At 38.2% G+C, this 212,546-nt stretch overlaps 3 protein-coding genes and 1 long non-coding RNA gene across 4 annotated transcripts; 2 read left to right on the top strand and 2 right to left on the bottom strand.

Annotated features, from left to right (window-relative positions):
- Positions 1-86,529: 86,529 nt before the first annotated feature.
- On the bottom strand, positions 86,530-153,121 carry LOC102805268 (RAD52 motif-containing protein 1-like). Its single transcript, XM_085508174.1, has 6 exons — positions 152,947-153,121; positions 143,880-144,089; positions 142,913-143,035; positions 138,615-138,756; positions 120,250-120,440; positions 86,530-87,025 (listed from the first exon to the last, which is right to left on the bottom strand). The coding sequence occupies exons 1-6, from the start codon at positions 153,049-153,051 to the stop codon at positions 86,903-86,905; spliced, it is 894 nt and encodes a 297-aa protein (XP_085364300.1). The 5' UTR covers positions 153,052-153,121; the 3' UTR covers positions 86,530-86,902.
- LOC146734694 (uncharacterized) lies at positions 117,147-118,056 on the bottom strand. Its single transcript, XR_014931640.1, has 2 exons — positions 117,815-118,056; positions 117,147-117,320 (listed from the first exon to the last, which is right to left on the bottom strand). It is a non-coding gene; the product is annotated as an uncharacterized LOC146734694 (long non-coding RNA).
- Positions 153,122-155,114: 1,993 nt separating the features above from the next.
- LOC102805411 (uncharacterized) lies at positions 155,115-189,095 on the top strand. The gene is made up of 6 exons (XM_085508173.1): positions 155,115-155,461; positions 180,106-180,183; positions 180,361-181,421; positions 181,904-182,099; positions 186,846-186,987; positions 187,879-189,095. The coding sequence occupies exons 1-6, from the start codon at positions 155,162-155,164 to the stop codon at positions 188,028-188,030; spliced, it is 1,929 nt and encodes a 642-aa protein (XP_085364299.1). The 5' UTR covers positions 155,115-155,161; the 3' UTR covers positions 188,031-189,095.
- Positions 189,096-205,413: 16,318 nt separating this feature from the next.
- On the top strand, positions 205,414-206,559 carry LOC102805007 (target of Nesh-SH3-like). The gene is made up of 2 exons (XM_006815384.2): positions 205,414-205,714; positions 206,273-206,559. The coding sequence occupies exons 1-2, from the start codon at positions 205,414-205,416 to the stop codon at positions 206,377-206,379; spliced, it is 408 nt and encodes a 135-aa protein (XP_006815447.1). The 3' UTR covers positions 206,380-206,559.
- The last annotated feature ends 5,987 nt before the right edge of the window (positions 206,560-212,546 follow it).

Raw genomic sequence — 212,546 nt, 5'->3', positions numbered from 1 at the left:
CATAACTGACATGTATAAATGACATGATGTGGTATATTGTCATGACTGACATGTATAAATGACAATGTGGTATATGGTCATAACTGACATGCATAAATGACATAATGTGGTATATTGTCATGACTGACATGCACAAATGACAATGTGGTATATGGTCATAACTGACATGTAAAAGTGACATATTGTGTTATATGGTCATAACTGACATGTATAAATGACATGATGTGGTATATTGTCATGACTGACATGCACAAATGACAATGTGGTATATGGTCATAACTGACATGTAAAAGTGACATAATGTGGTATATTGTCATAACTGACATGTATAAATGACAATGTGGTATATGGTCATAACTGACATGCATAAATGACATAATGTGGTATATTGTCATGACTGACATGCATAAATGACATAATGTGGTATATGGTCATAACTGACATGCATAAATGACATAATGTGGTATATTGTCATGACTGACATGCATAAATGACATAATGTGGTATATTGTCATAACTGACATGTATAAATGACAATGTGGTATATGGTCATAACTGACATGCATAAATGACATAATGTGGTATATTGTCATGACTGACATGCATAAATGACATAATGTGGTATATTGTCATGACTGACATGCATAAATGACAATGTGGTATATGGTCATAACTGACATGTATAAATGACATGATGTGGTATATTGTCATAACTGACATGTAAAAGTGACATAATGTGGTATATTGTCATAACTGACATGTATAAATGACATAATGTGGTATATGGTCATGACTGACATGCATAAATTACATAATGTGGTATATGGTCAAAACTGACATGTATAAATGACAATGTGGTATATGGTCATAATTGACATGTATAAATGACATAATATGGTATATTGTCATGACTGACATGTACAAGTGACATAGTGTGGTATATTGCCATAACTGATATGTACAAGTGACATAATGTGGTATATTGTCATAACTGACAAGTACAAGTGACATAATGTGGTATGTTGTCATAACTGACATGTACAAGTGACATAATGTGGTATATTGTCATGACTGCCATGTATAAATTACATAATGTGGTATATTGTCATAACTGACATGCACAAATGACATAATGTGGTATATGGTCATAACTGACATGTAAAAGTGACATAATGTGGTATATGGTCATAACTGACATACAAATGACATAATGTGGTATATGGTCATGACTGACATGTATAAATGACATAATGTGGTATATGGTCATAACTGACATACAAATGACATAATGTGGTATATGGTCATAACTGACATGTAAAAGTGACATAATGTGGTATATGGTCATAACTGACATACAAATGACATAATGTGGTATATGGTCATGACTGACATGTATAAATGACATAATGTGGTATATGGTCATAACTGACATACATATGACATAATGTGGTATATGGTCATAACTGACATGTAAAAGTGACATAATGTGGTATATGGTCATAACTGACATGTATAAATGACATAATGTGGTATATTGTCATAACTGACATGTAAAAGTGACATAATGTGGTATATGGTCATAACTGACATGTATAAATGACATAATGTGGTATATGGTCATAACTGACATACAAATGACATAATGTGGTATATGGTCATGACTGACATGTATAAATGACATAATGTGGTATATGGTCATAACTGACATACAAATGACATAATGTGGTATATGGTCATAACTGACATGTAAAAGTGACATAATGTGGTATATGGTCATAACTGACATGTATAAATGACAATGTGGTATATGGTCATGACTGACACCATGTGGTATATGGTCGTGACTGAAATGTACAAGTGACATAATGTGGTATATTGTCATAACTGACATGTAAATGTGACATAATGTGGTATATGGTCATAACTGACATGTAAAAGTGACATAATGTGATATATTGTCATTGTAGTAGATATGTTTGTGAGTTGTGATCAAGCATTGAACAATATTTCTTCTTTCACTTGGTCAAATTTTGGGGTGTTGATATAAAAAATAAAAAAAATATTCATTTATATAAATAAAAGCTAAATATGGATCTTATTTAATCAAAACAATTACAACATAACTAAGAGCACAGTATGCGTAAAATGTGTGGTGACTGGAAAGAGGAGGCCATCCACACACCAACCCAAATCTCAAATTTTAGAACTACTAGTAACATGCACAATACTAGAATCATTTATGCAATACTAGAATATATAATGTGTTGTGCGTCTACTGTAATCTTGAACTGCCAAGTTATTTTGTAATTCCTAACAATTCTAATTAACTTTTTCTATTCTCATTGTAAAAAGAAACCTTTATATTGCTATTTTTACCTTTTTACAAAATTTACTCCATGCAATTCAAATATTTTCCTTATATATGATTAATAGACTAGACCAGACCAGTCATTTAGCGCTGTTTTCAATTTGTTGGCACATTGAATAAAAGTACATCGACTCAGTCTTGTAAAATTTTTGGTGGTTTAACAACGAATGCAGCTGAAATAGAGAAGATTGTTGTATCTACAGTCATTTAATTTGACACTTGGAAAAAGATTTAGAGTGACTGTACATGTGACTTTGTCAATATGTGTAATTTACATCACATCTGTATGTCACTTATCTCTCGGTATTCACTCTGAGAATCACAAACCATTCTTTGGAAATGTATGGCATATATAAGTAATGTAGTTGTGACTGGAAATGAAATTCTCTACACTCCCCTACACATGAAATGGGAACATGATACACCTTGTCTTGTTCTATCATGAAAAAAATGAAAAGGAAGCAGTGCATTATGGGTATAGCATATTATTTGAGTATCATTATGCAAGTTTAAACAAATATGTAATTGTTTTTGTTTTTTGCCTCATGCAAAACACTTTCAGTAGAATTGAGAAATATATTATGCATTTTGAATCGTATTAAAAGTACATTTCATCTATTTATTGTCTGTCTTATAATTCTTGTGTGCAAAGACAGCAGAACTATTTTAAGTTTTAGGTTGCTTGTTATATTTCATGACATACAGCAGCCATTGTACCCCAACATACAAAAGCCATTTTACCTTCACATACATCAGATATTTACCATCACATACAGCAGCCATTTTACCTTCACATACAGTAGCCATGTTAATTTCACATACAGCAGTCATGTTAGCTTCACATACAGAAGCCATTTTACCTTCACATACAGAAGCCATGTTATCTTCACATACAGCAGCCACATCATCTTCACATATAGCAGCCATTTTACCTTCACATACAGAAGCCATGTTATCTTCACATACAGCAGCCATTTTACCTTCACATACAACAGCCATGTTATCTTTACATACAGCAACCATGTTATTTCCACATACAGAAGCCATTTATCTTTACATACAGTAGCCATTTTACCTTCACATACTGCAGCCATGTTATCTTCTCACACAGCAACCATTTTACCTTCACATACATCAGCCATGTTATCTTCACATACAGAAGCCATTTTACCTTCACATACAGCAGCCATTTTATCTTCACACACAACAGCCATTTTACCTTCACATACAGAAGCCACGTTATCTTCACATACAGCAGCCATTTTACCTTCACATACAACAGCCATGTTATCTTTACATACAGCAACCATGTTATTTCCACATACAGAAGCCATTTATCTTTACATACAGTAGCCATTTTACCTTCACATACTGCAGCCATGTTATCTTCACATACAGAAGCCATTTTACCTTCACATACAGCAGTCGTGTTATCTTCACATACAGCAGCCATTTTACCTTCACATACAGCAGTCATGTTATCTTCACATACAACAGCCATGTTATCTTCACACACACAAGCCATTTTATCTTCACATACAGAAGCCACTTTACTGTCGCATACAGCAGCCATGTTATCTTCACATACAGAAGCCATTTTACCTTCACATACAGTAGCCATGTTATCTTCACATACAAAAGCCATTTTACCTTCACATACAGCAGTCATGTTATCTTCACATACAGCAGCCATTTTACCTTCACATACAGCAGTCATGTTATCTTCACATACAGAAGCCACTTTACTGTTGCATACAGCAGCCATGTTATCTTCACATACAGAAGCCATTTTACCTTCACATACAGCAGCCATTTTACCTTCACATACCTCAGCCATTGACCTTCACATATAGCAACCATGTTATCTTCACATACAGAAGCCATTTATCTTCACATACAGCAGCCATTTTATCTTCACACACAACAGCCATGTTATCTTCACATACAGAAGCCATTTTACCTTCACATACAGCAGTCATTTACCTTCACATACAGTAGACATTTTACCCAAACATACCGAAGCCATTTTACTTTCACATACATCAGCCATGTTATCTTCACATACAGACGCCATTTTACCATCACATGCAGAATCGATTTACCTTCACATACAGCAGCCATTTTACCTTCACATATAGCAACCATGTTATCTTCACATACAGACCAAATTTATCTTCACATACAGCAGCCATGTTATCTTCACATACAGAAGCCATTTTATCTTCACATACAGAAGTCATTTACCGTCACATACACGAGCCATTTTATTTTCCCATACAGAAGACATTTACCTTTTCACATTTCACATTTATCTTCACATACAGCAGTCATTTTACCTGCACACACAGCAGCCATCCACCTTTATATAGCAGCCATGTTATCGTCACATACAGAAGCCATTTACAGTCACATACAGCAGCCATGCTATCTTCACATACAGAAGACATTTACCATCACATACAGCAGCCATGTTATCTTCACACGAAGTAGATATTTTACCTTCACATACAGCAGCCATGTGATCTTCACATACATCAGCCATGTTATCTTCATACACAGTAGATATTTTACCTTCACATACAGCAGCCATGTGACCTTCACATACAGCAGCCATTTACCTTTACATACAGTAGATATTTTACCCCACATACAGCAGTCACGTCATCTTCACACACACGAGCCATTTTACTTTCACATACAGAAACCATTTACCTTCACATACAGCATCCATGCACCTTCAAACATCAGCCATTTACCTTCACATACAGCAGCAATTTATCTTCACATACAGTAGCCATTTACCTTCATATACGGCAGCCATTTATCTTCACATACAGCATCCATCCACCTTTATACAGCAGCCATGTTATTTTCACATACAGCAGCCATTTACCTTCACACACAGCAGCCAAGTTATCTTCACATACAGAAGCCATTTACAGTCACATACAGCAGTCATGTTAACTTCACACACAGAAGACATTGACCATCACATACAGCAGCCATGTTATCTTCACACGAAGTAGATATTTTACATTCACATAAGCAGCCATGTGATCTTCACATACAGCAGCCATTTTATCTTCACATACATCAGCCATGTTATTTTCATACACTATAGATCTTTTACCTTCACATACAGCAGCCATGTACCGTTACATACAGTAGATATTTCACCCCACATACAGCAGTCATGTTATCTTCACATGCAACAGCCATGTCATCTTCACACACACGAGCCATTTTACCTTCACATACAGCATCCATGCACCTTCACATACAACATCCATGGACCTTCATACATCAGCCATTTATCTTCACATACAGCAGCCATTTATCTCCACATACAGTAGCCATTTACCTTCACATACAGCAGCCATTTATCTTTACATACAGCATCCATCCACCTTCACACAGCCATGTTATCTTCACATACAGCAGCCATGTTATCTTCACATACAGCAGCCATTTTACCTTCACATACAGCAGCCATTTATCTTCACATACAGCAGTAATTTTACCTTCACATACAGCAGCCATGTTATCTTCACACACACAAGTCATTTTATCTTCACATACAGAAGCCACTTTACCATCGCATACAACAGCCATGTTATATTCACATACAGAAGCCATTTTACACACAGCAGCCATGTTATCTTCACATACAGAAGCCATTTAGCTTCACACACATCTGCCATTTACCTTCACATACAGCAGCCATCTACATTCACACAGCAGTCATTTTACCTTCACATACAGAAGCCATTTAGATTCACATACAGCAGCCATTTTACCTTCACATACAACAGCCATGTTATCTTCACATGCAGAAGCCATTTTATCTCACATACAGCAGCCATATTATCTTCACATGCAGAAGCCATTTTATCTCACATACAGCAGCCATGTTATCTTCACATACAGCAATCATTTTACCTTCACATACAGCAGCCATGTTATCTTCACATACAGCAGCCATGTTATCTTTACATACAAAAGCCATTTTTCCTTCACATAAGCAGTCATTTACCATCACATACAGCAGTCACTTACCTCCACATACAGCAGTCATTACCGTCACATATAGCAGCCATTTACCTTCACATACAGCAGCCATTTACCTTCACACACTGCAACCATTTACCTACACTTACAGCAGCCATTTTTCTTCACATAAAACAGTTATTTCACCTTCACATACAGCAGCCATTTTTTCTTCACACACAGCAGCCATTTAGCTTCACATACAGCAGCCATTTTACCGTCACTAGGAGCAACCACATACCTTCACTAGGAGCAACCACATACCTTCACTAGGAGCAACCACATACTTATTTAGCTATTTTTTTACATATTACAAATATTTTAAGTTCAATAAAGGTAGTCATTCCCCTTAACTTAGGGAAGTCAATTTACATTCATATAAGTCACGTATTTTGCCATTTTACCTTTTTAGGGTTGCTATTTACATTCACTCAGGGTTGCCATTTTACATTCACTTAGGGTTGCCATTTACATTCACTTAGGGTTGCCATTTGTCACACGCAACGTAATATTACCGTAATTGGTATAGTACAGGTGTGATGGTTCAAATACCAAAATGGCAACAGTAACAGAAAGACGTCCCTGGCGGCGATGATAAAATACGAACACGGAGCCAACAGATGAGGTTTCAACTGGTACTGGTATTATTATACTCTGCAAACATCAAGTACAATAACGTGGTAAAACTCCACTACTCCAATAACTAGATACTTAAACTCCAATACAATTCAACGAGATCTCCGATCTGATCTCAGTGCTGAACAGCTCCCCTACATATACCCACACTGTCTATAAATAGACCATTACATCAGCATACATAATGAGTCTGGAACTTACTACAAATTTCTAGAATGTTCCATTACCTTCTATTGCCTCCTACAGTGTTCTATTACCTATTCAACCAGTTTCTAAAAAAAAATCTAGAATATTCCACCCAGACACAGTACGGTTCTAGAACATTCTCAGTGACACGGAAGTGGTAAATAAGTCGTATGCGAATAGAATATTATAACATATAATATTACATGACTAGCAACGATGTCAATAATACGAATACAATATATGCAATGCAATATATCAAATCGAACTGAATAAAGCTCTGAGTACATAAATTCGAAAATCACATACAGTAGAATATAATAAAATATGAAATATAATCATAAACGAATAACATTCTACTATACTGTTCAAAAGTTCCTCAGTCCATCAATCTACTCAGGTAGTCCGCTACCACATTGTCCCGTCCAGGAATATCCTCAACACGATAATTATATCCTTGCAGAGTCATCGCCCATCTCATCACTCGGTCATTTACAAACTTGGCTTTATCCAGGTAAGACAATGGTTTATGGTATGTAAAATGAACTCCACACCGGCTAAATATAGGCGAAATTTATTCACGCCCCATACAATGGCTAAATATTCTCTTTCTACAGTTGAATATTTCTTTTCTCATCGGATAACTTCTTACTTGCATACGCAACTGGATGAAGCTTCTCACCATGATTCTGCATAAGTACTGCTCCAATTCCTACCTGAGACGCGTCCGTCCACAACACAAATGGTTTCTGTGGGTCTGGCAACTTCAAAATTGGTTTGCCCAATAAGTATTCCTGCAAAGTGTTATATGCTTTCTCCTGGGCCTCTCCCCATACAACTTTGTTGGGTTGTCCTTTCCTTAGTAGATCACTCAGGGGTGCTGCAATAGTTGCGAATAAGGGGATGTGGTCTCTGTAGTAATTGACCAGCCCAAAGAATGATCGGACACCTTTCTTGGTCGCTGGTCTTTGCGCTTCTCGAATTTGTTCCATGTTGTCGTGACTCGGACTCACCCAATTGTGTTCAATTTCATGACCCAGGAATTCTACTGATATTGCACCCAGAACACACTTGGATGGTCTAGCTGTTATGTCCGCTGCCCTTAGTCTTCGTAACAACTCAGATAATACTTGAACATGCTCATCCCAGCAGCTTGAATAAACTATCAGGTCATCTATATAGCTTCCAACCCCCTCCATATCTGACAATAATTTCCTGATTCCCCGCACCAGAGTAGCTCCCGAATTCTTCATTCCAAATGGCATCCTTAAAAATTCATAAGTTCCATCGGGAGTAACAAATGCTGTCTTTGGTATATCTTCTTCAGCTACTGGTATCTGCCAATAACCCTTACTTAAATCAATTTTTGACAGGAACTTACTATTATGTAGCCTCTGAAATACATTTATGTCCCTGTTGTTACCATTGGCTCAGGGTCGGTTACAGTGACCTTATTTAATTTCCTATAGTCTACACATATGCGATTCAATCCATCTTTCTTCTTTACAATCACCACCGGTGACGCATAGGGTGATGTAGACTTCCTGATTACTCCCATTTTTAATATATCTTCAATATCTTGCCTAAGGTTCTCCCTTATTGCATATGGTAGTGAGTATGGCTTAGATCGTATTGGTGTATCATTTGTCAGGTCAATCTTATGACTAATTATCTTGGTCTTTCCTGGCAAGTCAGTAAACACCTTATCATAAGTATTGACTAAACCCACCAGTTCTTTTCTCTGGTGTTCTGTCAGGTCTGTACCAATTTGAACATCTTTACCTGACTCCTTTGGTTTACAAGTTCCTAACTCTAGAAGATCATCTTCATCTACAGCAATCTCTTCATCTGACTCGTTGCACCCCGCTGTAGCTGCGCGCACAGCATTCATCAAGTCTATGGCCGTATTTGGTGAGTAACTTGTCTCACTTCCATCTGGTTGAGGTGACGTCTCCCGCTCAACATACAACTTTAACATATTTACATGATACGTCTTCACTTTGTCACCTACCCTCACTCGATAATCGTTTTCGCCTATTACCTGCTCCACCACATAAGGACCCTTCCACTGCATCAATAGCTTGTTGTTGTCAGTTGGCAGCAAAATTAACACCTTATCTCCTTCCTTAAGCTTTCACTTCTTCGTTTTACGATCATAGTAACACTTGTATCGGTTCTGTGCCTTTTGTAATTCTTCTTGAGCAATCTCTAAAGTCTGATCTAACCGATCTCTCAACTCAAAAACATACTGGTAACTATTAACTATCTCAGGAGTATCGCTTTCTTTGGTCCATAACTCTTTAAGGATCTTCATTGGGCCTCTAACCGTTCGACCATATAATAGCTCAAATGGGGAAAAACCAGTTGACTCCTGTGGTACCTCTCTATATGCGAAGAGTAAAGCACTAATATACCGATGCGATTGCCTTGGTTGTTCATGGCACAACCGCTTTAACATCTTCTTCAAAGTACCATTAAACTATTCCACCAGTCCATTACAAATGGGGTGATAGGAAGTAGACGTCAGTCTCTTAATGCTGAGCAATCTTGATACTTCTTGCATGCATTCTGACACAAACTGAGTCCCTTAGTACTTCTTCTGGAACCCCCAATCGGCTATAAAAGTCAATCAATGCCTCGGCTACAGTCTCCGTATCTATATTTTTAAGTGGAATGGCCTCTGGATACCGTGTAGCATAGTCCACCATAGTTAAGATGTATCGATGACCCCCATCACTGGCTGGTGTAATTGGTTCAACCAAATCTATAGCCACACGCTTGAATGGCATATCAATTAAAGGCATCTTACCTAATGGGGCCTTCACAACTGATCCCTTTGAAACAGTCTTCTGGCACACATCACACGACCTACAAAAACTGGTAACATCTTGACGTAACCCAGGCCAATAAAAGCTAGTCACAATCCGGTCTTCTGTCTTCTTTATCCCCATGTGTCCACCAAATATCGAATCATGGGCAATCTCCATAACACAAGTCCAAAACAGTTTCGGCACAACCACTTGACATACCGTCTTGCCTCCTGGAACTGAACGATCCCGATACACACGATATAGCAAGCCTCCATATACCTGGAACTCGGTTGTATGGTGCCCTCTCACTTCTGGTTCTCTCCTATTATAATACTTCTTCAACGATGTGTCTGCTTGCTGCATCTCGATTAATTTGTCTTTTGTTACATGTGCTCCAGTCTTTACATCACACACTTTGAGCGGCTTCACCTTACCAGATTTCTTCGCTTGCGCTCTGGTTGTTACTGCTCCACTCACATTCCACACTGGATCCGGGTCATCTGGTGGTCTTGCTCCGGGCACATTCCCAACAATTAACTCATAGATTGGGTCCTGCACACATAATGCTTCAACCGTGGCTCTCAAATATGGCGTATCAATTTCCACCATGGCGACTGGAACCCTTCTTACAGTACGATCAACCATCAATATATGACCCATCTTTTTTGTATACTGGTTATCTGGTACCAAGCTCTTCTTGACTATAATGCCATTACACCCAGTGTCTTTCAACATGGTCACCAACCTTCCCTTGACTCTAAGGCAAAGTCCTGTCCTCCACAACGCCACTCCGTTCCATACATGCACCATTCACAACCTTTAACTGCTCCTCCGATGCTAACAACAAATGGTCCTTCTCAATCACTGTCAATTTGAGCAGCACAGCTAGCACTGATATTAGACTCCTCTTTAACCACTGCAGCTGCACCAGTAGTAGTGCTGGGTTTGACACTCTTTCTTTCTTGACCCTTGTGTTGGCCACTATGGCAGAACTTAGCCACATGATCTATGTCACCACACTGAGGGCACTGTTTACCTTTGTCATGGTTGACATCAGTAACGCGGGATGGACATTGTGCTGCTCGATGACCAACACCCTGACATACAAAACACTGGATACTACTACCCTGTCCCACATCGGTATTTCTAATGGCAGTCTTATCATTACGCCTCACCTGGTCCTTCGTGGATAACTGTCGATCATGTGCCACTAGGTACTGCTTTGCTATTACTGCCAACTCATCTAAATCTTTGGGTGCTCTTTCTTTAAGATAAACTGCAAGATCTCTTGTACAGGCACCAATAAACTGCTCCTTCACCATCAAGTCGGTAACACCATCATATATTGCTGCAGTGCCTGACAACTCAACCCATTTAGCAAAATAATTCTTAAGCCGCACAATTAACTGGTCAGGACTCTAAGAACTTTCAGGTTTAATTTCACGGAATCGCTTCCTGTACCCATCCTCTGTGAAATCGTATCTTGTCAACAGCAACACCTTCACCCGATCATAGTCAACTGCATCAGTGTCGGACATCCTAAAATATACAGTCAACAGCGCACTCAATTTTGTGGCCCATCCATCTTTATGCTAACTCGCATTCGTTGCAAACCTCTCAAACCGCAATAAATAACTATCAAGTTCGTCCTTACCATCAACAAATGCAGGCAACTTTGGTGACTGTGCGTCACTGACCATATTTCGTTGACCACCAAAATCAGCCTGTTGAAACCCCGGCATTGCTGCTTGCAGCTCTAATTTCCTCAACTCAAATTCTCTTTTCTTTTCTTCCGCTTCCAATCGTAACTTTTCCCTTCTTTTCTCAATCTCCCTTTCCTTTTCTCGCTGTTCTGCTTCCGCTTCCAGCCGTAACTTTTCCTTTCTTTCCTCAATCTCCATTTTCCTCACCTCTGCTTCCCTTTCCTTTTCTCGCTGTTCTGCTTCCATTTTTGCCTTTCTCTCTTCCCTCCCCGCTTGTCTGTCAGCCCGCTGAGAACTCAGTTGCTCCAAAATAAATTTCCTTTTGTCTTCTATAGTCATTCCCAGTTCATCCGCCCATTCCATCAACTCTTGTTTCGACATATCTTTTATCTCGCTGGCCATGTTGTCTTCTATATGTCTTCACTGTTCCCGGACGAGCCCCCAGATGTCACACGCAACATAATATTACCGTAATTGGTATAGTACAGGTGTGATGGTTCAAATACCAAAATGGCAACAGTAACAGAAAGACTTCCCTGGCGGCGATGATAAAACACGGAGCCAACAGATGAGGTTTCAAATGGTACTGGTATTATTATACTCTGCAAACATCAAGTACAATAACGCGGTAAAACACCACTACTCCAATAACTAGATACTTAAACTCCAATACAATTCAACGAGATCTCCGATCTGATCTCAGTGCTGAACAACTCCCCTATGTATACCCACACTGTATCATAATGAGTCTGGAACTTACCACAAATTTCTAGAATGTCCCATTACCTTCTATTGCCTCCTACAGTGTTCTATTACCTATTCAACCAGTTTCTAAAAAAAAATCTAGAATATTCCACCCAGACACAGTACGGTTCTAGAACATTCTCAGTGACACGGAAGTGGTAAACAAGTCGTATGCGACACCATTTTACCTTCACTGAGGGTTGCCATTTTACATTCACTTAGGATTGCCATTTTATGTTCAATTAGGGTTGCCATATGCATTCACTTAGGGTTGCCATTTTACCTTCACTCAGGGTTGCCATTTACATTCATTCAATATTGCCATTTTACATTCACTTAGGGTTGCCATTTTATCTTCAATCAGGGTTGCCATTTTACCTTCACTCATGCTTGCCATTTTATCTTCACTTAGGGTTGCCATTTTACCTTCACTCAGGGTTGCCATTTACATTCACTCAGGGCTGCCATTTTATCTTCACTCATGGTTGCCATTTATATTCACTCATGGTTGCCATTTACATTCACTCAGGGTTGCCATATACATTCACTTAAGGTTGCCATGTTACCTTCACTCAGAGTTGCCATTTACCTTAACTCATGGTTGCCATTTTACCTTCACTCAGGGTTGCCATTTTATCTTCACTCAGGGTTGCCATTTACCTTCACTCAGGGTTGCCATTTTATCTTCAATTAGGGTTGCCATTTTGCCTTCACTCAGAGTTGCCATTTACCTTCACTTGGAGATGCCATTTTACCTTCACTCAGGGTTGCCATTTACATTCACTCAAGATTGCCATTTTGCCTTCACTGAGGGTTGCAATTTACCTTCACTCAGGGTTGCTATTTTATCTTCAATTAGGGTTGCCATTTTGCATTCACTCAGGGTTGCCATTTACCTTCACTTAGGGTTGCTATTTTACCTTCACTCAGGGTTGCCATTTACCTTCACTCAGGGTTGCAATTTTACCTTCACTCAGGGTTGCCATTTTATCTTCACTCAGGGTTGCCATTTACCTTCACTCAGGGTTGCCATTTACCTTCACTCAGGGTTGCCATTTTATCTTCACTCAGGGTTGCCATTTACCTTCACTCAGGGTTGCCATTTTATCTTCAATCAGGGTTGCCATTTTACCTTCACTCATGCTTGCCATTTTATCTTCACTTAGGGTTGCCATTTTACCTTCACTCAGGGTTGCCATTTACATTCACTCAGGGTTGCTATTTACCTTCACTCAGGGTTGCCATTTTATCTTCACTCAGGGTTGCCATTTTATCTTCACTTAGGGTTGCCATTTTATCTTCACTTAGGGTTGCTATTTTATCTTCACTCAGGGTTGACATTTACATTCACTTAGGGTTGCCATTTTATCTTCACTCAGGGTTGCTATTTTATCTTCACTCAGGGTTGCTATTATAATTTCACTCAGAGTTGCCATTTTACCTTCACTTAGGGTTGCCATTTCATCTTCACTCAGGGTTGCCATTTTATCTTCACTCAGGGTTGACATTTACATTCACTTAGGGTTGCCATTTTATCTTCACTTAGGGTTGCCATTTTATCTTCACTTAGGGTTGCCATTTTATCTTCACTCAGGGTTGCCATTTTATCTTCACTCAGGGTTGACATTGTATCTTCACTCAGGGTTGACATTTTATCTTCACTCAGGGTTGCCATTTTACCTCCACTCATGGTTACCATTTACATTCACTCAGGGTTGCCATTTTACCTCCACTCATGGTTGCCATTTACATTCACTCAGGGTTGCCATTTTATCTTCACTCAGGGTTGCTATTTTATTTTCACTCAGGGTTGCTATTATATCTTCACTCAGGGTTGCTATTTTATCTTCACTCAGGGTTGCCATTTTATCTTCACTCAGGGTTGCTATTTTATTTTCACTCAGGGTTGCTATTATATCTTCACTCAGGGTTGCTATTTTATCTTCACTCAGGGTTGCCATTTTATCTTCACTCAGGGTTGCCATTTTATCTTCAATTAGGGTTGCCATTTTGCATTCACTCAGGGTTGCCATTTACCTTCACTCAGGGTTGCCATTTACCTCCACTCATGGTTGCCATTTACATTCACTCAGGATTGCCATTTTATCTTCAATTAGGGTTGCCATTTTTCATTCACTCAGGGTTGCCATTTACCTTCACTCAGGGTTGCCATTTACATTCACTCAGGGTTGCCATTTACCTTCACTCAGGGTTGCCATTTTATCATCAATTAGGGTTGCCATTTACCTTCACTCAGGGTTGCCATTTTATCTTCAATTAGGGTTGCCATTTTGCATTCACTCAGGGTTGATATTTACCTTCACTTAGGGTTGCCATTTTACCTTCACTCAGGGTTGCCATTTACATTCACTCAGGGTTGCCATTTTACCTTCACTCAGGGTTGCCATTTTACCTTAACTCATGGTTGCCATTTTACCTTCACTCAGGGTTGCCATTTTACCTTAACTCATGGTTGCCATTTTACCTTCACTCAGGGTTGCTATTTTATCTTCACTCAGGGTTGCTATTTTATCTTCACTCAGGGTTGCCATTTTACCTTCACTTAGGGTTGCCATTTCATCTTCACTCAGGGTTGCCATTTTATCTTCACTCTGGGTTGACATTTACATTCACTTAGGGTTGCCATTTTATCTTCACTTAGGGTTGCTATTTTATCTTCACTCAGGGTTGCCATTTTATCTTCACTCAGGGTTGACATTGTATCTTCACTCAGGGTTGACATTTTATCTTCACTCAGGGTTGCCATTTTATCTTCACTCAGGGTTGCCATTTTACCTCCACTCATGGTTGCCATTTTATCTTCAATCAGGGTTGCCATTTTACCTCCACTCATGGTTGCCATATACATTCACTCATGGTTGCCATTTTATCTTCAATTAGGGTTGCCATTTTACCTTCACTCAGGGTTGCCATTTACATTCACTCAGGGTTGCCATTTTACCTTCACTCAGGGTTGCCATTTTATCTTCACTCAGGGCTGCCATTTTACCTTAACTCATGGTTGCCATTATACTTTCACTCAGGGTTGCCATTTTATCTTCACTCAGGGTTGCCATTTTATCTTCAATTAGGGTTGCCATTTTGCATTCACTCAGGGTTGCCATTTATCTTCACTTAGAGTTGCCATTTTACCTTCACTCAGGGTTGCCATTTTATCTTCACTGAGGGTGGCCATTTACCTTCACTCAGGGTTGCCATTGTATCTTCAATTAGGGTTGCCATTTTGCATTCACTCAAGGTTGCCATTTACATTCACTCAGGGTTGCCATTTTATCTTCAATTCGGGTTGCCATTTTGCATTCACTCAGGGTTGCCATTTACCTTCACTTACGGTTGCCATTTTACCTTCACTCAGGGCTGCCATTTTACCTTTACTCATGGTTGCCATTTTACTTTCACTCAGGGTTGCCATTATATCTTCACTCAGGGTTGCCATTTTATCTTCAATTACGGTTGCCATTTTGCATTCACTCAGGGTTGCCATTTATCTTCACTTAGAGTTGCCATTTTACCTTCACTCAGGGTTGCCATTTTATCTTCAATTAGGGTTGCCATTTTACCTTCACTGTTGGTGGCCATTTACCTTCACTCAGGGTTGCCATTGTATCTTCAATTAGGGATGCCATTTTGCATTCACTCAAGGTTGCCATTTACCTTCACTTAGGGTTGCCATTTTACCTTCACTTAGGGTTGCCATTTACATTCACTCTGGGTTGCCATTTACATTCACTCAGGGTTGCCATTTTATCTTCAATTAGGGTTGCCATTTTGCATTCACTCAGGGTTGCCATTTACCTTCACTCAGGGTTGCCATTTTACCTTCACTCTGGGTTGCCATTTTATCTTCACTCAGGGTTGTCATTTTACCTTCACTCAGGGTTGCCATTTACATTCACTTAGGGTTGCCCTTTTACCTTCACCCAGGGTTGCCATTTACATTCACTCAGGGTTGCCATTTTACATTCACTCAGGGTTGTCATTTACATTCACTCAGGGTTGCCATTTTACATTCACTCAGGGTTGCCATTTTATCTTCACTCACGGTTGCCATTTTATCTTCACTCAGGGTTGACATTTACATTCACTCAGGGTTGCTATTTACCTTCACTCAGGGTTGCCATTTTATCTTCACTCAGGTTTGCCTTTTACCTTCACTCAGGGTTGCCATTTTATCTTCAATTAGGGTTGCCATTTTGCATTCACTCAGGGTTGCCATTATATCTTCACTCAGGGTTGCCATTTTATCTTCAATTACGGTTGCCATTTTGCATTCACTCAGGGTTGCCATTTATCTTCACTTAGAGTTGCCATTTTACCTTCACTCAGGGTTGCCATTTTATCTTCAATTAGGGTTGCCATTTTACCTTCACTGTTGGTGGCCATTTACCTTCACTCAGGGTTGCCATTGTATCTTCAATTAGGGATGCCATTTTGCATTCACTCAAGGTTGCCATTTACCTTCACTTAGGGTTGCCATTTTACCTTCACTTAGGGTTGCCATTTACATTCACTCTGGGTTGCCATTTACATTCACTCAGGGTTGCCATTTTATCTTCAATTAGGGTTGCCATTTTGCATTCACTCAGGGTTGCCATTTACCTTCACTCAGGGTTGCCATTTTACCTTCACTCTGGGTTGCCATTTTATCTTCACTCAGGGTTGTCATTTTACCTTCACTCAGGGTTGCCATTTACATTCACTTAGGGTTGCCCTTTTACCTTCACCCAGGGTTGCCATTTACATTCACTCAGGGTTGCCATTTTACATTCACTCAGGGTTGTCATTTACATTCACTCAGGGTTGCCATTTTACATTCACTCAGGGTTGCCATTTTATCTTCACTCACGGTTGCCATTTTATCTTCACTCAGGGTTGACATTTACATTCACTCAGGGTTGCTATTTACCTTCACTCAGGGTTGCCATTTTATCTTCACTCAGGTTTGCCTTTTACCTTCACTCAGGGTTGCCATTTTATCTTCAATTAGGGTTGCCATTTTGCATTCACTCAGGGTTGCCATTTACCTTCACTCAGGGTTGCCATTTTATCTTCAATTAGGGTTGCCATTTTGCATTCACTCAGGGTTGCCATTTACCTTCACTTAGGGTTGCTATTTTACCTTCACTCAGGGTTGCCATTTACCTTCACTCAGGGTTGCAATTTTACCTTCACTCAGGGTTGCCATTTTATCTTCACTCAGGGTTGCCATTTACCTTCACTCAGGGTTGCCATTTACCTTCACTCAGGGTTGCCATTTTATCTTCACTCAGGGTTGCCATTTACCTTCACTCAGGGTTGCCATTTTATCTTCAATCAGGGTTGCCATTTTACCTTCACTCATGCTTGCCATTTTATCTTCACTTAGGGTTGCCATTTTATCTTCAATTAGGGTTGCCATTTTGCATTCACTCAGGGTTGCCATTTACCTTCACTTAGGGTTGCTATTTTACCTTCACTCAGGGTTGCCATTTACCTTCACTCAGGGTTGCAATTTTACCTTCACTCAGGGTTGCCATTTTATCTTCACTCAGGGTTGCCATTTTGCATTCACTCAGGGTTGCCATTTACCTTCACTCAGGGTTGCCATTTTATCTTCAATTAGGGTTGCCATTTTGCATTCACTCAGGGTTGCCATTTACCTTCACTTAGGGTTGCTATTTTACCTTCACTCAGGGTTGCCATTTACCTTCACTCAGGGTTGCAATTTTACCTTCACTCAGGGTTGCCATTTTATCTTCACTCAGGGTTGCCATTTACCTTCACTCAGGGTTGCCATTTACCTTCACTCAGGGTTGCCATTTTATCTTCACTCAGGGTTGCCATTTACCTTCACTCAGGGTTGCCATTTTATCTTCAATCAGGGTTGCCATTTTACCTTCACTCATGCTTGCCATTTTATCTTCACTTAGGGTTGCCATTTTATCTTCACTCAGGGTTGCCATTTTATCTTCACTTAGGGTTGCCATTTTATCTTCACTTAGGGTTGCTATTTTATCTTCACTCAGGGTTGACATTTACATTCACTTAGGGTTGCCATTTTATCTTCACTCAGGGTTGCTATTTTATCTTCACTCAGGGTTGCTATTTTATCTTCACTCAGGGTTGCCATTTTACCTTCACTTAGGGTTGCCATTTCATCTTCACTCAGGGTTGCCATTTTATCTTCACTCAGGGTTGACATTTACATTCACTTAGGGTTGCCATTTTATCTTCACTTAGGGTTGCCATTTTATCTTCACTTAGGGTTGCCATTTTATCTTCACTCAGGGTTGCCATTTTATCTTCACTCAGGGTTGACATTGTATCTTCACTCAGGGTTGACATTTTATCTTCACTCAGGGTTGCCATTTTACCTCCACTCATGGTTACCATTTACATTCACTCAGGGTTGCCATTTTACCTCCACTCATGGTTGCCATTTACATTCACTCAGGGTTGCCATTTTATCTTCACTCAGGGTTGCTATTTTATTTTCACTCAGGGTTGCTATTATATCTTCACTCAGGGTTGCTATTTTATCTTCACTCAGGGTTGCCATTTTATCTTCACTCAGGGTTGCTATTTTATTTTCACTCAGGGTTGCTATTATATCTTCACTCAGGGTTGCTATTTTATCTTCACTCAGGGTTGCCATTTTATCTTCACTCAGGGTTGCCATTTTATCTTCAATTAGGGTTGCCATTTTGCATTCACTCAGGATTGCCATTTACCTTCACTCAGGGTTGCCATTTACCTCCACTCATGGTTGCCATTTACATTCACTCAGGATTGCCATTTTATCTTCAATTAGGGTTGCCATTTTGCATTCACTCAGGGTTGCCATTTACCTTCACTCAGGGTTGCCATTTACATTCACTCAGGGTTGCCATTTACCTTCACTCAGGGTTGCCATTTTATCATCAATTAGGGTTGCCATTTACCTTCACTCAGGGTTGCCATTTTATCTTCAATTAGGGTTGCCATTTTGCATTCACTCAGGGTTGATATTTACCTTCACTTAGGGTTGCCATTTTACCTTCACTCAGGGTTGCCATTTACATTCACTCAGGGTTGCCATTTTACCTTCACTCAGGGTTGCCATTTTACCTTAACTCATGGTTGCCATTTTACCTTCACTCAGGGTTGCCATTTTACCTTAACTCATGGTTGCCATTTTACCTTCACTCAGGGTTGCTATTTTATCTCCACTCAGGGTTGCTATTTTATCTTCACTCAGGGTTGCCATTTTACCTTCACTTAGGGTTGCCATTTCATCTTCACTCAGGGTTGCCATTTTATCTTCACTCTGGGTTGACATTTACATTCACTTAGGGTTGCCATTTTATCTTCACTTAGGGTTGCTATTTTATCTTCACTCAGGGTTGCCATTTTATATTCACTCAGGGTTGACATTGTATCTTCACTCAGGGTTGACATTTTATCTTCACTCAGGGTTGCCATTTTATCTTCACTCAGGGTTGCCATTTTACCTCCACTCATGGTTGCCATTTTATCTTCAATCAGGGTTGCCATTTTACCTCCACTCATGGTTGCCATATACATTCACTCATGGTTGCCATTTTATCTTCAATTAGGGTTGCCATTTTACCTTCACTCAGGGTTGCCATTTACATTCACTCAGGGTTGCCATTTTACCTTCACTCAGGGTTGCCATTTTATCTTCACTCAGGGCTGCCATTTTACCTTAACTCATGGTTGCCATTATACTTTCACTCAGGGTTGCCATTTTATCTTCACTCAGGGTTGCCATTTTATCTTCAATTAGGGTTGCCATTTTGCATTCACTCAGGGTTGCCATTTATCTTCACTTAGAGTTGCCATTTTACCTTCACTCAGGGTTGCCATTTTATCTTCACTGAGGGTGGCCATTTACCTTCACTCAGGGTTGCCATTGTATCTTCAATTAGGGTTGCCATTTTGCATTCACTCAAGGTTGCCATTTACATTCACTCAGGGTTGCCATTTTATCTTCAATTCGGGTTGCCATTTTGCATTCACTCAGGGTTGCCATTTACCTTCACTTACGGTTGCCATTTTACCTTAACTCATGGTTGCCATTTTACCTTCACTCAGGGTTGCCATTTTACCTTAACTCATGGTTGCCATTTTACCTTCACTCAGGGTTGCTATTTTATCTCCACTCAGGGTTGCTATTTTATCTTCACTCAGGGTTGCCATTTTACCTTCACTTAGGGTTGCCATTTCATCTTCACTCAGGGTTGCCATTTTATCTTCACTCTGGGTTGACATTTACATTCACTTAGGGTTACCATTTTATCTTCACTTAGGGTTGCTATTTTATCTTCACTCAGGGTTGCCATTTTATATTCACTCAGGGTTGACATTGTATCTTCACTCAGGGTTGACATTTTATCTTCACTCAGGGTTGCCATTTTATCTTCACTCAGGGTTGCCATTTTACCTCCACTCATGGTTGCCATTTTATCTTCAATCAGGGTTGCCATTTTACCTCCACTCATGGTTGCCATATATATTCACTCATGGTTGCCATTTTATCTTCAATTAGGGTTGCCATTTTACCTTCACTCAGGGTTGCCATTTACATTCACTCAGGGTTGCCATTTTACCTTCACTCAGGGTTGCCATTTTATCTTCACTCAGGGCTGCCATTTTACCTTAACTCATGGTTGCCATTATACTTTCACTCAGGGTTGCCATTTTATCTTCACTCAGGGTTGCCATTTTATCTTCAATTAGGGTTGCCATTTTGCATTCACTCAGGGTTGCCATTTATCTTCACTTAGAGTTGCCATTTTACCTTCACTCAGGGTTGCCATTTTATCTTCACTGAGGGTGGCCATTTACCTTCACTCAGGGTTGCCATTGTATCTTCAATTAGGGTTGCCATTTTGCATTCACTCAAGGTTGCCATTTACATTCACTCAGGGTTGCCATTTTATCTTCAATTCGGGTTGCCATTTTGCATTCACTCAGGGTTGCCATTTACCTTCACTTACGGTTGCCATTTTACCTTCACTCAGGGCTGCCATTTTACCTTAACTCATGGTTGCCATTTTACTTTCACTCAGGGTTGCCATTTTATCTTCACTCAGGGTTGCCATTTTATCTTCAATTACGGTTGCCATTTTGCATTCACTCAGGGTTGCCATTTATCTTCACTTAGAGTTGCCATTTTACCTTCACTCAGGGTTGCCATTTTATCTTCAATTAGGGTTGCCATTTTACCTTCACTGTTGGTGGCCATTTACCTTCATTCAGGATTGCCATTGTATCTTCAATTAGGGTTGCCATTTTGCATTCACTCAAGGTTGCCATTTACCTTCACTTAGGGTTGCCATTTTACCTTCACTTAGGGTTGCCATTTACATTCACTCTGGGTTGCCATTTACATTCACTCAGGGTTGCCATTTTATCTTCAATTAGGGTTGCCATTTTGCATTCACTCAGGGTTGCCATTTACCTTCACTCAGGGTTGCCATTTTACCTTCACTCTGGGTTGCCATTTTATCTTCACTCAGGGTTGTCATTTTACCTTCACTCAGGGTTGCCATTTACCTTCACTTAGGGTTGCTATTTTACCTTCACTCAGGGTTGCCATTTACCTTCACTCAGGGTTGCAATTTTACCTTCACTCAGGGTTGCCATTTTATCTTCACTCAGGGTTGCCATTTACCTTCACTCAGGGTTGCCATTTACCTTCACTCAGGGTTGCCATTTTATCTTCACTCAGGGTTGCCATTTACCTTCACTCAGGGTTGCCATTTTATCTTCAATCAGGGTTGCCATTTTACCTTCACTCATGCTTGCCATTTTATCTTCACTTAGGGTTGCCATTTTACCTTCACTCAGGGTTGCCATTTACATTCACTCAGGGTTGCTATTTACCTTCACTCAGGGTTGCCATTTTATCTTCACTCAGGGTTGCCATTTTATCTTCACTTAGGGTTGCCATTTTATCTTCACTTAGGGTTGCTATTTTATCTTCACTCAGGGTTGACATTTACATTCACTTAGGGTTGCCATTTTATCTTCACTCAGGGTTGCTATTTTATCTTCACTCAGGGTTGCTATTATAATTTCACTCAGAGTTGCCATTTTACCTTCACTTAGGGTTGCCATTTCATCTTCACTCAGGGTTGCCATTTTATCTTCACTCAGGGTTGACATTTACATTCACTTAGGGTTGCCATTTTATCTTCACTTAGGGTTGCCATTTTATCTTCACTTAGGGTTGCCATTTTATCTTCACTCAGGGTTGCCATTTTATCTTCACTCAGGGTTGACATTGTATCTTCACTCAGGGTTGACATTTTATCTTCACTCAGGGTTGCCATTTTACCTCCACTCATGGTTACCATTTACATTCACTCAGGGTTGCCATTTTACCTCCACTCATGGTTGCCATTTACATTCACTCAGGGTTGCCATTTTATCTTCACTCAGGGTTGCTATTTTATTTTCACTCAGGGTTGCTATTATATCTTCACTCAGGGTTGCTATTTTATCTTCACTCAGGGTTGCCATTTTATCTTCACTCAGGGTTGCTATTTTATTTTCACTCAGGGTTGCTATTATATCTTCACTCAGGGTTGCTATTTTATCTTCACTCAGGGTTGCCATTTTATCTTCACTCAGGGTTGCCATTTTATCTTCAATTAGGGTTGCCATTTTGCATTCACTCAGGGTTGCCATTTACCTTCACTCAGGGTTGCCATTTACCTCCACTCATGGTTGCCATTTACATTCACTCAGGATTGCCATTTTATCTTCAATTAGGGTTGCCATTTTTCATTCACTCAGGGTTGCCATTTACCTTCACTCAGGGTTGCCATTTACATTCACTCAGGGTTGCCATTTACCTTCACTCAGGGTTGCCATTTTATCATCAATTAGGGTTGCCATTTACCTTCACTCAGGGTTGCCATTTTATCTTCAATTAGGGTTGCCATTTTGCATTCACTCAGGGTTGATATTTACCTTCACTTAGGGTTGCCATTTTACCTTCACTCAGGGTTGCCATTTACATTCACTCAGGGTTGCCATTTTACCTTCACTCAGGGTTGCCATTTTACCTTAACTCATGGTTGCCATTTTACCTTCACTCAGGGTTGCCATTTTACCTTAACTCATGGTTGCCATTTTACCTTCACTCAGGGTTGCTATTTTATCTTCACTCAGGGTTGCTATTTTATCTTCACTCAGGGTTGCCATTTTACCTTCACTTAGGGTTGCCATTTCATCTTCACTCAGGGTTGCCATTTTATCTTCACTCTGGGTTGACATTTACATTCACTTAGGGTTGCCATTTTATCTTCACTTAGGGTTGCTATTTTATCTTCACTCAGGGTTGCCATTTTATCTTCACTCAGGGTTGACATTGTATCTTCACTCAGGGTTGACATTTTATCTTCACTCAGGGTTGCCATTTTATCTTCACTCAGGGTTGCCATTTTACCTCCACTCATGGTTGCCATTTTATCTTCAATCAGGGTTGCCATTTTACCTCCACTCATGGTTGCCATATACATTCACTCATGGTTGCCATTTTATCTTCAATTAGGGTTGCCATTTTACCTTCACTCAGGGTTGCCATTTACATTCACTCAGGGTTGCCATTTTACCTTCACTCAGGGTTGCCATTTTATCTTCACTCAGTGCTGCCATTTTACCTTAACTCATGGTTGCCATTATACTTTCACTCAGGGTTGCCATTTTATCTTCACTCAGGGTTGCCATTTTATCTTCAATTAGGGTTGCCATTTTGCATTCACTCAGGGTTGCCATTTATCTTCACTTAGAGTTGCCATTTTACCTTCACTCAGGGTTGCCATTTTATCTTCACTGAGGGTGGCCATTTACCTTCACTCAGGGTTGCCATTGTATCTTCAATTAGGGTTGCCATTTTGCATTCACTCAAGGTTGCCATTTACATTCACTCAGGGTTGCCATTTTATCTTCAATTCGGGTTGCCATTTTGCATTCACTCAGGGTTGCCATTTACCTTCACTTACGGTTGCCATTTTACCTTCACTCAGGGCTGCCATTTTACCTTTACTCATGGTTGCCATTTTACTTTCACTCAGGATTGCCATTATATCTTCACTCAGGGTTGCCATATTATCTTCAATTACGGTTGCCATTTTGCATTCACTCAGGGTTGCCATTTATCTTCACTTAGAGTTGCCATTTTACCTTCACTCAGGGTTGCCATTTTATCTTCAATTAGGGTTGCCATTTTACCTTCACTGTTGGTGGCCATTTACCTTCACTCAGGGTTGCCATTGTATCTTCAATTAGGGATGCCATTTTGCATTCACTCAAGGTTGCCATTTACCTTCACTTAGGGTTGCCATTTTACCTTCACTTAGGGTTGCCATTTACATTCACTCTGGGTTGCCATTTACATTCACTCAGGGTTGCCATTTTATCTTCAATTAGGGTTGCCATTTTGCATTCACTCAGGGTTGCCATTTACCTTCACTCAGGGTTGCCATTTTACCTTCACTCTGGGTTGCCATTTTATCTTCACTCAGGGTTGTCATTTTACCTTCACTCAGGGTTGCCATTTACATTCACTTAGGGTTGCCCTTTTACCTTCACCCAGGGTTGCCATTTACATTCACTCAGGGTTGCCATTTTACATTCACTCAGGGTTGTCATTTACATTCACTCAGGGTTGCCATTTTACATTCACTCAGGGTTGCCATTTTATCTTCACTCACGGTTGCCATTTTATCTTCACTCAGGGTTGACATTTACATTCACTCAGGGTTGCTATTTACCTTCACTCAGGGTTGCCATTTTATCTTCACTCAGGTTTGCCTTTTACCTTCACTCAGGGTTGCCATTTTATCTTCAATTAGGGTTGCCATTTTGCATTCACTCAGGGTTGCCATTTACCTTCACTCAGGGTTGCCATTTTATCTTCAATTAGGGTTGCCATTTTGCATTCACTCAGGGTTGCCATTTACCTTCACTTAGGGTTGCTATTTTACCTTCACTCAGGGTTGCCATTTACCTTCACTCAAGGTTGCAATTTTACCTTCACTCAGGGTTGCCATTTTATCTTCACTCAGGGTTGACATTGTATCTTCACTCATGGTTGCCATATACATTCACTCATGGTTGCCATTTTATCTTCAATTAGGGTTGCCATTTTACCTTCACTCAGGGTTGCCATTTACATTCACTCAGGGTTGCCATTTTACCTTCACTCAGGGTTGCCATTTTATCTTCACTCAGGGCTGCCATTTTACCTTAACTCATGGTTGCCATTATACTTTCACTCAGGGTTGCCATTTTATCTTCACTCAGGGTTGCCATTTTATCTTCAATTAGGGTTGCCATTTTGCATTCACTCAGGGTTGCCATTTATCTTCACTGAGGGTGGCCATTTACCTTCACTCAGGGTTGCCATTGTATCTTCAATTAGGGTTGCCATTTTGCATTCACTCAGGGTTGCCATTTACCTTCACTTACGGTTGCCATTTTACCTTCACTCAGGGCTGCCATTTTACCTTAACTCATGGTTGCCATTTTACTTTCACTCAGGGTTGCCATTTTATCTTCACTCAGGGTTGCCATTTTATCTTCAATTACGGTTGCCATTTTGCATTCACTCAGGGTTGCCATTTATCTTCACTTAGAGTTGCCATTTTACCTTCACTCAGGGTTGCCATTTTATCTTCAATTAGGGTTGCCATTTTACCTTCACTGTTGGTGGCCATTTACCTTCACTCAGGGTTGCCATTGTATCTTCAATTAGGGTTGCCATTTTGCATTCACTCAAGGTTGCCATTTACCTTCACTTAGGGTTGCCATTTTACCTTCACTTAGGGTTGCCATTTACATTCACTCTGGGTTGCCATCTACATTCACTCAGGGTTGCTATTTTATCTTCAATTAGGGTTGCCATTTTGCATTCACTCAGGGTTGCCATTTACCTTCACTCAGGGTTGCCATTTTACCTTCACTCTGGGTTGCCATTTTATCTTCACTCAGGGTTGTCATTTTACCTTCACTCAGGGTTGCCATTTACATTCACTTAGGGTTGCCCTTTTACCTTCACTCAGGGTTGCCATTTACATTCACTCAGGGTTGCCATTTTACATTCACTCAGGGTTGTCATTTACATTCACTCAGGGTTGCCATTTTACATTCACTCAGGGTTGCCATTTTATCTTCACTCACAGTTGCCATTTTATCTTCACTCAGGGTTGACATTTACATTCACTCAGGGTTGCTATTTACCTTCACTCAGGGTTGCCATTTTATCTTCACTCAGGTTTGCCATTTACCTTCACTCAGGGTTGCCATTTTATCTTTAATTAGGGTTGCCATTTTGCAGTCACTCAGGGTTGCCATTTACCTTCACTCAGGGTTGCCATTTTACTTCCACTCATGGTAGCCATTTACATTCACTCAGGGTTGCCATTTTATCTTCAATTAGGATTGCCATTTTGCATTCACTCATGGTTGCCATTTACCTTCCCTTAGGGTTGCCATTTTACCTTCAGTCAGGGTTGCCATTTTATGTTCACTTAGGGTTGCCATTTACCTTCACTCAGGGTTGCCATTTACATTCACTCAGGGTTGTCATTTTACCTTCACTCAGGGTTGCCATTTTACATTCACTCAGGGTTGTCATTTACATTCACTCAGGGTTGCCATTTTACATTCACTCAGGGTTGACATTTACATTCACTTAGGGTTGCCATTTTACCTTCACTCAGGGTTGTCATTTTACCTTCACTCAGGGTTGCCATTTACATTCACTTAGGGTTGCCATTTACATTCACTCAGGGTTGCCATTTTACCTTCACTCAGGGTTGCCATTTTACCTTCCTCACGGTTGTCATTTACATTCACTCAGGGTTGACATTTACATTCACTCAGGGTTGCCATTTTACCTTCACTCAGGGTTGACATTTACATTCACTTAGGGTTGCCATTTTACCTTCACTCAGGGTTGTCATTTACATTCACTCAGGGTTGCCATTTACATTCACTTAGTGTTGCCATTTACATTCACTTAGGGTTGCCATTTTACCTTCACTCAGGGTTGCCATTTTACCTTCCTCAGGGTTGTCATTTACATTCACTCAGGGTTGACATTTACATTCACTTAGGGTTGCCATTTACATTCACTCAGGGTTGCCATTTACATTCACCCAGGGTTGTCATTTTACCTTCACTCAGGGTTGTCATTTACATTCACTCAGGGTTATCATTTACATTCACTCAGGGTTGCCATTTTACCTTCACTCAGGGTTGCCATTTACATTCACTCAGGGTTGCCATTTACATTCACTCAGGGTTGTCATTTTACCTTCACTCAGGGTTGTCATTTACAGTCACTCAGGCTTGCCATTTACATTCACTCAGGGTTGTCATTTACATTCACTCAGGGTTGCCATTTACATTCACTCAGGGTTGTCATTTTACCTTCACTCAGGGTTGTCATTTACATTCACTCAGGGTTGTCATTTTACCTTCACTCAGGGTTGCCATTTACATTCACTCAGGGTTGTCATTTACATTCACTCAGGGTTGCCATTTACCTTCACTTAGGGTTGCCATTTTACATTCACTCAGGGTTGTCATTTACATTCACTCAGAGTTGTCATTTACATTCACTCAGGGTTGCCATTTTACATTCACTCAGGGTTGCCATTTTACCTTCACTCAGGGTTGCCATTTACATTCACTCAGGGTTGCCATTTTACATTCACTCAGGGTTGCCATTTTACATTCACTCAGGGTTGCCATTTTACCTTCACTCAGGGTTGCCATTTTATCTTCAATTAGGGTTGCCATTTTGCATTCACTCAGGGTTGCCATTTATCTTCACTTAGAGTTGCCATTTTACCTTCACTCAGGGTTGCCATTTTATCTTCACTGAGGGTGGCCATTTACCTTCACTCAGGGTTGCCATTGTATCTTCAATTAGGGTTGCCATTTTGCATTCACTCAAGGTTGCCAATTACATTCACTCAGGGTTGCCATTGTATCTTCAATTAGGGTTGCCATTTTGCGTTCACTCAAGGTTGCCATTTACCTTCACTTAGGGTTGCCATTTTACCTTCACTTAGGGTTGCCATTTACATTCACTCTGGGTTGCCATTTACATTCACTCAGGGTTGCCATTTTATCTTCAATTAGGGTTGCCATTTTGCATTCACTCAGGGTTGCCATTTACCTTCACTCAGGGTTGCCATTTTACCTTCACTCTGGGTTGCCATTTTATCTTCACTCAGGGTTGTCATTTTACCTTCACTCAGGGTTGCCATTTACATTCACTTAGGGTTGCCCTTTTACCTTCACTCAGGGTTGCCATTTACATTCACTCAGGGTTGCCATTTTACATTCACTCAGGGTTGTCATTTACATTCACTCAGGGTTGCCATTTTACATTCACTCAGGGTTGCCATTTTATCTTCAGTCACGGTTGCCATTTTATCTTCACTCAGGGTTGACATTTACATTCACTCAGGGTTGCTATTTACCTTCACTCAGGGTTGCCATTTTATCTTCACTCAGGTTTGCCATTTACCTTCACTCAGGGTTGCCATTTTATCTTCAATTAGGGTTGCCATTTTGCATTCACTCAGGGTTGCCATTTACCTTCACTCAGGGTTGCCATTTTACTTCCACTCATGGTAGCCATTTACATTCACTCAGGGTTGCCATTTTATCTTCAATTAGGATTGCCATTTTGCATTCACTCATGGTTGCCATTTACCTTCACTTAGGGTTGCCATTTTATGTTCACTTAGGGTTGCCATTTACATTCACTCAGGGTTGCCATTTACATTCACTCAGGGTTGTCATTTTACATTCTCTCAGGGTTGCCATTTTACATTCACTCAGGGTTGTCATTTACATTCACTCAGGGTTGCCATTTTACATTCACTCAGGGTTGACATTTACATTCACTCAGGGTTGCCATTTACATTCACCCAGGGTTGTCATTTTACCTTCACTCAGGGTTGTCATTTACATTCACTCAGGGTTATCATTTACATTCACTCAGGGTTGCCATTTTACCTTCACTCAGGGTTGCCATTTACATTCACTCAGGGTTGCCATTTACATTCACTCAGGGTTGTCATTTTACCTTCACTCAGGGTTGTCATTTACAGTCACTCAGGCTTGCCATTTACATTCACTCAGGGTTGTCATTTACATTCACTCAGGGTTGCCATTTACATTCACTCAGGGTTGTCATTTTACCTTCACTCAGGGTTGTCATTTACATTCACTCAGGGTTGTCATTTTACCTTCACTCAGGGTTGCCATTTACATTCACTCAGGGTTGTCATTTACATTCACTCAGGGTTGCCATTTACCTTCACTTAGGGTTGCCATTTTACATTCACTCAGGGTTGTCATTTACATTCACTCAGAGTTGTCATTTACATTCACTCAGGGTTGCCATTTTACATTCACTCAGGGTTGCCATTTTACCTTCACTCAGGGTTGCCATTTACATTCACTCAGGGTTGCCATTTTACATTCACTCAGGGTTGCCATTTTACATTCACTCAGGGTTGCCATTTTACCTTCACTCAGGGTTGCCATTTTATCTTCAATTAGGGTTGCCATTTTGCATTCACTCAGGGTTGCCATTTATCTTCACTTAGAGTTGCCATTTTACCTTCACTCAGGGTTGCCATTTTATCTTCACTGAGGGTGGCCATTTACCTTCACTCAGGGTTGCCATTGTATCTTCAATTAGGGTTGCCATTTTGCATTCACTCAAGGTTGCCAATTACATTCACTCAGGGTTGCCATTGTATCTTCAATTAGGGTTGCCATTTTGCGTTCACTCAAGGTTGCCATTTACCTTCACTTAGGGTTGCCATTTTACCTTCACTTAGGGTTGCCATTTACATTCACTCTGGGTTGCCATTTACATTCACTCAGGGTTGCCATTTTATCTTCAATTAGGGTTGCCATTTTGCATTCACTCAGGGTTGCCATTTACCTTCACTCAGGGTTGCCATTTTACCTTCACTCTGGGTTGCCATTTTATCTTCACTCAGGGTTGTCATTTTACCTTCACTCAGGGTTGCCATTTACATTCACTTAGGGTTGCCCTTTTACCTTCACTCAGGGTTGCCATTTACATTCACTCAGGGTTGCCATTTTACATTCACTCAGGGTTGTCATTTACATTCACTCAGGGTTGCCATTTTACATTCACTCAGGGTTGCCATTTTATCTTCAGTCACGGTTGCCATTTTATCTTCACTCAGGGTTGACATTTACATTCACTCAGGGTTGCTATTTACCTTCACTCAGGGTTGCCATTTTATCTTCACTCAGGTTTGCCATTTACCTTCACTCAGGGTTGCCTTTTTATCTTCAATTAGGGTTGCCATTTTGCATTCACTCAGGGTTGCCATTTACCTTCACTCAGGGTTGCCATTTTACTTCCACTCATGGTAGCCATTTACATTCACTCAGGGTTGCCATTTTATCTTCAATTAGGATTGCCATTTTGCATTCACTCATGGTTGCCATTTACCTTCACTTAGGGTTGCCATTTTATGTTCACTTAGGGTTGCCATTTACATTCACTCAGGGTTGCCATTTACATTCACTCAGGGTTGTCATTTTACATTCTCTCAGGGTTGCCATTTTACATTCACTCAGGGTTGTCATTTACATTCACTCAGGGTTGCCATTTTACATTCACTCAGGGTTGACATTTACATTCACTTAGGGTTGCCATTTTACCTTCACTCAGGGTTGTCATTTTACCTTCACTCAGGGTTGCCATTTACATTCACTTAGGGTTGCCATTTACATTCACTCAGGGTTGCCATTTTACCTTCACTCAGGGTTGCCATTTTACCTTCCTCACGGTTGTCATTTACATTCACTCAGGGTTGACATTTACATTCACTCAGGGTTGCCATTTTACCTTCACTCAGGGTTGACATTTACATCCACTTAGGGTTGCCATTTTACCTTCACTCAGGGTTGTCATTTACATTCACTCAGGGTTGCCATTTACATTCACTTAGTGTTGCCATTTACATTCACTTAGGGTTGCCATTTTACCTTCACTCAGGGTTGCCATTTTACCTTCCTCAGGGTTGTCATTTACATTCACTCAGGGTTGACATTTACATTCACTTAGGGTTGCCATTTACATTCACTCAGGGTTGCCATTTACATTCACTCAGGGTTGTCATTTTACCTTCACTCAGGGTTGTCATTTACATTCACTCAGGGTTATCATTTACATTCACTCAGGGTTGCCATTTTACCTTCACTCAGGGTTGCCATTTACATTCACTCAGGGTTGCCATTTACATTCACTCAGGGTTGTCATTTTACCTTCACTCAGGGTTGTCATTTACAGTCACTCAGGGTTGCCATTTACATTCACTCAGGGTTGTCATTTACATTCACTCAGGGTTGCCATTTACATTCACTCAGGGTTGTCATTTTACCTTCACTCAGGGTTGTCATTTACATTCACTCAGGGTTGTCATTTTACCTTCACTCAGGGTTGCCATTTACATTCACTCAGGGTTGCCATTTACATTCAGTCAGGGTTGCCATTTACCTTCACTTAGGGTTGCCATTTTACATTCACTCAGGGTTGTCATTTACATTCACTCAGGGTTGTCATTTACATTCACTCAGGGTTGTCATTTTACATTCACTCATGGTTGTCATTTACATTCACTCAAGGTTGCCATTTACATTCACTCATGGTTGCCATTTACATTCACTCATGGTTGCCATTTACATTCACTCAGGGTTGCCATTTTACATTCACTCAGGGTTGCCATTTTACCTTCACTCAGGGTTGCCATTTACATTCACTCAGGGTTGCCATTTTACATTCACTCAGGGTTGCCATTTTACATTCACTCAGGGTTGCCATTTTACCTTCACTCAGGGTTGCCATTTACATTCACTCAGGGTTGTCATTTTACCTTCACTCAGGGTTGTCATTTACATTCACTCAGGGTTGCCATTTACATTCACTCAGGGTTGCCATTTACATTCACTCAGGGTTGTCATTTTACCTTCACTCAGGGTTGTCATTTACATTCACTCAGGGTTGTCATTTTACCTTCACTCAGGGTTGCCATTTACATTCACTCAGGGTTGCCATTTACATTCACTCACGGTTGCCATTTACCTTCACTTAGGGTTGCCATTTTACATACACTCAGGGTTGTAATTTACATTCACTGAGGGTTGTCATTTACATTCACTCAGGGTTGTCATTTTACATTCACTCATGGTTGTCATTTACATTCACTCAGGGTTGCCATTTACATTCACTCAGGGTTGCCATTTACATTCACTCATGGTTGCCATTTACATTCACTCAGGGTTGCCATTTTACATTCACTCAGGGTAGCCATTTTACCTTCACTCAGGGTTGCCATTTTACCTTCACTCAGGGTTGCCATTTACATTCACTCATGGTTGCCATTTACATTCACTCAGGGTTGCCATTTTACATTCACTCAGGGTTGCCATTTACATTCACTTAGGGTTGCCATTTACATTCACTCAGGGTTGCCATTTTACCTTCACTCAGGGTTGCCATTTTACCTTCCTCACGGTTGTCATTTACATTCACTCAGGGTTGACATTTACATTCACTCAGGGTTGCCATTTTACCTTCACTCAGGGTTGACATTTACATTCACTTAGGGTTGCCATTTTACCTTCACTCAGGGTTGTCATTTACATTCACTCAGGGTTGCCATTTACATTCACTTAGTGTTGCCATTTACATTCACTTAGGGTTGCCATTTTACCTTCACTCAGGGTTGCCATTTTACCTTCCTCAGGGTTGTCATTTACATTCACTCAGGGTTGACATTTACATTCACTTAGGGTTGCCATTTACATTCACTCAGGGTTGCCATTTACATTCACCCAGGGTTGTCATTTTACCTTCACTCAGGGTTGTCATTTACATTCACTCAGGGTTATCATTTACATTCACTCAGGGTTGCCATTTTACCTTCACTCAGGGTTGCCATTTACATTCACTCAGGGTTGCCATTTACATTCACTCAGGGTTGTCATTTTACCTTCACTCAGGGTTGTCATTTACAGTCACTCAGGCTTGCCATTTACATTCACTCAGGGTTGTCATTTACATTCACTCAGGGTTGCCATTTACATTCACTCAGGGTTGTCATTTTACCTTCACTCAGGGTTGTCATTTACATTCACTCAGGGTTGTCATTTTACCTTCACTCAGGGTTGCCATTTACATTCACTCACGGTTGCCATTTACATTCACTCAGGGTTGCCATTTACCTTCACTTAGGGTTGCCATTTTACATTCACTCAGGGTTGTCATTTACATTCACTCAGGGTTGTCATTTACATTCACTCAGGGTTGCCATTTTACATTCACTCAGGGTTGCCATTTTACCTTCACTCAGGGTTGCCATTTACATTCACTCAGGGTTGCCATTTTACATTCACTCAGGGTTGCCATTTTACATTCACTCAGGGTTGCCATTTTACCTTCACTCAGGGTTGCCATTTTATCTTCAATTAGGGTTGCCATTTTGCATTCACTCAGGGTTGCCATTTATCTTCACTTAGAGTTGCCATTTTACCTTCACTCAAGGTTGCCATTTTATCTTCACTGAGGGTGGCCATTTACCTTCACTCAGGGTTGCCATTGTATCTTCAATTAGGGTTGCCATTTTGCATTCACTCAAGGTTGCCAATTACATTCACTCAGGGTTGCCATTGTATCTTCAATTAGGGTTGCCATTTTGCGTTCACTCAAGGTTGCCATTTACCTTCACTTAGGGTTGCCATTTTACCTTCACTTAGGGTTGCCATTTACATTCACTCTGGGTTGCCATTTACATTCACTCAGGGTTGCCATTTTATCTTCAATTAGGGTTGCCATTTTGCATTCACTCAGGGTTGCCATTTACCTTCACTCAGGGTTGCCATTTTACCTTCACTCTGGGTTGCCATTTTATCTTCACTCAGGGTTGTCATTTTACCTTCACTCAGGGTTGCCATTTACATTCACTTAGGGTTGCCCTTTTACCTTCACTCAGGGTTGCCATTTACATTCACTCAGGGTTGCCATTTTACATTCACTCAGGGTTGTCATTTACATTCACTCAGGGTTGCCATTTTACATTCACTCAGGGTTGCCATTTTATCTTCAGTCACGGTTGCCATTTTATCTTCACTCAGGGTTGACATTTACATTCACTCAGGGTTGCTATTTACCTTCACTCAGGGTTGCCATTTTATCTTCACTCAGGTTTGCCATTTACCTTCACTCAGGGTTGCCATTTTATCTTCAATTAGGGTTGCCATTTTGCATTCACTCAGGGTTGCCATTTACCTTCACTCAGGGTTGCCATTTTACTTCCACTCATGGTAGCCATTTACATTCACTCAGGGTTGCCATTTTATCTTCAATTAGGATTGCCATTTTGCATTCACTCATGGTTGCCATTTACCTTCACTTAGGGTTGCCATTTTATGTTCACTTAGGGTTGCCATTTACATTCACTCAGGGTTGCCATTTACATTCACTCAGGGTTGTCATTTTACATTCTCTCAGGGTTGCCATTTTACATTCACTCAGGGTTGTCATTTACATTCACTCAGGGTTGCCATTTTACATTCACTCAGGGTTGACATTTACATTCACTTAGGGTTGCCATTTTACCTTCACTCAGGGTTGTCATTTTACCTTCACTCAGGGTTGCCATTTACATTCACTTAGGGTTGCCATTTACATTCACTCAGGGTTGCCATTTTACCTTCACTCAGGGTTGCCATTTTACCTTCCTCACGGTTGTCATTTACATTCACTCAGGGTTGACATTTACATTCACTCAGGGTTGCCATTTTACCTTCACTCAGGGTTGACATTTACATCCACTTAGGGTTGCCATTTTACCTTCACTCAGGGTTGTCATTTACATTCACTCAGGGTTGCCATTTACATTCACTTAGTGTTGCCATTTACATTCACTTAGGGTTGCCATTTTACCTTCACTCAGGGTTGCCATTTTACCTTCCTCAGGGTTGTCATTTACATTCACTCAGGGTTGACATTTACATTCACTTAGGGTTGCCATTTACATTCACTCAGGGTTGCCATTTACATTCACTCAGGGTTGTCATTTTACCTTCACTCAGGGTTGTCATTTACATTCACTCAGGGTTATCATTTACATTCACTCAGGGTTGCCATTTTACCTTCACTCAGGGTTGCCATTTACATTCACTCAGGGTTGCCATTTACATTCACTCAGGGTTGTCATTTTACCTTCACTCAGGGTTGTCATTTACAGTCACTCAGGGTTGCCATTTACATTCACTCAGGGTTGTCATTTACATTCACTCAGGGTTGCCATTTACATTCACTCAGGGTTGTCATTTTACCTTCACTCAGGGTTGTCATTTACATTCACTCAGGGTTGTCATTTTACCTTCACTCAGGGTTGCCATTTACATTCACTCAGGGTTGCCATTTACATTCACTCAGGGTTGCCATTTACCTTCACTTAGGGTTGCCATTTTACATTCACTCAGGGTTGTCATTTACATTCACTCAGGGTTGTCATTTACATTCACTCAGGGTTGTCATTTTACATTCACTCATGGTTGTCATTTACATTCACTCAAGGTTGCCATTTACATTCACTCAGGGTTGCCATTTACATTCACTCATGGTTGCCATTTACATTCACTCAGGGTTGCCATTTTACATTCACTCAGGGTTGCCATTTTACCTTCACTCAGGGTTGCCATTTACATTCACTCAGGGTTGCCATTTTACATTCACTCAGGGTTGCCATTTTACATTCACTCAGGGTTGCCATTTTACCTTCACTCAGGGTTGCCATTTACATTCACTCAGGGTTGTCATTTTACCTTCACTCAGGGTTGTCATTTACATTCACTCAGGGTTGCCATTTACATTCACTCAGGGTTGCCATTTACATTCACTCAGGGTTGTCATTTTACCTTCACTCAGGGTTGTCATTTACATTCACTCAGGGTTGTCATTTTACCTTCACTCAGGGTTGCCATTTACATTCACTCAGGGTTGCCATTTACATTCACTCACGGTTGCCATTTACCTTCACTTAGGGTTGCCATTTTACATACACTCAGGGTTGTAATTTACATTCACTGAGGGTTGTCATTTACATTCACTCAGGGTTGTCATTTTACATTCACTCATGGTTGTCATTTACATTCACTCAGGGTTGCCATTTACATTCACTCAGGGTTGCCATTTACATTCACTCATGGTTGCCATTTACATTCACTCAGGGTTGCCATTTTACATTCACTCAGGGTAGCCATTTTACCTTCACTCAGGGTTGCCATTTTACCTTCACTCAGGGTTGCCATTTACATTCACTCATGGTTGCCATTTACATTCACTCAGGGTTGCCATTTTACATTCACTCAGGGTTGCCATTTTACCTTCACTCAGGGTTGCCATTTACATTCACTCAGGGTTACCATTTTACATTCACTCAGGGTTGCCATTTACATTCACTCATGGTTGCCATTTTAACTTCACTCATGGTTGCCATTTTACATTCACTCAGGGTTGCCATTTTACATTCACTCAGGGTTGCCATTTACCTTCACTCAGGGTTGCCATTTACATTCACTTAGGGATGCCATTTACATTCTCTCAGGGTTGCCATTTCCATTCACTCAGGGTTGCCATTTTACATTCACTCAGGGTTGCCATTTTACATTCACTTAGGGTTGCCATTTTACATTCACTTAGGGTTGTCATTTACATTCACTCATGGTTGCCATTTTAACTTCACTCATGGTTGCCATTTTACATTCACTCAGGGTTGCCATTTTACATTCACTCAGGGTTGCCATTTACATTCACTTAGGGATGCCATTTACATTCACTCAGGGTTGCTATTTTATCTTCACTCAGGGTTGACATTTACATTCACTTAGGGTTGCCATTTTATCTTCACTTAGGGTTGCTATTTTATCTTCACTCAGGGTTGCCATTTTATCTTCACTCAGGGTTGACATTGTATCTTCACTCAGGGTTGACATTTTATCTTCACTCAGGGTTGCCTTTTTATCTTCACTCAGGGTTGCCATTTTACCTCCACTCATGGTTGCCATTTTATCTTCACTCAGGGTTGCCATTTTACCTCCACTCATGGTTGCCATATACATTCACTCATGGTTGCCATTTTATCTTCAATTAGGGTTGCCATTTTACCTTCACTCAGGGTTGCCATTTACATTCACTCAGGGATGCCATTTTACCTTCACTCAGGGTTGCCATTTTATCTTCACTCAGGGCTGCCATTTTACCTTAACTCATGGTTGCCATTTTACTTTCACTCAGGGTTGCCATTTTATCTTCACTCAGGGTTGCCATTTTATCTTCAATTAGAGTTGCCATTTTACCTTCACTCAGGGTTGCCTTTTTATCTTCAATTAGGGTTGCCATTTTACCTTCACTGTGGGTGGCCATTTACCTTCACTCAGGGTTGCCATTGTATCTTCAATTAGGGTTGCCATTTTGCATTCACTCAAGGTTGCCATTTACCTTCACTTAGGGTTGCCATTTTACCTTCACTCAGGGTTGCCATTTACATTCACTCAGGGATGCCATTTACCTTCACTCAGGGTTGCCATTTTATCTTCACTCAGGGTTGCTATTTACATTCACTCAGGGTTGCCATTTTATCTTCAATTAGGGTTGCCATTTTGCATTCACACAGGGTTGCCATTTACCTTCACTTACGGTTGCCATTTTACCTTCACTCAGGGCTGCCATTTTACCTTAACTCATGGTTGCCATTTTACTTTCACTCAGGGTTGCCATTTTATCTTCACTCAGGGTTGCCATTTTATCTTCAATTAGGGTTGCCATTTTGCATTCACTCAGGGTTGCCATTTATCTTCACTTAGAGTTGCCATTTTACCTTCACTCAGGGTTGCCATTTTATCTTCAATTAGGGTTGCCATTTTGCATTCACTCAAGGTTGCCATTTACCTTCACTTAGGGTTGCCATTTTACCTTCACTCAGGGTTGCCATTTACATTCACTCAGGGTTGCCATTTTATCTTCAATTAGGATTGTCATTTTGCATTTACTCAGGGTTGCCATTTACCTTCACTCAGGGTTGCCATTTTACCTTCACTCAGGGTTGCCATTGTATCTTCAATTAGGGTTGCCATTTTGCGTTCACTCAAGGTTGCCATTTACCTTCACTTAGGGTTGCCATTTTACCTTCACTCAGGGTTGCCATTTACATTCACTCAGGGTTGCCATTTTATCTTCAATTAGGATTGCCATTTTGCATTCACTCAGGGTTGCCATTTACCTTCACTCAGGGTTGCCATTTTACCTTCACTCAGGGTTGCCATTTTATCTTCACTCAGGGTTGTCATTTTACCTTCACTCAGGGTTGCCATTTACATTCACTTAGGGTTGCCCTTTTACCTTCACTCAGGGTTGCCATTTACATTCACTCAGGGTTGCCATTTTACATTCACTCAGGGTTGTCATTTACATTCACTCAGGGTTGACATTTACATTCACTCAGGGTTGCTATTTACCTTCACTCAGGGTTGCCATTTTATCTTCACTCAGGTTTGCCATTTACCTTCACTCAGGGTTGCCATTTTATCTTCAATTAGGGTTGCCATTTTGCATTCACTCATGGTTGCCATTTACCTTCACTCAGGGTTGCCATTTTACTTCCACTCATGGTAGCCATTTACATTCACTCAGGGTTGCCATTTTATCTTCAATTAGGGTTGCCATTTTGCATTCACTCATGGTTGCCATTTACCTTCACTTAGGGTTGCCATTTTACCTTCAGTCAGGGTTGCCATTTTATCTTCACTTAGGGTTGCCATTTACATTCACTCAGGGTTGCCATTTACATTCACTCAGGGTTGTCATTTTACCTTCACTCAGGGTTGCCATTTTACATTCACTCAGGGTTGTCATTTACATTCACTCAGGGTTGCCATTTTACATTCACTCAGGGTTGCCATTTACATTCACTTAGGGATGCCATTTACAGTCACTCAGGGTTGCTATTTTATCTTCACTCAGGGTTGACATTTACATTCACTTAGGGTTGCCATTTTATCTTCACTCATGGTTGCCATTTTATCTTCACTCAGGGTTGCCATTTTACCTCCACTCATGGTTGCCATATACATTCACTCATGGTTGCCATTTTATCTTCAATTAGGGTTGCCATTTTACCTTCACTCAGGGTTGCCATTTACATTCACTCAGGGTTGCCATTTTACCTTCACTCAGGGTTGCCATTTTATCTTCACTCAGGGCTGCCATTTTACCTTAACTCATGGTTGCCATTTTACTTTCACTCAGGGTTGCCATTTTATCTTCACTCAGGGTTGCCATTTTATCTTCAATTAGAGTTGCCATTTTACCTTCACTCAGGGTTGCCATTTTATCTTCAATTAGGGTTGCCATTTTACCTTCACTGTGGGTGGCCATTTACCTTCACTCAGGGTTGCCATTGTATCTTCAATTAGGGTTGCCATTTTGCATTCACTCAAGGTTGCCATTTACCTTCACTTAGGGTTGCCATTTTACCTTCACTCTGGGTTGCCATTTACATTCACTCAGGGATGCCATTTACCTTCACTCAGGGTTGCCTTTATATCTTCACTCAGGGTTGCCATTTACATTCACTCAGGGTTGCCATTTTATCTTCAATTAGGGTTGCCATTTTGCATTCACTCAGGGTTGCCATTTACCTTCACTTACGGTTGTCATTTTACCTTCACTCAGGGCTGCCATTTTACCTTAACTCATGGTTGCCATTTTACTTTCACTCAGGGTTGACATTTTAGCTTCACTCAGGGTTGCCATTTTATCTTCAATTAGGGTTGCCATTTTGCATTCACTCAGGGTTGCCATTTATCTTCACTTAGAGTTGCCATTTTACCTTCACTCAGGGTTGCCATTTTATCTTCAATTAGGGTTGCCATTTTACCTTCACTGTTGGTGGCCATTTACCTTCACTCAGGGTTGCCATTGTATCTTCAATTAGGGTTGCCATTTTGTATTCACTCAAGGTTGCCATTTACCTTCACTTAGGGTTGCCATTTTATCTTCACTCAGGGTTGCCATTTACATTCACTCAGGGTTGCCATTTTATCTTCAATTAGGGTTGCCATTTTGCATTCACTCACGGTTGCCATTTACCTTCACTCAGGGTTGCCATTTTACCTTCACTCAGGGTTGCCATTTTATCTTCACTCAGGGTTGTCATTTTACCTTCACTCAGGGTTGCCATTTACATTCACTTAGGGTTGCCCTTTTACCTTCACTCAGGGTTGCCATTTACATTCACTCAGGGTTGCCATTTTACATTCACTCAGGGTTGTCATTTACATTCACTCAGGGTTGACATTTACATTCACTCAGGGTTGCTATTTACCTTCACTCAGGATTGCCATTTTATCTTCACTCAGGTTTGCCATTTACCTTCACTCAGGGTTGCCATTTTATCTTCAATTAGGGTTGCCATTTTGCATTCACTCAGGGTTGCCATTTACCTTCACTCAGGGTTGCCATTTTACTTCCACTCATGGTAGCCATTTACATTCACTCAGGGTTGCCATTTTATCTTCAATTAGGGTTGCCATTTTGCATTCACTCATGGTTGCCATTTACCTTCACTTAGGGTTGCTATTTTACCTTCAGTCAGGGTTGCCATTTTATCTTCACTTAGGGTTGCCATTTACATTCACTCAGGGTTGCCATTTACATTCACTCAGGGTTGTCATTTTACCTTCACTCAGGGTTGCCATTTTACATTCACTCAGGGTTGTCATTTACATTCACTCAGGGTTGCCATTTTACATTCACTCAGGGTTGACATTTACATTCACTTAGGGTTGCCATTTTACCTTCACTCAGGGTTGTCATTTTACCTTCACTCAGGGTTGCCATTTACATTCACTTAGGGTTGCCATTTACATTCACTCAGGGTTGCCATTTTACCTTCACTCAGGGTTGCCATTTTACCTTCCTCAGGGTTGTCATTTACATTCACTCAGGGTTGACATTTACATTCACTCAGGGTTGCCATTTTACCTTCACTCAGGGTTGACATTTACATTCACTTAGGGTTGCCATTTTACCTTCACTCAGGGTTGTCATTTACATTCACTCAGGGTTGCCATTTACATTCACTTAGGGTTGCCATTTACATTCACTTAGGGTTGCCATTTTACCTTCCTCAGGGTTGTCATTTACATTCACTCAGGGTTGACATTTACATTCACTTAGGGTTGCCATTTACATTCACTCAGGGTTGCCATTTACATTCACTCAGGGTTGTCATTTTACCTTCACTCAGGGTTGTCATTTTATCTTCACTCAGGGTTGACATTGTATCTTCACTCAGGGTTGACATTTTATCTTCACTCAGGGTTGCCTTTTTATCTTCACTCTGGGTTGCCATTTTACCTCCACTCATGGTTGCCATTTTATCTTCACTCAGGGTTGCCATTTTACCTCCACTCATGGTTGCCATATACATTCACTCATGGTTGCCATTTTATCTTCAATTAGGGTTGCCATTTTACCTTCACTCAGGGTTGCCATTTACATTCACTCAGGGTTGCCATTTTACCTTCACTCAGGGTTGCCATTTTATCTTCACTCAGGGCTGCCATTTTACCTTAACTCATGGTTGCCATTTTACTTTCACTCAGGGTTGCCATTTTATCTTCACTCAGGGTTGCCATTTTATCTTCAATTAGAGTTGCCATTTTACCTTCACTCAGGGTTGCCATTTTATCTTCAATTAGGGTTGCCATTTTACCTTCACTGTGGGTGGCCATTTACCTTCACTCAGGGTTGCCATTGTATCTTCAATTAGGGTTGCCATTTACATTCACTCAGGGATGCCATTTACCTTCACTCAGGGTTGCCATTATATCTTCACTCAGGGTTGCCATTTACATTCACTCAGGGTTGCCATTTTATCTTCAATTAGGGTTGCCATTTTGCATTCACTCAGGGTTGCCATTTACCTTCACTTACGGTTGTCATTTTACCTTCACTCAGGGCTGCCATTTTACCTTAACTCATGGTTGCCATTTTATCTTCACTCAGGGTTGTCATTTTACCTTCACTCAGGGTTGCCATTTACATTCACTTAGGGTTGCCCTTTTACCTTCACTCAGGGTTGCCATTTACATTCACTCAGGGTTGCCATTTTACATTCACTCAGGGTTGTCATTTACATTCACTCAGGGTTGACATTTACATTCACTCAGGGTTGCTATTTACCTTCACTCAGGATTGCCATTTTATCTTCACTCAGGTTTGCCATTTACCTTCACTCAGGGTTGCCATTTTATCTTCAATTAGGGTTGCCATTTTGCATTCACTCAGGGTTGCCATTTACCTTCACTCAGGGTTGCCATTTTACTTCCACTCATGGTAGCCATTTACATTCACTCAGGTTTGCCATTTTATCTTCAATTAGGATTGCCATTTTGCATTCACTCATGGTTGCCATTTACCTTCACTTAGGGTTGCTATTTTACCTTCAGTCAGGGTTGCCATTTTATCTTCACTTAGGGTTGCCATTTACATTCACTCAGGGTTGCCATTTACATTCACTCAGGGTTGTCATTTTACCTTCACTCAGGGTTGCCATTTTACATTCACTCAGGGATGTCATTTACATTCACTCAGGGTTGCCATTTTACATTCACTCAGGGTTGACATTTACATTCACTTAGGGTTGCCATTTTACCTTCACTCAGGGTTGTCATTTTACCTTCACTCAGGGTTGCCATTTACATTCACTCAGGGTTGCCATTTACATTCACTCAGGGTTGCCATTTTACCTTCACTCAGGGTTGCCATTTTACCTTCCTCAGGGTTGTCATTTACATTCACTCAGGGTTGACATTTACATTCGCTCAGGGTTGCCATTTTACCTTCACTCAGGGTTGACATTTACATTCACTTAGGGTTGCCATTTTACCTTCACTCAGGGTTGTCATTTACATTCACTCAGGGTTGCCATTTACATTCACTTAGGGTTGCCATTTACATTCACTTAGGGTTGCCATTTTACCTTCCTCAGGGTTGTCATTTACATTCACTCAGGGTTGACATTTACATTCACTTAGGGTTGCCATTTACATTCACTCAGGTTTGCCATTTACATTCACTCAGGGTTGTCATTTTACCTTCACTCAGGGTTGTCATTTACATTCACTCAGGGTTGTCATTTACATTCACTCAGGGTTGCCATTTTACCTTCACTCAGGGTTGCCATTTACATTCACTCAGGGTTGTCATTTACATTCACTCAGGGTTGTCATTTTACCTTCACTCAGGGTTGTCATTTACAGTCACTCAGGGTTGCCATTTACATTCACTCAGGGTTGTCATTTACATTCACTCAGGGTTGCCATTTACATTCACTAAGGGTTGTCATTTTACCTTCACTCAGGGTTGTCATTTACATTCACTCAGGGTTGTCATTTTACCTTCACTCAGGGTTGTCATTTACAGTCACTCAGGGTTGCCATTTACATTCACTCAGGGTTGTCATTTACATTCACTCAGGGTTGCCATTTACATTCACTCAGGGTTGTCATTTTACCTTCACTCAGGGTTGTCATTTACATTCACTCAGGGTTGTCATTTTACCTTCACTCAGGGTTGCCATTTACATTCACTCAGGGTTGCCATTTACATTCACTCAGGGTTGCCATTTACCTTCACTTAGGGTTGCCATTTTACATTCACTCAGGGTTGTCATTTACATTCACTCAGGGTTGTCATTTACATTCGCTCAGGGTTGTCATTTTACATTCACTCATGGTTGTCATTTACATTCACTCAGGGTTGCCATTTTACATTCACTCAGGGTTGCCATTTACCTTCACTTAGGGTTGCCATTTTATCTTCACTCAGGGTTGCCATTTACATTCACTCAGGGTTGCCATTTTATCTTCAATTAGGGTTGCCATTTTGCATTCACTCAGGGTTGCCATTTACCTTCACTTACGGTTGTCATTTTACCTTCACTCAGGGCTGCCATTTTACCTTAACTCATGGTTGCCATTTTATCTTCAATTAGGGTTGCCATTTTGCATTCACTCAGGGTTGCCATTTATCTTCACTTAGAGTTGCCATTTTACCTTTACTCAGGGTTGCCATTTTATCTTCAATTAGGGTTGCCATTTTACCTTCACTGTTGGTGGCCATTTACCTTCACTCAGGGTTGCCATTGTATCTTCAATTAGGGTTGCCATTTTGTATTCACTCAAGGTTGCCATTTACCTTCACTTAGGGTTGCCATTTTACCTTCACTCAGGGTTGCCATTTACATTCACTCAGGGTTGCCATTTTATCTTCAATTAGGGTTGCCATTTTGCATTCACTCACGGTTGCCATTTACCTTCACTCAGGGTTGCCATTTTACATTCACTCAGGGTTGCCATTTTATCTTCACTCAGGGTTGTCATTTTACCTTCACTCAGGGTTGCCATTTACATTCACTTAGGGTTGCCCTTTTACCTTCACTCAGGGTTGCCATTTACATTCACTCAGGGTTGCCATTTTACATTCACACAGGGTTGTCATTTACATTCACTCAGGGTTGACATTTACATTCACTCAGGGTTGCTATTTACCTTCACTCAGGATTGCCATTTTATCTTCACTCAGGTTTGCCATTTACCTTCACTCAGGGTTGCCATTTTATCTAGAATTAGGGTTGCCATTTTGCATTCACTCAGGGTTGCCATTTACCTTCACTCAGGGTTGCCATTTTACTTCCACTCATGGTAGCCATTTACATTCACTCAGGGTTGCCATTTTATCTTCAATTAGGGTTGCCATTTTGCATTCACTCATGGTAGCCATTTACATTCACTCAGGTTTGCCATTTTATCTTCAATTAGGATTGCCATTTTGCATTCACTCATGGTTGCCATTTACCTTCACTTAGGGTTGCTATTTTACCTTCAGTCAGGGTTGCCATTTTATCTTCACTTAGGGTTGCCATTTACATTCACTCAGGGTTGCCATTTACATTCACTCAGGGTTGTCATTTTACCTTCACTCAGGGTTGCCATTTTACATTCACTCAGGGTTGTCATTTACATTCACTCAGGGTTGCCATTTTACATTCACTCAGGGTTGACATTTACATTCACTTAGGGTTGCCATTTTACCTTCACTCAGGGTTGTCATTTTACCTTCACTCAGGGTTGCCATTTACATTCACTCAGGGTTGCCATTTACATTCACTCAGGGTTGCCATTTTACCTTCACTCAGGGTTGCCATTTTACCTTCCTCAGGGTTGTCATTTACATTCACTCAGGGTTGACATTTACATTCGCTCAGGGTTGCCATTTTACCTTCACTCAGGGTTGACATTTACATTCACTTAGGGTTGCCATTTTACCTTCACTCAGGGTTGTCATTTACATTCACTCAGGGTTGCCATTTACATTCACTTAGGGTTGCCATTTACATTCACTTAGGGTTGCCATTTTACCTTCCTCAGGGTTGTCATTTACATTCACTCAGGGTTGACATTTACATTCACTTAGGGTTGCCATTTACATTCACTCAGGTTTGCCATTTACATTCACTCAGGGTTGTCATTTTACCTTCACTCAGGGTTGTCATTTACATTCACTCAGGGTTGTCATTTACATTCACTCAGGGTTGCCATTTTACCTTCACTCAGGGTTGCCATTTACATTCACTCAGGGTTGTCATTTACATTCACTCAGGGTTGTCATTTTACCTTCACTCAGGGTTGTCATTTACAGTCACTCAGGGTTGCCATTTACATTCACTCAGGGTTGTCATTTACATTCACTCAGGGTTGCCATTTACATTCACTAAGGGTTGTCATTTTACCTTCACTCAGGGTTGTCATTTACATTCACTCAGGGTTGTCATTTTACCTTCACTCAGGGTTGTCATTTACAGTCACTCAGGGTTGCCATTTACATTCACTCAGGGTTGTCATTTACATTCACTCAGGGTTGCCATTTACATTCACTCAGGGTTGTCATTTTACCTTCACTCAGGGTTGTCATTTACATTCACTCAGGGTTGTCATTTTACCTTCACTCAGGGTTGCCATTTACATTCACTCAGGGTTGCCATTTACATTCACTCAGGGTTGCCATTTACCTTCACTTAGGGTTGCCATTTTACATTCACTCAGGGTTGTCATTTACATTCACTCAGGGTTGTCATTTACATTCACTCAGGGTTGTCATTTTACATTCACTCATGGTTGTCATTTACATTCACTCAGGGTTGCCATTTTACATTCACTCAGGGTTGCCATTTACCTTCACTTAGGGTTGCCATTTTATCTTCACTCAGGGTTGCCATTTACATTCACTCAGGGTTGCCATTTTATCTTCAATTAGGGTTGCCATTTTGCATTCACTCAGGGTTGCCATTTACCTTCACTTACGGTTGTCATTTTACCTTCACTCAGGGCTGCCATTTTACCTTAACTCATGGTTGCCATTTTACTTTCACTCAGGGTTGCCATTTTATCTTCACTCAGGGTTGCCATTTTATCTTCAATTAGGGTTGCCATTTTGCATTCACTCAGGGTTGCCATTTATCTTCACTTAGAGTTGCCATTTTACCTTCACTCAGGGTTGCCATTTTATCTTCAATTAGGGTTGCCATTTTACCTTCACTGTTGGTGGCCATTTACCTTCACTCAGGGTTGCCATTGTATCTTCAATTAGGGTTGCCATTTTGTATTCACTCAAGGTTGCCATTTACCTTCACTTAGGGTTGCCATTTTACCTTCACTCAGGGTTGCCATTTACATTCACTCAGGGTTGCCATTTTATCTTCAATTAGGGTTGCCATTTTGCATTCACTCACGGTTGCCATTTACCTTCACTCAGGGTTGCCATTTTACATTCACTCAGGGTTGCCATTTTATCTTCACTCAGGGTTGTCATTTTACCTTCACTCAGGGTTGCCATTTACATTCACTTAGGGTTGCCCTTTTACCTTCACTCAGGGTTGCCATTTACATTCACTCAGGGTTGCCATTTTACATTCACACAGGGTTGTCATTTACATTCACTCAGGGTTGACATTTACATTCACTCAGGGTTGCTATTTACCTTCACTCAGGATTGCCATTTTATCTTCACTCAGGTTTGCCATTTACCTTCACTCAGGGTTGCCATTTTATCTTCAATTAGGGTTGCCATTTTGCATTCACTCAGGGTTGCCATTTACCTTCACTCAGGGTTGCCATTTTACTTCCACTCATGGTAGCCATTTACATTCACTCAGGGTTGCCATTTTATCTTCAATTAGGGTTGCCATTTTGCATTCACTCATGGTTGCCATTTACCTTCACTTAGGGTTGCTATTTTACCTTCAGTCAGGGTTGCCATTTTATCTTCACATAGGGTTGCCATTTACATTCACTCAGGGTTGCCATTTACATTCACTCAGGGTTGTCATTTTACCTTCACTCAGGGTTGCCATTTTACATTCACTCAGGGTTGTCATTTACATTCACTCAGGGTTGCCATTTTACATTCACTCAGGGTTGACATTTACATTCACTTAGGGTTGCCATTTTACCTTCACTTAGGGTTGTCATTTTACCTTCACTCAGGGTTGTCATTTACATTCACTTAGGGTTGCCATTTACATTCACTCAGGGTTGCCATTTTACCTTCACTCAGGGTTGCCATTTTACCTTCCTCAGGGTTGTCATTTACATTCACTCAGGGTTGACATTTACATTCACTCAGGGTTGCCATTTTACCTTCACTCAGGGTTGACATTTACATTCACTTAGGGTTGCCATTTTACCTTCACTCAGGGTTGTCATTTACATTCACTCAGGGTTGCCATTTTACATTCACTCAGGGTTGTCATTTTACCTTCACTCAGGGTTGTCATTTACAGTCACTCAGGGTTGCCATTTACATTCACTCAGGGTTGTCATTTACATTCACTCAGGGTTGCCATTTACATTCACTCAGGGTTGTCATTTTACCTTCACTCAGGGTTGTCATTTACATTCACTCAGGGTTGTCATTTTACCTTCACTCAGGGTTGCCATTTACATTCACTCAGGGTTGCCATTTACATTCACTCAGGGTTGCCATTTACCTTCACTTAGGGTTGCCATTTTACATTCACTCCGGGTTGTCATTTACATTCACTCAGGGTTGTCATTTACATTCACTCAGGGTTGTCATTTTACATTCACTCATGGTTGTCATTTACATTCACTCAAGGTTGCCATTTACATTCACTCAGGGTTGCCATTTACATTCACTCATGGTTGCCATTTACATTCACTCACGGTTGCCATTTTACATTCACTCAGGGTTGCCATTTTACCTTCACTCAGGGTTGCCATTTACATTCAATCAGGGTTGCCATTTTACATTCACTCAGAGTTGCCATTTTACATTCACTTAGGGTTGCCATTTTACCTTCACTCAGGGTTGCCATTTACATTCACTCAGGGTTGTCATTTTACCTTCACTCAGGGTTGTCATTTACATTCACTCAGGGTTGCCATTTACATTAACTCAGGGTTGCCATTTACATTCACTCAGGGTTGTCATTTTACCTTCACTCAGGGTTGTCATTTACATTCACTCAGGGTTGTCATTTTACCTTCACTCAGGGTTGCCATTTACATTCACTCAGGGTTGCCATTTACATTCACTCAGGGTTGCCATTTACCTTCACTTAGGGTTGCCATTTTACATTCACTCAGGGTTGTCATTTACATTCACTCAGGATTGTCATTTACATTCACTCAGGGTTGTCATTTTACATTCACTCATGGTTGTCATTTACATTCACTCAGGGTTGCCATTTACATTCACTCAGGGTTGCCATTTACATTCACTCAGGGTTGCCATTTACATTCACTCAGGGTTGCCATTTTACATTCACTCAGGGTTGCCATTTTACCTTCACTCAGGGTTGCCATTTTACCTTCACTCAGGGTTGCTATTTACATTCACTCATGGTTGCCATTTACATTCACTCAGGGTTGCCATTCTACATTCACTCAGGGTTGCCATTTTACCTTCACTCAGGGTTGCCATTTACATTCACTCAGGGTTGCCATTTTACATTCACTCAGGGTTGCCATTTTACATTCACTCAGGGTTGCCATTTTACCTTCACTCAGGGTTGCCATTTACATTCACTCAGGGTTGCCATTTTACATTCACTCAGGGTTGTCATTTACATTCACTCATGGTTGCCATTTTAACTTCACTCATGGTTGCCATTTTACATTCACTCAGGGTTGCCATTTTACATTCACTCAGGGTTGCCATTTACCTTCACTCAGGGTTGCCATTTACATTCACTTAGGGATGCCATTTACATTCACTCAGGGTTGCCATTTACATTCACTCAGGGTTGCCATTTTACATTCACTCAGGGTTGCCATTTTACATTCACTTAGGGTTGCCATTTTACATTCACTCAGGGTTGTCATTTACATTCACTCATAGTTGCCATTTTAACTTCACTCATGGTTGCCATTTTACATTCACTCAGGGTTGCCATTTTACATTCACTCAGGGTTGCCATTTACATTCACTTAGGGATGCCATTTACATTCACTCAGGGTTGCCATTTACATTCACTCAGGGTTGCCATTTTACATTCACTCAGGGTTGCCATTTACATTCACTCAGGGTTGCCATTTTACATTCACTCAGGGTTGTTATTTACATTCACTCATGGTTGCCATTTTACATTCACTCAGGGTTGCCATTTTACCTTCACTCAGGGTTGCCATTTATATTCACTTAGGGTTGCCCTTTTACCTTCACTCAGGGTTGCCATTTACATTCACTCAGGGTTGCCATTTTACCTTCACTCAGGGTTGCCATTTATATTCACTTAGGGTTGCCCTTTTACCTTCACTCAGGGTTGCCATTTACATTCACTCAGGGTTGCCATTTTACATTCACTCAGGGTTGTCATTTACATTCACTCAGGGTTGCCATTTTACATTCACTCAGGGTTGCCATTTTATCTTCACTCACAGTTGCCATTTTATCTTCACTCAGGGTTGACATTTACATTCACTCAGGGTTGCTATTTACCTTCACTTAGGGTTGCCATTTTATCTTCACTCAGGTTTGCCATTTACCTTCACTCAGGGTTGCCATTTTATCTTCAATTAGGGTTGCCATTTTGCATTCACTCAGGGTTGCCATTTACCTTCACTCAGGGTTGCCATTTTACTTCCACTCATGGTAGCCATTTACATTCACTCAGGGTTGCCATTTTATCTTCAATTAGGGTTGCCATTTTGCATTCACTCATGGTTGCCATTTACCTTCACTTAGGGTTGCCATTTTACCTTCACTCAGGGTTGCCATTTTATCTTCACTTAGGGTTGCCATTTACATTCACTCAGGGTTGCCATTTACATTCACTCAGGGTTGTCATTTTACCTTCACTCAGGGTTGCCATTTTACATTCACTCAGGGTTGTCATTTACATTCACTCAGGGTTGCCATTTTACATTCACTCAGGGTTGACATTTACATTCACTTAGGGTTGCCATTTTACCTTCACTCAGGGTTGTCATTTTACCTTCACTCAGGGTTGCCATTTACATTCACTTAGGGTTGCCATTTACATTCACTCAGGGTTGCCATTTTACCTTCACTCAGGGATGCCATTTTACCTTCCTCAGGGTTGTCATTTACATTCGCTCAGGGTTGACATTTACATTCACTCAGGGTTGCCATTTTACCTTCACTCAGGGTTGACATTTACATTCACTTAGGGTTGCCATTTTACCTTCACTCAGGGTTGTCATTTACATTCACTCAGGGTTGCCATTTACCTTCACTTAGGGTTGCCATTTTACATTCACTCAGGGTTGTCATTTACATTCACTCAGGGTTGTCATTTACATTCACTCAGGGTTGTCATTTTACATTCACTCATGGTTGTCATTTACATTCACTCAGGGTTGCCATTTACATTCACTCAGGGTTGCCATTTACATTCACTCAGGGTTGCCATTTACATTCACTCAGGGTTGCCATTTTACATTCACTCAGGGTTGCCATTTTACCTTCACTCAGGGTTGCCATTTTACCTTCACTCAGGGTTGCTATTTACATTCACTCATGGTTGCCATTTACATTCACTCAGGGTTGCCATTTTACATTCACTCAGGGTTGCCATTTACATTCACTTAGGGATGCCATTTACATTCACTCAGGGTTGCCATTTACATTCACTCAGGGTTGCCATTTTACATTCACTCAGGGTTGCCATTTACATTCACTCAGGGTTGCCATTTTCCATTCACTTAGGGTTGTTATTTACATTCACTCATGGTTGCCATTTTGCATTCACTCAGGGTTGCCATTTTATCTTCACTCAGGGTTGTCATTTTACCTTCACTCAGGGTTGCCATTTATATTCACTTAGGGTTGCCCTTTTACCTTCACTCAGGGTTGCCATTTACATTCACTCAGGGTTGCCATTTACATTCACTCAGGGTTGCCATTTACATTCACTCAGGGTTGCCATTTACATTCACTCAGGGTTGCCATTTTACATTCACTCAGGGTTGCCATTTTACCTTCACTCAGGGTTGCCATTTTACCTTCACTCAGGGTTGCTGTTTACATTCACTCATGGTTGCCATTTACATTCACTCAGGGTTGCCATTCTACATTCACTCAGGGTTGCCATTTTACCTTCACTCAGGGTTGCCATTTACATTCACTCAGGGTTGCCATTTTACATTCACTCAGGGTTGCCATTTTACATTCACTCAGGGTTGCCATTTTACCTTCACTCAGGGTTGCCATTTACATTCACTCAGGGTTGCCATTTTACATTCACTCAGGGTTGTCATTTACATTCACTCATGGTTGCCATTTTAACTTCACTCATGGTTGCCATTTTACATTCACTCAGGGTTGCCATTTTACATTCACTCAGGGTTGCCATTTACCTTCACTCAGGGTTGCCATTTACATTCACTTAGGGATGCCATTTACATTCACTCAGGGTTGCCATTTACATTCACTCAGGGTTGCCATTTTACATTCACTCAGGGTTGCCATTTTACATTCACTTAGGGTTGCCATTTTACATTCACTCAGGGTTGTCATTTACATTCACTCATGGTTGCCATTTTAACTTCACTCATGGTTGCCATTTTACATTCACTCAGGGTTGCCATTTTACATTCACTCAGGGTTGCCATTTACATTCACTTAGGGATGCCATTTACATTCACTCAGGGTTGCCACTTACATTCACTCAGGGTTGCCATTTTACATTCACTCAGGGTTGCCATTTACATTCACTCAGGGTTGCCATTTTACATTCACTCAGGGTTGTTATTTACATTCACTCATGGTTGCCATTTTACATTCACTCAGGGTTGCCATTTTACCTTCACTCAGGGTTGCCATTTATATTCACTTAGGGTTGCCCTTTTACCTTCACTCAGGGTTGCCATTTACATTCACTCAGGGTTGCCATTTTACCTTCACTCAGGGTTGCCATTTATATTCACTTAGGGTTGCCCTTTTACCTTCACTCAGGGTTGCCATTTACATTCACTCAGGGTTGCCATTTTACATTCACTCAGGGTTGTCATTTACATTCACTCAGGGTTGCCATTTTACATTCACTCAGGGTTGCCATTTTATCTTCACTCAGGGTTGCCATTTTATCTTCATTCAGGGTTGACATTTACATTCACTCAGGGTTGCTATTTACCTTCACTTAGGGTTGCCATTTTATCTTCACTCAGGTTTGCCATTTACCTTCACTCAGGGTTGCATTTTATCTTCAATTAGGGTTGCCATTTTGCATTCACTCAGGGTTGCCATTTACCTTCACTCAGGGTTGCCATTTTACTTCCACTCATGGTAGCCATTTACATTCACTCAGGGTTGCCATTTTATCTTCAATTAGGGTTGCCATTTTGCATTCACTCATGGTTGCCATTTACCTTCACTTAGGGTTGCCATTTTACCTTCACTCAGGGTTGCCATTTTATCTTCACTTAGGGTTGCCATTTACATTCACTCAGGGTTGCCATTTACATTCACTCAGGGTTGTCATTTTACCTTCACTCAGGGTTGCCATTTTACATTCACTCAGGGTTGTCATTTACATTCACTCAGGGTTGCCATTTTACATTCACTCAGGGTTGACATTTACATTCACTTAGGGTTGCCATTTTACCTTCACTCAGGGTTGTCATTTTACCTTCACTCAGGGTTGCCATTTACATTCACTTAGGGTTGCCATTTACATTCACTCAGGGTTGCCATTTTACCTTCACTCAGGGATGCCATTTTACCTTCCTCAGGGTTGTCATTTACATTCGCTCAGGGTTGACATTTACATTCACTCAGGGTTGCCATTTTACCTTCACTCAGGGTTGACATTTACATTCACTTAGGGTTGCCATTTTACCTTCACTCAGGGTTGTCATTTACATTCACTCAGGGTTGCCATTTACCTTCACTTAGGGTTGCCATTTTACATTCACTCAGGGTTGTCATTTACATTCACTCAGGGTTGTCATCATTTACATTCACTCAGGGTTGTCATTTTACAATCACTCATGGTTGTCATTTACATTCACTCAGGGTTGCCATTTACATTCACTCAGGGTTGCCATTTACATTCACTCAGGGTTGCCATTTACATTCACTCAGGGTTGCCATTTTACATTCACTCAGGGTTGCCATTTTACCTTCACTCAGGGTTGCCATTTTACCTTCACTCAGGGTTGCTATTTACATTCACTCATGGTTGCCATTTACATTCACTCAGGGTTGCCATTTTACATTCACTCAGGGTTGCCATTTACATTCACTTAGGGATGCCATTTACATTCACTCAGGGTTGCCATTTACATTCACTCAGGGTTGCCATTTTACATTCACTCAGGGTTGCCATTTACATTCACTCAGGGTTGCCATTTACATTCACTCAGGGTTGCCATTTACATTCACTCAGGGTTGCCATTTTACATTCACTCAGGGTTGCCATTTTACCTTCACTCAGGGTTGCCATTTTACCTTCACTCAGGGTTGCTATTTACATTCACTCATGGTTGCCATTTACATTCACTCAGGGTTGCCATTTTACATTCACTCAGGGTTGCCATTTACATTCACTTAGGGATGCCATTTACATTCACTCAGGGTTGCCATTTACATTCACTCAGGGTTGCCATTTTACATTCACTCAGGGTTGCCATTTACATTCACTCAGGGTTGCCATTTTACATTCACTTAGGGTTGTTATTTACATTCACTCATGGTTGCCATTTTGCATTCACTCAGGGTTGCCATTTTATCTTCACTCAGGGTTGTCATTTTACCTTCACTCAGGGTTGCCATTTATATTCACTTAGGGTTGCCCTTTTACCTTCACTCAGGGTTGCCATTTACATTCACTCAGGGTTGCCATTTTACATTCACTCAGGGTTGTCATTTACATTCACTCAGGGTTGCCATTTTACATTCACTCAGGGTTGCATTTTATCTTCACTCACGGTTGCCATTTTATCTTCACTCAGGGTTGACATTTACATTCACTCAGGGTTGCTATTTACCTTCACTTAGGGTTGCCATTTTATCTTCACTCAGGTTTGCCATTTACCTTCACTCAGGGTTGCCATTTTATCTTCAATTAGGGTTGCCATTTTGCATTCACTCAGGGTTGCCATTTACCTTCACTCAGGGTTGCCATTTTACTTCCACTCATGGTAGCTATTTACATTCACTCAGGGTTGCCATTTTATCTTCAATTAGGGTTGCCATTTTGCATTCACTCATGGTTGCCATTTACCTTCACTTAGGGTTGCCATTTTACCTTCACTCAGGGTTGCCATTTTATCTTCACTTAGGGTTGCCATTTACATTCACTCAGGGTTGCCATTTACATTCACTCAGGGTTGTCATTTTACCTTCACTCAGGGTTGCCATTTTACATTCACTCAGGGTTGTCATTTACATTCACTCAGGGTTGCCATTTTACATTCACTCAGGGTTGACATTTACATTCACTTAGGGTTGCCATTTTACCTTCACTCAGGGTTGTCATTTTACCTTCACTCAGGGTTGCCATTTACATTCACTTAGGGTTGCCATTTACATTCACTCAGGGTTGCCATTTTACCTTCACTCAGGGATGCCATTTTACCTTCCTCAGGGTTGTCATTTACATTCGCTCAGGGTTGACATTTACATTCACTCAGGGTTGCCATTTTACCTTCACTCAGGGTTGACATTTACATTCACTTAGGGTTGCCATTTTACCTTCACTCATGGTTGTCATTTACATTCACTCAGGGTTGCCATTTACATTCACTTAGGGTTGCCATTTACATTCACTTAGGGTTGCCATTTTACCTTCACTCAGGGTTGCCATTTTACCTTCCTCGGGGTTGTCATTTACATTCACTCAGGGTTGACATTTACATTCACTTAGGGTTGCCATTTACATTCACTCAGGGTTGTCATTTTACCTTCACTCAGGGTTGTCATTTACATTCACTCAGGGTTGTCATTTACATTCACTCAGGGTTGCCATTTTACCTTCACTCAGGGTTGCCATTTACATTCACTCAGGGTTGTCATTTTACCTTCACTCAGGGTTGTCATTTACAGTCACTCAGGGTTGCCATTTACATTCACTCAGGGTTGTCATTTACATTCACTCAGGGTTGCCATTTACCTTCACTTAGGGTTGCCATTTTACATTCACTCAGGGTTGTCATTTACATTCACTCAGGGTTGTCATTTACATTCACTCAGGGTTGTCATTTTACATTCACTCATGGTTGTCATTTACATTCACTCAGGGTTGCCATTTACATTCACTCAGGGTTGCCATTTACATTCACTCAGGGTTGCCATTTACATTCACTCAGGGTTGCCATTTTACATTCACTCAGGGTTGCCATTTTACCTTCACTCAGGGTTGCCATTTTACCTTCACTCAGGGTTGCTATTTACATTCACTCATGGTTGCCATTTACATTCACTCAGGGTTGCCATTCTACATTCACTCAGGGTTGCCATTTTACCTTCCCTCAGGGTTGCCATTTACATTCACTCAGGGTTGCCATTTTACATTCACTCAGGGTTGCCATTTTACATTCACTCAGGGTTGCCATTTTACCTTCACTCAGGGTTGCCATTTACATTCACTCAGGGTTGCCATTTTACATTCACTCAGGGTTGTCATTTACATTCACTCATGGTTGCCATTTTAACTTCACTCATGGTTGCCATTTTACATTCACTCAGGGTTGCCATTTTACATTCACTCAGGGTTGCCATTTACCTTCACTCAGGGTTGCCATTTACATTCACTTAGGGATGCCATTTACATTCACTCAGGGTTGCCATTTACATTCACTCAGGGTTGCCATTTTACATTCACTCAGGGTTGCCATTTTACATTCACTTAGGGTTGCCATTTTACATTCACTCAGGGTTGTCATTTACATTCACTCATGGTTGCCATTTTAACTTCACTCATGGTTGCCATTTTACATTCACTCAGGGTTGCCATTTTACATTCACTCAGGGTTGCCATTTACATTCACTTAGGGATGCCATTTACATTCACTCAGGGTTGCCATTTACATTCACTCAGGGTTGCCATTTTACATTCACTCAGGGTTGCCATTTACATTCACTCAGGGTTGCCATTTTACATTCACTCAGGGTTGTTATTTACATTCACTCATGGTTGCCATTTTACATTCACTCAGGGTTGCCATTTTATCTTCACTCAGGGTTGTCATTTTACCTTCACTCAGGGTTGCCATTTATATTCACTTAGGGTTGCCCTTTTACCTTCACTCAGGGTTGCCATTTACATTCACTCAGGGTTGCCATTTTACATTCACTCAGGGTTGTCATTTACATTCACTCAGGGTTGCCATTTTACATTCACTCAGGGTTGCCATTTTATCTTCACTCACGGTTGCCATTTTATCTTCACTCAGGGTTGACATTTACATTCACTCAGGGTTGCTATTTACCTTCACTTAGGGTTGCCATTTTATCTTCACTCAGGTTTGCCATTTACCTTCACTCAGGGTTGCCATTTTATCTTCAATTAGGGTTGCCATTTTGCATTCACTCAGGGTTGCCATTTACCTTCACTCAGGGTTGCCATTTTACTTCCACTCATGGTAGCCATTTACATTCACTCAGGGTTGCCATTTTATCTTCAATTAGGGTTGCCATTTTGCATTCACTCATGGTTGCCATTTACCTTCACTTAGGGTTGCCATTTTACCTTCACTCAGGGTTGCCATTTTATCTTCACTTAGGGTTGCCATTTACATTCACTCAGGGTTGCCATTTACATTCACTCAGGGTTGTCATTTTACCTTCACTCAGGGTTGCCATTTTACATTCACTCAGGGTTGTCATTTACATTCACTCAGGGTTGCCATTTTACATCCACTCAGGGTTGACATTTACATTCACTTAGGGTTGCCATTTTACCTTCACTCAGGGTTGTCATTTTACCTTCACTCAGGGTTGCCATTTACATTCACTTAGGGTTGCCATTTACATTCACTCAGGGTTGCCATTTTACCTTCACTCAGGGATGCCATTTTACCTTCCTCAGGGTTGTCATTTACATTCGCTCAGGGTTGACATTTACATTCACTCAGGGTTGCCATTTTACCTTCACTCAGGGTTGACATTTACATTCACTTAGGGTTGCCATTTTACCTTCACTCAGGGTTGTCATTTACATTCACTCAGGGTTGCCATTTACCTTCACTTAGGGTTGCCATTTTACATTCACTCAGGGTTGTCATTTACATTCACTCAGGGTTGTCATTTACATTCACTCAGGGTTGTCATTTTACATTCACTCATGGTTGTCATTTACATTCACTCAGGGTTGCCATTTACATTCACTCAGGGTTGCCATTTACATTCACTCAGGGTTGCCATTTACATTCACTCAGGGTTGCCATTTTACATTCACTCAGGGTTGCCATTTTACCTTCACTCAGGGTTGCCATTTTACCTTCACTCAGGGTTGCTATTTACATTCACTCATGGTTGCCATTTACATTCACTCAGGGTTGCCATTTTACATTCACTCAGGGTTGCCATTTACATTCACTTAGGGATGCCATTTACATTCACTCAGGGTTGCCATTTACATTCACTCAGGGTTGCCATTTTACATTCACTCAGGGTTGCCATTTACATTCACTCAGAGTTGCCATTTTACATTCACTTAGGGTTGTTATTTACATTCACTCATGGTTGCCATTTTACATTCACTCAGGGTTGCCATTTTATCTTCACTCAGGGTTGTCATTTTACCTTCACTCAGGGTTGCCATTTATATTCACTTAGGGTTGCCCTTTTACCTTCACTCAGGGTTGCCATTTACATTCACTCAGGGTTGCCATTTTACATTCACTCAGGGTTGTCATTTACATTCACTCAGGGTTGCCATTTTACATTCACTCAGGGTTGCCATTTTATCTTCACTCACGGTTGCCATTTTATCTTCACTCAGGGTTGACATTTACATTCACTCAGGGTTGCTATTTACCTTCACTTAGGGTTGCCATTTTATCTTCACTCAGGTTTGCCATTTACCTTCACTCAGGGTTGCCATTTTATCTTCAATTAGGGTTGCCATTTTGCATTCACTCAGGGTTGCCATTTATCTTCACTCAGGGTTGCCATTTTACTTCCACTCATGGTAGCCATTTACATTCACTCAGGGTTGCCATTTTATCTTCAATTAGGGTTGCCATTTTGCATTCACTCATTGTTGCCATTTACCTTCACTTAGGGTTGCCATTTTACCTTCACTCAGGGTTGCCATTTTATCTTCACTTAGGGTTGCCATTTACATTCACTCAGGGTTGCCATTTACATTCACTCAGTGTTGTCATTTTACCTTCACTCAGGGTTGCCATTTTACATTCACTCAGGGTTGTCATTTACATTCACTCAGGGTTGCCATTTTACATTCACTCAGGGTTGACATTTTATCTTCACTCACGGTTGCCATTTTATCTTCACTCAGGGTTGACATTTACATTCACTCAGGGTTGCTATTTACCTTCACTTAGGGTTGCCATTTTATCTTCACTCAGGTTTGCCATTTACCTTCACTCAGGGTTGCCATTTTATCTTCAATTAGGGTTGCCATTTTGCATTCACTCAGGGTTGCCATTTACCTTCACTCAGGGTTGCCATTTTACTTCCACTCATGGTAGCCATTTACATTCACTCAGGGTTGCCATTTTATCTTCAATTAGGGTTGCCATTTTGCATTCACTCATGGTTGCCATTTACCTTCACTTAGGGTTGCCATTTTACCTTCACTCAGGGTTGCCATTTTATCTTCACTTAGGGTTGCCATTTACATTCACTCAGGGTTGCCATTTACATTCACTCAGGGTTGTCATTTTACCTTCACTCAGGGTTGCCATTTTACATTCACTCAGGGTTGTCATTTACATTCACTCAGGGTTGCCATTTTACATTCACTCAGGGTTGACATTTACATTCACTTAGGGTTGCCATTTTACCTTCACTCAGGGTTGTCATTTTACCTTCACTCAGGGTTGCCATTTACATTCACTTAGGGTTGCCATTTACATTCACTCAGGGTTGCCATTTTACCTTCACTCAGGGATGCCATTTTACCTTCCTCAGGGTTGTCATTTACATTCGCTCAGGGTTGACATTTACATTCACTCAGGGTTGCCATTTTACCTTCACTCAGGGTTGACATTTACATTCACTTCGGGTTGCCATTTTACCTTCACTCAGGGTTGTCATTTACATTCACTCAGGGTTGCCATTTACATTCACTTAGGGTTGCCATTTACATTCACTTAGGGTTGCCATTTTACCTTCACTCAGGGTTGCCATTTTACCTTCCTCGGTGTTGTCATTTACATTCACTCAGGGTTGACATTTACATTCACTTAGGGTTGCCATTTACATTCACTCAGGGTTGCCATTTTACCTTCACTCAGGGTTGCCATTTACATTCACTCAGGGTTGTCATTTTACCTTCACTCAGGGTTGTCATTTACAGTCACTCAGGGTTGCCATTTACATTCACTCAGGGTTGTCATTTACATTCACTCAGGGTTGCCATTTACATTCACTCAGGGTTGTCATTTTACCTTCACTCAGGGTTGCCATTTACATTCACTCAGGGTTGCCATTTACATTCACTCAGGGTTGCCATTTACCTTCACTTAGGGTTGCCATTTTACATTCACTCAGGGTTGTCATTTACATTCACTCAGGGTTGTCATTTACATTCACTCAGGGTTGTCATTTTACATTCACTCATGGTTGTCATTTACATTCACTCAAGGTTGCCATTTACATTCACTCAGGGTTGCCATTTTACATTCACTCATGGTTGTCATTTACATTCACTCAAGGTTGCCATTTACATTCGCTCAGGGTTGACATTTACATTCACTCAGGGTTGCCATTTTACCTTCACTCAGGGTTGACATTTACATTCACTTAGGGTTGCCATTTTACCTTCACTCAGGGTTGTCATTTACATTCACTCAGGGTTGCCATTCACATTCACTTAGGGTTGCCATTTACATTCACTTAGGGTTGCCATTTTACCTTCACTCAGGGTTGCCATTTTACCTTCCTCGGGGTTGTCATTTACATTCACTCAGGGTTGACATTTACATTCACTTAGGGTTGCCATTTACATTCACTCAGGGTTGTCATTTTACCTTCACTCAGGGTTGTCATTTACATTCACTCAGGGTTGTCATTTACATTCACTCAGGGTTGCCATTTTACCTTCACTCAGGGTTGCCATTTACATTCACTCAGGGTTGTCATTTTACCTTCACTCAGGGTTATCATTTACAGTCACTCAGGGTTGCCATTTACATTCACTCAGGGTTGTCATTTACATTCACTCAGGGTTGCCATTTACATTCACTCAGGGTTGTCATTTTACCTTCACGCAGGGTTGTCATTTACATTCACTCAGGGTTGTCATTTTACCTTCACTCAGGGTTGCCATTTACATTCACTCAGGGTTGCCATTTACATTCACTCAGGGTTGCCATTTACCTTCACTTAGGGTTGCCATTTTACATTCACTCAGGGTTGTCATTTACATTCACTCAGGGTTGTCATTTACATTCACTCAGGGTTGTCATTTTACATTCACTCATGGTTGTCATTTACATTCACTCAAGGTTGCCATTTACATTCACTCAGGGTTGCCATTTACATTCACTCATGGTTGCCATTTACATTCACTCAGGGTTGCCATTTTACATTCACTCAGGGTTGCCATTTTACCTTCACTCAGGGTTGCCATTTACATTCACTCAGGGTTGCCATTTTACATTCACTCAGGGTTGCCATTTTACATTCACTCAGGGTTGCCATTTTACCTTCACTCAGGGTTGCCATTTACATTCACTCAGGGTTGTCATTTTACCTTCACTCAGGGTTGTCATTTACATTCACTCAGGGTTGCCATTTACATTCACTCAGGGTTGCCATTTACATTCACTCAGGGTTGTCATTTTACCTTCACTCAGGGTTGTCATTTACATTCACTCAGGGTTGTCATTTTACCTTCACTCAGGGTTGCCATTTACATTCACTCATGGTTGCCATTTACATTCACTCAGGGTTGCCATTTACCTTCACTTAGGGTTGCCATTTTACATTCACTCAGGGTTGTCATTTACATTCACTTAGGGTTGTCATTTACATTCACTCAGGGTTGTCATTTACATTCACTCAGGGTTGTCATTTTACATTCACTCATGGTTGTCATTTACATTCACTCAAGGTTGCCATTTACATTCACTCAGGGTTGCCATTTACATTCACTCATGGTTGCCATTTACATTCACTCAGGGTTGCCATTTTACATTCACTCAGGGTTGCCATTTTACCTTCACTCAGGGTTGCCATTTACATTCACTCAGGGTTGCCATTTTACATTCACTCAGGGTTGCCATTTTACATTCACTCAGGGTTGCCATTTTACCTTCACTCAGGGTTGCCATTTACATTCACTCAGGGTTGTCATTTTACCTTCACTCAGGGTTGTCATTTACATTCACTCAGGGTTGCCATTTACATTCACTCAGGGTTGCCATTTACATTCACTCAGGGTTGTCATTTTACCTTCACTCAGGGTTGTCATTTACATTCACTCAGGGTTGTCATTTTACTTTCACTCAGGGTTGCCATTTACATTCACTCAGGGTTGCCATTTACATTCACTCAGGGTTGCCATTTACCTTCACTTAGGGTTGCCATTTTACATTCACTCAGGGTTGTCATTTACATTCACTCAGGGTTGTCATTTACATTCACTCAGGGTTGTCATTTTACATTCACTCATGGTTGTCATTTACATTCACTCAGGGTTGCCACTTACATTCACTCAGGGTTGCCATTTACATTCACTCAGGGTTGCCATTTACATTCACTCAGGGTTGCCATTTTACATTCACTCAGGGTTGCCATTTTACCTTCACTCAGGGTTGCCATTTTACCTTCACTCAGGGTTGCTATTTACATTCACTCATGGTTGCCGTTTACATTCACTCAGGGTTGCCATTTTACATTCACTCAGGGTTGCCATTTTACCTTCACTCAGGGTTGCCATTTACATTCACTCAGGGTTGCCATTTTACATTCACTCAGGGTTGCCATTTTACATTCACTCAGGGTTGCCATTTTACATTCACTCAGGGTTGCCATTTTACATTCACTCAGGGTTGCCATTTTACCTTCACTCAGGGTTGCCATTTACATTCACTCAGGGATGTCATTTTACCTTCACTCAGGGTTGTCATTTACATTCACTCAGGGTTGCCATTTACATTCACTCAGGGTTGCCATTTACATTCACTCAGGGTTGTCATTTTACCTTCACTCAGGGTTGTCATTTACATTCACTCAGGGTTGTCATTTTACTTTCACTCAGGGTTGCCATTTACATTCACTCAGGGTTGCCATTTACATTCACTCAGGGTTGCCATTTACCTTCACTTAGGGTTGCCATTTTACATTCACTCAGGGTTGTCATTTACATTCACTCAGGGTTGCCACTTACATTCACTCAGGGTTGCCATTTACATTCACTCAGGGTTGCCATTTACATTCACTCAGGGTTGCCATTTTACATTCACTCAGGGTTGCCATTTTACCTTCACTCAGGGTTGCCATTTTACCTTCACTCAGGGTTGCTATTTACATTCACTCATGGTTGCCGTTTACATTCACTCAGGGTTGCCATTTTACATTCACTCAGGGTTGCCATTTTACCTTCACTCAGGGTTGCCATTTACATTCACTCAGGGTTGCCATTTTACATTCACTCAGGGTTGCCATTTTACATTCACTCAGGGTTGCCATTTTACCTTCACTCAGGGTTGCCATTTACATTCACTCAGGGTTGCCATTTTACATTCACTCAGGGTTGTCATTTACATTCACTCATGGTTGCCATTTTAACTTCACTCATGGTTGCCATTTTACATTCACTCAGGGTTGCCATTTTACATTCACTCAGGGTTGCCATTTACCTTCACTCAGGGTTGCCATTTACATTCACTTAGGGATGCCATTTACATTCACTCAGGGTTGCCATTTACATTCACTCAGGGTTGCCATTTTACATTCACTCAGGGTTGCCATTTTACATTCACTTAGGGTTGGCATTTTACATTCACTCAGGGTTGTCATTTACATTCACTCATGGTTGCCATTTTAACTTCACTCATGGTTGCCATTTTACATTCACTCAGGGTTGCCATTTTACATTCACTCAGGGTTGCCATTTACATTCACTTAGGGATGCCATTTACATTCACTCAGGGTTGCCATTTACATTCACTCAGGGTTGCCATTTTACATTCACTCAGGGTTGCCATTTACATTCACTCAGGGTTGCCATTTTACATTCACTCAGGGTTGTCATTTACATTCACTCATGGTTGCCATTTTACATTCACTCAGGGTTGCCATTTTATCTTCACTCAGGGTTGTCATTTTACCTTCACTCAGGGTTGCCATTTATATTCACTTAGGGTTGCCCTTTTACCTTCACTCAGGGTTGCCATTTACATTCACTCCGGGTTGCCATTTTACATTCACTCAGGGTTGTCATTTACATTCACTCAGGGTTGCCATTTTACATTCACTCAGGGTTGCCATTTTATCTTCACTCACGGTTGCCATTTTATCTTCACTCAGGGTTGACATTTACATTCACTCAGGGTTGCTATTTACCTTCACTTAGGGTTGCCATTTTATCTTCACTCAGGTTTGCCATTTACCTTCACTCAGGGTTGCCATTTTATCTTCAATTAGGGTTGCCATTTTGCATTCACTCAGGGTTGCCATTTACCTTCACTCAGGGTTGCCATTTTACTTCCACTCATGGTAGCCATTTACATTCACTCAGGGTTTCCATTTTATCTTCAATTAGGGTTGCCATTTTGCATTCACTCATGGTTGCCATTTACCTTCACTTAGGGTTGCCATTTTACCTTCACTCAGGGTTGCCATTTTATCTTCACTTAGGGTTGCCATTTACATTCACTCAGGGTTGCCATTTACATTCACTCAGGGTTGTCATTTTACCTTCACTCAGGGTTGCCATTTTACATTCACTCAGGGTTGTCATTTACATTCACTCAGGGTTGCCATTTTACATTCACTCAGAGTTGACATTTACATTCACTTAGGGTTGCCATTTTACCTTCACTCAGGGTTGTCATTTTACCTTCACTCAGGGTTGCCATTTACATTCACTTAGGGTTGCCATTTACATTCACTCAGGGTTGCCATTTTACCTTCACTCAGGGTTGTCATTTACATTCACTTAGGGTTGCCATTTTACCTTCACTCAGGGTTGCCATTTTACCTTCCTCAGGGTTGTCATTTACATTCACTCAGGGTTGACATTTACATTCACTCAGGGTTGCCATTTACATTCACTCAGGATTATCATTTACATTCACTCAGGGTTGCCATTTACATTCACTCAGGGTTGCCATTTTACCTTCACTCAGGGTTGCCATTTACATTCACTCAGGGTTGTCATTTTACCTTCACTCAGGGTTGCCATTTACATTCACTCAGGGTTGCCATTTACATTCACTCAGGGTTGCCATTTACCTTCACTTAGGGTTGCCATTTTACATTCACTCAGGGTTGTCATTTACATTCACTCAGGGTTGTCATTTACATTCACTCAGGGTTGTCATTTTACATTCACTCATGGTTGTCATTTACATTCACTCAAGGTTGCCATTTACATTCACTCAGGGTTGCCATTTACATTCACTCATGGTTGCCATTTACATTCACTCAGGGTTGCCATTTTACATTCACTCAGGGTTGCCATTTTACCTTCACTCAGGGTTGCCATTTACATTCACTCAGGGTTGCCATTTTACATTCACTCAGGGTTGCCATTTTACATTCACTCAGGGTTGCCATTTTACCTTCATTCAGGGTTGCCATTTACATTCACTCAGGGTTGTCATTTTACCTTCACTCAGGGTTGTCATTTACATTCACTCAGGGTTGCCATTTACATTCACTCAGGGTTGCCATTTACATTCACTCAGGGTTGTCATTTTACCTTCACTCAGGGTTGTCATTTACATTCACTCAGGGTTGTCATTTTACCTTCACTCAGGGTTGCCATTTACATTCACTCATGGTTGCCATTTACATTCACTCAGGGTTGCCATTTTACATTCACTCAGGGTTGTCATTTACATTCACTTAGGGTTGTCATTTACATTCACTCAGGGTTGTCATTTTACATTCACTCATGGTTGTCATTTACATTCACTCAGGGTTGCCATTTACATTCACTCAGGGTTGCCATTTACTTTCACTCATGGTTGCCATTTACATTCACTCAGGGTTGCCATTTTACATTCACTCAGGGTTGCCATTTTACCTTCACTCAGGGTTGCCATTTTACCTTCACTCAGGGTTGCCATTTACATTCACTCATGGTTGCCATTTACATTCACTCAGGGTTGCCATTTTACATTCACTCAGGGTTGCCATTTTACCTTCACTCAGGGTTGCCATTTACATTCACTCAGGGTTGCCATTGTACCTTCACTCAGGGTTGCCATTTACATTCACTCAGGGTTGCCATTTTACATTCACTCAGGGTTGTCACTTACATTCACTCATGGTTGCCATTTTAACTTCACTCATGGTTGCCATTTTACATTCACTCAGGGTTGCCATTTTACATTCACTCAGGGTTGCCATTTACCTTCACTCAGGGTTGCCATTTACATTCACTTAGGGATGCCATTTACATTCACTCAGCGTTGCCATTTACATTCACTCAGGGTTGCCATTTTACATTCACTCAGGGTTGCCATTTTACATTCACTTAGGGTTGCCATTTTACATTCACTCAGGGTTGTCATTTACATTCACTCATGGTTGCCATTTTAACTTCACTCATGGTTGCCATTTTACATTCACTCAGGGTTGCCATTTTGCATTCACTCAGGGTTGCCATTTACATTCACTCAGGGTTGTCATTTACATTCACTCATGGTTGCCATTTTACATTCACTCAGGGTTGCCATTTTACATTCACTCAGGGTTGCCATTTACCTTCACTCAGGGTTGCCATTTACATTCACTTAGGGATGCCATTTACATTCACTCAGGGTTGCCATTTACATTCACTTAGGGTTGTCATTTTACCTTCACTCAGGGTTGTCATTTACAGTCACTCAGGGTTGCCATTTACATTCACTCAGGGTTGTCATTTACATTCACTCAGGGTTGCCATTTACATTCACTCAGGGTTGTCATTTTACCTTCACTCAGGGTTGTCATTTACATTCACTCAGGGTTGTCATTTTACCTTCACTCAGGGTTGTCATTTACATTCACTCAGGGTTGTCATTTTACCTTCACTCAGGGTTGCCATTTACATTCACTCAGGGTTGCCATTTACCTTCACTTAGGGTTGCCATTTTACATTCACTCAGGGTTGTCATTTACATTCACTCAGGGTTGTCATTTACATTCACTCATGGTTGTCATTTTACATTCACTCATGGTTGTCATTTACATTCACTCAAGGTTGCCATTTACATTCACTCAGGGTTGCCATTTACATTCACTCATGGTTGCCATTTACATTCACTCAGGGTTGCCATTTTACATTCACTCAGGGTTGCCATTTTACCTTCACTCAGGGTTGCCATTTACATTCACTCAGGGTTGCCATTTTACATTCACTCAGGGTTGCCATTTTACATTCACTCAGGGTTGCCATTTTACCTTCACTCATGGTTGCCATTTACATTCACTCAGGGTTGTCATTTTACCTTCACTCAGGGTTGTCATTTACATTCACTCAGGGTTGCCATTTACATTCACTCAGGGTTGCCATTTACATTCACTCAGGGTTGTCATTTTACCTTCACTCAGGGTTGTCATTTTACCTTCACTCAGGGTTGCCATTTTACATTTACTCAGGGTTGTCATTTACATTCACTCAGGGTTGCCATTTTACATTCACTCAGGGTTGACAGTTTACATTCACTCAGGGTTGCCATTGCACCTTCACTCAGGGTTGCCATTTACATTCACTCAGGGTTGCCATTTTACATTTACTCAGGGTTGTCATTTACATTCACTCATGGTTGCCATTTTAACTTCACTCATGGTTGCCATTTTACATTCACTCAGGGTTGCCATTTTACATTCACTCAGGGTTGCCATTTACCTTCACTCAGGGTTGCCATTTACATTCACTTAGGGATGCCATTTACATTCACTCAGGGTTGCCATTTACATTCACTCAGGGTTGCCATTTTACATTCACTCAGGGTTGCCATTTTACATTCACTTAGGGTTGCCATTTTACATTCACTCAGGGTTGTCATTTACATTCACTCATGGTTGCCATTTTAACTTCACTCATGGTTGCCATTTTACATTCACTCAGGGTTGCCATTTTACATTCACTCAGGGTTGCCATTTACATTCACTCAGGGTTGCCATTTACATTCACTCAGGGTTGCCATTTACATTCACTCAGGGTTGCCATTTACCTTCACTTAGGGTTACCATTTTACATTCACTCAGGGTTGTCATTTACATTCACTCAGGGTTGTCATTTACATTCACTCAGGGTTGTCATTTTACATTCACTCATGGTTGTCATTTACATTCACTCAAGGTTGCCATTTACATTCACTCAGGGTTGCCATTTACATTCACTCATGGTTGCCATTTACATTCACTCAGGGTTGCCATTTTACATTCACTCAGGGTTGCCATTTTACCTTCACTCAGGGTTGCCATTTACATTCACACAGGGTTGCCATTTTACATTCACTCAGGGTTGCCATTTTACATTCACTCAGGGTTGCCATTTTACCTTCACTCAGGGTTGCCATTTACATTCACTCAGGGTTGTCATTTTACCTTCACTCAGGGTTGTCATTTACATTCACTCAGGGTTGCCATTTACATTCACTCAGGGTTGCCATTTACATTCACTCAGGGTTGTCATTTTACCTTCACTCAGGGTTGCCATTTTACATTCACTCAGGGTTGTCATTTACATTCACTCAGGGTTGCCATTTTACATTCACTCAGGGTTGACATTTACATTCACTTAGGGTTGCCATTTTACCTTCACTCAGGGTTGTCATTTTACCTTCACTCAGGGTTGCCATTTACATTCACTTAGGGTTGCCATTTACATTCACTCAGGGTTGCCATTTTACCTTCACTCAGGGTTGCCATTTTACCTTCCTCAGGGTTGTCATTTACATTCACTCAGGGTTGACATTTACATTCACTCAGGGTTGCCATTTTACCTTCACTCAGGGTTGACATTTACATTCACTTAGGGTTGCCATTTTACCTTCACTCAGGGTTGTCATTTACATTCACTCAGGGTTGCCATTTACATTCACTTAGGGTTGCCATTTACATTCACTTAGGGTTGCCATTTTACCTTCACTCAGGGTTGCCATTTTACCTTCCTCAGGGTTGCCATTTACATTCACTCAGGGTTGCCATTTTACATTCACTCAGGGTTGTCATTTACATTCACTCATGGTTGCCATTTTAACTTCACTCATGGTTGCCATTTTACATTCACTCAGGGTTGTCATTTACATTCACTCAGGGTTGCCATTTTAACTTCACTCATGGTTGCCATTTTACATTCACTCAGGGTTGCCATTTTACATTCACTCAGGGTTGCCATTTACCTTCACTCAGGGTTGCCATTTACATTCACTTAGGGATGCCATTTACATTCACTCAGGGTTGCCATTTACATTCACTCAGGGTTGCCATTTTACATTCACTCAGGGTTGCCATTTTAACTTCACTCATGGTTGCCATTTTACATTCACTCAGGTTTGCCATTTTACATTCACTCAGGGTTGCCATTTTAACTTCACTCAGGGTTGTCATTTTATATTCACTCAGGGTTGTCATTTACATTCACTCAGGGTTGCCATTTACATTCACTTAGGGATGCCATTTACATTCACTCAGGGTTGCCATTTACATTCACTTAGGGTTGTCATTTTACCTTCACTCAGGGTTGTCATTTACAGTCACTCAGGGTTGCCATTTACATTCACTCAGGGTTGTCATTTACATTCACTCAGGGTTGTCATTTTACCTTCACTCAGGGTTGTCATTTACATTCACTCAGGGTTGTCATTTTACCTTCACTCAGGGTTGCCATTTACATTTACTCAGGGTTCAGGGTTGCCATTTACATTCACTCAGGGTTGCCATTTACCTTCACTTAGGGTTGCCATTTTACATTCACTCAGGGTTGTCATTTACATTCACTCAGGGTTGTCATTTACATTCACTCAGGGTTGTCATTTTACATTCACTCATGGTTGTCATTTACATTCACTCAAGGTTGCCATTTACATTCACTCAGGGTTGCCATTTACATTCACTCATGGTTGTCATTTACATTCACTCAAGGTTGCCATTTACATTCACTCAGGGTTGCCATTTACATTCACTCATGGTTGCCATTTACATTCACTCAGGGTTGCCATTTTACATTCACTCAGGGTTGCCATTTTACCTTCACTCAGGGTTGCCATTTACATTCACTCAGGGTTGTCATTTTACATTCACTCATGGTTGTCATTTACATTCACTCAAGGTTGCCATTTACATTCACTCAGGGTTGCCATTTACATTCACTCATGGTTGCCATTTACATTCACTCAGGGTTGCCATTTTACATTCACTCAGGGTTGCAATTTTACCTTCACTCAGGGTTGCCATTTACATTCACTCAGGGTTGCCATTTTACATTCACTCAGGGTTGCCATTTTACATTCACTCAGGGTTGCCATTTTACCTTCACTCAGGGTTGCCATTTACATTCATTCAGGGTTGTCATTTTACCTTCACTCAGGGTTGTCATTTACATTCACTCAGGGTTGCCATTTACATTCACTCAGGGTTGCCATTTACATTCACTCAGGGTTGTCATTTTACCTTCACTCAGGGTTGCCATTTTACATTCACTCAGGGTTGTCAATTACATTCACTCAGGGTTGCCATTTTACATTCACTCAGGGTTGACATTTACATTCACTTAGGGTTGCCATTTTACCTTCACTCAGGGTTGTCATTTTACCTTCACTCAGGGTTGCCATTTACATTCACTTAGGGTTGCCATTTACATTCACTCAGGGTTGCCATTTTACCTTCACTCAGGGTTGCCATTTTACCTTCCTCAGGGTTGTCATTTACATTCACTCAGGGTTGACATTTACATTCACTCAGGGTTGCCATTTTACCTTCACTCAGGGTTGACATTTACATTCACTTAGGGTTGCCATTTTACCTTCACTCAGGGTTGTCATTTACATTCACTCAGGGTTGCCATTTACATTCACTTAGGGTTGCCATTTACATTCACTTAGGGTTGCCATTTTACCTTCACTCAGGGTTGCCATTTTACCTTCCTCAGGGTTGCCATTTACATTCACTCAGGGTTGCCATTTTACATTCACTCAGGGTTGTCATTTACATTCACTCATGGTTGCCATTTTAACTTCACTCATGGTTGCCATTTTACATTCACTCAGGGTTGTCATTTACATTCACTCATGGTTGCCATTTTAACTTCACTCATGGTTGCCATTTTACATTCACTCAGGGTTGCCATTTTACATTCACTCAGGGTTGCCATTTACCTTCGCTCAGGGTTGCCATTTACATTCACTTAGGGATGCCATTTACATTCACTCAGGGTTGCCATTTACATTCACTCAGGGTTGCCATTTTACATTCACTCAGGGTTGCCATTTTAACTTCACTCATGGTTGCCATTTTACATTCACTCAGGTTTGCCATTTTACATTCACTCAGGGTTGCCATTTTAACTTCACTCAGGGTTGTCATTTTATATTCACTCAGGGTTGTCATTTACATTCACTCAGGGTTGCCATTTACATTCACTTAGGGATGCCATTTACATTCACTCAGGGTTGCCATTTACATTCACTTAGGGTTGTCATTTTACCTTCACTCAGGGTTGTCATTTACAGTCACTCAGGGTTGCCATTTACATTCACTCAGGGTTGTCATTTACATTCACTCAGGGTTGCCATTTACATTCACTCAGGGTTGTCATTTTACCTTCACTCAGGGTTGTCATTTACATTCACTCAGGGTTGTCATTTTACCTTCACTCAGGGTTGCCATTTACATTTACTCAGGGTTCAGGGTTGCCATTTACATTCACTCAGGGTTGCCATTTACCTTCACTTAGGGTTGCCATTTTACATTCACTCAGGGTTGTCATTTACATTCACTCAGGGTTGTCATTTACATTCACTCAGGGTTGTCATTTTACATTCACTCATGGTTGTCATTTACATTCACTCAAGGTTGCCATTTACATTCACTCAGGGTTGCCATTTACATTCACTCATGGTTGCCATTTACATTCACTCAGGGTTGCCATTTTACATTCACTCAGGGTTGCCATTTTACCTTCACTCAGGGTTGCCATTTACATTCACTCAGGGTTGCCATTTTACATTCACTCAGGGTTGCCATTTTACATTCACTCAGGGTTGCCATTTTACCTTCACTCAGGGTTGCCATTTACATTCACTCAGGGTTGTCATTTTACCTTCACTCAGGGTTGTCATTTACATTCACTCAGGGTTGTCATTTACATTCACTCAGGGTTGCCATTTACATTCACTCAGGGTTGTCATTTTACCTTCACTCAGGTTTGTCATTTACATTCACTCAGGGTTGTCATTTTACCTTCACTCAGGGTTGCCATTTACATTCACTCATGGTTGCCATTTACATTCACTCAGGGTTGCCATTTACCTTCACTTAGGGTTGCCATTTTACATTCACTCAGGGTTGTCATTTACATTCACTTAGGGTTGCCATTTACCTTCACTTAGGGTTGCCATTTTACATTCACTCAGGGTTGTCATTTACATTCACTTAGGGTTGTCATTTACATTCACTCAGGGTTGTCATTTTACATTCACTCATGGTTGTCATTTACATTCACTCAGGGTTGCCATTTACATTCACTCAGGGTTGCCATTTTACATTCACTCAGGGTTGCCATTTACATTCACTTAGGGATGCCATTTACATTCACTCAGGGTTGCCATTTACATTCACTTAGGGATGCCATTTACATTCACTCAGGGTTGCCATTTTACATTCACTCAGGGTTGCCATTTTACATTCACTCAGGGTTGTCATTTACATTCACTCATGGTTGCCATTTTAACTTCACTCATGGTTGCCATTTTAACTTCACTCATGGTTGCCATTTACATTCACTCATGGTTGCCATTTTACCTTCCTCTAGGGCTTAGTAAATGTTCTTCGGAGATGCTGAATGGTTTGAGTTACAGACATCGAGTTATGAAAACATCAAGTTTCAAAATGACCATGCCTATATTTAAGAAACCACGCCCACTTTTGCGAAACCACGTCCAAATTGTAACTAAATGTCCAATTAACAGAACTTCTAATTTATCGGCAGCATAGATTTTGATTTATAGAATTTTAATTATCGGTTAACCTAATTTCGAATTGGGCACGTGGTGAGGAGAGAATCAAACAGCATTCCAAAAGTAGCCCTACACTGTACACCAGATGGTAAAAGAAAAAGAGGATGCCCGAAAACTACCTGATGTCAGACGGAATGAAAGCGGTGTCCAGAAAACAAAACAGGGCTCCAAAACAGTCAGGAGTGTGGAGAACCTTTGTTGCTGCCCTACATGCCACTAGGGTTGATTGGCAGTATAGAATTTCGAAATACGGGAAATACACAACGTTAATATAATCTTTGAATGGATCAATTTAAATGTATACAATGCATATTACTGCCTACATCAGCACATATGTACAAATTGCATAGTTAGTGATTTTTAAAGCTATAATACAGTATATGAAGGCAATGGAATGTCAGAAAGAATTGTCTCCAGTACGTTGTGATATGCGAGATGAACATTTTCTTTCAGTCAATGAAACTGCTCATCGAAAGCTGTCGAAAAAACTCATTTTTAAAAGGAAATATTTTAAAATATCGTGAGGGCAAGTTTTTTTCAGCAGGGGAATTTTTTACAGTGTTTTGATAAAAAGTTGGTCTTTGCAAGGAGAATATTTAAAATATAACGTTTCAGGCAGGATGAGCATGCAGTGTATCGATATTAGTTATAATACTAAGATGTAGAATGGAGTAATGCTTTTGACTTACACTCGTCGATTTTATTTCGGTGTTCAAGCTGGGGTAAAAGCTAACAAAAAATTTATGAAGGTAAATGTTTTAAACAATATATAGACAAATATTTCTATTAATGAACTCAAAATGTTTGTCGACACTTCTAAGAATTACATGAGCTCCCAACATTAGATTCTGCACAGTGATGCCTCGACATTCTCATGTACTCAATATGCTACACATTAGTTATTATGATAATGAAAGAAATATTAGATTCCTGAATTGTTTTTATTTTGCACATTGTCAGGGAAGGTTACAATTTTGAACCCGGTTTTACCTAAACGTATCAGTGCATAAAATCTTTAATTATCTTTGTGCCAGTACTTGTAACAACCACTGACATTAAAAGTGTGAGAAAGAATTTACAGGAAATAGCATTTTAGAGGGTCTAGATTTCACAATTTTAAGAGGGATCATGCCCCCAGACCCGTGGTAAGGTTTCTCCTTCTGCGCAAGGTTGGTGAGCTGATCTTGCCCCTCCATGTAAAATTTCGTGCCGCCCCCTGTGCATATCATTATTAACCGGAGTAGATATGTACAAGAGTGGAACAGTTTGGAATTCAAAATTAATATCTTGTTAACGCAGTGTCAATAAAATGATTTGTTGCGAAACGCTTGTATGATGTCATTTTCGCAAAAATATTATATTTACATGAAAACCTTGCTACTGAGTGCGTATTCTGTAATCATTTTTATTCAAGACATACAATGAACGCTGGACGAAATTTTGGTGACGGCTTCACTTTGTCGCTGAGAACGACATGTGCAAACACTGTAATGTGTGAGATATGTCACATGTGCTAAACATTAGAGAAACGGAATGCTTGTTTTGAATATAGCATAAAAATAACTCATCTGGCATCCTATTGCGGAATAGAAACAATACGTCTTGGTGTTTTGACCTTGCAGGAAATTGTTGTTAGATGCCTGGCAATGTTATGATGGTGTACCTAGTGTGTAGAGATAGACCACATTCTTGTAATACACTATCTAGAAAAAGGACAATGATGATAATTTCGATTCAAGCATGAAACTGAGATAGTTCAGGCTAGTAAATTGTAGACATGGAACCATAAAATTGTCATCTATTTCATGGATTTCTCTTACATTACAAACAATAGCTTACATACATTGTCATTACAGGATGGGATGAAATGCACAAATCACCTTATAGATATTCAGTGATAGTGGGAACGTATATATTAAATGATTCAATAATTTTGTCGGTTCAGTGACTATTTCCCTTTGATGCACCTCAATGTTGTAATCCTAATGTCCCGGCTTAATGTATTGGGTGTGCGAGAATTCCGAAACACCCTTTCAGTTATATCATTGATAGTTCTCAATAGTTTTGATGGGTTACTTTTAAACTTGACTGGAATAGTAGGCAAGTCAGAATACTAGTAGTCTGATTGATTTCAATATGGCTATGGTAATCCAGGGTTTTATGGGATTATTTCTTTTCATTTTAACACTAATCATAGGACAACTTTTCACAAAGCTGATTAAAAGTATCATTAAAATTGCTGTACGTGAGGTTGAGGAAATTCTAAAATATTGTGTCACTTGCTGGTGCCAAGACTGTGATGGAACTTATCAATGATGTAACTGGAAAAATCTCTGGTATGACATGATATCTTCCATTGAAATAAATTAATTGGTCAAAATTTGTATTCAATGACCTGACTCTTTGTACTTCATATGTTGAACATACTGATTAATGAAAGACAAATTCGCCATTTATGTTGAAGTTCTAGGAAGAGTTGAAAGGATACACTGCCCCGTAGTTTAGCAGATCTTCCTAATATCGTTGGTAATGTTATTATTCTGAGATTTCTTCATGTAAATATGGTCATTATAAGTCCATAGAATGTGTAGCATTGTTTCTTGCATTCATAGTTTTCTTTAGTCAGAAACACTCTGCGTTATGGTGCTTTATTTTTATTTAGTGTTTTTCAACTTACAACGGTTGTCATATATAGTGTGGAGTTTTCTTCTGGTAGTGAAGCGTACTGTAATAGGTTCATTTGGTGTTTGGTTTATCTTACAATATACACAGGCATGGGATCGTTCATAGCAGCAGGACATGGACAGAGCAGTTCAAGTTGACAGATAACATGAAGTCTGTATCAGATTTCACATGATCCCGTAGGAGAAGTTTATATTTTATCCCCCAAATTCTGAATTGTTTATGTTATTTACATGAGCTAACGCCATCTGATCAAAATGTATCAGTATTAACAGTTTGATTTTATAATCATGAATCAAAGATATCCCCAGTGCTTTATAGTGTATTTGTCTGAAATTAAGGTATCGAAGCTGTTCAGAATGTGATACACTCAAAAATGTTATGACCTGTAGATGAAACATAAAATCGAAGCATTGCCTGTGCAATGTAGGTAGTCCAAATTGTTCGGTCTGATCCAGCCACAGTAGGGCACTCTCTAGGTTCCTCTCAAGAATGACCTAGCCAATCATGAAGTCTGACGTCATACTTCAGTAGAACACCCTCTATGTTCCTCTCAAGAATGACCTAACCAATCGGACCAATCATGTCTGACGTCTTACTTCAGTAGAGCACGTTTTCAATAGATGATATTACAATTTATCCAAAATACGCAAATTTTTGAAAAGCTTCAAAAAACAGCAGGTCACTCGTGTGATTATATATAAACTTAAGCTTAACATCAATAAGTTCAGGTGCGGTAAAGTACGCCACCAGGCGTTGAACATGATCCTGTGCTCAATCAAGAAGCTTGGATTTTCAGCCTTTGTAACAGCAGGAACCACGTAGTTTGTTGCACAGAACATATATTTATTGATCATATTTGGCGTTAAAATGTTGAACAAAAACATTAGTAGATGCAGACTGTGGCCTTTAATGCGACAATTTAATAAAAAATAACCACGTAAAAATAAACAAATAGAAATATTGTTTTAGACATGCAACTGCATGGGCAAAGTGACACCACACAAAACCAGTGTGACATCAATGTGAAAACTAAAGGTTGAGTAATCATCATTTCCTTGAATTTGATCTTGTGGAGATTTTAGACAAGTAGTCTCGTCTGAGATTAGAGGAGTATAATTAGAGAGAATTGAAGATATCATCACAAAATGTATAAATTTGATTAGACTTAGGTGAGGGTTCTCCGAACCCGCCTATTCACATAGCTCATACCCACCATAGACTCTGGTCAGTCAAAATTACTATTTTGAACTGTAGGCATTAATCAGCGATTCTGATGGTGACGGAGAGATAGAATCTAGGTCAGGGGAAGCCCCATGACCTCAAGATTCCTTTACCCCTTACGTCACGAACCCATGTGACCGAGGCCACATGGCAGCACCATAGGTAGCCATCAATCACTCTGGTTCCTTTCTCTTCGCTTCGAGGACTTAGACCAACACGACGGAAAGAGTGGGGAGGTTGGGGGGGGAGTCTATGGTGGGTATGAACTATGTGAATAGGCTGGTTCGGAGAATCCTCGTCTAAATTCACTACGTTCAATTACCCACCATAGACTCCGGTCAGTCAAAATGACTATTTTGAACTGTAGGCAGAGTCAGACATCGATAGGTGGCGGTTTTTTCCGAGCAATCAGAAAAAAAAATGATGAAAGTCTTTTCCCAGTCCAGGATGAAACAAACTCAAAACCTTAGCTAAGACCCAAGAAGGGGGTGCCTTACCTTGCCTGTGCTGTCCTCGAAGCAAAAAGCCAATGCTGCTGTGGTGACAGGGTTTGGTGCGCCTGAGAGAGCTAGACCCAAGCCGAATTCGGGGGTGATAAGCTTGAAGTAGGACTGAAACAGTTCGCATGAGGGCGTAGGTCGAAAGAAGCGAAACCTGGGAGTTTCCAGGAAGTGCTAGTGGTACAGACAATCTGCCCACAAGAATGCCGAGACTGACTTATCGCCTATGCGCAAGGGGCCCCCGCGGTTGTTCAGACTGGGTCAGTAAACACAGCCTGACCCACTATGACGGGGCATAACCTGAAGAGACCCTGCTCAATAGATTGGGCGTCTCTCAGGTAGTAGTTGATGAAGATGTTCTGCTTTCTCCAGAAGCCTGCTCTAAGAATGTGTTCGAGGGGGCGCCTGACACTAGCGCTAGTGAGTTAGCAATCGCACGGACCTCATGTGCTCATACTTGGTGTCTCTGCAAGGTCTGTGTTGAGGAGGATAGTGTATTATAGACCTCCAGTTATAGTCGCAGTAATCCACCTGGAGATGGAAGTCGGGGAAGCTGGCTTATCCTGTTTGCCAGGGCCGTAACACAAAAACATGTGTTTGGTTCCCCGTCTGGAAAACCTGGTACGGTTCTTGCAGCAACTCAGCACTCGGACCGGGCAGAGAAGCAATTCCTCCTGATCCTCCGGACTGACAATATTTGATAGCCGGGGGATGACGATCGGTTGAGGATCATGTCCTTGGATTTGGTTCTTGGCGAGAAACCCGATTCATGTCTTTAGTGCAACTTGATCATTCATAAAGGCGGCCCAACCGTCCGTGAAGGACAGTGCGCCTAGCTTGAGTGGTGCTGAAACGAGGGGCTCAAAGGGAGGTTTGCTTAGGGCTGATAAAACAACCAACAGGTCCCAATTGGGCGGTTCCCTTGAACGGGCCATGGGCCTCTGATTATGGAAAGCAGTCAACAGTCTCCTAATAATGGGACAATTGGCTAGACTTGACCCCAAAGAGTTTTCTATGGCGGGGAACAGAGCTGACCTGTAGCCAACAATCGCTGCGTATGACAGACCCACTTCGTCAAACAAGTGGACAAAGAAGTCTGGATGGCATGGATCAATCTCCCTTCCACTACACCAACTGGTGTATGCTCGCCATTTCGAGTCGTAGGCAGCGTTGGTGGACCCTGTTCACCATGGCCAGGATGTTGGCAGCCCGCTTAGATAGACCTTTCGTCTGCGAGAGTCTACTGAGAGCCTCCATGCGTGTAAGTGGTACACTGCTGGGCTTGTTGGTAGTGTGCCGTCCGGTTGGGACAGCAAGTCCGGTATGTCCGGCAGCACTACTGGTGTTTCGACTATCATTTCCAGCAGGAGCGAAAACCAGGCCTTGGTTGGCCAAATGGGCGCCACCGGAGTTAATATGCAGGTGGGCTCTTGTCGAAGTTTCTCCAGTACCTGGTGAATTAGCGGAAAGGGAGGAAAGGCGTACGCATCCATGTGGGACCAGGGGATCGATAAGGCGTCCACGGCCCAGGCTCCTGGTGTCGGCAGGAGTGTTACGTACGTCGGGAGCTTGGCATTCAGAGGTGTGGCAAACAGGCCAACTTTGGACCGTCCAACAGTCGAAAACAGCTTGGAGGCTACCCACTGGGGGATCTGCCACTCCGTGTTCTGGAGACAAAGGTACCTCGAAAGGAGGTATGTACGACCTAGAAATAGTGCCGTATGCGAGTACCAAGTTGCGAGTCGCAAGTAGCAAAATATGCCATATGCTAGTGGTAAAAACGGCATATGCGAGTGGTAAAATGTATCGTTTGCTAGTAGCAAAAAAGCCCTATGCGAGGGGTAATACAAAGGCTTGTAACGTTTGCTTATAATATAACAACGTACGTTCAATTGTGTTTTATCACAGTAAAATCAAATAATTAGCATGGTTATGAAATGATGTGTACATGGTTGGTTAAGATTGGCATGGTGCTGTTAAGGTTTTTACTTTAGGGGTGATTCATATATAAAAATAATGGTAGCAAATAGGTGTCAACGCGATCTAGCCTAGGTGTCAACCGGCGCACGCCGCCCTGTACTCAACATTACAGTCGACTAGTGTACGCGGATTACATTGCGAAGGTCGCAAATAAAAGCAGCTTTAACTACTATTTCCAGTGCTTTTTGTTTATTATTCATTTAAGTGTTTGTATCAAAAAGTTCGTTCAGTCGTTTGCATAGAATCGATGTTTGCTCTTCACGAAATTGCACAGGAAACGTGAAAGTACAATAATTTAATAAACGGCCACGACCAGCATAACATGTGAAAATTGTATTTTCTTTCGGTAAAATTAGTATGAACTCGTGGTCAGCGATTAAAGAATCATAGAATTATAATTGTAGTTAGTAAAAACGGGTGCATGTTCACCGAAGGGTCACAGAATTCTTGTGTCACGCGCCGCCGTTTAAATGAAGACAATGGCAGGTTTCAAAAGTAGTCACACCTCGGAGAGGTGTTAAATTTGCCACAACCCAAGTGTTAACTAGCACACAGTTCCATAATACATAGTATATAATAAAGAAATAAAGTGCATGTTGAGTGATAAGTCCGCATGTTTACGAGACATCCCTCACACGTGGAATGTATTTACACGCAACCCGGATCAAATTTGAATTGAAACAAATTGAAACAAAGAAGCGTCTGCCGTTGCTTGGTCAGGATAGAGAGACAATTTTCATGGGTAAATGCTAGTAGAAGACTTAGCCTCAATGCACCAAATACTTCGACCGTACAAGTAGAAAAAATATTATGTTTCGTTAAAACATAGACCTTAGAAAAGGTAATAACAATACAAATATACAGTTCACATATACTCTCAGGCAAAGATCCTGGCATAATTATAGAACTTGCCAATTATATTTACACAACACAAAGATTTATTTAACATTTAAATACTAGTACTAGTTAAGTCCTTTTGTATTGTTTTTTGTACAATTCTTACATATATCTTGTTATTATTTTAAAACTCTTTTTGCTGTACTTATCCTATGTAAATCTTTTTACACGGAGGCAATAAAGTTATTATTATTATTATTACTACATGCCTGGGGACTTCACGTTCTAGTATCCAACTTTCCAATACAAAACATGATTAGTATCAGCAATAATTTCTAGTACTGCCTGGATAATTGTGTATTATTAGTTGACATTTTTCTTGTGGTGTTTTTCGTCAATGTATTAAATATAAGTGGGAAATAGCATAATTATATTGCGTGAGTGAAAGAGGCTGGTGATACTGTGTCACAACGCAGTTGAACGCGTTCTATTTATTTCCAACGCGTGTATCACTGGCTACGTTTTTTGTTGCTACGTCTCGCCACAGTCCCTCTGGTCTCGCAAATGTCCAAGGTCCAGGTAGTCTGGTTGAAACGTGCGTTCCCATTGGTCGACAGAATCAACAGTTTATAGGAGGATTTAGCGGAGGGCCTGTAATTCATTACAAAGCTGTAAAACAGTTGTAATACCACGAAATTAACATCACGTTATTCCTAATCAGCAAAACAGCGAGTTTGTTGTCCATGTCTTGTCTGAGACAAAATTGCTTTGAAACCAGCCATTGTTTCCATTGGCTCGCGTGTGAGTTCCTGTTCAGCGAGTCTACTGATGATAACTGTACTTCTTTGATTATTTCAATGCTAACATGTCCATGCTTATTTTAACGAAACATAACATTTTTTCTACTTGTACAAATAAAGTGGTTAGGTCGAAGTATTTGGGGCATTGAGGCTAAGTCTTCTACTAGCATTTACCCATGAAAATTGTCTCTCTATCCTGACCAAGCAACGGCAGACGCTTCTTTGTTTCAATTTGTTTCAATTCAAATTTGATCCGGGTTGCGTGTAAATACATTCCACGTGTGAGGGACGTCTCGTAAACATGCGAACTTATCACTCAACATGCACTTTATTTCTTTATTATATACTATTATTTCTTTATTTAACATCTCTCCGAGGTGTGACTACTTTTGAAACCTGCGATTGTCTTCATTTAAACGGTGGCGCGTGACACAAGAATTCAGTGACCCTTCGGTGAACACGCACCCGTTTTTACTAACTACAATTATAATTCTATGATTGTTTAATCGCTGACCACGTGTTCATACTAATTTTACCGAAAGAAAAAACAATTTTCACATGTTATGCGGAGTGTGCTGGCTGGTCATGGCCGTTTATTATATTCTTGTGCTTTCACGTTTCCTGTGCAATTTCGTGAAGAGCAAACATCGATTCTATGCAAACGACTGAACGAACTTTTTGATATAAACACTTAAATGAATAATAAACAAAAAGCACTGGAAATAGTAGTTAAAGCTGCTTTTATTTGCGACTTTCGCAATGTAATCCGCGTACACTAGTCGACTGTAATGTGGAGTACAGGGCGGCGTGCGCCGGTTGAAACCTAAGCTAGATCGCGTTGACACCTATTTGCTACCATTATTTTTATATATGAATCACCCCTAAAGTAAAAACCTTAACAGCATCATGCCAATCTTAACCAACCATGTACACATCATTTCATAACCATGGTAAATATTTGATTTTACTGTGATAAAACACAATTGAACGTACGTTGTTATATTATAAGCAAACGTTACAAGCCTTTGTATTACCCCTCGCATAGGGCTTTTTTGCTACTAGCAAACGATACATTTTACCACTCGCATATGCCGTTTTTACACTAGCATATGCCATATTTTGCTACTTGCGACTCGCAACTTGGTACTCGCATACGGCACTATTTCTAGGTCGTACATACCTGTCGAAAGGGCATCTGCCAGACCGTTTCTCACCCCTGGAAGGTGGTGTGCAGTTATCTCCACAATGTATTCCAAGCACCAAAAAAGAATTTGCTCTGCTAGGACCGACAACGATGGGGAACGCGTCCCCCCTCCTTGTTGATGTAGGAGACCACCGCTGTGTTGTCTGTGTGGAGCAGGACTCTGTGGTCTCGAACTTCGTGTCGAAAGCGTGAAAGTGCTAGGTGCACTGCTTTCAGCTCGAGCCAGTTGATATGGTGGTCCCGAACCCACTGCAGGGGCCATATTCCTTGGGCTTGTTTGTCCAATAGATACGCTCCCACCCTTGGGGGAGGCATCTGTTACCAGAGTCATAGCTGTGACGAGTGGGTCCAAGGGGACCCCCTGTTTGAGGTTGGTCAGTGACGACCACCAGGACAGGGTTTCCTTTACTTGGTCCGGGATCAATACTCGCCTGTTTAGTTCCTGTAGGTAAGCTTGGTGTTCCAATAACAAGCGTTGGACCGGGTGGCTGTGTAGTGCGGCCTGGGGAACTACCCTTTGAACGGAGGTCATCATTCCGATGAGCCGCATTAGTTCTTGGAGGGACACTGAAGGAACGCTGACTAGGCGTTCTGCTAGGTTGCTTAGTGCCAGGCAATGCGCTTGAGATGGGGGAACCAGGCCTACTTCGGTGTCGAACTCCATGCCCAGAAACACCAACTGTTGAGTCGGGTTGGGATGGGACTTTTCGTGATTTACTAGAAAGCCCAACTGGTGAAGTAAATCTTGTGTAAGCCTTACATGTCTGGCTAATAACCCCTCGTCTGGGTTGTGTATCAACCAGTCGTCTAGGTACGGATTGATGTGTACTGACATTTGGTGAAGCAGCAGTACTACCTGATTCATCACTCTGGTGAACATGTAGGGCGCTGTGGATAACCCAAAGGGGATCACCTGAAATTCGAATACTTGGCCCAGATGGGCGATCGATGGGCGAGTGCCGGCTGAACTATTCTATGTATGGCATCCTTTCTCAGCAAATTGTCTACTTCCTGTCTGATTGCTTCCGCCTTGCGGGGATCCCCTGGCAGTGCCCCCGACGAGGGGGGGGGTGTCACTGACAGGGGCAGTGGAGATGACAGTGGTATTCTGTAACTGCGTGTGACCACCTGGAGCGTCCATGGATCGGTTACCCGCTGCCTCCAAGCCAGAATGCAACGACGCAATCTGCGTGCGACAGGGATCTGTGGCCATGGGTTCGGCGGTTGCAAGCGGGGGGGTTCCCCGCTACAGTGAGGTGAGGTGAGCCTCCCCGGAGATCACTGGGGTTACTAAGCTGTAGCCTGATCTCATGTCGAACGCAGGCCCACCCCCTCGCAGAGGTAAGCGTCAAACATGCTTACCCCGCTGCTGGGGTTGACGACCACCCGAGGAGGAGGAGGACAAGGAGCCACCACCTGGTCCTCTCTTTCCCGGGGGCACGCCGCTACCCTTCCCTCCCGCGGATGGGTACGAGTGCTTACCTCCTGGCTGACTCTGTCTGGCGGAGCTAGTCCTAGGGTGTTGTGCTTGGGGCGCCCTCCGTTTACTCTTGGCAGCGGCCAACTGGCTAGCAGATTCGACTTGGACCATTTGGTTTGTTACACCCCGAATCTCTGCAACTGCACCCGCTATCTCCCTATCAAAGAGGGTGGAGGATGTCCAGTCTGCGTAACTGAGGCGGTAGCGTACCCCCTGACTCAGTTCGCCGGCGAAAACACACGCGTCTAAAACCGTGTCCCGCTGCACAGTAGTAGCCCCGGCCAAGAGAGCCATATGACACTGGAGGATATCGCTCATAGCTGAGCGGTGGCCTACCATTAACTGTGTCGCCTCGTCTAGGAGGCGAGTGCATTCTGCGTCTGAGGTCTCAGGGTCCTGGGCGCTCACAAGAATGCGCTCCAGTGTGGCGCCCACGAATTCAAGGAAATTGATGGGTCACAACTCTGCCCTCAGGGCATGTTGGATAGTCACAGAATGGGTCGATGAGAATAACCATGGAAGGCGGCCGTCTCCCTTCACCTGGTTAGCAAAACAGAAGTTTGTGGTACCGGGGTCTGGGGAAGGACCTTGGGGTCCGGTTGGGGTTTTCTGGTTTTGTCCCACGAATTGGGGTCCGAATCAGAGATTGCCCCGATGGGGTAGCGTTTAGTCCAGCGAAAGGAGTTATGCAAAGATTACCCCAGCCCGGGGCTTTAAGCACCCCGTTGGCATTCAGTGCCCGAGGCTCCGACTGTGTCTGATCTACCCGGCCTGCCAGGGATGCAATTGCCCTGACAGTCCTTCGACCAAAGCCCTCAATTCTGAGGCAAACCCGGTTTGAGGAAGGGTCCACAAAGGGACCCGCAACGGACCCCTTAGGAGGAAAGCCTCCAGGAGCACAGCCTCGCTGCAGCCGGTAAAATCGGGTAAACCACCGCCTGAAAAAACAGACTGTGAGGATGCCCTCCGATCAGCGGGGGAGGCCGAGAAAAATATTGGTACCTCCACCGTCGGGCCTCTTACTCGACGTCCCAGTACACGAAGTACCGGTAGCCGAGCGTGAGGACTTTCCACTCACGCAAAACACACAACTCACTTTAACCGATTTGACTACTTGCTGTGACGCGGTCAGTCTCAGCGATTTTGATGGCTCTGAAAGAAAATCTCAGGCCTCAGAACTCTAGTGAAAAAACACACACCTTCACGCAAAAAAAACCCCAAACCCTGCACGCAGCTACAACAAAGTATCTCGGATGCGGGTTCTATGCTGGTAAATTCTGAATATAACCACTGCACGGTCGACTTGAAACACGAGGAGACCGTAAAGTAAACGGCAGCGAGCCCTGGTGCTGTCATTACATCTATATATTGCTAAATACATTGTAAATAAAAGACGACAGGCATGAGAGAAACGAATTACAGTTGTAAAAGGTGCCGCCATAAAACCAACATGTGGTAACGTAGTGGCGCCGGGTTTTAATTTCTTTGTTGTGGAAAAGCATAACACACAGAGGGGAAAACGACACGAGAATAAAAAGACAAGAAAAACTTATCCTACCAGCTAGAATGTCGGATGCCGCGGCTGCGGCGATGACCCACGATAGAAACCTGGACAGGAAAAAGCAACAGAGCCAGGCAGAGCCACTCAGAATCATTCCCCGACGACGCGGAGAAAAATGAAGAGTGATTGACGGCTACCTATGGCGCTGCCATGTGGCCTCGGTCACGTGGGTTCGTGACGTAAGGGGTAAAAGAATCTTGAGGTCATGGGGCTTCCCCTAACCTAGATTCTATCTCTCCGTCACCGGCAGAATCGCTGATTAATCCCTACAGTTCAAAATAGTCATTTTGACTGACCGGAGTCTATGGTGGGCAATTGAATGTAGTGAATTTGCAGTTTTCAAGAAAAAGTATATGTGAACACCGGACAATCATTCATATGCAAAGCTCCACATGACAAAGCTGAAAATTATGATGAATGACGCACACTGTGAAGTGACACATAACATTTATCAGTGATAGGCCGTAGGACAGAGGCTTAGCCGTATTTGACATTTTGCTCATGGCCTTCGGTAAGTTGTCATCTTGTACCATAATTCCGTAAGTTTGCTTGACAAAACTGGATTTTAATAGATGGACGCAATCCTCTGATTTAATGTACAACATCAATATATGGCTCACATGCTATGCTTTCAATTGTGTTTCAATGTTCACATTTCGGCAATGGTCGTTACAAATTGGTGCTCATGATACAGGTAATGTTTTATTAAAAGCACAAATTGGAGAAAAATGATCAATAGTTACAGATATTCCCAACTATGGGAACAGTACACATATATAAAGTTTTGACCCAACTTGCCAAATCAGACTTTTCAACCACAGGGGTTTATTATTTATAACTTGTGTCTCAATAGACTGTAGTATTTTTAAAAGCAAAATATACTTCAAAAAAGAAAACATCTGATGTCTAAGGGTCAATAGTCTTGTTCTAGTTCCAGTAATAACTGTGCATTTATATCATCAAGATCTTCTTCAAGTGGATCAGAGTTTTCTTTATCCATGGTATCCTCTGCAGGTACTGCTTCAATTTCATTGACCTACATCAAAACATATATCAGATGAAAATATGTTTTATGCATTACTGCTCATATTCATAATAGATGTGTTCATTACAGCTAACCACTCACTGTATGCTATGACATGGTACAATATAATGATGCTAGGCTCACCACTCACTGTATGCTATGACATGGTGCAATGTAATGATGCTAGGCTCACCACTCACTGTATGCTATGACATGGTACAATATAATGATGCTAGGCTCACCACTCACTGTATGCTATGACATGGTACAATGTAATGATGCTAGGCTAACCATTCACTGTATGCTATGACATGGTACAATGTAATGATGCTAGGCTCACCACTCACTGTATGCTACATGTATGACATGGTACAATATAATGATGCTAGGCTCACCACTCACTGTATGCTATGACATGGTATAATATAATGATGCTAGGCTCACCACTCACTGTATGCTATGACATGGTACAATATAATGATGCTAGGCTCACCACTCACTGTATGCTATGACATGGTACAATATAATGGTGTTAGGCTTACCATTCACTGTATGCTATGACATGGTACAATGTAATGGTGCTAGGCTAACCACTCACTGTATGCTATGACATGGTGCAATGTAATGATGCTAGGCTCACCACTCACTGTATGCTATGACATGGTGCAATGTAATGATGCTAGGCTCACCACTCACTGTATGCTATGACATGGTGCAATGTAATGGTGCTAGGCTAACCACTCACTGTATGCTATGACATGGTACAATGTAATGATGCCAGGCTAACCACTCACTGTATGCTATGACATGGTACAATGTAATGGTGTTAGGCTAACCACTCACTGTATGCTATGACATGGTACAATGTAATGATGCTAGGCTAACCACTCACTGTATGCTATGACATGGTACAATGTAATGATGCTAGGCTAACCATTCACTGTATGCTATGACATGGTACAATATAATGATGCTAGGCAAACCATTCACTGTATGCTATGACATGGTACAATGTAATGATGCCAGGCTAACCACTCACTGTATGCTATAACATGGTACAATGTAATGGTGCTAGGCCAACCATTCACTGTATGCTATGACATGGTGCAATGTAATGGTGCTAGGCTAACCACTCACTGTATGCTATAACATGGTACAATGTAATGATGCCAGGCTAACCATTCACTGTATGCTATGACATGGTACAATGTAATGATGCTAGGCTAACCATTCACTGTATGCTATGACATGGTGCAATGTAATGGTGCTAGGCTAACCACTCACTGTATGCTATGACATGGTGCAATGTAATGATGCTAGGCTAACCACTCACTGTATGCTATGACAAGATGCAATGTAATGGTGCTAAGCTAACCACTCACTGTATGCTATGACAAGATGCAATGTAATGGTGCTAGGCTAACCATTCACTGTATGCTATGACATGGTACAATGTAATGATGCCAGGCTAACCACTCACTGTATGCTATAACATGGTACAATGTAATGGTGCTAGGCTAACCACTCACTGTATGCTATGACATGGTGCAATGTAATGGTGCTAGGCTAACCACTCACTGTATGCTATAACATGGTACAATGTAATGATGCTAGGCTAACCATTCACTGTATGCTATGACATGGTACAATGTAATGATGCCAGGCTAACCACTCACTGTATGCTATAACATGGTACAATGTAATGGTGCTAGGCCAACCATTCACTGTATGCTATGACATGGTGCAATGGAATGGTGCTAGGCTAACCACTCACTGTATGCTATAACATGGTACAATGTAATGGTGCTATGCTAACTATTCACTGTATGCTATGACATGGTACAATGTAATGATGCTAGGCTAACTATTCACTGTATGCTATAACATGGTACAATGTAATGGTGCTAGGCTAACTATTCACTGTATGCTATGACATGGTGCAATGTAATGGTGCTAGGCTAACCACTCACTGTATGCTATGACATGGTACAATATAATGATGCTAGGCTCACCACTCACTGTATGCTATGACATGGTACAATGTAATGATGCTAGGCTAACGATTCACTGTATGCTATGACATGGTGCAATGTAATGGTGCTAGGCTAACCACTCACTGTATGCTATGACATGGTGCAATATAATGGTGCTAGGCTAACCACTCACTGTATGCTATGACATGGTACAATATAATGATGCTAGGCTCACCACTCACTGTATGCTATGACATGGTACAATATAATGGTGCTAGGCTTACCATTCACTGTATGCTATGACATGGTACAATGTAATGATGCCAGGCTCACCACTCACTGTATGCTATGACATGGTACAATGTAATGATGCTAGGCTAACGATTCACTGTATGCTATGACATGGTGCAATGTAATGGTGCTAGGCTAACCACTCACTGTATGCTATGACATGGTGCAATATAATGGTGCTAGGCTAACCACTCACTGTATGCTATGACATGGTACAATATAATGATGCTAGGCTCACCACTCACTGTATGCTATGACATGGTACAATGTAATGATGCTAGGCTAACCATTCACTGTATGCTATGACATGGTACAATGTAATGATGCTAGGCTCACCACTCACTGTATGCTACATGTATGACATGGTACAATATAATGATGCTAGGCTCACCACTCACTGTATGCTATGACATGGTATAATATAATGATGCTAGGCTCACCACTCACTGTATGCTATGACATGGTACAATATAATGATGCTAGGCTCACCACTCACTGTATGCTATGACATGGTACAATATAATGGTGTTAGGCTTACCATTCACTGTATGCTATGACATGGTACAATGTAATGGTGCTAGGCTAACCACTCACTGTATGCTATGACATGGTGCAATGTAATGATGCTAGGCTCACCACTCACTGTATGCTATGACATGGTGCAATGTAATGATGCTAGGCTCACCACTCACTGTATGCTATGACATGGTGCAATGTAATGGTGCTAGGCTAACCACTCACTGTATGCTATGACATGGTACAATGTAATGATGCCAGGCTAACCACTCACTGTATGCTATGACATGGTACAATGTAATGGTGTTAGGCTAACCACTCACTGTATGCTATGACATGGTACAATGTAATGATGCTAGGCTAACCACTCACTGTATGCTATGACATGGTACAATGTAATGATGCTAGGCTAACCATTCACTGTATGCTATGACATGGTACAATATAATGATGCTAGGCAAACCATTCACTGTATGCTATGACATGGTACAATGTAATGATGCCAGGCTAACCACTCACTGTATGCTATAACATGGTACAATGTAATGGTGCTAGGCCAACCATTCACTGTATGCTATGACATGGTGCAATGTAATGGTGCTAGGCTAACCACTCACTGTATGCTATAACATGGTACAATGTAATGATGCCAGGCTAACCATTCACTGTATGCTATGACATGGTACAATGTAATGATGCTAGGCTAACCATTCACTGTATGCTATGACATGGTGCAATGTAATGGTGCTAGGCTAACCACTCACTGTATGCTATGACATGGTGCAATGTAATGATGCTAGGCTAACCACTCACTGTATGCTATGACAAGATGCAATGTAATGGTGCTAAGCTAACCACTCACTGTATGCTATGACAAGATGCAATGTAATGGTGCTAGGCTAACCATTCACTGTATGCTATGACATGGTACAATGTAATGATGCCAGGCTAACCACTCACTGTATGCTATAACATGGTACAATGTAATGGTGCTAGGCTAACCACTCACTGTATGCTATGACATGGTGCAATGTAATGGTGCTAGGCTAACCACTCACTGTATGCTATAACATGGTACAATGTAATGATGCTAGGCTAACCATTCACTGTATGCTATGACATGGTACAATGTAATGATGCCAGGCTAACCACTCACTGTATGCTATAACATGGTACAATGTAATGGTGCTAGGCCAACCATTCACTGTATGCTATGACATGGTGCAATGGAATGGTGCTAGGCTAACCACTCACTGTATGCTATAACATGGTACAATGTAATGGTGCTATGCTAACTATTCACTGTATGCTATGACATGGTACAATGTAATGATGCTAGGCTAACTATTCACTGTATGCTATAACATGGTACAATGTAATGGTGCTAGGCTAACTATTCACTGTATGCTATGACATGGTGCAATGTAATGGTGCTAGGCTAACCACTCACTGTATGCTATGACATGGTACAATATAATGATGCTAGGCTCACCACTCACTGTATGCTATGACATGGTACAATGTAATGATGCTAGGCTAACGATTCACTGTATGCTATGACATGGTGCAATGTAATGGTGCTAGGCTAACCACTCACTGTATGCTATGACATGGTGCAATATAATGGTGCTAGGCTAACCACTCACTGTATGCTATGACATGGTACAATATAATGATGCTAGGCTCACCACTCACTGTATGCTATGACATGGTACAATATAATGGTGCTAGGCTTACCATTCACTGTATGCTATGACATGGTACAATGTAATGATGCCAGGCTAACCACTCACAGTATGCTATAACATGGTACAATGTAATGGTGCTAGGCTAACCACTCACTGTATGCTATGACATGGTGCAATGTAATGATGCTAGGCTCACCACTCACTGTATGCTATAACATGGTGCAATGTAATGATGCTAGGCTCACCACTCACTGTATGCTATGACATGGTACAATGTAATGATGCCAGGCTAACTGTAGAATCAAGGATGGTTAGACCAGGTAGAGGATTACACAGGATTGGTTTATTACACACAACTATAGGTGCAGCCATCACACCATGGCTCAAGTAGTGAATACAATACAACATAAAGGTCAAATACAGAGGTCAATGAGATGTGAACTCATTTGCATAATGCATACTCTACATCCTCCCTTTCAAGATATGTCGAAGTTCATACAATTGTGAATTTAAAATCTTTTCAAGTTCAGTTCATATTTGTTAAAGAGTTCATTGCTCAAGTTCATTGACTTCATAATAATAAGCACATAAATATGAGAATCCTGTGATAATCGATTTTGTTATTTATATATTGTTTTGTTTGTTTTTTTTGTTTAACAAATAGATTATCATAAATACACATTTTTATTTTATTTTATTTTTATTTTTTTTTTTTTTTTTTTTTTTTTTTTTTTAATGGAGAAGAGGTGGACTGCTCTTCCTCCAAGCCAAAAAGCTGAGGTTTATTCTGCCTCCTAAGCTTTTTAAGCTTGATCTAAACGAGTGAAAAATTGTAATATCCTATACAACATAATCTCTGTACTTGGGATTTGGTCTGACAGTACGACCGTAACGTGTCTTGACTGGAGATCTAATTGGTGTAATTGCTCGGCCAGGTGATGTAGGTATATCATTTTGAACATGTTCATTGTCTTCTGTATGGATTGTGTTCTCAGCTGATGTAGTAATGGGTTTTTTATTTGGTATGCGGATTTCATCAGGTAATTCACTCTCATGAAATTCTTGTTTAGGTGAAGGTTCAGCGACTGGTAGTATGTGACGACGATTTCTTCTCAGTTCTGAGTTTCCTACTTCAACAATGTAGGATCGTGGATTGTTGGAAATATGTTTGACTAATCCTAAGCGATTATAGCCATTTGGGGTTTGTAACCGTACTGTTTGGTTTGGCTTAAGTGGTGTTAGTGCTTTAGCTGATTTGTCAAAATGCTTCTTCTTTTGTCCACGCTTCTTGCTAAGTTGTGATGAAATCTTTCTTGAATTCTTAATGTGTGGATTTAGTAGTGGTTTGCTGATCGGTACTGAAGTGCGCGTTCTTCTTGACATTAATCGTTGAGCTGGAGATCCTAATGTATTATCACTAGGCACATTGCGAAGATTCAATAAATTGAGATACAAATCGGATCCTTCTCGCTCTGTTTTCTCTAGAAGTTTCTTAGCGCTCTGTACTGCTCTTTCTGCAAGACCATTTGACTGCGGATATTCAGGGCTACTTGTTATATGGTTAAAATTCCATTCCTTTGAAAACTGTTTAAATTCTATACTTGCAAATTGTCCTGCGTTATCTGAAATAATAGTGTGAGGTATACCATGTACTGTGAAATGTCTCTTGATTTTACTTATCACAGTCCTGGATGTCATATTACGTAGCGTGTCCATTTCAAACCATCCCGAGTATGAGTCCACAAGCACAAGATAATGTAGACCATTCCATTGAAATATATCTGTTGCTACTGTTGACCATGGTAGATCTGGTATAGGATAGGATTTTAGTGGCTCTTTCTGTTGGTGTGCTCTCAAGCTATTACACACAGCACAGGAAGACAATGCCTTGTCAATGTCGTCAGACATGCATGGCCAAAAGACAATATCTCGGGCTCTGCGCTTAGTTGCTTCAACTCCCGGATGTCCTCCATGTAGTAGAGCTATGTATTTGGCTCGTAATGATGTCGGTATAACTAATCTAAGTCCTTTCATTACAAGACCGTCATCAATTGTGAGTTCATCACGGAACGCATGGTAAGATCGAATTTCAGGCGAAAGCTTCTTGTACATTGGCCATCCGTGCTGAATTACATTAGTTAGCTTTCTTGGAGTGCTATCAGTACTTGTCTCAATTTTTAATTCAGCTAATCTTTCATCTGATATTGGCATGATGGTCATTACATCAAATTTCATGTCTTCTGAATCACATTGCACAGTGTTACTGCATGGAGCTCTGGACAATGTATCGGCTAAGTATAATTCTTTACCTTGTTTATACACCAGTGTTATGTTGAACTTTTGTAGCAGTAACATCATTCGCTGTAGGCGAGCTGGTGCTGAATGAAGTGGTTTGCTCATTATGGAAATTAGTGGCTTATGATCAGTCTCAACTGTTATTTCTTTCCCGTAGACATAATCATAGAACTTGCAACATGAAAATACAACAGCCAACAATTCTTTTTCAATTTGAGCATAGTTTCGTTCCGTTGGAGTCATCATTCGGGAGGCAAAAGCTATTGGCTCTCCATTTTGTAAGCATGCTGCTCCCAATCCAAATTGTGAAGCGTCACATGTTAACGTCACTGGCTTACAAACATCATAGTACTTAAGAGTTGCTGGGCTAGTTATAGATTGTTTCAGTTGTTCATATGCTTTCTGATGCTGATCAAGCCAACACCATGTTACATCATTGTGTATCAACTCGTACAATGGTGCTGCAATTTCACTAAGGTTATTGATGAACCTTGATAGATAATTGATCATACCTAAGAAACGATGCAGGGCAGCTGGACCATCTGGAACAGGCATTTCCTTGATCGCCCTTACCTTCTCGGGATCTGGTTTCAAGCCTTGATCTGTGAAAAGATTTCCTACATAGCTGACTTGTTTCAATCGGAACTTGCATTTATCAGGATTCAGCTTTAAGGAGACTTGTCTAGCCCGATCCAATACTTGCTTTAAGTTATCATCATGCTCATCATTACCATTGCCTGCTACAAATATATCATCTACAATTATTTCGCATGGATATCCAGCAAATATCTGTTCCATTGAACATTGATAGACCTCAGATGCTGAACTTATACCATACGGCATTCGAAGAAATCTGTACCTTCCGTATGGTGTACTAAAAGTAGTACGCAATGAGGATTCTGTATCTAGTGGTATTTGCCAAAATGCACATTTTGCATCCAATTTCGAAAACACGGTAGCATTTGCCATATTTGCTGCTACCTCTTCCACAGTGCGCATAGGATAGTGTGGACGCTGAATTGCCTTATTAAGATCTCGAGGGTCTAAGCATATTCTTATTTCATTGCTACTCTTTTTTTTGGCGGCAACCATTGACGACACCCATTCAGTAGGTTCTGTTACAGGAGTGATTACACCTATGTTAGTCATTCTACTCAACTCTGCTTTGACCTGGTCATTCATTGCTTTAGGAATTCTTCGAGCAGGTTTAACCACTGGAGGTACACTAGGGTCGACTTTCATTTTGTAAACACAAGGCAATTTACCAAGATCATCATTGAAAAGGTCAGAATAATCTTTGAGAATAGATTCGGAGAATGATTGTACAGTTTCTATTTGATGAACTTCTTGGCCAAGTGAGATTAAATGCATTCGTAGGCAGTCCCGCAAGCCAAGTAGTGGTTTGACATTCTTGTCAACAATGTGGAATTCCAAATTGTAAGTATGGTTACCACTGCAACATGTCAAATTTGTGGTTCCTACAGTGTTCATACTATCACCTCCATATGCAATTAATTGTACTCTTTTACGTGTATCAATTTGTTCTTTATGTCCTGCACACAATTGCTGATATACTCTCATGGGCAAGACATTACATTTAGCACCTGTGTCAACTTTAAAGTCAACACGTCTGTCATTAATATATACACAACTATGGATTTCATCTTTGTTTGCAGCAGAATTCATACCAATAGTTTCTATGTCAAAATCTTCAACCACAAACTGATACATGTCATCATCATATTCTTCAACTTCATGAATTGCTCTGTTGAACCCACGATTGTTTCCACTAGATCGACAGCATTTCTGAAAATGGTTCATTTTATGGCAACCATGACATGATTTACCAAATGCTGGACATTTCCTAACAGGATGAGCGTTTCCACAGTTTCGACAATTCTTAATTTGTTTACTAGTATATTTCTGGTTTTGATCTGATGAAGAGTTAGCCTTATAATTTGGAATTGGTCGCTGCTTAGGACGTGTACCCCTTTGTACTGCATCTATGTTTGATCTGCACTGCAATGTTTTTGAATGCTGTTCACTTATTTCATGTATTTGACAGATGCTGATGGCTTTAATTAATGTTAAATCACTTTCTCGAAGAAGGAGTCGTCTAACACTCTCATTGGCAATGCCACAAACTAGTCTATCACAAATTAGCTCGTCTTGTAATGCATCAAACTTGCAGCTTTTCGCTTTATTTCGAAGATCGCTCACGTATGCCTGGACAGTTTCACCCTGTTTCTGATTACGAGTATTGAATTTATGCCTTTCCATAGTGACATTAGACTGAGGGTTGCATACTTCCCTAAACTTGCGTTTCAGACACTCTGGGTCCTCCCTGGTTTCTGCAGCAGTTATGACAGAACCATCATCTGCACGTATAGCAGCAGCATACACAAATGACCTCTCCCTTTCTATAGCTTCACTACCCGCAAGATTCAACAAGATGAATGCTTTTGTCTTGGGAGTTTTATCACCATGAGCTGCACTTATGAAAATGTCATATTCCTGTTCAAAAATCCTCCAATTTTCAGCTACATCCCCTTCAAATATTAAGATGTTTGGTTTTCGAAATGAATCGGCCATAATACTCACTGGAAGACTTCTTGAAATTATACAAAGAAATTTAGCAGTATCTTACCAGAATGTCTTTGTTTGTTACCTGTCAGTCAAAACAGATTTTCTTTACACCATACATAATAAATATACGTGTAGTAATGTTGTGGATAGCAGGATCCCACTTCTGACACCATGTAGAATCAAGGATGGTTAGACCAGGTAGAGGATTACACAGGATTGGTTTATTACACACAACTATAGGTGCAGCCATCACACCATGGCTCAGGTAGTGAATACAATACAACATAAAGGTCAAATACAGAGGTCAATGAGATGTGAACTCATTTGCATAATGCATACTCTACACTAACCACTCACTGTATGCTATAACATGGTACAATGTAATGATGCTAGGCTAACCATTCACTGTATGCTATGACATGGTACAATGTAATGATGCCAGGCTAACCACTCACTGTATGCTATAACATGGTACAATGTAATGGTGCTAGGCCAACCATTCACTGTATGCTATGACATGGTGCAATGTAATGGTGCTAGGCTAACCACTCACTGTATGCTATAACATGGTACAATGTAATGATGCCAGGCTAACCATTCACTGTATGCTATGACATGATGCAATGTAATGGTGCTAGGCTAACCATTCACTGTATGCTATGACATGGTGCAATGTAATGGTGCTAGGCTAACCACTCACTGTATGCTATGACATGGTACAATGTAATGATGCTAGGCTAACCACTCACTGTATGCTATGACATGGTACAATGTAATGATGCTAGGCTAACCATTCACTGTATGCTATGACATGGTGCAATGTAATGATGCTAGGCTAACCACTCACTGTATGCTATGACATGGTGCAATGTAATGGTGCTAGGCTAACCACTCACTGTATGCTATGACATGGTACAATGTAATGATGCTAGGCTAACCATTCACTGTATGCTATGACATGGTACAATGTAATGATGCCAGGCTAACCACTCACTGTATGCCATAACATGGTACAATGTAATGGTGCTAGGCCAACCATTCACTGTATGCTATGACATGGTGCAATGTAATGGTGCTAGGCTAACCACTCACTGTATGCTATAACATGGTACAATGTAATGGTGCTAGGCTAACCACTCACTGTATGCTATGACATGGTACAATGTAATGATGCTATGCTAACTATTCACTGTATGCTATGACAAGATGCAATGTAATGGTGCTAGGCTAACCACTCACTGTATGCTATGACATGGTACAATGTAATGGTGCTAGGCTAACCATTCACTGTATGCTATGACATGGTACAATGTAATGATGCTAGGCTAACCACTCACTGTATGCTATAACATGGTACAATGTAATGGTGCTAGGCTAACCACTCACTGTATGCTATGACATGGCGCAATATAATGGTGCTAGGCTAACCACTCACTGTATGCTATGACATGGTACAATATAATGGTGCTATGCTAACTATTCACTGTATGCTATGACAAGATGCAATGTAATGGTGCTAGGCTAACCACTCACTGTATGCTATAACATGGTACAATGTAATGGTGCTAGGCTAACCACTCACTGTATGCTATGACATGGCGCAATATAATGGTGCTAGGCTAACCACTCACTGTATGCTATGACATGGTACAATATAATGATGCTAGGCTCACCACTCACTGTATGCTATGACATGGTACAATATAATGGTGCTAGGCTTACCATTCACTGTATGCTATGACATGGTACAATGTAATGATGCCAGGCTAACCACTCAATGTATGCTATAACATGGTACAATGTAATGGTGCTAGGCTAACCACTCACTGTATGCTATGACATGGTGCAATGTAATGATGCTAGGCTCACCACTTACTGTATGCTATGACATGGTGCAATGTAATGATGCTAGGCTCACCACTCACTGTATGCTATGACATGGTACAATGTAATGATGCCAGGCTAACCACTCACTGTATGCTATAACATGGTGCAATGTAATGATGCTAGGCTCACCACTCACTGTATGCTATGACATGGTACAATGTAATGGTGCTAGGCTAACCACTCACTGTATGCTATGACATGGTGCAATGTAATGATGCCAGGCTAACCACTCACTGTATGCTATGACATGGTACAATGTAATGATGCCAGGCTAACCACTCACTGTATGCTATAACATGGTACAATGTAATGATGCTAGGCTAACCATTCACTGTATGCTATGACATGGTACAATGTAATGATGCCAGGCTAACCACTCACTGTATGCTATAACATGGTACAATGTAATGGTGCTAGGCCAATCATTCACTGTATGCTATGACATGGTGCAATGTAATGGTGCTAGGCTAACCACTCACTGTATGCTATAACATGGTACAATGTAATGATGCCAGGCTAACCACTCACTGTATGCTATAACATGGTACAATGTAATGATGCCAGGCTAACCATTCACTGTATGCTATGACATGATGCAATGTAATGGTGCTAGGCTAACCATTCACTGTATGCTATGACATGGTGCAATGTAATGATGCTAGGCTAACCACTCACTGTATGCTATGACATGGTACAATGTAATGATGCTAGGCTAACCACTCACTGTATGCTATGACATGGTACAATGTAATGATGCTAGGCTAACCATTCACTGTATGCTATGACATGGTGCAATGTAATGATGCTAGGCTAACCACTCACTGTATGCTATGACATGGTGCAATGTAATGGTGCTAGGCTAACCACTCACTGTATGCTATGACATGGTACAATGTAATGGTGCTAGGCTAACCACTCACTGTATGCAATGACATGGTACAATGTAATGATGCTAGGCTAACCATTCACTGCATGCTATGACATGGTACAATGTAATGATGCCAGGCTAACCATTCACTGTATGCTATGACATGGTGCAATGTAATGATGCTAGGCTAACCACTCACTGTATGCTATGACATGGTGCAATGTAATGGTGCTAGGCTAACCACTCACTGTATGCTATGACATGGTGCAATGTAATGATGCTAGGCTAACCACTCACTGTATGCTATGACATGGTGCAATGTAATGGTGCTAGGCTAACCACTCACTATATGCTATGACATGGTGCAATGTAATGGTGCTAGGCTAACCACTCACTGTATACTATGACATGGTACAATGTAATGATGCTAGGCTAACCATTCACTATATGCTATAACATGGTGCAATGTAATGGTGCTAGGCTAACCACTCACTGTATGCTATGACATGGTACAATGTAATGATGCTAGGCTAACCATTCACTGTATGCTATGACATGGTACAATGTAATGATGCCAGGCTAACCACTCACTGTATGCTATAACATGGTACGATGTAATGGTGCTATGCTAACTATTCTCTGTATGCTATGACATGGTGCAATGCAATGGTGCTAGGCTAACCACTCACTGTATGCTATAACATGGTACAATGTAATGGTGCCAGGCTAACCACTCACTGTACGCTATGACATGGTACAATGTAATGGTGCCAGGCTAACCATTCACTGTATGCTATAACATGGTACAATGTAATGATGCCAGGCTAACCAGTCACTGTATGCTATAACATGGTACAATGTAATGATGCTAGGCTAACCATTCACTGTATGCTATAACATGGTACAATGTAATGGTGCTAGGCCAACCATTCACTGTAAGCTATGACATGGTGCAATGTAATGGTGCTAGGCTAACCACTCACTGTATGCTATAACATGGTACAATATAATGATGCTAGGCTCACCACTCACTGTATGCTATAACATGGTACAATATAATGATGCTAGGCTCACCACTCACTGTATGCTATAACATGGTACAATGTAATGATGCTAGGCTAACCATTCACTGTATGCTATGACATGGTACAATGTAATGATGCCAGGCTAACCACTCACTGTATGCTATAACATGGTGCAATGTAATGATGCTAGGCTAACCACTCACTGTATGCTATAACATGGTACAATGTAATGATGCCAGGCTAACCATTCACTGTATGCTATGACATGGTGCAATGTAATGATGCTAGGCTAACCACTCACTGTATGCTATGACATGGTACAATGTAATGATGCTAGGCTAACCACTCACTGTATGCTATGACATGGTACAATGTAATGATGCTAGGCTAACCATTCACTGTATGCTATGACATGGTGCAATGTAATGATGCTAGGCTAACCACTCACTGTATGCTATGACATGGTGCAATGTAATGGTGCTAGGCTAACCACTCACTGTATGCTATGATATGGTACAATGTAATGATGCTAGGCTAACCATTCACTGTATGCTATGACATGGTACAATGTAATGATGCCAGGCTAACCACTCACTGTATGCTATAACATGGTACAATGTAATGGTGCTAGGCCAACCATTCACTGTATGCTATGACATGGTGCAATGTAATGGTGCTAGGCTAACCACTCACTGTATGCTATAACATGGTACAATGTAATGGTGCTAGGCTAACCACTCACTGTATGCTATAACATGGTACAATGTAATGGTGCCAGGCTAACCACTCACTGTATGCTATGACATGGTACAATATAATGGTGCCAGGCTAACCATTCACTGTATGCTATGACATGGTACAATGTAATGGTGCTAGGCTAACCACTCACTGTATGCTATGACATGGTGCAATGTAATGATGCTAGGCTCACCACTCACTGTATGCTATGACATGGTGCAATGTAATGATGCTAGGCTCACCACTAACTGTATGCTATGACATGGTACAATGTAATGATGCTAGGCTAACCACTCACTGTACACTATGACATGGTACAATGTAATGATGCCAGGCTAACCACTCACTGTATGCTATAACATGGTACAATGTAATGGTGCCAGGCTAACCACTCACTGTATGCTATGACATGGTGCAATATAATGGTGCTAGGCTAACCATTCACTGAATGCTATGACATGGTACAATGTAATGATGCTAGGCCAACCATTCACTGTATGCTATGACATGGTGCAATGTAATGGTGCTAGGCTAACCACTCACTGTATGCTATGACATGGTACAATGTAATGGTGTTAGGCTAACCACTCACTGTATGCTATAACATGGTACAATGTAATGGTGTTAGGCTAACCATTCACTGTATGCTATGACATGGTGCAATGTAATGGTGCTAGGCTAACCATTCACTGTATGCTATAACATGGTACAATGTAATGGTGCTAGGCTAACCATTCACTGTATGCTATGACATGGTACAATGTAATGATGCCAGGCTAACCATTCACTGTATGCTATGACATGGTGCAATGTAATGGTGCTAGGCTAACCACTCACTGTATGCTATAACATGGTACAATGTAATGGTGCTATGCTAACTATTCACTGTATGCTATGACATGGTACAATGTAATGGTGCTAGGCTAACCACTCACTGTATGCTATGACATGGTACAATGTAATGGTGCTAGGCTAACCATTCACTGTATGCTATGACATGGTGCAATGTAATGGTGCTAGGCTAACCACTCACTGTATGCTATAACATGGTACAATGTAATGGTGCTATGCTAACTATTCACTGTATGCTATGACATGGTACAATGTAATGGTGCTAGGCTAACCACTCACTGTATGCTATGACATGGTACAATGTAATGATGCTAGGCTAACCACTCACTGTATGCTATAACATGGTACAATGTAATGGTGCTAGGCTCACCACTCACTGTATGCTATAACATGGTACAATGTAATGGTGGTAGGCTAACTATTGACTGTATGCTATGACATGGTACAATGTAATGATGCCAGGCTAACCACTCACTGTATGCTATGACATGGTACAATGTAATGGTGCTAGGCTAACCATTCACTGTATGCTATGACATGGTGCAATGTAATGATGCTAGGCTAACCACTCACTGTATGCTATGACATTGTGCAATGCAATGGTGCTAGGCTCACCACTCACTGTATGCTATAACATGGTACAATGTAATGGTGCTAGGCTAACCATTCACTGTATGCTATAACATGGTACAATGTAATGGTGCTAGGCTAACCACTCACTGTATGCTATAACATGGTACAATGTAATGGTGCTAGGCTAACCATTCACTGTATACTATGACATGGTACAATGTAATGGTGCTAGGCTAACCATTCACTGTATGCTATGACATGGTACAATGGAATGGTGCTAAGCTAACCACTCACTGTATGCTATAACATGGTGCAATGTAATGGTGCCAGGCTAACCATTCACTGTATGCTATAACATGGTACAATGTAATGGTGCTAGGCTAACCACTCACTGTATGCTATAACATGGTACAATGTAATGGTGCTAGGCTAACCATTCACTGTATGCTATGACATGGTACAATGTAATGGTGCTAGGCTAACCATTCACTGTATGCTATGACATGGTACAATGGAATGGTGCTAGGCTCACCACTCACTGTATGCTATGACATGGTACAATGTAATGGTGCTATGCTAACCACTCACTGTATGCTATGACATGGTACAATGTAATGGTGCTAGGCTAACCACTCACTGTATGCTATAACATGGTACAATGTAATGATGCCAGGCTAACCATTCACTGTATGCTATGATATGGTACAATGTAATGGTGCTAGGCTAACCACTCACTGTATGCTATGACATGGTACAATGTAATGGTGCTAGGCTAACCACTCACTGTATGCTATGACATGGTACAATGTAATGGTGCTAGGCTAACCATTCACTGTATGCTATAACATGGTACAATGTAATGGTGCTAGGCTAACTATTCACTGTATGCTATGACATGGTACAATGTAATGATGCCAGGCTAACCACTCACTGTATGCTATAACATGGTACAATGTAATGGTGCTAGGCTAACCACTCACTGTATGCTATAACATGGTACAATGTAATGGTGCTAGGCTAACCACTCACTGTATGCTATAACATGGTACAATGTAATGGTGCTAGGCTAACCATTCACTGTATGCTATGACATGGTACAATGTAATGGTGCTAGGCTAACCATTCACTGTATGCTATGACATGGTACAATGGAATGGTGCTAGGCTCACCACTCACTGTATGCTATGACATGGTACAATGTAATGGTGCTATGCTAACCACTCACTGTATGCTATGACATGGTACAATGTAATGGTGCTAGGCTAACCACTCACTGTATGCTATAACATGGTACAATGTAATGATGCCAGGCTAACCATTCACTGTATGCTATGATATGGTACAATGTAATGGTGCTAGGCTAACCACTCACTGTATGCTATGACATGGTACAATGTAATGGTGCTAGGCTAACCACTCACTGTATGCTATGACATGGTACAATGTAATGGTGCTAGGCTAACCATTCACTGTATGCTATAACATGGTACAATGTAATGGTGCTAGGCTAACTATTCACTGTATGCTATGACATGGTACAATGTAATGATGCCAGGCTAACCACTCACTGTATGCTATAACATGGTACAATGTAATGGTGCTAGGCTAACCATGCACTGTATGCTATGACATGGTGCAATGTAATGGTGCTAGGCTAACCACTCACTGTATGCTATAACATGGTACAATGTAATGGTGCTAAGCTAACTATTCACTGTATGCTATGACATGGAACAATGTAATGATGCCAGGCTAACCATTCACTGTATGCTATGACATGGTGCAATGTAATGGTGCTAGGCTAACCATTCACTGTATGCTATGACATGGTACAATGGAATGGTGCTAGGCTAACCATTCACTGTATGCTATAACATGGTACAATGTAATGGTGCTAGGCTAACCATTCACTGTATGCTATGACATGGTACAATGTAATGGTGCTAGGCTAACCATTCACTGTATGCTATGACATGGTACAATGGAATGGTGCTAGGCTAACCATTCACTGTATGCTATAACATGGTACAATGTAATGGTGCTAGGCTAACTATTCACTGTATGCTATGACATGGTACAATGTAATGGTGCTAGGCTAACCATTCACTGTATGCTATGACATGGTGCAATGTAATGGTGCTAGGCTAACCACTCACTGTATGCTATAACATGGTACAATGTAATGGTGCTATGCTAACTATTCACTGTATGCTATGACATGGTACAATGTAATGGTGCTAGGCTAACCATTCACTGTATGCTATGACATGGTACAATGTAATGGTGCTAGGCTAACTATTCACTGTATGCTATGACATGGTACAATGTAATGGTGCTAGGCTCACCACTCACTGTATGCTATAACATGGTACAATGTAATGGTGGTAGGCTAACTATTGACTGTATGCTATGACATGGTACAATGTAATGATGCCAGGCTAACCACTCACTGTATGCTATGACATGGTACAATGTAATGGTGCTAGGCTAACCATTCACTGTATGCTATGACATGGTGCAATGTAATGATGCTAGGCTAACCACTCACTGTATGCTATGACATTGTGCAATGCAATGGTGCTAGGCTCACCACTCACTGTATGCTATAACATGGTACAATGTAATGGTGCTAGGCTAACCATTCACTGTATGCTATAACATGGTACAATGTAATGGTGCTAGGCTAACCACTCACTGTATGCTATAACATGGTACAATGTAATGGTGCTAGGCTAACCATTCACTGTATACTATGACATGGTACAATGTAATGGTGCTAGGCTAACCATTCACTGTATGCTATGACATGGTACAATGGAATGGTGCTAGGCTAACCATTCACTGTATGCTATAACATGGTACAATGTAATGGTGCTAGGCTAACCACTCACTGTATGCTATAACATGGTACAATGTAATGGTGCTAGGCTAACCATTCACTGTATGCTATGACATGGTACAATGTAATGGTGCTAGGCTAACCATTCACTGTATGCTATGACATGGTACAATGGAATGGTGCTAGGCTCACCACTCACTGTATGCTATGACATGGTACAATGTAATGGTGCTATGCTAACCACTCACTGTATGCTATGACATGGTACAATGTAATGGTGCTAGGCTAACCACTCACTGTATGCTATAACATGGTACAATGTAATGATGCCAGGCTAACCATTCACTGTATGCTATGATATGGTACAATGTAATGGTGCTAGGCTAACCACTCACTGTATGCTATGACATGGTACAATGTAATGGTGCTAGGCTAACCACTCACTGTATGCTATGACATGGTACAATGTAATGGTGCTAGGCTAACCATTCACTGTATGCTATAACATGGTACAATGTAATGGTGCTAGGCTAACTATTCACTGTATGCTATGACATGGTACAATGTAATGATGCCAGGCTAACCACTCACTGTATGCTATAACATGGTACAATGTAATGGTGCTAGGCTAACCACTCACTGTATGCTATAACATGGTACAATGTAATGGTGCTAGGCTAACCATGCACTGTATGCTATGACATGGTGCAATGTAATGGTGCTAGGCTAACCACTCACTGTATGCTATAACATGGTACAATGTAATGGTGCTAAGCTAACTATTCACTGTATGCTATGACATGGAACAATGTAATGATGCCAGGCTAACCATTCACTGTATGCTATGACATGGTGCAATGTAATGGTGCTAGGCTAACCATTCACTGTATGCTATGACATGGTACAATGGAATGGTGCTAGGCTAACCATTCACTGTATGCTATAACATGGTACAATGTAATGGTGCTAGGCTAACCATTCACTGTATGCTATGACATGGTACAATGTAATGGTGCTAGGCTAACCATTCACTGTATGCTATGACATGGTACAATGGAATGGTGCTAGGCTAACCATTCACTGTATGCTATAACATGGTACAATGTAATGGTGCTAGGCTAACTATTCACTGTATGCTATGACATGGTACAATATAATGGTGCTAGGCTAACCATTCACTGTATGCTATGACATGGTGCAATGTAATGGTGCTAGGCTAACCACTCACTGTATGCTATAACATGGTACAATGTAATGGTGCTATGCTAACTATTCACTGTATGCTATGACATGGTACAATGTAATGGTGCTAGGCTAACCATTCACTGTATGCTATGACATGGTACAATGTAATGGTGCTAGGCTAACTATTCACTGTATGCTATGACATGGTACAATGTAATGGTGCTAGGCTAACCATTCACTGTATGCTATGACATGGTGCAATGTAATGGTGCTAGGCTAACTATTCACTGTATGCTATGACATGGTACAATGTAATGGTGCTAGGCTAACCATTCACTGTATGCTATGACATGGTGCAATGTAATGGTGCTAGGCTAACCACTCACTGTATGCTATAACATGGTACAATGTAATGGTGCTATGCTAACTATTCACTGTATGCTATGACATGGTACAATGTAATGGTGCTAGGCTAACCACTCACTGTATGCTATAACATGGTACAATGTAATGGTGCTAGGCTAACCATGCACTGTATGCTATGACATGGTGCAATGTAATGGTGCCAGGCTAACCACTCACTGTATGCTATAACATGGTACAATGTAATGGTGCTAGGCTAACCACTCACTGTATGCTATGACATGGTACAATGTAATGATGCCAGGCTAACCATTCACTGTATGCTATGACATGGTGCAATGTAATGGTGCTAGGCTAACCATTCACTGTATGCTATGACATTGTGCAATGTAATGGTGCTAGGCTAACCACTCACTGTATGCTATGACATGGTGCAATGTAATGGTGCTAGGCTCACCACTCACTGTATGCTATGACATGTTATAATGTAATGGTGCTAGGCTAACCATTCACTGTATGCTATAACATGGTACAATGTAATGGTGCTAGGCTAACCATTCACTGTATGCTATGACATGGTACAATGTAATGGTGCTAGGCTAACCATTCACTGTATGCTATGACATGGTACAATGTAATGGTGCTAGGCTAACCACTCACTGTATGCTATAACATGGTACAATGTAATGGTGCTAGGCTAACCATTCACTGTATGCTATGACATGGTACAATGTAATGGTGCTAAGCTAACCACTCACTGTATGCTATGACATGGTACAATGTAATGGAGCTAGGCTAACCATTCACTGTATGCTATAACATGGTACAATGTAATGGTGCTAGGCTAACCACTCAATGTATGCTATGACATGGTACAATGTAATGGAGCTAGGCTAACCATTCACTGTATGCTATAACATGGTACAATGTAATGGTGCTAAGCTAACCACTCACTGTATGCTATGACATGGTACAATGTAATGGAGCTAGGCTAACCATTCACTGTATGCTATAACATGGTACAATGTAATGGTGCTAGGCTAACCACTCACTGTATGCTATAACATGGTACAATGTAATGGTGCTAGGCTAACCACTCACTGTATGCTATGACATGGTACAATGTAATGGTGCTAAGCTAACCACTCACTGTATGCTATGACATGGTACAATGTAATGATGCCAGGCTAACCACTCACTGTATGCTATAACATGGTACAATGTAATGGTGCTAGGCCAACCATTCACTGTATGCTATGACATGGTGCAATGTAATGGTGCTAGGCTAACCACTCACTGTATGCTATAACATGGTACAATGTAATGGTGGTAGGCTAACCATTCACTGTATGCTATGACATGGTGCAATGTAATGGTGCTAGGCTCACCATTCACTGTATGCTATAACATGGTACAATGTAATGGTGCTATGCTAACTATTCACTGTATGCTATGACATGGTGCAATGTAATGATGCTAGGCTAACCATTCACTGTATGCTATAACATGGTACAATGTAATGGTGCCAGGCTAACCATTCACTGTATGCTATGACATGGTGCAATGTAATGGTGCTAGGCTAACCATTCACTGTATGCTATAACATGGTACAATGTAATGATGCTAGGCTAACCATTCACTGTATGCTATGACATGGTACAATGTAATGGTGGTAGGCTAACCATTCACTGTATGCTATGACATGGTGCAATGTAATGGTGCTAGGCTCACCATTCACTGTATGCTATGACATGGTACAATGTAATGGTGCTAGGCTAACCACTCACTGTATGCTATAACATGGTACAATGTAATGGTGCTATGCTAACTATTCACTGTATGCTATGACATGGTGCAATGTAATGATGCTAGGCTAACCATTCACTGTATGCTATAACATGGTACAATGTAATGGTGCTAGGCTAACCACTCACTGTATGCTATGACATGGTACAATGTAATGATGCTAGGCTCACCACTCACTGTATACTATGACATGGTACAATGTAATGATGCTAGGCTAACCATTCACTATATGCTATAACATGGTGCAATGTAATGGTGCTAGGCTAACCACTCACTGTATGCTATAACATGGTACAATGTAATGGTGCTATGCTAACTATTCACTGTATGCTATGACATGGTGCAATGTAATGATGCTAGGCTAACCATTCACTGTATGCTATAACATGGTACAATGTAATGGTGGTAGGCTAACCATTCACTGTATGCTATGACATGGTGCAATGTAATGGTGCTAGGCTCACCATTCACTGTATGCTATAACATGGTACAATGTAATGGTGCTATGCTAACTATTCACTGTATGCTATGACATGGTGCAATGTAATGATGCTAGGCTAACCATTCACTGTATGCTATAACATGGTACAATGTAATGGTGCCAGGCTAACCATTCACTGTATGCTATGACATGGTGCAATGTAATGGTGCTAGGCTAACCATTCACTGTATGCTATGACATGGTACAATGTAATGATGCTAGGCTAACCATTCACTGTATGCTATGACATGGTGCAATGTAATGGTGCTAGGCTAACCATTCACTGTATGCTATAACATGGTACAATGTAATGGTGCTATGCTAACTATTCACTGTATGCTATGACATGGTGCAATGTAATGATGCTAGGCTAACCATTCACTGTATCCTATAACATGGTACAATGTAATGGTGCCAGGCTAACCACTCACTGTATGCTATGACATGGTACAATATAATGGTGCCAGGCTAACCATTCACTGTATGCTATGACATGGTACAATGTAATGGTGCTAGGCTAACCACTCACTGTATGCTATGACATGGTACAATGTAATGGTGCTAGGCTAACCACTCACTGTATGCTATAACATGGTACAATGTAATGGTGCCAGGCTAACCACTCACTGTATGCTATGACATGGTACAATATAATGGTGCCAGGCTAACCATTCACTGTATGCTATGACATGGTACAATGTAATGGTGCTAGGCTAACCACTCACTGTATGCTATGACATGGTGCAATGTAATGATGCTAGGCTCACCACTCACTGTATGCTATGACATGGTGCAATGTAATGATGCTAGGCTCACCACTAACTGTATGCTATTGCATGGTACAATGTAATGATGCTAGGCTAACCACTCACTGTACACTATGACATGGTACAATGTAATGATGCCAGGCTAACCACTCACTGTATGCTATGACATGGTGCAATATAATGGTGCTAGGCTAACCACTCACTGTATGCTATAACATGGTACAATGTAATGATGCCAGGCTAACCACTCACTGTATGCTATAACATGGTACAATGTAATGATGCCAGGCTAACCACTCACTGTATGCTATGACATGGTGCAATATAATGGTGCTAGGCTAACCATTCACTGAATGCTATGACATGGTACAATGTAATGATGCTAGGCCAACCATTCACTGTATGCTATGACATGGTGCAATGTAATGGTGCTACACTAACCACTCACTGTATGCTATAACATAGTACAATGTAATGGTGCTAAAAAAAACTGCTATGCTAACTATTCACTGTATGCTATGACATGGTACAATGTAATGATGCCAGGCTAACCACACACTGTATGCTATAACATGGTACAATGTAATGGTGCTAGGCTAACCACTCACTGTATGCTATAACATGGTACAATGTAATGGTGTTAGGCTAACCATTCACTGTATGCTATGACATGGTGCAATGTAATGGTGCTAGGCTAACCATTCACTGTATGCTATAACATGGTACAATGTAATGGTGCTAGGCTAACCATTCACTGTATGCTATGACATGGTACAATGTAATGATGCCAGGCTAACCATTCACTGTATGCTATGACATGGTGCAATGTAATGGTGCTAGGCTAACCACTCACTGTATGCTATAACATGGTACAATGTAATGGTGCTATGCTAACTATTCACTGTATGCTATGACATGGTACAATGTAATGGTGCTAGGCTAACCATTCACTGTATGCTATGACATGGTACAATGTAATGGAGCTAGGCTAACCACTCACTGTATGCTATAACATGGTACAATGTAATGGTGCTAGGCTAACTATTCACTGTATGCTATGACATGGTACAATGTAATGGTGCTAGGCTAACCATTCACTGTATGCTATGACATGGTGCAATGTAATGGTGCTAGGCTAACTATTCACTGTATGCTATGACATGGTACAATGTAATGGTGCTAGGCTAACCACTCACTGTATGCTATGACATGGTACAATGTAATGGTGCTAGGCTAACTATTCACTGTATGCTATGACATGGTACAATGTAATGGTGCTAGGCTAACCATTCACTGTATGCTATGACATGGTGCAATGTAATGGTGCTAGGCTAACTATTCACTGTATGCTATGACATGGTACAATGTAATGGTGCTAGGCTAACCATTCACTGTATGCTATGACATGGTGCAATGTAATGGTGCTAGGCTAACCACTCACTGTATGCTATAACATGGTACAATGTAATGGTGCTATGCTAACTATTCACTGTATGCTATGACATGGTACAATGTAATGGTGCTAGGCTAACCACTCACTGTATGCTATAACATGGTACAATGTAATGGTGCTAGGCTAACCATGCACTGTATGCTATGACATGGTGCAATGTAATGGTGCCAGGCTAACCACTCACTGTATGCTATAACATGGTACAATGTAATGGTGCTAGGCTAACCACTCACTGTATGCTATGACATGGTACAATGTAATGATGCCAGGCTAACCATTCACTGTATGCTATGACATGGTGCAATGTAATGGTGCTAGGCTAACCATTCACTGTATGCTATGACATTGTGCAATGTAATGGTGCTAGGCTAACCACTCACTGTATGCTATGACATGGTGCAATGTAATGGTGCTAGGCTCACCACTCACTGTATGCTATGACATGTTATAATGTAATGGTGCTAGGCTAACCATTCACTGTATGCTATAACATGGTACAATGTAATGGTGCTAGGCTAACCATTCACTGTATGCTATGACATGGTACAATGTAATGGTGCTAGGCTAACCATTCACTGTATGCTATGACATGGTACAATGTAATGGTGTTAGGCTAACCACTCACTGTATGCTATAACATGGTACAATGTAATGGTGCTAGGCTAACCATTCACTGTATGCTATGACATGGTACAATGTAATGGTGCTAAGCTAACCACTCACTGTATGCTATGACATGGTACAATGTAATGGAGCTAGGCTAACCATTCACTGTATGCTATAACATGGTACAATGTAATGGTGCTAGGCTAACCACTCAATGTATGCTATGACATGGTACAATGTAATGGAGCTAGGCTAACCATTCACTGTATGCTATAACATGGTACAATGTAATGGTGCTAAGCTAACCACTCACTGTATGCTATGACATGGTACAATGTAATGGAGCTAGGCTAACCATTCACTGTATGCTATAACATGGTACAATGTAATGGTGCTAGGCTAACCACTCACTGTATGCTATAACATGGTACAATGTAATGGTGCTAGGCTAACCACTCACTGTATGCTATGACATGGTACAATGTAATGGTGCTAAGCTAACCACTCACTGTATGCTATGACATGGTACAATGTAATGATGCCAGGCTAACCACTCACTGTATGCTATAACATGGTACAATGTAATGGTGCTAGGCCAACCATTCACTGTATGCTATGACATGGTGCAATGTAATGGTGCTAGGCTAACCACTCACTGTATGCTATAACATGGTACAATGTAATGGTGGTAGGCTAACCATTCACTGTATGCTATGACATGGTGCAATGTAATGGTGCTAGGCTCACCATTCACTGTATGCTATAACATGGTACAATGTAATGGTGCTATGCTAACTATTCACTGTATGCTATGACATGGTGCAATGTAATGATGCTAGGCTAACCATTCACTGTATGCTATAACATGGTACAATGTAATGGTGCCAGGCTAACCATTCACTGTATGCTATGACATGGTGCAATGTAATGGTACTAGGCTAACCATTCACTGTATGCTATAACATGGTACAATGTAATGATGCTAGGCTAACCATTCACTGTATGCTATGACATGGTACAATGTAATGGTGGTAGGCTAACCATTCACTGTATGCTATGACATGGTGCAATGTAATGGTGCTAGGCTCACCATTCACTGTATGCTATGACATGGTACAATGTAATGGTGCTAGGCTAACCACTCACTGTATGCTATAACATGGTACAATGTAATGGTGCTATGCTAACTATTCACTGTATGCTATGACATGGTGCAATGTAATGATGCTAGGCTAACCATTCACTGTATGCTATAACATGGTACAATGTAATGGTGCTAGGCTAACCACTCACTGTATGCTATGACATGGTACAATGTAATGATGCTAGGCTCACCACTCACTGTATACTATGACATGGTACAATGTAATGATGCTAGGCTAACCATTCACTATATGCTATAACATGGTGCAATGTAATGGTGCTAGGCTAACCACTCACTGTATGCTATAACATGGTACAATGTAATGGTGCTATGCTAACTATTCACTGTATGCTACATGTATGACATGGTGCAATGTAATGATGCTAGGCTAACCATTCACTGTATGCTATAACATGGTACAATGTAATGGTGGTAGGCTAACCATTCACTGTATGCTATGACATGGTGCAATGTAATGGTGCTAGGCTCACCATTCACTGTATGCTATAACATGGTACAATGTAATGGTGCTATGCTAACTATTCACTGTATGCTATGACATGGTGCAATGTAATGATGCTAGGCTAACCATTCACTGTATGCTATAACATGGTACAATGTAATGGTGCCAGGCTAACCATTCACTGTATGCTATGACATGGTGCAATGTAATGGTGCTAGGCTAACCATTCACTGTATGCTATGACATGGTACAATGTAATGATGCTAGGCTAACCATTCACTGTATGCTATGACATGGTGCAATGTAATGGTGCTAGGCTAACCATTCACTGTATGCTATAACATGGTACAATGTAATGGTGCTATGCTAACTATTCACTGTATGCTATGACATGGTGCAATGTAATGATGCTAGGCTAACCATTCACTGTATCCTATAACATGGTACAATGTAATGGTGCCAGGCTAACCACTCACTGTATGCTATGACATGGTACAATATAATGGTGCCAGGCTAACCATTCACTGTATGCTATGACATGGTACAATGTAATGGTGCTAGGCTAACCACTCACTGTATGCTATGACATGGTACAATGTAATGGTGCTAGGCTAACCACTCACTGTATGCTATAACATGGTACAATGTAATGGTGCCAGGCTAACCACTCACTGTATGCTATGACATGGTACAATATAATGGTGCCAGGCTAACCATTCACTGTATGCTATGACATGGTACAATGTAATGGTGCTAGGCTAACCACTCACTGTATGCTATGACATGGTGCAATGTAATGATGCTAGGCTCACCACTCACTGTATGCTATGACATGGTGCAATGTAATGATGCTAGGCTCACCACTAACTGTATGCTATGACATGGTACAATGTAATGATGCTAGGCTAACCACTCACTGTACACTATGACATGGTACAATGTAATGATGCCAGGCTAACCACTCACTGTATGCTATGACATGGTGCAATATAATGGTGCTAGGCTAACCACTCACTGTATGCTATAACATGGTACAATGTAATGATGCCAGGCTAACCACTCACTGTATGCTATAACATGGTACAATGTAATGATGCCAGGCTAACCACTCACTGTATGCTATGACATGGTGCAATATAATGGTGCTAGGCTAACCATTCACTGAATGCTATGACATGGTACAATGTAATGATGCTAGGCCAACCATTCACTGTATGCTATGACATGGTGCAATGTAATGGTGCTACACTAACCACTCACTGTATGCTATAACATAGTACAATGTAATGGTGCTAAAAAAAACTGCTATGCTAACTATTCACTGTATGCTATGACATGGTACAATGTAATGATGCCAGGCTAACCACACACTGTATGCTATAACATGGTACAATGTAATGGTGCTAGGCTAACCACTCACTGTATGCTATAACATGGTACAATGTAATGGTGTTAGGCTAACCATTCACTGTATGCTATGACATGGTGCAATGTAATGGTGCTAGGCTAACCATTCACTGTATGCTATAACATGGTACAATGTAATGGTGCTAGGCTAACCATTCACTGTATGCTATGACATGGTACAATGTAATGATGCCAGGCTAACCATTCACTGTATGCTATGACATGGTGCAATGTAATGGTGCTAGGCTAACCACTCACTGTATGCTATAACATGGTACAATGTAATGGTGCTATGCTAACTATTCACTGTATGCTATGACATGGTACAATGTAATGGTGCTAGGCTAACCACTCACTGTATGCTATGACATGGTACAATGTAATGATGCCAGGCTAACCACTCACTGTACGCTATGACATGGTACAATGTAATGGTGCTAGGCTAACCATTCACTGTATGCTATGACATGGTGCAATGTAATGATGCCAGGCTAACTATTCACTGTATGCTATGACATGGTACAATGTAATGGTGCTAGGCTAACCACTCACTGTATGCTATAACATGGTACAATGTAATGGTGCTATGCTAACTATTCACTGTATGCTATGACATGGTACAATGTAATGGTGCTAGGCTAACCACTCACTGTATGCTATGACATGGTACAATGTAATGATGCCAGGCTAACCACTCACTGTACGCTATGACATGGTACAATGTAATGGTGCTAGGCTAACCATTCACTGTATGCTATGACATGGTGCAATGTAATGATGCCAGGCTAACCACTCACTGTACGCTATGACATGGTACAATGTAATGGTGCTAGGCTAACCATTCACTGTATGCTATGACATGGTGCAATGTAATGATGCTAGGCTAACCATTCACTGTATGCTATAACATGGTACAATGTAATGGTGCTAGGCTAACCATTCACTGTATGCTATGACATGGTACAATGTAATGATGCCAGGCTAACCATTCACTGTATGCTATGACATGGTGCAATGTAATGGTGCTAGGCTAACCACTCACTGTATGCTATAACATGGTACAATGTAATGGTGCTATGCTAACTATTCACTGTATGCTATGACATGGTACAATGTAATGGTGCTAGGCTAACCATTCACTGTATGCTATAACATGGTACAATGTAATGGTGCTAGGCTAACCACTCACTGTATGCTATAACATGGAACAATGTAATGGTGCTAGGCTAACCATTCACTGTATGCTATGACATGGTACAATGTAATGATGCCAGGCTAACCACTCACTGAATGCTATGACATGGTACAATGTAATGGTGCTAGGCTAACCATTCACTGTATGCTATGACATGGTGCAATGTAATGATGCTAGGCTAACCACTCACTGTATGCTATGACATGGTACAATGTAATGGTGCTAGGCTAACCACTCACTGTATGCTATGACATGGTGCAATGTAATGATGCTAGGCTAACCACTCACTGTATGCTATGACATGGTGCAATGTAATGGTGCTAGGCTAACCACTCACTGTATGCTATAACATGGTACAATGTAATGGTGCTAGGCTAACCACTCACTGTATGCTATGACATGGTACAATGTAATGATGCTAGGCTAACCACTCACTGTATGCTATGACATGGTGCAATGTAATGGTGCTAGGCTAACCACTCACTGTATGCTATAACATGGTACAATGTAATGGTGCTAGGCTAACCACTCACTGTATGCTATGACATGGTGCAATGTAATGGTGCTAGGCTAACCACTCACTGTATGCTATGACATGGTGCAATGTAATGGTGCTAGGCTAACCACTCACTGTATGCTATAACATGGTACAATGTAATGGTGCTAGGCTAACCACTCACTGTATGCTATAACATGGTACAATGTAATGGTGCTAGGCCAACCATTCACTGTATGCTATAACATGGTACAATGTAATGGTGCTAGGCTAACTATTCACTGTATGCTATGACATGGTACAATGTAATGGTGCTAGGCCAATCTGATTAAAATCTGATGTAGTGTACAGGCTTTAATTATTTTGGCTATAAACTTGTTTTAATTTTATTTTGTATTACTTTTGTTATTAATGCCCTTTTATTTTATTATTTTACTTTGATTTTGATTTTTTTTAATTCCGCCCTACCTACATCTGATCCGACGCCTATGTAAGTCCCGTTCAAATCTCGCGTAAGTAACAGCCAATCACAGTCCCCCTTTTATACAGGCTGTCGGTTGCTTACTTTTCAGTGTATACGGGCAATTCTTCTGTACATTTATATTTTGCCCACTTGAATAAACCATTAATAGAAAATTGCTAGTATATTTTTATTTGCAAAAGAAATTCCACAGCATTTTACAATTTTTGTCATTTCATTGAATATTTTTTTCACTTCCAACAAATGTGTACACTTCCAGATACATCTTCGCCAGCCAAGGTTCGTTCATTCAGTCATCGCTTCAATTTTACATCACTGAGCATAATTATCTAGAATGGAAGCAAAAAAAAAGTAAATCGTAATGATTAGAACACTGTAAACAGCTATAGTAAACAATGCAAACTGATTTTAAATTGTATAGCGGTCACCGGCCCACGGCATCGACGCAGAAAATTGGAGCAAAACAATATTTCCTGATCAATTGCGATGTGTTCCAAATAAAAAATATTTTATTCCAGTCCAAATCAGCTCATTTACTTTAATAAAGTGTTATTGTATAATGTACAAAATGTTGATACAATTTGATGAATATTTACAGCTACGGCTTCAATACCGTAGACGATTTTGGCCCGATCTTCAACAAAACATCACCCGTCTCCAGGGCCGGCAACTGGAAAAAGACACTGGTGTTCGGTCGAACCGGTGGAAACAAAATCGTCACTCCTAGAATAACTATGCAAAATAACGATCTAAAGTCGAACCATTCGAGCCACAATATTAACATAAAAATGACTTTCGTTGCATTTGACAATGATAAACTTACCGAAAAGCCGTGTTTTTTTCGGTCGGTATAATCCGCCATTTTATTTGAGTGTGTTTGCCATCAGACTCTGCCCGGTGACGTCATCATGTGCGCTATAAAAGGAGGTCTGTGATTCGTTGACTAAAATCGTCGATAGTGGGTCTCGTTGAAATCTCGTTACATAGGCATCGGTTCAGATGTAGGTAGGGCGGAATTAAAAAAAATCACAAAATCAAAATCAAAGTAAAATAATAAAATAAAAGGGCATTAATAGCCAAAATAATTAAAGCCCGTACACTACATCAGATTTTAATCAGATTGGTGCTAGGCTAACCACTCACTGTATGCTATGACATGGTACAATGTAATGGTGCTAGGCTAACCACTCACTGTATGCTATAACATGGTACAATGTAATGGTGCTAGGCTAACCATTCACTGTATGCTATAACATGGTACAATGTAATGGTGCTAGGCTAACCACTCACTGTATGCTATGACATGGTACAATATAATGGTGCTAGGCTAACCATTCACTGTATGCTATAACATGGTACAATGTAATGGTGCTAGGCTAACCACTCACTGTATGCTATAACATGGTACAATGTAATGGTGCTAGGCTAACCATTCACTGTATGCTATAACATGGTACAATGTAATGGTGCTAGGCTAACCACTCACTGTATGCTATAACATGGTACAATGTAATGGTGCTAGGCTAACCATTCACTGTATGCTATGACATGGTACAATGTAATGGTGCTAGGCTAACCATTCACTGTATGCTATGACATGGTACAATGGAATGGTGCTAGGCTAACCATTCACTGTATGCTATAACATGGTACAATGTAATGGTGCTAGGCTAACTATTCACTGTATGCTATGACATGGTACAATGTAATGGTGCTAGGCTAACCACTCACTGTATGCTATAACATGGTACGATGTAATGGTGCTAGGCTAACCATGCACTGTATGCTATGACATGGTGCAATGTAATGGTGCTAGGCTAACCACTCACTGTATGCTATAACATGGTACAATGTAATGGTGCTAGGCTAACCACTCACTGTATGCTATGACATGGTGCAATGTAATGGTGCTAGGCTAACCACTCACTGTATGCTATGACATGGTGCAATGTAATGGTGCTAGGCTAACCACTCACTGTATGCTATAACATGGTACAATGTAATGGTGCTAAGCTAACCACTCACTGTATGCTATGACATGGTACAATGTAATGGTGCTAGGCTAACCACTCACTGTATGCTATAACATGGTACAATGTAATGGTGCTAGGCTAACCACTCACTGTATGCTATGACATGGTACAATGTAATGATGCCAGGCTAACCATTCACTGTATGCTATGACATGGTGCAATGTAATGGTGCTAGGCTAACCATTCACTGTATGCTATGACATTGTGCAATGTAATGGTGCTAGGCTAACCACTCACTGTATGCTATGACATGGTGCAATGTAATGGTGCTAAGCTCACCACTCACTGTATGCTATGACATGTTATAATGTAATGGTGCTAGGCTAACCATTCACTGTATGCTATAACATGGTACAATGTAATGGTGCTAGGCTAACCATTCACTGTATGCTATGACATGGTACAATGTAATGGTGCTAGGCTAACCATTCACTGTATGCTATGACATGGTACAATGTAATGGTGCTAGGCTAACCACTCACTGTATGCTATAACATGGTACAATGTAATGGTGCTAGGCTAACCATTCACTGTATGCTATGACATGGTACAATGTAATGGTGCTAAGCTAACCACTCACTGTATGCTATGACATGGTACAATGTAATGGAGCTAGGCTAACCATTCACTGTATGCTATAACATGGTACAATGTAATGGTGCTAGGCTAACCACTCAATGTATGCTATGACATGGTACAATGTAATGGAGCTAGGCTAACCATTCACTGTATGCTATAACATGGTACAATGTAATGGTGCTAAGCTAACCACTCACTGTATGCTATGACATGGTACAATGTAATGGAGCTAGGCTAACCATTCACTGTATGCTATAACATGGTACAATGTAATGGTGCTAGGCTAACCACTCACTGTATGCTATAACATGGTACAATGTAATGGTGCTAGGCTAACCACTCACTGTATGCTATGACATGGTACAATGTAATGGTGCTAAGCTAACCACTCACTGTATGCTATGACATGGTACAATGTAATGGAGCTAGGCTAACCATTCACTGTATGCTATAACATGGTACAATGTAATGGTGCTAGGCTAACCACTCACTGTATGCTATAACATGGTACAATGTAATGGTGCTAGGCTAACCACTCACTGAATGCTAGACTCATCAGTGGATTAAATTATATAATAAATAAATGATAGAATAAACTGTAAACATGTCATTTTTGTATGTAATTGATATAATATTAGCTAATGACCTGAATAAGACCTTCCATGCATTCGGCATCTTTTATAGATGTTAGCAAATCACATTTCATATTGTTAACTTCTATGGCAACCTTTCCATTGTCCAGTATAATAATTATTAGTTTACCAAATGCATTCTCACTGGCACGTCGATAAGCAATCTTTTTAGCTTTACCAATGGCTTGAACTTTAGATGAAAAATCTAAAAAAACACAATTTGAAAATGACACAGTATGTGTTCAAGAAATTAACAATTGATTGTCAATTACATAGTGACAGGCCACATTTGTAATTGGCAGAATTGAAATTCAAGGTTACAAAGGAAAATCAAAACAAAAATCAGATCAAAAAATCACAAGTCTTCGACATGCCATAGTCCCTGTTTGTGCAATAGTAAATAAAACTGAAACCATGTTAACCATTTTGAATCAGAATATTACAGATTACAGAACATTATCAACCTTGAGGTGTGTCATTTTGATTTTCAGATCACATTCAAAATGACAAACTGACATTTTGTTTTAATGAATGCAATTCCGAAGCCATATCTCTGGTATGCTTTGACCAGTCATTTTCAAACTTTATATATTTCTAAAACTTGATAACGCATGAAAATTATGTAATGCAATTAAATGTTTTAATTACGAAAATATCCACTGAAATAGAAATCTAAAGTTGTCATTATAAAATGACAGATATGGCATGTTCAGATAAAAGAAGAAGACAATTAAGCAGGCTGTCAAAAAGTAAACAAATTTTAACCAGAGATTATTGTCATGAAATGAACAAGTTTGATAGAGTTCCAACCACAGTATCTGCATAAAAAATATCAAAACAATCAAGTAGATAGTTTTTATGTCAATAACATAGTTTTTTATGAAAACATGTCATGTCACAGTAAACAAAACTAAAATCAGAAGTTTAAACAAATGCGTGTTGAATATAACATGATGTACAATGTAGTTGTAAAGATTGATTGCAATCAGTCAAGGCAATAGAAAATCTATCATTCAGCCATTTCTAATCCAATCTGAAAAAACATTATATTTCAATGAAGAGAAAAGCTGATTCAATGCTGTATGCTATCACTGTACTGCACTGTTATAATATACTACAGAAATTAATTATCAAAATTATTATGAAAAAAACACTTGGGATATTTAGATTCAGAAAGAAATTGAAGAGCTCTTCAAACATATTCTTCATCAACATGCAAACTTTCATTCATATTTGGTGCAGAATGAATGAGAGAAGGCTGTAAACGCACATACATGCATTTCTGATTTTTATTACTCAAGTGTTAAAGAATTTTGTACATTTCAGAGTTTATATTTCTTACTGCTTAAAAATATATATTATATACATCAATGTGGTGTTTGCAGACCGACTCGGATGTTGATGAACACTGCAGTGATTTGTCTAAACTAGTATGGTATTCAATTTGATAAATTAATATAATTTAAGATCTTGTCGTTGAAAGTGTTAATATCAACTCCATTAACTGGTGTACTTTTAAACTTGATCTGTGCTGTTCTATCGCCGTAAGTGTCAAGATTAGAATATACTGCTCTGAATGTCACAATAGTTTGACGAAGTCGAACATAATTGCATGCAGCTGGCGATAGGATGCCACGGTGTGTGGACTGTGGGGTAACTCAGGTCAAATTGTGTAAAGGCAACCTGGAATTATGTGAGAACTGTAATGAGGTTCGTTTTCCTGGGTCAATTGCCAGGAAAAAAGAATATGAGAAAAATCGAGAAATTTCTACACGTTTGAGAAATTCGCAGGTGACAGGCAGTAATATTATCAATGAGCTCCTTTGTTTCCTGTGGAATAAAATTGACGTGTTGCCAATTGACGTGATTGTTAAATTATAAGACGAGACATGTGAATCCGATTCCAGCAATCGACGGATACAAAGAAAAGGTCAAAACAAGCGAGCAAATAACATCCATGATATGATAATATTGATGCACGATCTTGATGATGTCAATGTACCTTGTTTTGTCGCTCAAGATCTTGCTAAATTACCTCCTGTTGATATAACTAATATTGACGTGACTGTAATTTTTAAAGAAATAAAATCCCTGAGATACGAGTTTGCACAACTTAAAAGTGATGATAAAGATAAACGGGAAAATCAAGGTGTGCTTTCTGAGCTATTGGCATTACGTAAAAAGATGAATGAATTGAAAGCGTCACTGAAGCAACAGGTGCACAATAATATCACTGAAGATTTTACTGCTTGCAAAAAAGCATGTGATGACAAAACTAGTGAAGATCCAATCACAAAATCTGACGAATTGGATAATACTAATGACATAGTTGTGAATAATCAAATCGGGGATCATATATTGCAAGTGCCGAAACGATATAGTGAAGCATTAAAACGAACAACCATAACCGTTGTAAGTGATATATCAAGGGTCAATCAAAGAGCTAAACCACCTGCCTTTCGCATATCATCGGTCTCCAGTGACAATGGATTTACTGTTGTTAAACATAAACGTCGCTATGGCAATCGCGGAATAATTACTGGGACTAAGAATGAAGTTACACATAGCCTTAGAGCAGTTAGAACTACTCCTCCTATTGAACTATTCGTTAGTCGTCTTCACCCAAGTACAACTAAAGTAGATATGTTGTCTTTTATGCGATCCCTGGGGAATAATGACGTGAAAGTCGCCATGCTTAAAACAAAATTTGATACGTACGCCTCGTGCAAGCTGACAATGTGTTTTGCCACTAGCAAAACTTTGTTAGACGCAGATAACTGGCCTAATGGCATATTGATTCAAAGATTTTATCCATCAAGAAATCAAAAATCAACATGAAGCTGAGAATAACTTATTATTACTGCCGAGGAGTTAAATCTTCAATTCAATCGGTAAAGGATATCTGTGATCGAAGTGATATTTGTTTATTGCAGGAGCATTGGCTCACAAAATCAGAACTTTGTATGTTATCAAATGTTAGTAATGATTTTAATGCAATGGGTGAAACTGCTATGAATGAAGAGTGTGGCATAAGGCTTGGTCGGCCCTATGATGGAGTTGCGATATTATGGTGAAAAACTTTGGGAAATGTCAAAATTAAATGTTATAGTGATAGACAGGTCTGAAAATTGTCAATTCAAATAGAAAATTAACAATATACGTATATATGCCAACCGAATGCGACAATAATTTTCACGAGTATGTTGAATATTTATGTAAACTTAGAGCTATTGTGGATAAGGCAAGTACAAATTGTGTTATGATTGTAGGTAATTGGAATGCTAATATCCACTCAACTTTTGGTAATGAAGTATTGTGATGATAATGAGTTCATTTGGTCAGATTTGCAAATATTAGTTACTGTTGACTGTAATTTTACATATTACAGTGAAGCCAATCATACAATGTTTTGGATTGACCACTGCGTTGCTACACCTGCCGCTCACAAAACTATTACAGATATTACCGGTAATATTTTACATGATATTCTGGGTTCGGATCATTTTCCACTTAATGTGATCTGTGATTTGGAATGTTGCCAACGTTTTGATTTTGCATCTACTCATTATAGTAATTCCACCTGTGTTGACTGGTATGGTGTAAGTGACGAATCTCTTACTGAATATGCCATTATAACGCACAGGTGTTTGTAGGGACACTGATTGTAAGAACACCACGCATTTAAATACCATTGATAATTTATACAATGATATCACAGAAATTCTATGTAAGGCGGCCAAGGACTGCATTCCCCTCAATGCAAAAAAGACAGGAAGGTGTGTGCCTGGTTGGAATGATAATGTGAAAGAGTATTATACTATAGCACGCGATGCTTTCCTTTTATGGCGTGAAAATAGAAGTCCTCGCCATGGTCCGTTTTTTGAGTTGATGAAAAAAACACGAGCAAAATTTAAACATGCTTTAAGACTTTGTAGGCAAAAATGAAATTCAAGCAAAAGCTGATGCACTCGCAACCAATTATGCGAGTAAGAACCTGAGACATTTTTGGAAGAAAGTAAATTCATATAATAAGGCACCTCCTCTATCTGTATCAGTAGGTGGGTGTGATGGAAAAGATGATATTACTGATATGTGGCGTAGTCATTATGCAGACTTACTTTCATCTTTTAAAAATAACCAAAATGAATCTTATGTCAGATCTAGTATTTCTAATATTATATATGAACAAGACATGAATATTAAACCATTTGAAATTCGAAGTGCAATTAATAAATTGACTCTAGGTAAATTAGTTGGACCTGATGGCATCACAGCTGAACACTTGAAATATGCAGATCAGCATTTGTGTGTGTTATTTTCCTTGTTGTTTTCAATGTGCCATGTACATGGCCTTTTACCTAAACAGTATTATTTTTAATCCTAAAAAGTCTGTATGTATTTCTATGGTATCTCCTCGTTGTAGAATTAGACAAATTCCATGCGTATTTTTGAATGGTGTTGCAGTGCGATTTGTCGACAAGCACACCTTTGGGTTTGGTCATTAATAAACAGCAAACTGGCTTATTCGAAGACTTGCTTACTGCTCTTCAAAAATAAAAATTAAATTGTTTCAGAGTTACTGTACGACTATGTACTGCTCTCATTTGTGGTCTATACATACTAAAGGGCAGATTAATCGAGTTCGTGTTGCATATAATAATGCATTTAGAATTTTACTGAAGCTTGGCAAGAGGGATATTAGTAAGACTCAAACCCTTGTACATAATCGTGTCACTACTTTTGAAGCTCTTTGTAGAAAAGAAATGGCGAACTTCTTTTTAAGAATTATAAAAACTAAGAATGCAATAATTACAGCTATTTATAGTCCAGATGTAATAAAATGTAGTACGCTTTTGAGTACTTGGCTGAGCCATGTTTTTTAACATATTTATTATGTACATTTTCTTGGTATTTATTCTTATTTTTGTGTAACTTTGGTTATGTTTATATGAGCTAGTACTCGAAATAAATTATATTATTATTATAATGTACAAGTATTTCGTTATTATATATCGATGCTCAGAAAGCTTGAAAAACGTTACAGTTAAAAGTTTGATCAGTTCATTATTTCAGATAAAGTTTAAAAAGCAGACGTAGAGTGATATATAATATTGTTCATTAATGTTTTCCATATTCCATATCTTACAGGTAGTCGTTAGGTTATTGCATCAGCGAACAGAAGACGGTCTCCTACTTAGTCGGCGATGGCGTTGTTTTCGCAGAACTTCATCTTGAATGTTTCAATGGAATTATGCAGTAGGTGAAACTTGAATTCAGGCGTTATTCTTGTCCTTACTCTTGTTTTGAAGCACTCTAGTACATCGGTTGGCTCTATTTCTTTTAACTTGTTATACTGTGTCATGTGGGTGGCAGTACCAGTGATTAGGAATACGATCTATTTCAAGCAATACTGATATTACATTATTGAGTGCTTTAAACAAAGGTAACAGCCAAGGGCACTATCAACAAATCATCTTTATCATTGCAGTATGGACATTTATCTGAATTACGAATGTAGGATTTTCGTAGAAAGCCACCTGTTGGATAGGCTCTGTATAATAATCGCCACTGTAGGTCTCCGTCTTTTTTAAGGATTGGTGTTACATACGTATCTATCAAATTTGGTTTTATATCTGGTGGAAGGGACATAATATCTGTCCAAACTATACCATGAAGTGGATTTTCATTAGTTGTTATATTTTCTAGGGATACTAGAAATTTATAGAGCGAACCCTTTTCAAGTTTATATAGAGGATAATTTAAAAGCACTCCCTGGTCATCAGCTCTATATATAATCTCACAATGATATGTATTGAGCAATTTCGGGTCGTCCGGCTTAGGTCCGCCATTAAGAGTATGTTTTCATTCTAACGAAATTGCTCTTTTTACCACATCAAGAGTCATATCTAAAATTCACTTTGAATATATGGGCACAAGGCAGTGAATGTATTCGGGCTCTAACCAGCCACTGTCATCAATCAAGTCTCCAATCTTAGTAATTCCGGCTTCTTTGAAGTGCACCAGTTTTAACGGTGTTCTTTGTAGGTGATGCAAAATTAACAGGTTTTAAAAGAGGGATTCTTGGCAGATCTTTTTAAAAATGTCTGGCCTGCATTTTCAAACTATTGATACTGAATGCCATATGCGCAACAAGTCGCGATAAAACATTGGGGTATTAGTGGTAGTTTCTGGAGGGATGATTACAAATACAAATGTATTTGTTTGTCATAATTAAGTTGTTGTATCTGTTGCAGGTAATAATTAGTGAGAGTGTAGCAGGGGTGGTTAAGACCAGAGTACAAATATCGTTGAATGTAATTTAGGCAGTAACAAGATATGCGAGTATGGAGGTCAATCTATCCTTGGCCACCCGCTCTGACTGGGAGATAAACAATTTCTTTACGAATCCAGTGTCGACCATTCTAAAAAAGTTTACAATCAGCTCTTGAAGCTCATCAATGATCTTGTTGGGCGGACATAAGGAAACAAATTCACAAATTTATGAATCAATCACCACTCAAGTTTGGCTCTGGTATTGTTGACCACTTCTATCCAGTTTTTATCAAAGAACGCAGAATTATTTCCAATATACACGCCGAGAACCTTTAAACCTTCATTATTCCAGCTAATGTTGAGTGGTGTATCAGTGCGTGATTTCCAGCTACCAACCCATAGACCCTGGGATTTGGTATAGTTAATGCAAGCATTGCTTGCATTTTCATATACGCTTAACCAGTGACTCAGTTTATAAAAATCACTGTTGTTTGTTATAAAAAAGCTAATGTCATCAGCGTATGCTGAAAGATGGATTCGCTTGTCACCGGAATTTTGTATCTTAATACCTTGAATTTGACTTGTTCTTATTTTATGTAGGAGTGGTTCTATGACAATGATGTACAGCTGACCAGACAAAGAGCATCTTTGACGAATACCTCGAAGAAAACTAACAGGACTTGTGAGGGAGTCATTCATCCGTACCAGACTTTGTGTGGCAGAGTAAATTAAACGAATGTATTTAATAAAATTACCACCAAAGCCGAATGACTGCAGTGATTTGAATAAATATTCATGGTGAACCCGATCAAAGGCCTTTTGTTGGTCCAAGGCGACGACTGCAAGTGGTGTGTTGGTGAGATTTGAGTATGAAATTACATCACGCACAAGATTAATATTGTCAAAAATTTGTCTACCGGGTACGCAGTAAGATTGGTCTATATGTATTATTTCGGGAAGTGCATGTTTTAGTCTGAATAAAAATAGTTTTAGTCAGGATTTTGTAATCCGAACACAAGAGACTGACTGGCCGCCAATTTTTTAGAAGATTATTGTTACCCTTCTTAGGAAGTAGTGTTATAATCGCCCTGCAGCACGAAACGAAAGTAGTCCATCGTCGATTGAGGCTGAAAATACCTCAAAAAGATCCTGACCCAAAATAGTCCAAAAGTGTTTATAGAAGTCGCACGGAAGCGTGTAAAATTTTTAACAATGCTCCTCATAACAACAGGTGACTCTGTGATTGACCCATCTGGTCTTTCAAGTTGTGTCATGACTTTTTTGCTGCCTTTACGTTTTTCAACATTGAAAAAAAAGATGTAGGCGCATCGTTCTCATTAAGCACTTTATGTCTGGCCCTAATTGCAGCATCCTTAGATTCAGTTTTAATAAATTTATTTAATAGTGCCTGTTTTGCAGTGAGTTTTTCCTGAAGAGATGGATTATTGTAATCATCATTTTCCAATTCAGTTATTTCCCGACAAAGTTCATTTTTGATATTTCTATAGTTGTTGCACAGCTTGGCGGTATATTGTTTTGTTAGTTCTTTTGAATTAGTTTTTCCCATGTCCCACCATGTTTGAATATGAGTGAAACATGGTTTCTGCTTCCACCATTGGAGCCAGTACTCGGATAAAATTTCACAATAATCATCATCGCGTAACAGACTTGTGTTAAATATCCAGACGGGATTTTGATTACATATTTTTGTGAATGACAAGTTTATAATAACGGGAGCACAGTCTGAGAAGTCAAAGTGTTGTTTTATGGAGGCATGCTTTATCCTCATGATCATAGACTTGGAAATATAAAAAGGAATTGAGTCGTGATTTTGACTGATTGTGTGACCATGAAAACTGCTTAGCTGTTGGATTAAAGTGACGCCATGAGTCAGTGAGTTTAAACCGTTTAGTGATATTGAGAAGCAGATGATGGTTGGTGAGGTTCGTCATTGTTAAACCTGTCCATATTGGGCCATTTAGCGTACAGTTGAAATTTCCCCCCATGATAATAGGGTCAAACTCAAGCCCGTTTAACAAATGTTTTAGTGAGGCAAAGAAAGCAACACGCTCCACAGCCACGGTGGGAGCATACACGTTGATCAAGTGAAACCGAGAACCATCAATTTCTATGTGCAAGTGAAGCAGACGACCAGGGACGGCGTTGGTAATGTTGAGAACATTTATATTTTTATTTGGATGAAACAAAATTGTAACACTAGAAGCATGTGTGCTTTCATGAGAAAAGAATGCAGGCGCGCGCCATACTACTTTCCAAGTGTACTCATCAGAAGCAATTGTGTGCGTTTCCTGTAGAAAATAAAAATCACTTTTATAACTGGATTTTAGAATATGAAACATTTGGTATCTCCTAAGTGAATCCCGGCAGCCTCGGATATTCCATGTAACACAGGTAACATTAGCCATGAGCAGACAAAGACAGAATAAGACAAACCAATTCATAATGATATGCAAGATCAGAACAATATTCAAAACATTGTATTAGTGCTTTGGTTTTCCACCACCTTGCTTGCAAGGTAGACCACGGCGTACGTTCAGTATGTCATTGTCCGATTTTTCATGTGCGCTTATAGCAATCTCTTTGTTTTTAATTGTTAGCTCCCGTGAAACGGAGCTTATGTGGTACTGGTGTCTGTGACTCTGTGACTAAAATTTGTTCCACTGATAACTCTGATCTACAATTTCAATTCAAATGAAATTTGGCACACAGCTAATATGTAGATGCGCTGATTAGATTTTGGTGCAATTCCATGCATATTAATTAGTCAATTATTGCATTAATTAATTTATAACTTAGAGTCTTTAAAGTTTCTTAACAAATATTTGACTAGGGTGAGTAGCTTAATTTGCATATTGCAATAACGTAATCTGTCACACAAAAAAATGGTAATATTTCATTGGAAGGTCTGCAAATTTGCGAATTTTAGTATAAAGTGTATAATGATTTATTATATCATGATGGATGTTATTTGAGCAGATACAGCGACTAAAAACATCAAATGTATGCGAGTATGGGGAGTACATATGCGCAGTTACAAGAGTGACACAGCCATTTTTTCAGTTTGACGAAAAAGCAATACCCTTTCTGATTTTCATGAACGCAAGTTCAATTTCACTTTGTGCGTCACATTCATCAATAGACAAAATCGAAGACAGATGTCGTACAACTTTCTGCCAATCTTGATTCGTAAATGTGCTGGTTACATGTACAGTGTTCTCCTCAGGCCTGCGTCTCTTAGACAATAGCCGCGTAACTTTTGTTTCGCCCGCGATTCTGCAGTGTTCTCATCAGGTCTTTTAAGGGTATCGGGTCTGATACTGTTCTTTCTTTCCACGATACTGTTTTCCCTCAAGCTGGGCCATTTCCAGGCCATTGTTTTGCAATGATGAATCAGAACAGAACAATTCGTGTGAACTGATCGATCCTAACTTATTATCTGGATACTCGTATTCACCTGCGGATACTTTGGCCTAATTTCAAGCATGAATATAGAAGAAAATCAATGATTTTTTTTCAGTATCGTTCCAGATTTTGCAAGAAATTTATATAATAATCACAGTGATCACTACTATTGGGTTCAAAAATTATTTATGATCATTCAACCCAGTACTGACCTTCACCGCTATTGCGACGCCACGAGCAAAGAAAAGGAAAGCTGAATCCCCGCGTCTACACTTAATCCATATATATAAGGCAGACACCCGACAGCAACAGCAAAGAAGTTTGTCAGTTTTATTCAAGATATAAATTTTCTATTTTACTCATTGGAGTTACACAACATGACTGAAAGCTCTTCCAATGTGATCTAATTTGTAAACAATCTCTTTGCACACGACTCCCAGTGTCTTCTCCTCGAGCAGACAGTAATGTTTCACATTTTTTTTCGCATGGTTTCCATCTTCCTCAAATAAAACGAAGCAGTTGATTCCTATTTTACTTAGTGTTTATTCTTGTTTGATATTTTTAAACAAAAATGCACTCATTAAACAAATAGTAAATATGCGAGTTTTTTGTTTTTGCCGAACGAGGACAAGGAAGACAAAATGGCGGTAGTTTTGTGTAGGTAGTATTTTTTTTTGAGCGATAATTTGGTAGCAATTAAACAAATTTCAATCATTGGCGTATGTAAGGGCTGGATCACTTACTTTCAAGGGCTCAAAGTCCGAACGAACATTAAACTACGAATTTTTTATTTATCTGTTCTAGGTATGTTGTACAGACTTTTAGTTGTACTACTACTTCGCTAATGACACTAATTACCAAGAATTAAAAAAAAACAAGTGAAATTAAGTCACATTGGGAAAAAAAACCATAAGAAAATCAAAGCAAAAATTATTCAACTGCAGACGAGACAAACCCAGACCTCTAGAAATACCTCATTCATAGAGTGCCTCATTAGTACCCTTTGTTTACAAGTATAGTGTCCTTGCATGTTTTTCAAAATGCCCATATCAAAATCATGTGTTTCCATATACAGTATGTCATAGATTCTCAGACATCTTGATCAATTTTATTGATGGATTGACCTACATGCAATTACATTCACTTATTAGGCAAAGCCTATACCTTTATAATACGGGAGCTATTTACAGTTTAACTTTGATTTTTTTATAGTGAGACTTAAGTCTAGAGAGCATGCGCATAACACATGCTTTATCTTTGACTGGCATCTCACAATTTTTTTTAACATTAATGATAGATCTGATAAGTAAAGCAAGGTCGGAGCAAAAACCAAGTGCAAATTCAACAATTCTTTTGTTGTTATATGACTTTTTAATGAAAGCCAACACTGACGCTTGATCTAACAGTTTGTCTTTAGCTGAATCACTAGTACTCATTTAAGATATATCAGAAATGTCTGATGAGAGAGACTCTGCATCATCCCCATCATCAGGGGGGGGGGGGGCTACCATGTTCGTCAAACGTGCTGTCAAAGACATCAATAAATTGTGAGACTGGACCAGAGGTTGAGGCCACCACAGAAGCAAAGGAAGGAGAACCTGAAGTTGTAAAAGAAACCTCGTCAGCAGACTGAGTGACGGACAAGGGCCGGGTTAGTACAGACTTCTCAATGGTATTTATGCCATTCCATGCTGATTGACAAATCATCAGTTACTACGTGGGTCATATCCCATAATATTTTTTAGTTGATTTTGAGAATCAGGAAAGTCATTCGCATTATTGTTTGCATGTACAACTGACTTGTGTTTTTTATTCACAATGCTCACGTTATTAGTTTCATTATTTTCAACATCATTATTAATATTTTTAATTGTTGATTTATTTTGAGTGTCATTAGCAAATGTGTCCACGTCAATCGGATTTTTCCAGGGTTCATCCATAATATTTTTAACAGCTTTGATGACCTCAGTGTCGGGGTCTATATTGTTTTCAGTAATATCGTTTTCAATGGAATTATTTGCATTAGGTTTATCATTTGTTTTTTGAGTATGTTTGTTTATGGTTCGATTCTGTCGATCGTTTACATTATCGTTATTTGTTTTATGTATGGTTGTGTTGGTTTCACTAGTTAAACTGATAGTGTTTTTCACAGTAGTATTTACATTATTATTTTGTTGACGGCTTTCGTCAACTGTATTTGTAGTATTATTCGCAGACACGTCGTTTGAACGACAATTCTTCTGGATGTGTCCTTTTTTAAGACATTTGTTGCAGATAATATCGTCCGATGTCACATAAATTCTGTATAATCGATTTTTATGTTTTAAAATAATGATATCGTAAATTTTGTCCCATATGAAAATTTGTGTTTACAACTTGTTTTCAATCCGTGTCAAAAACGTGCTCAGAATGGTAATTTTGTGCACGTTTTCGACAAGGCTTATCAGCCACCTCAAGTGCCAAATCCATGAAATAAACAAGCAATGTCAATAGAGTAGCCTAGGTGTTAAAAATGGATTAAGTTCTGGCAAACCAACTTCTGCATAGGTACATGTATGTCTCTAAACGCTTGCTTTTTGGTTGATTTAGTCATCTTTTTTGAACTCAGAAGCCCGCAAAACCTAATATTACATGTGAGAACGAAACAAATCCGTCAAGATATCACGTTTTCCCGTAAAAGGGATGCTGGCTGTACCCTCTCTGGACTCCCTCCCCGCGTATACTAGTACTGGTACTACCATGGATTAGTACCTTCCATGGTACTACCAACTCTAACCATGTCCCCCATTTGGTGACGCATGTCAAGCTATAAATGGGCATCAATACTCATTTCGCCCAATATTTCGCTTTTATAAAATTTTATAACATATCACTTAATTTCCGACCGGAAAAACGACCATGTTTTTATCCCTTTTTTTTCTCACTCACTCATTAAAAATACTGGCCACTTGTTCAAACACTGAACACTGGCACATGAGTTGTTGAAATGGCTGTTTTAGTGCTAAAGTTTGAGGATTCAACGAGTATTAACCATTATTTAATTTTGAACGACACTTCCAAACCATCGAACGTAACTTAAACTATGACCTCTTGTTATGTGAACGTTCCACAACAAGCTGATAGAGCGAGACTGTGTCCCATTTGAATCCAGGGCTGCTACCTCGTTTCAACAGTATGATTATTGAGACAATAACGTGATACAGGCAAAGCTAACTCCTTAGGGGAGAGAGTGGAGACACCAGGAACATATTGATGCTACGGCCATGTACTTAAAATGCGAGCGTGCAGACAGGTGATATTTCTGGGTTCGCGCGCTCGCAAAAATTAAGCGGAAATTATTCAACATGCGATTGCAAAAGCAAGTAAAAATAATGATCAAAAAGCAGAAGCGAGCAGGAGATGAAATTAGTGCTGTACATTCAGGTCCTTTGTAAAAATACAATCGGCCAAGATCTATATCATTCTGAAGCACGCCAGAGACAGACAAAATGCAGTTTTAAATATTGACACCATTCGTATTTTATTAAACGAGTCAAAAAAAAAATTTGTATGCTGCTTAAGCGATGATCAATTAAAACAGACTTTGCAAGTTTTAACGGCTATGTTCTGCTGAAGATATAAGACTTCACTTTCGGAGTTATTACCGAAGATAATGTACGACAGCAAAAAAACAACATTTGGTTATGTGAAATTGATTAGCATTCATGTAGGTTCAATCAGTACTGCTGTATCGTCTATTTCGTCAACCGAATGTTACTACCCGGACCTGCTCGTCGATTATTATTGCAAATGTCATTTCTTTCTCCCTGGTTAATGAATCCAGAATCAATTGGGTTACGTTATTTTAGAATGATTTTCATTTGGTTTCATGTGATAGTTAAGCTGATTTATCATATAGCATTAGAAACAGGAAGTCCTCGGCATGGGTCAGAGTACTAGTATACCCCAGACCACTCGTTTTGATGAATGGTCTGGGTGTGGCTTGTGGGTAAGAATAGAAAATGAATTTCGGTGAGGTTGTGATTATTTGGATTTGTGAGAATGGATTTTTACTATTGAAATGAAATTATCCCGTCTAGGGGTGAATTGTTAATAGGTGAAGTGATGTTAAAAACATAAGTAGTTCATCTTCTTGCGTACACCGCAACAACAAAGGTTTATTTTTTAACACAGATCTCCAGTCAAGAGGGTGGCGTTTGGACGTAACCCCAGAGTTAAACCATAGACAATATAGTAGGAAGGACAAGCAACTCCAGCGATTCTATTGTAGCAGGGTAGGCTGGAAAAAAGTTAAGCTGATTTAAACTAACCGTTAACATAAACTAAATGTTTATTTCGATTTCTCGTTAAATGTGTGTTTTTATTAATATTATTTGAGTTTCAGCCTCTCAGCCTCTCAGCTGAGATAGCTCCGCTGTTAGTAATGCACATTTCAATTAAAGAACAGAAGATATCATTAGAAAATGGACAATATGTATAGTATCAATGCAATAGGACTTGCTGTTTTCAACAAGAATTCAAAAATATCATTTTTCACCATAAATGATTGTGGTTTTTAACAAGAAGAAAATATCACTTTTTACCAAAAATGACAAAAATATTCACCAAAATTAGAAAATTAAAGATATCGTCATGAAATGAACAAATTTGAGAATGGTCCACATGTAGTACCTATATATGTAATATCAAAGCAATTGGACTTGCGGTTTTTAACAAGAAGTCGAAAATATCACTTTTTACCAAAAATGACAAAAATATTCACCAAAATTAGAGAATTAAAGATATCATTACAAAATGAACAAATCTGAGAGAGGTCCACATGTAGTACCTATATATGTAATATCAAAGCAATTGGACTTGCGGTTTTTAACAAGAAGTTGAAAATATCACTTTTTACCAAAAATGACAAAAATATTCACCAAAATTAGAGAATTTAAGATATCATTACAAAATGAACAAATCTGAGAGAGGTCTACATGTAGTACCTACATATGTAATATCAAAGCAATTGGACTTGCGGTTTTTAACAAGAAGTTGAAAATATCACTTTTTACAAAAAATGACAAAAATATTCACCAAAATTAGAGAATTTAAGATATCATTACAAAATGAACAAATCTGAGAGAGGTCTACATGTAGTACCTACATATGTAATATCAAAGCAATTGGACTTGCGGTTTTTAACAAGAAGTCGAAAATATCACTTTTTACCAAAAATGACAAAAATATTCACCAAAATTAGAGAATTAAAGATATCATTACAAAATGAACAAATCTAAGAGAGATCCACATGTAGTACCTATATATGTAATATCAAAGCAATTGGACTTGCAGTTTTTAACAGGAAGTTGAAAGTATCACTTTTTACCAAAAATGACAAAATATTTACCAAAATTAGAGAATTGAAGATATGATCATGAAATGAACAAATCTGAGAGAGGTCTACCCAAGGTACATGTACACCAAGTATCAAAGCATTCAGGCTTGTAGTTTTCAAGAAGAAGTTGAATAAGTAAAACATTGACACGGACGCCGGACGGCGACGAACAATCACTCATATGATAAGCTCCGCTCGACAAAGTCAACAGCGGAGCTAATAAAAACAGGGTATAACGTATGTAGACGTGCATTCAGGCTGCAAAACTGATGGCGACAGACGTGAAAACGGAATGAAAGTCTATTAAAAAAATGCATAGTCGGTGAAAATAACAAAATTTGAAGATTCATGCGTCTTGAAAACAATAATATTCGTGTATTTTGTCGAATACAGGTACAAATTTAACATGCATTCCGTTTGAAAGAGTGTGAATAGGTAGTCAAGATGACGACAGACATGAAAATGGACGGATTGAAAGTAAATTTCAAAAAAAGTGCAAGACAGAGAACAATGAAAAACGAGCACAGTCGGTGGAAAATAACATAATAAGAAGATTCATGCATCATGAAAACTAAAATATTCGAGTATTTTGATGAAAACAGGGTACAACCTTAGACATGAATTCCGGTTGAAAGAATGTGAGCTATAGTCAAGATGGTGAAAGATGGGAAAACATACGGATTCAAAGTCTGTTTGAAAAAAAAATGTGTGACAGAGAACAATTAAAAAGAGCATAGTCGGTAAACAATAACATAATAAGAAGATTCATGCATCATGAAAACAAAAATATTCAAATATTTTGTCGAAAACGAGGTACAAACTGAATATAGCATGTACGGAAACGATACTGCCGTCTGAAACTAACTTTTAATTTTATTCAATTAAACAGGAACATATAAATTAAAAGTAATATTTACTAGTGAACCACGTTCACGAGAACATCTGATAACTATTGTGTGTTCGAAAGATGCGTATTGCGGAAAGAAAACGATTCGTTTTGGGAAAGATACTTGTAGTTTGATACAAAAGTAGTGACATCGCATCGAAGTAAATATGACGTCATTGTTTACTTGCTCATTATAATATTCAAGCCCAGCTTGCGTTGGGCATACAGCGTTTGACTTCGGTGTTACTATACTACTATACTGTCTATGGTTAAACAGGGCCCAAATTGATAGGGGGTAAAACACGGAAATGGAAGAGCTGTCCAGGCATTGACCAATCACACAAGAGCTCACAAACACCAATGAAATATTTGTTGTTGTACTTAACAAAGGGATTTGGCACTAAAAACAATGGAACGTTTATTGGCTTAACGTTGGATTTAGATCGTGTTATAATCCAAATCCCCTAGAAAGAGTTGTAAGCACAAATTTTCATATGTCTGATCCATAATGACATAGACTTGCCTACGGAATGACTTTACATGTTTAAACTCTGGATTTTTGCAACCAAGTGAAATATACCGTAATGAGCTAACAACGTGACCATATTTGACAGACCATTAGTGCAAACACTGTCCACGTCATCGAGTGAACTGAGAAAAATCAATACACTGCCATTAACTCGAGAAGCGGCTAAAACCTTTGCCGGACCAACAATATTTGCAACAGCAGTTGCATACGATTCAATACTAATGCCAGGCACTGACTCGCACCTGACGCCGTGGTTGCGTGTTAACCCAGTAAAAGGATTGCCACGTTGAGAATGCATCGTGGTGGCGGCCATCTTGCTAACTCGGCAAGTCCGCCAGAACAAAAACTGAAAATGGAATGAAACCAGGCGGATTTACGTCTAAAACAACAATAAAAGAAAGCTTAGAAAGAACTCCCATGTGCTGAGAGTATTGGAGACACATTAAATATAATTCTAATAAAATAAAATTACTTGTCAGAGATAGTGATAATGATGGAAAAGCCAAAATCTAATAATGCAAATCAGAAAATTAATATGAACAGATTTAAATGGAAAACTAATGAGGTCTGCGCAATGTAACAGACCATCTATGTACATTTGTACCAAGTTTTATTGAAATGTGATTGGAACCAAAAAAAATTATAATTATGCTAATTAGGGAATTAATAACAGATTTTAACCCCAAACTAATCAGGTTTGTACATTGTCCTAGAGCATCTTTGCACTGAGTTTCATTGAAATGGAATAATTAGTACTTTAGATATCAGTGTGATACCTTAAAAGTGGTTAATTATGTAAATTAGTAATTAATATGTACAGATTTTAACCCACAATTATCCAGGTCTATTGTCCTACAGCATCCATGTACAAAGTTTCATTGAAATGTGATTAGTACTTGAGAAATCAGTGTGAAAGCTGAAAATTAATTAATTATGCAAATTAGGTAATTAATATACCCAATTATTTACCCTAAAACTAATCAGGTCTCTGGATAGTCCTAAAGGATCTATGTACCAAGTTTCATTGCAATGTGATAATTAGTAATTAGTAGTAATAATTAGGTCTGTGCAGTGTCCTATGACATCTATGTACCAAGTTTCATTGAAATGTGATGATTAGTACTTGAGATACCAGTGGAAAAAACGAAAATTGACTAATCTTTATGCAAATTAGGTAATTAGTGATTAGCTAATTTTTACCAAAAACTAATCAAAACCAAGCATTAGTTCAGAGCATCCATGTACAAAGTTTCATCAAAATCCAATAAGTGGTTCTTTAGATATCAATTGAACAATCATGGAACAGCTAAAAATTAGCTTATTATCATGCAAATTAGGTAATTAATATGCATGAAATTTTACCAAAACCTAATCAAATCTGCGCATTAGCCCAGAGCATCTATGCACCAAGTTTCATCAAAAACTGATGCATGGTTCTTGAGATATCAGTGGAACAGTCGGACACACATACACACACACATACACACATACACACACACACGCATACGGACACACTAACCGCAAAGACTCCCATTTTGTGCTTCGCACATGGGAGTCAAAAAACTATTTACAAAGGACAAGGAACCAAATAAACGCAAAACTTAGCTTTGTTGCAGATGAAAAATCACAGAATTTGTGGAGCTTGTTTGCAGCATGTCCTAACTGGAGGAAAAATACATACATACTGTACATACATACATACAGATGAAGCCAAAGACTCCTATTCAAGCAACACCTGAATCAGAACTAAAAAAAATTGTCAGCTTCAAGCCATGTCCATTTGTGTAGTATAATAGCTTTCAGTTCTGTTTTATTGAATCAGGACTACAACATTGACATTTTAAATTTCATTTATGTATGCTTAATTATGAAAAACAATAATATAACCAACCTTTTATGTGATATTGTGTTTCACCAATTCCTATACCTTCACATTCAATATTGTATTTGATTATTTTCAGTTTACATATGCATATATATCTCATATTTGTGGTGTTATCTATGGATGTTATGTCATCACAATCCTGCATCATCTAGGACATAGAAACATATGATGTCAATGTCAGTACCCTCATGAGATGTTGTCATAAGATTCAGAATACAAGTCAAATCTTATGAGATATTGACAATATCAAACTCATAATACAGGTTATATCTTATGAGATGTTGACGATATCAAACTCATAATACAGGTTATATCTTATGAGATATTGACAATATCAAACTCATAATACAGGTTATATCTTATGAGATGTTGACGATATCAAACTCATAATACAGGTTATATCTTATGAGATGTTGACAATATCAAACTCATAATACAGGTTATATCTTATGAGATGTTGACGATATTAAACTCATAATACAGGTTATATCTTATGAGATGTTGACGATATTAAACTCATAATACAGGTTATATCTTATGAGATGTTGACAATATCAAACTCATAATACAGGTTATATCTTATGAGATGTTGACGATATTAAACTCATAATACAGGTTATATCTTATGAGATGTTGACAATATCAAACTCATAATACAGGTTATATCTTATGAGATGTTGACAATATCAAACTCATAATACAGGTTATATCTTATGAGATGTTGACGATATCAAACTCATAATACAGGTTATATCTTATGAGATGTTGACGATATCAAACTCATAATACAGGTTATATCTTATGAGATGTTGACAATATCAAACTCATAATACAGGTTATATCTTATGAGATGTTGACAATATCAAACTCATAATACAGGTTTTATCTTATGAGATGTTGACGATATTAAACTCATAATACAGGTTATATCTTATGAGATGTTCACAATATCAAACTCATAATACAGGTTATATCTTATGAGATGTTGACGATATCAAACTCATAATACAGGTTATATCTTATGAGATGTTGACGATATCAAACTCATAATACAGGTTATATCTTATGAGATGTTGACGATATCAAACTCATAATACAGGTTATATCTTATGAGATGTTGACAATATTAAACTCATAATACAGGTTATATCTTATGAGATGTTGACAATATCAAACTCATAATACAGGTTATATCTTATGAGATGTTGACGATATCAAACTCATAATACAGGTTATATCTTATGAGATGTTGACAATATCAAACTCATAATACAGGTTATATCTTATGAGATGTTGACGATATCAAACTCATAATACAGGTTATATCTTATGAGATATTGACAATATCAAACTCATAATACAGGATATATCTTATGAGATGTTGACAATATTAAACTCATAATACAGGTTATATCTTATGAGATGTTGACGATATCAAACTCATAATACAGGTTATATCTTATGAGATGTTGACGATATCAAACTCATAATACAGGTTATATCTTATGAGATGTTGACAATATCAAACTCATAATACAGGTTATATCTTATGAGATGTTGACAACATTAAACTCATAATACAGGTTATATCTTATGAGATGTTGACGATATCAAACTCATAATACAGGTTATATCTTATGAGATGTTGACAATATCAAACTCATAATACAGGTTATATCTTATGAGATGTTGACAACATTAAACTCATAATACAGGTTATATCTTATGAGATGTTGACGATATCAAACTCATAATACAGGTTATATCTTATGAGATGTTGACAATATCAAACTCATAATACAGGTTATATCTTATGAGATGTTGACGATATCAAACTCATAATACAGGTTATATCTTATGAGATGTTGACGATATCAAACTCATAATACAGGTTATATCTTATGAGATGTTGACAATATCAAACTCATAATACAGGTTATATCTTATGAGATGTTGACGATATCAAACTCATAATACAGGTTATATCTTATGAGATATTGACAATATCAAACTCATAATACAGGTTATATCTTATGAGATGTTGACAATATTAAACTCATAATACAGGTTATATCTTATGAGATGTTGACGATATCAAACTCATAATACAGGTTATATCTTATGAGATGTTGACGATATCAAACTCATAATACAGGTTATATCTTATGAGATATTGACAATATCAAACTCATAATACAGGTTATATCTTATGAGATATTGACAATATCAAACTCATAATACAGGTTATATCTTATGAGATGTTGACAATATTAAACTCATAATACAGGTTATATCTTATGAGATGTTGACGATATCAAACTCATAATACAGGTTATATCTTATGAGATGTTGACGATATCAAACTCATAATACAGGTTATATCTTATGAGATGTTGACAATATCAAACTCATAATACAGGTTATATCTTATGAGATGTTGACGATATCAAACTCATAATACAGGTTATATCTTATGAGATATTGACAATATCAAACTCATAATACAGGTTATATCTTATGAGATGTTGACAATATTAAACTCATAATACAGGTTATATCTTATGAGATGTTGACGATATCAAACTCATAATACAGGTTATATCTTATGAGATGTTGACGATATCAAACTCATAATACAGGTTATATCTTATGAGATATTGACAATATCAAACTCATAATACAGGTTATATCTTATGAGATATTGACAATATCAAACTCATAATACAGGTTATATCTTATGAGATGTTGACAATATTAAACTCATAATACAGGTTATATCTTATGAGATGTTGACGATATCAAACTCATAATACAGGTTATATCTTATGAGATGTTGACGATATCAAACTCATAATACAGGTTATATCTTATGAGATGTTGACGATATCAAACTCATAATACAGGTTATATCTTATGAGATGTTGACGATATCAAACTCATAATACAGGTTATATCTTATGAGATGTTGACGATATCAAACTCATAATACAGGTTATATCTTATGAGATGTTGACAATATCAAACTCATAATACAGGTTATATCTTATGAGATGTTGACGATATCAAACTCATAATACAGGTTATATCTTATGAGATGTTGACGATATCAAACTCATAATACAGGTTATATCTTATGAGATGTTGACGATATCAAACTCATAATACAGGTTATATCTTATGAGATGTTGACGATATTAAACTCATAATACAGGTTATATCTTATGAGATATTGACAATATCAAACTCATAATACAGGTTATATCTTATGAGATGTTGACGATATTAAACTCATAATACAGGTTATATCTTATGAGATATTGACAATATCAAACTCATAATACAGGTTATATCTTATGAGATGTTGACGATATCAAACTCATAATACAGGTTATATCTTATGAGATGTTGACGATATCAAACTCATAATACAGGTTATATCTTATGAGATGTTGACGATATCAAACTCATAATACAGGTTATATCTTATGAGATGTTGACGATATTAAACTCATAATACAGGTTATATCTTATGAGATGTTGACGATATTAAACTCATAATACAGGTTATATCTTATGAGATGTTGACGATATCAAACTCATAATACAGGTTATATCTTATGAGATGTTGACGATATCAAATTCATAATACAGGTTATATCTTATGAGATGTTGACGATATTAAACTCATAATACAGGTTATATCTTATGAGATATTGACAATATCAAACTCATAATACAGGTTATATCTTATGAGATGTTGACGATATCAAACTCATAATACAGGTTATATCTTATGAGATGTTGACGATATCAAACTCATAATACAGGTTATATCTTATGAGATGTTGACGATATCAAACTCATAATACAGGTTATATCTTATGAGATGTTGACGATATTAAACTCATAATACAGGTTATATCTTATGAGATATTGACGATATCAAACTCATAATACAGGTTATATTTTATGAGATATTGACAATATCAAACTCATAATACAGGTTGAGATGTTGACGATATTAAACTTAGAATACATTGTATATAGATCATATCTCAAACAGACATCATACTCCATATTACAGGATGCATATTAGATACTACTAGTGTATTCAGTATGAATTCTGTTATGAGGAGTATGTCTATGCATGTTACTTATGTAGTCGGATTGATGTCTGTTTTATTATCACTGGAGTAAGAGGATATTCCCTTGAACTTCTCCTCACTTCAAAGTCATTTTGATATGATTCATGCCTGAAGCATACAAGTTATTGCACTACCACTAAAGGGCGATTGCATACTCACTGATGTAATTGAAGAGGACCATGAATTAAATCCAAGATAATAATTAGCTAACTCTTGGCATCTATTTAAACCAAGGTAATACTGATTGGGATCAACTGACCTCTTAGGATCACACTTTTTAATCTGAAATACAAAACATATAATAATCTGTAATATTTCAGGTTATAAATAAATCAGCACATTTTAGGGACAACTCATTTATGTTTCACACTGACTAAATTGGATTCATACAGCATATCTAGTCTCAACAAATCTATGTAGAGATGGCTGTCCTAAAAATAAACAACAGCTATTTTATGCAAATTCATGCAGACATCTATTGTTAAGACTTTGAAACTGTTGAGTGTTATCACAGACCCTTTATAGAGTGTTCTCTATAGAAGGACTGTGGTTTTATTCAGGCAGTTTGGGCTAATTTACGTTCAATATAAGAGTGACTCTCCCCAACAGCATTTTAAACAACCACATTTGAATTCACGTTGAGATTTTAATTAGCCACAAAATGTGGGTGATGATAAATTGCGATTATGAAAAATATCCAAAATTAATATGCGAAATTATCACAATTAAAACTTGCAAAAGGCATTATGATTTTATTGCTAACACAAAGGCTGCTTACAATTTGGGAAATTTACAACATGATAAAACACGAATTGCTTGAATGATACAAAACGTGCAGAATGCCCTTGATATACATGGATAAGAACTTAGCCATGTATGAAATTAGCTGGATAACCTCTGATTGGCTGAATATAAAAATTTTCAAATACAGATCAAAAACACTTTTAAAATCCAACTAAAACACCTACCACATTTGTAAGCAATTGTTTAGTACTTGTTATTTAAAATAATTTATCCCACCTACTTATTTATATAATTCTTATTGTTGTTTATCTTTCTATAATCAAATCTATGGTACACTATGTCATACAGTGTATTAGCAAAGAAAATAAACGATTATACTCACAAATAGTGCTTGATCCATGAGTGTCCTACCATTCATGATACGTCTGGCTTGCACTGCTGCATTGTGGGAGTAATACTTAACAAAGGCATAGTAACTTTTGATGGGAGTTTCATTGTCATCTTCTTCTTCATTTATTGCAATGAGTTTCCCAACATGTACTTGTACATTGTACAGCAGACCAAATCGTGAGAAAGTATCATTGAGTTTAGCCTGACAAAGTAAAGTGGTTACCAGAGTTATATACATGTTGTCATGTATGACAATGAAGACTGTTCCAGACAGACAGATGTAAAAGACAGGATGTTCCAGACAGACAGATGTGAAAAACAGGATGTTCCAGACAGACAGATGTAAAAGACAGGATGTTCCAGACAGACAGATGTAAAAGACAGGATGTTCCAGGCAGACAGATGTAAAAGACAAATTGTTCCAGACTGACAGATGTAAAAGACAGAATGTTCCAGACAGACAGATGTAAAAGACAGGATGTTCCAGGCAGACAGATGTAAAAGACAGGATGTTCCAGGCAGACAGATGTAAAAGACAGGATGTTCCAGACCGACAGATGTAAAAGACAGGATGTTCCAGGCAGACAGATGTTCCAGACAGGATGTTCCAGGCAGACAGATGTAAAAGACAGGATGTTCCAGGCAGACAGATGTAAAAGACAGGATGTTCCAGGCAGACAGATGTAAAAGACAGGATGTTCCAGACAGACAGATGTAAAAGACAGGATGTTCCAGGCAGACAGATGTAAAAGACAGGATGTTCCAGGCAGACAGATGTAAAAGACAAATTGTTCCAGACTGACAGATGTAAAAGACAGGATGTTCCAGACAGACAGATGTAAAAGACAGGATGTTCCAGGCAGATAGGTGTAAAAGACAGGATGTTCCAGGCAGACAGATGTAAAAGACAGGATGTTCCAGGCAGACAGATGTAAAAGACAGGATGTTCCAGGCAGACAGATGTAAAAGACAAATTGTTCCAGACTGACAGATGTAAAAGACAGGATGTTCCAGACAGACAGATGTAAAAGACAGGATGTTCCAGGCAGACAGATGTAAAAGACAGGATGTTCCAGGCAGACAGATGTAAAAGACAGGATGTTCCAGACAGACAGATGTAAAAGACAGGATGTTCCAGGCAGACAGATGTAAAAGACAGGATGTTCCAGGCAGACAGATGTAAAAGACAGGATGTTCCAGGCAGACAGATGTAAAAGACAGGATGTTCCAGGCAGACAGATGTAAAAGACAAATTGTTCCAGACAGACAGATGTAAAAGACAGGATGTTCCAGGCAGACAGATGTAAAAGACAGGATGTTCCAGGCAGACAGATGTAAAAGACAGGATTTTCCAGACAGACAGATGTAAAAGACAAGATGTTCCAGACAGACAGATGTAAAAGACAGGATGTTCCAGACAGACAGATGTAAAAGACAGGATGTTCCAGACAGACAGATGTAAAAGACAGGATGTTCCAGACAGACAGATGTAAAAGACAGGATGTTCCAGGCAGACAGATGTAAAAGACAGGATTTTCCAGACAGACAGATGTTCCAGACAGGATGTTCCAGACAGAGAGATGTAAAAGACAGGATGTTCCAGGCAGACAGATGTAAAAGACAGGATGTTCCAGACAGACAGATGTAAAAGACAGGATGTTCCAGACAGACAGATGTAAAAGACAGGATGTTCCAGACAGACAGATGTAAAAGACAGGATGTTCCAGACAGACAGATGTAAAAGACAGGATGTTCCAGGCAGACAGATGTAAAAGACAAGATGTTCCAGACAGACAGATGTAAAAGACAGGATGTTCCAGGCAGACAGATGTAAAAGACAGGATGTTCCAGGCAGACAGATGTAAAAGACAGGATGTTCCAGGCAGACAGATGTAAAAGACAGGATGTTCCAGGCAGACAGATGTAAAAGACAGGATGTTCCAGGCAGACAGATGTGAAAAACAGGATGTTCCAGACAGACAGATGTAAAAGACAGGATGTTCCAGACAGACAGATGTAAAAGACAGGATGTTCCAGACAGACAGATGTAAAAGACAGGATGTTCCAGGCAGACAGATGTAAAAGACAGGATGTTCCAGACAGACAGATGTAAAAGACAGGATGTTCCAGGCAGACAGATGTAAAAGACAGGATGTTCCAGGCAGACAGATGTAAAAGACAGGATGTTCCAGACAGACAGATGTAAAAGACAGGATGTTCCAGGCAGACAGATGTAAAAGACAGGATGTTCCAGACAGACAGATGTTCCAGACAGGATGTTCCAGACAGACAGATGTAAAAGACAGGATGTTCCAGGCAGACAGATGTAAAAGACAGGATGTTCCAGACAGACAGATGTAAAAGACAGGATGTTCCAGGCAGACAGATGTAAAAGACAGGATGTTCCAGGCAGACAGATGTAAAAGACAGGATGTTCCAGACAGACAGATGTAAAAGACAGGATGTTCCAGGCAGACAGATGTAAAAGACAGGATGTTCCAGGCAGACAGATGTAAAAGACAGGATGTTCCAGACAGACAGATGTTCCAGACAGGATGTTCCAGACAGACAGATGTAAAAGACAGGATGTTCCAGGCAGACAGATGTAAAAGACAGGATGTTCCAGACAGACAGATGTAAAAGACAGGATGTTCCAGGCAGACAGATGTAAAAGACAGGATATTCCAGACCGACAGATGTAAAAGACAGGATGTTCCAGACAGACAGATGTTCCAGACAGGATGTTCCAGACAGACAGATGTAAAAGACAGGATGTTCCAGGCAGACAGATGTAAAAGACAGGATGTTCCAGACAGACAGATGTAAAAGACAGGATGTTCCAGGCAGACAGATGTAAAAGACAGGATGTTCCAGACCGACAGATGTAAAAGACAGGATGTTCCAGGCAGACAGATGTAAAAGACAGGATGTTCCAGGCAGACAGATGTTCCAGACAGGATGTTCCAGACAGACAGATGTAAAAGACAGGATGTTCCAGGCAGACAGATGTAAAAGACAGGATGTTCCAGACAGACAGATGTAAAAGACAAGATGTTCCAGGCAGACAGATGTAAAAGACAGGATGTTCCAGACCGACAGATGTAAAAGACAGGATGTTCCAGGCAGACAGATGTAAAAGACAGGATGTTCCAGGCAGACAGATGTAAAAGACAGGATGTTCCAGACAGACAGATGTAAAAGACAGGATGTTCCAGGCAGACAGATGTAAAAGACAGGATGTTCCAGACAGACAGATGTAAAAGACAGGATGTTCCAGGCAGACAGATGTAAAAGACAGGATGTTCCAGGCAGACAGATGTAAAAGACAGGATGTTCCACACCGACAGATGTAAAAGACAGGATGTTCCAGGCAGACAGATGTAAAAGACAGGATGTTCCAGGCAGACAGATGTAAAAGACAGGATGTTCCAGGCAGACAGATGTAAAAGACAGGATGTTCCAGGCAGACAGATGTAAAAGACAGGATGTTCCAGACAGACAGATGTAAAAGACAGGATGTTCCAGGCAGACAGATGTAAAAGACAGGATGTTCCAGGCAGACAGATGTAAAAGACAAATTGTTCCAGACTGACAGATGTAAAAGACAGGATGTTCCAGACAGACAGATGTAAAAGACAGGATGTTCCAGGCAGACAGATGTAAAAGACAGGATGTTCCAGGCAGACAGATGTAAAAGACAGGATGTTCCAGGCAAGACAAAAATAATGTAAAATTAAAGCCGCAAGCGGCGTCACCGGGGCCCAAGCTGACAAGATTCTGTTTCATAATTAATGTGGTCACATGTTAGACAATCAGGTAGCTTGAATTATCAGTAACATGAGGTCGAAATGAAGTTGGTACCATGTATTTACCTGGTTTGGTTATCGAAATATGGTTTTCAGGATATATAATGAGCCATGTTCTTAATAATGAGATTACATAATCATATATAGCCATTTCTAATGTCAGTTACATCTTTCATTCAATGTCTTCATAATGACACTTGTTACATGTCCTGCTCTGCGACAGTGTTTTAGATATGACTGCTTTGCATATTAATGAGTTCACATGACCATATATGGTCATCTGTTATTTTTAATCAAATCTCTTGTTCACTGTTGTCATAATAACACAGGATTCATCTTCCTAACTGCAACAGTGTTTAAGATATAATGGTTATGCATATTAATGAGTTCACATGACCATATATGGTCATCTGTTATTTTAATCAAATCTCTTGTTCACTGTTGTCATAATAACACAGGATTCATCTTCCTAACTGCAACAGTGTTTAAGATATAATGGTTATGCATATTAATGAGTTCACATGACCATATATGGTCATCTGTTATTTTAATCAAATCTCTTGTTCACTGTTGTCATAACACAGGATTCATCTTCCTAACTGCAACAGTGTTTAAGATATAATGGTTATGCATATTAATGAGTTCACATGACCATATATGGTCATCTGTTATTTTAATCAAATCTCTTGTTCACTGTTGTCATAATAACACAGGATTCATCTTCCTAACTGCGACAGTGTTTTAGATATGACTGCTATGCATATTAATGAGTTCACATGACCATATATGGTTATCTGTTATTTTAATCAAATCTCTTGTTCACTGTTGTTATAATGACATGGGATTTATCTTCCTAACTGCGACAGTGTTTAAGATATAATGGTTATGCATATTAATGAGTTCACATGACCATATATGGTTATCTGTTATTTTAATCAAATCTCTTGTTAACTGTTGTCATAATGACACAGGATTCATCTTCCTAACTGCAACAGTGTTTGAGATATAACGATTACGCATATTAATGAGCTCACGTGACTATATATGGTCATCTGTTATTTTAATCAAATCTTTTGTTCAATGTTGTCATAATAACACAGGATTCCACTTCCTAACTGCAACAGTGTTTGAGATGACAGTTATGCATATTAATGAGCTCACATGACCATATATGGTCATTTGTTATTTTAATCGAATCTCTTGTTCAAGGTTGTCATAATAACACAGGATTCATCATCCTAACTACAACAGTGCTTGAGTTATAACAGTTATGCATATTAATGAGGTTAGAAGCCCCCACCCCATGGGTGCCCAGCCACGTGGCCTAACAGTGTGCTATTGGGGCAAAATGATGCATCTGATGACACAAATGCACATACAAAATTTGAAAGAAATCAGACTAATACAAAACATGTAGTTGCATAATTTCTATTTTCACAAAATCCAAGATGGCGGCCAAACCACGTGACTGATCAAAATAATATTATTTTTCTCGTATGCAGCTAAGGCCAGGCATGGTAAATATAAAAACATCTAGTAGATTGGTTGAATCGTCTCTGAGAAACAAATACCCAAACTTTTGGTCAATTTTGCATAAAATCCAAAATGGTGGCCAAACAATGTGACTGATCTGAAATTTTTTTTAGGTTTCTGAAAGGGCTTGATACACAGATGCCATGAAGCAAAATTGAAAATATTCCCTCAAGTGTTGCCAGAGTAAAAAACTACTTCCTGTTTAGAAGAAATCCAAAATGGTGGCCAAACCACGTGACCAATCGTAAACATTTTTTCAAACATAAATGGGATTCATATATAGAAGCTAAATACTACATATGAGAGCATTCTGCTTGGTGGTTCTGAAGAAGAAGATTTTCAAGTGTTTTTTGCCGTTTTTAGAAAAAACAAAATGGCGGGAAAAGTCACATGACCGCTAAAGTTTTTATTGCTGATATCTATTACACATGAGTTGTACTATATACCATAAAAAAATCTAGACGCCTAGACCCTCAGAAAGTGGTCAAACAGCCACTTCCGGTTTTATTTCAATCCAATATGGCTGCCAAACTAATTGTCCAATCGAAATTCTGAAAGCATGTTGCACCAGTTCACATTATGGACTATCAGTATAGAGCATTATCAGACCATTCTGTTCAGCGGTTTTCTCAAACGGCTTGACGAAAAAAGTTACGGAAGAAAGAAGAAGATGATGAAGAAGAAAAAACCGGACAATAAGAATTGGGGCCTCGCCCTTCGGGCTTGGGCCCCTAATAAATCTGATATTGGACATGACATTATTAATGAATACTGTAAAACCATTTTACTATTTTGAGCATATTTACTGTGTTTTAATTTTACAAACTTGTCAAGGAAACAATTTTATAATGTTATTTTACATGTTTACCTAGATTTTACTTATCAGCAAAAATATCAAAATTAAAACCCAATGAATATTTAATGCATTCACAGCATACAATTTTATGTCAGTCTCCCTATTAACATAAAATTAACATAAAATTAACATATGCGATGATGTAATTTTTACCACAAATCACTGTTTATTTTTTAATTGATAAGTATTGTCATTGCTTTGATCAGTTTCTTCACATGTTTTTTTTTTCATTTCAAAACAAAATTGTTTTTGTGTCAACAGCCATGTGGAAATCATACAACTGGGACTGGTCATCTGTTTTAGAAAATTTTGTTGAGAACTCAGAATCTGAACCTGTTAGAAGGGAATAGCATTTTAATCACCTGTAAACTAGTACTAGTATGTTTTCATATTGAATATTAAATCAACCTTCAAAGTTACTCAATGATAAAATTTATCCAAAGAGAAAAAATCATGACAAAAGGTTAACATGCATATACAACTGCAGATACAAATGTATAAAATATAACATTGTACAACAGTAAGTTAAACATATACAATAAGTTTAAAATCCCTGCATTTGAGCATAACAGTTGACATCGCACAATCTTCGTAAAATCTTCTGAAAACTACGCTTTTGAAATTGGCATTATTATACAAATACTTTTGGTGATACATATAACCGTCACTGAAGTTGCCATGTTTTGTAAATAAACTATACAAATTGGTCACCATGTGGTATGAGTGGATTTGCCCAAAAACTCATGGAAATCATGGAAACCTTGGAACCACACAATCACCCAACATTAGCAAATTTATTTAATTCTGATAGTGGTGGTTCAATAATGAATTTCGTACAGTGACATGTTGTATTCAGAGAAGAGCCTAGATGCGATTGCCATAGATTATAACATTGTTGTAGATTAACACTGAATAATTTATTGAAAACAACATTTCTGCTATGATTATTGTATCCAGCCCTGTGGAACAGTAGAAGCAGACAACTCAAACACCAGCGGTAATATGATAACCCAAATCATATACAGTATATACCAAGACATGTATATTTAAACTTAACTTTAATTTTAAAAACATCATTATGTAAGTTTCTCTTTGGTGACAACAATGATTCAACAATTGTTTTATAGTAATTTTATATTAAATAGTATTTCCATTGCAAAGTCATGATAATAAATGTTTTATAAATTAAAAATTTTTAATTTGAATTTTTGTAATTCAGAAGTTCCTATGATCACTTTCCAAGGATTGAAACTATTCATAATCATTCAAGATAAATTTGAAGCATCCTGTTTGATATTTCAACTAAATTGAGAAAATCAGGTAAGACAATATAGAATTGTGTATATAAATGATTGTGCATAGTTGAGAATTTCAAACTCTGGCAGCAAAGAAAGGAAAATGCAGTCCTGGCGTTTGAGGGCGTTCACGCATGCGCAGACTGACACAACCTGAAGGCTGGTATCACAGAGAATAGAATTTGTCAAATTTCGTCATAAATGCGTAAAATCTGGAAAAATATATGATTTATATGTAATCGGACAACATTTTGCGATAGTTCAGTGTCTTATAAGCACTCGTAACTGGTTTGGACAAGGTATTTTGTATTTTGAGGTGTGATTTTCGGCTGCTAGAAAAATGTGTGCACATTTTGTTTCCTCCCTTGTCTTATATATAGTGCAAGCTGATCGGCCGGAAACAAGTATTAGTGATTTTTGTAGTTTCGGAGCGTGATGATTAAATTTAATAACATATGCTTGCTTTACATTACTAAACTGTTTTAATTCTATAATTTTTATTATTTTGAGCAAGGGCAAGGTCCTGTACTGGGACATAGTCGCTCGGTTCCATAGACATCCATGCATTGAGACGAATAGATCGTCAGGCCCCTGTGATAAAAAGTACTTATGTTATTGTACTCTGTTCGGTCATTGATCTCCCCAGCTGATCAATGAAAACACAAACCAAATAATCACAGAGCATATATGTTGAAGTGATTATAGGATGTATGAGAACCTAAATTCCATTATTTTGTAAATAGCCTCATTAATATACATTATTTTTAATGACACTGGAAAGAAAAGCTCAGTTAAAATATCACTTTCCAGAACTAGATTTATTATCAACTTTTTTTTTATTTCAGTTATTTTTGGTTCATATAGTTTTCTAAGTTGTCAAGAATGCAGTTATCGAAATTTGGGTCGTACTCATGCATTGTACAGCTATGATATTGTCACACACGCGAAGCGTAAATTTCTGGTATTTTATCATGGTCACACAAACAGGCAACGACCACTATGCTCTTGTGGACCTTTATGTTTGTGTCTTAAAATTATATCAGACTTATATATCAGACTTAAATTCATGGAATTGTTACAGAATGAAAACATTATTATACCAGTAGCACAGTTCATAAGTAAAAGCTTTGAAGTCAGGAAGCAGGGTCTTGCTTGACATCTTAATGCCTGCTGTCAATTTTGTAATTTTATATTAGATTGTATTTTAGAGATTTTGTATTATTTAGTAATTTAGTGATTGTATTTGTTATTTGTTATTTAGTATATTGTGTTTTTGTTTTGTTTTTTTTATATATATATTTCTCCTTGTACTTTGTGACCATTTTCTTTTCCTCCGGGGATTGTGTAAGAGTCAATAAGTAAATAAAATAAATATAAATCCTGTGTTTTGGGAATATATAATAACATATGGCTTAGTAAATACATTTTCATGAACGTAAAAACGTCAAAAAATGTATAGTACTGTACAATTTGTATCACATCAGCTAAAAATCGAAACGGGGACTGTTCCTAATCTTTGACTCGACTCCAATTTCAAACCGTTTGTGGAGGGACTGTGTTACTACATACCGCCAACTGAATTTCGTCGTATCTTCCTTTCATTCCACATACATATAGTGTATTGTCTATATAATCTGGCTGTTTAAACTCAATTATTTCGACGATAGACGACATTTCCTGAGGAGAATTACCATTAACTCAAAACCACTAACTCGTTGTTTACGTTCGGCGCCATTTTGAAAATCCCTCCGAGCTTGGATGTCTCTAGATGGCGCTATCACATTTCATTCAGCCAATCGTCCGTAGAGGCAGCTTGCCAAACCCTCAGTACCAATACCCCTCGGCCAGCTGCCGTACAAGTGACAATAAAACAAATGCGAATAATCTACTCATCTTAACTACATAAGGTATTTCGAATATGGAATGGTTACGCGCGTAAGCGTCCTTTAATAATAAAAACAAACATGGCTGTCACCAGGGATTGACCGGACTTCACACAAAGAAGTTCGCTGATTCTGTTCTAAACATTTTGGATTTCGGCATCCGAAAAGAAGGAAAATGATGTATAATAATAAGGTAGTTACAATGATACCTCAAAGTATGCACGAAGACAGTACAGCGGGAGTATCGACCGACGCGCAGTGTACTGTCTGAGTAATAACTTTATGAATGATTCTTCAAGTTTAATATTTTTTTTTACTTTTACGTTTCATTTTTTGAATCAGTGTTTATTATTACAGTTCTTTGATTTATTTTCGTTAGTTGAATTTTCACTTCGACGAACCATTTGTCGTTCATTTGTTTATACAGTCATGCTGCTTCTTTTAGTAATAAGTTGTCTGTAGTTAATACACGGCTGTTATATTTAATTAGTTTTTTATATGAATGTGTCCAGTGGAAATCTATCTGTTTCTCAATAAATACTTATAAATGGTTCATTTTTGAAACACCCAGCAGATATCTGAATAGTATGTATAGATCTCTTCAATGGCAGACTTATGCGAGGATTCATGCCCCAGACATCGCTACCATAACCTAAGATTGGCCGGATAAATTCATTATGTAGTTGTTTTTATATCTTTTTATATTATTTTTTTAAATATTTTTTTAGTAGAAATAAGCCCCTTGCCCCGTTCTTTTTAGATTTTCTAGTGCTTCTTGGAATTTTCCATTAGAAATCAGAGTGACTTTTTGTTTCTGCCTTCAACTTGAAAAAGAATACACTATCACTTAGAAGACTATTACATTTATTAAAAATCACAACCTTTGTTTTCACAATATTTACTAAGTTTCCAATACCGTGTGTATGTTTCCAGATAGTCTAATTTTGCAGAACAACTGGTGTTTTCTTTATACTTGGGTGTTCACATGCGTTGGAATTAAACATATCTGGCAGATCATTTATAAAAAACATATCCCTGATAATCAACGCCCGGAAATGGAGAACCTCAACTGAATATTTGTGAATTTCAGCATACTCATTACGTCATACTTATACTCCTATATTGGCATATACTTCATGTTCAAAATCATCTTGTGCATTGAAATTCGATTGACAGTCAATTACACAATTGTTGCGTGTCACCCACTCAGAGACTAATTATGACACAGTAGGGACTATATGGCAGGAGTTAATACATAATCAGTCGTAAACACAGTTTTGCATCCCTCGTTTAAACAAAACGTATCTCGCTTTGCCCTATTGACCATACCGTGCTGTGCACTTTGTATGCGTCAAACACTCATCTATATTTGTCACTAAAATCCACCGCAAATGTTGGCCCCGAAGCCCCAACAGTCAAAAAAAGCTGCCGCCGCCTCTGCCTGTGCACTGTAGTGTACACGCGTGTCATTATGTCGCAGTGCGCTCAAGTACGTATGCGTGTCACTGTACCCGCAGTACTCTACAGTTTTTGTGAAGAGTCGAATATAAAGTATGTGTGAATTTGCTTGCAAATAAACAAGAATAACTTCTCTTTTGCTTGTTATTATTATATATCATTACAAATTATAGGTGTGTACTACGTGCTCAGAAGCGGCGTAATATATTTCTCATCTGAAGGATGATGACGTCAATATTATAGTTGTCAGGTTCCAGCCTGGTATCCAATATAAACATGCAACATGTTGGCATTATACGGGTGACCGCGCTTCAATAATACTTATATGTTACTACCTATGGCATCGTGCACAGCTGCACGGTTCAAAAGACAAATACTGCCATTATATACAAGAGAAAATCACTAAAATGTCTACGATACGCTTCTAATTTGTAACATATACAATGCGGTACGCGATATATCGACGATTGGCTCTTCTTGTCGGAGTGTTCGGCTTTGTTATTTTACCTATATATTGGGACATATTAGCGCCAAGAAGCAGAGGGATTGAAAAAGCGAAATATTTGAAACCGATCGCCGGTGAGATCAGGTTGCCTGAGATTAAATACAATGAATATAACCTTGTCACGTCGGCGATAGACGCAGATTATAGTGATGAAATCGAAGGAGAAATGGGAATGACAGCTTTGGACGACGAATTTAAGAGACTTCCAGACAGAGATGAACAACGGAAAACAACAAATGTAAGTATTCGAGAGGGAACTCAAATGCCACTCCTTTGATTGGTTTCTACTTCGAACTTGTTATTCGCGTAATTTTACATTTTAGCAGCCAAAGTAGTCACTATAGTGTCAAGCTCAAATCATTCACCTACCGACACTGTATGCGACACTGACAGGAAGTTGAAACAACGTAAATTACTAATTTAATGTATTCCACACAATTTAACCGAGGGCGCTTATTTGGAAATAACATAATCACATAATATACCGAGTATTAGCTTCGAGACTGGGATTATGGACACCAACATCTGATGATATTCACAATTACCGTAATGTAATGTGTTATACCTGGGTACACGAGTACTTCCACATTGAATATCTGATGATATTCACAATTACCGTAATATAATGTGTTATACCTGGGTACACGAGTACTTCCACATTGAATATCTGATGATATTCACAATTACCGTAATGTAATGTGTTATACCTGGGTACACGAGTACTTCCACATTGAATATCTGATGATATTCACAATTACCGTAATATAATGTGTTATACCTGGGTACACGAGTGCTTCCACATTGAATATCTGATAATATTCACAATTACCGTAATATAATGTGTTATACCTGGGTACACGAGTACTTCCACATTGAATATCTGATAATATTCACAATTACTGTAGTATACAATAATGTAATATAACCAAGGAAGACGGGAATATACTAATGATCAATTCTCATCAGAAACTCATCTTCAATATAGCATATCTCAAGGTTCAGTACTTATACCACTGTTATTCCACCCACCCCCCATTTGTCAACATAATTTCGCGAAAATGCTGAATCTACTGTATCTAACATACACCAGAACCAGTCCATCAACTGTGAACAATAAGAATCCCTACATGAAATCAAAGACCAAGCTGCAACTCATCGATGGGAAAACGTTTTCCCATCAGATTTAAATTCGATTGCACTCCAAATCCTGTAAGAAAAATCTAAATGAATGTAATTTTTCAATCAATCTTATCTGTATGTAGAACAATATTTGACTACACTCTCCATATCATAGAACATTTCAAAGTTTTTATTTCAGCATCAGATAAATAGGCCAAACTCTTGTCTTGGGTTGATGTACTCAACTCGTGTAGTTAAACACAATGAATGTATTGCGTTGCATATTCCAATTCACAGTTCTGCTCACCGCCTACGAAATTCGTCATCATCTGACTCCACCTTATTTTACAGATCTCATACAACTAAGCACCTCTAGTAGAATAAAAATACACAACATACCAAGAACCAGATTTAACACTTACAGTGAGCGACCATATTTACGCCTCCACTAGGAACTCATCTACCGAACAATATCCGCACAGCACCCAATATAGATATCTTAAAATCCAGACTAAAAACTCATCTTTTTCAACAACCCAGTAATATATTATACTTGGCGAACATGAGCGGACACAACCAGTTGTTATATTTGATAATATTCACAATTACTGTAATACAATAATGTACTATACACGGATAAAACGAGCACCAACAGTTGTAATAGCTGATAACATTCATGGGGAGCAGCATTATCTTTGAATAATCACGAAGTACGTATTTAGCTAATGGCCGTTGTGTCATGTGTGCAAACCCGAACATCTAATAAATATTACATGATTATTTATACAGGGAAAGAATTATTCTGATACTTCTAAATTGTATACGATTGATTACTATCAGTTTCATAACTACAAAGAGCATTCATACAATATGGATTATATAGTAGATACGGTTCAGTGTGATTGTGACAAACAAAACGACAGTAGCACCAGGAACACAACGTGTGAGTTGATAGCAGCTGGTAGTCAATCCGCTTATCGGGTATTGTTAGTTGGCATGACACATCGAGATTCACATACATCAATATGTGACATGTATACCATAAGGAATAACACATTGGTTTCTCAAAGTCACTCACTGAAAGTGATGTGCCAATTAATCATGTAATCTGGTATTTTGTATGAAGTCATACACAAGCTCCCTTATCAATAAATAATACTAAACTAAAACGAGGAATGCATTGTTACCACCCAAACACTATGATGTATACGACTTCTCTGTGACGTCAAACTAAGTTATATTAAGCCATCATGGAGAGATTGACATATGACCTCAGACATAAAATAATACATGAAACATTTGGTCCATATAGACCAATATCTGACACACACATCGTAAAGCAATAGACAGTACACTTTGTTCAAATACATCAACATTACACCACATTTTAACATCAACCACTACATTCAATCTTTATCACATGTCGATATCATCAACCACTACATTCAATCTCTATCACATGTTGGTATCATCATCAACCACTACATTCAATCTCTATCACATGTTGATATCACCAACCACTACATTCAATCTCTATCACATGTTGATATCATCAACCACTACATTCAATCTCTATCACATGTTGATATCATCAACCACTACATTCAATCTCTATCACGTGTTGGTATCATCAACCACTACATTCAATCTCTATCATATTTTTGTATCATCATCAACCACTACATTCAATCTCTATCACATGTTGATATCATCAACCACTACATTCAATCTCTATCACATGTTGATATCATCAACCACTACATTCAATCTCTATCATATGTTTGTATCATCAACCACTACATTCAAACTCTATCACATGTTGATATCATCAACCACTACATTCAATCTCTATCACATGTTGGTATCATCAACCACTACATTCAATCTCTATCATATTTTTGTATCATCATCAACCACTACATTCAATCTCTATCACATGTTGATATCATCAACCACTACATTCAATCTCTATCACATGTTGATATCATCAACCACTACATTCAATCTCTATCATATGTTTGTATCATCAACCACTACATTCAAACTCTATCACATTATGATATCATAAACCACTACATTCAATCTCTATCACATGTTGGTATCATCAACCACTACATTCAATCTCTATCATATTTTTGTATCATCATCAACCACTACATTCAATCTCTATCACATGTTGATATCATCAACCACTACATTCAATCTCTATCATATGTTTGTATCATCAACCACTATATTCAAACTCTATCACATGTTGATATCATCAACCACTACATTCAATCTCTATCACATGTTGGTATCATCAACCACTACATTCAATCTCTATCATATTTTTGTATCATCATCAACCACTACATTCAATCTCTATCACATGTTGATATCATCAACCACTACATTCAATCTCTATCACATGTTGATATCATCAACCACTACATTCAATCTCTATCATATGTTTGTATCATCAACCACTACATTCAAACTCTATCACATGTTGATATCATCAACCACTACATTCAATCTCTATCACATGTTGATATCATCAACCACTACATTCAATCTCTATCACATGTTGATATCATCAACCACTACATTCAATCTCTATCATATGTTTGTATCATCAACCACTACATTCAATCTCTATCACATGTTGATATCATCAACCACTACATTCAATCACTATCACATGTTGATATCACCAACCACTACATTCAATCTCTATCACATGTTGGTATTATCAACCACTACACTCAATCTCTATCATATTTTTGTATCATCATCAGCCACTACATTCAATCTCTATCACATGTTGATATCATCAACCACTACATTCAATCTCTATCACATGTTTGTATGATCAACCACTACATTCAATCTCTATCATATGTTTGTATAATCAACCACTACATTCAATCTCTATCATATGTTTGTATCATCAACCACTACATTCAATCTCTATCACATGTTGATATCATCAACCACTACATTCAATCTCTATCACATGTTGATATCATCAACCACTACATTCAATCTCTATCATATGTTTGTATCATCAACCACTACATTCAAACTCTATCACATGTTGATATCATCAACCACTACATTCAATCTCTATCACATGTTGATATCATCAACCACTACATTCAATCTCTATCACATGTTGATATCATCAACCACTACATTCAATCTCTATCATATGTTTGTATCATCAACCACTACATTCAATCTCTATCACATGTTGATATCATCAACCACTACATTCAATCACTATCACATGTTGATATCACCAACCACTACATTCAATCTCTATCACATGTTGGTATTATCAACCACTACACTCAATCTCTATCATATTTTTGTATCATCATCAGCCACTACATTCAATCTCTATCACATGTTGATATCATCAACCACTACATTCAATCTCTATCACATGTTTGTATGATCAACCACTACATTCAATCTCTATCATATGTTTGTATAATCAACCACTACATTCAATCTCTATCATATGTTTGTATAATCAACCACTATATTCAATCTCTATCACATGTTGATATCATCAACCGCTACATTCAATCTCTATCACATGTTGGTATCATCAACCACTACATTCAATCTCTATCACATGTTGATATCATCAACCACTACATTCAATCTCTATCACACGTTGATATCACCAACCACTACATTTAATCTCTATCATACGTTGATATCACAAACCACTACATTCAATCTCTATCACATGTTGATATCATCAACCACTACATTCAATCTCTATCACACGTTGATATCACCAACCACTACATTTAATCTCTATCATATGTTGATATCACAAACCACTACATTCAATCTCTATCACGTGTTGGTATCATCAACCACTACATTCAATCTCTATCACATGTTGATATCATCAACCACTACATTCAATATCTATCACATGTTGATATCATCAACCACTACATTCAATCTCTATCATATGTTTGTATCATCAACCACTACATTCAAACTCTATCACATGATGATATCATCAACCACTACATTCAATCTCTATCACATGTTGGTATCATCAACCACTACATTCAATCTCTATCATATTTTTGTATCATCATCAACCACTACATTCAATCTCTATCACATGTTGATATCATCAACCACTACATTCAATCTCTATCACATGTTGATATCATCAACCACTACATTCAATCTCTATCATATGTTTGTATCATCAACCACTACATTCAAACTCTATCACATGTTGATATCATCAACCACTACATTCAATCTCTATCACATGTTGATATCATCAACCACTACTTTCAATCACTATCACATGTTGATATCACCAACCACTACATTCAATCTCTATCACATGTTGGAATTATCAACCACTACACTCAATCTCTATCATATTTTTGTATCATCATCAACCACTACATTCAATCTCTATCACATGTTGATATCATCAACCACTACATTCAATCTCTATCACATGTTTGTATGATCAACCACTACATTCAATCTCTATCATATGTTTGTATAATCAACCACTACATTCAATCTCTATCATATGTTTGTATAATCAACCACTACATTCAATCTCTATCACATGTTGATATCATCAACCGCTACATTCAATCTCTATCACATGTTGGTATCATCAACCACTACATTCAATCTCTATCACATGTTGATATCATCAACCACTACATTCAATCTCTATCACACGTTGATATCACCAACCACTACATTTAATCTCTATCATACGTTGATATCACAAACCACTACACTCAATCTCTATCACATGTTGATATCATCAACCACTACATTCAATCTCTATCACACGTTGATATCACCAACCACTACATTTAATCTCTATCATACATTGATATCACAAACCACTACATTCAATCTCTATCACATGTTGATATCATCAACCACTACATTCAATCTCTATCATATGTTTGTATCATCAACCACTACATTCAATCTCCATCATATGTTTGTATCATCAACCACTACATTCAATCTCTATCACATGTTTGTATCATCAACCACTACATTCAATCTCAATCATATGTTAGTATCATCAACCACTACATTCAATCTCTATCACATGTTGATATCATCAACCACTACATTCAATCACTATCACATGTTGATATCATCAACAACTACATTCAATCTCTATCACATGTCGATATCATCAACCACTACATTCAATCTCTATCACATGTTGATATCATCAACCACTACATTCAATCTATATCACATGTTGATATCATCAACCACTACATTCAATCTCTATCACATGTCGATATCATCAACCACTACATTCAATCTCTATCACATGTTGATATCATCAACCACTACATTCAATCTCTATCACATGTTGATATCATCAACCACTACATTCAATCTCCATCATATGTTTGTATCATCAACCACTACATTCAATCTCTATCACATGTTTGTATGATCAACCACTACATTCAATCTCTATCATATGTTTGTATAATCAACCACTACATTCAATCTCTATCATATGTTTGTATAATCAACCACTACATTCAATCTCTATCACATGTTGATATCATCAACCGCTACATTCAATCTCTATCACATGTTGGTATCATCAACCACTACATTCAATCTCTATCACATGTTGATATCATCAACCACTACATTCAATCTCTATCACACGTTGATATCACCAATCACTACATTTAATCTCTATCATACGTTGATATCACAAACCACTACATTCAATCTCTATCACATGTTGATATCATCAACCACTACATTCAATCTCTATCACACGTTGATATCACCAACCACTACATTTAATCTCTATCATACGTTGATATCACAAACCACTACATTCAATCTCTATCACATGTTGATATCATCAACCACTACATTCAATCTCTATCACATGTTGATATTATCAACCACTACATTCAATCTCTATCACATGTTGGTATCATCAACCACTATATTCAATCTCTATCATATGTTTGTATCATCAACCACTACATTCAATCTCCATCATATGTTTGTATCATCAACCACTACATTCAATCTCTATCACATGTTTGTATCATCAACCACTACATTCAATCTCAATCATATGTTTGTATCATCAACCACTACATTCAATCTCTATCACATGTTGATATCATCAACCACTACATTCAATCTCTATCACATGTTGATATCATCAACAACTACATTCAATCTCTATCACATGTCGATATCATCAACCACTACATTCAATCTCTATCACATGTTGATATCATCAACCACTACATTCAATCTATATCACATGTTGATATCATCAACCACTACATTCAATCTCTATCACATGTCGATATCATCAACCACTACATTCAATCTCTATCACATGTTGATATCATCAACCACTACATTCAATCTCTATCACATGTTGATATCATCAACCACTACATTCAATCTCCATCATATGTTTGTATCATCAACCACTACATTCAATCTCTATCACATGTTTGTATGATCAACCACTACATTCAATCTCTATCATATGTTTGTATAATCAACCACTACATTCAATCTCTATCATATGTTTGTATAATCAACCACTACATTCAATCTCTATCACATGTTGATATCATCAACCGCTACATTCAATCTCTATCACATGTTGGTATCATCAACCACTACATTCAATCTCTATCACATGTTGATATCATCAACCACTACATTCAATCTCTATCACACGTTGATATCACCAATCACTACATTTAATCTCTATCATACGTTGATATCACAAACCACTACATTCAATCTCTATCACATGTTGATATCATCAACCACTACATTCAATCTCTATCACACGTTGATATCACCAACCACTACATTTAATCTCTATCATACGTTGATATCACAAACCACTACATTCAATCTCTATCACATGTTGATATCATCAACCACTACATTCAATCTCTATCATATGTTTGTATCATCAACCACTACATTCAATCTCCATCATATGTTTGTATCATCAACCACTACATTCAATCTCTATCACATGTTGATATTATCAACCACTACATTCAATCTCTATCACATGTTGGTATCATCAACCACTATATTCAATCTCTATCATATGTTTGTATCTTCAACCACTACATTCAATCTCAATCATATGTTTGTATCATCAACCACTACATTCAATCTCTATCACATGTTGATATCATCAACCACTACATTCAATCTCTATCACATGTTGATATCATCAACCACTACATTCAATCTCTATCACATGTCGATATCATCAACCACTACATTCAATCTCTATCACATGTTGATAACATCAACCACTACATTCAATCTATATCACATGTTGATATCATCAACCACTACATTCAATCTCTATCACATGTCGATATCATCAACCACTACATTCAATCTCTATCACATGTTGATATCATCAACCACTACATTCAATCTCTATCACATGTTGATATCATCAACCACTACATTCAATCTCCATCATATGTTTGTATCATCAACCACTACATTCAATCTCTATCACATGTTTGTATGATCAACCACTACATTCAATCTCTATCATATGTTTGTATAATCAACCACTACATTCAATCTCTATCATATGTTTGTATAATCAACCACTACATTCAATCTCTATCACATGTTGATATCATCAACCGCTACATTCAATCTCTATCACATGTTGGTATCATCAACCACTACATTCAATCTCTATCACATGTTGATATCATCAACCACTACATTCAATCTCTATCACACGTTGATATCACCAATCACTACATTTAATCTCTATCATACGTTGATATCACAAACCACTACATTCAATCTCTATCACATGTTGATATCATCAACCACTACATTCAATCTCTATCACACGTTGATATCACCAACCACTACATTTAATCTCTATCATACGTTGATATCACAAACCACTACATTCAATCTCTATCACATGTTGATATCATCAACCACTACATTCAATCTCTATCATATGTTTGTATCATCAACCACTACATTCAATCTCCATCATATGTTTGTATCATCAACCACTACATTCAATCTCTATCACATGTTGATATTATCAACCACTACATTCAATCTCTATCACATGTTGGTATCATCAACCACTATATTCAATCTCTATCATATGTTTGTATCTTCAACCACTACATTCAATCTCAATCATATGTTTGTATCATCAACCACTACATTCAATCTCTATCACATGTTGATATCATCAACCACTACATTCAATCTCTATCACATGTTGATATCATCAACCACTACATTCAATCTCTATCACATGTCGATATCATCAACCACTACATTCAATCTCTATCACATGTTGATAACATCAACCACTACATTCAATCTATATCACATGATGATATCATCAACCACTACAATCAATCTCTATCACATGTCGATATCATCAACCACTACATTCAATCTCTATCACATGTTGATATTATCAACCACTACATTCAATCTCTATCACATGTTGATATTATCAACCACTAAATTCAATCTCTATCATATGTTGATATTATCAACCATTACATTCAATCTCTATCACATGTTCATATCAACAACCACTACATTCAATCTCTATGATATGTTGATATTATCAACACTACATTCAATCTCTATCACATATTTGTATCATCAACCACTACATTCAATCTCTATCACATGCTGATATCATCAACCACTACATTCAATCTCTATCACATGTTGATATCATCAACCACTACATTCAATCTCTATTATATGTTTGTATCATCAACCACTACATTCAATCTCTATCACATGTTGATATCATCAACCACTGCATTCAATCTCTATCACATGTTGGTATCATCAACCACTACATTCAATCTCTATCACATGTTGATATTATCAACCACTACATTCAATCTCTATCACATGTTGGTATCATCAACCACTACATTCAATCTCTATCACATGTTGATATTATCAACCATTACATTCAATCTCTATCACATGTTGATATTATCAACCACTACATTCAATCTCTATCACATGTTGATATCATCAACCACTACATTCAATCTCTATCATATGTTTGTATCATCATCAACCACTACATTCAATCTCTATCATATGTTGATATTATCAACTATTACATTCAATCTCTAACACATGTTGATATTATCGACCACTACATTCAATCTCTATCACATGTTATATTATCAACCACTACATTCAATCTCTATAACATGTTGATATCATCATCCACTACATTCAATTTCTATGATATGTTGATATTATCAACACTACATTCAATCTCTATCACATGTTTGTATCAATATCAACCACTACATTCAATCTCTATCACATGTTGATATTATCAACCACTACATTCAATCTCTATCACATGTTTGTATCATCAACCACTACATTCAATCTCTATCACATGTTGATATCATCAACCACTACATTCAATCTCTATCACATGTTGATATTATCAACCACTACATTCAATCTCTATCACACGTTGATATCATCAACCACTACATTCAATCTCTATCACATGATGATATTATCAACCACTACATTCAATCTCTATCACATGTTTGTATCATCAACCACTACATTCGATCTCTATCACATGTTGATATCATCAACCACTACATTCAATCTCTATCACACGTTAATATCACCAACCACTACATTTAATCTCTATCATACGTTGATATCACAAACCACTACATTCAATCTCTATCATATTTTTCTATCATCATCAACCACTACATTCAATCTCTATCACATGTTGATATCATCAACCACTACATTCAATCTCTATCATATGTTTGTATCATCATCATCATCATCAACCACTACATTCAATCTCTATCACATGTTGATATAATCAACCACTACATTCAATCTCTATCACATGTTGATATCATCAACCACTACATTCAATCTCTATCACGTTTGTATCATCAACCACTACATTCAATCTCTATCACATGTTGATATCATCAACTACTACATTCAATATCTATCACATGTTGATATCATCAACCACTACATACAATCTCTATCATATGTTTGTATCATCTACCACTACATTCAATCTCTATCATATTTTTGTATCATCAACCACTACATTCAATCTCTATCACATATTGATATTATCAACCATTACATTCAATCTCTATCACATGTTGATATTATCAACCACTACATTCAATCTCTATCACATGTTGATATCATCAACCACTGCATTCAATCTCTATCACATGTTGATATCATCAACCACTACATTCAATCTCTATCACATGTTGATATCATCAACTACTACATTCAATCTCTATCACATGTTGATATCATCAACCACTACATTCAATCTCTATCACATGTTGATATCATCAACCACAACATTCAATCTCTATCATATGTTTGTATAATCAACCACTACATTCAATCTCTATTATATGTTTGTATATTCTACCACTACATTCAATCTCTATCACATGTTGATATCATCAACCACTGCATTCAATCTCTATCACATGTTGATATCATCAACCACTACATTCAATCTCTATCACATGTTGATATCATCATCCACTACATTCAATCTATATCACATGTTTCTATCTTCAACCACTACATTCAATCTCTATCATATGTTTGTATCATCAACCACAACATTCAATCTCTATCATATTTTTCTATCATCAACCACTATATTCAATCTCTATCACAAGTTGATATCATCAACCACTACATTCAATCTCTATCACATGTTGATATCATCAACCACTACATTCAATCTCTATCATATGTTTGTATCATCAACCACTACATTCAATCTATATCATATGTTTGTATCATCAACCACTACATTCAATCTCTATCACATGTTGATATCATCAACCACTACATTCAATCTCTATCACATGTTGATATCATCAACCACTACATTCAATCTCTATCATATGTTTGTATCATCATCATCATCATCAACCACTACATTCAATCTCTATCACATGTTGATATAATCAACCACTACATTCAATCTCTATCATATGTTGATATCATCAACCACTACATTCAATCTCTATCACGTTTGTATCATCAACCACTACATTCAATCTCTATCACATGTTGATATCATCAACTACTACATTCAATATCTATCACATGTTGATATCATCAACCACTACATACAATCTCTATCATATGTTTGTATCATCTACCATACATTCAATCTCTATCATATTTTTGTATCATCAACCACTACATTCAATCTCTATCACATATTGATATTATCAACCACTACATTCAATCTCTATCACATGTTGGTATCATCAACCACTACATTCAATCTCTATCACATGTTGATATTATCAACCATTACATTCAATCTCTATCACATGTTGATATTATCAACCACTACATTCAATCTCTATCACATGTTGATATCATCAACCACTACATTCAATCTCTATCATATGTTTGTATCATCATCAACCACTACATTCAATCTCTATCATATGTTGATATTATCAACTATTACATTCAATCTCTAACACATGTTGATATTATCGACCACTACATTCAATCTCTATCACATGTTATATTATCAACCACTACATTCAATCTCTATAACATGTTGATATCATCATCCACTACATTCAATTTCTATGATATGTTGATATTATCAACACTACATTCAATCTCTATCACATGTTTGTATCAATATCAACCACTACATTCAATCTCTATCACATGTTGATATTATCAACCACTACATTCAATCTCTATCACATGTTTGTATCATCAACCACTACATTCAATCTCTATCACATGTTGATATCATCAACCACTACATTCAATCTCTATCACATGTTGATATTATCAACCACTACATTCAATCTCTATCACACGTTGATATCATCAACCACTACATTCAATCTCTATCACATGATGATATTATCAACCACTACATTCAATCTCTATCACATGTTTGTATCATCAACCACTACATTCGATCTCTATCACATGTTGATATCATCAACCACTACATTCAATCTCTATCACACGTTAATATCACCAACCACTACATTTAATCTCTATCATACGTTGATATCACAAACCACTACATTCAATCTCTATCATATTTTTCTATCATCATCAACCACTACATTCAATCTCTATCACATGTTGATATCATCAACCACTACATTCAATCTCTATCATATGTTTGTATCATCATCATCATCATCAACCACTACATTCAATCTCTATCACATGTTGATATAATCAACCACTACATTCAATCTCTATCACATGTTGATATCATCAACCACTACATTCAATCTCTATCACGTTTGTATCATCAACCACTACATTCAATCTCTATCACATGTTGATATCATCAACTACTACATTCAATATCTATCACATGTTGATATCATCAACCACTACATACAATCTCTATCATATGTTTGTATCATCTACCACTACATTCAATCTCTATCATATTTTTGTATCATCAACCACTACATTCAATCTCTATCACATATTGATATTATCAACCATTACATTCAATCTCTATCACATGTTGATATTATCAACCACTACATTCAATCTCTATCACATGTTGATATCATCAACCACTGCATTCAATCTCTATCACATGTTGATATCATCAACCACTACATTCAATCTCTATCACATGTTGATATCATCAACTACTACATTCAATCTCTATCACATGTTGATATCATCAACCACTACATTCAATCTCTATCACATGTTGATATCATCAACCACAACATTCAATCTCTATCATATGTTTGTATAATCAACCACTACATTCAATCTCTATTATATGTTTGTATATTCTACCACTACATTCAATCTCTATCACATGTTGATATCATCAACCACTGCATTCAATCTCTATCACATGTTGATATCATCAACCACTACATTCAATCTCTATCACATGTTGATATCATCATCCACTACATTCAATCTATATCACATGTTTCTATCTTCAACCACTACATTCAATCTCTATCATATGTTTGTATCATCAACCACAACATTCAATCTCTATCATATTTTTCTATCATCAACCACTATATTCAATCTCTATCACAAGTTGATATCATCAACCACTACATTCAATCTCTATCACATGTTGATATCATCAACCACTACATTCAATCTCTATCATATGTTTGTATCATCAACCACTACATTCAATCTATATCATATGTTTGTATCATCAACCACTACATTCAATCTCTATCACATGTTGATATCATCAACCACTACATTCAATCTCTATCACATGTTGATATCATCAACCACTACATTCAATCTCTATCATATGTTTGTATCATCATCATCATCATCAACCACTACATTCAATCTCTATCACATGTTGATATAATCAACCACTACATTCAATCTCTATCATATGTTGATATCATCAACCACTACATTCAATCTCTATCACGTTTGTATCATCAACCACTACATTCAATCTCTATCACATGTTGATATCATCAACTACTACATTCAATATCTATCACATGTTGATATCATCAACCACTACATACAATCTCTATCATATGTTTGTATCATCTACCATACATTCAATCTCTATCATATTTTTGTATCATCAACCACTACATTCAATCTCTATCACATATTGATATTATCAACCATTACATTCAATCTCTATCACATGTTGATATTATCAACCACTACATTCAATCACTATCACATGTTGATATCATCAACCACTGCATTCAATCTCTATCACATGTTGATATCATCAACCACTACATTCAATCTCTATCACATGTTGATATCATCAACTACTACATTCAATCTCTATCACATGTTGATATCATCAACCACTACATTCAATCTCTATCACATGTTGACATCATCAACCACTACATTCAATCTCTATCATATGTTTGTATAATCAACCACTACATTCAATCTCTATTATATGTTTGTATCATCTACCACTACATTCAATCTCTATCACATGTTGATATCATCAACCACTGCATTCAATCTCTATCACATGTTGATATCATCAACCACTACATTCAATCTCTATCACATGTTGATATCATCATCCACTACATTCAATCTATATCACATGTTTCTATCTTCAACCACTACATTCAATCTCTATCATATGTTTGTATCATCAACCACAACATTCAATCTCTATCATATTTTTCTATCATCAACCACTATATTCAATCTCTATCACAAGTTGATATCATCAACCACTACATTCAATCTCTATCACATGTTGATATCATCAACCACTACATTCAATCTCTATCATATGTTTGTATCATCAACCACTACATTCAATCTATATCATATGTTTGTATCATCAACCACTACATTCAATCTCTATCACATGTTGATATCATCAACCACTACATTCAATCTCTATCACATGTTGATATCATCAACCACTACATTCAATCTCTATCATATGTTTGTATCATCATCATCATCATCAACCACTACATTCAATCTCTATCACATGTTGATATAATCAACCACTACATTCAATCTCTATCACATGTTGATATCATCAACCACTACATTCAATCTCTATCACGTTTGTATCATCAACCACTACATTCAATCTCTATCACATGTTGATATCATCAACTACTACATTCAATATCTATCACATGTTGATATCATCAACCACTACATACAATCTCTATCATATGTTTGTATCATCTACCATACATTCAATCTCTATCATATTTTTGTATCATCAACCACTACATTCAATCTCTATCACATATTGATATTATCAACCATTACATTCAATCTCTATCACATGTTGATATTATCAACCACTACATTCAATCTCTATCACATGTTGATATCATCAACCACTGCATTCAATCTCTATCACATGTTGATATCATCAACCACTACATTCAATCTCTATCACATGTTGATATCATCAACTACTACATTCAATCTCTATCACATGTTGATATCATCAACCACTACATTCAATCTCTATCACATGTTGACATCATCAACCACTACATTCAATCTCTATCATATGTTTGTATAATCAACCACTACATTCAATCTCTATTATATGTTTGTATCATCTACCACTACATTCAATCTCTATCACATGTTGATATCATCAACCACTCCATTCAATCTCTATCACATGTTGATATCATCAACCACTACATTCAATCTCTATCACATGTTGATATCATCATCCACTACATTCAATCTATATCACATGTTTCTATCTTCAACCACTACATTCAATCTCTATCATATGTTTGTATCATCAACCACAACATTCAATCTCTATCATATTTTTCTATCATCAACCACTATATTCAATCTCTATCACATGTTGATATCATCAACCACTACATTCAATCTCTATCACATGTTGATATCATCAACCACTACATTCAATCTCTATCATATGTTTGTATCATCAACCACTACATTCAATCTATATCATATGTTTGTATCATCAACCACTACATTCAATCTCTATCACATGTTGATATCATCAACCACTACATTCAATCTCTATCACATGTTGATATCATCAACCGCTACATTCCATCTCTATCACATGTTGATATCATCAACCACTACATTCAATCTCTATCACATGTTGATATTATCAACCACTACATTCAATCTCTATCACATGTTGATATCATCAACCACTACATTCAATCTCTATCACATGTTGATATCATCAACCGCTACATTCCATCTCTATCACATGTTGATATCATCAACCACTACATTCAATCTCTATCACATGTTGATATTATCAACCACTACATTCAATCTATATCACATGTTGATATCATCAACCACTACATTCAATCTCTATCACATGTTGATATCATCAACCATTACATTCAATCTCTATCACATGTTGATATAATCAACCACTACATTCAATCTCTATCACATGTTGATATCATCAACCGCTACATTCCATCTCTATCACATGTTGATATCATCAACTACTACATTCAATCTCTATCACATGTTGATATTATCAACCACTACATTCAATCTCAATCGCATGTTGATATCATCACCCACTACATTCAATCTCTATCACATGTTTGTATCATCATCAACCACTACATTCAATCTCTATCACATGTTGATATAATCAACCACTACATTCAATCTCTATCACATGTTGATATCATCAACCACTACATTCAATCTCTATCACATGTTGATATCATTAACCCCTAAATTCAATCTCTATCACATGTTGATATCATCAACCACTACATTCAATCTCTATCAAATGTTGATATCATCAACCACTACATTCAATCTCTATCACATGTTTGTATCATCAACCACTACATTCAATCTATATCACATGTTGATATCATCAACCACTACATTCAATCTCTATCACATGTTGATATTATCAACCACTACATTCAATCTCTATCACATGTTGATATCATCAACCGCTACATTCCATCTCTATCACATGTTGATATCATCAACCACTACATTCAATCTCTATCACATGTTGATATTATCAACCACTACATTCAATCTATATCACATGTTGATATCATCAACCACTACATTCAATCTATATCACATGTTGATATAATCAACCACTACATTCAATCTCTATCACATGTTGATATCATCAACCGCTACATTCCATCTCTATCACATGTTGATATCATCAACTACTACATTCAATCTCTATCACATGTTGATATTATCAACCACTACATTCAATCTCAATCACATGTTGATATCATCAACCACTACATTCAATCTCTATCACATGTTTGTATCATCATCAATCACTACATTCAATCTCTTTCACATGTTGATATAATCAACCACTACATTCAATCTCTATCCCATGTTGATATCATCAACCACTACATTCAATCTCTATCAAATATTGATATCATCAACCACTACATTCAATCTCTATCACATGTTGATATCATCAACCACTACATTCAATCTCTATCACATGTTTGTATCATCAACCACTACATTCAATCTATATCACATGTTGATATCATCAACCACTACATTCAATCTCTATCACATGTTGATATTATCAACCACTACAATCAATCTCTATCACATGTTGATATCATCAACCGCTACATTCCATCTCTATCACATGTTGATATCATCAACCACTACATTCAATCTCTATCACATGTTGATATTATCAACCACTACATTCAATCTATATCACATGTTGATATCATCAACCACTACATTCAATCTCTATCACATGTTGATATCATCAACCATTACATTCAATCTCTATCACATGTTGATATAATCAACCACTACATTCAATCTCTATCACATGTTGATATCATCAACCGCTACATTCCATCTCTATCACATGTTGATATCATCAACTACTACATTCAATCTCTATCACATGTTGATATTATCAACCACTACATTCAATCTCAATCACATGTTGATATCATCAACCACTACATTCAATCTCTATCACATGTTTGTATCATCATCAACCACTACATTCAATCTCTTTCACATGTTGATATAATCAACCACTACATTCAATCTCTATCACATGTTGATATCATCAACCACTACATTCAATCTCTATCAAATATTGATATCATCAACCACTACATTCAATCTCTATCACATGTTTGTATCATCAACCACTACATTCAATCTATATCACATGTTGATATCATCAACCACTACATTCAATCTCTATCACATGTTGATTTCATCAACCACTACATTCAATCTCTATCACCTGTTGATATCATGAACCACTACATTCAATCTTTATCACATGTTGATATTATCAACCACTACATTCAATCTCTATCTCACGTTGATATTATCAACCACTACATTCAATCTCTATCACATGTTGATATCACCAACCACTACATTCAATCTCTATCACATGTTGATATCATCAACCACTACATTCAATCTCTATCACATGTTGATATCCTCAACCACTACATTCAATCCATATAGTAGTAGGTAATAATCAATCAATAGAATGCATAAAAAACATTGCAGACAATGCTTTCATCAAGTTAAAATATTAATCGGGTCAGCCAGACTAAGGTGTTGTAGGTGTTGTTATTTATTGTAATCGAAAATAAACATATCGAATACAATTTCAACAAAGATTATCAATGAATTAAGAGAGCGAATTTACACTGTTTTAAAATATGTCACATCGATTGTTAGGAACAAGAACTTTGGTCTAACAACACGATCATACACACCATACATTCACTCCCAATTGTGACCTTTCTTGACCTATTATAATAAAAAAGTGTGTCGTGGACGACTGCAGTCCAGAAAGTGTTGAAATGAACATGAAAGCAGTGTACCGACTTTTTAGATTGAGCTCAGACTGGTAAAAAATTGTATTACTGGTCTGAGGATTGAGAAATGATAACACATGAAATTTTATCTCTTTGAACAAATAATAAATTATGTAAATTCTCTTATGTCTTATGGTTAGATGTGTGATTGGCCACATTAAACATCACTGTATAGTTATGCCATCAGCATTATATAGTGCTGAAATAGCACATCACTGACATCTATGTGACAAATCAGTTGACAATACGTAACAAATTACACTGAGTGAATAGATTAATTTGTTTAGTAACTATTCAACTCATTTACATTATAGATTATTACTATGCCAATACCTCTGTATATATTTATTATTTGCATAGGCATGTGGCTACTGGTCAAGCATTAATACATTTTAAATCACAAGGTTAGCTTCAACTAAAACACAATATAACCTGATCACACCTTAATGTTTACATCTTAAAGACTGCACATCTTAACACGATGTTTGCCTGTGATATCGTAAAGACTGCACATCTTAACACGATGTTTGCCTGCGATATCGTAAAAACTGCACACCTTAACACGATGTTTGCCTGCGATATCATAAAGACTGCACACCTTAACATGATATTTGCATGCGATATCGTAAAACTGTATCCCTTAACATGGTGTTTGCATGCGATATTGTAAAGGCTGCACACCTTAACATGATGTTTGCATGCGATATCATAAAACTGTAAACCTTAACATGATGTTTGCATGCGATATCGTAAAACTGTATACCTTAACATGATGTTTGCATTTGATATCGTAATAACTGCACACCTTAACATGATGTTTGCATGCAATATCGTAAAACTGTATACCTTAACATGATGTTTGCATGCGATATTGTAAAGACTGCACACCTTAACATGATGTTTGCATGCGATATTGTAAAGACTACACACCTTAACATGATGTTTGCATTTGATATCGTAATAACTGCACAACTTAACATGATGTTTGCATTTGATATCGTAATAACTGCACACCTTAACACGATGTTTGTCTGCGATATCGTAAAGACTACACACCTTAACATGATGTTTGCATGCGATATCGTAAAACTGTATACCTTAACATGATGTTTGCCTGCGATACCATCAAAACTGCACACCTTAACATGATGTTTGCATTTGATATCGTAATAACTGCACACCTTAACATGATGTTTGCATTTGATATCGTAAAACTGTATACCTTAACATGGTGTTTGCATGCGATATCGTAAAACTGCACACCTTAACACGATGTTTGCCTGCGATATCGTAAAGACTACACACCTTAACATGATGTTTGCCTGCGATATCGTATAAACTGCACACCTAACACGATAATTGCCTGCGATATCGTAAAAACTGCACACCTAACACGATAATTGTCTGCGATATCGTAAAAACTGCACACCTTAACATGATGTTTGCATGCGATATTGTAAAGACTGCACACCTTAACATGATGTTTGCATTTGATATTGTAATAACTGCATACCTTAACATGATGTTTGCATGCGTTATTGTAAAAACTGCACACCTTATCATGATGTTTGCATGCGATATCTTAAGACTGCACACCTTAACATGATGTTTACATGCGATATTGTAAAGACTGCTCACCTGAACATGTTCGCATACCATATCGTAAAAACTGCATACCTTAACATGATGTTTGCATGCGATATCGTAAAACTGCACATCTTAACATGATGTTTGCATGCAATATCGTAAAACTGCACACCTTAAGATGATGTTTGCATGCGATATCGTCAAAACTGCACCCCTTAACATGATGTTTGCATGCGATGTCGTCAAAACTGCACCCCTTAACATGATGTTTGCATGCGATATCGTCAAAACTGCACCCCTTAACATGATGTGTGCATGCGATGTCGTCAAAACTGCACACCTTAACATGATGTGTGCATGCGATATCGTAAAGACTGCATACCTTAATATGATGTTTGCATGCGATATCGTAAAGACTGCATACCTTAACTTGATGTTTGCATGCGATATCGTCAAAACTACACAACTTAACATGATGTTTGCATGCGATATCGTCAACACTACACACCTTAACATGATGTTTGCATGCCATATCGTAACAACTGCATACCTTAACATGATGTGTGCATGCGATATCGTAAAGACTGCATACCTTAACATGATGTTTGCATGCGATATCGTCAAAACTACACAACTTAACATGATGTTTGCATGCGATATCGTGAAGACTGCACACCTTAACATGACGTTTGCATGCGATATTTTGAAGACTGCACACCTTAACATGATGTTAACATGCGATATCGTAAAAACTGCACACCTTAACATGATGTTTGCATGCGATATCGTTAAAACTGCATACCTTAACATGATGTTTGCATGCGATATCGTAAAGACTGCATACCTCAACATGATGTTTGCATGCGATATTTTGAAGACTGCACACCTTAACATGATGTTTGCATGCGATATCGTAAAAACTGCACATCTTAACATAATGTTTACATGCGATATCTTAAAGACTGCACACCTTAACATGATGTTAACATGCGATATCGTAAAAACTGCACACCTTAACATGATGTTTGCATGCCATATCGTAACAACTGCATATCTTAACATGATGTGTGATTGCGATATCGTAAAGACTGCATACCTTAACATGATGTTTGCATGCGATATCGTCAAAACTACACAACTTAACATGATGTTTGCATGCGATATCGTGAAGACTGCACACCTTAACATGACGTTTGCATGCGATATTTTGAAGACTGCACACCTTAACATGATGTTAACATGCGATATCGTAAAAACTGCACACCTTAACATGATGTTTGCATGCGATATCGTTAAAACTGCATACCTTAACATGATGTTTGCATGCGATATCGTAAAGACTGCATACCTCAACATGATGTTTGCATGCGATATTTTGAAGACTGCACACCTTAACATGATGTTTGCATGCGATATCGTAAAAACTGCACATCTTAACATAATGTTTACATGCGATATCTTAAAGACTGCACACCTTAACATGATGTTAACATGCGATATCGTAAAAACTGCAAACCTTAACATGATGTTTGCATGCGATATCGTCAAAACTGCACAACTTAACATAATGTTTGCATGCGATATTTTGAAGACTGCACACCTTAACATGATGTTTACATGCGATGTCGTCAAAACTGCACACCTTAACATGATGTTTGCATGCGATAGTTTGAAGACTGCACACCTTAACATGATGTTAACATGCGATATCGTAAAGACTACACACCTTAACATGATGTTAACATGCGATATCGTAAAAACTGCACACCTTAACATGATGTTTACATGCGATATCGTAAAGACTGCACACCTTAACATGATGTTTGCATGCCATATCGTAACAACTGCATACCTTAACATGATGTGTGCATGCGATATTTTGAAGACTGCACACCTTAACATGATGTTAACATGCGATATCGTAAAAACTGCACACCTTAACATGATGTTTGCATGCGATATCGTTAAAACTGCATACCTTAACTTGATGTTTGCATGCGATATCGTAAAGACTGCATACCTCAACATGATGTTTGCATGCGATATTTTGAAGACTGCGCACCTTAACATGATGTTTGCATGCGATATCGTAAAAACTGCACATCTTAACATAATGTTTACATGCGATATCTTAAAGACTGCACACCTTAACATGATGTTTGCCTGCCATATCGTCAAAACTGCACAACTTAACATGATGTTTGCATGCGATATTGTGAAGACTGCACACCTTAACATGATGTTTACATGCGATGTCGTCAAAACTGCACAACTTAACATGATGTTTGCATGCGATATTGTGAAGACTGCACACCTTAACATGATGTTTGCCTGCCATATCGTCAAAACTGCACAACTTAACATGATGTTTGCATGCGATATTTTGAAGACTGCACACCTTAACATGATGTTTACATGCGATGTCGTCAAAACTGCACACCTTAACATGATGTTTGCATGCGATATTGTGAAGACTGCACACCTTAACATGATGTTTGCCTGCCATATCGTCAAAACTGCACAACTTAACATGATGTTTGCATGCGATATTTTGAAGACTGCACACCTTAACATGATGTTTACATGCGATGTCGTCAAAACTACACACCTTAACATGATGTTAACATGCGATATCGTAATAACTGCACACCTTAACATGATGTTAACATGCGATATCGTAAAAACTGCACACCTTAACATAATGTTTACATGCGATATCGTAAAGACTGCATACCTTAACATGATGTGTGCATGCGATATCGTAAAGACTGCATACCTTAACATGATGTTTGCATGCGATATCGTCAAAACTGCATACCTTAACATGATGTTTGCATGCGATATCGTAAAGACTGCATACCTTAACATGATGTTTACATGCGATATCGTCAAAACTGCACAACTTAACATGATGTTTGCATGCGATATTGTGAAGACTGCACACCTTAACATGATGTTTGCATGCGATATCGTCAAAACTGCACACCTTAACATGATGTTTACATGCGATATCGTCAAAACTGCACACCTTAACATGATGTTTGCCTGCCATATCGTCAAAACTGCACAACTTAACATGATGTTTGCATGCGATATTGTGAAGACTGCACACCTTAACATGATGTTTGCATGCTATATCGTCAAAACTGCATACCTTAACATGATGTTTGCATGCGATATCGTAAAGACTGCATACCTTAACATGATGTTTACATGCGATATCGTCAAAACTGCACACCTTAACATGATGTTTGCCTGCCATATCGTCAAAACTGCACAACTTAACATGATGTTTGCATGCGATATCGTAAAGACTGCATACCTTAACATGATGTTTACATGCGATATCGTCAAAACTGCACAACTTAACATGATGTTTGCATGCGATATCGTGAAGACTGCACACCTTAACATGACGTTTGCATGCGATATGGTGAAGACGACACACTTTAACATGATATCAGTGATTTTCCATAGCTCTGTGGCGAATCCAACGACTACTAAGTGAATGGATAGTTGTCCTTCACAACAAATGTATTTTTTGATTTATTATAGTAGACTTGCCAGTCTGAATTACCATTGTTATATATGCAGATGACTCTCTGCACTTTACTTGTCATGCATGTGTGTGTATAAAAAGTTAAAACTCATTACTTGTTAATAAATCAGCTATCATATGATATTGTAGGATCTGCCTGCAACTAGCAACATAGCGGACAGGTCAGTGGATACCAGAGAAGATGTTTACAAACAACAACAAACCTATGTAAGTATAGACTTCGGTATGTCATGCTCTATTCTATTCTATTCTATTCTATTCTATTCTATTCTATTCTATTCTATTCTATTCTATTCTATTCTATTCTATTCTATTCTATTCTATTCTATTCTATTCTATTCTATTGAATGATTAGTTAAACTATCATAATTCACACTTTTGCAGATTGAGAAAGACTTGGCCACATTTTTCGGAGAGGGTGCCAAGCAAGAAGACGTTTTAAAAGTAAACACAGGTGCGAGTGAAGATAATATCTTAAAAGAGTTGAATGCTTTCGACATCCCTCTTGACGTAAAGCAGAAAATGGCGAAGGAACGAAAAGAATTACAAGAGCGCATGATTGCTCGAAGACGACAAGAATACCAGCAGAAGAGAGAAGAAGTAGAAAAACATCTATTGCTAGCACAGCAGAAACAACAAGCACAACAGCTACGAATGAAACAATCACGTCCTCGAGATGTGCGAATTGCAGAACGTAAACAGCTGCAACAAATGAACAAACTATTGTCACATGAAAGGAATAAAGAACCTATTAAAACATCACACTATCAACAGAATGACCCGGCATCATCAATCCGTGTTCCTTACAAGACAGACCGATATTTATTTCCAATTCATTTTTATGCTGGTGGTCCTAATTACCAATATAACGACTTTAGGATAGCTCTATCATATGCCATACACCAGAAACGATCCATTGTTGCAGTCAGTTTTGCTGTTCACTTCACACAAGACGAAGAAGGAGGAGCAACAAAATCATTTTCAGAAACGTTTGACGAAACAGAGATGAAGAAAATAATGCCATTGGCATCTATAGAAGAATTTAAAGAAGCGTGTGGCAGTAATTTGGATTTTATTGTCATGAATCCTTTTGATAAATCGAATCGTGTTACAGATAAGTATAAGGATGAGTATATAAGAACAGTAGAAACATTTCGTGAAATATATGGAATAACACTTCCAGAACCATCCATTATCCCCCAGACCCCACAAGATAGCTTAAGAATATACGAACAAAGCATGGAGCAACGATGTATAGGTATCTTTCGGCCCTGGGATATTGACAACAGATATATAGTGCCAATGCGACAAGAAATATACCGCATAATTGATGAACACTTTTTTTGGGCACCATATATACGAAATATTGGAGAACGTGTAGCAAATTCACTGTGTGATGGTAAACCATACATGGCCTTGCATTGGAGAAACAGAACCGGAGAACCGTGAGTATTTGTATAAGGATAACTAGTAATGTTGAAAACCAGAGTGAATATAATAACGAGACGTACACAAGTAATACCCAGTACAATACATCTGTTACCCTAAAGCCATAAGTTGCAGCGTGTCGTAATTTTGCGGTATTTTTGACCGGACCCCACACAATGAAGTTCGCTAAATCTGTTCTAAACGTTTTAGATTTCGGCATTTCCATGTTGTATTCTTGGGAAGAAAAGATATATAATAATTAGGTTATTACGAAGATACTGCACTAAGACAGTACGCGTCGGTCGATAATTTTGCTGTACTGTCTTCGTGCATATTTTGCTATATCCTCGTAATAAGCTCACAGTATAATCAACATCAATGCACGATTGTTCTACAAACTGTTAGATTATTCTGTTTCTCTGTCTCTGTCTGACTGTCTTTCTCTGTCTCTGTCTCTGTCTGTCTCTCTCTCCCATTTTATGTATTTGATCGATCACAGATGTCGATTGAAAGAAAAAAGATCTGGTATAGGAAAGACATTTATTGGTTACGCAAGCGAAACGAAATGTCTACAGCGTGCCAGAGAGTTGCAGTTAGTGAATGAGGTTGCTAGGCGTCTCCCTAGAGATATTTCTGCTATCATGAAGGATTATGGATTTCCCTGTATTTACATTGCATACCCACCATACAGTGAGGTGAGAAAGTGACAATATTCCAAAATTTTATTTTAAAACAATATATTGCTTAATTGGAAATTAGTATCTATATTGATGGATGGCACGCACTATTTATTGCTTGAATGGTAAAATCGCTTCTTAGATGAACAATACTGTATATTGCTGTGTTTGGAAGCATAGGTGCCTAGATCCACAATACTATGTATCGCTGGGCTGAGAAGTCGGTGCTTAGAAAGGCCATACAACGTATCGCTGGTTTGGAATGTAGGTGCTAAGATCGGCAATGCTACCGTGACGTATCGCTGGGTTGGGAAGTCGGTGCGTAGATCGGCAATACTACGTATTGCTGGGTTGGGAAGTCGGTGCCTAGATCGGCAATGCTACGTATTGCTGGGTTGGGAAGTCGGTGCCTAGATAGGCAATGCTATGTATTGCTGGGTTGGGAAGTCGGTGCCTAGATCGGCAATACTACGTATTGCTGGGTTGGGAAGTCGGTGCCTAGATAGGCAATGCTACGTATTGCTGGGTTGGGAAGTCGGTGCCTAGATAGGCAATGCTACGTATTGCTGGGTTGGGAAGTCGGTGCCTAGATAGGCAATACTATGTATTGCTGGGTTGGGAAGTCGGTGCCTAGATCGGCAATACTACGTATTGCTGGGTTGGGAAGTCGGTGCCTAGATAGGCAATGCTACGTATTGCTGGGTTGGGAAGTCGGTGCCTAGATCGGCAATGCTACGTATTGCTGGGTTGGGAAGTCGGTGCCTAGATAGGCAATACTATGTATTGCTGGGTTGGGAAGTCGGTGCCTAGATCGGCAATACTACGTATTGCTGGGTTGGGAAGTCGGTGCCTAGATAGGCAATGCTACGTATTGCTGGGTTGGGAAGTCGGTGCCTAGATAGGCAATGCTACGTATTGCTGGGTTGGGAAGTCGGTGCCTAGATAGGCAATGCTACGTATTGATGGGTTGGGAAGTCGGTGCCTAGATAGGCAATGCTACGTATTGCTGGGTTGGGAAGTCGGTGCCTAGATAGGCAATGCTACGTATTGCTGGGTTGGGAAGTCGGTGCCTAGATAGGCAATGCTACGTATTGCTGGGTTGGGAAGTCGGTGCGTAGATAGGCAATACTATGTATTGCTGGGTTGGGAAGTCGGTGCCTAGATCGGCAATACTACGTATTGCTGGGTTGGGAAGTCGGTGCCTAGATAGGCAATGCTACGTATTGCTGGGTTGGGAAGTCGGTGCCTGGATAGGCAATGCTACGTATTGCTGGGTTGGGAAGTCGGTGCCTAGATAGGCAATGCTACGTATTGCTGGGTTGGGAAGTCGGTGCCTAGATAGGCAATGCTACGTATTGCTGGGTTGGGAAGTCGGTGCCTAGATAGGCAATACTACGTATTGCTGGGTTGGGAAGTCGGTGCCTAGATAGGCAATGCTACGTATTGCTGGGTTGGGAAGTCGGTGCCTAGATAGGCAATGCTACGTATTGCTGGGTTGGGAAGTGAGGGGCAGACCATTTGATATCCTCGGGGGGCAGGAAGATTGAAATGAAGTCTACTTTTTTCCTCTATCTGATATGATTTTTTTTCAGCAGACCTTGTCTCTATTTTTTTTTTTTTTTTTTTTTTTTGCACTCAACAGTTGTTTTTGTTTATTTTTTTCAGTATTTTAAAGCGGGGGTCGTCAGCTGTGCACGCGCGGGAGTTGAGTCCCAAGCGACGATAACAACACACGCTAAACACGCTGATGGCCATCTGTTGATTTAATGTGAGATTTAACGTGAGATTTAATGTGAGATTGACCTTGGGAGTATAATAGTTGTCGCCTGCAGCATATCTTGTAGGGTAATTATGGGGTAGTGTGTCTAGATATTTATCAATACTATGGGCATATTGTTTCTTCTTTAAGTCAAAAACGAACAAACAGATGTGTAATATACAGAGCTTATGAATATTTACAATACCAAGAGATTTGAAGAGAGGAGTGGTATGGGAATGAAAGTCAGAAAATGAGATTAGGCGGACAATTTTCTTTTGTAGAAGCGTGATTGGATTTAATAGCGTTGAATAAGTATTCCCCAAATCTCTATACAGTAAATTATGTGTGGCAATATCAACGAGTTATATAGCAAGAGAAGTATATATTTAGGAACATAGTGTCGAATTTGAGAAATGATTCCAACTTTGGGGGCAATTATTTTCCTGACTTATTTTCAAGTGGGATTTCCAATTGATATGATAATAATAATAATAATAATAATAATAATAATAATAATAATAATAATAATAATAACTTTATTGCATCCTTAGAAATACAATGTTTCTATCAGTTAATAGCAATAAAGATTGGTTGTGATAACTACTACTAAAAAAAGAAAGTTAGTTGTTAAAAAAGATAAAGCAAGTGTTACATATCAAATGGCATTTTTATTTCTTGATTGAAATGCATTATGAATATAGTTGCCAATCTTTTTTATTATTACATCATCTTTTGAAGTCATCAAGAAATTAAATTTCTGGAGATCATCCTGGGTTTCTTGTGGAAATATAGTGCCTTGTATGATTTGTTGGCGTATTACTTTATATTGTGGACATTTCATAACAAAGTGCAGCTCATCTTCTATTTCATTCTGTGAACATTGTTTGCAAATTCTATTCTCAGTAGGTATTTTTGGTTGCATATGTCTCCCTTTTTCTATTGCTAAATTGTGATTACTAGTTCGAAATTTTGTCATTGAAATTCTTTGTTTCAAATTTAGCACATCCAAGTATTTTTCAAAATTATAAGAGTCTTTGAATTTTTCATAAGTTCTCAGCTTTGTTTTTTCAGCTATATTTTTTCTCCAGAAATTTATGTATTTTTGTTTGACAACTTTGCCAATTTGCTGTATATGTTTTGTTAACCAATCATTCTGTTGTTCTCGTGAAAAGTTCATGTTGTTCATCATTTTTTGTATTGAAGAGTACCATTGTAAATTGGATTTCTTTTGTTCAAGGTATGCTTGTTTTGTGATATTATTGTCTGGTAATTTACTGGGAATTCTCCTACTTCGACTCTGCATGCAATGTTTGCCACAAATGTGTTCAGTCCTAGTAGTTGTTTGTAAAAATTCAATTGTGTTTTTTCTGTTATTGTTTTGTCCCATTTGTTGTAATCTTGAATTTCATGGCCCCAGATTTCAGACCCGTACAATAATATTGGTTGAATACACCTTTTAAAAAGATGGATGAAAGTTACAACTAATTTGATTCATGAGCTCGTTATAAAAATGTACAATCTGGAATTAATCGATTTTTATACTGAATTGTATAATGAAAGTAATAACGTTGAACATTCTGAAAGCTAAATAAATCGAACGATTTTGTCAAGTACTGTTCCGACCGATGAAGGATTCAACATAGAACCCGAAACAGCACCATCACACTAGTGAATTTGAGTGCTATATCGACATAGGCTTTCTTCGTACTCAGTTTCGTATTCTAATATTGTTTCCGTGTTTACCTCTATCGGGATCACCCCTGAAATATTTTAACATGGAATACTACGTCTGTTACATATTTAGTTAGCTAATGCAATACTGCCCGCAGTCGATGTGATGTTCGTCAATCTACCACTTCCATCGATAATAAATGCATTGTTAGAGACAGTTTATACAGAAATACAGCAGAAAGTCATTGTGAAAGAACTGCTAAACAACATAGTTGATGAAATTGTTGAGGGAAAGAAGCATGTCTTGTTTTGTTTTTCAAGATGTCTGAAAGTTTCAGATATTTTTACATGCATATAGTGTAGGATTTTTTTTTTTCAAGCATAGGCAAAGAATTTTTTTCACAAAATCTTCCTGGCCCCCAGGATATCAAATTCCTCCCCTTAAGTGCATAGATAGGCAGTAATATGTATTACTGGGTTGGGAAGTCGGTGCCTTGATCGGCAATACAACGTATTGGTCACAGTCACTTTGGGGCTGAAAATCAATAAACACTATTTTTTTTTATTTAAAAAAGTCGTTCGCTATGCATATAAATTTTTCATTAATAGTATTTATTGATTTTCAGCCCCCAAGTGACTGTGACATTGGTAGGTTCGAAAAACAGTGTCTAAATAGGACATACTATATATCGCTGGATTTGTAGGTAAACATTAGTTAAAACAATCTAGCCAAACGTTGCAGATAGCTATAATTTTGAACAAATGTTCTATACCTAGCAACGGTCCAGACAGGCTTCACTGCGCCACAAAATACCGCAGATGTTTCTAACCTCTCATGGCGTTTTCGTGAACGGGAGGTATATATTGAGATGCCGCGCAGATTATATTTTCTGAAAATACAGTTTCGAATATTTGTTTATGATAAAAACAGTTTTGTTTTACCGTAGAGACAATTGCGCCATCTAACATACGGTGCCGATTCACCCTGGGCAGTGTCGATGGTTACAGACAGGATATTGCTCGTAAGACTATTGGGACATCAAGTCTGCTAATATCATTACAGATTATTCAAATATTATTGATTGTGTCATCGTGTCATTACAGAATAAAGAATACAAAAAGTACCATAATTGGCCATTTTCAAACAGTTCCCATTTTTATTCTCGCTAATGTTGATGGGAACAATATCCACTGGTTACAATACATACATCATAATAAGTTTATCTAAAAAAAATAAAATGAAAATGTCACCATTGGAATAATGATACATTCCCATCAACCAATTGTCTTGTATCATGCACCTATAACATTTAATTTATATTTTCAATTAAAAGACAATAATCGACGTATTCAACAAAGCCAAAGTACCAGGCATTCGTACCATACACGATATGATTAACTCAGGAGACCCGGATGTACAGAGATATAAAGACGATCAATACGTGATGTCTTTATTGGAACAAGAAATTTGCATAAGTAAGTTGGGACTACATTTCTATCTCATTCTACTTAGTTTCCTTGTATTGGCATACATTGACCGCTATTCTGACACATTTCTATCTCATTCTACTTAGTTTCCTTGTATTGGCATACATTGACCGCTATTCTGACACATTTCTATCTCATTCTACTTAGTTTCCTTGTATTGGCATACATTGACCGCTATTCTGACACATTTCTATCTCATTCTACTTAGTTTCCTTGTATTGGCATACATTGACCGCTATTCTGACACATTTCTATCTCATTCTACTTAGTTTCCTTGTATTGGCATACATTGACCGCTATTCTGACACATTTCTATCTCATTCTACTTAGTTTCCTTTTATTGGCATACATTGACCGCTATTCTGACACATTTCTATCTCATTCTACTTAGTTTCCTTGTATTGGCATACATTGACCGCTATTCTGACACATTTCTATCTCATTCTACTTAGTTTCCTTGTATTGGCATACATTGACCGCTATTCTGACACATTTCTATCTCATTCTACTTAGTTTCCTTGTATTGGCATACATTGACCGCTATTCTGACACATTTCTATCTCATTCTACTTAGTTTCCTTTTATTGGCATACATTGACCGCTATTCTGACACATTTCTATCTCATTCTACTTAGTTTCCTTGTATTGGCATACATTGACCGCTATTCTGACACATTTCTATCTCATTCTACTTAGTTTCCTTGTATTGGCATACATTGACCGCTATTCTGACACATTTCTATCTCATTCTACTTAGTTTCCTTGTATTGGCATACATTGACCGCTATTCTGACACATTTCTATCTCATTCTACTTAGTTTCCTTGTATTGGCATACATTGACCGCTATTCTGACACATAACACTGTTTTATTTTGTAGGAGCAAAAGTCTTCATTCAGCGACGAGAATCCAACTGGTCAGAAATAGTAAAGTATGCAAGAGATATCCAAGGAGGTATCACCATGGTTCAACAATTTTTACCATCGTACACAAAGGTTAGAGATCGTGAAGGTTTCTCCTTTGACATATAGCATAGATAATATTTATATTACAATAATTGTAGTTGTAATTGGTGGACTGTTTTCTGGGTATTAGTAGAATATCGAGGCTGGTTTAACAAGGAGGCACATTACCAGTATCCCACCGTTAGTCAATTGACTTATGTAGCCATAGCGAGCATAATATTGTGTCATAGAATGCGTCTTAGAATTAACTGTGTAATTAGTTATAGTTCGCATAAATACCTTACTAAAACATTTTTTAAGTTAAAATAGTAATTTACAAATTTAGCAATGTAGTCATTTCCAGGTGTACGTATACTAAATTCTTTGGATTTGTTGCTGGGGGTGCACTTCAAAAATAAAACGTCGATTTACAATTACAGTTTCTATATCACATATTTGTGTAGCCAAATTACACATCTTCGTCCCAAATTGCTGGTACGATATTTTGACGAGTGCGCCCCCACAGACAGAATAGAAATAGGAAATATGGCTTCTAGTTGGTGACGAAAATGCTACTAACAAAGACTGAGCGTTCTGTCCTACAAGGTACGTGCATATACGTCCAATCATTGTCAATAAACACTGTCATCAGTTATCTATTATTCGTAATGTATTAATGTAAGCATTAAATGGTGATATTTTCTGTTATTATTGGTGTAACGTTTTGTGTTCTGTAATATAACCAACCAATCAAACGCTTAGTAATTGATTGCAACTCACTACAATTAGTCTATAGGGGGCGTCCTATATAAATGGAAATGAGTCCGGGTATTTGACACCTATACTGGCGGAAAGAAATTACGAATAAAGATACTGAAAATTGAATTCTTGATATCAATGAAACCTAAACGTTATATAATATATCGCTCTGATATTTTTGTTGACAGACGCGATGACGTCATATCGGCAAAACAAAGTTGTCGTTATTCATACATGATGAATATATATTTGATCTTTTGTTACTGGTGTAAGTAAGTGAATGAAATAACAATCACTGGGGTGGGATAGTTTATGGAAATGTACCACGTGATATTACAATTTTAGCATTTTTCATGAAAACCATATTGTAATAAAAAGTACGTGTTTTTTTTATTTTTGTGTGCATACTTGACATTTCAATGAATGATAGCAAATGTGTCACTTTATATCACGGATAATAACTGCGCGATTCGTACATAGAAAACTCAAAACTCATGTGACCCATTACTTTGGATTTCGCGATGTTTCACCACCAATTACACACTTCCAAGCACCACTCGCATTGTCATAACGACCCAATTGACATTAACAAACAGCAATTGTGTTATACCGGGTTATAAGTTGGTAGACTAACTCTAAACTTAGACAATGAAAAAATGTGCATGTTTTCAGGCGATCGCTTCCAGCTAATGTCATTCTAAATTCCTTTCCATGAAACTACAATGGGAAAATGGGTTTCCATTTATGAGCAGGGAAAGTCGACAAAGCGGCGCGTAAATTGTCGGCAAGTTGACAGTCAGAAACGTTTTTTGGATTGAAAAGTTGGAATAGTTTACAACATTTTCCGGAATTTTTCGGTGTGTATAATGTGTTATAATCGGTGTGTATAATGTGTTATAATCGGTGTGTATAATGTGTTATAACCGGTGTGTATAATGTGTTATAATCGGTGTGCATAATGTGTTATAACCGGTGTGTATAATGTGTTATAATCGGTGTGTATAATGTGTTATAATCGGTGTGTATAATGTGTTATAATCGGTGTGTATAATGTGTTATAATCGGTCTGTATAATGTGTTATAATCGGTGTGTATAATGTGTTACAACCGGTGTGCATAATGTGTTATAATCGGTGTGTCTAATGTGTTATAATCGGTGTGTATAATGTGTTATAATCGGTGTGTATAACGTGTTATAATAGGTGCGTATAATGTGTTATAACCAGTGTGTATAATGTGTTATAACCGGTGTGTATAATGTGTCATAATCGGTGTGTATAATGTGTTATAACCGGTGTGTATAATGTGTTATAACCGGTGTGTATAATGTGTTATAATCGGTGTGTATAATGTGTTATAATCGGTGTGTATAATGTGTTATAATCGGTGTGTATAATGTGTTATAATCGGTGTGTATAATGTGTTATAAACGGTGTGTATAATGTGTTATAATCGGTGTGTATAATGTGTTATAATCGGTGTGTATAATGTGTTATAATCGGTGTGTATAATATGTTATAACCGGTGTGTATAATGTGTTATAATCGGTGTGTATAATGTGTTATAATCGGTGTGTATAATGTGTTATAATCGGTGTGTATAATGTGTTATAATCGGTGTGTATAATGTGTTATAATCGGTGTGTATAATGTGTTATAATCGGTGTGTATAATGTGTTATAATCGGTGTGTATAATGTGTTCTAACCGGTGTGTATAATGTGTTATAACCGGTGTGTATAATGTGTTATAAACGGTGTGTATAATGTGTTATAATCGGTGTGTATAATGTGTTATAACCGGTGTGTATAATGTGTTATAATCGGTGTGTATAATGTGTTATAATCGGTGTGTATAATGTTTTACAATCGGTGTGTATAATGTGTTATAACCGGTGTGTATAATGTGTTATAATCGGTGTGTATAATGTGTTATAACCGGTGTGTATAATGTGTTATAATCGGTGTGCATAATGTGTTATAACCGGTGTGTATAATGTGTTATAATCGGTGTGTATAATGTGTTATAATCGGTGTGTATAATGTGTTATAATCGGTGTGTATAATGTGTTATAATCGGTCTGTATAATGTGTTATAACCGGTGTGTATAATGTGTTATAATCGGTGTGTATAATGTGTTATAACCGGTGTGTATAATGTGTTATAACCGGTGTGTATAATGTGTTATAAACGGTGTGTATAATGTGTTATAATCGGTGTGTATAATGTGTTATAATCGGTGTGGGTAATGTGTTATAATCGGTGTGTATAATGTGTTATAATCGGTGTGTATAATGTGTTATAATCGGTGTGTATAATGTGTTATAATCGGTGTGTATAATGTGCTATAACCGGTGTGTATAATGTGTTATAATCGGTGTGTATAATGTGTTATAATCGGTGTGTATAATGTGTTATAACCGGTGTGTATAATGTGTTATAATCGGTGTGTATAATGTGTTATAATCGGTGTGTATAATGTGTTATAATCGGTGTGTATAATGTGTTATAATCGGTGTGTATAATGTGTTATAATCGGTGTGTATAATGTGTTATAATCGGTGTGTATAATGTGTTATAATCGGTGTGTATAATGTGTTATAATCGGTGTGTATAATGTGTTATAATCGGTGTGTATAATGTGTTATAATCGGTGTGTATAGTATGTTATAACCGGTGTGTATAATGTGTTATAATCGGTGTGTATAATGTGTTATAATCGGTGTGTATAATGTGTTATAATCGGTGTGTATAATGTGTTATAATCGGTGTGTATAATGTGTTATAATCGGTGTGTATAATGTGTTATAATCGGTGTGTATAATGTGTTATAATCGGTGTGTATAATGTGTTATAATCGGTGTGTATAATGTGTTATAATCGGTGTGTATAATGTGTTATAATCGGTGTGTATAATGTGTTATAACCGGTGTGTATAATGTGTTATAACCGGTGTGTATAATGTGTTATATACGGTGTGTATAATGTGTTATAATCGGTGTGTATAATGTGTTATAACCGGTGTGTATAATGTGTTATAATCGGTGTGTATAATGTGTTATAATCGGTGTGTATAATGTTTTACAATCGGTGTGTATAATGTGTTATAACCGGTGTGTATAATGTGTTATAATCGGTATGTATAATGTGTTATAATCGGTGTGTATAATGTGTTATAATCATTGTGTATAATGTGTTATAATTCGGTGTGTATAATGTGTTATAATCGGTGTGTATAATGTGTTATAACCGGTGTGTATAATGTGTTATAATCGATGTGTATAATGTGTTATAATCGGTGTGTATAATGTGTTATAATCGGTGCGTATAATGTGTTATAATCGGTGTGTATAATGTGTTATAATCGGTGTATATAATGTGTTATAATCGGTGTGTATAACGTGTTATAATCGGTGTATATAATGTGTTATAACCGGTGTGTATAATGTGTTATAACCGGTGTGTATAATGTGTTATAATCGGTGTGTATAATGTGTTATAATCGGTGTGTATAATGTGTTATAATCCGTGTGTATAATGTGTTATAATCGGTGTGTATAATGTGTTATAATCGGTGTGTATAATGTGTTATAATCGGTGTGTATAATGTGTTATAATCGGTGTGTATAATGTGTTATAATCGGTGTGTATAATGTGTTATAATCGGTGTACATAATGTGTTATAATCGGTGTGTATAATGTGTTATAACCGGTGTGTATAATGTGTTATAATCGATGTGTATAATGTGTTATAATCGGTGTGTATAATGTGTTATAATCGGTGTACATAATGTGTTATAATCGGTGTGTATAATGTGTTATAACCGGTGTGTATAATGTGTTATAATCGGTGTGTATAATGTGTTATAACCGGTGTGTATAATGTGTTATAATCGGTGTGTATAATGTGTTATATTCGGTGTACATAATGTGTTATAATCGGTGTGTATAATGTGTTATAACCGGTGTGTATAATGTGTTATAATCGGTGTGTATAATGTGTTATAATCGGTGTACATAATGTGTTATAATCGGTGTGTATAATGTGTTATAACCGGTGTGTATAATGTGTTATAATCGATGTGTATAATGTGTTATAATCGGTGTGTATAATGTGTTATAATCGGTGTACATAATGTGTTATAATCGGTGTGTATAATGTGTTATAATCGGTGTGTATAATGTGTTATAATCGGTGTACATAATGTGTTATAATCGGTGTGTATAATGTGTTATAACCGGTGTGTATAATGTGTTATAATCGGTGTGTATAATGTGTTATAACCGGTGTGTATAATGTGTTATAATCGGTGTGTATAATGTGTTATATTCGGTGTGTATAATGTGTTATAACCGGTGTGTATAATGTGTTATAATCGATGTGTATAATGTGTTATAATCGGTGTGTATAATTATTAGGGGAATTTTTTTAAATCGAATATATATTATCTTTTGCCGTACTTAATTGTGCAATTTAACAAATTATTTGATTTAAGTATTTTTCCTCAGCAGTGGTCAAGGGCTATCATTGTACCACTTCACAAAATCGGTTCACTAAACAGACCCGATAATTACAGGGGAATATCTCTACTAAGTATATTTAGCAAAATATTCACGTCTATTCTAAACCGACGTCTCGGGTTCTGGTCGGAGGCCTTCGGAAAGATTGACGAATCACAGGCTGGTTTTCGTGGTGGTTATTCAACTGTTGATACTATCTTCATTTTACAGTGCGTTATTCAAAAATATCTGTCTAAAAAACGTGGAAAATTTTACTGTGCATTTGTCGATTTTTCCAAGGCCTTCGACACGGTTGAACGCCAACGATTGTGGTATATTCTGCTGAGGGGTGGTGTTACAGGTAAAATGTTCAAAATGCTTTATGCTATGTACAAAGATGTCAAGTCGTGCGTGCGTGCGCACGTCTATTACTAGTTGTACTGCCCAACCGGTGTGTCAAGGTTGTATGCTTCTTGTTTTCCTTTTTATAAATGAATTGGCATACGAGTTACATTCTGGGGTTCAGAGGGGCATACAACTTTCACCTGATTTGGTTGAAATTATGTGCTTGCTTTTTGCAGATGATGTCGCCCTATTTTCTGACACTGTCATTGTCTTACAGCGACACTTTAACACATTGAGTTCTTATTGTAATAAGTGTAAACTAATTGTAAACTGAGAGCCTTTACTTTTCACGCAATGAAATTGCGAAAATTGTCAATTGTTTAAAAATCGTAATTTTATTTTTAAATATAAATAATGTATTATGGGCCGATAGCTTTCTATTATAAATAAAGACCATATATATAATAACATAATAATAAATACATCAGAGAGCAGCATTATGACAATAAAAAACTGACAGCCGTTCTAGGCACTGATTTGACTGCAATAGGTTACATACATCGTCAAACGCCAGGAAAGCGTACGAGCGACCAATCTGCGAATAAAAACTAACTGACAACATTTTAGACTATGTCGAATATTATAAAACGTTGAGACCGAGCAATTAAGATCGGGAAATTCAACAAAAACTACTCGAAGACGGTGTATGTATGTACGGCGGCAACTAATCTGATTAGAATAAGATCCTGGTTGGCTTATTTAAAAAAGAAATATGACTATTACTTTTTTTAAATATGTTTTGACGTTACAATTATTTAGCTGTGAGAATTGGTTTGTTTATGAAAGCCACCGGTGCGGCAGATTTTTTGTAAGAGCAAAACGAATAATGATAAATAAAATAAATAGTAATAATAATAACAAAATAATAATAAATATATATTAAAATAAAATTTGATAAATTAAGCCAACCAGGATCTTATTTCAATCAGATTGGGCCACAACCGCCCCCCCCCCCCGACGTGCATCGATCAATTACGCGGTTCGGAGATATTCAACATGACCAGAAGGTAATTATCAAGCGTGCCAGCGGAATCGTGCACTGATGAGAATATCGAGAAACAGTTGAACTTTCTAGAGGTCATGTCAAATTATGAACCGCATCGACTGCATTGGTTTGATAATGACAACAGGAAATCGCAGGTACGGTACGTGGCATACGTTTGGGTCCCGTGCTATCGAAGTTCAACCTTACGCATCGAATACAACTTTCACAGCCAATCTATTAGTCGGAGTGTTGGTATCGACCACGCTGATGCAATAGAAGGACTATCAAATAGATACGAAGTCAACGAGATGGGAAATCTATGTTTAGCACCGGGTGGCATTATGGACATCTGTCCATTTCATCACGCTCTTCAAGTCAAGCAAAACCTGCAACATTTATTGATAACTCTTAGTTTAAAGTATGCAAACTATGTTTCAGATATTTGAAGTCAGAGCTGAGGAAAGCCGACTCGGAATAATAGACTTGTTTACGATTACACATAATTAGCGCACGCCTTTATGAAACTCCGCTTTATGCAGACAATTCGCTACAGAAGCCGGTTATGTGTAAAGCTACAATCTATTCTGATGAATTATACGTTAATCACATATTTCCAGTACCATGTCTAATAATCGGTGTGTATAATGTGTTATAATCGGTGTGTATAATATGTTATAATCGGTGTGTATAATGTGTTATAATCGGTGTGTATAATGTGTTATAATCGGTGTGTATAATGTGTTATAACCGGTGTGTATAATGTGTTATAATCGGTGTGTATAATGTGTTATAACCGGTGTGTATAATGTGTTATAATCGGTGTGCATAATGTGTTATAACCGGTGTGTATAATGTGTTATAATCGGTGTGTATAACGTGTTATAATAGGTGTGTATAATGTGTTATAACCAGTGTGTATAATGTGTTATAACCGGTGTGTATAATGTGTCATAATCGGTGTGTATAATGTGTTATAATCGGTGTGTATAATGTGTTATAATCGGAGTGTATAATGTGTTATAATCGGTGTGCATAATGTGTTATAATCGGTGTGTATAATGTGTTATAATCGGTGTGTATAATGTGTTATAATCGGTGTGTATAATGTGTTATAATCGGTGTGTATAATGTGTTATAACCGGTGTGTATAATGTGTTATAACCGGTGTGTATAATGTGTTATAAACGGTGTGTATAATGTGTTATAATCGGTGTGTATAATGTGTTATAACCGGTGTGTATAATGTGTTATAACCGGTGTGTATAATGTGTTATAATCGGTGTGCATAATGTGTTATAACCGGTGTGTATAATGTGTTATAATCGGTGTGTATAATGTGTTATAATCGGTGTGTATAATGTGTTATAATCGGTGTGTATAATGTGTTATAACCGGTGTGTATAATGTGTTATAAACGGTGTGTATAATGTGTTATAATCGGTGTGTAGAATGTGTTATAAACGGTGTGTATAATGTGTTATAATCGGTGTGTAGAATGTGTTATAATCGGTGTGTATAATGTGTTATAATCGGTGTGTATAATGTGTTATAATCGGTGTGTATAGTATGTTATAACCGGTGTGTATAATGTGTTATAATCGGTGTGTATAATGTGTTATAATCGGTGTGTATAATGTGTTATAATCGGTGTGTATAATGTGTTATAATCGGTGTGTATAACGTGTTATAATAGGTGTGTATAATGTGTTATAACCAGTGTGTATAATGTGTTATAACCGGTGTGTATAATGTGTCATAATCGGTGTGTATAATGTGTTATAATCGGTGTGTATAATGTGTTATAATCGGAGTGTATAATGTGTTATAATCGGTGTGCATAATGTGTTATAATCGGTGTGTATAATGTGTTATAATCGGTGTGTATAATGTGTTATAATCGGTGTGTATAATGTGTTATAATCGGTGTGTATAATGTGTTATAACCGGTGTGTATAATGTGTTATAACCGGTGTGTATAATGTGTTATAAACGGTGTGTATAATGTGTTATAATCGGTGTGTATAATGTGTTATAACCGGTGTGTATAATGTGTTATAACCGGTGTGTATAATGTGTTATAATCGGTGTGCATAATGTGTTATAACCGGTGTGTATAATGTGTTATAATCGGTGTGTATAATGTGTTATAATCGGTGTGTATAATGTGTTATAATCGGTGTGTATAATGTGTTATAACCGGTGTGTATAATGTGTTATAAACGGTGTGTATAATGTGTTATAATCGGTGTGTAGAATGTGTTATAAACGGTGTGTATAATGTGTTATAATCGGTGTGTAGAATGTGTTATAATCGGTGTGTATAATGTGTTATAATCGGTGTGTATAATGTGTTATAATCGGTGTGTATAGTATGTTATAACCGGTGTGTATAATGTGTTATAATCGGTGTGTATAATGTGTTATAATCGGTGTGTATAATGTGTTATAATCGGTGTGTATAATGTGTTATAATCGATGTGTATAATGTGTTATAACCGGTGTGTATAATGTGTTATAAACGGTGTGTATAATGTGTTATAATCGGTGTGTATAATGTGTTATAATCGGTGTGTATAATGTGTTGTAATCGGTGTGTATAATGTGTTATAATCGGTGTGTATGATGTGTTATAACCGGCGTGTATAATGTGTTATAATCGGTGTGTATAATGTGTTATAATCGGTGTGTATAATGTGTTATAATCGGTATGTATAATGTGTTATAATCGGTGTGTATAATATATTATAATCGGTGTGTATAATGTGTTATAATCGTTGTGTATAATGTGCTATAACCGGTGTGTATAATGTGTTATAATCGGTGTGTATAATGTGTTATAATCGGTGTGTATAATGTGTTATAATCGGTGTGTATAATGTGTTATAATCGGTGTGTATAATGTGTTATAATCGGTGTGTATAATGTGTTATAATCGGTGTGTATAATGTGTTATAACCGGTGTGTATAATGTGTTATAACCGGTGTGTATAATGTGTTATAAACGGTGTGTATAATGTGTTATAATCGGTGTGTATAATGTATTATAACCGGTGTGTATAATGTGTTATAATCGGTGTGTATAATGTGTTATAATCGGTGTGTATAATGTTTTACAATCGGTGTGTATAATGTTTTACAATCGGTGTGTATAATGTGTTATAACCGGTGTGTATAATGTGTTATAATCGGTGTGTATAATGTGTTATAACCGGTGTGTATAATGTGTTATAATCGGTGTGCATAATGTGTTATAACCGGTGTGTATAATGTGTTATAATCGGTGTGTATAATGTGTTATAATCGGTGTGTATAATGTGTTATAATCGATGTGTATAATGTGTTATAACCGGTGTGTATAATGTGTTATAAACGGTGTGTATAATGTGTTATAATCGGTGTGTATAATGTGTTATAATCGGTGTGTATAATGTGTTGTAATCGGTGTGTATAATGTGTTATAATCGGTGTGTATAATGTGTTATAATCGGTGTGTATGATGTGTTATAACCGGCGTGTATAATGTGTTATAATCGGTGTGTATAATGTGTTATAATCGGTGTGTATAATGTGTTATAATCGGTATGTATAATGTGTTATAATCGGTGTGTATAATATATTATAATCGGTGTGTATAATGTGTTATAATCGTTGTGTATAATGTGCTATAACCGGTGTGTATAATGTGTTATAATCGGTGTGTATAATGTGTTATAATCGGTGTGTATAATGTGTTATAATCGGTGTGTATAATGTGTTATAATCGGTGTGTATAATGTGTTATAATCGGTGTGTATAATGTGTTATAATCGCTGTGTATAAAATGTTATAACCGGTGTGTATAATGTGTTATAATCGGTGTGTATAATGTGTTATAATCGGTGTGTATAATGTGTTATAATCGGTGTGTATAATGTGTTATAATCGGTGTGTATAATGTGTTATAATCGGTGTGTATAATGTGTTATAATCGGTGTGTATAATGTGTTATAATCGGTGTGTATAATGTGTTATAATCGGTGTGTATAATGTGTTATAACCGGTGTGTGTAATGTGTTATAACCGGTGTGTATAATGTGTTATAAACGGTGTGTATAATGTGTTATAATCGGTGTGTATAATGTGCTATAACCGGTGTGTATAATGTGTTATAATCGGTGTGTATAATGTGTTATAACCGGTGTGTATAATGTGTTATAATCGGTGTGTATAATGTGTTATAATCGGTGTGTATAATGTGTTATAATCATTGTGTATAATGTGTTATAATTCGGTGTGTATAATGTGTTATAATCGGTGTGTATAATGTGTTATAACCGGTGTGTATAATGTGTTACAATCGGTGTGTATAATGTGTTATAATCGGTGTGTATAATGTGTTATAATCGGTGCGTATAATGTGTTATAATCGGTGTGTATAATGTGTTATAATCGGTGTATATAATGTGTTATAATCGGTGTGTATAACGTGTTATAATCGGTGTGTATAATGTGTTATAATCGGTGTGTATAATGTGTTATAATCGGGTGTGTATAATGTGTTATAATCGGTGTGTATAATGTGTTATAATCGGTGTGTATGATGTGTTATAATCATTGTGTATAATGTGTTATAATTCGGTGTGTATAATGTGTTATAATCGGTGTGTATAATGTGTTATAATCGGTGTGTATAATATGTTATAATCGGTGTGTATAATGTGTTATAATCGGTGTGTATAATGAGTTATAATCGGTGTGTATAATGTGTTATAACCGGTGTGTATAATGTGTTATAATCGGTGTGTATAATGTGTTATAATCGGTGTGTATAATGTGTTGTAATCGGTGTGTATAATGTGTTATAATCGGTGTGTATAATGTGTTATAATCGGTGTGTATGATGTGTTATAATCGGCGTGTATAATGTGTTATAATCGGTGTGTATAATGTGTTATAATCGGTGTGTATAATGTGTTATAATCGGTGTGTATAATATATTATAATCGGTGTGTATAATGTGTTTTAATCGGTGTGTATAATGTGCTATAACCGGTGTGTATAATGTGTTATAATCGGTGTGTATAATGTGTTATAATCGGTGTGTATAATGTGTTATAATCGGTGTGTATAATGTGTTATAATCGGTGTGTATAATGTGTTATAATCGGTGTGTATAATGTGTTATATTCGGTGTGTATAATGTGTTATAACCGGTGTGTATAATGTGTTATAATCGGTGTGTATAATGTGTTATAACCGGTGTGTATAATGTGTTATAATCTGTGTGTATAATGTGTTATAATCGGTGTGTATAACGTGTTATAATCGGTGTGTATAATGTGTTATAATCGGTGTGTATAATGTGTTATAATCGGTGTGTATAATGTGTTATAATCGGTGTGTATAATGTTTTACAATCGGTGTGTATAATGTGTTATATCCGGTGTGTATAATGTGTTATAATCGGTGTGTATTATGTGTTATAATCATTGTGTATAATGTGTTATAATTCGGTGTGTATAATGTGTTATAATCGCTGTGTATAATGTGTTATAACCGGTGTGTATAATGTGTTATAATCGATGTGTATAATGTGTTATAATCGGTGTGTATAATGTGTTATAATCGGTGCGTATAATGTGTTTTAATCGGTGTGTATAATGTGTTATAATCGGTGTATATAATGTGTTATAATCGGTGTGTATAACGTGTTATAATCGGTGTGTATAATGTGTTATAATCGGTGTGTATAATGTGTTATAATCGGTGTGTATAATGTGTTATAATCGGTGTGTATAATGTGTTATAATCGGTGTGTATAATGTGTTATAATCATTGTGTATAATGTGTTATAATTCGGTGTCTATAATGTGTTATAATCGGTGTGTATAATGTATTATAATCGGTGCGCATAATGTGTTATAATCGGTGTGTATAATGTGTTATAATCGGTGTGTAAAATGTGTTATAATCGGTGCGCATAATGTGTTATAATCGGTGTGTATAATGTGTTATAATCGGTGTGTATAATGTGTTATAATCGGTGTGTATAATGTGTTATAATCGGTGTGTATAATGTGTTATAATCGGTGTGTATAATGTGTTATAATCGGTGCGCATAATGTGTTATAATCGGTGTGTATAATGTGTTATAATCGGTGTGTATAATGTGTTATAATCGGTGTGTATAATGTGTTATAATCGGTTTGTATAATGTGTTATAATCGGTGTGTATAATGTGTTATAATCGGTTTGTATAATGTGTTATAATCGGTGTGTATAATGTGTTATAATCGGTTTGTATAATGTGTTATAAGCGGTGCGCATAATGTGTTATAATCGGTGTGTATAATGTGTTATAATCGGTGTGTATAATGTGTTATAATCGGTGTGTATAATGTGTTATAATTTCTTTATATCCAACAGAGGTGGATTTAATATATCCGAAACTGTAATGCACTGGTCCATTTACGAGGCGCGGAATGTAAATTTATTATTTTGTGTATACTAGAATAAAACGTACTAATAATTCAAAATTATTTATGTTTTGGAGGCCCTGGCGTGTGTGTTTTAAAATGATGTGTGCATTTTAAAAACGGCGTGACTGTGCGTTTTAATGGTATGTGTTTTAAAACGACGTGTGTGTTTAAAAATGATTGATGTGTGTATGTATGTGCGTTAAGGCCAGACTTTTTTATTCTTTGTTTCACGAGTTGTTATAAGGTAATTTTTTTGAGGAGGGCGAAAAAAAAAATTTTATCCATTAGATTTGTGTGATTCTTAAAGAATTGTAAGTGAGATCATTGATCGGAGAGAAGAAATGAAATACAATTTTATTCCATGTATAACCTTGTTTCTCATCTGCGTGAGACTGGTACTTTTATCATGATACTTCAACGAAAATGTAACTTGGATTCATTATGCGGCGGGCGGTAAAAAAATGAAGATAAAAATATTTTTTTAGTATTTTTTGCGCTTACAAGGGCGCGTGAAATTACGCTGAAATAAAATTATATTTTTATTTCATTTTCGGCTCCTGTTCATTCGGCGGGTTCGCGGATAATAACAAGGGATAATAAATGTATGTACATTACATGTATGTGCATTGAAAATGGTGTGTGTATTTTAAATAGCGTGTGTGTGTGTGTAAAAAGTATGTGTTTTTAAAAAATGACGTGTGTGTATTAAAATGATGTATTAAGGTAGCGAGACTATTATTTGTGTTGAAAATTACGATTTTCACATTTATTTATTAATTGATGAAATGCACTATAAACTTTCATATGATGAAGTCAACATAACATAGAATGTCATGTAAGTTGGATAAATGTAGATTTTCTGAAGGGAAGCAAGGCAGCCTCAGTAGTGTTTTCCAAAATCAACAACACAGGTTTAATCTGTGTGCCTATAAGTTTCAAAGATAAACTCAAGACAAAGCAATGTTAGGATGTGTTATCAGTAGCTATCTGACACACAATGAGTGTTTCCAAACATTTGAGTGGTTTGTCTCCGCCCCTGTTTGTTTCACAGATTAGTCATTTGCATATGAATGTGTCAGACACAAGGTCATACAGCCACTGAAAAAAATCATTGATTTTGGTGTTTTCATATGCCGAATTTATCCAATTATAGCTATCCCATTCCTTTATTTTTTTTTGGTTTCCAATAGCCTTACACATTTGGATGTCCCTACACATGGTAAAACAGACCTTGATGGGAAAACAAATTGATTGTGCCGATAAACAAGTTTGAAAATCTTTGCTGTTACTTCATGGACGTTTTCTAGGAGTTTATGTTTTTCAAAATACAAAAAATAACGTATACTTATTGTCGTCGGATTAACACCAAATTTTCACAGCTTTAAGGTGACAGTGAGAGGAACTTGAATGTGTCCAGACAAACTATTTCATCGATTATTTACCAACGAGTTGTGGTTTGAGTTGGGGGCAATGCGACTAAAACAGTGATTGAAATTCAGCACACTATTTTTTAAAACGCGTTGTTGGTTAAAACTGACCAGACACATTCAATTTACCAGACTATTGAACAACTAGGAAAAGTGAAAAAAATACTTCTTATCGCCAGCATAAATGCGTAATTATTTTTTTACAGAAAAAGTAATTTTTCACCTTTGATTGAGTAACGCGTCGTAGAATGCAGATACCGGCATGCAAAATACACTTGTGAAAAGCTTGAAGTCTGGCGATTCTAAAAATATATACTTTCCCGGGTCTATTTGTAGTCATTTAGTCACAATTAGAAGATGAAAACAAGTATGCAAATAATAGTCCCGCTACCTTAAATGACGTGTGTTTTAAAATGACGTGTGTACATACATTTACATCAGTTGAACAGGTCAAGGGTTAAACCATTGAGGTAAAAAATCTTCAGTTAGAGAGCTAGGCGGATAACAATATAAATGTTATAATTCACAAACATAAACATAATATGATTGAATATGGTAAATCAGAACGACTGCGTCAAACGCTGCACACAAAACGTTGAATACGGTGTATATCACAAATCAAACACAATTGTTTTGTTTTGTTTTTTAACGTGTGTACTGTGACAATATGTGAGGATATTATATGTGCTCCTTTCTACTTATTTACTATCGCCACACATATGATGACTGCCTTCATATTTTTATTTTCATTATTATGTCGGAAAATTGAGCTTGAGATTGCCAATTAGATTGTTTTAATTTCAACCAATCAGCTCGTTTATCTTTTCACCAATCATGTCCAAGGCCATATTCATTGTAACCATTCATGAACAAGGCCAATATTTACTTTGAGAATATAACTAGGAGACGAAACGTCTCTTCTGTTAGTTCGTTCTTCCTACATAGTTCGTTCAATAAAGTCATCTCTTGCAGTCCATACGCGGTTTATTCTTACATTCCTGAACTTGAACCTACTCTTCTTAACAATTCCCACATATTGATCGATATTATTTAAAATGCTATATTTAAAATGCAGTATTTAAAATGCAATATGAGAACATGCTATTTGTAATATTGCTATTTAATAAGTATGTTGATTACATTGGATTATAATTTATTATGAACTAAATACGAAGGATTTGTGGGCACACATGAAACAAAAAAAGTTATATTATACGCATGCGCACTGGTTGTTTGGTACGTACAATATCATTCATTGCACATGCGTATTGGTGTTTTGATTTTGTCATCCAACGAATTGTGTGTATCCCGCAAACACAACATTTATAATAAATCATAGTCCGATTTGGTGTCGGAAAACGATATTAAAAAAATTCTATGTTTTAGTTATTATAATTAAATATATAACCGGGACGTATTTGTTGTACCAGTACCATATAATGATTCAGAATACATGGCCTCGAGAGACGCGATTGGCGAAATATTCAATTGAATTGTTCCTGCCTAATGGAAACCGTAATTCGATCAATATTCCTTTCTATTTTTGTCGGAAATATCGAGTGACACGTGATGATGTCGGTTTCATACATTTTAATGACTGTTGTATAGGATAACATCATAGAAGAAACCGTACAAAATGAATAGTCAACAAGTGTTGCTGTCTCTGGTATTGTTGTCAGCAGCTGTATCGTGTCTTAAGAGAGAAGTATATTTCATCAGTTCAACTCCTGGATTGGTACCTGGACTATCACCCATAGTGACGCTAAATCTACCAACATCCATCGCCTGTGCTTGGAAGTGTTTACATTATGACGTCTGTCAATCGTTCTACACAGTGACTTATGGCTCGCAATGCTCTCTCTTTACTGATGTTTTTGAAGAGTTTCAGCTGACGACTGCTTTGACAGGCGCCATTCACTACAACACAGTTTGTATATATTCTCTGCTTATCTTCTAAATTACGCACAAATATTGTTTTGTTATTTTCAAAAAGTTTTGAAATGGATCACCTAAGCGAGATATAGATGACGATCATTTGAACAGATTCATCAAATATCACATATCACATGTCACAAGTGACAATAACGCGGTCAAAAACAATCTCGTAATGTTTCGTTTGAAAGTAGCCCAACAGAAGTAACGATATGATATATTTATGCACACATTTCTTATTAAGAAATAGACAATACCTGTTACGTTGTATTTTTTTCAGATTAAAAGAACTAATGATTTCATAGCTACCGATATTACGACAACCCCTTGGATACCACAAGGTAAATGTAAACAGATCGACCCCAAACCAGTATAAAACATTATCTAAGGCTGCAACGTCACAATTGTTATCAGATAAGATAATTGCGGATATCATTCTTCCAACTGTATTTTGCTGTAATTTTAGGTCAGGACGTTTCGTGTCCATTTTCTGGGTAAAAAAACGAAGCAGAGATTTATCGATTATTTTTGATATATAATCCGATAAAGTAACCGTGACGGTGTTACTGTAAATATTTGTTCTAAAAATAAATAAATAGTATACGCCCTGAAACTCGCGTGTACAAACAAATAATTAAATATATATTGTATGTAGTTCATTAATGGAGACTGTTGATGTCAAGTAAAATAAACTAAATCAATTATCTTCGAGAAAGGGACTTTAACAATTTGCGTTCTGTGAGTGCACAGTTGATGTTGACATTGACACTTAGCGACATGATTATGCTCAACTATAGCCAAAAATTGTGTAAATTTCAAGTAAACCTTAACAATATCGATATGATATTTTGTATTTATGTGTGACTGTTAACAATCGATAATACATTAACATTTTATATCGACATTAACAATTAGCGATATGACTTTTACATTTTTATATCGCTTTAACAATTAGCGATATGACTTTTACATTTTTATATCGACATCGACATTAACAATTAGCGATATGACTTATACAGTTTATGCAGATTCATGGACAGCTTTTAACTTTAACTACTATAACACGTGGAGGTTGTGCGATGGCGATCGTTACGTCAAACTGAGTGGATATGATGTCGGTTATTATGTTGGTGTCATACTATGTGACCAAAGTAGATATAAAATATTATTAAGTGACACCATCGACGGCGAGTTCTATGATATTGGTGACGGAGCTGGCACGGGACAAGATAACTGTGAGTTTATTGGAGGAGAGTTTGAAGCTTGGACTGTTGATCCAGACTACTACAATGCGCCTTCAGTGATAGGTAAGTTCAACCAGATGTGACATCACTGTGATTAAGTTCATATATCATTGTCAGTGGTGCAAATCACGTGATAAACCTCCGAGTAATGTGACATGGTATCACTGTTTGACGCTGGTTACATAGCGACACATAGCAACAAATTAAAACTACACGCAATAAGTAAATTGTTCAAACCAGTACACATAACTCAGGAGTTAGAGGTGTATTATCTACGTCAATATTTGCAAAAATAAGTTCGGTCACAGGGAATGAATAAGTGGGTCATTCTAAATGTGCTGTATGAATGGATACTTTTACGACTACCAGGCGTTAATGAGTGGGTTAGTATATAATTCTGAAAGAGATATATGAGCTATATGACAATTTTACGACCACTGAATATAATTGAGCTGGTCTAAGACTACTAGAGTTATAGGAATGGAAAAGTTTACGATCATTGGAAATATGTCCATAGAAAATTATATTTTTAGGTCTACATGATTTGATAAGTGTATAAGGCTATAATTTTTGTATCAACAGGTTTCTATTAAATTTGTATTTATATCATTGTCACGATAGGTTTTTTCAGAAATCAATGGGGCGAAATTCCAAGCATGGGAACTATTGGTACTGCGGACTCCAAATTCTATGGTCGATGGATGGAATGTGGTCTTGTAATACCTTAGATACTTTGAAAAGTACATCCACCTATAATACACGATTACAAGTAATAACAGTATTCAATTTGCAAAATTTCCAGAGTGGACCACATTGAGAGCATAACTTGAAATTTACGTAGTTTTATAGATAGTGCATGTAGCAGTAACTAAGTGTGGAATAAATATTACGTAATACGCAACATACAGCTGGTTTTTGAGTAGTGTAACAACCCCATTGACGCTGCAGGTTGGCGTCTTCTGGGACAGCGCTTCCTGAGTCGACACAACGGTAACAACCCATTCGATGATGGCAGGCAGGCTTTTCCTATGCGAAACCGGAACCTCATTATATATTCCACAAAAAAAAACAATAACGTCAATATGATGAAATGACATTCTGTGATTTATAAAATGTAAAACAGGAACGTCAATAAGTTAGGATTTTCCAAAATCATTACAAAGAAATGACAGACTGACCCCTGTAAACAACAGCTTTGCAGAAAACCTCGCTTGAAGTAACGGGCTTTGCAGCATGACACTTTTATTAAACAATATTGGGTAATTTTTTCTTAAAAACACGAGTTATTTATTGTCTGTATATTCTGTTGTTCACGTTTTCAAATCTTTCAAATGTTAGGATCATCTCCTTCAATCTTTATGTGATGTATATATTTGTCACTTTTATGTATTGTGGCTGTCTATCGTATTGTATTACGGGTGTCGTCAAAGATAAGGAATGTGGTTGTCAATCCTATTGTATTGTGGGTGTCGTCAAGGGTAAGGAATGTGGTTGTCTATCGTATTGTATTATGGGTGTCGTCAAAGATAAGGAATGTGGTTATCTATCGTATTGTATTATGGGTGTCGTCAAGGGTAAGGAATGTGGTTGTCCATCGTATTGTATTATGGGTGTCGTCAAGGGTAAGGAATGTGGTTGTCATTGCATTGTATTATGGGTGTCGTCAAAGATAAGGAATGTGGTTGTCTATCGTATTGTATTATGGGTGTCGTCAAGGGTAAGGAATGTGGTTGTCTATCGTATTGTATTATGGGTGTCGTCAAGGGTAAGGAATGTGGTTGTCTATCGTATTGTATTATGGGTGTCGTCAAAGATAAGGAATGTGGTTGTCTATCGTATTGTATTATGGGTGTCGTCAAGGGTTAGGAATGTGGTTGTCTATCGTATTGTATTATGGGTGTCGTCAAAGATAAGGAATGTGGTTGTCTATCGTATTGTATTATGGGTGTCGTCAAAGATAAGGAATGTGGTTGTCTATCGTATTGTATTATGGGTGTCGTCAAGGGTAAGGAATGTGGTTGTCTTTCGTATTGTATTATGGGTGTCGTCAAAGATAAGGAATGTGGTTATCTATCGTATTGTATTATGGGTGTCGTCAAGGGTAAGGAATGTGGTTGTCTATCGTATTGTATTATGGGTGTCGTCAAGGGTAAGGAATGTGGTTGTCTATCGTATTGTATTATGGGTGTCGTCAAATATAAGGAATGTGGTTGTCTATCGTAGTGTATTATGGGTGTCGTCAAAGATAAGGAATGTGGTTGTCTATTGTATTGTATTATGGTGTCGTCAATGGTAAAGAATTTGGTTGTCATTGCATTGTATTATGGGTGTCGTCAAAGATAAGGAATGTGGTTGTCTATCGTATTGTATTATGGGTGTCGTCAAAGAAAAGGAATGTGGTTGCCATTGCATTGTATTATGGGTGTCATCAAGGGTAAGGAATGTGGTTGTCTATCGTATTGTATTATGGTTGTCGTCAAGGGTAAGGAATGTGGTTGTCTATCGTATTGTATTATGGGTGTCGTCAAAGATAAGGAATGTGGTTGCCATTGCATTGTATTATGGGTAATGGGTGTCGTCAAAGGTAAGGAATGTGGTTGTCTATCGTATTGAATTATGGGTGTCGTCAAGGGTAAGGAATGTGGTTGCCATTGCATTGTATTATGGGTGTCGTCAAGGGTAAGGAATGTGGTTGTCTATCGTATTGTATTATGGGTGTCGTCAAGGGTTAGGAATGTGGTTGTCAATCCTATTGTATTATGGGTGTCGTCAAAGATAAGGAATGTGGTTGCCATTGCATTGTATTATGGGTGTCGTCAAGGGTAAGGAATGTGGTTGTCTATCGTATTGTATTATGGGTGTCGTCAAGGGTAAGGAATGTGGTTGTCTATTGTATTGTATTATGGGTGTCGTCAAAGATAAGGAATGTGGTTGTCTATCGTATTGTATTATGGGTGTCGTCAAGGGTTAGGAATGTGGTTGTCTATAGAATTGTATTATGGGTGTCGTCAAGGGTAAGGAATGTGGTTGTCTATCGTACTGTATTATGGGTGTCGTCAACGGTAACGAATGTGGTTGTCTATCGTATTGTATTATGGGTGTCGTCAAAGATGAGGAATGTGGCTGTCTATTGTATTGTATTATGGGTGTCGTCAAAGATAAGGAATGTGGTTGTCTATCGTATTGTATTATGGGTGTCGTCAAGGGTAAGGAATTTGGTTGTCATTGCATTGTATTATGGGTGTCGTCAAGGGTAAGGAATGTGGTTGTCTATCGTATTGTATTATGGGTGTCGTAAAAGATAAGGAATGTGGTTGTCTATCGTATTGTATTATGGGTGTCGTCAAAGATAAGGAATGTGGTTGTCTATCGTATTGTATTATGGGTGTCGTCAAGGGTAAGGAATGTGGTTGTCTATCGTATTGTATTATGGGTGTCGTCAAAGATAAGGAATGTGGTTGTCTATAGAATTGTATTATGGGTGTCGTCAAGGGTAAGGAATGTGGTTGTCTATCGTATTGTATTATGGGTGTCGTCAACGGTAACGAATGTGGTTGTCTATCGTATTGTATTATGGGTGTCGTCAAAGATGAGGAATGTGGTTGTCTATCGTATTGTATTATGGGTGTCATCAAAGATAAGGAATGTGGTTGTCTATCGTATTGTATTATGGGTGTCGTCAAGGGTAAGGAATTTGGTTGTCATTGCATTGTATTATGGGTGTCGTCAAAGATAAGGAATGTGGTTGTCTATCGTATTGTATTATGGGTGTCGTCAAAGATCAGGAATGTGGTTGCCATTGCATTGTATTATGGGTGTCGTCAAGGGTAAGGATTGTGGTTGTCTATCGTATTGTATTATGGGTGTCGTCAAGGGTAAGGAATGTGGTTATCTATCGTATTGTATTATGGGTGTCGTCAAAGATATGGAATGTGGTTGTCTATCATATTGTATTATGGGTGTCGTCAAGGGTAAGGAATGTGGTTGTCTATCGTATTGTATTATGGGTGTCGTCAAGATTAAGGAATGTGTTTGTCTATCGTATTGTATTATGGGTGTCATCAAAGATAAGGAATGTGGTTGTCTATCGTATTGTATTATGGGTGTCGTCAAAGATAAGGAATGTGGTTGTCTATCGTATTGTATTATGGGTGTCGTCAATGGTAAGGAATTTGGTTGTCATTGCATTGTATTATGGGTGTCGTCAAAGATAAGGAATGTGGTTGTCTATCGTATTGTATTATGAGTGTCGTCAAAGATAAGGAATGTGGTTGCCATTGTATTGTATTATGGGTGTCGTCAAGGGTAAGGAATGTGGTTGTCTATCGTATTGTATTATGGTAGTCGTCAAGGGTAAGGAATGTGGTTGTCTATCTTATTGTATTATGGGTGTCGTCAAAGATCAGGAATGTGGTTGCCATTGCATTGTATTATGGGTGATGGGTGTCGTCAAGGGTAAGGAATGTGGTTGTCTATCGTATTGTTTTATGGGTGTCGTCAAGGATAAGGAATGTGGTTGCCATTGCATTGTATTATGGGTGTCGTCAAGGGTAAAGAATGTGGTTGTCTATCGTATTGTATTATGGGTGTCGTCAAGGGTAAGGAATGTGGTTGCCAATGCATTGTATTATGGGTGTCGTCAAGGGTAAGGAATGTGGTTGTCTATCGTATTGTATTATGGGTGTCGTCAAAGATAAGGAATGTGGTTGTCTATCGTATTGTATTATGGGTGTCGTCAAAGATAAGGAATGTGGTTGTCTATCGTATTGTATTATGGGTGTCGTCAAGGGTAAGGAATGTGGTTGTCTATCGTATTGTATTATGGGTGTCGTCAAAGATAAGGAATGTGGTTGTCTATCGAATTGTATTATGGGTGTCGTCAAGGGTAAGGAATGTGGTTGTCTATCGTATTGTATTATGGGTGTCGTCAACGGTAACGAATGTGGTTGCCTATCGTATTGTATTATGGGTGTCGTCAAAGATAAGGAATGTGGTTGTCTATCGTATTGTATTATGGGTGTCGTCAAGGGTAAGGAATTTGGTTGTCATTGCATTGTATTATGGGTGTCGTCAAAGATAAGGAATGTGGTTGTCTATCGTATTGTATTATGGGTGTCGTCAAAGATAAGGAATGTGGTTGCCATTGCATTGTATTATGGGTGTCATCAAGGGTAAGGATTGTGGTTGTCTATCGTATTGTATTATGGTAGTCGTCAAGGGTAAGTAATGTGGTTGTCTATCGTATTGTATTATGGGTGTCGTCAAAGATAAGGAATGTGGTTGCCATTGCATTGTAATATGGGTGATGGGTGTCGTCAAGGGTAAGGAATGTGGTTGTCTATCGTATTTTATTATGGGTGTCGTCAAGGGTAAGGAATGTGGTTGCAATTGCATTGTATTATGGGTGTCGACAAGGGTAAGGAATGTGGTTGTCTATCGTATTGTATTATGGGTGTCGTCAAAGATAAGGAATGTGGTTGTCTATCGAATTGTATTATGGGTGTCGTCAAGGGTAAGGAATGTGGTTGTATATCGTATTGTATTATGGGTGTCGTCAACGGTAACGAATGTGGTTGTCTATCGTATTGTATTATGGGTGTCGTCAAAGATGAGGAATGTGGTTGTCTATCGTATTGTATTATGGGTGTCGTCAAAGATAAGGAATGTGGTTGTCTATCGTATTGTATTATGGGTTTCGTCAAGGGTAAGGAATTTGGTTGTCATTGCATTGTATTATGGGTGTCGTCAAAGATAAGGAATGTGGTTGTCTATCGTATTGTATTATGGGTGTCGTCAAAGATCAGGAATGTGGTTGCCATTGCATTGTATAATGGGTGTCGTCAAGGGTAAGGATTGTGGTTGTCTATCGTATTGTATTATGGGTGTCGTCAAGGGTAAGGAATGTGGTTATCTATCGTTTTGTTTTATGGGTGTCGTCAAAGATAAGGAGTGTGGTTGTCTATCGTATTGTATTATGGGTGTCGTCAAGGGTAGGGAATGTGGTTGTCTATCGTATTGTGTTATGGGTGTCGTGAAAGATAAGGAATGTGGTTGTCTATCGTATTGTATTATGGGTGTCGTCAAAGATAAGGAATGTGGTTGTCTATCGTATTGTATTATGGGTGTCGTCAAGGGTAAGGAATGTGGTTGTCTATCGTATTGTATTATGGGTGTCGTCAAAGATAAGGAATGTGGTTATCTATCGTATTGTATTATGGGTGTCGTCAAGGGTAAGGAATGTGGTTGTCTATCGTATTGTATTATGGGTGTCGTCAAATATAAGGAATGTGGTTGTCTATCGTAGTGTATTATGGGTGTCGTCAAAGATAAGGAATGTGGTTGTCTATCGTATTGTATTATGGGTGTCGTCAAAGATCAGGAATGTGGTTGCCATTGCATTGTATTATGGGTGTCGTCAAGGGTAAGGAATGTGGTTGTCTCTCGAATTGTATTATGGGTGTTGTCAAAGGTAAGGAATGTGGTTGCCATTGCATTGTATTATGGGTGTCGTCAAGGGTAAGGAATGTGGTAGTCCATCGTATTGTATTATGGGTGTCGTCAAAGATAAGGAATGTGGTTGTCATTGCATTGTATTATGGGTGTCGTCAAAGATAAGGAATGTGGTTGTCGATCTTATTGTATTATGGGTGTCGTCAAAGATAAGGAATGTGTTTGTCTATCGTATTGAATTATGGGTGTCGTCAAAGATAAGGAATGTGGTTGTCCATTGTATTGTATTATGGGTGTCGTCAAGGGTAAGGAATGTGGTTGTCTATCATATTGTATTATGGGTGTCTTCATGGGTAAGGAATGTGGTTGTCTATCGTATTGTATTATGGGTGTCGTCAAAGATAAGGAATGTGGTTGTCTATCGTATTGTATTATGGGTGTCGTC

This window comes from Saccoglossus kowalevskii, chromosome 14 (assembly GCF_978046115.1).
Source record: "Saccoglossus kowalevskii chromosome 14, keSacKowa6.1, whole genome shotgun sequence".
NCBI lineage: Eukaryota > Metazoa > Hemichordata > Enteropneusta > Harrimaniidae > Saccoglossus > Saccoglossus kowalevskii.
This window is presented reverse-complemented; position numbering and strand designations above follow the sequence as displayed.

Coding starts and splice junctions, on each gene's coding strand:
- LOC102805268 (XM_085508174.1), bottom strand. CDS start 153,051: ATGTCGTCTATCGTCGAAATAATTGAGTTTAAACAGCCAGATTATATA. Junction 143,036..143,879: donor TCATGGATCAAGCACTATTT/GTGAGTATAATC, acceptor TTTGTATTTCAG/ATTAAAAAGTGTGATCCTAA. Junction 87,026..120,249: donor GCATGGAAGGTCTTATTCAG/GTCATTAGCTAA, acceptor GTTTTGATGTAG/GTCAATGAAATTGAAGCAGT.
- LOC102805411 (XM_085508173.1), top strand. CDS start 155,162: ATGCGGTACGCGATATATCGACGATTGGCTCTTCTTGTCGGAGTGTTC. Junction 182,100..186,845: donor CATACCCACCATACAGTGAG/GTGAGAAAGTGA, acceptor TTCAATTAAAAG/ACAATAATCGACGTATTCAA. Junction 186,988..187,878: donor GGAACAAGAAATTTGCATAA/GTAAGTTGGGAC, acceptor TTTATTTTGTAG/GAGCAAAAGTCTTCATTCAG.
- LOC102805007 (XM_006815384.2), top strand. CDS start 205,414: ATGACTTATACAGTTTATGCAGATTCATGGACAGCTTTTAACTTTAAC. Junction 205,715..206,272: donor CAATGCGCCTTCAGTGATAG/GTAAGTTCAACC, acceptor TTGTCACGATAG/GTTTTTTCAGAAATCAATGG.